We start from the raw sequence: 288358 nt of genomic DNA, 5'->3' as shown, positions 1-288358 counted from the left end.
GAATATTGGCAGAGTTTCTTTGGATCCTTTATCGATTTCATAAAGAATTCGACACAGTTGATCAAACTGGCCTGTGGGACATACTGAGACTTTGCGAGATTCCCCTGAAGTTGCTGGATATAATTGCGGGCCTGTTCACTGGTACTGTGAGTGCTGCGCAGAGTGGAGACAGAACCTCTGCATTCTTCCCAGTTGATTCTGTGTTTCGTCAGGGGTGTGTTCTTGCTTCTACTCTGTTCAATGCTTGCATGAACTTGGTGTTGGGCAGGGTTGTGGGGTCCAGTGGCTATGGGACATTTGTTGGTGAAGAAAGATTCACTGATCTTCATTTTATCAACGATGCAGTGATCATAGTGGAGTCAATGGAAGCTCTGATCATAGCTCTCAAGAGACTGAGTGAGGAGTCTGAGTGTCTGAGCTTGCGAGTGTCCTGAATAAAAACCAAGATCCAGGCCTTTAATGACCTCTTGGGCACAGCCATCAGCAGTGTGTCTGCCTGCATAGACAATGTTAAACCTTGTCAAGAGGTTTACTTACCTTGACAGCAACATTCATGTCTCTGGTGACTCTTCCTATGAAGTCAGTAGACAGATTGGGGAGATTTGGGGGGGTCATAAGGCCGCTGGAAAGGGGTGTGTGGTGCTCCCAATATCTCTGCAAAAGGACAAAGGTCCAAGTTTTTACAGTCCTGGTTCTTCCTCTTTTTCTATATAGTGATGTTCTTCAGCTGCACACCCAGACACCCACTGCCTACTCCTAGTACTCCTTCAGCAGAAGAAGACAACGACGCACCTGCTGAAGATACCACCTGAAGACTCTCCTACTGAGGTCGTGCCTTCATAGGTTAGTGGTTGTGTGTAAGAACTGTGTGTGTGTGTAATTAAATGTACAGTACAATAATCTACTATATAAAAGCGGTTGGGATTGTCCTTCCATCCCGTGAGTGCAAAGCATAGCGGTATTCCGCTTATCACAGACTTACTACTTGCGGCTTGCGGTACGAAGCAACGAGATGTGAGCAGAGTTCTGGTGCTCCCATCGTTCTCTTGCTTTTGTGCGCGATGCGCTGGAAAAATAGACAAAATTATATTTCTGGAAATAATTAATGTTGATGGAGTACAAATGCCTCACCGCATAGTAAATATCAGGGGAGATGGTGCTTGCTTATTCTCATCTATAGCTTATTTAGTGCATGAAACTCCGTCTTTAGCGGTACAGATTCAGGCTGACATTGTATGACTTTGGACAGGCACTCGAGGGGATAAAAAAAACTTAGGTTTTCAGGAGATGTTATGAATGGGCACTTTGATGTTCTCATTCCCTACACTTACATGCCTGATGTACACGTGGAGCGCACACAAACTGAGGATAAAAGTCGGTCGCCTTAAAAGTCGGGTGAGCCTAGTAATAATGATATTTGTAACGTCTAATATGTCTTATTTTCTCTTATTTTGTCTAATATATTGGGTAGTACGAGTGTAATGGTGACTAAAGGGTGTTATTTCATGTCTAGAGGGCTCTAATAATGTTAAAAAACGTATTTAGAAGGTCGTAAACAGGTTTTCTATACTCTAACTGCGAAAATATTCGATTTATAAATATAGAATCCTACTTCGTGAAAATTCATTTATCACAGTAGAGTCTGGAACGGATTAACCGTGATAAACGAGGGTTCTCTGTATTACCTGTATTATGAGGGAGCGTCAGTTACAGCAATATTGCTATGTGGTGCAGTCCCCTGAGAGTGATCTGACTGGCAGGATCCACATTGTTGAGGACCTGAATGGCTGGACTAGGCCAAGGGGATGCCCATGCAACATCTGGCTACAACAAATAGATGGTCATTTCCGGTGGGTGGGACTGGATGGCATGTTTGCCTGAGGGGATGCCAGCCGGGATCCCAAGCTGTTTCTTCATGTGTTAGGTGCTGCCATGCGCTGCACCAGTGCATGCCCCCCAGCCTGACTTATTATGCATCATAAATGTTTTTTTTTTTGTTTTGTAGTTAGTTTTTTTACTGATATCAAAAACAAATAGTAAGGCAACAACAGAGTGAAAGACATAAATTGTATTTATTTACTGTAAAATCCAGCAGAATAAAAGCCGTTTATTTTTGGGCATGTAATTCAGGTGTAATTATGCCAAAAAATCTGTAGTGTATAAATGGTTAATGTTCACATCAGACATGAGAATGAGGAAAAAGTATGATCTCACTGATTTCGACCAAGGCATGGTTGTTGGTGGCAGATGGGCTAATTTGAGTGTTTCTCTAATTTCTTATCTCCTGAGATTTTCAAGATCATAAGTCTGTACAGTTTACCAACAAACAGCAACTGAAAGCCCTGCAGTAAAGGCCTGGCAGAGCATTAAAAAGGAGGAAACCCAGCATCTGGTGATGTCCATGAGTTCAAGACTTCAGGCTGTCATTGCCAGCAAAGGGTTTTCAACCAAGTATTAGAAATGAACATTTTATTTCCAGTTATTTAATTTGTCCAATTACTTTTGAGCCCCTGAAATGAAGGGATTGTGTTCAAAAAATGCTTTAGTTGCCTCACATTTTTATGCAATCGTTTTGTTCACCCCACTGAATTAAAGCTGAAAGTCTGCACTTCAACTGCATCTGAGTTGCTTCATTTAAAATTCATTGTGGTAATGTACAGAACCAAAATTAGAAAAAAGTTGTCTCTGTCCAAATATTTATGGACCTAACTGTATTATCCTCAAATCATTGCTATTGCAAAGCTGCATTTTCCTTGTGACCAAAAACTGTTTAATTTCATCTCACAGCGTATGGCTTCTCCACATAGAGGGATCAATCATGTAACATGCCTGTACAAGATTTGTGTGATATCTTTTTATGAGTTCATTTTTTACAATACCATTCAGCCTTTCCAGGGATGTATGTACTGATTCAGTCTGAATGCCATCTTCAGGCATCTTCTAGTGAGTTATGACAGCTCATTAGCTGTACTAAATCCTGGCAAGTTTGGAGTAGTTTCCAAATGTAGGAAAATCGATAATATATTTTTACTCCTATTTATATATATATATATATATATATATATATATATATATACATATTTACTATTTTTACATAAGATATAGACCAAATTTGTGTCACTCTGAATTTTTTGAGCTAGTTAGAGCCGTTTTCCTACTCAAGATGCTTGATAAATATTAGTACTGTACTGGTCTCTGAAAATTCATACCTTGGCTATTATTACAAGTATTGTATTTAGAAAGTTAATAGATAGAAAGACCTGCATAGATAACAATGAAAATGGGTATATCCATTAATATATATGGATTTTTTTAATAACAATTGACAAAACAAAACATGTTTACAAACATTAGTCCGATATAATAACCATCAGTAACTTTCAAGGACTGATTTGAATATGTTGTGAAAATAATTGTAAGAATTCTTCTTATCTGGGGATGCATGCCTTTGCAAGTGTGTTCTTTTGCCTTTACAATGTATTGACAATATTTGCTGGGTTAAAGATTACTTAAATACATTTGTATTCTGTTTTGTAAAAGAAAATGTAAAGGGTGTTGGAGTCTCAAGTGGGAAAACCCTGTTTATTGAGATGTTTTTTGTTTTGTGTGCGAATGTGTCCCTTACGAGTATTTAAGGACAAGAAAATAGCAGAAGCTTCCTTCTGGTCTAAATGTAAACTACAGGTAGATGTGGAATGGAAGCACCATCAGAGTGGCTGACAGGTTAAATTTTTCATATGGGTCAGTGACATCCAAACTGTGAAAGAAACAGAAAAACATTTAAAGGATTGATTCTGTTTTCAATTTGTTGTATACATAGTTTTGAGAACTATTATTATCTGAAAATGCATCACTTTACAAGAGGTTTTTTAATTCCTTTACATTCAATCAAACATATTTGTTTGGTTAAAGATGAAGGGAATGCAGAAATTTTGTATTGCATCACTGTAAAGAAAAATAATTAAATAACTGAATAGGTTTTTCATGTAGACGCTGAGCAGGTTGTATTGGAAGACAGAGGTCCAGTTCTGAGTGTCTCAACAGAGGCTGAAGGATGATGTTTGGGTCTAGAGCTGGAGAGAGGGACCACAGCTGTTGGCGTTTCAGCCCTGCTGCAGGACCCACAGGGTGAGGTGTGGAAGTGAAGAGAAAAAGATGTGCTCAACTGGCAGGGAAAGCATGGAAAAGTGAAACTGATGTCTGCATAGTTTTGTTATTGTTATTTTAATGATATAGAGAACTTATTTTTTGCTGGTTTTAATCTCCATGTAGGCACTGATTTTATTGAGAATTATTTATTTATGGAAGACTTGCACTTCACTGAAAAAAAGCACTAATATGCACCTACTCCAGTTTTTTGTTTTTTAATTCGCTCTAGTTCATCTCAGTCAATGACTGTCAGTGTCTTGGGTTCAAAGGAGAGATGCCAGCTGCAGGCAACCTGGGCATTACAACCGCATACACCCCTTCATGGCAACAGTATTCCCTGATGGCAGTGGCCTGTTTCACAAACAGATTGTTCAGGAAAGGTTTTAAGAACATGACAAAGCGCTAAAGGTGTTGACTTGGCCTCCAAATTCCCAAGATCCCAATCACATCTGTAGGATTTGCTAGAAAAACAAGTCCAATCCACGGGGGCTCCACCTCACAACTTACAGAATTTAAAGGATCTGCCTTTAATGTCTTGATGTCAGATACTACAGGACACCTTCAGAGGTCTTGTGGAGCCTTGACGGGTCTTTTGATGCTCAGTGTAAGGCAGACTTTCATTGTACTTTATAGAAACCCAAAACTGTCAGGGCGGAATAAGACTCATCCACATCTCAAGGAGACATGCATGTTGGGTCCATGTTTTGTCTCTAGAAAATTTTCATTAAAAGAAGTGATGTTGTGGGTGTGAAATACATGACATCCAGAGTTGTTTCCAAAGTTTTACCTGATGCTGCTGGATAGACTCCAGGTTCTGTGACCCTAAATACAGTAAGATTAAGCTGGTTCAAAAATAAATAGGTTGATCTAATTGAATTTTACCATATGCTACATGGAATTCTTCTGTCTGTCAATAAAGACAGTTATATTAATACCAAACAGTTATGGGCAGTGTCAACAGTAAGGGAATAGAGTGTGGCATTTTTATTTGTTCTTATCCTACCATCCTTGGTAATTAGATAATATTTATTAATGGAAGAGTGCTTGTTTTACAATATCGGAGAGGATTATGCTTGAGTTCTCTAAAGGTGCATTCACATTTGACTTGTTTGCTTGAATCCAAGTTTGATTTTCCCCATTTTCATGCCCAACCTTCTGAATCCCCAACATCCATGTCCCCCAAACGCACCGGTCTATTTTCACACTATATTTTGTTGATCCAAACCCTGGAACATTTATTTAATGTCTTTGTCATCAATATGTCTGCTACTGGCAGGCTGTACATACTGCATCTGTCATCAGGCAGCAAAGTTATGAAGAGTGTGCATCCTTTTTTTCTTTTTAGCCTACCTAGCCAGCAGCTGAACAGACTTAGCAAAAATAGAGAAAATGTTCACTGCACATTTATGTACATTGGTTTTGTTTATTTGGTGTTACTATCAAACTGTTGAAATGAACACCGTACAATACATGACCCTATTTGTCATGCATGCATTCGTGTAGCAGAGTGACAGTACTGTATGTGAACAGCTTGAACAAGAAGGTTTTTGGGGAGACAGACACTAATAAGGTCAGCATTGACTACTTTACATGCATCATGCATCAGAAAACAGCTTTCACAACAATCAACCCAACGTAACTTCAAGGTCAAAGAAACCAGGGGCCAGACCAAAAGCACCCTAAGATGAGCTAGAGATAATATGGCTTGTCTTTGTCCTGTTGGTGTTTTTCATGAATAGTTGGGGAAGTCAGTACATCAAATGCATACAGACATATTTCAGCAATAAAATGTTTTTTGTGATAGTTGATTTTTTTTTTATCACATTTTATTCTTTTTGACGTACAGTTTTAAAAAGTATAATGTATAGTAAAAAGCTTAATTGCTTAACTCTAAGACTGCATTAGAAAGAAGAATATAAAAAAGGCCATAAATACACAATTCACAATATTAATAAATTTCAATATTAGAATAGCAGCAGTAGTTTGCATTATATTATAATTATAAAAATGTTATAAATTACGACATATAAAAAATTAAAGTTTTTTAATACTGCATGTTCCTAAATAACATGACACATGAGAATTTGATAAAAAAAATGTATTGGATGTGATAAAGAATGAAAATGTACAAAGGATAAAACAAATGTTATGGCAAAATTCAGTCATTGCAAGCCTTCAATTTCAGTGTGTTGAGACTTCCTTGGCACTATCCACATTTAGGATGTGGATGGAATGTGGCTAGAAGCTCCACTTCCATCCTCAGATGTGCATGCACATTGATATATTTTTTCTGTCTCCAGGCTCTCCTTAATAAAAAATACTAGGGGGCTTCGCCCCCTGCTCGCTTTGCTCTCCAACCTCTGTGTTTGGTTTTCCGGATGCACACTTTTAAGATTTTTTTTTCTTTGAATTGTTGCTATTTCATTAGTTTCACTTTTATTTCAGAACTTCTGTAAAAACAATATTTGTAATCTTGCGAGTCCCAATATGCTGAATCTTTTTAATGAGGTCAGGACAGGTTTCTCTGTTTGGAATTTCAGCACAGACAAAACGATCTACATCATCAGCAGTTAATAATTTTTTTTTTACAAAGTAAAAAAGTAAGTAGAGTTCTGCATTGGACTCCTGTCTGTAAAGTTGTGCTATTTTCCTCTCACAGTTCCAAAAGTACATGGGGTTACAAAGGTGATACCCCAGCTTTTGTCTAGGTTTTTGTACAAGGGCTAGACAGAACGTTTTTGACTCCTGGGGTAAATTTAGCTTTTTAAATAAGCAGACAGATAAATATATATACACTAACAAAGTAACCAATAAATGCATGTGTGGTAAACTCCGTTTTTTGAAATTCTCAAGATTCTTTATTTGTCACATGCATAGTTATACAAGACAACACGTAGTGAAATGCATTCTGATTTGTGTTAAGTGTTAAGGTGCAATAGTGTTGTAATTATTGTGCAAAACCAAAGTTAGACTGGTGCATAGTTAAATGAGGCAGTTTGTTTGTTTGCGCTACTGCGATCTTTACTTTTATTTTTTATATTTTCTAATTTTCCTCCTTTCATATCCTTTAACTTTCTCCACATGTGTATAGCGCCGTTTTTTTTTTTTTGTTTTTTTTGAGCCGTTTCTAATTTCACTAGTTTCATAGTCTCTAACCTGCTCTGCATGTGTTTAGCGTCAACGTTTGTAAACGTCTTTATGAAGTTCAACTTTGTCATTTTACTCATTGTCTTTTAATTCTGAGCCATACAGTACAATACATAGAACAGAATAAATCCTCAATACAATATAAAAATAAAAATTCTAGAAGTACGGAGTAGTATTTCAGATTAGATGATATCACATAATATGATTTAGATTTGTTTTAAGTCCTGGAGACCTCATTCATCAAGCTGCCTCCCCCATTTTGCCATTCCACATCTGAAATAGCGCTAATCCGATGAAAGGACCCCTCATTCCCACGTCCCCATTTAAAACGGAAGACTTTACCTTAGGCAGGCAATCTACAATTTAAAGAGATTGTTATTTTCTTGTGAATTGTTACATATGCATTATTTTCACTTTTACTTTAAAGACTTTTATAAAAACAATACTTGTCCTTTATTTTCGGCCACGTGCCTGGTTACATCTCTTTCTTCCCAGACATATAATACTGCTCGTGTTGTGAAGGGTGTTGTGGCTGAACGTACGCTAAGAATATGCCTTTGGATCATTTGCTGTCTTTTTGCTGCTTGCTAGCTGCCTCTTCTGCCTGTCGCATGTTGTTGTTTTAAGAGCTCGGAGCACATGATGCTTGTCTGCCAAAAGCAATCCAACAACTGCTAGCTTAGAGGTCTGTTGACTTGTTTTAAATGATGGCTCACTGCCTGGTCTGACGTTGTAAAAGCAATACCTGTCTTTTATTACTGGCCCCGGGTGTGTTTGAATTCTGTCTTGCAGAATGTATAATGCTGCTTGCATCTGGGGGGGGGGGGGGGGGGGGGGGTGGGGATTGGGGTTATAGCTGTTGTCATGCTGCCCTTCAATCTCTTTAAACCCTGTACAGCCGCTGTCCTTTTTGCTACGGCCCTGGGACAATCTCTCGGCACCAAATCTCATGTTTACGGTCCCTGGGACACGCACCGTGGCAAGTCTCCTTGGTCTCGCGGGTCTTTTAAATGTCTTTCGAGATTATCACGTATCGTAGCCTTGCATTTGCTTTCCATTCCAGGATTTCCTTTTATATATAGAGAGACTAGATGGTTCTTTTGGTATGTTGTGATTTTCACCAAAGACTAGTGAAGCCTGATTTAACCAAAAGAGAGTGTGAAAAGTGAAGCATAACAGGAAATCATGCCACTTTTCAGATTCTGCCTGTAAGAGTAATCCTTTTTATCTAGTTGGACTATCTTGCACGCTTGTACATCACTCCAGCAGTACAAAAACAATACCACCATTTTTCTTCAATTTACTATACTACTTCCTCTACCAAATCCTAATGAAACTCCCCTTCTAACTCCTGACTAAAAGGGTCACTTTAAATCCTCTCTCATATTAATTTCTAGCCAGGGCAGGAATTGCCTCGAGAATCAGAAGTGGCTGAATACTAATTTCACTGTGACCACCAAGACACAACTTTCTGGAGACTCATTCTGGGATCATGTGTTGCCACCTAGTATATCAGTGGAACAAGGTGGATCCGTGATAGTTTTAAAAGTGGAGCATGGTATCATATATCTCAGCCTAGGATAATATGCTGTCTTCCATTGTCCAGAAAGTGTTCTGGTTTTTGGCTAAACCAAAGCTTCCTTCTTACTTTTTAAAGAAGATGAAGCAACCCTTCCATCTGCAGTGGATCAGGAATTCGGAGACAGCTAATGTAGGGCTACCAGAGCTCTAGTATTTTTGAAATCCATTTCCAAACACAGAAGTTGTTCTGGCATTTGCCATGCTTATAAAAGTGTCTCCTCCCCGACACACAAATTAGGGCTGAATTCAGGAAGTTAGACAATGAAAAGAATCTATGATACCCAAGCTCCACTTTACAGGCAAACATATTTGTTTCTGTCTGCTAATATTGTTACATTCTCTTTGTTCAATTTTCCTTAATTAACAGATTTCACCAACGCAAAAGGGTCAAACATCAACTGGTTAAGTGGACCTTTTGCGTCTTGTACTTGATCTGGACTATACCATCAACATCATGAAAATTATACAGAAGATCTTGCTGGCACTGGCCTGAACCATTTGTGTTGATGAATCACCAAGTTTCATTGTTTTATTTATTCTTTGGACTCTTGGTCATTGTGATTTTTTCCATTTTTAACCCCAGTTAACAAACACTTCTTAAGTCTCTTCCAGTCTGAATTGATTAACTCAAGATACTCCTTGGAACATTGGACGGAGGTGCTTAATTTTTGGAGACACTCCACTTTCATACACACTTCTTATATTAAATTGTTCATGAAGAATGGATTCAGCTGAACTATAACTAATCTCTGTGGTATCTTCTGTTTCAGACACAATTGCTCTGATTCTCTTTTACCATTTACATCATGGTGGCATAATTTTCTTGTCTACTTTTTTGAATGCTGACCAGACCAACTTTGTAAGACATCACACCTCAATGGATTTCTGCAGCCCATCTCATAACATTGGTATGTGAAGCAGACAGGTTTTGCTACATGTTTGACTAGGTGAGAATGAATCTTGGAAGGCCAGTTTTTCTGTTGTTTTCTAAATTCTAAGATATTGCAATAGTTGATTTTTGTCATCAATGTTGACTTGGTTCTCAAACAAATAACATATACTGTACTTACCATACACTGTAAACCACAAATGTTAGAATTTTGTAACTCACATGTTTTAGTACACAGAAGCTAATCTTTGGTCACTTGCAAAATTAACTTTGTACAGTTCCTAAACACACACAGGTGATCTGAAATTCTTTTTTCCAAAATGATTAAAGTACCATATGCAATTACTTAATCAATATTACTGTAAAATAGTACAGTCTAAAGTGCTGTTTAGTCCATGAAAGCTAGTCTAAGTAATTAAAAAAAAATTATTTTGAAAACATACTGATTTGTCATATTGTTAAATTTTAATTAGAATTTATCTAACACAATGTTCCATATTATTTTATCCAAGGTCAGCTACTCTGATTGTTATCACAAAATGGAATGTCACTTTTTATAACAGAACTAGACATTATTTAGCAAACTGTGCTAGCCTAATAAAGTATTTTTCAGTCAAAAATTATTTTCATTCTAAGTTTGTAGGATTACAAATGCTGAACGGAGTAAGCAACATCAGTGAATTAGAAAGAAAGCAGAAGACAAAAAGAAAAGAAAAATGACCTCTAGTGCTATATGGGTAGTACTGCATAAATTCCCTTTGAATGTGTTCCTGAATGAGAATACAGTAGTTGATTTCAACTGTAGCAAGCATGGTTCTTGGGAAATAATTTAGCATTTTTGATATGCTTTAATTTTAATTTTGTAGATATTAACTTGATTTTGGAGCAAAGGAATTCTTCAGTTTGAATTAAACAATATTGTTTCATATGCATTACCAATTAATCCTATACAGTACATTTAAAGAAACAGGATCCAGCTGTCCCCACAACCCTGCTGGAGTTAGGAAATGGATAGATGGATGGATCATCTTAGAGGGAGAAATATAATAAACCAGGGATGTGGGGATTGGCTTGGGAGGACAAATTTTACTGGTACATAAATTTTTTTTTATCATTCTGTGTTCATTTTATTTTAAATCTATAAAGTAAATTCATTTTATGAATTCTATTTTTTCATATTTAGGTGCAGATATAGTTGTTTCGACCCATGCATTTAGAAACATTTGAAAGATAAGGAAGTACAATGAGTAAAAAAGAAAATAGATCCATCCATCCATTATCCATTATCCAACCCACTATATCCTAACTAGAGGGTCACGGGGGTTTGCTGGAGCCAATCCCAGCCAACACAGGGCGCAAGGCAGGAAATAAGCCCTGGGCAAGGCACCAGCCCACCGCTTTGTAGTCTGGCAAAAATATTGTTGTACCACTTTTTTAAATTGAGAATATTTACTTGAAATGACTAAGAATACTTAAATTTGACCAGAGTCAAACTACAGTATTCAATAGGAGCATGTTGACAGTTACAGACTGTAGTTGCTTGATCTTGTTTCCTCTGAGAATATAAAATCATAAATCTAGAAATCACTGTGAGTAACTGATTACACAATTTCCTCATGACATTTCATCATGAATCTAAATCTTGTATTGTGCTACAAGGTTGCCTTATTTTTGCCACCAATTCACATGAAACATTGAACAGAAATTTGTACTGAGTTTTATGACCCTCTCCTTCCTTTGCACAGAAGAAGGACTTGCTATCCTTCCTTCTTTGCAAATCTATGTATCTCATTCGAGGTTGCAGGGAGCCCATGGCTAATTTGGCAGCACTGATCACTAATCCATTACAGACAATGGTCATAGATTCACGCTTTTGGGTGACAACGCATGCCCCCAGTGTACACAGAGGACAGGATGGAAACTTCCAGTGCCCTCGACTGGATTAAAAGTTACCAGGACTTCATATTGTTACACCACATTTTAATTTCGCATGCATTCATTTCACTAGTATAACTATTTCAACTTGGTAATAAATCAGATGAGTGATTGAACATAAACAGCAAAAGCTTCATAGGTAAATGTATTCCGATACCTTGCCATCTGTGCACTAAAGTTCCCTTTCTAGAGCGATCACCTGTTTCTAACAACATGCTGCTTTTTTATGTTACTGTTATAAAAAGAAAACAAACAGATGATCACAATAGCAGCCTGAATTTTTCGAAGTGTTACTGTTTACCTTTCACAAGCAGATATTCTTGTAAGCCAGGAGCTAGCAGATCAGCATGTCTGCTTTGAGGCACATCTGACACAGGCAGGAGTGGAATGAGCAGCACCACCACTGCCCCCAGACTTGCATCAATGTCTACCTCTGAACATAGAGAGAGCACTTCTGCTTTAAAGTCATGCTGCAGGCTTGAAAAGTGGAGGAAAATGTTTTTAGAGGGCTGGTCCGGCTCAATGAAATACCTAACTGGAATTATTCTGTTTCTCATTGCTAACCCACCAAGTAACTCGTTCTCTAGTGACATCATTTTCTTTTTGGTTTTTGTTTCTGTTTCCTTTCTGATTTTTAGTTCATGTTAATTTTTAGTTTCCGTTTGATGTTAATTTTTAGTTTGTGTTTTATATTAATTTTTAGTTTGCATTTCAAGTTAAATTTTAGTGTTTAATGTTAATTTCTAGTTCACATTTTCAATTTTTTTTTTTTTGCTTTGCCCTTTGGGACCACCATACTTTATCCTTGTATCATCCAAGGAGTGCGACCATTTTCTGGTAATAAATTAATTGTGATATATTACTGTGTGACAAATTATAGTGTTTGAATGTTTTGCTCTTCTCTCACAAGTTGTATTAACTTTTTCAAGTAGGCCACTCTCCTGAATGTTGTGGTACAATTTTAGTCTGGCTTTTTTACTTCGAAGTTGTTTTTATTCCATGTGCCAGAAAAAATGACTATGTCATCTAGGTAGGCGGCACAGTACGACTGGTGTGGCTTTAGCACTCTGTCTACCAGGTGCTGGAAGGGTGCTGGCGCCTTGTGCAGTCCAAATGAGAGGACCTTGTATTGCCAGTGTCTGCTAGGTGTACTAAACGCCATCTTCTCTTTTGCGGATGCCGTTAAGGGAATTTGCCAGTACCCCTTGGTCATGTCAAGAGTTGTCAAATAGCATGCACTCCCCAACCACTCAAGGAGCTCGTTGACTCAGGGAATGGAGACTTGGTTGAGGTGTTGGAAGTCATTACAAAACTTCCACGACCCATCGGGCATAGAAACGAGGACAATGGGACTGGACCACGGGCTGTGACTTTCCTCCATGATGTCCTTATCCAACATTCGCTGGATTTCTAATTCCACATCCACACGTTTTGCCTCCGGAAGGCGATAGGGGTGTTTCCTAACTACCACCCCGGGGTCCGTCACAATGTCGGACTGAATCACCGAGGTGCGGCTGGGTGACTTGCTGACCACTTCTGGGACAGACTGGATCGCAGCTTCCAGCTCCTGTCACTGGTGGGGACTCAAATTGTGGCCAAGTTTAAGGACCGATCTTTTTGAGAAAAGGGAATGGGCTGGGCCAGTGAGGGAGCGCTCTTCCCTGTCCTTCCATGGCTTTAGTAAGTTGGCGTGATACACCTGCTTGCTCTGTCGACAGTTTGGCTGTTTCCCCAAATAATCAACGAGCCCTTTTCTCTCTTTAACCTCGTAAGGGCCTTGCCAAGGGGCCAATAATTTAGAGTGGGAAGTGGGCACGAGCATCATCACTCGGTCTCCCAGCTGGAACTCCCGCAGGGAGGTTTTCCTTTTATAGTTCCGCGCCTGCGCTGCTTGAACCTTCAACATGTGCTCTTTTAGCAGAGGTCAGATTTTAGCCAATCTATCGCATAACTGCGCAATATATTCTAATATATTGGTGGAGGGAAGTGCCTCTCCTTCCCATCCTTCTTTTAGGATGTCCAATATACCCTGGGGCTGGCGTCCATACAAGAGCTCAAAAAGGGAAAACCCCATAGAGGCTTGCAGCACCTCCCGATAGGCAAAAAGTACCAGTGGTAGTAGCTGGTCCCAGTTCCTACCATCCTCACTGACTACCTTGCAGAGCATCTGTTTGAGGGTTTGGTTGAACCTTTCCACCAACCCGTCTGTCTGTGGGTGATAAACAGACGTCTTGCGATGCTTAATACGGAGTAACTTGGCAACCTCCCTGAACGTATCCGAAGTAAAGGGTGTACCCTGGTCTGTAAGGACTTCCTTGGGGATTCCCACTCAGGAAAAAAAGACCTACAAATTGCTGTGCGATATTCTTAGAATTAGCCGTTCGCAGGGGATCCGCTTCTGGGTATCGAGTAGCGTAATCGATCATAACTAATATGTATTTATGGCCTCTCGTCGAAGGCTCCAAGTGATCTATTAGATAGACACTGATCCTTTTAAAGGATATATCAACAAGGGGAATCAGAACTACAGGAGCACGCTCCCTTCTGGGTATCTGACGTAGCTGGCACTCCGGACATTGATTCTGGGCCAATAGAATCAGAGTTTCACTCTCTCTATCGTTTTCTCGGCCCTGAGATGGGCGCCTAAGAGGTGAGCGTGGGCTAGCTTGCAGACCTCCCGCCGGCAGGTCCATGGGACTAACAACAACATCCTGACCTCGCCTTCGTGTTCCGCTACTCGATACAACAGGTCGTTTTTTAGAACAAAGTAGGGTCCTGGCAGTGGCGGAGTTTCTGGAGTTTGTCCGTCGACGGAAACATGGCATTCCTGGCGAACTTCAGGGAATCATTGTTCCACTCCTCTCTTTTAAATGAAGCCGGCGTAGACCGGAACTGATAGTCTAGGCTGGTTAACGGATCTTGGTGGTGGACCGGAGGCGGAGCTATCTACTCCGGATCCCCACCCAGGTTTAGTTTCGGGTTGAGGTCAGGTGCGGAAGGCTCCCGCTCCCGTCTGTCCATGTCATCAATAGTCGTCCAGGAGTGCGGCATGGGAGTAGTTGGGATGGCTTCTTGTCTGTCCATAATCAGACCCAACTTAGTTTTAGGAGTTGGTTCCAGGTTACCGCTTTTATTTTCCGACCAGTCATTTGCTAATATAACCGGGAAGGGTTTTCGGGCAGGACAGCAACAAGCAGATATTTAGGGTCACCAGGTTATAAAGCACTTTGCAGACCTATACAGTCTGGTCTCCCCGTGCACACAGGTCACAACCGTTTTCTGGGCAACCCATTGTCGTGGTAGAACATAGTGGTGAGCAACAATGGTGATATTGCTCCCAGAATCAAACAATGCCAACATCGAATGCCCATTCACCAACACGACTCCCGTGTTTGGGACAGCCAGAGGATTCGACAGAGCACAGTACCTCTCTCCTTTGAGCCAAGTGCAGTCCATCAGTTCGGTGTTTAGGGGACAGGCTGTCAGAATGTGTCCCAGCTCCCCACACTTGAAACAGTGCGTTGGGCTGAGAGCCTTCTCCTTTGGTTTTACTGGAGCCTCCGCAGCACAATGGGTGAGTTCAGGGGGAGCAACACGTTCCTGTCGGGCCCCACAGGCAGACTTTTGTGAACCCCAGGGTCGGTTCACCGACCAGTTGGCGCTCTAGGACCTCCAGAAGACCGTTCATGTCTTTATAGGGATGCCGTCAGACCTGCTAGGCGAGGTACTCCAGCATGGCACTTACTAGACCCTCACAGGCCACCTGCTCTACTACCTGGCACACCTGGTTTATATCTGGCCTTAGCCAGCGCCCCAGCTTGCCCCAGAACTCAAATGCTTGGGCCCTTGCAGGGCTGTTGGGGTCAAACTTCCAGTGCCGCCACTTCCTCGCCTGCTGCCTGAGGTCACGACGTAACGTTTGTATATTTCTGCTTTCAGGAGGTCATAGTCGGCGGCTTCCTCCTCGGGGAGGTCATAATAGGCCCACTGCGCAGCGCCCTTGAGGTACGGCACTAGTATGGAGCCCCACTCCACCCTCGGCCATTGAATACGAGAGGCAGTCCTCTCGAATACCAGTAGGTATGATTCTATATCGTCTGACTCAGCGAGCGGGACGATCAGAGGAGGTGGAGGCCGTGTGGACTCCAGTTTTACCACTTCCGCTGCCAAGAGCCATGTCTTGGTCTCTGCCAGCTCCACCTTGGTCGTCGCAAGCTCCAACTTCACCCCCTGGAGCTCGGTCATGATGGTGGTCAAGACAGACTTTAAATCCTGCCGACTATGCCACTGTCTGTAAAATAAACAGACACTAAAGATCTGGGAATCCGTCCCCGTATACTGTAAAGTTCTTCTTTTCAATAAATACGGTCAAGTTTGTCAATACAACAATAAACAACCAAAGAAATGACAGCCGAAATATTTATAAGGTGGGGATGGAAATTGATACAGGATGCTGGGAAGGACGCTGTGGTAGATGGGTAGTTGTAACGTCATCAGATGGGGACCAGATGGAAGGAAGGAACCCGGAAGTGGCTGGCATCCTTGTTTATTTTTTTCGACGTGAACTCATGGCCGTGGATTTACGTCTTTCCTGAAGGAACATAGAGAGAAAGGTTAGTACACTGCTGTTGTCCCCTAACATACGATTTCACGCTACTCGTCAGGTCTTTCAGCTGCTCCCTATGCACTTGTGCGTGATAACATATATATATTTCATTTTCCTAAATATGTTATCATTTTGGAAGCAAAACACCAGTTGAACACCAGTTTTGGATTGGCTTTTGTTTGCTATGGTGATGAGATTTGGTGAACCTTGGCTGTAGATGGTCCTGACACCTCACAAAAAATGATGCAGCACTGCGTTAATCACACCACACAAACTCTTAGTATGCTACAGGTTTAAGATTCATGTCAACCGCACAAAAAGCAAATTTGAAACATTTAAATAAAACGTGATTAGAGTTCTAGATGAAAAATGCTTTATAATAGCCATTGTATTAAAGGAGATAAAAACTGTCACTATTTTTGGCTTATTTTATTACATTTTAGAACTTTTTGAATACTGCACATTTGTTAGTTAAGTCCTGATGTGTAAAACCATAGAATTAAAAGAGACAGTACACTAAGTCCCTTACATACGAACTTTCAAAGATGCAAACATGCATGCCCAATAAATTAATAATAATTTAAATAAGTGAAAAATTAAAAATTGTAGTATACCTTCATATTTCATGGCAGTCTGCAAGTTAGTTGGCATTTCTGGTGCTCACTATTATTGTACATGTTTCCTATAGGAGTTGAGGGTTGGGGATTGCATTGTGTTCATTGGGTGCTGCTTGTTTGACTTTATGTGGAATGAGTGGTTGCTCAAGGAGTCCAGAATGAGGCACATTACCTGCATGTGAAGGAGTGTCAGTTACGACACTACGACCATGTGATGTGATTCCTAAATGGTGACTGGGCTCGCAGGATCCTCAATAATGAGGACCTGAGAGGCTGAACCAGGCCAAGGGGATGCCCATGTAACACCTGGTTGCAGCAGATAGATGGTCATTTCTGGAGGGTGGGACTGGACTGTATGTCTGCCAAGGAGTTGTCAACCAGAATCCTGAGGTGTTTTGTCATGTGTAGGGTGCAGCAATGTGCTGTACCAGTGCATGCTCCCCAACCTGACCAGGCCTGTCCTGACCTGAGAAAGTTACCAAAATTGTACATGTATGACACTCTTCAGTCAAACATGTTGAGAGATCAACTGATATAAGTGTGCCGACAAGCTTTGGTGTGACAAATTACTGTAATAACATTGATTAACATTAAATAGAGCAAGCAGCACAAGTAGGAGAAGAAATGCCCTCAGATCAGGTGGGCAATTTGAAAGACAGTCCATTCATTTCACCAAACATTCTCTTCTTTCACAGCTGAACAATAAGAGTAAGCAAAGAACAAATTAAAGTGCAAGTAACGACCAAAAGTGCTCCAGATATGGGCTACAGCAAACTAGTAAGTGTGAAACAAAGCAAAATGTCTATATTGCAAAAATGCTGGGCATTTTCAAAGTAAATTATCAGAAAACAGAAAAGAAAAAAGGCAGACAAGCAACTTAAGAAAAACCAGAAAGAGCAGTTAATGAACCAAGCTTAGATGATTCAACTGAGTTTGTCTGCTCCATTGATCCTGAGGGTAAAGAAACAGTTGATGTAAATGGACAAATGCTAAAAAATTTTCATACTCGTAGTGGGAAAAAAATAATCAGCGAGCGAATGTATAAGAGAATATCTGCACAGAAAGGCATGTTTCTTAGTTAAACTGGTAAAATGTTTTTTGTTTATGTTCCACATAAATGTGTAGGCTATTTTGAGGCTCAATTAGAATACCAAGAAACAGCCATTAACACCAGCACCTACAGTATATGAATCAAGTGAATGTATATGCATTGCTTGGAAGAAAATAGTTTTTTTGATTTGGGAATATTGCAAACTACTTCAAAAGTAAAGCGCACAAAGTAGATCATTTTCCAAGGCAAATTTGAAGAGCTGTTTTAGGAATATGAGTCACTTTTTAAAGGACTAGGATAGATTACTAGATAGTCACACAAACTTAGTATAGATAACAAAGTAGCCCCTTTTGCTCGGGAATGTAGATATGTTCAGTATCACATAATTGACGCTGTTAATCAAGAATTAGACAAGATGATTGAGCAGGGAACTGAAGAAGTTAACAAAGCTTCAAAGTGGATATGTGATTTGCAGCTGATTCCAAAGAATATCTCTACTGAGGTGAGACAGAATGTGGATATGTGAAAGGTCAATAACACAGTTATTCTTGAAAGGCTTGTTAATCAAGCAATGCAAGGTGCAAATGTGCTTGAAAATTAGACACTAGAAAAGGTTTTTGGCAGGTTGATTTAGCAGAACAGTCAAGAAGCTTTGTAACATTCATTACTTACTGTGAGTGTTACTGGTTTTGTAAGGCTCTGTTTGGATTATGTATGCACCTGTAGCCTATCATAAAGCCATAATTTCCATATTACGTGGGTCGATATGCGTGTTATGGTACTTGGACAATGTTGTGGTGTTTGCAGACATTGAAGAACAGCTTGAAAAAAGACTGACAAAAGTGTTTAAAATTTTTAACAAACAAGGACTCCAGTTAAACAGCCAGAAGTGTATCTTTGGCCTGCAAAATGTAAAGGCCCAAGATTACTTTATTTCATCTTAAGGAATTAAGCCCTACTCTTGAAAACTTATGGCTGTGTGTAAAGCACTCAGGCCACAAAATGTAGGACACCTCAGATCATTTTTGAGTACATGTGGATATCTTATGAAGTTTATATTGAACTATGCAAACATTTCAGAGCCACACAGACAGTCCACAAGAAAAGGCATGGAGTGGGAGTGCACAGCAGAGACTGGAAAGACATTCAGAGACGTAAAGATTACCTTAACAAATTAATGCTGTCTTGATTATTTTCAGCTAAATATACTGACACAGGTAATAAGTAATGTAAGCTCTGTTGGATTTGGCATCATATTGTTGTAAAAGCAACAAAAACAACAAAGTAAACCAATTGCATATGCCAGTCGTTCATTCGCTGTTTTAGAAAGGCATTACTTCCAAATTGAACATAAAGCATTGGATTCTTGAACATTTCAGAACATTTGAGGATGAAAATTTATATTGCAGACAGATCACAAACCATTGGACTTCATGCTTAACCTTGAGAAAGTTACACTACTGCCACCACATATACAATTCTTAGGATAGAGGTTACAACACTGCAATGACTAAATAAAGCATGTAATAGGCAAATCAAATGTAGCAGATTCATTATCCAGACTTCCATTAGCAAAGACTGAATCAAAGGAATATGTTGAAGATTAAGTGCAGAAGGTTCTGGTTATAGAAGCACAAGACCTTCAGGCAATAACACTTGAAATTATCAAAGAAACTGGTTAAATCTGCTGTCTTAACAGGCCTTGTCTATCACTAAAGAAGCCTAGCAGAATTGTCAATACAAACTTTGTCCTGCAACCTATTTCTTCCAAGTAATGTTTTATATAGCACCTTTCACGTCAGTTTAAAGTGTAGTTGATCTTGCAGAGTATAACAAATTGCACATACAGTATTTTTTGTGACAAAAATGTCATTTAAGGTTAGCAAAAAAAAATACATGACTCACAAAAATAAATAGTAAGTATAAAGAAACAATCACAGTAACAGGAAAATAGTAAGTATAAAGAAACAGTCACAGTAACAGGAAATACCCAACAGCACTTTCCTCTATAACCAAACCTTATGACAGGCCTGAACAGTTAGAAAAGAAAATATATAGGCTTACAAAGCCTGGTCCCCAAGCTTTCATGTATTCCAGTCCAACTGAAGAATTAAAATTGAAATAAATAATGTACAGGAGTGAGAACTGGAATTGAACTGAACTTCAGAACGTTGAATTTAATTCAATGAAATTCTGTGAAATTCCATTTTTTTGTTTTTTCTTACCACAAGTGTTGATCGGCAAAGTGTTTTTCGCAGTGAATATGCTGAAGAAAAAAAATGATTAACTAGTTCAACATAAACTAGTGCAGTCAACCAATTATTTTAAAACCAGTAAAAATCATCCAGTCTTGATTTACTTCACCTTTAATGATCATTTCACTATTATGGTATTCTCAGCATCTATGAATAGCCAAAATAAGCACAATATACAAGTTGTATGAATAGTAAATACTGTACACATTTGTGACGTCATCAGTTTGTAAATTGTTAGAAAAATGAAAATACTGGTTCTTTAAAATGATGGTGGCACAGTGGTTAATGCTGCCACCTTATAGTTCCTGAGTGCTGGCCCCCAATGCCAGCCCAGTCCACCTCTATGAACATTTTTCAGATTACTCCACAGCATATATATAAAAAATATCTTTTAGTATTTTTAAATAAGTGGTCGCTCTTCCATTAATTAGCCGTGCAACAAATAACCTCTACCATTAGTATGAGTAACTAAAATAAATAGTGTATGCCTGAAGAAAAGTCCTGAGTTCCTCAAAAACTTCAATATTGTAATCTTTTTAGTTAGCCAATTAAAGACATCATTTTGCTTGACTTCTCATCAGGTCCTCAAATAAAGGGGAATGAAAAATGTAGTCATAGGCCATGAAATGTATGAATTGAAAACAAAAGAAATGTGTTACTGAAAAAAAGTAAAGAGCATGGAAAACACAAAGACGAACTGGTGGATGAATGGGGTGAAATATTAAATCATAAGCCTAACATGTTTTGTGTTATAATGGCTTTGCTCTTGTGTAAAAGAGGTGAGGAAGGACTTTCTAAAGTAGTGGAAGGTGTATGATGTTTTCTGTAGCTGTAGTTTGTATTCCTCTTATATTTGTCTTCTATTTATAAATGCTAGCTAGAGTGTTATAACCATGAAAAGTACCCACAGTATGGGAGTCCTGGGTGGGGGTGTGACGTATAGTGTGGAAAAGATTGCTGCATAACTCTGTATTACAGGACTTCACCAAAAGCAGCAGTTGGAAATGTTTTAAAGGTGACCTAAAGTTGATTTTTCAAAATAAAATACTGGTAAAAAAAATCTTCTCATCATAGCCTAAAGTTATTACTGATTTATGATACAGCGGGTTTGAATAAATGTCTTCTAACCCAAAATAATAGTTTGGAATTACTTTTACTAACTCAAAAGTGTAGTTTTATGTTGGTCTGTGTCTAGCACAGCATGTTCATAAGCTATAGTTAAATCATGGTTTAATTTGCTCTATTATGGCATCACTTGAGTGATAAAGAAGACCAGCCTGCTTGTGTTACGCAGGTCGTCATCAGAACCTGTTGCCGCATTTCTTATCCCGTCTGCTATGTGGTCTAAATTCATGTCGGAGTGGGTGGTGCATGCACCCCTCACAAAAGTAAGCAGTCCTAGTCCTTCTGGCAAAATACTTGTGAGGGTCTGCGGTTGGCAAAGCTGGTTGTGTGTCTGATGGTCCGGGTTGGCTCCAGCTGCCTAAATATCCTTTAACCTGGAACCATTGATAGCCATAACCATGATGGACTGGACAATGATGACTCGACAGAGGCAAAAGTTCGTGCAAAAGTGCTTCAGTGCTTTTATTTTCAAACAAAAAGTTCAAAAGTAGTGCTATGCAAATTCTTTTTTAAATAAATAGAAAATCCAATAAAAACAGGTCATAAGTGGAGGTTAGAAACAAAACTATAAATAGATCCATAAAAATGAGAATAAAATTTTGAAGGTTGAATCTTTCCTTTAAAAACAACCCAGAGCCATAGTGCTTCTAAATAAAAACTGATGGCTCTTCGGCTCACCCCATAGATCTCCTTAGCGTGCAGAGATGTCTCCAGGCAGGCACAGTCAATCCTTTAAAATCCAGGCTCAGGTAGTTGTAGCCAGACCTCTGTCATCTGCAAGGTGCCATGCTGAGCCTTGCTGCTTGCTCCTGCAAGCTGCAGTCCCTTGGGCTTCTCTAATGGAAACATACATAGAGCTCTGGGTTGCTCCTGTTTCTGGTATGCTCAGCAAGAATAATCTTTCAGCACCCCCTTTGAGCATCAGGCTCACGCTCCACTTCGAGGACTCACTTCCCAGACTGCGTGCCTCCACTCAACATCACATTGACTCATCTCTGGTCCTGCCTTCCCCTTGACTTTCACCTTCCTTTTAACCTTTGATCTTTCCGTTTCTCCCCTCTCATTGTTTTACTTGTTGTTCTGCCCTGTTTCCTACTCAGGCTCCTATTAGGGATGCAGGTGCACTGGTGCTGATTGCAGGCCCCAGAGCGCTAATGAAAAAATTTGACCGAATTGCATGTGTCTGCACACAAATACTTGATCAGTCGATTACCCCATCAACACTCCAGAGTGAGTTCAAACTGCAGCGTCTTTCCTCGGCTGAACTTGACATATCAGCCATGTAGGACAGTGCACACTGTTGGTGTTGCCTCAGTGTTATGTTGGGGCATGTCATGTTGAAGGCTTACATTGCAGCTGCTCTGGTGCAATTTAGGGATTGGGGTTGTGTCAGAGCATAGGTGTGTTTGGTTGTCTGCACCAGCTGTGAGAGGAACTTGTGTCACAGCTTAAGCTATCAGCTCAGACCAAGGACAAGCTTTAAAGGCCAAGGGTGCATTAAGTTTTTTTTGTGACAGACAAAATAGCTGTACAATATTATATACTGTATAATATATATACTGTATATACTACGGTGGGCTAGTGTCCTGCCCAGGGTTTGTTTCCTGCCTTGTGCCCTGTGTTGGCTGGGATTGGCTCCAGCAGACCCCCGTGACCCTGTGTTCGGATTCAGCGGGTTGGATAATGGATGGATGGATGGATGGATATATATATATATATATACAGTGCATCCGGAAAGTATTCACAGCGCATCACTTTTTCCACATTTTGTTATGTTACAGCCTTATTCCAAAATGGATTAAATTCATTTTTTCCTCAGAATTCTACACACAACACCCCATAATGACATCATGATAAAAGTTTACTTGAGATTTTTGCAAATTTATTAAAAATAAAAAAATTGAGAAAGCACTTGTACATAAATATTCACAGCCTTTGCCATGAAGCTTGAAATTGAGCTCAGGTGCATCCTGTTTCCCCTGATCATTCTTGAGATGTTTCTGCAGCTTAATTGGAGTCCACCTGTGGTAATTTCAGTTGGTTGGACATGATTTGGAAAGGCACACACCTGTCTATATAAAGTCCCACAGTTGACAGTTCATGTCAGAGCACAAACCAAGCATGAAGTCAAAAGAATTGTCTGTAGACCTCCGAGACAGGATTGTCTCGAGGCACAAATCTGGGGAAGGTTACAGAAAAATTTCTGCTGCTTTGAAGGTCCCAATGAGCACAGTGGCCTCCATCATCCGTAAGTGGAACAAGTTCGAAACCACCAGGACTCTTCCTAGAGCTGGCCGGCCATCTAAACTGAGCGATCGGGGGAAAAGGGCCTTAGTCAGGGAGGTGAGCAAGAACCCGATTGTCACTCTGTCAGAGCTCCAGAGGTCCTCTGTGGAGAGAGGAGAACCTTCCAGAAGGACAACCATCTCTGTAGCAATCCACCAATCAGGCCTGTATGGTAGAGTGGCCAGACGGAAGCCACTCCTTAGTAAAAGGCACATGGCAGCCCGCCTGGAGTTTGCCAAAAGGCACCTGAAGGACTCTCAGACCATGAGAAAGAAAATTCTCTGGTCTGATGAGACAAAGATTGAACTCTTTGGTGTGAATGCCAGGCGTCACGTTTGGGGGAAACCTGGCACCATCCCTACAGTGAAGCATGGTGGTGGCAGCATCATGCTGTGGGGATGTTTTTCAGCGGCAGGAACTGGAAGACTAGTCAGGATAAAGGGAAAGATGACTGCAACAATGTACAGAGACATCCTGGATGAAATCCTGCTCCAGAGCGCTCTTGACCTCAGACTGGGGCGACGGTTCATCTTTCAGCAGGACAACGACCCTAAGCACACAGTCAAGATATCAAAGGAGTGGCTTCAGGACAACTCTGTGAATGTCCTTGAGTGGCCCAGCCAGAGCCCAGACTTGAATCCGATTGAACATCTCTGGAGAGATCTTAAAATGGCTGTGCACCGATGCTTCCCATTCAACCTGATGGAGCTTGAGAGGTGCTGCAAAGAGGAATAGGCGAAACTGACTTTAGAAACAAAAAGAAGAACATTTGGAACCTTGTCAGGAGAAGTAAAATTCTTCTGAGATTTTTTTTTTACCGATCTAAAAGATTGAAAGACATCTAGACTGGCAGCCAGCTGTAGTAAATCATTAATTCAGGGTTTCATTCCCAGTTGCAATTCTGAATCAGGCCCTTCACATATCTGAGTGCACCACTCTTAATATTTTTTTCCACCACTCTAAGAAAAGGAAAGATTAAAGCAACTAAAAAAGAGAGATATCTGCCTACTTTGAAACTATAAACTTTTTGTGATCTGTAAATATGATACATAGATGTTCAGTGCTCTCTAGCCAATGTCTCCACTTCTCAACCTAGTGCTTAACAACTAAAAATTACATATTTTCTTTTCAAAATGTTATACTTACTGTAAATTTAGCTGAGCACAGTTTTCAAAAGAAATAAGCACATGGATGAAATTTCCTAGCATTGGTGAAAATGCCCTCCCAGACATGAATTTATATGAGTGTTTAAGTCAGGAGTAAAAATAAACCAATATGGTGTCATTCACCAAAGACTGAAATAGTGCTTGGTGTTAGGTAGTCCATTGGGTAAAAGTAGATATTCATAATGTCCAGGAGCTGAGTTAAATCCTGTCTTCCATTCATCTCTTTCTTTAAAATAAATTTTGATTATTTCCACTTCTGGGGTCCAGTTTAGAGAAGATGATGAAATCTGATATCATGTTACAGATTGAAGGAAAACAATAAGAGTTTTCTGTTTCTACCCATGATTTTGTTCAGCTCGCTATAATGAATAGAGGGATGCAATGTTTCTTAAGATTTGAGGATAATATAGGACTGGAGGATAATACAACAGTTTTTCTATATTTTGTGTAAGTGGCTGTTGCACTGGTTTCAGGGATGGTTAATACATAAAATCCTAAGGAGCCCTAGGCAACAACTCAAACATATAAGGATATGGTCAGGATGGAGATAATTCTAAGTAGTTTTGTTTAAAGAAGGTATTAGCAGTTTCTGCAAGTGTTTGTTTGGAAGAGTATTCCCTGAGTAGGAGAACAACATTAGAGATTTTCTATTTAATAGTCATAATACCATGCCTCCAAATCCCTATTTTTTTTCAGTTAATTCTGGGATTATGTAACGTAAGCAAAGGCAAACCAAGAGTGATTTTTTTAAGTTAATAATTCATTGATTAAAAATATTTTTAAATAAATATTCTAATTAAATTTAAAAAAATCTAGAGAAGGTGTAAAATAAAGTCAGTCTCAAATGGCCAACTGTTTGAATTCAAATTCAGATTTACTTGGGATTGTTGTTTATTTAAGTCTTTCTACTAAAGATGACCTAATAAAGTTTACTGCAACACCAGAATCAAAAAGTCCATTTTGCTACAAAGGGTGAGCTAATTTATCTATAATATGGGGCTCTTCACTACCAAATGGCCTGTCCCATCATAGTAAAAACAAAACATTTTCTGTATTCTGTACCACCTCTCCTTTAAACTAATTGTACACTTTCCTAATTCCTTGAAACTTCTGATTACTTTCTATCTGACCACGTGACCAAGCTGATTCAAAAGATTTCTTTTCTTTTTTCCCTTCACAAATGTGGGAAGGGTAAAAAGCTCAAAAAATGTAAGAATACCTTCTAGTATGTTCCCCACATCATGCTTAATATAGTATTGTGTAAATATCCTTATTAACTGAACTAAGTGAATAAATTTGATGGAGAACTAGAACCTGTAACACTGAATCAGCAGTGCTAACCACTGAACCATCCTGCCATCTTTTCCTTGCACAAAAACACACATCTGATTTGAACAGGATAACAAGCAGTGCTTTATCTTTACAGCCTAGCCTGCTGGAATTGTAAGGTACTAGAACCCCTCACCACATGAACCTAATTTCAATGGACATTAGATGATCTTTTTATTCTTCTAACATACAAATACATATGCATTTTTCTTATGTAGCACATACTGTATTTAAATATTTTATTTGTTTTGGTTATTTGCTGATGGTGGCAATGTTATAATATCAAATCTTCCTTGATAGTGGGTGACTCAGTTGTTAGGGGCACTGAGATGCAGATTTGTTCCAGAGCCCAAGAGTCTTGTACAGTTCATTGTCTTCCAGGCACACAGGAGGGACTGCTTCCTGGAAAGGTTAAAAGGCTCTTGGGCAGAGTGAGGGTGGATCTGTTTGTCTTTGTGCATGTTGGATTAAATGACATACTGTATGTAAAGACGGGCTGGCAGTTCTGTAATCCAGATTTGAAAAGTTACGTGCCAAGTTGAGACATAGAAATGACAAGGTAACTTTCTCAGAAATTCTACCTGTGCCACGCACCAGTGTAGATAAGAGCAAAGGGATTAGAAGGGTTTAGACAAATCTTAAAGATGAATAGGTAATTGGGATTTTGAAACTCCTTCTGGAACAGATAGGATCTGTTCCTCCATCAAGGTTGTAGAGTTACATTTATCTGGCAATAATGACCCAATAAAGCTATACTGTACTGAATATGTTTGATATGGCTAAGTGCTAAATTACATTAATGGTTTAGGTTATAGCTTGTTGAGGCATCCTTACCATTTTTTCACTTTTTCAAAGTAATATAATGATAGTCTTGTAAATAGATTTTTTGAGAATACCATAGTCACCAAAAATCCTTTCCAAAGTAGGAAAAAACATGTAGAAAAAAAAAACTACAATGTAGACTGGCCATTTTAGTCTCCCTGTAAAGCTTTAGGCTGATATTATATGCCCAGATTCAACACAGTAAAAACATAGCCACTCCTTAACACACCGTCGTCTTTCTTTTAAACTAACAGTTGTTTTGGCCAGTTCCATGGGTTCATTTACATATTTACTCCCTTATAACTGTGCATTCACCTCACATTCCCATTTTCTTTCCATTTTGTGCTCACTCTGCCTTGCGCTATCGTTTTGTGCCACTTCAACAAACTCCACCAGGATATCCCCTGCATCATGACTTGTTAATTCATTCTTTTATTTCTGTGGACACTCCTGCCCCAAGCACTGGTATCAGCAAACAATCATCCCATCCTGCTTCTGCTGCAAGCATATGGAAGTTAACAATATAGTCACTGATGGGTTTAGACCCTGTCTATACTGAAGTATTCTGTTTGCTGCTACTTCAGACCTACCTGGTATACCATTAGTGTCATACATGGTCAGTGTCCATTATTAAAGACTTCCTATCCAACAAAAAAAATTCTAAGCACATTTTGGGTATGCAGATGGCAATGTTTCAAAAAGTATCCTGCATTGGTTTAGGAACTCCAGCATTTATTTGGATCATTATTAAACTGAGTAGGATGTGGTAGAGATGGCTGTTTACTATGACTCATTTGGGCTGACTGATGGACATGTCATCCATCTGCTGAGTCAAAGTATTTAAAGCCCCTCAAAATTTGCTGGAAGGAATTCATGACATCAGCCATTTGCTTCTTCATTTTTTTTAACTTCCATTTGCATGTTGCAGTATAAGTATCTCATCTCTGGATCACTCATTTTATGGATCCATGTTGTGCTAAGAGAGAAGAATTTGCCATGAGAAGAGGAAAAGGATCAGAAAAAATATGTAGTTAGAAGGCAAGCAGAAACTGTAACTAGGAGTTCAAACAAACAAACATCAAAACTTTTAAATGAGAATCAAAAATCAGAACCCAAAATTAGAGAGCCAGAAGTTTTATTACCAAAAGAAAAAAGAAAACATATGCAAATAAACCATAGAAGTTGTAGGTATAATCTGTAGTCTTAGATAGAAGCATGACCTTAATGACAACCTTTTATCCTGTTGCTTCAATGAAGTCATTAGCCATGCACATTTGGGTTGTAACCAAGGAAACCTATAAACAAATACTGATGAGTGCAGGTAAACAAAATGGTGATAAAACAATAAAAATAAAAATACAACAATCTTACAGAAGTGTCACAGCAAAAAGTAGCTTAATAAATTGAATACAAAACCTAAATTGGGAGAGAAAAACTGCAGAAAACCCAAAATAAATAAAAACGGAAATTAATTAAATACAAAATCAGTGTAACACCTATACCTAGCAGGGATTAGCAATTGATAGTGTGTTTTTCAGCAGTTTCTTACCATGTTTTTTTAATGTACTGTATGTCTAGAAATGTTTGTGAGAAGAGCACTAACCAGATGAGAAACACATAGTATTAATAGCACACGAGTCCAGGGTTGAAAATCACTTGCCAGACTGCTGTCTTTGGGTAGTCATGTCCTCTCTGTTTCTGCATGGGTTCTCCTTTGTGTACTCCAATTATTTATATATTGCAAGGACATGCAAGTTAAAGTTTATTTTGCTCTAAACTGGTCCAGTATGAATGAAGAGTGTGAGTTTTAAGTGTGCACTGCAATGGAGTGGTGCACCATTCAGGATTTATTTCTTCCTTGCATCCATTGTTGCCAAGACAAGCTTAGGTTTTGCTGCACTTGCAATTCAAGGCTTTTCTTGCTTCAGCTTACCCTATAATCATTTACAACTGTGATTTCTTACTCTGTCTAGCATATGAAGATTCCTATTAACATGCTGAGTACTAGATTGTAGCTGAAAAGTTATTTTGCAGAGAGGTCAGTATATATTAAACAGTCTGCTTTGAAAAGGTAAAACACACTCGACAATTTGGACATTATAGATGTGTTTGTGAGTCCATAGCACTCCGAAAGAATTTTGTTTTGATTACTTACGCTGCAACTAGAATAACCTCTGTCTCTTTGCAAACCAGGCTGACAACAGACCTGCTTATTGATGAACATTGAAAGAGTGTTAGTGTGTGTGCACAGAGCAAAATACAAAGTACAAGTAACAACTGATTTTCATCACACTCTGATAGGAAACTGACATAATAGTTTAGAAATGGAAGTCAGATTGCTTAACTGATGTCCCATCCAGAGGCACCTGCATCTTGCAAGCATAAGTACGTTTTGAAAATGTATACATGGGGTGCAAGTGCAGCACAGTCTATTTACAAAACTACCATCTTCATTTGTGTTTAGATTGGACATATAAAGGCAAGAATTTATGAAGCAGCATTTTTTTTCATACTTTGTGTGGCTAACAGAACCCTTAACAGCTGCAGCTTTGAATTTAGTGTTGACATATTTTTATGCCTGTTATTTATGATTAGCGGGATAAATCATGGACTGTTAGTCTAGTGTTCAAGTCTATGTTCAGAAGCATAGCTGGCCTCTCATCTACAAATTTTATGCAGTTCTTTATTCTCCATTGAGATCCATGGAACCACAGTAATGCTCTACAGTCTGCTAATTCAAATTCTTTTAGATTTTTCAGGATCACTGATCTGTTTTGAATGACGTTTGTGTTCACAATTGATGATAGCTGGGATTATATTGTAATCGTTTTGAATGCTGATGTAGAGTTTCACTGGACTTTTGTTTTCTCTTCTTGAGGCATCAACCTAATGTCTAGGAATTTCTGTTTATTCAGATTAATTTGCATACCATAATTTATGAGCTACTGTTTCACTTTCTTGTCTGCTGTGTATTTCTTCAATAGTTACATCAGTTTTCCTTTTATGCTTTGCTGCATCTTCTCTTTTTAATCTTACCCTTTTGCTATAGATATAATTCATTTTTTTTGAGTTTGCTTGCTGCTCCCTGGCTTCAGTGCTTTTTCATGTATCTTTATTTATATTTGATGTTGTTGATTGTTTGAAAATACTTGATAATGTAATTTGAAGACCTTTTTTTCCTGGAATTTAATGGAAGAAATCTTCCTTTAATTGTAGTTGCTGGATGGACAAAAATCAACTGTTATCTATTTATGATTTATTTTTCTGTTTAAAGTTTCCTTTATTTAACTCATAAAATTAGTTTGTCTGTTGTCTAAATTTTGCAGAATTTACTCTCAATGACATTGCTAATGTTTGTGATGTGCAATCTATTGGAATGAAAAATGCAATGTGTTTTATTACTATGTGCATGACAAAATATGTTCCAAAAGATGAATCCCAAGCATTAATGCTGCATACGCAACAGAATAATTGCTACACTGACAAAAATCAAGTTGTATTATAAAGAGAAAAATGATAGGAAATAAAGTGTCTAACACTGGGAGTACTAATCCTATTGAAGCCAGTTGACTGTCACACAGAGGAAAGTAGCTGAGGGTATGACTGTGGGAGTCTCAAACTCAGGTCCTGGGAGGCCAGCATGCCCTCTTTATAGCTCTAAAGGATTTTGTTATTGATTTGCATGATTTGTTCCTGCTTTCATATTGCTCTATTAATGAAGACTTCCCCAGGATGCTTAATGTATTTGAATGAGATTAATATTTGGTTTATAATTCTGTTTTATTTTCTGTTTAAATTTTCTTTTACTAGGTTGCTGTCAGTTAGAGTGTGACTGTTTTGTTTATTTTACACAGCACTGCAGTGTAGTATTACAAAATGTTGATTGCTACCATATTGCTTGTTTTGCCTTGTGATTTGCATTTTTTTCATTACGAATAGTTTTGTAGAAAACAAAAGTTACCATAATTTACTGTTGTAACGGCCGACCCCTTTACCCAGCCGGCAGCTACACCTCCAAGACCCGTGGCCTGGATAATTTACTGAGAAAGAATCTAACTATCAAGCCGTACTTCTAACCAATTAAACTTTTCCCCACAATCGATGGTGTAAATATAAGTACACAAAAGCAGGATGTAAAATTAAACGGATTAAATGTATTAAATGAAACAACAAGACATGCAAAAAATAGAAAACAGATATAAATATAAATATCCCTCCACCCCAGCAACAACAAGATACTACCAAATATAAATACAACAAAAACCCTCCCTTGCCCCTGTAACATATAAACACACAACACGAATAACAAAAATTGAATGAGATACGGAAATGAATGTGAACTTGAGTCCGGTTATAAAAAACTGTCCTGAATGCGGTTGACTGAACTAGCGAAAAATGAGTCGTTTGATTTTCCCTGGACAAAATGGAGCAGTCTCACTGTGAATCCTCAGTGCGTGGTGGATGATTAATTCAGACCCCGGGGTCTCTCATGATGAGGTTCTTGAAGCAAGTCCGGCGGATAGAAAAACAAACTGGATGGAAATGCGCGATGTGGAATATAACAGGTACAGATGGCTCGTGGTCGTGAATGTGAAAAATCTCCTTCTCTCCTCTCCTTCCTTCTCCTCCTGCTGGCTTAAATAGTCCTGTGACAGCAGTAATTGATTAATCGTGAACAGGTGTTTTCCAGGTTTGCGGCTGTGGTCTCCTTCCATCATCGGGACGGCATTAACTGATACACATACAAACAGCAAACGGGACAATGAAAGGAGACGCACTCAGAACTGACATTTAACAACACTATGTGGCCCCACTACATTCCTCCCCCCCCCCCCCCCCCCCAACCTTGGACAAGGGAGGGCCGAAGTATGGCTTGAGATTGGCCACATGGATGGTGTCTAGCTTGGAGTCAGTGCCAATACCCCTTTGAAACTGGAAATTAACAGGACCTGTTTGCGAGATGATCTTGGCTGGACCTAACCATTTAGGCGCTAGCTTGGCGGAGAACCTTTTGCTGGCATCCGAGAGATGGTGAGCTCTAATCCAGACCAAATCACCCGGCTGAAAGTGCGCTTCCTTATGCTGGGCATTATACAACTTGGCATGTCTGGATGTCGAACTCACCAACCTCTGTTGGATTCTCCGCCGTAATTCCTCCATTTTAAATAAATTATTGTAGCTGGTGGTTTCTGGACTAGGAGCTCTGGGAAGGAGTCAATCAAGCGGGCCCTTTAGCTGTCTGCCCAGCGCAACCAAAGCAGGCGTCTCACCTGTGGCTTCATGCACAGCGGTGTTCAGGGCAAACCGGAGCTCGCGGAGCCATTTATCCCAATCCTGATAGCGTTCACCCACATAGGAGGCGATCATGTTCTTCAGGGTCCGGTTCACTCGCTCTGTCATGTTGGCCTGGGGATGGTAAGCTGTTGTCAGGTTTTTCTTCACTCCCCAGGCTGTATAAAGTTCATCTAATACAGAGCTCGTGAACTGCGGACCCCGGTCTGAGACGATGTTCTTCGGCACCCCCCAGCGGGTGTAGATTTCATTCTTCAGGGTGGAGCATATCTTGTTAGTTTTAGCATCCGTTAATGCAAACAGCTCCACCCACTTTGAAAAATAATCAATCACCACCATCAGGACGGTCTTCCTCGAGCTGGTAACAGGAAATGGCCCCATCAGGTCGACTCCCAGTCTCCCCCGGTCCATCCGCGATTGTCGATTGTAAAAATCCTGCCGGTTTACCAGGTGGGTTTTTGAGCTGCTGGCAGGTGATGCACTTCTTCACATGGTGGCAAACATCCTTCTGGACAGACGGCCACCACACAACCCCCAGGATCTTTAATAAAGTTTTTGTCCTTCCAAGGTGACCACCTAAAGGACTGTCATGATAGTAACTTAGAAAGTCGGGGATGAGCTCTTCCGGGACCACTAGTTGGTGTTGCAGACCCCCAAGGAAGGATGGAATGGTCCTGTACAGAACTCCCTGGAGGTCCACGAAGTGTACCCGGTCGGTACACTGCTGCTCCAGTCCCTCCCTGATGCTCTGGCAGAATGGACTGGTGGCTTGTGTTTGAGCCAGGTCTTCAAGGCTTCTTGGCAGAGGGAGGATCATCTTCTTTGGCTTTGCCAAACACACCATCCCCGGTGGCTCTGACACCCTGGACAGAGCATCAGGCACGATATTGCCACAGCCCTTCCGATAGGTCACCTTGAAAGTAAAATTCTGGAGGTGGAGTACCCACCTGGTTAGACGGGAGGAGGTCTTCGGGTGATTAAATACCCAGGTCAGAGCGTGATGGTCTGTGTACACTTCAAATTCAACCCCCTCCAGATAGTGTCTCCATTTTTCCACAGCCCACATGACAGCCAAACACTCTTTTTCAGCTGTCGAATAATTCAACTCAGCGCCGTGCAAGGCTCAAGAGGCGTAAGCGATGACATGTTCAGCCTGGTGGATTTTCTGAGTGAGCACGGCGCCAAACCCCAGGTTGCTGGCATCTGTTTGTACCTGGAAAGTGAGCTGCGGATCTGGCTGGGCCAGAATGGGCGGCTCTTGAAGGTGGCTCTTTAGTTGCTCGACCACGTCCTGGCACTCCGTTGTCCACTCCCACGGGACATCTTTTTTTCTTAAGTTGTTCAAGGGAGCCGCTATATCAGCCATCCTGGGAATGAACTTATGATACCACCCCACTAACCCAAGGAAACATTGTAAAGATTTCAAATCCGTGGGTGTGGGGTAGTCTTGGATGGCTAAGGTCTTCTCGGGGTCTACAGCGACCCCCTCAGATGAAAGAATGTGCCCGAGGAAGCATATGTGGGGTTGAATGAAGGTACATTTCTTCGTGTTCAGCGTAAGGTGTGCTTGATGCAATCGTTGGAAGATGGTGTCCAAGTCCTGGAGATGTTGTTTAATAGAAGGGGAGTAAACAATGACGTTGTCGATGTAAACAAAGCAGATCTTGCCTATCAACCCCTTCAGGACTTGTTCCATGAGCCGCTGGAAGGTAGCCTCAGCATTTTTAAGCCCAAAAGGCATGACTTTGAACTGGAACAAGCCTTCAGGGGTGATGACTGCCGTCTTCCTCTTACTCCCCTCGTCCATCGGCACCTGCCAATAGCCACTGAGGAGGTCTAGTGTGCTAAAAACTGCAGCTCCATGCAGTGACTCCAGAATCTCATGAACCAGGGGCATGGGATATGCGTCCAGGCTCGTCTTCCCGTTAATCCCCCTGTAGTCCACGCAGAAACGATAGGTGTCATCCGTCTTCTTCACGAGGACCACAGGGGATGCCCAGGAGGAGGAAGATGGTTCGATTATTCCCTCGGCGAGCATTCGATCAAGATGTTCTTTAATTATGCCCTTCTTTAGTGGAGAAACGCGGTAGGCTCGGTGCCTTATTGGAACTTCGTCCGAGGTGTGGATCACGTGGGTAACTCCACGGATGACTCCTAATTTCTCAGTCCACACCTCGGCCCACTTCTTCAGCACCGGCCTTACCTCTTCGGGCTGTTCCTCCACAGGGGCTGCCGCCGAGGTGCTTGCGTCACTCCTCACTGCCGCGTAGAAGTCAATGAATTCTGAGCCCAGATTTTCTTTTGATTTATGTATGAAGTCGCATACCCCTTCCCCTGGCACCGTATACCCCCTGGGACTGAGATGGATGGTCATGCTCATGGTGGTTAAAGAGTCCAGCCCAAGGAGTAACAGGACGGACAGGTGCCGGTCATCCAGGACATACGTATCCATTTCCCAGGTGGTGGAGAGTACACTGTACCTCAAGGGGACTTTGCCCAGGGCCCTGTGTTCACTCCCATCTGCCAATACAAATCGGACAGACGGGGCAGATGTTAAGTTGTCTGTCGGTCGGCTAATCTTCTTCCACATGCTTGAGCGGATTAAGGTGTGATGGCTCCCTGTATCCACCACTGCATCCACCTGCCACCCCCGCAGCTTCACTGGGACGATCAGGAGGGATGTACTCGCTTGCATGATGGCGAGACTGGCAAGGTTTGGCTCGCTGGGGTTTTAGGGGCTGGGTTTCTCATGTACTGGCTTGTACCTTGTTCCAGTATGTTTTTGAGTTTCCCCAGTCCCGTTCCACTTGTGAGCCCACCTTCACCAGTTCTTCCACCGACCCCACCACCCCCCTGAGACCCCCAGCTAACCGTGGGTTACAGGCATTAAGGATGCGGCGGACCACCTCTTCTTCAGACATTGCCGGCCGCCACTTCAAACACAAAGCCCGATATTCATAGGCGAAGTCCCGGATGGTTTGCGAAGGCAGTTGCACCATGGATCGCAGCTTGTCCTCCAGTTCAGATTCATAATCTTCCGGAAGAAAAGCCGCGAGGAAAGATCGACGAAAGGATCCCCAGTCTTTAATGTTCTTCTTGGCCGTCAGCCACCAGCTCCGCACCGGCCCCGAGAGGGATGCCCCTATCACCCCCATAAGCTCTTCTGGGGTTAAAGGGTTAACAGCCAGATACGCCTCCCCGTCTTCCACAAAGTTGAGGACATCATCGATGTTATAAAGAGCCCCCAACTTAGGAAAGGAAAGGCGCACCCCAGGAACAGAGGGCCGATTGATGTAGTCACCCCCCCCCACGAGACCCATACGGCGTTGAATGACAGGGTGACTGACGTAACTTCTGGAGACTCCTTCGGACCTCCCCCTGAAGAGTTTCTTGCCAGCGTTGATCCCGCCTCTGGAGGCACAACACGATTTCCCGCCCCAGGAGTTGAACTTGCTCATTGAGGTATTCTTTTATTTCTTCCTGGGAGCTGCTGATGCGAGCCCACAAGGCATCTTCGCGCCCTAGCGCACTTTCAGCAACCTCGCGGACTTTCTCATCCAGCCGAGTTAGTTGTTGCGCCAGATCTTCCCATGGAGGCGAGATATCCTCCAGACATTCCTCCTCAGGTCCATGGTGATCTTCGAGGTACAGCGACTGCAATGAATCCACCACCTCCTGCACCGCTGAACACGCTCTGACCGTGACGTGCTGCACTCCGGCTACTCCTTCCTCACACCGCGGCGAAGCAATGGTGTCGTCCTGCTTGTCACGCACTAAAGACATGTTGTTAATCGGGGAAAATGTTTAAAGGCAGACAGCGATAGTATTTATTAAGATTCCTCTGAGAGGGCACCACTTATGTAACGGCCGACCCCTTTACCCAGCCGGCAGCTACACCTCCAAGACCTGTGGCCTGGATAATTTACTGAGAAAGAATCTAACTATCAAGCCGTACTTCTAACCAATTAAACTTTTCCCCACAATCGATGGTGTAAATATAAGTACACAACAGCAGGATGTAAAATTAAACGGATTAAATGTATTAAATGAAACAACAAGACATGCAAAAAATAGAAAACAGATATAAATATAAATATCCCTCCACCCCAGCAACAACAAGACACCACCAAATATAAATACAACAAAAACCCTCCCTTGCCCCTGTAACATATAAACACACAACACGAATAACAAAAATTAAATGAGATACGGAAATGAATGTGAACTTGAGTCCGGTTATAAAAAACTGTCCTGAATGCGGTTGACTGAACTAGCGAAAAATGAGTCGTTTGATTTTCCCCGGACAAAATGGAGCAGCCTCACCGTGAATCCTCAGTGCGTGGTGGATGATTAATTCAGACCCCGGGGTCTCTCATGATGAGGTTCTTGAAGCAAGTCCGGCGGATAGAAAAACAAACTGGATGGAAATGCGCGATGTGGAATATAACAGGTACAGATGGCTCATGGTCGTGAATGTGAAAAATCTCCTTCTCTCCTCTCCTTCCTTCTCCTCCTGCTGGCTTAAATAGTCCTGTGACAGCAGTAATTGATTAATCGTGAACAGGTGTTTTCCAGGTTTGCGGCTGTGGTCTCCTTCCATCATCCGTCCCCCTTTACGGGGATGGCATTAACTGATACACATACAAACAGCAAACGGGACAATGAAACGAGACGCACTCAGAACTGACATTTAACAACACTAACTATGTGGCCCCGCTACACTGTAAGTACCAGCCCATGTTCTTTCTTGCTTTCAGGGTGCAAATACTGCAAAGCACACTGCGCAACTTTGTTTTTCTGCAGTCTTTGAGATACATGGGTATGGCATATGGGGTGAAGTGGTGCATACGGTCTGCGGTGGGTTGGCACCCTGCCCGGGATTGTTTCCTGCCTTGTGCCCTGTGTTGGCTGGGATTGGCTCCAGCAGACCCCCGTGACCCTGTGTTCGGATTCAGCGGGTTGGAAAATGGATGGATGGATGGGTGCATACGGTAATCACCTCCCTTGGAAGGTTCATTTTTAAAATTTGGGGAGCTTTAGCATATTTAAATTTTTTCAAATGTAATAATTAAATCCTTTCTTTAAAAATAGAATCCAAGTATTTTTGTAAAACTCATATACTGCATATACTGTGGACTGCAATCCCATTTGTATTACATTTTGTACATGTATTTATGCAGTCTTTACTAATAATGAAACAGTAATAACAAAAGAAAGTAAAATGTATAATTTTAGAGCTGTACCTGCCTATGATATTAATAACTATCAAGGCACACATAATATATTATACAGTATGTTACATTCTTCTAGTACGAAAAAGTCCATGAGCCCCATCTGTGTAGCTCTTTGTACTTCTTCATCCTGGAAGGTGTGCCTTCCAGACATTCTCAGCTTCTCTGGTTAAATTGAACATGTATGTGTGGCCCCAGATTGCCTCCTTCTGTCTGGCTTTTTAAATACGTTTGTAGGGAAGTCTCAAAAGACACAGTGGCTGCTTTATTCAATTTGAAACATTCATCATTATCTGAGGTTTTAGCATCAAAGTCTGGAAGAACACCAATCTGATTGTCTTTGAACAGATCTTTCTTTTCTCCCTGTTGCTGAGGATCATATTTTCGAAGTCCTGAAATTTCACAAATTTAGGGATAAAGCTTCTGAGGTAGTATTTAATAGATAAGCAATGTGCTCTTGCCACCTCTGGGTTTTGTATAGAGACATTTCCAGGAACTCCATTGAAGAATGAACTTACTGGGGTCCCCCCCCTTTTTTGCCCTCAACAACCACAAGAATTTTTAGGTTCTTTTTCTATTCCCTGTTTTCTTTGTCTGTTTATTTGCTCTGCCTTATTTCTAAGGCAGTCAATTGTCTCAGACAGGGGTGCACCATTATTACCAAATTAATAAGTGATTATTGCTTTTGATATTATATCTATTTCACACTATTACAAGTGCTCAAGTCTGGTGGACAATTACAGCTCTTTTAATCACTGTCCATAAAAAAGGGTGAAAAGCCAAATTTATTTGTATTTTATTTTATGTGCCTGAAATGTCAAGGTGTGTCAGCACATACACTCAAAAAAATTTCTTTTAATTTATAAACGTTATTAAACTTTTAGCTGAGGCAAAGGAAGCAAGCCATTGTCTTAATTAATTGAGTTACCACATATTAATATATCAGGTTTGAGCTATTTTGGGGAAATGTAGAATATGTAGCAATCTTAGTATTTTCAATACCTCAGCACTGCTCCAGATGAAACCTCAATGAACTGAATAACAAGTGCAGTAGTACATCATGACTGTAACTCTATTCATTCTCACTGACTCTTTGAATGTTTTGCAATGTATGGTATTTTTAAACATGTGGAACTATTAAGTCGTCCCAGTCCTCATCCTTATCTGTAACATTTGACAAATGTCCCTTATAGCAGTGTACCTAAAGTGCTACATTGCATGGCTTGGAAAATGTATATTTGAGTGACTGTTCTGCTTAAGTATTTATTGTGTACCCTTGTGTATAATTTGAGTTGTTGTTTGATTTGTATTGAAACAGAATTCTATCATTGTTTCAGTTGATTTCACAAATGATGACTGTCCACCTGATTTTTAATTTTTATTATTTTTTTCTTCTTTCAGTAATTTTGCATAGGGCTGCTATTATATTTTTAGCATACATTCTGTCTTGGAGAAGCCTTCATTCATATTGATTTTGGCCAATTTTGGGAATTGGGATGTTCAACTGTTGTTTAAGAGCATCATATAGTGAAAGCAGAACTTGTCAAGTACACAGTTATGATAAAATTTCAAAGTGCAATGGTTTATTTTTGAATATGCATACTTGGTCTGTCACAACTTTAATGACTTTTGGAAGACTTCACATAAAGATCAACAATTTACAAAATAAAGGTAAGTTTCTGTAATAAAATAAAATGAGAGTTTATTTTGGAAAAAGTATAACAACATGCATGCCTAACGTGGACAGGTCATGGCATAAGCCATTTTTCTGTTGCTGTCTTCATTAGCACACAATCCATAGCTCACTGTGATTAGGGTTTAATGAGAATCCATTAGAAAGCAAAGGAAGGGTCATCAAGACCTGAATGGTCAAATGTCATGAGTCTTTTTAATAGGATTGGATTTATAGGTGGAATGACTGTGATAATGTTGGGCTAGTCTCAAAGCAGCAAAGGCACCTTCTCCTCAGATTTAGCCCCATTGCATTATACTGCCATTTGCAGACAAACAGTGCTGTCAGACATAGCCCACGTGCAGCATGGATATGAGAACTCATGTACCCTGTGGAGAATGCTTAAGTTGCATGTTACTTTGGGCACTCTCAATGTGCAATCACCAATGCTTTCTGTTTTAGTTTTTTCCATTTTTCTTTGGTTTTGTAATTTACTATTGCACCTGTGTTTGACCTGTTTGCATTTTTGTATTTTACTATGGTAACTTTACTTATTTGGGCCCCCAGAAGCCCTAGAGATTCTCTGGTTTATTGGAGATTATTGGCTTTGGGTGTTTCTCTTTAGTTCCTATTTTTGCTTAAACTATGCAAGTTTGTTTTTCTTTATTTTTTTTAAACCTTTGCTGTCATTTTTTTGACTTTGGGTGTTCACACTTGTAATGCCTTTGGTTTTTCTTTTAGAATATTTTTGTATTAACCTTGTTTCTTTGAATTTACTGTAGTCCTTAGAATTTTATTTTTACATTTTTTGTATTATATCATTTTGAAAATGTTTTGGACATTTGGATTGAGCTTGAACAATCCTTAATAGATTTGATTAAATATTAATAGTTCTTTTTTAACAGTTTTCATTCTCCTTTAAGGGGTAAATTATAACAATTAAGTACTTAACATATATTGAAAGTGTGCTTGACCTGTGTTTTGTAACATTTATGGCTATATTGTAAAAAGAAAGAGGAAAAAATATGATGGCTTTAACTCCCAGATGGGAAAATCTTCATTTATTGATTTTGGCTTATGTGATAAGTGTGCAATCCTTCTGCCAGCAGGAATCATTTTCAGTCTTTGAGGTTGTTCTCATTTAAGTCAAGTAACAAAAGGGTTGTTGGTCAGTGCAACCAACCCAGAGTTAAGTGGGGTCATTGACCTTCTTCCTGGACAGTGACTTCTGAACTGCAGAGGAAGCAGGCAGATATGTCACTGTTCCGGTTTTTATCACACTCCTTTCCTGTACACCACTTGTATCTATCTTTTAAAACGAACAGAATGATGACATTCTTGACAATATAATATACCAGAGTCAGAGTACCATCTGTGGACACAGAACAGTAAGTGGATTTGTCTGCAGAATCTTGGATACTGAGAAACTGCCTAAGATTTAAACAAGACACTTTTGGTCTTTTATTAATAGACTGAGGAGATCGTTCCTCCCCCAGACTATGCGACGCTTCAATTCCACCCGGGGGGGTAAACGTTAACATTATTCAAAGTTATTGTCTTTTTTTACCTGCATTTTTATTACTCTTTAATATTGTTTTTGTATCAGTATGCTGCTGCTGGAGTATGTGAATTTTATCACGGCTGTATGAACCTGGCACAGAGAGTCGCTTGATTCACGAGAATGTGAATAAAGCTGAGGAGGGGGGTGTAAGCTGGAGCGCTGATTGCACCCTCAGAGGACACATACGCCCCTGGGAAAACCCCTGAAACAGCTGACAGTCTACCTTCATATTGCTCCTTACCCTTCTTACTTGCGCTATAAGGCATGATAAATCTCTCATGCGGTACTCCGCTTACTTAAAAGTATTGTGCAGCGCCTCTCAGCTTTGGAATTGGTTGTTTTGTTTCTCTCTCTCTCTCTCTCTCAGACATTCTCTGCTCCTGGTGGAACTGTCATCTCTGACTTGTCATGGAGCACGTTTAAACTTTTGAAGAGACAAAAGTTTGTTTGCAGTGCTTTGAATAAAGTTCCTTTTTTTCTACAACCTCCTGTGTCTCTGTGCAAATCTGTGACCCAAGCGTGACAATATATATATAAATAGTGAGAGGGTTGTAAGCAACCTCAAGGGGCCTGTTTTCCTTCCGGGTTGTCACGGCAGCCAGAGATGATGTATCACCGCGTGACATCCTTGCCACATCACTGTTAGAGGCCAAACTCCGTCTCTTCTCTGGCCAGGAACACGTTGTGGAGGTAGCTAGGGTTGTGGTCTTGTTGTCCATTGCCATGCCCAATGTTTGTTTAGGAGAGGTAAATGTTAAACCGCTTTTACTGTCTGACTAATCTCACCCCAGTATCACCGGGAACGAATGTTTTTTTAGAACCGCTACCGTCAGTTTTTTTGTAGCCCCCTTGTAGCTAATATAGTAGGAGGTGGACTTATACTGATGGACGTCCCCATGTACACAGGTTAGTTTGGTCATAATTTTAAGCCATTGTCACAGTAACATCAAGAGCAACAATGAAAATGTTACTGCCGGAATCCATAAGGGCTGGGACTTTGTATCTGTTTAATATTACCTCTCCTGCATGTGGGAAGACCAGAGGATTAGCGAGAGCACATCACCCCACCCTTTGTGTCTCCCCGCAAACCTCCTTGTCGCCGCGAGGAAACAGCCGCTGCGTATCAGGAGTCCCTGGAGTCTGATCTGCAGCGTAGTGACAAGGCTCAGGTGAAGAGACACATGTACATCGGGGTTCACCCAGGTTCCGTTCTGGTTCCTACCTACCTGATCTGCGTGCCTGCCCGATCTGCATGCTCATGTGTTCATGCATGCGTTAAACAGATTGGGAAATACTGTAAGGAGTGCGATGACGTAGCCTTTCAATATGCATGCATGCGCATGCGAATCGGGCCTGCAATGGGGACCAGGTAGTGACACACACCGCATGTGCTAAATGAAAAAAACAAAAAAATCCACTTTACAGCATGGCCCGATCTGAACTGTGCATGCTGATTCACAACTTGACATTACGGTATATTCATTTTAGTTCCACATTAGTTTACCATAATGAAAATATTCATCCTGCAAAATAAACAAAGGAGCTTTCATGGCGTAATACTGACATCCAAGGTTCCATCACCGTAAGGGAAAGCATAGGTGTGCACACCTGATGAGCCCCAATTAGGGCGAAACACATGTTGTGCACTCTTTGTTTTATTTGGCAGGTACTGTCTGTGCATGTGTGTATATTATACAAGTATGTAGTGTTTTTATTTTTCCACTCACGTAATAAATTATATAAAGTCCCCTTTCCGTTTTGATCTATTGTTGCAATTTCCTTCTATGGAAAAATTGTGTTTAAAAATATCTTTAGATATCAATTAATTTTTAATAAAATTGTCATTTTGTCTTAAGGCATCAGGTTTACAAAACGTAATGTAACCAACCAGTTTTATAGAAATAAATGGTCCTTTTTCAACAAAAGAAAAGAACACTATGTTCCATGGCATTGTGCTGACCCCTTAGTATTAACTGTGACTGTCCACTTGTTCAGATTCTTTAATTTGTTCTCAGTTGTGCAATCAGGTCAGATGCTGAAGGAATCAAGAGTATAAAGCCACTGGTTCAAATCCTCATTTATTCCAACAGCTATTAATCTTACAAAGAAATTCAACTTTACATCCACAGACTTAAATTAAGTGAGTGAGCAGTTATCACTTCAATTTTTTTACAGTAAGTGCTTGCTGCTGTAGTTCATATTTGTAATATGTTTGTTCTTATTGATGTGTTTTTAATGTAGTTTCAAGGTGTCTCTGTAAAAACCCCCTGAGAAACCAAACTTACCTATTAAGACAATAAAACTGAACTGAATTTAACAGCTGTAAAATAAAATATTCTGCAGTAACTGAGCAGAATTTAAACAGCATGAAATAGTTCAGTTTATTGTTAACACCATGTGAACAGGGTGCAGTGACATTCTTTCTTACAAGTTTAATCAACATTAGACACCATTGTTTGTGTGCAAATTCATCTCATGCGAATGGTTTTATCCACCCATATGGATACAGAGCCATTTCATTTTTGTAACTTTAAAAAAGGAAATACAATACAATTTTTCATACATTTTTATTGAATAAATAAATGGTATATTTAAAAATAACAAAAGTGAAATATCTGTGAACAATGTTTGTCAAAATAAAATTATACACACACAAATTCTATTTATATATATATATATATATATATAGTAATAAGAACAAGACAGACAGATCAAGGTTTGGTGTTTTGAGCCACGTATACTGTAAATCAAGGTCAAAATTCTTTCCAAGAAATCATAAGACAAAAAGGGATGGGTGGACGGACAATTTAAAGAGGCGGACCGGAAATTAGAATGCTGGGAAGGTTTGGTGGTGGATGGGTAATGGACATCATCAGTATGGGACCAGAGGAGAGAAAGGAACCCGCAAGTGTTGTTCTTTTGTTTGTTCGGGTAGGATTTTGGCACGGCGCTTCGTCTTTCCTATGGAAGAGAGAGAGAGAGAGAGGTTAGAACCCCGCCATTGTCCCCTGGCACGACTTGTCGCGACGCACGTCGGGTCTTTAAGCTGCTCCCCATGCACTTGTGTGTGACAAAATATTATATATATATATATATATATATATATATATATATATAATATGAGTAGAAAATTCAGCAATAATAAAGATGTATAAATGGTAAATGCATTTAACTAGAACACAAATACAATGAAAGTGGCCAACAATGGGGAGGTTTTAAAAACTATTAGGGAAAGGGAACACAAACATATTTACAGATTTAAAAAAAAAAAAAATGTTAGCCAAGGTTTTGAACAGAGTAAATGTGAATCATTAAATTTGTCAAAAAATTTAAGAATGCTATTTTAGTTTTATGAACAAGATGCTAATCAGAGTCAAAGAATTATTATCCAGCAATATTCCATAAAAAATTGTTGTATTTAAACTGGCATTTTTCCTGATCTGACCCTTAACATTTGTTCAGTAATATTTCTATATCACCTTTGCTTTCAGGTGTAGCTCAAGTTGCTCTACAAAAATATACAGTTACATAGAAAATTGAAGGTATTATAAAAGTAAATAAGAAGCAAATGGATGGGTCCTTGTCCTTTGTAATAAATACAGTGAATGGTCAAATGGCTGGGGACAAACACAAACATGCAGCCTTCAAGGATGCTGGAGATAATAAACCTCTGGTGGTCCCAAACCAAAGCCCGCAGAGCCCCCTCTGCACATCCCAGCATATATAATTGTGGCCGTCTCTCTCCAATCACAATTCCATTTCAGGACATCTTGTGAATTTTTCTTCTCTCCAGCATCACAGGCATTTGGAGTTGATGTAACAGACGGTGGAAATGTAGGGGGCACCATTGCAATAAACTGGAAAAAGACAACAGAGAAAAACAGCAGAAGTTAGTGCCCAGTGCAGAGCTTACAAACTGTACACAAGTACCATTTCTAATCTATGACAACCAATGCAAGTAATTAAGAAAAAGCCAAATTAGAAAAGTGGGCCTGTTGAAGATTTTTGAAATGCTTGATATTTGTAGCCTGGCACTTCTCTGTTGGCACAGCATTCCAGATTTTGTTGCATGAGTAGAGAAAGCTGAAAGTTTTTATGGTTGATCTTGGAATAAAAAGCAAAGCAACGTTTCAGAAAAGAAATGTTGGGAGCAGACACTCCAAAATAAAGGCAGGGTCTAAAATACTCAAAGCCTTCTATATCGATACTAATAAAAGGCAAAGCCCTCACTGACTCACTGACTGACTGACTGACTCACTCACTCACTCACTCATCACTAATTCTCCAACTTCCCGTGTAGGTAGAAGGCTGAAATTTGGCAGGCTCATTCCTTACAGCTTACTTACAAAAGTTAGGCAGGTTTCATTTCGAAATTTCTACGCGTAATGGTCATAACTGGAACCTGTTTTTTGTCCATATACTCTAATGGAGGAGGCGGAGTCACGTATCGCGTCATCACGTATTACGCCTCCTACGTAATCACGTGAAGTGAAAACAAGGAAGAGATTTACAGCACGAGTCAAACGCGGGAACGAAGGTAAATGACATTAATTGTTGAGTGTCTTTTAATACTTTGTAAGCATACATATTAACAGATGTGCAATTAAACGTGTGCATTTACGGGGTGATTTCTCAGGCTTAAAGCTCAAAGTGATCACTCGAGTGAAGGCAGCTTCACAAAAAAAACAGATCCTTAACAAACTGTTATTGGTATATTTTCCCTCAATTTTAAAAGGTTTTCTTTTCTTCTTAATAAAAATTTAAAAGCAGAACTTCGCCGGTGCGAACCGCGGGGATTTGAGCGACTGACGCATACAGACATATTCATGAGTGCAGGTACTTCGGAAACAAAGCAACGTGTAAACCTAAAGTTTAAATTAAGTTCATAGACCTACAAAAGATTGCCATTGATTTGAGGCAAGATTGCTTTTCTCCTGTACAACTATACATTGCATTTTCAAGAGTGTGCTTGCACAGCTTGGTCATATTCCAACCGGAGTGCTGAACTGACAACGTGATATACAAACAGAACAATCGTTAAAACAGGATTAAATAAAAAGGCTGCTTCCGTTGGCAAAGCAACGAAAAAGGAAGACCTTATATGACGTTCATTTATAAAACAGCGGAGAGGCTGTGTGAAGTCAGTTTCACAAAAAACAGATCCTTAACAAATTGTTATTAGTATATTTTCACTCAATTTAAAAAGGTTTTCTTCTTAATAAAAATTTAAAAGCAGTACTTCGCCGCTGCAAAGCACGGGGATGTATATATATATAGATAGATATATAGATAGATAGATAGATAGACAGAGATATATATATAGATAGATAGAGATAGATAGATAGATATATATATATATATATATATATATATATATAGAGATAGATAGATAGATAGATAGATAGAGATATATATATATCTATACATATTAATAAAAGGCAAAGCCCTCACTGACTGACTGACTGACTCACTCACTCACTCATCACTAATTCTCGAACTTCCCGTGTAGGTGGAAGGCTGAAATTTGGCAGGCTCATTCCTTACAGCTTACTTACAAAAGTTAGGCAGGTTTCATTTCGAAATTCTACGCGTAATGGTCATAACTGGAACCTGTTTTTTGTCCATACACTCTAATGGAGGAGGCGGAGTCACGTATCGCGTCATCACGCCTCCTACGTAATCACGTGAACTAAAAACAAGGAAGAGATTTACAGCACGAGTCAAACGCGGGAACGAAGGTAAATGACGTTAATTTTTGAGTGTCTTTTAATACTGTGTAAGCATACATATTAACACATGTGCGATTAAACGTGTGCATTTACAGGGTGATTTCTCAGGCTTAAAAGCTCGCCTTTTATTAAAAAGGTAAATGCAAACTGTTTTCATTCTGAAGGGCACAAACCACGTTAGATTTCAGACGTTAAACACGCAAAAATGTCGGTACACCAGATAAATAAGCGTAACATATTATCAGTTGTATTGTATGCTTACAATACATATAGAAATGTGTTAATCGTTAACTAATATTATGGGATGGTGTTTTTCGACTCGCGCCTTGATTTAAACGATTGCATTTCTTGGTGGGTTTGCGTAGCTTATTGTCAATATCTTTACACCTCTTTTTAAGACTTAATTTAAAAGGTTTTCTTTTCTTCTTAATTAAAATTTAAAAGCAATACTTCACCGCTGCGAAGCCCCTCTAGCGCTGACGTCCGAGGTTCGATTACCGTAAGCGAATGCAGTGAGTGTGTATGCCTGATGAGCCAAGAATAAGGGGGAAAGACGTGTCACGTACTCTTTGCATTATTTGACAGTAAACAATTTTCAACCATTCTATGATCTGCTTCTCACAACTGAAGGCACCGTGGCTGATGTTACCTCACTTGCTGGCCAACCATAAGCGTTACCTGGTAGGTAACCAGCCACTCACTTCACTCCCTTACGGGAATCGAACCTTGGACGTCAGCGCTACAGGCGAAGCCCCTAAAATTGCGCCACGGCGTGTGGTTCGTTTATTTGACAACATGTAGATCGGGGTAATTACATTCACGGCATTCGTAGTCTGATTCACAATCTGATTGTATGGGTGGTTACCTACCAGGTAACGCTTATAGTTGGCCAGCAAGTCAGCTCAAAGTGATCACTTGAGTGAAGGCAGCTTCACAAAAAAACAGATCCTTAACAAACTGTTATTAGTATATTTTCCCTCAATTTAAAAAGGTTTTCTTTTCTTCTTAATAAAAATTTAAAAGCGGTACTTCGTCGGTGCGAAGCGCGTGGATTTGAGCAACTGACACATACAGACATATTCATGAGTGCAGGTACTTCAGAAAGAAAGCACCGTGTAAACCTAAAGTTTAAATTAAGTTCATAGACCTACAAAAGGTTGCCATTCATTTGAGGCAAGATTGCTTTTCTTCTGTACAACTATACGTTGCATTGTCAAGAGTGTGCTTGCACGGCTTCGGATATAGATATATATATATATGTATGTATGTCTATATATAAATATGTAAGCTTGTAAGTACTGCCTTACTTCTCTTTAAGAAAGGAAGATGTAATGATACTTGATTTAAACGATTCCATGTCTTCCTGGGTTTGCTTAGCTTATTGTCAATATCTTTACACCTTTTTTTTAAGACTTATTGACTGAAACGGGCTTTCACGAAAAAAGTTAGGGCTTTGCTACAGGATACACCCTCCACAAGTTAAGCAAGTAAAAATAAAATATATATTTCTGTTTTATTTAAACCTTTTAAGTTCATATGCATGGCCCCATTTGGCTGTTTTATTTTTTTTTTCTTTCTTCAGTAATATTTAATCTCTTTAAAGAAAAAGAACATATCCATTTTACTTTTTTTGTATCTCTTTAGTAATATTTTAGTGTAAAAGGATAACCAGTATTTAAATCTTTTATGTTACTTTATAAATTTCTTTTACACAATGTTGAAAAATTAATAAGAAAGCTACATATTTTGGCAGCTGCTGCTTTCATTTTCAATGAAATGAAAAAACCTCTCCAAGAGAAAACGTCAATGAAGAAGAAACAGTTTGCACTATCTAAAAATGAGAAACCCTCATTTATAAAAGTTTGCTGCAGATGACTTAACTGAAAATAAATGAATAGTTCCTATGTGTATAATACATATTTATCTATTTTACTTATGCCTTTATTCCAGCAACTTGCAACATCTGAGGTACAATTTCTTACATTACTTTTGTTTTTTGCAGCACAGGCACCTGAAGTGACTTCCTCAGGGTCACACAGTGGTGTCAGTACCAGGATTTGAACTGACAAGCTCCGGGTTTACTGAAATATTACTGAAGAAAGAAAAAAAATGAAAACGGGCAAATAGGGCTATGCATACAGATGTCCATCCATCCATTATCCAACCCGCTATATCCTAAATACAGGAGCCAATAAGTAGATATGTATCTATACAGTATATATATATATATATATATATATATGTGAATGTATGTATGTATATATGTATGTCTATATTTATATCTATATATATATATATATATGTAGATATGTAAATTTGTATATGTATATATATATATGTATATGTGGATGTGTATATGTATATATATGTATATGTAGATATGTGTATATGTAGATATGTGTATATATGTATATATGTTTATGTATATATATGGTTACATAACCTCTTTAACACACTACTTCTCCGCTGCGAAGCGTGGGTATTTTGCTATATGTAGATATCTGTATATGTAGATATGTATATATATATGTATATATGTATATGTATATATATATGTTTACATAACCTGTTTAACACACTACTTCTCTGCTGAGAAGCGCGGGTATTTTGCTATATATATATATATATATATATATATATATATATATATATATATATATATATATATATGACAGCAACACTCATAACAATGACAACACAATTACATATATATATATGTAGATATGTATATATATATGTGTCAATCTATGTATGTATGTATGTCTAGATATATATATATATATATATGTAGATATGTATATATATATGTGTATATATATGTAGATGTGTATATATGTAGATATGTAAATATTTATGTATATATATGTGTCTGTGTATATATATATATATATATATATATATATGTGTGTGTGTATGTATGTATGTATGTGTGTATGTATGTATGTGTATATGTATATGTGTGTGTTTATGTGTGTATATATATGTTGATATGTGGATGTGTATATGTATATATATGTAGATATGTGTATATGTAGATATGTATATATATGTATATATGTATATGTATATATATGTTTATGTGTGTGTGTGTATGTATATTATATATATATAAGACAGCAACACTCATAACAATGACAACACAATTACATTGACAATCATGTTACGTTATTTTTAAAATGTTTCCTTTTCTTTTTCATAACCTCTTTAACACACTACTTCTCCGCTGCGAAGTGCGGGTATTTTGCTAGTATATATATATATAGATATATATGTGTATGTATGTAGATATGTATATATGTGTATATATATGTAGATATGTAAATATGTATATATATGTGTCTGTATGTGTGTGTATATATATATATATATATATATATGTGTGTGTGTGTGTATGTGTGTATGTGTGTATGTATGTGTGTGTGTATGTGTGTGTATGTATATATGTTGATATATGTGGATGTGTATATGTATATATAAATGTATATATGTGGATATGTGTATATGTATATATGTATATATGTATATATGTTTATGTATATATATGTTTACATAACCTCTTTAACACACTACTTCTCCGCTGCGAAGCGCGGGTATTTTGCTAGTCTATACTAATAAAAGGCAAAGCCCTCTCTGACTCACTCATCACTAATTCTCCAACTTCCTGTGTAGGTAGAAGGCTGAAATTTGGCAGGCTCATTCCTTAAAGCTTACTTACAAAAGTTAAGCAGGTTTCATTTTGAAATTCTACGCATAACGGACGACAACGTCTGCCATGTTATCTATACTAATAAAAGGCAAAGCCCTCACTGACTCACTCACTCACTCATCACTAATTCTCCAACTTCCCATGTAGGTGGAAGGCTGAAATTTGGCAGGCTCATTCCTTACAGCTTACTTACAAAAGTTAGGCAGGTTTCATTTCGAAATTCTACGCGTAATGGTCATAACTGGAACCTCTTTTTTGTCCATATACTCTAATGGAGGAGGCGGAGTCACGTATCACGTCATCACGCCTCCTACGTAATCACGTGAACTGAAAACAAGGAAGAGCCCCAAAGAGCGATGAAGAAAACATTCATTACACAATTGAGAAGGCACAAGAATGCAGCTTACGTGAACTGACTGAATGCAGCACGAGTGATCACTTCGATACTGCGGAAACAAAGCACGGTGTAAAACGTAAGTTTAAATTAAGTATATAGAAACGCTACCGCTGCCGTTTGCAATACCATATTCATGAGATACAAGTTTAATGAGAAACGCTCCCGCTGCCGTTTGCAATACCATATTCGCGAGATACAAGTTTAATGAGAAGACACTAGGTATAAACGAGACTTTCGATGACTTTGTAACGGATTAAAAATTGCTGTAGCGAGAAACTTTTAAGTGCCGGGTCTTAGCTAACAGCACGTAGAACGCAGCACGTTGGAAACAAAGCACCGTGTAAACCTAAAGTTTAAATTAAGTTCATAGACCTACAAAAGGTTGCCATTGATTTGAGGCATGATTGCTTTTCTCCTGTACAACTATACGTTCCATTCTCAAGAGTGTGCTTGCACGGCTTGGTTATATTACAACCGGAGTGCTGAACTGACAACGTGGTACACAAACAGAACTATAACAATCGTAATAAACGAACAAAAAAACAGCGGACAACCCGTAGATTAAATAAAAAGGCTGCTTCCGTTGGCGAAGCAAGGAAAAAGGAAGACCTTATATGGCGTTCGTTTATAAAACAGCGGAGAGGGTGTGTGAAGGCAGCTTCACAAAAAAACAGATCCTTAACAAATTGTTATTGGTATATTTTCCCTCAATTTAAAAAGGTTTTCTTTTCTTCTTAATAAAAATTTAAAAGCAGTACTTCGCCGGTGCGAAGCGCAGGGATTTGAGCGACTGACGCATACAGACATATTCATGAGTGCAGGTGAGTGTGTACGCCTGATGAGCCAAGAATTAGGGCGAAACACGTGTCGCGTACTCTTTGCATTATTTGACAGTAAACTATTTTCAACCATTCTATGATCTGCTTCTCACAACTGAAGGCACCGTGGCTGATGTTAGCTGACTTGCTGGCCAACCATAAGCGTTACCTGGTAGGTAACCACCCACTCACTGCACTCCCTTATGGGAATCGAACCTCGGACATCAGCGCTAGAGGCGAAGCCCCTAAAATTGCGCCACGGCATGTGGTTCGTTTATTTGACAGCATGTAGATCGGGGTAATTACATTCACGGCATTCGTAGTCTGATTCCCAATCTGATTGTATGGGTGGTTACCTACCAGGTAACGCTTATGGTTAGTCAGCTCGAAGTGATCACTCGTGTGAAGGCAGCTTCACAAAAAAACAGATCCTTAACAAATTGTTATTGGTATATTTTCCCTCAATTTAAAAAGGTTTTCTTTTCTTCTTAATAAAAATTTAAAAGCAGAACTTCGCCGGTGCGAAGCGCGGGGATTTGAGCGACTGACGCATACAGACATATTCATGAGTGCAGGTACTTCGGAAAGAAAGCACCGTGTGAACCTAAAGTTTAAATTAACTTCATATACCTACAAAAGGTTGCCATTGATTTGAGGCAAGATTGCTTTTCTCCTGTACAACTATACGTTGCATTCTTAACAGTAAGCTTGCACGGCTTGGTCATATTACAACCGGAGTGCTGAACTGACAACGTGGTATACAAACAGAACTATAACAATCGTAAAAAAAGAAAAAAAAAGCTAAGAACCCATGGATTAAATAAAAAGGCTCCTTCCTTGGCGAAGCAAGGAAAAAGGAAGACCTTATATGGCGTTCATTTATAAAACAGCGGAAAAGCTGTGTTAAGCCTGCTTCACAAAAAAACAGATCCTTAACAAATTGTTATTGGTATATTTTCCCTCAATTTAAAAAGGTTTTCTTTTCTTCTTAATAAAAATTTAAAAGCAGTACTTCGCGGGGATTTAGATCTAGATTAAATTTTATATATATATATATATATATATATATATATATATATATATATATATATATATATATATATATATAGAGAGAGAGAGAGAGAGAGAGAGAGAGAGAGAGAGAGAGAGAGAGAGAGAGAGAGAGATATAGATATATCTATATATATCTATATCTCTATAGAGATATATATATCGATATACAGTATCTATATATCTATATCTATGTATGTATGTCTATATATATATGTAGATATGTATATATATGTGTGTATATATATACAGTATGTAGATATGTATATATATGTAGATTTGTAAATATGTGTCTGTATGTGTGTATATCTATACTAATTAATAAAAGGCAAAGCCCTCACTGACTCACTGACTGACTGACTCACTCACTCACTCATCACTAATTCTCCAACTTCCCGTGTAGGTAGAAGGCTGAAATTTGGCAGGCTCATTCCTTACAGCTTACTTACAAAAGTTAAGCAGGTTTCATTTCAAAATTCTATGCGTAATGGTCATAACGGTCGACAACGTCCGCCATGTTAAACTTTCTTATTTATGGCCCCATCTTCACGAAATTTGGTAGGCGGCTTCCCTGTGCTAACTGAAACTGATGTACGTACTTATTTCGGTGGTATGATGCCACTGTCGGCTGCCATATTGAACTTTCCAACGGTCTTTGTTACTTATGGGCCCATCTTCAAAATTGGTACGCGGGTTCCCAACGCTAACTGAATCCTACTTACGTACATATATACATCCATAGCCTGCAGCTCGGTTGCTGTTTGAGGTGGCATTGGGTCCCCCATCCCCACTCCTCCCACGTAGTTGGCTGCTTGCATATATAAGGCCGTCCGTCTCTCCGGTCTCTTCATTCCCTTCTTTGCTTCGCCACGGTATTCACGTCTCCCTGCTGATAACTGCAGCCTTTTTATTTAATCCACGGCTTCTCTGCTGTTTTATTGCCTTTTTCAGCAGATCCGTGTATGACTGTATGTGTATGTGTACTGTTCTACTTTTATTTTTCTATTTTTATTTATTGATCACTCCTATCACTTTATTTTATGTGGATTCGTTCCCTGGACACACTTTTACAACGTGGGCATGGATTTTTACACGCCGAGACTCGTCTATTCAAGTACTCAACTTCGAGTGCTGAGAACAAATGCCAGTATTGGTGTGGTTCCCTATTTAACCGACGAAATAAGAAGGTGGTATCGTGGCAGCAGAGCTGGCACTAAGCTAAAAATGAAGTGGCTTGCGAGAAAGTGGCGTTTTAAGCCTTCGGTGCCTTCTGTGATTCTGGGGAATATGAACTCAATCTCAAATAAGATCGACGAACTGGTTGCGCTGGTGAAAAATGTCAGAACCTACAGAGAATACATTTTGTTCTGCTTTTGCGAAACGTGGTTAACTACCACCATCCCAGATGATAATGTGGAGCTACACGGGTTTAGCACAGTTAGAGTGGACAGAGATGCAAGTACTTGTGGGAAGCACAAAGGTAGGAGGACTCGCTCTCTATGTTAATACACGGTGGTGTAACTCTGGACATGGTAACGTCAAAGTCTCCACTTGCTGCAGGGACATCGAACTGTTGGCTGTAAGTTTGCGTCCCTATTACTTGCCCAGAGAGTTTGGACACGTCACTGTCATCGTGTACATCCCTCCTCGGGCGGACGTGGAGACCGCGAGTGACATCATCCATTCTGCTGTTGCTAAGTTACAAACGCAGCACCCTGAGGCACTTGTGCTAATCGCTGGAGATTTTAACCATGTGACGCTGGACAAAACATTACCTGCCTTCTCCCAGTATGTGGACTGTAACACCCGGGGAAATAAGACTACTGATTTACTGTATGCAAACGTTAAAGACGCATACAGCGCCACCCCGCTGCCTGCGCTTGGGAAAGCAGATCATAACCTGGTTCTGCTTCAGCCTCACTACAAACCATAAGTGAGGGTCCTACCTACAATCACACGATCATTCAGGAAGTGGACCCCGGAGGCAGAGAAGGCTCCGAGAGAATGTTTTGGAACTACAGACTGGGATATCCTGCAGGGATCACATAGTGAGAACATTGAGGAAGTTGTTGACTGCACTACTGACTACATCAACTTCAGTATGGACATTGTAGTTCCAGTAAGAACTGTACGCTGCTATGCTAACAAAAAGCCATGGATTACAAGTGACATCAAGGGCCTTTTGAACCAGAAGAAAAGGGCTTTTAAAGGCGGTGATCAGCATGAGCTCAAGTGCGTGCAGAAGGAACTCCGAGTCCAGCTCAGGGTGGCGAAGGAGCAGTACAGGAGAAAGTTGGAGCAGAAGTTGCAGAATAACAGCATGAAGGAAGTGTGGGATGGGATGAAGATCATCACTGGCTGCAGCTCGAAGCGGGGTACCACCATCGAGAGAGACGTGAAGAGAGCAAACCAAATGAACAACTTCTTTAAGAGGTGTGACCATCCTAACCCACTCTCACTCTCACCTCGGAGTACTACACCCACACATCCTTCTGCTGATACCAGCATAGGAGAGACATCCCCACCCATAATTACAACAGCGCAAGTGAGCAGAGAGCTGAGGAGACTTCATGCCAGCAAAGCAGTGGGTCCTGGTGGAGTATCGCCACGACTGCTGAAGGTCTGTGCATCGGAGCTGGGGGTTCCTCTACAGCGCATCTTCAACCTGAGCCTGGAACAGGGGAGAGTCCCGAAGCTTTGGAAAACATCTTGCATCACCCGAGTCCCAAAGGTATCGCGTCCTAGTGAGCTGAATGACTTCCGGCCTGTTGCTCTGACATCACATGTGATGAAGACCATGGAGAGGCTGCTGCTTTACCACCTGAGGCCACAGGTTCAACATGCCCTCGACCCCCTGCAGTTTGCATATCAGGAGGTGGTGGGAGCAGAGGATGCCATCATCTATATGCTACATCGATCCCTCTCTCACTTGGACAGAGGCAGTGGTGCTGTAAGAATTATGTTTCTTGACTTCTCTAGCGCCTTCAACACAATCCAACCTCTGCTCCTTAGGGACAAGCTGACACAGATGGGAGTAGATTCATACCTGGTGGCATGCATCGTGGACTATCTTAAAGACAGACCTCAGTATGTGCATCTTGAGAACTGCACGTCTGACATTGTGGTCAGCAACACAGGAGCGCCACAAGGGACTGTACTTTCTCCGGTCCTGTTCAGCCTATATACATTGGACTTCCAATACAACTCGGAGTCCTGCCACGTGCAAAAATTCGCTGATGACACTGCTATCGTGGGCTGCATCAGGAGTGGGCAGGAGGAGGAGTATAAGGACCTAATCAATGACTTTGTTAAATGGTGCGACTCAAACCACCTACACCTGAACACCAGCAAAACCAAGGAGCTGGTGGTGGATTTTAGGAGACCCAGACCCCTCATGGACCCCGTGATCATCAGAGGTGACTGTGTGCAGATGGTGCAGACCTATAAATACCTGGGAGTGCAGCTGGATGATAGACTGGACTGCCAATACTGATGCTCTGTGTAAGAAAGGGCAGAGCCGGTTATACTTCCTTAGAAGTCTGGCGTCCTTCAACATCTGCAATAAGATGCTGCAGATGTTCTATCAGACGGTTGTGGCGAGCGCCCTCTTCTACACGGTGGTGTGCTGGGGAGGCAGCATTAAGAAGAAAGACGCCTCACGCCTGGACAAACTGGTGAGGAAGGCAGGCTCTATTGTTGGCATGGAGCTGGACAGTTTGACATCTGTTGCAGAGCGACAGGTGCTCAGCAGGCTCCTATCAATTATGGAAAATCCACTGCATCCACTAAACAGTGTCATCTCCAGACAGAAGAGCAGCTTCAGCGACAGACTGCTGTCACTGTCTTGCTCCACTGACAGACTGAGAAGATTGTTCCTCCCCCAAACTATGCGACCCTTCAATTCTACCCGGGGGGGTAAACGTTAACATTATATAAAGTTATTGTCTGTTTTTACCTGCATTATTATCAATCTTTAATTTAATATTGTTTTTTGTATCAGTAAGGTGCTGCTGGAGTATGTTAATTTCCCCTTGGGATTAATAAAGTATCTATCTATCTATCTAATTGTTTATTACAATTATAGTTATTATATAGGTATTTTAGACTTAGTTTACATTGTTCAGGTACCCATTTCCTTTATCGTTGCAACCATATCCCCATTAACATGTCTATCGAGGTGATCATCATCGATCAAAGAACTGTCACTTACCGAGTGGTTTCCGTGCCCGGAGATGGCGACTGCCTTTTCCATTCTCTTTGTTACGTGTTACATATTGCACGGCCATATCAGGCTCACTCTTGATATCCGGAGGAACATTGTGTCTTATGTATTGAATGACTGGGACAGGTTCAAGGTGTGGACTGATGACGGTACAGGAGATAATTATACTACACAGGAGCACTATAAGAGTGAAATGCTTAAGCCCTTCACCTATGGTTCTGCATGTGAGTTGATGGCTGCTGCTGAATTGTTCGGTTGTCGCTTTCAGGTGCACCGAAATGGCCAAATATTTTACACCTTTGGACAACCGCCAATGCCTCTTAAACATCTTAGATTCACAGGTGACAATTTGAGTAGTGAACACTGATGTTTATGAATGTTTCAACTCTCAAAAGCTGGATGCGAAGTTATCGATGAAACCCATTTCAATTCAAATGCCTCCAATTTCCAGTAAGGCTCTGCTTCGCAATGACACTTAATAAGTCTCAGGGACAGACCCTACAAAAGGTTGGCATTGATTTGAGGCAAGATTGCTTTTCACATGGCCAACTATACGTTGCATGCTCAAGAGTAAGCTCACCGCACAACTTGGTCATATTACAACCGGAGGGCCGAACTGACAACGTGGTATACAAAGAGATCCTTAACAAATAATTATTGGTATATTTTCCCTCAGTTTAAAAAGTTTACCTTTCTTCTTAATAAAAATTTTAAAGCAGTACTTCGCCGCTGCGAAGCACGGAGTATTTTGCTAGTACAGTCGACCCTTGATATACGACCGGCCTGACATGCGAACAACTTGCTTTACGACCAAAATTTTTGTTTTGAATCACAACCAACATTTTGCGTTACGACCCGAATGCGGTCGAGAGTGTTTGTAAGCGTCAGTCGGAGCCCAGATACATGTGTTTGTGGACGTAATTTTGGTCAGTGCAGTGATTTATATAATTTATTTCAATAATTGCTAAGGAAGGAAGCGAAGGTAAAGAAGGTAAAGAAAGCGATCACAATCAAAACGAAGAAGGAAATTGTGTGGAAATATGAGAGTGGTGTTCGTGTGACCGATCTCGCTAATATGTACTGCATGTCGAAATCCACAATCTCGACAATTTTACAAAGAAAAGATTTGTATAAGGAAACTCCTTCCAAACAATAACCACCTTCAATTTCATTCTCCTCCTCCTTCCTTCCTGCAAGCCAAAGATGTCAACTTAAATGGTGAGTACAGTATGAAATTGTTGTTTCTGGTAGGCTAGGCACTTTTTGGTTAGTACATTAGAAACATTATTGGTGTTTTTGGTAAATTATGCACATTATACAACCCTTTTCTATTGAAAAAAGTTAAGTGTTGCTGTGGGTGGTTTGGAACACATTAAGGGCATTTCCATTATTTCGTATGGGAAAAATAGTCTTGACTTACAACCAACTTGAGTTACAACCAGCCCTCGCAAACAAATTGAGTTCATAAGTCAAGGGTCCACTATATTTAATAGAACCATGCAATCATTTCTGTGTGAGACAGGTAGCCAGTGTAATGAGACTGAGACAGTTTTCAGAAGAAAAAAAAACAAAGTAGGCCAATACCTCGTGATCACTTGGCAAAGGCACAGCAAATCAGAGCAGAGGTTTAGATGGAGGATTCTAGAAGTGCCGGGCAGGAGGGCCAGCCACTCCTTCAACATGGCACACGTCTCACCATCCTTCTTGTTTAATTGCTGCCCCATAACACGGCTGGACTCTTCCACCTCACTGTAACTATTAAAAACATAAATGATGTTCACTCACTGAGTTCAAACTTTAATAAAGTGTACTCTTCTTCTGCCTCCTTTCTTGGTACACGTGTAGATCAATTGCCACCAAAGTAAACCATCACAATAGATAAAGTTCTGCTTAGAGTAAAGTCTAACTAATAATATTATTTTTAATTACTGTAGTTTTTGTTGGATTTGGAAAGAACCCCCAACTTAATTGTCATTATATGTAGCATCATTTTTTTCCTTTTACATCACACATACAGTAGGCATTATGTTACAATCTCTGTGTATCTGAACTTCTAATGTGATGTGTTCAGGTGTCATTACTCACATGAAAACAGGTTTGTTTTTCTCTCCTGCCTTAGTTTTGTTTTAAGTTAAAATTAAATCTCAGCTCTTTCAAAATCCAACAACAAAGCACAGTAACTTAAGAAAATAAATGTTATTTTGCAAAACGGAACAGCATCCCTGTTTAGTGACTGCTGGTACTGCTGTGCCTCAGTCTCTGCGTTTGTGAGGATTCACACTCTGAGGCTTTCCTGTCTAAAATTAAAAAGCCTGTGTTAGTTACTGGACAGAGTGAGCAAACATACGGTACAGTATTCAAACCAGCAAAATATTACAGATCAAGTGATAAATATGAGGAGGCTTTGCAGGAATTGTGCACAAATTACTTCTGAAACTGAAAGCCTCAGTAGTCTTACCTGTAGAAATAGCAAATCTAACATGAACTGCACATCATCCTGAATTAGGAGTCTTAAAAGCAGAAGAAAAGAACATCCAGTTGTATCTCAGAATTTGGGTTTGCTGGCATCTGTTTAGCCACATGGAAGGCTGGTTACCACCGGGCATCCTGTAGGGTCAAGGAAAAAAAATACAATAAAGTGGCATTGTTTTTCTAACTGCAGCAATAAGAAATAAGTTATTTCTAAGGAGCAAGCATTCTTCATTATATTCAGTTATGTGTTTGTACTTCTATAAGCTTATGACCTGTGACAACATTAGGTGCCCAGCCTGTCACTGTGCCACATCAGACGCACACCACACTTCTCTGATGGCTTTGGATATAAATTTTAAAATTGCCTGTTTTGTGCCATAGAATTTTTTCTACTCTATAAGGTTAAATAAATCCATTTCAAAATTATGAATAAATAGTACCAAACTAACAAATTAATTCATAAGTATGACATTAATATATCCCCAAAATGTAATTTTTGTACAAATGAAGACAAATCCCCCCTCACATTTCTTTTACTTCTGCTCCTATTCTAAAATGTTTTATAAAGATTTATTTCTGTTACTGTCTTGAATGACAAGCCAATATCTCACTGTTTAAGTATTGTGCTTCTTCTGTATACAATTTTGAAGACTAAATGTTAGAAAATGCAGTAACTGGTTTCCTTGCTTCGTAAATTTCCTATTCATAAGTGTAAAGTTCAGAATGTTAGACCCTCTATTACATCTTTCTGTATGGTAGAAATATCTTTCTGTACATCTTTCTATATGCTAGAAATAGCTTTTAAAAACAGAAAACACACTAAAGCAATTAAAATGTGTAAGATTCTGAGCTGCTTCTTTAACAGTTTGTAATGCTATTATCTGCATCTTGCTTTCTTGTAATAACTTAGTTGTTGCTACTCTTGTATGTAATTTAGCCTTCGTCATTATATTTTGTTAACTTTATTATGGAAAACTATTGTATTGATGTAATCTGATATCAACATAATAAAAAAATACCGATGGCTTTGGAGGGTACACTTTACACCAGTCGAGTGTCAGTCGTGCACTCCTAATTCTATTCCTAATTCGACACCTCGACTACATTGTTTTGCTTAATTATTAGCATGCCATTCACTCTTTAAGATAAAAAATGTGAGCAAATGTTAAAAGGAACACACCACCAAATGCTAATAGGGAGTTACGAAATAAATGAAATATTCATTAACCCAAATACGGAAAATGCTGCGACTTTCACATTTAAACCATGAGATTATGAAGGTCATATTGCAACTAAAAATGAAAATCCTTATTGCCTTTTTCATCAATACTGTACTTACAAAAATCTATACATATCCATTATAAAGTTCACAGACACACGTCGCATTTTATTTCGCTCCCTCTTCATTTGATTGGAGTTAAAATTTTTCAGGTGACAAATATTCTTCCAAGACGTTATAAAATTCAAAAGTTGGCATCTTTTCCAGTAAGAAGTCCACTTATAGACGAAGATAAATGGCAACAAATAAATGACTCACAAGTATAATTCACACCTGACGTGTGTCGTAAAACATTAGAAATGCACATTACAAATCGAGCAGCGTTGTGAAATCAATTTTTATTAGGCAGAGAGCACGTGCGTGAGACAAATTGCATGGGGATTCGTGTCGCAAAGTAAAAAAACGATGCGTGGCTTGGATTGTCTTTGTGCACATGTGCCCGCAAATCCGGCAGGCACCGCAGATCGGGTAGTGACACCCCCATGTAGCTTTCCACTCCTATGCCTTCCAGTATCTCTATTAAAGAGATTTATATTTTAAATTGTTTGTCCCCAGGCCAGCTGGTCAAGATCATCGGGGAGGGCGTGGAGCAATATAGCACAGGCTACTTGCTCTACCACTTGTCGGGCATTATTCTGATCTGGCCTTAGCCAGCACCTTATTTTTGTCCACAAGTGAACTGTCTGGGGAGAAGTTGGTAAACTCGGGTTAAATGCCCATTGAAATATTTTCCTCGCCTGCCGACCTGGGACACCTCCACCTTTATCAAAGGGAATTATCTTTATGGGGTTTAGATCAGCAGTCCCTTTTCTGGGAATCCATAATAAGTCCCCGTTGTGTCCCCCTCTGAGCCTGGCTCTATTCTGTAGGCCCTGCTTCCACATGCCCCTTGGTCTAGACCCGGGTTCGACTTAACCACAACAACCATCTCCAATCTGGCAATTTGGGATTGGTACTGTCCCACCTGGTCCCTTAAAGGTTGAAGGTCTTGGTCATTGACAGTCAAGGCTTCTTTCTGGTTCGGCTCCTAGTTCCACAAGGAGGCAAACATTCTGTCGACTACGCCATTGTGAAATGATACACCTTGACACGTCAAAAAGTCTTGGGTAGCCACCCGTATACTTGCATAAAGGCTGCAAATAGTGAAAATTTTAGGTACAGAGTTGTACAGTTTGAGTCCACAACAGAACTGAATCATAGAAGGAAGTTGGCTGGGTTTTAACACTAGAAGCCTACGAAAAAACTTGTAATCCCGGCCCACCTTAAATTCCTTTGCACTTCTCCATCAGCGTCTTTTGTTTTTTAAATGTGTCAGTCAGCTCAAACAGCAAGAAGACTGCTGTCCCATCCCCTCTACTGACGGAGCTCAAATCGGGCAAAAAGCTGTCCCAGCTCAAGCTTTGTTTTTCTTGGTGTGAGGTGCCTGGAGTTGTATAGGGTAAATAATATATTGTTATTTGGAGCACATGCATTTCAAGTGTGTTCCGTGTCTACAACAATCTATGTAAGTGTAGGTGACAGGAAATACGAGAAATGCAAGAAATGTTGAACACATACCTACAACAGAAACTTTTTTCATACTTTAGTACTAATGAGCATGAGCTCAAGCGCGTGCAGAAGGAACTCCGAGTCCAACTCAGGGCGGCGAAGGAGCAGTACAGGAGAAAGCTGGAGCAGAAGTTGCAGAATAACAGCATGAAGGAAGTGTGGGATGGGATGAAGATCATCACTGGCTGCAGCTCGAAGCGGGGTACCACCATTGAGAGAGACGTGAAGAGAGCAAACCAAATGAACAACTTTTTTAACAGGTTTGACCACCCTAACCCACTCTCACTCTCACCTCGGAGTACTGCACCCTCCACACATCCTTCTGCTGATACCAGCATAGGAAAAACATCCCCACCCATAATAACAACAGCGCAAGTGAGCAGAGAGCTGAGGAGACTTCGTGCCAGCAAAGCAGCGGGTCCAGATGGAGTATCGCCACGACTGCTGAAGGTCTGTGCATCGGAGCTGGGGGGTCCTCTACAGCGCATCTTCAACCTGAGCCTGGAACAGGGGAGAGTCCCGAGGCTTTGGAAAACATCTTGTATCACCCCAGTCCCAAAGGTATCACGTCCTAGTGAGCTGAATGACTTTCGGCCTGTTGTTCTGACATCACATGTGATGAAGACCATGGAGAGGCTGCTGCTTCACCACCTTAGGCCACAGGTTCAACACGCCCTTGACCCTCTGCAGTTTGCATATCAGGAGAAGGTGGGAGCGGAAGATGCCATCATCTATATGCTACACCGATCCCTCTCTCACTTGGACAGAGGCAGTGGTGCTGTAAGAATTATGTTTCTAGACTTCTCTAGCGCCTTCAACACAATCCAACCTCTGCTCCTTAGGGACAAGCTGACAGAGATGGGATTAGATTCATACCTAGTGGCATGGATCGTGGACTATCTTCAAGACAGACCTCAGTATGTGCGTCTTGGGAACTGCACGTCTGACATTGTGGTCAGCAACACAGGAGCGCCACAAGGGACTGTACTTTCTCCTGTCCTGTTCAGCCTATATACATCGGACTTCCAACACAACTCGGAGTCCTGCCATGTGCAAAAGTTCGCTGATGACACTGCTATCGTGGGCTGTATCAGGAATGGGCTGGAGGAGGAGTATAGGGACCTAATCAATGACTTTGTTAAATGGTCCGACTCAAACCACCTACACCTGAACACCAGCAAAACCAAGGAGCTGGTGGTGGATTTTAGGAGGCCCAGACCCCTCATAGACCCAGTGATCATCAAAGGTGACTGTGTGCAGATGGTGCAGACCTATAAATATCTGGGAGTGCAGCTGGATGATAAATTAGACTGGACTGCCAATACTGATGCGCTGTGCAAGAAAGGACAAAGCCAGTTATACTTCCTTAGAAGGCTGGCTTCCTTCAACATCTGCAATAAGATGCTGCAGATGTTCTATCAAACAGTTGTGGCGAACGCCCTCTTCTACGCAGTGGTGTGCTGGGGAGGCAGCATTAAGAGGAAAGACGCCTCACGCCTGGACAAACTGGTGAGGAAGGCAGGCTCTATTGTTGGCATGGAGCTGGACAGTTTAACATCTGTGGCAGAGCGAAGGGCGCTCAGCAGGCTCCTATCAATTATGGAGAATCCACTGCATCCACTAAATAATGTCATCTCCAGACAGAAGAGCAGCTTCAGCGACAGACTGCTGTCACTGTCCTGCTCCACAGACAGATTGAGGAGATCGTTCCTCCCCCAAACTATGCGACTCTTTAATTCCACCAGGGGGGGTAAACGTTAATATTTAACATTATACATAGTTATTGTCTGTTTTTTTTTCACCTGTATTATTATCATTCTTTAATTTAATATTATTTATTGTATCAGTATGCTGCTGCTGAAGAATGTGAATTTCCCATTGGGATTAATAAAGTATCTATCTATCTATCTATCTATCTATCTATCTATCTATCTATCTATCTATCTATCTATCTAATGACAAAATTTTGACATGAAGTGTTTAATGTGTGAAGACTGAAGTCCAAATATCAAATAAAGACTTTCACAATAACAGTCCATAATTTCAGAGTGTAGCTAACCTAAAATAAATTCCTTTCAACACCTTCTGAAACTTACTGTACATATGCATGCATGTCTCTTTGCATATACAATAATTCAATTTATATTGGTATAATTTTCTTGCATACAAGGTTATTATAGTTAATGAAAACTAAAATCAAAACTGAAACTATTAATTAAAAAAATTTGTAAACTTAAATAAAATAATTAACAAAACCGAAATGAAAAACTAAAACTAAATGAAACTATTAAAGTAGCTGGAAAGACAAGCGGAAATAAAACAATAATTTACTAAAAATATTTTTAGTTTTCATCACAACTGGACTTACACAAGGTCTAACCTGGGATGCAGTGGTCCCATAATTAATCAAAATAGTAAGAACTTCATATTTGGTTTTTGAATAAATAATTCTGCCATTAGCCTTTAACCCTTGTAACTTTTAATTCTAATACAGAAAGTCATCCACCACGAGCCGCCCACATACCTGTATATTCATACAGTAAACAGGAGCTGGTGACAGAGGGTGGCTGTTGACACTGCATTTGTGGTGACAGAGCAAGCTGAATATGGGCTTGGACAGTGTGTGAAATAGAAAGTAATTTACTGTGTGATAACAGTAACAGTTCTTCAGGAGCTGATAGTGACAGCATGATAGATTCTGGTTCAAGTGTTAGTGAAGCATAACAAGGTGATGATTTTGCTTTGAATGTGCTTGGTAGCTTTTAAAGCTGATGTTCACGGGATCTCCGGGTTTCAAGATAGAAGTATTAGATACAGATAATCCCTTACAAAATTTCAGTCCATTTATAAATGACGGGATGTTAGCTGTAATTGTTACTGAGCCCAAGATACAGTATGTACACAGTAACTATTAAACAGCTGTTCACATTAAGCTAGATTCCAGTCTGCATATGAGTTTGCTGTTTGTTGATGAGCTGCCACATTTCTTTGCATTCAAACGGCTAAAGGCGGAATGTGATGGTCAACAAAACTTTTACTGTATGGAGAGAAAAATCACGAGTGAGTAATATTTCAGTTTATTATTTGGGTGTCTGCATTTTGTTGACAATGATTCACCTGCCACTTTGCATAGGAGAAATCCTTTTTTAAAATAAAATGGCACTGATCAAGAGACTGATAAGGTCAACATACAAGATCTGCATAATATTGCTGACCAATCATTTTTGCTTTAAATGGGTCACTTAACAACAAAACGATACAAACATGAAATTCCTGATTTGGCAATGTCTCTACTGAACTACAGGTAGGTAGATGAAGAGCATCACCAACTGGTGAAATGCATTCACTCAAAATACCAGATATTATGAAAATAATCCGGTGGCAGAATTATGTTTTAAAATATTTGTCCCCCTTTTTTCAATTTTACTTTCTCTCTCTCAAAATAGATAGTTTAAATATCATTTTCTTTTTGTTCTTAGCATAAGCCATATCATACATATTGCATACCAGTAAGTTTTCTTGCCTTGCATCCAAACCTGCTGGGATAGACTCCAGGTTTCTTGTGATTCTACTGCAGATAAGCATGTTTAGAAAATGTATATATTGCTCCTAATCTCAGATGCTGTTTCTGTCATTTTGTGGCTGTCTATACTCCTATTTTCCGCTCTTACTATTCTTATACATTGGTTATTCAAGTCTCACTACCCCTAACCTTGACACTACAGGCTTGTTTTTCCTTGTTTCCCTCAATACAGCTAGGAGTGGTCTGCACACTGACTCAAACCTAAGAGTCTTATTCTTCTTAAGCCCCAATGATTTTCATGATCATACCTGTCAGAACACAATAGAATCTATTTTTTTATATTGTTTTTTGCAGGTGGCAAAATTCTGTCTAGAAATTTTATGTGCCTGAGATGGAGTCAAAGATCAGTATGGCTGGTAGAAAATAACAAAACCCAGTATGTGAGATTTTTGAAGGCATTAACTATAAGCACATTGTCTTAGAGCAGGATATGTTGTGTGCTGTAGATTTTTAGAGTTAAAAACCATCAAATCTTAAAATTCACCAAAATTTTATTACAAATTGGCCCATTATGGGCAAGAAAAGGAAAAGATTAAATGACATAGAACATATTTTAAAAGTATAAAATTGCACATATTCAGTATCTGGATTTGATTATGCTTGTTTTTATCAGACAAACAAGACCATATAGTAAACCATGTAGTGTAGTAAGCTCCCACTAACATTAAACTCGCATTATATCCCATATATAACCCATTAGGTGTACAGTTCTGACTGATGTGACACAAAATTAAACTCCATAGTAGCTCTTTAACCATGCTGTAATTACTAAAACTGAAACTAATAGATACAAAACTAAAATGGAAATTGTCTTTGTGAAATAAAAACTAAATTAAAACTAAAAATACATGATGAAGGAAAACTAAAACTAAACTGAATTTCCGAGTAAGGTCAGAAAAAAATATAAAAATAAAAACTAATATGAAAAGACAAAACTATAATAACCTTGGTTGCATTTGCATATTGTCTTGTGCTATATAATGACTGTGTTGTATTTGTAATTATTGATTATGATATTGGTCTTAAAAAGAATAAATCATATTTAATGGAATGAGTTAGAGGGGTCCTCGAGTCATGGAGCCTGAATCCTGGTCTGGCCCCTCCACTGCTTGTCTAAAGTTTGTACTTTCCTCCCATGTATGAGGGGAATTTTCTCGGGTCACTCCTATACCAGACCCCAAGATTAACACATCCAGATGGTGATTATGCTTTAACTAAGGTTATAGGACACAAAGTTAGCCTCAAACCCACTATATTAATAATTCCCCACACCAGATAATCAAACACAGCAACATCTTCTGTAAAATGAAAGTAACTATACTATCACAACACAAGTACGCATTAGAACAAGAGTGTTAAAAGTCACTGAGTTTGCAAACTACTTATAATTTTGACTTTTGCTAATTTTCTTGGTTTTATTTTATTGATTTTATTCGAAGAAAATAACATTCCATATAATCTAGACTAACCTTTGCAACAAAGAAAATGACAGTAAATATAATCAAGTCACATGTAACAAGCCAGAATTCAACCCTGCCAAAGAGAGAGGGGAGAGCCAAAAACAAGAGCAAATCTTTAAAAACAACAAAGAAGGGAGAATGTCCTCAAATAATATAGAATATCAGTTACTCACTGACATATAACTAGTGGGCTGGGATTCTTCCAGTTGAGCAAGATAAGTCTGCGTGCTAGTAGTGTGGTAAAGGCCATACAATCAATTTGTCCTCCATTTGAAGCCCATCTTGGAGTACACCAAACACAGCTGTTAATGTGATAGGAGTGATTATAAAACTATAATAGGAGTGCTTATGACACAAGGCATTCAAAGATTTTTTTCCAGAATGATGTTTATTTGGTGCACGCCCAAAACATGTAGCCCAGTGAGGCTGGACCTAGATTGCAACATTGACGGTTTGCATCTTGGCCTGGATACATTTCTGAGAACTTTAAATGAGATAAACGCTTGATAAAAGATTTAAAGTTGAGTGGTTGAATGCTTTGCGCATATGGAACTAGTGTATATTCTAAGTATGGCTGCCTTACACTCTTTTTCTGAGATGTTAAGTGAAAGATCCTTTCCCCACCATATCCTGGGATCTTTGTTAAGAAGGGAAATGTTTTTATGTATTATTGAGATGATGAGTCTTCAAGACTGATCAGTATTTCTTCTGGAATAGAAACTGTTAGTAGGTGAGGAAAATTGGGCAAGGTCCTGTTAAAGTTTCTGATTTGAAAGTAGTGGAAAATTTATTGATGGGAAGTTAAATTTGAAGCATTATTGTTATCTCTGACCACGCCCCTTTGATCCTGGAACTCAAATCATTACAGTAATCCCTCGCTATATCGCGCTTCGTCTTTCGCGGCTTCACTCCATCACGGATTTTATATGTAAGCATATTTAAATATATATCGCGGATTTTTCGCTGCTTCACGGGTTTCTGCGGACAATGGGTCTTTTAATTTCTGGTACATGCTTCCTCAGTTGGTTTGCCCAGTTGATTTCATACAAGGGACGCTATTGGCAGGTGGCTGAGAAGCTACCCAACTTACTTTCTCTCGCTCTCTCTTGCGCTGATGTAGGGGGGTGTGAGCAGGGGGGCTGTTCGCACACCTAGACGATATGGACGCTCGTCTAAAAATGCTGAAATATTACCTTCACGTTTGCTATCTTTTGTGCAGCTGCTTCCTGAAACGACATGCTGAACGGTGCTTCGCATACTTAAAAGCACGAAGGGCACGTATTGATTTTTTTATCTGTCTCTCTCTCTCTCTCTCTCTCTGCTCCTGACGGAGGAGGTGTGAGCTGCCGCCTTCAACAGCTTTGTGCCGTGGTGCTTCGCATACTTAAAAGCCAAACAGCACTATTGATTTGTTTGCTCATTTGAAGAGGAAGATATGTTTGCATTCTTTTAATTGTGAGACTGAACTGTCATCTCTGTCTTGTCATGGAGCACAGTTTAAACTTTTGAAAAAGAGACAAATGTTTGTTTGCAGTGTTTGAATAACGTTCCTGTCTCTCTACAACCTCCTGTGTTTCTGCGCAAATCTGTGACCCAAGCATGACAATATAAAAATAACCATATAAACATATGGTTTCTACTTCGCGGATTTTCTTATTTCGCGGGTGGCTCTGGAACGCAACCCCCGCGATGGAGGAGGGATTACTGTATACCCAACATACTCATCTCGCAGCTGGTGTCTTAACTCATTTTATTAGCAGACAAGAATTGTACAGAGTTTATATCTAAACAAATCGGTTTCTTTTTTTTTTTAGAGACAAATACATGCTCAGAGGTCTCTGCAGGAATACTCTGGGAAACTCTGAATGTGTTCTTACCCGTCCGGCAGCTACACTTCCAAGACCTGTGGCCTGGATGAACTACTGAGCTGAATCTAAATAACAAGCCGTGCCTCTAACAAATGAAAATTTTCCCCCACAATCGACGGCTTAAACAAGCACGCAAAAACAGATGATATGTTAAAAAGGTGATTAATTATATTAAATGAAACACTAACAAAAATGCAAAATAAATAAATAGAAAAAATATATATATATATCCCTCCACCAAAGCAACAACATGACAACACCATATATATATATATATATATATATATATATATATATATATATATATATATATACACACACAATAAACCCTCCCTTGCCCTTGTAACATATAACAAACAACACGAATAACAACAATGAATGAGATACGGGAATGAATGGTCGTGAACTTGAGTCCGAGTATACAATTGTCCTAATAGCAGATGACTGGTTAACAGATATGTGGAGTGTTTGTATTTCCCGGAACAAATGGAACAGCCTCACCGTGAATCCTCGGCGCGTGGTGGATGATGAAGTCTGACCCCAGGGTCTCTCGTGATGAGGGTATTGAAGTAAGTCCGGCGGAATGAAAAACAAACTGGATGCAATGGTGCGATGTGGTAAACAGCAGGTGCGTTGATGCGTTGTTGTGAAATGTGATTCTCCTTCTCTCTGCTCTCTCCCTCCGTTTCCTCCTGATTGCTTAAATAGTACTGGCAGATGTAATTGATTGTGATTAATGACAGGTGCTTTCCAATTTGGGGTTGAGGTCTCTTTCCATCATCCGTCCCCCTTGTAATTTACGGGGACGACATTTACTGATGCACACATTAAACAGCAAACGGGACGATGAAAACAAAACGCACTAAGCACAAACATTGACAACACTATTACTACTATGTAGCCCTGCTACAAGAGGACAGATTGTTTCATATCTTTCCCACAAAAATAAGTCGGAAACCAAGAACGCATCAGAGCTAATCAGTGAAATTACCAGAGTAGATCAAGAATATGCCAGTTGTCCAAATTAGACACTTTATAGGAAAAGACACTCATTACATTCAGAACTCAACCTCTTGACAACAAAAGAAGCAGAACAACTCATTTTAAAACAGGACATCACTACTATGAACACGGAGAGAAGGCTAATAAGATCTTAGCTCAACAAATCCACAAGCAGTGGAATACCAGTAATTACTAACACAGATGAAGACAAAATCAATATAATGCACACATTAAGAGACTACTATAAGTCGTTATATTCTACTCAGTTTAAAGAAGACAAGACACAACCTAATGCGTTTTTGGATGCATAACAGATACCACAAGTAGATATTCTCAGTGCAGAGGAATTGAATAAACCTCTGACACATTCTGAATTACTAGATGCTATAAACTCACTTTAGATTGGGAAAGAAGCAAGCCCTGATAGATACCCTGCCGAGTTTTATAAACAATTTTCAGTTAAGTTAGCTCCCCTTTCATTAGCAACATTTACAGAAGCTAAAGACAGTAAAATTCTACCTAAGCCATTTCACCAAGCATTAATTACCGTCTAACACCCTAGAGATGATATCATTGGATACAGAAAAAGCACTTGATATGGTTGAATTTGGGTTTGGTCCGAACATATGTGCATGGATCAAACTACTGTATACCAATCCAGAAGCTTCAGTTTGTATTAACATTATTTCAGACTACTTCAAACTAGAACATGGTACTAGACAAGGATGCCCCTTGTCACCACTGCTATTTGCAATCGTCATCGAGCCACTGGCAGTTCACTTTCGAAATGCTTATAAGATAAAGGGGATTATCAGAGAAGGACTTCTTTCCAGTGAACTCTGTAGCACAAAATATGAGATTGAATACCTTCCCTTTTATCATTGCAAATCAGTTTAAATACGTAGGGGTAAACATCACAAGTAAACATAAAGCTCTTTATCAATAAAATTTTGCTGTCTGCAGGGAAAAACTTGATAATCAAGACTTGCATAGTTGGTCTATACTTCATCTCACTTTAACTGGAAAAATGAACACTGACAAGATGAATATCCTTCCTAAGCTTCTTTTTCTTTTTTAAAACATTCCAATATAGATTAACAAATAATTTTTTAAGAAGTTAGATTCAATCATAACCTCATATATTTGGAATTCAAAACATCCACACATCCAAAGGGCAACCCTACAAAGGTGACATGACTCTACCTAACTTTCAATTTTATTGCTGGGCTGCAAATATATAAGCTAAAAAAAACCTGGACATTGACACTAATAGATGACCACACACAAGCTTGGTCCGTGTGGTAGAAAATTAACATTTTATTAAAGAAAGAAACACCCCCCAACAGGAGAATTCAGTTATCAGGCAGGAAAAAAGCTGTTCATTGTATCTTTTAATTACTCCTTGGCAAAATGCCTTGGAGGGAGCATTCTTCAAAAGCAGTTTGTTACAGCATACATTTTACTCTGATTGGTTCGTTGGTTTACACCCAAATTACGTATAATAATAAAAGTCCATTATATTATATTCTGGTTCTTCTTTATACCCTTGAGTTGAGCCACCACCCTTGAAATTTCTGTGCATATCACAACTGTCCATTCTGATTGTTTACAGGACATCTGCTGACTTCTTAGTCATCTTTCAGTACATTTTGTTGTTCACTTGACCTTTATATGATTTCCGACATTTATTAACCCTTTATGCTATTTCTTCAAGATGAATGCTCTGTTACCCTAAAATTATTCTTCCACATCTGCATTAGAAATAAAATCCTGCAGTACGTCTTTATATTACATGCTTTGTACCCCAGTAAATACAAGGTATCGCCAATATACTACCCAATTGTGGTTCTTTCACTGTATGAAGTACTTCAAGATAGAGAAGTTTTTATCTGTGGCACCTCTGCACGATAACCACCTTTTTCACCCTCTCAAATATATACAGTTTTTAATGTTTGGAAAACATTCAGGATTAAATCAGTTAGAGATTTGTACATACTGTAGATAACGTTTTTGCATCCTACGAACAATTACACTCCAAATTTAACTTTCCAGCAACACATTTCTTTCACTGTCTACAAATTCAATACTTTCCTAAACAAAATCTGCTCAATTTTCCTCACCTCCCACCTACTTCTGTTCCTGAAGAAATATTGATCTGTCTTGAGGGCTCAGAGACCATTTCTTTAATATATAAAAACATTTTAAAGTCCCTCCCTTTTCAAAGATCCCAGAGTACAGTGGGGAAAAAGGATCTCTTACTCAACATTTCAGAAAAGGAGAGGAAGGCAGCCATGCACAGAATTCACTCTGGATCCATATGCGCAAAACATACAATTATTCAACTTGAAATCTTTTAATGAGCACATCTGTCTTGTTTAAAATTGTCCAAAATGTTTCCAGGGCAAGATCTAATCTACAAACGTTCCAATCGAGCTCCAGCTTCATTAACTTATATAACTGATGTTATATACTATTTGAAATTGGAAAATATATAATTCTCATTTATAGGATCTGTGCAAAATTCTTTTAAAACCTGACAGGAACTAATCAATAACATCTTAGAATAAGCATTTAAATTGGGGAAAAGGATTTTTTCCCCTTTTGTTTTTGTTCTACTGTAGCCCGTCTACTCTAACTGGGTGTAGAAAGGGGCCCTGAGTTCTTTACTCTAATGTCTGATTTGTTAGGATTCTACTTACTTTAATATTTTACGTCTTGGGTTACATTGAACAAAACATTATTAATTACTTCTATCAATACACTGGTTAGATAATAACAAGTAATGGTAAAAGAAATTACCTGTTAACATTCGTTCCTAACCCAATAGTTTATTTTACACCAACTTATAATAAACACCAGGAAACTGGGTTATAAAACAATAATGAACTCCCCGTTTAATTATAAGTCAACAAACACAAATAATGAACTGAAAATAATCAGGAACTATATTACACTAAAATAAAACACATTCAGTCTTGTCACTCTATTTGAAACAAAACGTTGCAGGCCTGATACGTGGCTTGGGAGCGTTGCGACCAAAAACTTATCGGTCCTTTCACTCCAACAGGAGCAACAAAATAAAATGTAAAGGCACCTTACTTGACAATGTTATTATCAGTCCAACAAATCCCTCTGACCTCTCTGCCTCTGTCTAGGCGCAGGTAGCCACTGTTTAGTAAATCCGAAAATGTCTCCGTCCTCCAAATAAGCAAACGTCCATTAACGTGTTGAGCTGAGTTAACTCCTGCCTCTGGTAGTTCGCTCCGTTACTCCCCTCGTTGAATTAACAAGTCGTTCCTCACCAGATAGACGAAGTTCGATTAGATATTCGCAGGTTCTATCTCAGCAGTTCGTATCCTGGTAAATTATCTGGTTGATAATTTATATCTCAAACTTTCCGCTGCACCACCTTGCGCCACATTCTCTCTTTTTTCTCTTTCTCCTTCTTCCTCTACCTCCTCTCCTACAGCCCTTCCGTTTTTACTACCATTTCCGGTTATCAAAATAAAAGTCTTCATAACTACTTAAACGAACTATTACACTGAAATTAGCAGTTTACAACACAACATTTACATTTTTACATTAATTAGTGATTTAAACACATTTCTACCTGGGCTACACCCTCCCCCTTCTAAATGTCTGGTGTCCCCAACAGACTTAAATATTTACTCATAATAATGGGTAAGGTGGCAAACTTATTCACACTTCTAACCCTTCCCAATTTTAATTACAACACCTCTGTGTATGATAGTAATGGGCTGATCTCGGCCTTTTCCTGGCTCATCATATGTTAACCTAACTACTGGTTTCACTGTTCTTTTGGGACGTGACTCAGTCTCTCTAGGCCTTCTGGAAGCACTAGGACTTTCGGTCTCTTTTATAGCCGGTGCCCCAGTAATGTCTTGGTCTTGTTCCGACTCTTCTTTACTGGAAAGACTGTCACATTCAGAAGCAGAATCCTGGCTAGGCTCTTGTTCGCTTTCATTTAGGGGTTCTTCTACAGAACCATTCTCCTCATGGCCCTTATCTGACTGCAAGAGAGTAACCACTTCTTCTAAAACAACCGAGGATTCAGCAGAGCTCCTTGGTTTTTTCTCCAAATTCCTTGATCTTGTATAATAGGGTCTGCGAGGTTGACAGTATTCAGAGTCAGAGGATAAGTCTGAATCTTGGAACACATGTGATGTTGTTGGAACCTCTGGTATGGTTCGCTTTCTTCTTTTATAAGTCTCGGCTCTGGTGTCTGGCCTGATAGGAGAATCACTATCCACCTCTGTCCTTGGAAGTTGTACAAGTCGTCCTATTGAGAGAATGTGGTCTCTATGTGAATTGTTTTGATGTCTCCTTTTCCCCTTTCAGGTTTAACCCTATATACAGGAAGGTTGGGCATTTTTCCCATTACAGTGTATGGAATAGAACTCCATCGGGTCTGCAGTTTGTGCTTTCCTTTCAGCCCTAAGTTTCTAATCAAGACTCGGATCACCAATTTCCAGAGACTGGAAGCTAATTCTCTTGTCATAGGCCCTTTTATTTCTTTGATGAGTTTTATCAGCTGCCTCAGAAGCTAATTGGAAAGCTCTCTGCAAGTCTTCCTTCAACTTTGTAACATTCACTAAGTGAATGTTCCATCAGAAGATGTGCCAAAACACACAACTACAGGAAGTCTGGCCTCTCTACCAAACATCAAGAAGTAGGGTGAATACCCGGTGGCATCACATCTTGTACTGTTGTAGGCATGGACCAAATAGCCTACATGTTGACTCCATTGTCGTTTCTTTTCTTTACACAAAGTCCCTAACATGGAGAGTAAAGTTCTATTGAATCTTTCTGGCTGGGGATCTCCCTGCGGGTGGTAAGGAGTAGTCCGTGACTTCCGAATTCCCATCATCTTTAAGAGATCTTTGATCACACGACTTTCAAAATCTCGCCCCTGATCAGAATGGATTCTAGCAGGCAGGCCATAATGCACAAATTACTTGTCAACTAGGATCTTTGCCACAGTATGGGCTTTCTGATTCTTTGTAGAGAAAGCCTGGGCGTAGCGTGTGAAATGATCAGTGACCACTAAAACATTTCCCAGGCCCCTGAAGTCAGGTTCTATTGAAAGAAAGTCAATACATACAAGGTCCATTGGCCCAGTACTGGTGATCTGATGTAAAGGAGCTGCTTTTTGACAAGGGGACTTGCGAAGAATACATTGTCCACAGTTCTTAACATGCTGCTCTGCATCTTTTGACATTCTAGGCCAGAAAAATCTACTCCTCAACAAGTCAGTAGTGCAGTCAATGCCAAGATGTCCTAAATCATCATGCAATGACTTTAGCACAGTTTCACGAAACTCCTTTGGTAAAACAAGTTGTATGAATTGTTCACCTGAAGGTCGTTTGCTTCTCCGTTGAAGTAAGCCATCCTTCAGGATCAATTTGTCAGCTTCTCGTTTCAACTGAGCGAGCTCTGGACTATTTGTGGTATCCTCTGGCCAGGTCTTCGGCTGAACTGCTTGGATAGCAGGTCCAATCACGATATCAGCTCTCTGAGCCCGTAGGAGTTCTGGTTTTGACAGGTGCTCCAGTGACTTCAGCTCCAAACGCATTGGGAACGCATAAATGTCAGGAACACAATCAGAGGATGCTCCCAACTGATCCACATACCTGGGTGGACTGTCTAAAGATTTTAGGATGCAGACCCGTTGACAGATGGACTTCACCCTCTCCTGTGGTATGGTCTCCCATTCTGTGATGTCATCACCATCTGGAATGTTTCTAGAGAGAAGGTCAGCATCTATGTTGTGCTTACCAGGTCGGTACTGTACATCAAAATCATATGTGGATAAGGCAGCAAGCCATCTGTGTCCAACTGCATTTAGTTTTGCTGTCGTCAGCATGTAGGTCAAAGGATTGTTGTCCGTACGTACTGTGAATTTAGCCCCATACAGGTAATCATGGAATTTGTCCACAACAACCCACTTGAGAGACAGGAACTCAAGCTCGTGTATCGGATAGTTCTTTTCAGATTGGCTCAGCTTCCTACTGGCAAATGCCACAGGTCTTAATCCCTCAGGGTGTTCCTGGTAGAGAACAGCTCCAATTCCCGTTAAGCTAGCATCCACATGTAGGATGTAGGGCTTGTCAGGATCAGCAAATGCCAGCACAGGTGTATGGGTCAGACAATAGATGATCTTATGGAATGCATCAGTACAAGACTGGTCCCATCTGTCTCCAAAGGGCTCTGACTCTCCCAGGTAGCTCTTGGTAGGATCTTTGTTATGTTTCTGGCTCCTTTGTGTTGGGGCATAAGCATAGTTGGCTATGAACCTCCTGTAATAACCACAAAACCCTAAAAATGATCTCAAGGCTTTCAGGTCAGTAGGCTGGAGCCAGGTAGTAACGGCCTCAATCTTTTCTGGATCAGGGGAGGCGCCATCTGCTGACACAATGTGTTCAAGATACTTCACCTTGGACTGACAAAACTGACATTTATCAAGGGAGATCTTCAGACCAGCTTCTTCAAGTCGGTCAAGGACTTTGAGAAGTCTCTCCTCATGTTCTTCCAAAGTTTTTCCAAAAACTATCAAATCATCAAGATGCACAAGAACTTGGAGCAGGTTCATGTCACCAACGTTTTTTTTTCCATTAATCTTTGGAAAGTAGCAGGGGCTCCAGTTATTCCCTGGGGCATACGTTCAAACTGGAAAAACCCCAGGGGGCAGATGAATGCGGTCTTCTCCTTGTCTTCCTCAGCCATAGCTATTTGATAATAGCCACTTCTCAAGTTAAGGACAGAGAACCACTTGCTTCCTGACAAGGAATCCAATGCATCATCAATGCAAGGTGTAGTATACTGATCAGGCACTGTTCGGCTGTTCAGTAGTCTATAATCAATGCACATCCTTACAGCCCCATTTTTCTTTCAGACAATCACTATTGGTGAAGCATTGGGGCTGCAAGACTCTTTATTAATGCCAGCACACAGGAGCTCTTGGAGGTGCTTTCTCATATCATCAATGTCTGCAGGAGTGAGGCGGCGAGAACGTTGTCTAAATGGTCTGGGCTCAGACAGTCGAATGGTATGCTCTACCCCTCTAGCTAATCCCACATCCCAGTCAGTCAGGGAGAAAATGTTGGGTCTTTGGGACAGCTTCTCCTTCAACCTGTCTTTCCACTCCTCTGAAACAGGTGAGTCTCCAAAATTAATCCGGCTGACGTCAAAACTTGCGGATGGTGTCTTTTCAGGAGGGACAGCAGTGACACTTTCAGTGAGATACATATGTCCCATGACTGTTCCCACTGGTATGATCACCTCCCTAGTTGACTGGTTCTGAATCAAAATTCGGAAACTGTTAACATTCACTTCATGGGCAGGCACAACCATGGACTGCAGTAACACGCTGGCGGGAAGTGGAGCTAAGGGGGATGACTCAACCATCAGTATTTCTTTCCCTAATGGACGATTAAAATCAACTTTACAGACAATTGGCTGGTCCTCATCCGGGTGAATAGTCAGAGGTCCGGGGCCTTGCCAAGTCACCACACCAACTCTGTTATCTTTATCACAGGTGAGTGAGACAGGGTCAGTAACAGCAATTTCATCCACGCAGTCAGCCTGTATTCCTAGAGTTTGTGTGATATCAACAACAACAACAACAACATTTATTTATATAGCACATTTTCATACAAAAAGTAGCTCAAAGTGCTTTACATAATGAAGAAAAGAAGAATAAAAGACAAATAAGAAATTAAAATAAGACAACATTAGTTAACATAGAAAGGAGTAAGGTCCGATGGCCAGGGTGGACAGAAAAAACAAAAAAAAACTCCAGAAGGCTGGAGAAAAAAATAAAATCTGTAGGGGTTCCAGGCCACGAGACCGCCCAGTCCCCTTTGGGCATTCTACCTAACATAAATGAAATAGTCCTCTTTGTAGTTAGGGTTCTCACGGAGTCACTTGATGCTGATGGTTATACAGACTTCTGGCTTTTAATCCATCCATCATTGTTGGAACATCATGGTGCTTTGGGTAGATGGTGGTGGCACAATCAAATCCACGGTCTCTGCACTGCTTTACTAAACTCCTGACATGACTGGTATTCGTGCCAACAATAACAGGGGTCTGGTCCACAGTCCTAGGACTGGGGCAAATAAGTGCAAGAGCAGTTACAGTTTTACAGGTACCAATAACTTCAGCTGGGTACTCAAGGTCCACTACAATGTAACCACGGTAGGGATAACTATCCTATGATTCACTCAAACCCTAAATAGCCAGTCCAGACACAGGACGTATTGGAACATCACACAGGTGTTCTTGATACCATGCCTCAAAGATGATGGTAACCTGGGCGCCACTGTCAAACAGCGCATCACAGGAATGACCGTTAACTTTTAACTGTATTATACGAGGTGGACCAATCAAACCATCAGGTATTCCTGCCTGTTCTGGTGTGATTACAAAACTTCTTTTAACTGTGCAGTGTTTTTCAGCCCTTGATGGGTTAGTCCTAGGCTGACTTTCCCTAGACGGTTTCCAGGGCATGAATTAGTCTTTTAATGACTTTGCTCTGATTCTCTTGATTATTGCACTTGTTTGCAAAATGTCCATTTTCCCCACACCGGTAGCAGAATTGCTCTTCAGCTAGTCTGGAGATTCTGGTGGGAGAGCTGACTACTTTAGGGGAAACTTCTACTGCTGCCACCGTAGTTGGGTTGGCTGAACTATCGGCTGGTGTTATTTTCTGATTTAATTGGATCTGTAGTCTCTTTACTTGTTTCTGTAAAGCGCGGAGCTCACTTACGTGTGTATCGGCTGGAAACATACTATCTGAGCACTCCTTCTGAGTTTCAGCGGATGAAATTGCAGCAGATGTAACTATAGTCTTGAGCTCCTTAAGTTCCGCTTTTAAGCTTTGAATCTCTGTTTTAAATCAGTTGTCAGATTTGGCTGTACCGGATGCACAAAAGCAGTGAGTTTCCTCCGGGAAGCCTCATATTCCTCTTCAGCACGTATTTCACTCAAGAGTTGTAGAATGGTAGGTGGCTCAGTCTTTCTCTCTCTTAAACGCAACTGAATTAGCATTAGGTCAGCAGCAACTGCCCCTCTCAATAACTGCTCCAAACGTGCTCTATCCATATTAGTATGGAGAAGGCCACCTTGTAACGGCCGACCCCTTACCCAGCTGGCAACTACACCTCCAAGACCTGTGGCCTGGATAATTTACTTAGATGAATCTAACTATCAAGCCGTACCTCTTACCAAATTACACTTTTTCCCCACAATCGACGATGTAAATATAAGCACGCAAAAAGCAGATGATGTAAAAATAAACTGATTAAATGTATTAAATAAAACCACAAGACAAATGCAAAAATAGAAACATAAATATAAATATCCCTCCACCACATCAACAATGAGACACCACCATATATAAATACAACAAAACCCTCCCTTGCCCCGTAACATATAACACACAATACGAATAACAAAAATAAATGATATACTGAATGATTGTGAACTTGAGTCCGGTTATAAAAACTGTCCTGAATACAGATGACTGAACTAGTGGTAAATGAGTCGTTTGATTTTCCCGGCAAATGGAACAACCTCACCGTGATTCCTCGGCGTATGGTGGATGGCGAATCGACCCTGGGGTCTCAGCAGATGAAGGATGAAAGACAGTCCGGCAAAATGAAAAACAAACTGGTGCAAAGGCGCGATGTGAAAAAACAGCAAGTAAGTTGATACGTGGTTGAAAACAAATGATCTCCTTTCTCCTCTCCTCCCTGCCTCTCTCCTTTCTGATTACTTAAATAGTCCTTGTGACGGCTGTAATTGATTAATTAAGAACAGGTGTTTTCCAGGTTAGAGGCTGTGGTCTTCTTCCATCATCGGGGACGGCATTTCCTGATACACACACAAACAGCAAATAGGACAATGGAAACAAGACGTACTCAGAACTGACATTTAACAACACTAACTATGTAGCCCCGCTACAACCTCTGTGAACAACCTTAGAGAGAGACCGTTCTAATCGTCTGAGGAAATCTGACAATTTCTCCCTTGTTTGCTGCTGCATCAGTCTAAAAGCAAAATACAGATCATCCCCTGATTCTGCTGTCCCAAAGGCACTTTCAAGAGCTTCTAAGTACTTTGTAGGGTTAGCATCAGGATCACTGGTTCGTACAGCCTTCGCTATTTCTAGTGCTGGGCCTTTTAAACGCTCCATTACACGGCGTTTTTTCTCCTTAACCGTATATTGACTCTCCTCCACCATAAGCCATGCTTGCTCAAGCCAATGGTCAAACTGCTCTTCTCCTGCTGGAACAGGTTGTGTTCCTGAGAAGATGCGTAGGTGGCGATATCCACCTTCAGTCGAGGGTCTATTGGTCTTTTCTAAGAGATCACCAAATGCCTGTATCACTGAGTCAGCTGAGCTAGTGGACTTCTGTGCACCTGGCAGCAGAGCTTTAATGTCTTCCATAGTTTTCCCCTCAGCCTGCATTAGCAACTTTAATTTGGTATGAAAGTTTTCATCTGCAGCTGGGGCTCTATCCATAATAACTAATGACCATGCCTCTCTACCCTCAGGCAGATGCACCTCAGGTGGGACACTTTCAGCAGTTAGGGCGTTTTTGCATTCACACAAGACCATGAGGCTGTTCAGTTCCATATTGAAAATCCTTCCCCTAACACGTACTCTGCCCAAACACTTAATAGTCCCAAGAATCTCTTCAATATGTGCTATTTCCACGTCTTCTGGGACAATAACTAACAGTCCATGAGCCTCACTCAATCCTTCACCCCTGCACCATTTCTTTAACTCAGAAACTAACTCAGTTTTCTCTGCCATTACTTAGCGGATTTTTTTTTTTTTTCAAAACAAAACCAAAAAAATAAAACTCACTGGCTACCCAAGACACAATCCCAGTGGTGCCTCCATTTTATGTAGCCCGTCTACTCTAACTGGGTGTAGAAAGGGGCCCTGAGTTCTTTACTCTAATGTCTGATTTGTTAGGATTCTATTTACTTTAATATTTTACGTCTTGGGTTACATTGAACAAAACATTATTAATTACTTCTATCAATACACTGGTTAGATAATAACAAGTAATGGTAAAAGAAATTACCTGTTAACATTCGTTCCTAACCCAATAGTTTATTTTACACCAACTTATAATAAACACCAGGAAACTGGGTTATAAAACAATAATGAACTCCCAGTTTAATTTTAAGTCAACAAACACAATTAATAAACTGAAAATAATCAGAAACTATATTACACTAAAATAAAACACATTCAGTCTTGTCACTCTATTTGAAACAAAACGTTGCAGGCCTGATACGTGGCTTGGGAGCGTTGCGACCAAAAACTTTTCGGTCCTTTCACTCCAACAGGAGCAACAAAATAAAATGTAAAGGTACCTTACTTGGCAATGTTATTATCAGTCCAACAAATCCCTCTGACCTCTCTGCCTCTGTCTAGGCACAGGTAGCCGCTGTTTAGTAAATCCAAAAATGTATCCGTCCTCCAAATAAGCAAACGTCCATTAACGTGTTGAGCTGAGTTAACTCCTGCCTCTGGTAGTTCGCTCCGTTACTCCCCTCATTGAATTAACAAGTCGTTCCTCACTAGATAGACCCTGCGAATATCTAATCGAACTTCATCTATCTCAGCAGTTCGTATCCTGGTAAATTATCTGGTTGATAATTTATATCTCAAACTTTCCACTACACCAGCTTGCGCCACGTTCTCTCTTTTTTCTCTTTCTTCTTCTTCCTCTACCTCCTCTCCTACAGCCCTTCCGTTTTTTACTACCACTTCTGGTTATCAAAATAAAAGTCTTCATAACTACTTAAACGAACTATTACACTGAAATTAGCAGTTTACAACACAACATTTACATTTTTACATTAATTAGTGATTTAAACACATTTCTACCTGGGCTACACTACTCTTAAAGTTTTACTCTTTCTGTTGGCCTAGCTCTCTTTCTCATGGGTGGGGGCTGATTTTAACTTTAGTTTTGAATAAAAATAAATTTGGTGATTATCATGTAGAGGTGTAAAAGATAAAAGCTTTCCCTGTGCTTTCTGCATTGGGTCCATAGATTGATGGACAATTGAATTATTGGTGTATTGACAATAATTTGTATTTAGTGGTACACAAAGCAGGGTATATAAAGAAGTGCAGCTGGATTTTATTTGTATTGCAGACCAGTCTTGTGCATGTTCATCAATTTGTAGAAATTTCCAGGTGTCAGTGTTCTCCCCAGAAATTTTTTCCAGCCGGGTGGGGCAGGACGGGGAAATTTGGTGGTGGGGAAAATTAAATGTGCACTATTTTTATTAGTTAATTATTTTCCAATGCTCAATATGACTTCCTTTTTTAAGGTTTGACACTTGTTGCAGAATATTTTTATTAAATTTAAGAAGTATCTAATTCAGGATCCTGCAACCCTAACAAAAATTATTAGTAAAATCTGTTTTGGATTGAAGTCTTTGTATGATTGACTTCTGATAATTTTTGACGCAACTGTCCATTCTTGCCTTCTACTTTCATATTTTAAAATTGGAGGGCTACCATTTTTGGAGTAGTGATTGAAAAGAATTTCAGCAGACTGACTTGAATCATGAGTTTCTGCATTGAAAACTTTTGTAAAGCTGGAAATAATTGGCATGCCAGGGAATCTTGCATCTAGGTGCTTGACAGCTGTCTGTAGGTATTTATCATATATTGCAGTTTCGAATGACATTACATCACTCTATGTATAAACAATGCAGAGATCTGACCATTCTTCTGCCAGACAATAATGAAGGCTTTGAAAATATCTCCCAGGAGTGTCTTTCAACTCCATGATGGACAATTTTGTGGCAAGCAAAATTGGCCTAATTTCGGTAAGATTGACATCTTGCCTTTGCCAAGCCTTTGATAAGTTGGACAACAAAGGTAATATGTCTTAAAGCATCATCAGAGAGGAAACTAAATTGTACATTTTAATAAATCTGCTTAATCCTTCAGCTGTGATATCATTTCATTCAGTGGCCTCTCTTTCCAGCGCAGCTATGACACTCATCATACATAGTCGTAGTGACTGTACTGCAGTCATGAGACAGCCATCTAGTGTCACTGGCCATTTTCAGCTTAATCTGGGGAATGTTCAGAATATTTTGGATTTCTGTTAAACAAGCCATCCTAACTGAATAATTTTGGAAGAAATAGAACAGCTGCCTTAAGATGTCGTTCAGTTTTGTTAGATAAGGTACAGCAGCTGCTGCTTGGCACTTGCAAGGGCCAATCGGTGGTTTACACAGTGGCAGTTGACCAAGAGTCCAGATGTTTTATCTTTAAGCAGTTTTGCCACACCCTTCTGTTTCCCAATCATAGCAGCCACTCCATGTGACCCTAGTCCAACCAGATTAGCAGTTTTCAATCCTAGAATATCCATAGCCTCACTCAGTGTGTTGGTTATAGTCTCCGCTTTGCAATCAGTCATATTGCGGGTTGATACAAAACTAATTCTGACCTCTTTAGTGACCTGGTAAACATATTTAATGTAAATAATTAATTGTTTTACAACTGGGATGTCTGTGGTTTCATCACACAGAATACTGAAAAAATTTTCAGCGTGTATATTTTTCAGTATGTTAGACTTTATTTCTGATTCTAAGACATCCAGCAGCTCTTGCATTATTCTTTCAGAGGTGTAATATGCATTTTTACCAACATTGAGATGTTGTAAAAAGGAACAACCCATTTATTTACAATGTTCCAACAGCTTTTCAAACAACGTTGTATGTGGCAACTCATTTTTTGCCAACCAATACATGGATCTTAAAGCTCCCACAAAGGCATCTCTCTGTAAGTTATTTAACACAGATACAGATCTTTCAATTTGACCGATTCCAGTTTGCTCAAGTACACACTTTCCTAAAAGGTCAGCAGAAGACTCAATGTGTGTTTTACTTTTTTCATGGTCCAGCAGGCTTTCTTTTTGAATTCTTGTGCATGGCAAGTTTACCCAAGATTACTCCCTCCTTGGGGGGTGTTTGTTTGAATATTTCATGCACAATGAGCACCATATACCATTTTCTTTGACCATTAGCCAATCAAAATCTTTAAATTATTGTTTGTTTATGCCGGAAAAGTGGTGCTTAGATTTATCAATTAAATCAAGAGATTTCCCCTGATGGACCAGCCTCTGCAATGTCTTTGTCTGAAATTGCCACATCAGGAGTTGACACTGCACCTTCATTAGTTTGTGGCGTCACTTTTCTGAAATAACTGAGCAGTGTTGTTTTCTGAACAGTTTTTTTTACTAATGTTGGTAAAACGTTTGGAAAAAATTAAAAGTACCTATGAATAAGACTTTTGAGTGGGAAAGTGGGATCCTTTTGGATATTCAATGCACACTTGCAGTATGGCAGGGCAAGATATGAACAAAAAAAGGAATGGCTGATGGGTCACTTTAACAAAACCCTCAGCAATTCAGTGTCAAAACTTTTGCTCAGGACAGTGTGTGCTGCAAGGGTTTCTGCACACTTTTTACAATATGGAGACAGGTCCAAATATGAGCAAATATAAGAACGGCAGATGGGGTCACTTCACCAAAACCCTTAGTAATAAAGAAAAAAAACTTTCGCTCAGGAAACAGTCTGTGTTGCAAGGGTTTCTGCACACTGGCAATATGGATGCAGGTCCAAATACTGTATGAGCAAATATAAGAACGGCAGATGGGGTCACTTTAACAAAACCCTCAATATGAGCAAATATAAAAACGGCAGAGGGAGTCACTTTAACAGGAACCACAGTGAGTGCTACAAGGATTTTTGCACACAGAACACACCTAATACTTAAACAACTGTATATATATATTGGTTTGCTATGTACTGAACAAGAAGAGAGCAGCTGTACACTTAGCAGCACTACACAGACTGCACTGACACTGAGAACAGAGACATCACTTCCTGGTGCCCTTTTTCTGATATCTGACAGGCTGGTTCCACTAGTCTTTTTTCATTTTATTATTTACACTGACTCTGCATACACTATAATCCTGAATGCTAATAGAAGGTGTTATAGGTTTGTACAGCCCCCTCTCGCCAGCCCACCTCCCCATACTCCTTGCTACTGCATTAAGCCTCTCCATCCCCGCTATTACCATGTACAGCCCCCTCTCACCCACCCACCTCCACATACTCTTTGCTTGTGAACTGCTGCTCCGCCCCCACTATTAGCATGTACAGCCCCCTCTCGCCAGCCCACCCCCCCATACTCCTTGCTACTGCATTAAGCCTCTCCATCTCCACTATTACCATGTACAGCCCCCTCTCGCCCGCCCACCTCCCCATACTCCTTGCTATATTAAGCCTCTCCATCCCCGCTATTACCATGTACAGCTCCCTCTCACCGGCCCACTTACTCTTTGCTTGTGAACTCTGCTCCGCCTCATCCCCACTATTAGCTTGTTCAGCATTCAGTGATTGGCAACTAAGCCCAGCCTCTCCTCTCGCCACCTGTGATCCTGCTTCTAAAATATTTGTCCACCCACTCGCTCGTCCCTTGCCATCTCTGCAGATCATTAGATCTGCCGGGTGCTCACCCAAATTAGCCGGCCGGAACGCCCGGCTAAAAGACGTTAGGGAGAACACTGGGTCTTTACATCTTGTATATTTTCTGTCCAGTAATAAAAAAATAGGTAGTGCCATGCCACCTTCTGCTTTAGGTCTTTGCAGAGTTGGCCTTTGAATGTGTAGATGTTTTAAATTCCAAATAAATGAAGTTATAATTGAGTCTAATTTCTCAAAGAATGATTTGTATATATATGGGGATGCTCTGAAATAGAAAAACACGCTTGGGAATGATGTTTATCTTGACAGTATTGATTCTCCCTGCTAATGTGAGGTGGAGGGTAAATCATATGTTCATATCTTGTTTAATTTTTTCCATGCTGATAGCATAATTGTGTTGAAATATATAGTACTTGTGATGAATGCACCTAGGTATTTAAACTGATCTGCTAAAATAAATGAGATAGTGTCTAGTCTAATATTGTGTGCTGGAGAGTTCATTTGAAAAAGCACACTTTTATTAAATTAATTTTGAGTCCAGATATCTTTTGAAATTCTGCTAGTGCATTAAAGACTACTGGTAAAGATGTTTGTGGGTCTGATATACTGTATATAGTACCATATTATCTGCAAATAGTGATATTTTCTGTTCAAGTCCTTCTCTGGTAATCCCCTTTATCTCGGATGCATTTCAGAAGTAAATGGCCAATGGCTCAATAGTGATTACAAAACACAATGGTGGTCCTTGTTGAGTCACACTTTATAGTCTGAAGTAGTTTTATATACTGTTGTTAATACAAACAGAGGCTTCTGGACTGGTATAAAGTAATTTTATCTATGCACATATGTTTGAGCCAAACCTAAATGTGTGCAATGTGGTGAATAGGTAGTCCCATTCAACCATGTGTGCTTTTTCTCTGTCCAAAGATAATTAGATCTTTGGTGTGTTAGATTTTATGGGTGAGTATATTATATTAAACAGATATTGAAGATCCGAGGATTAGTGCCTGATTTAATCCAGTTTGGTCTTATATTACAGAAGGAAGCACTTTCTCATTCCTTCTACCTAGAAATTTGGAGAGTATCTTAACATCATTATTCAGAAGTGAAATTGGTCTGTATGATGCACATTGTAACAAGTCCTTACTTTTGTTTGGAAAGGTGGTAATTAATGCTTGGCAAAACTTTGATGTAGAATTTTCCTGTCTCTAACTTCTGTAATGTTGCTAATAATAGATAAATTATTAGATTTTTTTGTAATATAAAATTCCACTGGGTAGCCATCAGGGCCTGCTGCTTTCCCACATTAGAGTGAATTTATAGTGTCCAGTAATTTTGAGAGTGTCAGAGGTTTATGCAGTTCCTCTGCACTAAGAGTATGTAGCTGTGAAATATGTAATGCATCAAAGAACTCATTAGATCGTGTCTTGTCTTCTTTAAACTGAGTAGACGATAAGGACTCTCTAAATGTGTTTTTTAAAGTCAATGATTTTATATCTGTGTTGGTAATTTTTGTTATTATGTTCTGAACGTCATGCCTATAGATTTATTGAGCTAAGATCTTGTTAGCCTTGTGTCCGTGTTCATAGTAATTATGTCGCAACATAAACAGGAGATCTTCAGTTTATTCTGTTGTCAGGAGGTTAAATTCCAATGTAAAACCTGGCTTTCCCTATAAAGTGCCTAATTTGGGGATCTGGCACATTCTTGATCTATTCTTGTAAATTCACTGATTAACTCTGACACCTTCTTGGTTTCCAGTTTATTTATGTGGGAAAAATGAAAAATTTGAAGTAATCTGTCTTTCTGAAAAGCCTTCAGAGTTTACCAGAGTATTCCTGCAAAGACCTCTGAGGACTCATTTGTCTCTGAAAAAATAATCAATTTGCTTGGAGATGACTTCTATACAGCTCTCATCAGCTAATGACAGGGGTTAAGACACCAGCTACAAAATGAATATGTAGGGCATAATTACTTAAGCTTCAGGGTTGTGGTCAAAGATAACAATAGCGTCATACTTCAAGATTTGATAGTGGGTAATATATTATTATCTATAAAGAAATAATCAGTTCTTGAGCAATTATCATGTACTGATGAGAAGAAGGAGTATGCTCTTAAGTTTGGATTTAAAAATGTCCATGGGCCTTATAAATTATAACCCATTACAAACTATGTGATTATTTTTTCAGTATTGGATTTTATTGCTGCTGTAGTTGAAGACCTATCCAAGTCCGGATTTAAAAAACAATTAAAGTCTCTGGCCAGTATACTTTTATGAGTGTTAATATTAGGAATAGATGCAAGTACATTTTGAATGAAATCTCTATCATTCACATTAGGTACATAGATATTTATGAAAATTGCTTTAGATTTAAATAAATTACTATTCACCATGATATTTTGCTCATCATACTATGTCTGATACTGCAAATGAGATTGTTTATGTATTACCTCTAGTTTTCTTTATATAGCTAAAGTCAAAGAGTTGGCCAGTCCAATCTCTTTGCTAATTTTCTTGGTCTTGATACATTTTTGATTTTGATGTATTCATTTTTCATGAGGGTTTTTAGTTTCACTTTTGTTTTGTTTTAAGACAACTATTTTTATTTTAATTATATTTTATATAATTATATTTTTTCAGAGGTGGTTGTTAAAACATTTTTGCTGTTGCTACCATGACATTATCTGTGATGTAGGTGTGACGTCCATGCATCTTCCAATATAAACTGGGAGCCTCCAGAACTTGCAGGCATCTCACCTCTCTGTTAAACTCATAAAAGATTTATTACTGTGAGCTAGAATAATGGTAGTTTTCTTTCAGTATCAACTTTGTTGGTCTAAAGACCTTGACTTTCTTCTTGTACCTCTGGACTTTTATATTAATTGTTTTGACTTCCTGAGTTAGATCCTCATGTGTTTCTAACTATTCATCTTTTTTGGTCTTTTCCTTCATCTCCTGGCTTTCCTTGTCCTCAAAAAATAATTGCAGGCCCTATCATTATGCAGCCATTGTATTTTTTACTCCACACAAAGCATTAGTACTTCATGGTGACAGAGGCTGAAACCAGTCAGTGATCATGTTGTAACTGTGACCACATCAAGGTGTTCTATTGTCAGCATAGAGTAAACACATACTGTAATTGAGGAACCTAACAAACTGTAAAAATTCAGAAATAGGTACAAGAACTTTCAGGAAAAAAATCTTATGTAAACAAAAGAAAAACTGGTAACGCTTCCCAGTACTAGTGGAATAACCTAACATAGCATTGCTTTATCATTTGTCATGGTTTTCTTACCTTAGTAGTGCAGTTCATGGTTCAGTCATGGAATGTTTCATGTTTGTATTACAGTATGTCTGATATTGTTGGCAGGGCCAACTATTTCAAATCCAAAGTCCATATACAATAGCATTGGGGTCTATGTAAAGCTACTACACAGACTTTGGCTTTGTTATGCTTCATTTAATATGTGTAGATGTCGCTTTACAGAGAGATAGGGCTCTCACAGGCAAATAACAGTTTTGTGAGTGGTGACAAAGCAGAGACATGCAGGTGGAAAGAAATAATAAAAAATATGGATATACAGTATATGGTCCTTTGAATTGGTCCTTGCAGTGTGTTTATTATATTAGAGAAAAAATGTGTACTAGAATTTGTGAAGTGTGGAACAATGGTAGTTCTACAACACAGGAGGATCTAAAATTATTTAATTTGTTTGTACAGAGAATCATAGAGAGAGGAGAAAAAAAGAAAGCAGTAAGGTAACAACTAGACCAAACCAATTGAAGTGAGTCTGCCAGTCAGGTCAGGTCAGGATCGGGAGTATGCACTGGTGCAGCACGTTGCCATACTCACCACACAATGAAACGTCTCGGGATCCCTCAGGCAGACACACGGTCCAGTCCTACCCTCCAGAAAAGGCAGTCTGTCTGCCGCAGCCAGTTGTTATGTGAGTGTCCCCTTGGCCTGGTTCAGCCACTTGGGTCCTCAGCAATGAGGATCCTGTGAGCCGGATCACCCTCGGGAAATCGTACCACATGGCATGGGTAATTGATGTTACCCTGCAGGTAATGTGCCTCATCCAGAACTCCATGAGCAACCACTCATTCGACATAAAGTCAAACCAGTGGTACCCAAGGATTCTCTAAAGAGACACAGTGCCAAAGGAGTCCACTCTTCATCTTATGTCACTGGATAGTTTCCATGTCTTGCAACCATGTAGTAAAACAGGAAACACTAGGACTCCGAAGACTTGGACCTTCATCCTCTTGCAAAGATATTGTAAGCACCACACACCCCTTTCTAGTGACATCATGACCCTCAACTTTCTCACAATCCGTCTACTGATTTCATAGGAGGAGTCACAAGAGACATGAATGTCACTACCGAGGTAAGTGCACCACTCAGCGCAGTCAACATTCACTCTGCATGAAGACTGATGATGGCTGTGCTTAAGAGGTCATTAAAGGCCTGGATCTTAGTTTTTATCCAGGACATTCGCAAACTTAGACACTCAGACTCCTTGCTCAGTCTCTCCAGTCCTGATCAGAGTCTCCATTGACTCTGCGAAGATCACAGCATCGTCAGCAAAGTCAAGATCAGTGAAGCTTTCTTCAGCAGACCCCTGGACCCCACAACCCTACCCAACACCCAGTCCATGCAAGCATTGAACAGAGTAAAAGCAAGAACACACCGCCGACAAACCCCAGAATCAACTGGGAAGAACAAAGAGGTTCTGCCGCCACTCTGCAGAGTACTCACTGTACCAGTAGTCAGGCTGGTCATGCTATTCAACAACTGAGGGGATCTTGTGAAGTCTCAGGGTGTTCCACCAGGCAACTTGATCAACCAAGTCTGCTAGTGGTGTTTTTTAAATTAAGGATATTTGCTTTCATTTTTTTTTTCATTCTTGTAAACTAAACAAGCTCTTCCAATATAATTGTTTTTGTTCTTGCACATGATGGTGCTATTGCAGGCAAATGATTGCTTCATAATGTTCGTTGTACCTAGTCTCAAATAGACATTTTTGGGTGACTTTTTGTCGTAGCGAAGACATTTTTAGAATTGCACTATTTGGTCATCACAATACCACCATGATAAAATTGCTGTTTCACTTTGTTGTTGTTTGTTTGATTTTCCTTACAAGAGGTAGCATTATGATCAATAGGTATGTCAAATAGAATTAACAGCAATGATACAGTTAACAAAAAGAACATAACATTTGGTAAAGATGACGAAGTTTAGTTTAAGTATTTGAAATGACAAGAGAAGAATATAAACGTATTCATTATCATACAGTCAGTCAGTCATTTTCTAGCCTGCTTAGTCCTGAACAGGGTTGAGGGGAGTGCTGGAGTCTATTCCTGTTAACATAGTGCACAAGGCAGGAACAAACCCTGGACAGAGTGCTAATCCATCTCAGGGCAAATACACAAACACACACACACACACGCACACACACACCCCAAGGCAAATGAAGTATCACCAATCTAGTTAACCTGCACCTTTGGATTGTGGGAGGAAACCAGAGCACCCAGAGAAAACCCATGCAGATACAGGGGGAACATGCAAACTCCACGCAGGGAGGACCTGGGATGTGAACCCTGATCTACTTACTGTGAGTTAACAGCGCTACCACTATGCCACCATGCTCCCCCCATTATTATATATCCAGCGGCAGATAAAGAAATAAATACCAAGACCACTAAATGCAATCGTTACTTTTTTTAATAACCACCTTTTGAAGAGGCACTTTTTGGTAGCACACTTAAAACATAAAAATGTACTTGCAAGTATCCTTTTTTTGCACAATATTAAAATAAAAATTTCTGACATAAGAATTGCACCCAAAGAAACATTACCTACATTATCATACAATATAAGATACATATAAACAAGATAATAAAGCACCTTTTTTGTTTGCAGGATTGACACAAAGTTTTTGGGTTGTTTTTGTATCACGAAATCAGTGCAGGGCTACACCTCCTTAATTGGGGTCTTTTCATAAACATCAGTAATATGAAATGTCATAATTTGCACCTGAGTTTATATTCAAAAGGCTTTTTTTTTGTTTCTTGCCTAAAAATGAACACTTTTCTCGTTAAGCAGTTAAGCATTAACAGTTTGAAAGCTATTTATAAGAACAAATCAAAAAACAAAAAAAACAGCATGATGTTTATAAAACTGCTACTTGTCCTTTGTTCAAGGAAGATTGTATTCACATTACAAAATAGCACCATTTTAATATATACAAAGCAATACAATGAGAGTCACCTTATTACAGTAAGATAACCGAATACACAAATAAGAGCTATCTGAACAGTACAAGATGGCGTGATGTAATAACACAGCTTTTTGTCTTTTTTGTACTTAAACTACTGCAACATTTTCTAATTACCAACCCTCGTAAATTCTCCACTGTGAAAGAGACATGTATTCAAAATTCAACTCGTCTTCAAGTATTTTTGTTCAGATATTTAACAGAGAGTCTTGTAAAGGAATGACATTTTTAAGTAGCATATAACCCCAGTACTTCTTAAATAAAGAAATTTCTTTTGACGACCTGGCCTGCCCAAAAGCGATTACATTTTCAGTTCATAAAACTCATTCTCAACATCAAAAATCCTCACATTTGCATGATAAAACAGGTAAATTAAAGTAGAAGATTAGCGGACATAAAGCAAAAATATTTCACAGAGGCAGTCAGGCAATCTCATTTAGGCTAGACACAGAAAGAACTCTGATGAGTATAAAGCTTTGATGTTCTTTGCAAATCTGAAGTTTTCAGCATCCCATAAGTCACATTTCAGCATCCCCATAAGTCAGATTTATTTTATTACTCTAAGGCATCTTTCCTTAAAGGAATTTTAAAGCTAGTTAGCTTCTGACCAAATAATTGGCTAAGCAAATGATTTTGTGACTCTGCTGTTCTGAAAATGTGTGGCTCGATGGATTTCACACCAGAGACAGTCCTGTGCTTATTTAGAGAACTAGATACAGAAGAACTGGGTGCTTTTGACATTATGGTGTGCAGAGGCTTCCCATACATTCCCTTCTTGCCTTTAAAATCCCCAGTGAAATGGCGTATTTCTGTTTTTTGGGGGGGGAAATTATCAAAAGAATTCTTTTTCGGCTGCATGACAAACCCTCCAATTTTCGTTTTTAGATGTAATTTGTTGTTTGTCACATCCTCTCTCATGCTAGAAAGAGCTGGATGATCATTAATTGCATCTGTCCTTTTATAATTCCCTAAACTCTCATTCTTGCTTGGGTTTTGCATCCTAAATTTCTTCTTTCTTACTTCACCATCCATGTTTTCCCTTGTGCTTGCTGATAGTTTGGAACCTGGTGATAGCTTGTACTGTTTTCTTTTTTTCTGTTGAAGATTAAGATTTGAATGTAAGAAATCTTTTTCTTCACTTCTGATGGTGGAAATATTCGGTTTTAAGTTTTTGTAGGATGCATCAATTGCACCTTGACAGTTTGAGGAGTTTTTTGGATTGCTGTCTGTCTGTTTTACACAGTCATGCTTTGTGTTTTCATTGAATTTCGATGAGACCTTTTCTCTGATTGCCACATTTTGAAACTCACTAGTGTTGCATAACTTGGTAGTTCTTGTTTGAATTTCAGTATTTGATTGAACATTGCATGGGTGTCTCTGGGAGTTCCCCATTTCTTTATGGTGGACTTCAAAAGGTTTAGGATTATCCTTTGTCTCGCACTCAATAATGAAATCCTGCTTTTCAGCATTGTGTGTCAGCATTCTGTCAACCATCATTTGCGTGTTAAGTTCTGAGTTATGAAGATCGTCATTTTCTGAAATTGGACCTGCTAAATTTCCATTGTTTTGAGGCATATTTTCACAACTAGGACTGTTTTCCAAGCTACTATGAGACTTTATAATTCCAAACATTTCTTCATAATCTTTAAATTCATTGCTTTTTGCTTTGCCTTGATGCATATTTTCAATAAATTTAATTTCACATGACGATATCTGATCCTTTGTACTTTGATTATGCTGGAAATTGAAGGAATCAATAGCTTCATCAACCATCTCCACTGTGGGTCCAGTTTTTCCATCATTTATTATATTATCTTCTGCAATACCAAGTACATTAAAGCCCCCTTCACCTAGTTTGGTTTTAGAAATGTCTGATCCAAAGCAAGGTTCCTCAATATCAATGTCAAGCTGTGTTTGCTCCATAACTTCCAAAAGCTTTGAAAAATCATCAACAATATCTTCAGTTTTTATTGTCATGTCTTGCTCCTGTGGAAGAGGAACATGGAGATCCTCTGAGAAGAAGTCAGATGTCAAAGGTATTGTCTCATTAGAAAGATGACTTTCTGTGTTTTGTAATGAAGCAACACTAGCAATACCACTGTCTGAACTGGTCTCAATAACATTGTCTGTTGAAATCTTTCGCTTTTTATTGGGAGGAGCGCAGTCCATGGTTAATGAAGAGTCAAGATCAAAATAATCGTCTTTACATGGTTTGCAAGGTCTCATGACCCCTCTAAATTTAAAGGTCTTATTTCCCCCTGCTAGGTGTTTCTCCATATGTCTATCATATTGCTCTTTCTTTGAAAAAGTATAGTTGCAAGTACTGCAGATGAATGACTTTTTAATAACATGCATAACATCTGCACAAAGTTCACATGCATACAGAGTTGTGTGCTTGACCTCAGGCTCTTGTACTTCAAGGTGCTTTTCTTTTAAATGTGTTTTCAGTTCCTGCATATCCTGGTAAAACACTGGGCATCTGTGACACAAGTACATCTTTTGCAAACTATGAACAACCAAATGCCTCTGAAGTTTGAATGGTTTTGGAAACTGTTTCCCACAGTGATGGCAATCTCTTGAAGGATCTTTGCAATCTGGATGCATAACTATGTTCTTTTGAATGAGTTCATTTTTGTCAGCATGTTCTGAGATCTCTGTGGTGCTACTGTTCTCGCTACCATTAGTGTTGAACTTTTCTGCCTGAATAACTTCAAGTCCATATTTTGTAACTGAATCATGCTCTAAGTTTTCTTTGACAGCTCTTGGTTCTTTACTTGTGCATGTTTTGGTAGTAACAGCACCTGATTTATTAGATTTGCTTGTACGACGGTGCATAATAGAACTCAAAAAGTTTTTAACTGCATTTTCCTCAATAAAGCAACCACGTAGGCCCAGCACAGATTTCTGGGCCTGTCCTTTTCTTGCAAATTGAGTAGCATGCTCTCTAAGATGCTCATTATACATCCAGACATCAGAGATTTCTTTCAGGCACATTCCACAAGCCCATATTCCAGCTTTATTCTTAGCATGTTTTTCTTTCAGGTGATCTCGCAGTTGCTCCCTTGAGCTAAATTTACGCTGAACACACATGTAGCAGGTTGGGGGAGGCAGAGGATTGTGCGAGAGCTTGTGAAAATCAAGTTCCCCTAGTGTAAGAAACCACTGGAAGCACACTTTGCATTTATACTGTTTGTCTTTTGATTTCATACCAAGTTCACTTCTACTTTTAGTTTTACCTTCCTCTTGCCTCTTACTAGGCTTTAGAATTTGGAGTGCAATGTCCTTCTGGTTAATGGTGGTATCAATAAGACCCTCCTTATTAACTTCGAACAAAGATATTTCAGGTAGCTGATATTTAGAATTTAAATTTTGTACATCTATTGCACTATATTGGCTGGCATGAACAGGTGAAGTAGTTGCACTTTCCAGGTTATCAGAAAGATTCAAGGAATTTTTCTCACCAGACACTGCCTGATCATTACTGATAGACTCTTTAGGTGATTCTAATGTTAGCAAACCTTCTGCTGCTGTATCTTTGCATGCTTCCCAAATGGTTACTGACAACTCACATTGACTGGCTGTGTCATCATTCCCCTGGAAAAATATATCAGTGGCATGTTCCTTTTTTAAATTCTCGGTAGCATTCGTCATATTTTCATCCCCAGAAACACCATCTGTATTAAGGCTACTATTGTAACACATGTCTAGCATCAGGGCATCATCTACTGAAATTGTTCGATATTCGCAACTGGTCAAAAAACTTTTTTTTCCACAGTCACCATCATCTTGGCTTGCCTTAATACCTGTGTTTCCAATGGACAGTTCAGAAGGGGGTTTCTGCTTTTTATTTCTTTTCCCATATACTCTTGTGCATTTTTTTCTTATAATTTGTTCATCCATAGGAAATAATTCTGAGAACTTAGTTTCATCATCAATCAGAGATTCAAGATCTGAAGGCTCCTTGTTGACCTCTGTTGATGGTGCTGCGCAGGGACACAGAGTGGTGTTATCCAAGGATTCTTTATTTGTTCTTGCACAATTTATTTCATCAGCCTCTCCCAAGATTTCTGTATGTGTTGCTTCTTTCGAAAACATCTCAACACTTTCTCTGGTGTCTTCTTGCTCAATAGATATACAACTTTCCCTCATATCTTGAAAACTCTCCAGAGGTATATCACTCAGTTGCATCTCGGTATTATGGCTGTCACTCTCAGTTTGACTGGTGGTTTCAGTTTGTATATTCAAATCATCTTTACAGGGACTTAAAGCCTGTTGATTTTTCTGAAATTCCATATCATATAATAATTTGTTGGGTAGTACACCTTGTTCTTCTGCATTTCCAAGCATTTTTCTTTCTTGATCGCTATGAGTTTGCAACGATACATTTTGATTTTCATTATGTCTTGATGTCGTAGGAAAATTGGGAGTTATTGCTTGCAACAGGTCTGATTTAATTATACAGAGAATGTCTTCTGAGAATATGTCAGCCGTCTTCCCCTTTTGTTCTGTTTTATAATCACTGCTTTCTGTTCCAATTTGCATTTTAGTATTTTTTTTATATTTGCCTTGTGGTGGCATTATTTTCTGTTTTTGTTTGACCTCCAGATTCTTTTGCTTATATTTCTCCTCGCTTTCTATCATAGGGAGTTCACTTTCCCCTGGAACTATATTTGCATTACCTTGGCTGTCTTTGGAAACAGAAAGTTTTCCTGTTGTTGGTGTGTCTGGGGCCATTTCTGTATCTTCTGGGTTTACAACATCTTGGTGACCAAGCACAGTCTGAACATCATCTTGTACTGTGTGATCCTGTGTACTGCAGTCCAGGCAATTTTTATCTATCTCCACATCTGCTAAGGCAGTAATTATGCCCTCTTTCAGTAGGTCTGCATGTATTTTACTATCTACGTTTTTCTCCAGCGTTTCCTGTATTTGAGCAGTCTTGTCTTTTTTGGGATTGTGCTTCATTGCCTGATGCCTTTTTAATCCTGGTTTGGATCTGAAAGTTGCAGAACAAATGTCACATGTTATCATCACTTTGTGTGTACTTTGCTTTGATATTACATATTCAGTCACTGATTCAAATCTATCAGCAGGAAATTTCTCAAGCTTTGATAGTGATGTCTTTTTTCCTTGTGAGTCTAATTGTTTCAGTTGGCTACTTGTATCTCCAAAGCAATCTATAACATTGCACAGGTCTCTGGGTATCTGAGAGTTTGGACTTCTGGGCATATTCTTGGGCAGGGGACAGTTCTTACATGTAGCTGGTTCACCAGGTTCTTGAAATGAAATGCTTGTATCTAAATTCTGTGTATTTGACTTCTTCATGAGGTCACTGTGCAGGTCCATGTAATCTATGGTTTCTAAAGGTGGATGACACGCATCTAAAGATGTAACACCATTAGAAATAGGATGGAAGTCAATAACTGGGTTGGGATCAGACACAACACCACCTTCTTTGTAATCATTGTCCATCTGTACTGTTATATCACGGGAGCAATATGTATCCTGATTATGCTGATTATTAAGTGCCATCAAAGATTCTTTCTCAGAAATTTGGCTTTCTAAGTTTATAGAATTCTGGCAAGGAAATAATGCATTTAAGGGTACATCACAGTTACTAATTAAGTTTTTTTTAGATAAAGTCTGGCTAACTTGGCATTCGGGTATGCTTTCTGCAACATTAATGAAGGTATCTGTGTCACAAGACACAATTTCAGCTTTGTCATATAGTCTCTTTGACATACTCTCTCTGACTTCAGACTTAACATCCTTGTGAACTTCATCTTGTCTAATAGCAGTTTCGCCAATATAAAGAGAACAAGGTGATTCAACAAGAGTAACCAATGGTGCTTCAGAGGCAGTGTTTAATGCTGGATTAAGGGGAAGATCTTCATTTATTTTGTCAGGGACATGAAGCAAGTTGTAAGACAGATCAGATGAGGCAGTATTCTTAAAAGTAATCTGATTCTGCTCAGTTGTACTCAGTATGTCATTGTCTTCAGTTCTAGGTGACTGAGGATTGTCCATGGATATAGGGGAATACTTATCTAGGTCATGCCACATCTTTTCAGTATTACTTTCTACATGTGAGTGTGCATCATCATCAACTGAGAGTCTGTTTTGGGTAATCACCTCGACAATTTCATTTACAGCTTGTGCTCCTTTATCTATTGGTTCCTCTTGTGCACTTTGTAGCTGCAATAAGCCCTCAGCCAGGCTTAACTGGGCTGGCTGTTCTCTGTTTATCAAAGAGTCAGAATGATTTGTTTGTTTTTGTTGGAGATCATCAATAAGCACTTTGCTACTAGCACTTTCCAACACGTCATGCTTTGTAAATGTCAAGGTTGTTTTTTTTGCTTCTTTGTGTTTTAGTTCCATTGGCATCTGATTAGAATTTTGAACAGGCTCTGCCAAATGTTTTAATGATATGTTATATGATAAAGATAGTTCATTGTGATCTGTATTAAGGGATTCACTTATTTTGATATTTTCTTTGTCTGAACAGCAGGACTGTGTTTCTTTCTGAAATGCTGAGCTAGAGGATTCAGTCACAAGTGGTTCTTCCATTGCTTTTCCATAGATTTGAGATTCTCCATGTTCACTTTCATTGCTGTCTGATTTTCCATTTTCACAAACTACTGAACCTTCTCCATCAACATCCTTAGCAGTTTCAGGTAGAGACTCACGTTGTGTTGCTACAAGTGCTGCGTCTAATTGATCCTGATTTTCCTCTGGCTTATCTTCAGCAAATGAAACATGACCAGATGAAGTTAAGACAGGATAAGAAGGCAGGCTTATTTCCTCCTCATTGTTCTTTACTGTACGAGCCACAAACAGTTGCAGCTGCTGTAATGGGTTTTGGGTGGTCTGTAAACAGCTTTTTTGTTCATCTTTATCTTTATCAAAGATAACTGATCTTTCAGTAACTGAAAGCTCATTATCAGTTCCATTTTCATCTGAAATATATGGCTGTTCACTATCTGTATCAAGATGGAGAATGGGACTACTGACATCATGCTTTACATTTCGGTTAATTGATTGCTCATCATGAAGTGTCTTTTTAGTGGAATCATGTTTTAAAATATTAGGGATATTTGTCAGAGATAAGGACTCATCACCACTATGACGTGAACATTCAGAATTTACCAAAGGATGCAGTAAATCATCTTGCTTTTCAAAGTGCAAGATGGTACAAGTTGATTCAAGTTCGGCTAATTTTGTCTGTGAGATCACATTCAACTTACTCTGTGCAGATAAGCTACCGTCACCCTTATATTCTTGTTGTAGAAAATGAGACCGTTGATCATCACTGGATGATGCATCCTTAGTAAACACTGAATCTGAAATCGCTTCCAAACTTCGAATTAGATTTTCAGCATAGATTTGATTTTCCAAAACATCTTCAGGCTTGTCTGCTAAAGGGTTTCCCATAGTACCACATTTGTCATTTTTGTGATGCATTTCCATCTTTTCCACTCTCTCAAAGCTCTGTGCATTTTCTTTGCTGTAAAACTTGTCAAGGTAATTGGGTTCTCCATGTACTGAAGTAGACAGGCTTGACTGAGCATCCAAATTTTCAAAATGAAAATTACATGTCCAGGATTGCTCAGGGTTGTCATACTGCTCCTGCACATCTAGACCTGTTGGCAAAGTGCTAGTACTCATTTGTACACTGTCCACAGTATTGGTGTATAACACACCTTTCTCACTCTCAGCATGTTGATCCAGATGTAAACATGAAAATGACTTACTTTGGCCGAACTGGTCCACAATTTGCTGACATGTGGATGTGATACAGTTAAGCTTTGTTGTTTGAAGCTGGCTTTCTAATTCTGTGACAATTCTTTTGATCTCCAGTTCATCCTCAGATATGTTATTTCCAAAAGGAGCACTGCAACTAAGAATTTTGTCTGATGAAGTTATGGTAATTTGGCCAGGCAAAATGGATCTTCCTTCTGTGAAGTTCTTGTTTGGATTGGACAACTGTGAAAGCTCTTCAGGTAATATTGGAGGCACATCATCCATTAGATTCCAAGTTTTTTGCTCCAGAAATGGTGAATATGATGGGTCAAACACTACTGGTTTTCCAGAATGGTTTGGATTAAAAGTGCCATAGCCTTCTTTTGTTGGTGAAACATCCGAGTACAAACGATTCTCAAACACAGGTACAGAAAATCCCCCAAATATTGGTGAAGTGTCAAATGAAAGTGGAGATTTTACTAAGTTTTGGTCATTTTCCAAAGAGTATATGGAAGGAGATGGTTTTATAAGGTCCTTAGGAATCATGGAGTTATGAAGGCTTGAATGGCACAGATAGAAACCATCTGCCTGTGAAACATTAACAGGCACTTGGTGTGAAACAGCATCATAGTGACTGAGATTTTTCTTTTCTGAAAATGCTTTTTTAGAAATTTCTCTTAAGGGTAGTTTCAAAGTGTCTTTACCAGATGTTTTCAGTTTGCTTAAATCATGACAGGGTTGGCTGCTGCATTTGGGTTTGTCAGGCACTGCTGTCAGAGTATCTTCCTTCATGTTTTTCATATAGTCCTTGTTACTTTTATCTGACACTACTAGAGTGGTCTGGTATGTTTCCTTTGATTCTTTGACCACGCAGTCAACATCATTTGCCTTATAAGATACAACAGGTCTTCCATCACCCTTACTGATATTTACAAAACAGTTGGAATTTTCAGTTTCTTTTAAAATACAGCTGGGAGGTGTACACTCAGAGGACAGCTGTGATTCTGGTGTAAAAGATCCACTATTATTATATCCCTCATTTTTTTGTTTAGTATTTTGAGATCCCACCACAGGCTTTTGTTCAGCTTCTTTACTTCTGCTGATTGATGATAAAGATCTTGATCTTGGTTCTTGATGAGGTGTTGTGCTACTAGCAAAAAGAAACTTAGCCGAACCATACCTTTTTGTGCTCTTTGCAACATACCCTTTTACAAAGCTTGGTGATGATATTTTAAAAGGTTCTTGTTTAAAAGAATCAGTATTCTCAGTGTCACAGAGGCTTTTTTGCCCGCCAAGCTGCTCATTGTCAGAATCTGTTCTGTCTGTGCTCTTTGGGCTACTTATGCTTTCACTTGAAATGCTTGCTGGGGTACTTAAGTCACTGCTTGTTGAAGATCTGCTGCTTCTTCTCCTGACTCTTCTAGTGGCATTTTTCTTAACAGTTGATGGAGTTTCATTACTTTTACTTCCGTAATGCAGTGTTGCATTATTTTTCCAGTTTGGATGTTTTTTCTCTCATTCTGCCACCTTGATCTTTGTGAGATTTTGAGGAACTGTATTTTAATCGACCAGAAGATAGACAGGTACGGCTTGTAAGTTTTACAGGATCTGTTTCTTCATCAGAGTCTGTAATGTAATCGTATTCTCCTAATTTACTGCTCTGCTGTGCTGGTACAAGCCGTTCCATTACTAAAGAAAACTGTGAATTCCTACTACCTTTGACTTGCAGCTTGTGAAGTTTATTTTTCTGTTGCACAATTTTGTGTATAAGTTCTTTACTCCATGTTCCACTGCCTGTCTTTCGTCTTTTGCTGTCTTTGGCTTCCTCTGTTTGAGTTACAGAATTTCCAGTTAAATCTGAATGATCTGGAGGACTTCCTGAACTGGCATTGCCGTCATTATTTCTTAGTATATCTTGCTTTGAAAACGTTTGGGAACATTTCATATTTATTTCTCCATTCTCATTTTTTGACTTATTTTCTTGTATTATCATTTTTTTAGCTCCATCTTGTGACTTGCTGACCAAAGTCTCCCCAGCTGCCTTGTGGGTTGTTTCCTTTAGGCTGGCCTTGTCTGCTTTATCAGGCTCACTCTGTTTATCAGAAGGTTTTAGTACATTCTTACTTTCAGTGCTTAAGGCCTCAAAGTCAAACAGATTTTTGATTTGTGACATTTGTCTTCCATCAAGAGTAAGCTGTTTGTTCTTATTTTCACAAAGCATCCCATCTTTTGTTTTATTTATCTGACTACAATTTGGCTTTACATTTGAAAGATCGTCATCTGCAAATGCATCAATGAAGCTGCTATCAATTTCTGAATTATCCGATTGGTATCCAAGACCATTTAGAGCTTCTGTGATAAGACTGTCAAGTTTTGCTTCATCTATGTCTATATCAGATGTACTTAGAGCACTAGGAGGTGCTGTTACACCATTGAACAAGCCTAATTTTAACAGTTCATCTTTTGCATCTTCTTTTGTGTCACTATCCAAAAGCAAATCTCCATTTTTGTTTAAACCAAGCAATGACAGATGCAAGTCTGATGTGCTTCTCATTAAAGGACTTGTTGCTGTTAAAGGTGTAGCCTTTGTTGGGTCCACCTGATAATGCCTGGCATCTTCCATTTTGGAGGTTTCCTTGAAATCATTCTGAGATGTATGCAATCCACAATACTGTCTGTGATCTAAGAAGGAAGAAAGGTTGCTAAAATTTTGGTCACATTGCTTGCAGGTGAGAAAGACATCAAGCTGATCTAAATTGGCATTGGCTAGCAACTGATGTGCTGAGTAAGGAGGGGGTGGTGGAGGTTCGAGCAAAAAGCTCCCCATACAACCTTTTTCATTATCTACATTCTGCTTTATTAACTTATTTTCATGTAGGTAGCTTGAATGGTCCTCCTTGATTCTTTCTGTGGGTAAAGAATAAAGTCTGGAAGCTTCTGGGTGCATACTTTCAATGCTAGAAATAATTTGATCAGTAGACTTAAATGTTTTTCCCTCCTTTAAGTGGCAATTTTGTGGGTAAAATGGAGGTGGTGGTCCAGTCATGGATAGTCGTGATTCCTCTGAGCTGGCATTGGTAGGGCTACCCGAAACTGGAGAGAGAGATGAACATGTGCTACTTGAGGATGGATTTTGATTTGGTGAAGGTAGTGGGGATTCGTACGGTGAAGCTGACATGATATTAACTGGTGGAACCTGTAGCGGCTGGAAACTGTTGCCTCTGGAAGGTGCATTTGCCAACGTTTGATTCAAGGCATAGAATCCATTTTTATTTCTGGATTCACATATTTGGGGGTGGGAATCAACCGCATTTTCAAATGAAAATGTATTTTTATTATTGCAGGTTTGCTTGCTCCCCTCATTTCTGTGGTCTGGAAAGCCTTCTCTTTGCTGTTTTGAATGAAAATTGTTAAGATTATCAATAGGTGTCTTCTTGTGTGTCTTAGGACTGTCTTGCCACTTGGAAGCATTAAGGGAAAAGGGAAGTTTCTGATTACTTAGTTTTCTTGACAGTTCTATTCTATTTTGATTTGGCATTGCAGTGGTAAGGTGTATATTATGCCAAGGCAATCTACCATTTTTTGGCATTGGTTGCCTTGGTTCCGAAGTTGCCTGGCACTGAAAAGCATACTGGGTGTCAGGTGGAGTAACAGAATAAGGTGCAGCATTATGGTCTACTGAGGAAAAACTTTTGTTGAGCCCTTCCCATGTCTGTGGTAAACGGGAGTGGCATTTTATTGTATTAGTGATATTGTTATCAAAAGGCACAGGTCCAGAATGTAGACTGTTCACTGGAGAGCTTCCATAAGCTTTGGGCTGAAAGTGCATTTGAGGAAGAGAATTTTGTGCAAGAGTTCTTGTAAGATTGTTTCCTGGACTTATAAGCCTTGGACTAGCAACACTGTCCTTGGAAGCTGAGCTGGTTTTGCTTAAAGATGTAGTGGAAACACCATTATTGTGCAAATTTATTTCTTCTTGTGAAAACATAGCTGAACTTTCTGAGAATGGATTTGAAGTCTGGTCAGCAGAACAAGATGTATCAATGTCTGCACCATGGTCTGCTCTGCCTTTATAACAAGGCAGGGTTCCTTGTGTACCATGACAGGCCTGTAAATATTGTGGTTGCTGGGAATGTTGTTGGTATGTCCTTCCATCCTCTTGCATCCTATCATATTGGCCACCATTTAAAATGTCTTCTTGACTATCACTTGATGAGTGAAATGTAAAAGCACCATGTGCCATCTGGCCATTGACCAGTGTGACATCCATATAGTCTTGAGTATTTTGATCAGCAGCAAAAGATGATACCGATGTGTCCTGTAATTCAGGGAAACTATACTGAAATGAAACTGGGCCAAAGACAGCTTTATTGCTTTCCGTGAAATGAGCTGGCTTTTGAGAGGAAATTCCATAGTTAGCACCACTAAATGTCTTTTCTGTAGAATGCCAAGAATTTGCTCCACTACCCTGAAAATCAGGGTAGTGTATTTGGCTGTTTGGATTGATATTATCCCTAGTGAGATTAGCTTGCTGCTGTGAGGTGTGCTGTTGGTGAGCAACAGTTACAGTCTGTGAGGTATAATCACCAGAGGTAAGGTTTGAAGAAGCCTCCTGAAAGCACCTGTTGTATGTTATATCCTCTTGCTGGAGCTCAGCTTCTCTCTCAGGTACACTAGGAACATGAAATCGGTAACTACCTGTGATAGGAGCTCTGATTGTGTCAAGCTTTTTGGGCTGTGTCACTTTTTGTTGTGGGTATGCAATCCCAATAGTTGGATTAGGGCGAGTGTTGGTCATACTGAGTCTATAGAGCTGCTGAGGAGTTCTGTCTCCTTTGCCAGACCTCTTATTTTTATCTCTTCCTTTGTTTTTTCCAGTAGGGGACTGTGGGTTGTTCTTGCCACTTGACCATGTTCCATCACTGGAAAATTTTGTTCTGTTCTGGAGAGACTTGAAGTCAATTTTTCCTGCTTGCTGAGGCCTAATCACAGCTTCTCTTTGTGAACAGGGCTCCTTCTCTTTCACACACAGCTTGTTGCCGTTATTAGATGTTGTGTCCAGAAAACTTTCCAGTAAGGCTTCCTTGTCCTTTTGCTTGGAATCCAGGCAGGAGTCTTTGATGGAATAATCATTTTGTGTCTCTCCCGTCATGATAGACAACAAGAGAACCCAGTTGTTAGCCACTCCCTTAGCAACACTGCATTAATTCCACAGGTTTATCATCACACACATGGTGATTCTCTCTATAGACAACGTTGGTATTTCATAGCAAATGAGGCACAGGACTTTGTATTCCACACGTTGCTACAGAAAAATCTCCCATGGTGGAATTCTTCACTTTCCTCATCATTCTAGATGGAACCTGTAAAACAAAAAGATAAAAATGTAATCTGGAATGAAAATAATGCACGGTATGTTTAATGTGTATATTTTCTTTACCATATTTAATCTGAGTCTTTTTCCATAATTAAAGATCTGTTTGTCCATCTGTTTTCTAAGGCTGATTAATCCAAGTTTATGGCAGGAGTCACACCTGTTGCAAGGTAGTACCCAACCAACGATGGGGCACAAGTACTAAGTAAGTATTTAGTAGAAAAGTATGTTTTACTAATGAAAGTGTATAATAGACTAGAATGCTGTAAAAGTTATGAATTTCCAACTAAATCACTTCTTGGGAAACATTATAGGAAAGCTGAGTTTAACTGTGTTTATGTCTTTATTTCTAGGCAAAGCAATCCATTTTCAGATCATAACAAGCCATTTTCTTGTTATTGTTAGTTCAACTATATTTTATTAGGAAACTGGGGTTTACATTGCATTTTTCCAAACAGAAGTAATCTAGTACTTCTGCAGACATTTTAGATAGGTTTGATTTATGGCCTTTTATTAACAGGAATTAGACTATATTGCTGCTATAAAGGTGCATAACTATTTGCACATGTCTTTGTGTTTTGAAGATGTTTGTAAAGCGTGAATCAGCCACCAGGGGGCAACACCAAACAGCTTCATAATTACATTTTCCATTGTGAAAATCCTTCTGGAATCTCAGAAGCAGAAATTCACTGAGACAGCTTTATTGGACTCTAGGGTAAGTACATAAGGCCATTTACTCTGAGAGCCATCAGCCTGACAGTTTCATTGTGAAAGAAGAAAAAAGAAACAGAGTTACACAATGTACTAAACCTCTTTAACTCAATGTATAGTTTGAGCTGCTACTAAAGTGTTTCCTGTTCTTGTTGAAATATTGCATTTATATTAAGTTAGCTTAGGCATACAACTGAATTGAATTTCTTGATTGATTTTATTTAAAGATCTGTTATGCAAACCCTGAGGTTCTAGCAAGTGTGAAATTTTCATTCTTATTAGACAATGGCATCAATATTAACTTGAGCACCTAAACTAAAACTTTAAAACTTAAAAATAAATTAACAAATAATGAAAACTCACTAATGTGCTTGTCTTGCGGTCTTGTATGTATGTTATCATCCAGTTGACGCTCATAACCGGCCAAATCAATTTAATTTCAAAAGCAACAGGGGCACGGTGGTGCTCAAACATAAAGAATGCTGGCAGTCACCTCCAGTTCAGAACATGCATACATTGACTTTTATATTTATAGATATGTATATATAAAGCGTAAAGTTTGCCAACTGCATGGTAAAGACAATTTAATTTTGAAAATGGTTAAATTGGTTTACCAAGAATTGCTTTGGATTGTAGAATTACTAAATGTGATTTTGCTTTTTTATTATTTTAATTTAAAGTTTAAAAGGTTTCCATGCAAAAATAGCAGGACAAGATACTGAAGTGCAAACAGAACAGAAACAATTTATTCTATCATCTCCTCACAGAACCTGTGAATTTTAGGAAATTCTGTAAAACAAATACATAACCTGTAATTTTTAAGTTTTATAAACTGCATAGAGAGCCTAAATGAAAAGTTAATACATGCCAATACTATTCTTACTTCATCAATTTATATACTTTAAAAAATGTAAATTAAATAAAATGAATAGTCAAATGTTTGAAAGAAAAAAAAAAGAATATATTTGTGAAAAAGCTGCCTGTTGAATGTAATGCAGAATTACCACTGTAAACCCAACAAATTCTGTACCTAGAACTAGCTTTGGCCACTAGAGGACATTGAAGCACAAAATTACAACGCTGCTACTAAATTTCTTCATATACAGTACAGGAAAAAGACAATGTAAACCTTTGTCTTGGAGAGGCCTTCATAAAAAAATTGTTGCAGGTTTAATAGATATCTTATTTCTCAAAATATTATAATAATGAGAACTATTCTTATTAACTGGTTATAATATTAAATACTATTAGAGATCTAAAATGGCAAATTTAACTTACCCAATTGATTTTCTCATTTTCTCAAAAGGCAATGTAATTATTTATTGAATAAATGATTACACATTTAAGGGTTTAAAGGTGATATTTTTGCAATAGGTGAGAGATTGCTGCTTTATCAGTAAGTAGCTGCAGAAGGCTGTGTATCTCTGTTGTCCTGGTGTCTGTATTCTGCTAGTCTAACCAATTTCTTAATCAGAGATGAATTTCTACCTTCAGATGAATGGCTTGTTTAATAATTCAGTAGTCTGTAATGATGAAAGCTATTATTAATATGTGCTTAAAAATACAAATATATATGTCATCATAATGTTTACTACAACAGAGAATATTCATTGGTATTTACTTTTCTGTCAACAGGATTTTGTTCCCTTAATTATAGTACATACTTTTGGCCACACTGATAACTGCCCTATATAAAAATAATCTGTATAGTGTGCACATTTATTTATTTAACATAAGGTACAGTTGCTTTTAAAACATTATTTTTTAAACAATATGACAATTATAGTTTAGCAATTAAGTTTTGAGAACTAGCGTGCTGCATTACAAAACCCAGATACCACTGGTATATTTCTTAAAAATGTAAAAACATTGCAGAACGTTTATTTTCATTGGAGTTAGTAAACAGACTGTGATTAGCTGTACTCCACATTGTAGTTTGCTTTCTCATACACATAGGTGGACACACATTGGTAAGTGAGGGGCAGATACAGCAGATATAGAAAGTAGGTGCTTACACACAGGTGTAGTTCTTGAGTTAAGTAAGCACTTAAAATTCCAGTATACTCAGGGTCATATTTTTAGACAGACCATATCACCTATAATTATGGCTAGAAGTCAACATCTCACTGACTTTGCTTTGGTGTTGTGACAGAACGTCTGACATGAGCTTCAGTGATGAAAACATCTCATCTTAAAGTTTCACAAGTAAAAGTGTCTAAGTTGATGTCACCATAGATCTTGTTGGGAATGACATTATCAAGAAAGGTTAATTATAGCCAGAAACAGAGTCCTTTATTATAAAGTCCATACACTTGTTCGAAGTATAATGTACCAAAATAAATTAGTTGACTACAATTTTCAGTCTGGGATAGTTGTTATTAATGATGGCCCTAGGTCAGGGGTAGGCAACGTCGGTCCTGGTGAGCCGCAGTATGTGCAGGTTTTTGTTCCAACCCAGTTCCTTAACGAGAACTCAATTATTGCTGATGAAGCACATATTGCTTAAGTGACATTTTGATGCTTCATTTTAGTGGTCTCGCTTGTTAAGGTTCTCCAACCTTAATTGCTTATTTCAATCTTAAACTGCTGCATTCAGTGTTTTAATTGCTCCTTATTAGCAATAAGATGTAAAAGACAAAGCAGCCAGCAGTTCTCCAGCTAGCTTTTTTCCCAATTACATCTGTGTGTGTTCATCATGCACTGTTTGATTTAATAAAACACTTAATAGAAAAATGTGACAGACTGAAAATGATCCGTTTTAGGCTTCATATCATTTGGATGATGTCTTTGGAAAGGAAAAAAATCTACGATATAAGAGCCTTACATTGCACAGACTAACAAGCCATAAAATTAAATAAGGTCTGAGATTGGCAATGATTGGTTTCTAATTAAGCAATTGGGTTGGAATGAAAACCTGTAGCCACTGCGGCTCACCAGGACCGACGTTGCCTACCCCTGCCCTAGGTGATCACTATGGCATCTGACTTTAACTGAAATCAAATTCTTATTAGATGACAATATTTTTTTAATTGTACATCTTGTTTAGTTACTAGTATTTTGTAATCTCTTATAGTAAACATTTCTATTTTTTATTTCATTTTTCTTTTTAACTCAGTCTTTAATTGTTCTTGCTAAAATGACACTCCCTCAGTCCATTGTAGCTGAATCAGTTCTGCTTTAAAAAATAATAGTTCAGGTACTGTAAACGAAATTATTTCTGTGTGTAAAAGGAGCAACATTCGATAATTTACCAACATTCTTTTAACAAATAACGAACACAATTTAATATTTCTTAGTTGAGAGACAATGAGCAGAGTGTTCTTTCCAAAAAATGAAGCTAATTTTTTGTTTCAGTTTTGATTGACTATAGTCAATTGAGAGTTCATCTAATAGAAACAGGAAAGTAAAGCTGCTCATTTTTTCAGTCAGTTTGCTGACCATTCCACATTAAATAACCAGCCACTTTTATGATATAAGTATAGGCTGGTGACATCAGCTTTTTAAATGCAAGGTGACATTTTTAAGAGACTTCTCTGATTTATTGGAAAAAATATAGTATTGCTTAATTTGCAGTATGTTTTTTTATTATTATTTCTTCTTTGTTTTTTTTTTTAACTTAATGCTGATCACTGGTTGGCATTGTGAACTTAATGAAGATTTGCAGGTTGACAACAGTGTTGGCTTTTTCAAAAATGCAGGGCTTTTTTATCTCTGATTTATTGTCACATGTTACATACTCACAGTCCCTGGCTGCACGATATTTATCCCTGTTTATAACTGCGTTCGTTTCACCAAGGATGACCCTTCCTCCTGCACTTCTAATCGCTCTCAATTTATGAAAGGGGAAACCCCTCTGCTCTTCAAATGCTGTCTGTGAGTTGTCAATGAAGTTAAAAATGTAAAGCTGTGTCTCAAGGCCAGAAAGGATAAGAAAGACTGTTCCTAGAAAAATGCTGTAATCCAGTGAGAGAATGAAATTGTTATTCCAAATTGATTGAGGGGTAATTTTAGCAATTCTCTTATTTATACTTTGCGAGCACTTATGAAATCATCAAGAGCAGCCAACTGGCTGATGGTAATTGGAGCCCCACTTTGACATTTGTACAAGGCTGCAGATAAGATGAGTGTGGGGGGATTAATAAATATATTAAATCATTTTTTTACTGGATCAGTTGTGTGAAATTGACTATGCTAATAGCCACCATGCCTGACAAGCACTTGCTAAACATGTCTTCTTTGCGCTTCACCAAAGTTTGCTCGTTTCACTTCACTTCTGCAAATGGCCTTCATTTGCATAAACTGGCACAGGGAGACTGCTGCAAGCCCTTTGGCAAAATAGGGAACACGGTGTATTAGACTAACCCACTCGTTAGAGTATTATTAATGACAAATATCAACAAATAAAAAAAATGTATTGGCTAATTTAGTTTTTTCTGCAACGTTAACAAATTTCAGTCAAATCTGTCAAGGCATTTTTTTAGATTTTGGGGTATTTGGTTTTTCTATTGTGTTTTTTTTTAACACTTAAATATTGATATATAAAAATGTCTTTTGAGTACAGTGTTATTCCCATTAATGAAAATTAAAAACTAAAATAAAAATGACAATATGTCTCAAAACTAGAACTAAACAAAAACAAAAATGAAACTAGCCTTTGTAGTTTTAATTTCACCACACTAGTCTTAGTGCATAATACTGTATACATGTGAACATGCAGTTGCCGATATATATTGTTTAAAACTTAACAGTCATAAATTTGGTTATAAAAAAGCATTGATTTGTGTACATGTGCAAATAGGACTCACTGCTGGTATCTGAGTCTGTGAATTTCATTGGTCATTTCATCCATCAGTCAGCTTTCCCTTCTAGAACTGACAGTAAATTCCAAAGTGTCTTTTCTTTTCATTGGCCACAGTTGACTGTTGTCAGCGAATGACTAGGAAACTTTCACTCAACATCAATGAAAAGGCACTTCATTAAAATATGCTACATACAGCTAAATACTGTATGTTTTAAAAAGAACCATGGAGGATTTATCAAGATAGAATAGCCATGCCCCATGCTTCAAATTCAGTCAGTATTTACGCTGGAAAAAAAATGTATCTTTATATGCCAAAGAAGATCGGCATTTCAGCCATTTAACTGTACTTCACATTCTTACTTGTATTGTTAACGGTACCTTTGCAGTGATAGATACGGTGTAACAGGGCTTCATCACTAGCAAATGGATGGATTGCAATAATCTTAATATATATTTAGAAAGTCACAGTATTGGCAAAGTTTTTAACAGGGGGTCATGAGGTGGGTGCTTGGGGGCTCATCAGCACTCTTAACTGTGAAGTACACCATTAGAGTTTATTTTAACAAGAGAAATGTACAAAATATGCTCTATTGAAATAAACTTTGGCAATGGATCTGTGTGCAACCAAGTTTCTTTATCTAACACAGCAGTGCTTTACATATGGCTCATCAGCAATAAAGCACTAGAGCAACCTATGCAAAAATGAGAAAAAAGAAAAATCTTGAGGAGTTTTTTCCTTGCTTGCTTCTTAACTAAATTCAGAAATTTGATTTTCAAATATTTATTAATGTTTGATATTAGTTTGTATCTTGTGTTATTAATGTCATCATTGTTTTTACTTCTGTTGTATTCTTTTGACTATTTGTGAAATGCTTTGAGCATTAGAACAGTTCTATATTTTTAAAAATGTGTTATTATTATAATTGCTATTATTATTATTACACATTGTCATGACCTCAGGTTTGATTGATAGCCCGGTCAGTGTCTACAAAAATTTTGCAAGTTTTTCCCATGTGTATGGAGGCTGAATGTGTTTAACTTCCAATATTATTTTATAGCAGAATATTCAAAGTGTTTCATTAAGCACTCTCAATTGCCAAAATCTGTTTATTTCTAGATGTGTTGTTAAATAACATCCATCCAGTTTAGGCTCGCATGGAGCTCCCCAGGTTTTGCATGTCAATTATTAAGTGAATGCTATAGCAGATGTTCAGTATTTAATGTCAGTGGTATGCTTGTAGAAATTCAGTATATACAAGGAATATATTTCTCTATTTCTGCTATTATTGGTATTAACAATCTTAGCAAAGTAATAATTCCCTGAATTAAATACAGTTTCAAAGTTTTTAAATGGCTAGATGACATACAGACTGCATCAGGAGTTATCAAAAATAAATACAAAATAAAAAGTATCTGTGTGTGGTGTGCTTACTGCTTACAAAGGCAATCTCAAAAATAAAACAGAAAGCATTTTTGACATTAAATAACCATTTGCTTAAACTTGTTGCAGAATGAAGTAACAAGAATAAAAAAATTATATCAAATGATTCTTGCATTTTAGGATTATACCAGAAGCCTTGAACTGTCACATTATCAGGAGAAAATGGAGTTATGTCACAGACAGTATAATTGTATGTATTAAGTCGATAAGTACTGTACAACATGAATGATATACAATTTGACAACTATAAAGAAAACTGTATTTTATGCTTTCAAAACTGTGTCCATGTGGACATTTTTGGTGTGGCAAAAACCAAAAAATTAACTGCTAAAAAAACTAAATAACAAAAAAATAAATATTAAAAAATGTCAAAAAACAAAACTTAATAAAAAGTATAAAAAGCACAAAAAACTAAATAAAAGCTAAAATTAGAAAATGGCAAAAAATTAAAACTAAAACTCAAAAATATCTTAAAACTAGAAAAACACTTTCTGAATACTTGACACATGGGGACTGGAGGAATGGGGACTGGAGGAATGAGAGGTAATCAGTTACATATATTTAATATTCTGTGATCGTTTCCACAGTTATAGTAGCTGTTTTTACTAAGAATTATGAAAGGATCTGTTTGTTAAGTCCTTCTGTGCATACATTTTCTGTATATCTGTGCTGTTACTGCTTACACATTGTATATTTCCCTAAAAGTCTTTCTTCAGTTGAAATATAACTGCCTAAGCAAAATTAAATATTATGCAGTACACTGCACAGCAAAGAAGCGAGATAACTACTGCTCAAACATACAAGGCTAGCCTCTGTTGAGAACTGACTCCTTTTTAGGTGTATCCATTTGCTTTCAATACAGTTAAATGTTCCTATGATGAAATTCCAAGCATTTCTAGTTGTTTTCACTATGCCATATACTCATTTTTCAGAAGTGTCTGAGGTTATAGTTATGTGAGGCCATTTTTAAACCATAAATGTTGAATTCTGCTGTTCATTTGTTTGCATTTCCAAAACAGTTAGTGAGAAGCAAAACCATACCTTTCTACTTTTTTTCCATCTATGACTTCTTAATCTCCTTGTAATTAACCCCGAGCATGAGTGGGGCTTGGAACTCTTTGTAATTATGGTTAAGCACGAGCCCAGACTTAATCTGCTTTTTCAGTGTTAAGCCCAAATAACTCTCAGGACAGTATTTTGCTGCCATGTAGTGGAATAAATAACATTACGCTGAAAAAATCCTTAATTTTTCTAATCATTTCGCCACTTTAAGGTAACTCATGAATATTCATGAGTGGGGTGGAGCCTTCAACCAAAACTCAATGGTGTGTAAACAAGAAACTGTAAAGCCAGTTTTTATACAAACTGAAATTGAATCATTAGTTGACTTGGGCGATAGTGATACAACCAAACTGCCAGGATATACCTGTTGAATTTAGTCGCCAGAATGTTCATCATGGTTGCAAGTAGGTGCATGGAAAAAAAGTAAAATTATTTAAATCAAGTAGAAATACAAGAAGGTTCTGCTACTTTATTTTACTTCATAGAACAATTCAGGCAATAGTGTGACACATGTTCAAGTAATTCCACAATCCAAGTATCTTTGTTTTAAAAGTTTTAGTAAAATTCATGGCAAAACAGTTCACCCAAAATAGAAAAAATTGATATTACAAAGAAATGAAAAGAGATAAACTGATATTCTATTCAAATTAGCAAACACTTTGTGAATTTTACAAGCTCCTTATGCACTGTTCACAATGTAACTTTTGCTTTGCACAAACTTGTCATTTGTGTCAGGGGAAATGTGGAAGTCACTAAGCCTTATGCTGTGGTAGCCAATAGTAAAACAAAGAGTGTGTTGATCAGGTCGATCAGGCACTGTCATTCTATCCTCTCATGCTCAAGCAACAGAAAAAATATTATAAGAAAAGTGTGGAAAAAAAAACATGCTTCTGCTGTCCCGATTGCAACCTTGGCCTATGCATTGGTGGCTGTTTCAAAACATAACGCAAAGCATGTGCAATGATCCGCATCAGTATACCACTTAGGAGGCTACATGGTCAATGCCATGAGGCTGTTTTATTAAATTCTTATCTTACCTTATTGTCATAATGTCCAACTTACTTTCTAAACAAATCAGGCAAGGTCTATGTTGTCTACCTAGTGTGCCCTTGATGACCTTGTGAGTTGTCAAAGAATGTTCTTTAACCAAAAATTCAACTTAAATTACTTTTAATAATGCAACATAGTACAAACAGTAAAAATGGAAACATATTTCTTTAGCATAATGTCTACAATCTATTATGTTATGGAAACAAAATAACATCTTATATAAATCCATTTCATCATTGCCCATGCTTAAAATGAGTAACCAACAGATATTGTTGAAATAGAGCTTGACAACAATACAATTAGAATCCAGCATCCTTAAACATAGTTCTGTTAATATTCATTGAACATAAGGCATGGAACACCAACTTCTCTTATGGGGTGGTTGAAAGTGGTCTTTTGGTCAGTAATGGCTAGCACTTCTTATCAGATACAAAAAAAATGTAACTTTGCCCTTCTTAGTTGAATAATTTTGAAGTCAGCACCTCTCCCTTTATAAAAACACACACATAGAGCTAATTCAGCTTGACATCTTGTTTTTGTCTAAGCCAAGTCACACTTGCCTATCCTCTTTCTGCAGCTCTCTTCTGCTTTTCAGCTCATGTACTAATCTTTAGTTTTTCTGTCTTAGTGATCGTTTCAAGTATAGCAGTTAATTGTGCAGGTCCCTCATCTGGTGTCGGTTTCTCTTGTCTCAAGCACAATTGCCCAGCTAGTGTGTCACTGCTTAATTAAGTTCTTTTAAGACAAAACACCCCTAACTATGATGAGGGGAGCCTGTAGCCAGAATAACAAATCCTCACTCATATGAGGGGTATTAGGAAAATAAATGCAGTTCCTGTTCTCCATTTCTTGTGAAACCTGGAGAAAGATAACATATCAACTTTATTTGCCATGGGACCAGTCAGCCTATGAGAATACTGAATACGCCTGACACAACTGATGGCAAACATATACTGTAGCATGGTTGACTTCTGCCTTTTCATCCTCAATAGCTGAGACAATTCATTATTATTTTTATTATTATTTGCTGTAGTAGTATTGTCATATGTTCATTTTAACCAGCTTTTACTATGTAGTGGTGCTAAATGATTAACGTCGTCTTAAATGTATTCTGTGCTGAGTCGCATCTTTCATAGCATTGTCCTGTTTACATGGTCTGTGTGTCTGTGTAAATATTGTCCCCTGGAAACAAAGGGGGAAGGATAACGTCGTGGAAATGTGGTCCCTCATGATAGTTTGTGCTGTCAATCCCATCATTTGCAGTAGGGCTTGTCGGGTCTAACGTTCTCAGCTTGCCAGGCCACGTGTCTTGGTGGTGTAGCTGCCGTTCTGGGTGAGTGTTTCTGCCTTTACAACTCTGCCACAGTTACATAACTTTTACTACTCTTCCTTCTCAAAATCATCTTTATGGCATCAGAAATGTTTACTCCTCACATGAATTTTTTGTATATAATGTCATTTTTGTTTTTTGCAAAATCGGTTTCCATACTTATTATTTATGATTGCCAAATAATTCTGAACAATAAAATGAATATTATGGATGCGTCTTTTAGACTGTTAAATGTCAAGCTGCTATCATCAGTTATGTACAGCCAATACAATGAGGATCACTCAACTCTAAATAACAGGATAAAGTGAGCTAGGAAACAGGAACCAATGATACTATTAAAGTATCTGTGTTAAGTGGCAAGACTAGGACTAACGGGAAGCACGTTGATGTTACATACAAAGTCAAATATCATTTGGTTTTCAGACTTGCTACTTTTTTTTAAAAAAACCACCAGGAACATAAAATGCTGTACTTTATGTTCGCTTATGACTGTGTGGCAGGACCTAATTCCAACTCCATCATGAAATTTGATTAGTTTATAATCGGTATACTTTGCTCAGAGCTATCAAACAACTTACCCAGCAGTTTAATAGCCATAGAACTTAAAACACTCTTAAGCTGGGAATTTTACACCAGCAAGATCCAGATGTCAGTGCAGCAGAAGACTCTTCTACTATCACTGACTGCAGAAAAAAGCAACGGAAGCTGTGTAAGAGACCATGCAAATGCATACTTCTACAACCATTTCCCTTTTTACCCACCCTGAAATTGTCAACATCTGCAATAAGGGCATATAGAAAGAATAACCACAGAAGAGGCAGTAACTTCACTTTTTTCATAAGCGTGAGACTGGAAAGAAACCTCTTCAAATAAATTAGGGACAATTTAGTCACTGATTTAATTTTACATAGCTATATAGTGAAATATATAACTGCATATATGCTGCAGCTATGAAAAAATGACAATAACAAATCAGAAGAAAGTTACAAGGGCACTGTCTCAATTAATTTCAGTAAATAATTTAAGTTGGAATTTAACTGAACTTAGAAAAAGCCCCAACGGTGACTTTGTCCACACCTTAGCTTTATTGCAAACAAGAAAAACACCCATTAATATAATGTATACGCTGTAGAGTGACTTTATAAAAATGATTAAAGGAGCAGGCTATTGTTTCACACAAGTGCTCTACCCCTCCTCGAATCCGCCACCTTATCGTGGTGGAGGGGTTTGCGTGTCCCAATGATCCTAGGAGCTCTGTTGACCGGGGCTTTATGTCCCTGGTAGGGCCACCCAAGGCAAACTGGTCCTTGGTGAGGGATGAGACAAAGTGCGGTTCAACAAAACTTCCATGATGAATACAAAATTTGGACAGCGTTTTCCCTCGCCCGGACGCGGGTCACCGGGGCCCCCCTCTGGAACCAGGCCTGGGGGTGGGGCTCAATGGCGAGCGCCTGGTGGCCGGGCTTGCACCCATGGGGCTCGGCCGGGCACAGCCTGAAGAGGCAACGTGGGTCCCCCTTCCCATGGGCTCACCACCTATGGGAGGGGCCAAGGAGGTCGGGTGCAGTGTGAGTTGGGTAGTGGCCGAAAGCGGGGACCTTGGCGGTCCAATCCTCGGCTACAGAAGCTGGCTCTTGGTACGTGGAATGTCACCTCTCTGAAGGGGAAGGAGCCTGAGCTAGTGCGTGAGGTCGAGAGGTTCCGGCTAGATATAGTCGGGCTCACCTCAACGCACAGCTTGGACTCTGGAACCAATCTCCTTGAGAGGGGCTGGACTCTACCTCTCTGGAGTTGCCCCCGGTGAGAGGCGCTGAGCGGGTGTGGGCATACTTATTGCCCCCCGACTTGGAGCCTGTACATTGGGGTTTACCCCAGTGGACGAGAGGGTAGCCTCCCTCCGCCTTCGGGTGGGGGGACGGGTCCTAACTGTTGTTTGTGTGTATGCACCGAACAGCAGTTCGGAGTACCCACCCTTTTTGGAGTCCCTGGAGGGGGTGCTGGAGGGCACACCTTCTGGGGACTCCCTCGTACTGCTGGGAGACTTCAGTGCTCACGTGGGCAATGACAGTGAGACCTGGAAGGGCGTGATTGGGAGGAATGGCCCCCCTGATCTGAACCCGAGTGGTGTTTTGTTATTGGACTTCTGTGCTCGTCACGGATTGTCCATAACGAACACCATGTTCAATTTCATATGTGCACTTGGCACCAGGACACCCTAGGCCTCAGTTCGATGATCGACTTTGTGGTTGTGTCGTCGGACTTGCGGCCACATGTCTTGGACACCCGGGTGAAGAGAGGGGCGGAGCTGTCAACTGATCACCACCTGGTGGTGAGTTGGCTCCGATGGTGGGGGAGGATGCCGGTCAGGCCTGGTAGGCCCAAACGTGTTGTGAGGGTCTGCTGGGAACGTCTTGCAGAGCCCCCTGTCAGAAGTAGCTTCAACTCCCACCTCTGGCAGAACTTCGACCATGTCCCGAGGGCGGTGGGGGACATTGAGTCCGAATGGGCCATGTTCCGTGCCTCTATTGTTGAGGCGGCTGACCGGAGCTGTGGCCGTAAGGTAGTCGGTGCCTGTCGTGGCGGCAATCCCCGAACCCGTTGGTGGACACCAGCGGTGAAGGATGCCGTCAAGCTGAAGAAGGAGTCCTACAGGACCCTTTTGTCCTGTGGGACTCTGGAGGCAGCTGATAGGTACCGGCAGGCCAAGTGGAATGCGGCTTCGGTGGTTGCTGAGGCAAAAACTCGGGCATGGGAGGAGTTTGGGGAGGCCATGGAGAACGACTTTCGGACGGCTTCGAGGAGATTCTGGTCCACCATCCGGTGTCTCAGGAGAGGGAAAGAGTGCAGTGTCAACACTGTGTATGGTGGGGATGGTGCGCTGCTGACCTCGACTCGGGATGTTGTGGGTCGGTGGGGTGAGTACTTCGAAGACCTCCTCAATCCCACTAACATGCCTTCCAATGAGGAAGCAGAGCCTGGGGACTCGGAGGTGGGCTCCCCCATCTCTGGGACTGAAGTGGTGAAAAAACTCCTTGGTGGCAGGGCCCCGGGGGTGGATGAGATACGCCCGGAGTTCCTCAAGGCTCTGGATGTTGTAGGGCTGTCTTGGTTGACACGTCTCTGCAACTTCGCATGGACATCAGGGACAGTGCCTCTGGATTGGCAGACTGGGGTGGTGGTCCCCCTCTTTAAGAAGGGGGACCGGAGGGTGTGTTCCAACTACAGAGGGATCACACTCCTCAGCCTCCCTGGAAAAGTCTATTCGGGGGTTCTGGAGGGGAGGGTCAGTTGGATAGTCGAACCTCGGATTCAGGAGGAACAGTGTGGTTTTCGTCCTGGTCGCGGAACAGTGGACCAGCTCTACACCCTTAGCAGGGTCCTGGAGGGTGCATGGGAGTTTGCCCAACCAGTCTACATGTGTTTTGTGGACTTGGAAAAGGCGTTCGACCATGTCCCTCGGGGAATCCTGTGGGGGGTGCTCCGAGAGTATGGGGTACCGGACCCCCTGATAAGAGCTGTTCAGTCCCTGTACAACCGGTGTCAGAGCTTGGTCCGCATTGCCGGCAGTAAGTCGAACCCGTTTCCAGTGAGAGTTGGACTCCGCCAGGGCTGCCCTTTGTCACGGATTCTGTTCATAACTTTTATGGACAGAATTTCTAGGCACAGACAGGGTGTTGAGGGGGTCCGGCTTGGTGGACTCAGGATTGGGTCACTGCTTTTTGCAGATGATGTTGTCCTGTTTGCTTCATCAGGCTGTGATCTTCAGCTCTCTCTGGATCGGTTCACAGCCGAGTGTGAAGCAGCTGGGATGGGAATCAGCACCTCCAAATCCGAGACCATGGTCCTCAGCCGGAAAAGGGTGGAGTGCCCTCTCAGGGTTGGGAGCGAGATCCTGCCCCAAGTGGAGGAGTTCAAGTATCTCGGGGTCTTGTTCATGAGTGAGAGAAGAATGGAGCGTGAGAACGACAGGCGGATCGGTGCGGCGTCCACAGTGATGCGGGCTCTGCATCGGTCTGTCGTGGTGAAAAAGGAGCTGAGCCGTAAGGCAAAGCTCTCAATTTTCCAGTCGATCTATGTTCCTCCCCTCACCTATGGTCATGAGCTATGGGTAGTGACCGAAAGAACAAGATCGCGAATACAAGCGGCTGAAATGAGTTTTCTCCGCAGGGTGTCTCGGCTCTCCCTTAAAGATAGGGTGAGAAGCTCAATCATCCGGGAGGGGCTCAGAGTACAGCCGCTGCTCCTCCGCATCGAGAGGAGTCAGATGAGGTGGCTCGGGCATCTGATCAGGATGCCTCCTGGACGCCTCCCTGGTGAGGTGTTCCGGGCACGTCCAACTGGGAGGAGGCCCCGGGGAAGACCCAGGACACGCTGGAGGGACTATGTCTCCCGGCTGGCCTGGGAACGCCTTGGGATTCCCCCGGAAGAGCTAGAAGAAGTGGCCGGGGAGAGGGAAGTCTGGGCATCTCTGCTCAAGCTGCTGCCCCCGCGACCCGACCTTGGATAAGCAGAAGAGGATGGATGGATGGATGGACAAGTGCTCTATGTCAACCAAATTGTGGTAAATAAAAATGTTTACTAATTAACTCGGAGAGAGAGTGTGTTGAGCAGATGGAAAGAGTACTTTGAGAGGCTGATAAATGAAGAGAACGAGACAGAGAGGTTGGATGATGTGGAGATAGTGAATCAGGAAGTGCAATGGATTAGCAAGGAAGAAGTAAGGACAGCTATGAAGAGGATGAAGAATGGAAAAGCAGTTGGTCCAGATGACATACCTGTGGAAGCATGGAGGTGTTTAGGAGAGATGGCAGTGGAGTTTTTAACCAGATTGTTTACATAGATAGATAGATAGATAGATAGATAGATAGATAGATAGATAGATAGATAGATAGATAGATAGATAGATAGATAGATAGATAGATAGATAGATAGATAGATAGATAGATAGATAGATAGATAGATAGATACTTTATTAATCCCAAGGTGTACAGGACTGTAGTAACTACAGGGGGATAAAATTGATGAGCCACAGCATGAAGTTATGGGAAAGAGTAGTGGAAGCTAGGTTAAGAAGTGAGGTGATGATTAGTGAGCAGCAGTATGGTTTCATGCCAAGAAAGAGCACCACAGATGCAATGTTTCCTCTGAGGGTGTTGATGGAGAAGTATAGAAAAGACCAGAAGGAGTTTCATTGCATCTTTGTGGACTGGGAAAAAGCATATGACAGAGTGCCTCGAGAGGAGTTGTGGTATTGTATGAAGAAGTCAGGAGTGGCAGAGAAGTATGTAAGAGTTGTGCAGGATATGTACGAGGGAAGTGTGACCGTGGTGAGGTCTGCGGTAGGAGTGACGGATGTATTCAAGGTGGAGGTGAGATTACATCCGGGATCAGCTCTGAGCCCTTTCTTATTTGCAATGGTGATAGACAGGTTGACAGACGAGATTAGACAGGAGTCCCCGTGAACTATGATGTTTGCTGATGAGATTGTGATCTGTAGCAATAGTAGGGAGCAAGTTGAGGAGACCCTGGAGAGGTGGAGATATGCTCTAGAGAGGAAAGGAATGAAGATAAGTAGGAACAAGACAGAATACATGTGTGTAAATGAGAGGGAGATCAGTGGAATGGTGAGGATGCAAGGAGTAGAGTTGGCGAAGATGGATGAGTTTAAATACTTGGGATCAACAGTACATTGTAACGGGGATTGTGGAAGAGAGGTTGAAAAAGAGAGTGCAGGTAGGGTGGAATGGGCAGAGAAGAGTCAGGAGTGATTTGTGACAGACGGATATCAGCAAGAGTGAAAGGGAAGGTCTACAGGACAGTAGTGAGACGAGCTATGTTATATGGGTTGGAGACGGTGGCACTGACCAAAAAGCAGGAGACAGCTGGAGGTGGCAGAGTTAAAGATACTAAGATTTGCATTGGGTTTGACAAGGATGGATAGGATTAGAAATGAGTACATTAGAGGGTCAGCTCAAGTTGGACGATTGGGAGACAAAGTCAGAGAGGTGAGATTGCTTTGGTTTAGACGTGTGCAGAGGAGAGAAGCTGAGTATATTGGGAGAAGGATGCTAAGGATAGAGCTGCCAGGCAAGAGAAAAAGAGGAAGGTGTAAGAGAAGGTTTATGGATGTGGTGAGAGAGGACATGCAGGTGATGGGTGTAACAGAACAAGATGCAGAGGGCAGAAAGATATGGAAGAAGATGATCTGCTGTGGCGACCCCTAACGGGAGCAGCTGAAAGAAGAAGAAGACTAATTAACTCAGAATATAACAAAACAATTATAAACACCAATGAGAGAATATATAAAATATGAATTACAATAGTACAAATAATACATTCTCCAGGTTTAAAAAGCCAAACGAGGCAATGTCCATGTGCCTTAAATCTTAAAACAAAATCTCTGAGTCAGGGTGTAATGTCCAGTAAGTAGGTAAATTATTACCTTATATCATAGATCAGTCTGTAATTTATCTGGTATGATTTATTTATACTTACGCATTTGTCATCCAGTTTATGTGGGCATGGTCAAAACACAAATTATGGAACACAAATGAATATCAGTATCAAATATGCTTTGTGGCAAGATCACCCTCGACACAGACAGACACGCAGACTCAGAAGTCCCAAAACACACACGTTTATTATGTTTCCCAGTCCTAAGCACAACACAATACACAAACCCCACAATGCTCAGTCCTTTTCCTTTCTTCTTCTCTACTTCTGCCGCCTCCACTCCTCTCTCGCAAGCTCTGTCCTCCGCCTCCCTACTCCTGCTCCTCGAATGAAGTGAGGTGGCCTATCTTCTTCCAGCAGCACTTCCAGGTATGGCGGAAGTGCTGCATGGGAACCTAGATCCTCTTCTGTGGCGGAAGTGCTGCAGACAGAGGCTCCATAGCTGCCCAGGCGCCTCCTGTCGGTGGCCACGGTCCCCAGCAGGGTGGAGTTTCTAAGCTTCATCCCTGTGGCCCCAATGCAAACCAGGGGAGCTGCCCTCCCGTGTCCCAGGAGAGGTACTGTTATTGACATGTCCTCTCCTCAGATGGGCATCCCAACCGGGTAAGAACCCCGGCAGTCCATAACAGGGGTTTCAGGACATTTCATGGAGGCTATGCATTCTCTCACTGATCTGAAATAAGCTGTTTTGGAAATTGTCAGTCATCGTCTAACCCGCTATATCCTAACACAGGGTCACGGGGGTCTGCTGGAGCCAATCCCAGCCAACACAGGGCGCAAGACAAGAACAAATCCCGGGCAGGGCGCCAGCCCACCGCAGGTCACACACACACACACACACACACACTAGGGACAATTTAGGATTGCCAATGCACCTAACCTGCATGTCTTTGGACTGTTGGAGGAAACCGGAGCACCCGGAGGAAACCCATGCAGACACGGAGAGAACATGCAAACTCCACATAGGGAGGACCCAGGAAGTGAACCCAGGTCTCCTTACTGCTGCCCCATTTTGGAAATTCTCCATTTCAATAATCTGTTACTACTTCGTGCAGCTATTTAGATATACAAAGCTGATTCATGATTCTTTCTATAAATACAATCACTTCCATACCTAGCTGTTTCCCACTTCTGAGCATCATTTTTGTTTACCAGGTTTGATGTTGGACACTCTACCCAGGTCATATTTTGGTAATGCCCACTATTGTTTTCTCCTGACCATTTTCTTTTGTGTCTACTTCGCATAAATGATGCCTCTTCCCTTTTTACAGTTCATTTTATATATTTTTTTTAATATATTTGAGCTGACAGAGGTTTCCTAGAAACAGTGCAGTCTAGTGAACCGAAATTCTTAAATTTCTTAAAACACCTGCAAGATCCTACAAGATTATTTTAAGTTCATATTGAGACAAAGAAATAAGGAATAATTCGATTGCAATAAAGATTCAATAAAAAATCAAAATCAGTTTTTGATTAAGGTGCTGGTATCAAAGAAAACCTGGATTTATTATGGAACTTCATGCAATGATCCATGTAACTTTTTATACAAAGACAGCCATTCCTTATAACTTCAGTTTCAAACTGCTTTCCAATACAATTGGTATACAGCATTTTAAAGTTATGCAGTAACATTAAAAGAAAATGAAAACATATTTAAACATAGCAATATTTAACTTGATGCAGCACTATCTTGACGTTTGTCCCCACCTCCGATATTAACAGAGCCTGCTTATAAGAGTGTTGGAGTTTTGCAGCTCATTAAACCTCTTTGTACTGACAAAAGCTCTTTTAATTTTGATGTTGCCACTTATCTTCTATTTCAGACTCCAGTAATTCCTTAGGCATTTAACTGGGTCTGTGACACTCCAATCCTAGCTGACTCTCTATCAAAACATTTATATAATAGCATTCCTGATCAATTCTACTCTATGATATTTGCAAGTTGATTAAAACACTTCTTCGTTAATAATTCTTTTTTATTGCTGTCAGTAATGACCAAAATTTTTGAATTCCTGCCTTAGGTCATGATAGTAGAGACTTAGAGTCTGAAGCTATTTAAGGTTTTTATAGTTTGTAAGGTTGCTTTATAGAATTTTACCGATTTAACTGTTATTATTTAATACTGTATTGGTTAAAAATGTAATTTTCAGAATGTGTCCCCATTCCACTTTAATATGTTGGACAGCCCTGAGCTACTGTGATTTTATCTCTGGCTTGTTTAGGAAGTTTGATATTGAGTTGGGGTTATTACATTTTTTCTTTCTTCATCCTTCCATCCATCCATCTTTAACCTGCTCTTTCACTTTAAGGATGAGGGAGGAAACTCAAGTCTGGATGGACATGGCAGTATATCTCAAGGTACACTAAACCTCATGCCAATGTTCACTTATTCTGGTCCAATGTAGACTTGCCAGTTAGCTTAACAGGAATGTCTTTGAGGTGTGAAAGGAAAAACTGGAGAACCCAGATAAAATGCTACAATGACAAAGTAGAGAGAGTGCACAGACTCCACACAGACTATTTAATAGGACTCTAGAGCTGTGAAGCAGCAATACTAACCACCTTTTCTTTTCCAATGTTTCTTTTTTTTTCTCTCAATTTCACATCTATTATTTTTCCTTCTGGATTTTATATCCCTAGTTTATGGGTCATATCACTGTATTTACTTTTAAGGCAAAAATGTATCTTGTAATTCTGCAATATAAAAACAAATAAAATATATATACAGTACAATGAAATAATATAATTTACTTGCTTGATTGAATTTTAGTAACTGTAATTTTACAAACATTAATCATATATTAAAACAAAATAAATCATCTTAAAACTTATATTGAAAGATGGAAAGATGGTCTTCACTTGCAATAATATATATATATATATATATATATATGTACAGTATATATATATATATATATATATATATATATATATATATATATATATATATATATATACAGTATATATATATTGTGGGGGATGGCCGGCCAAATATTCCGGTCCACACCTCCAAGCCGCTAGATGGAGCTCTCCCAACAACATGGAAGTGCCCCAAATTCCAGCAGGGCCATATGGACATTGTAGTTTTTATAAACAGCCTTGCTGGATACCATGGGGACCACTAGGAGCCGCTGGAGGGAGGCTCACAGAGTGCTATGTGCCCTATAACCCGGAAGTGCGTCATGAACACATGACCGGAAGGAACGACGTGCTTCCGGGGTGAAGAACTGGAGTTTTTATATGACCTGGAAGTGTTCCTAGTCACGTGGACAGAGAGGGCGAAACACTTCCAGGTCAAGGACTATAAAAAGACTATGGGAAATCCCAGACGTCGAGCTGAGCTGGGTGGAAGGGTGGCAACGCGTCTGGGAGTGAGGAGGATTATTGATTTGTTGTTTATTGTGTTATTTGAAGATTGTGGAAAAGAGGGTGCTTTGTGCACGTTTTGTCCTAATACATAAAATATTTGGACTTTTACCTGGTGTCTAACGTGTGGTCTGAGGGTTCAAGGGGTCACGGAGACCCTTAAACTGTCACAGTGGCATAGTCGGCAGGATTCTCTAGCGTCGTTTAGCGGAGGACCTGTATTTATAAATTTTCTGATGACAGAGAACCCTGAGAAGACAGCGTTCAGACACACTGCAACGTCGCCAAAACCTTCTATTTCCAAGAACGTCATGGGGAAGAAGACAAAGCAGGGCAACAACACCAGCAGAGGGTCCACGCTCATCAAGGCCGACGCTCGGGATGAGTTATGGAGCGGCCACACGAATCGGGAAAAGCCTACGGAGGGAAACGACTACCACGAGGTATGTGCCGGTGACTCTATTGAAAATGTATTTAAAATAACTCATTTGGTCCTGTGCACATACCTCAAAGAAAGTCATCCGGAGGCTCTGCGAGATGCAGAAGAAATTCGTTCGAGCCCACGAGAAAGAAGGACTTCCGCATGTTGGGTGCTGGCTAAGGACACGTGACCACCCCGGAAAGAGTGGGGGAAACAGACGGTACGCGTCCTGATGTTTTTGCCTTCGCCCGTAAAAAGACAGTCTTGGCCTGTTCGAAGGAGAAGGGGGAGGCGAGCGAAGCGCCGCTCGACCCACAAAAAGGTAAGGAGGTCCGGGAAATGGCTGTTCGGTCTGCCGATAAATTGAAACAGGCAAATCGCAGTCAGCCAAAGATGGCGACCCGGTCTTCGTTCATAGAGAACTCCAAATCCCAGAAGCCTCCGCGAAGCCCGTCCAAACACGTGCTGACAGCGGACGAGCTCATTGGCTCCCGGCTGGTAAGTAAGCAGAATGAGGAAGTAAGCCTACCTCCGGCCGAATTAACTAACCTTCTAGACGTACGGGAGCTTGAAAAATTAATAGAACCCATACAAAGTATTTTTCAGGTATTGACTGAGATCAAGAGGATCGTCGCAGACTTGGGAGCGACGGCCGAAGCCCCGATAAAGAAGGTGGAGGAATACCTGCGGCGGCTGGGTCATGAGTGTCCCGTGATATATAATTTGGCGGTACAGGTAGGTAATGCCGGTACCGTATATAATGAAATATGGACGCAGAGTGACACGGCCCCATGCTTAATCAATAGTGGGTGCCAAGTAACTGCGAGCCCTACAAGAGAGGCAGAAACGATGACCGTTGGCTTAGTGGAAGGGTCGGTCGAACCGGAACAGCTGGATGGTGCTGTCTCCGGGAACGATCTGATCCTGAAGACACCGAAGCCGGTACAAATTAAATCAAAGGGTGTTCAGACAGTGAAAGGGCTCTCTTTTGTTAATAGAGAGACCCAAACTGCGAACAAACCCCAGATTAAGCAGGAGATCCCAAAAATAAAATGCAGGTCTCCTGACAAAGTAGAGAGAAGGACGGAGTGTACAGAGGCGGCCTTAAAACCTCCCTTGGCGGAGAAAAGGGCGGAGTTGACGGAGTTCCCGAGGTGTTTTTAGTCTCGCAGAGGACGACAACGAGGAGAGCAACGCCTTTGTTATAACTGTCGTCGGCCAGGCCACGCATGGCGAAGTTGTCCTCGGAGGACAGGGGATCGGAAGGACACCCGATACACCGTTCCCCCTAGGTTCTCTGGGAAGTCTAGACAGCATAGCCAAGGTCCGACTGATGGGTTCTCCTGGAGGAGGACGTCCCTCTCGGGGCTGGCCACTCCGCCCCAGTGGTCTTCGCTTAGGGGAGGGAACTGTGAGGGATGGCCGGCCAAATATTCCAGTCCACACCTCCAAGCCGCTAGATGGAGCTCTCCCAACAACATGGAAGTGCCATATGGACATTGTAGTTTTTATAAACAGCCTTGCTGGATACCATGGGGACCACTAGTTGCCGCTGGAGGGAGGCTCACAGAGTGCTATGTGCCCTATAACCCGGAAGTGCGTCATGAACACATGACCGGAAGGAACGACGTGTTTCCGGGGTGAAGAACTGGAGTTTTTCTATGACCTGGAAGTGTTCCTAGTCAGGTGGACAGATAGGGCGAAACACTTCCAGGTCAAGGACTATAAAAGGACTATGGGAAATCCCAGACGTCGAGCTGAGCTGGGTGGAAGGGTGGCAATGTGTCTGGGAGTGAGGAGGATTATTGATTTATTGTTTATTGTGTTATTTGAAGATTGTGGAGAAGAGGGTGCTTTGTGCACGTTTTGTCCTAATAAATATAATATTTGGACTTTTACCTGGTGTCTAACGTGTGGTCTGAGGGTTCAAGGGGTCACGAAGACCCTTAAACTGTCACAATACATATATATATATATATATATATATATATATATATATATATATATATATATATATATATATATATATATGTATACAGGTGCTGGTCATAAAATTAGAATATCATGACAAAGTTGATTTATTTCAGTAATTCCATTCAAAAAGTGAAACTTGTATATTAGATTCATTCATTACACACAGACTGATGTATTTCAAATGTTTATTTCTTTTAATGTTGATGATTATAACTGACAACTAATGAAAGTCCCAAATTCAGTATCTCAGAAAATTACAATATCAATTAAGACCAATGCAAAAAAAGGATTTTTAGAAATGTTGGCCAACTGAAAGGTATGAACATGAAAAGTATGAGCATATACAGCACTCAGTATTTAGTTGGGGCTCCTTTGGCCTTGATTACTGCAGCAATGCCGCGTGGCATGGAGTCGATCAGTCTGTGGCACTGCTCAGGTGTTATGAGAGCCCATGTTGCTCTGATAGTGGCCTATCAATTGTTGGGTCTGGCATATTGCATCTTCCTCTTCACAATACCCCATAGATTTTCTATGGGGTTAAGGTCAGGCGAGTTTGCTGGCCAATCAAGAACAGGGATACCATGGTCCTTAAACCAGGTACTGGTAGCTTTGGCACTGTGTGCAGGTGCCAGGTCCTGTTGGAAAATGAAATCTGCATCTCCATAAAGTTCGTCAGCAGCAGGAAGCATGAAGTGCTCTAAAACATCCTGGTAGACGGCTGCGTTGACCTTGGACTTCAGAAAACACAATGGACCAACACCAGCAGATGACATGGCACCCCAAACCATCACTGACTGTGGAAACTTTACACTGGACCTCACGCAACGTGGATTCTGTGCCTCTCCTCTCTTCCTCCAGACTCTGGGACCTTGATTTCCAAAGGAAATGCAAAATTTACTTTCATCAGAGAACATAACTTTGGACCACTCAGCTGCAGTCCAAAGGCGAAACGCTTCTGACGCTGTCTCTTGTTCAAGAGTGGCTTGACACAAGGAATGCGACAGCTGAAACCCATGTCTTGCATACGTCTGTGCGTGGTGGTTCTTGAAACACTGACTCCAGCTGCAGTCCACTCTTTGTGAATCTCCCCCACATTTTTGAATGGGTTTTGTTTCACAATCCTCTCCAGGGTGCGGTTATCCCTATTGCTTGTACACTTTTTTCTACCACATCTTGTCCTTCCCTTTGCCTCTCATTAATGTGCTTGGACACAGAGCTCTGTGAACAGCCAGCCTCTTTAGCAATGACCTTTTGTGTCTTGCCCTCCTTGTGCAAGGTGTCAATGGTCGTCTTTTGGACAACTGTCAAGTCAGCAGTCTTCCCCATGATTGTGTAGCCTACAGGACTAGACTTAGAGACCATTTAAAGGCTTTTGCAGGTGTTTTGATTTAATTAGCTGATTAGAGTGTGGCACCAGGTGTCTTCAATATTGAACATTTTCACAATATTCTAATTTTCCGAGATACTGAATTTGGGACTTTCATTAGTTGTCAGTTATAATCATCAACATTAAAAGAAATAAACATTTGAAATACATCAGTCTGTGTATAATGAATGAATCTAATATACAAGTTACACTTTTTGAATGGAATCTATACTAATAAAAGGCAAAGCCCTCACTGACTGACTGACTGACTGACTCACTCATCACTAATTCTCCAACTTCCCGTGTAGGTAGAAGGCTGAAATTTGGCAGGCTCATTCGTTACAGCTTACTTACAAAAGTTAGGCAGGTTTCATTTCGAAATTCTACGCGTAATGGTCATAACTGGAACCTGTTTGACTGACTCACTCATCACTAATTCTCCAACTTCCCGTGAAGGTAGAAGACTGAAATTTGGCAGGCTCATTCCTTACAGCTTACTTACAAAAGTTAGGCAGGTTTCATTTCGAAATTCTACGCGTAATGGTCATAACTGGAACCTGTTTTTTGTCCATATACTCTAATGGAGGAGGTGGAGTCACGTATTGCGTCATCACGTATTACGCCTCCTACGTAATCACGTGAACTGAAAACGAGGAAGAGATTTACAGCACAAGTCAAACGCGGAAATGAAGGTAAATGACATTAATTGTTGACTGTCTTTTAATACTGTGTAATTGTTGAGTGTCTTTTAATACTGTGTAAGCATACATATTAATACATGTGCAATTAAACGTGTGTATTTACGGGGTGATTTCTCAGGCTTAAAAGCTCGCCTTTTATTAAAAAGGTAAATGCAAACTCTTTTCATTCTGAAGGGCACAAACCACGTTAGATTTCAGCCGTTAAACGCGCAAAAATGTCAGTACACCAGATAAATAAGCGCAACATATTGTCAGTTGTATTGTATGCTTACAATACATATAGAAATGTGTTAATCGTTAACTAATATTATGGGATGGTGTTTTTCGACTCGCGCCTTGATTTAAACGATTGCATGTCTTGGTGGGTTTGCGTAGCTTATTGTCAATATCTTTACACCTCTTTTTAAGACTTAATTTAAAAAGGTTTTCTTTTCTTCTTAATTAAAATTTAAAAGCAATACTTAACCGCTGCGAAGCCCCTCTAGCGCTGACGTCCGAGGTTCGATTACCGTAAGCGAGTGCAGTGAGTGTGTACGCCTGATGAGCCAAGAATAAGGGGGAAAGACGTGTCGCGTACGCTTTGCATAATTTGACAGTAAACTATTTTCATCCATTCTATGATCTGCTTCTCACAACTGAAGGCACCGTGGCTGATGTTACCTGACTTGCTGGCCAACCATAAGCGTTACCTGGTAGGTAACCACCCACTCACTTCACTCCCTTACGGGAATCGAACCTCGGACGTCAGCGCTAGAGGCGAAGCCCCTAAAATTGCGCCACGGCGTGTGGTTCGTTTATTTGACAGCATGTAGATCAGGGTAATTACATTCACGGCATTCGTAGTCTGATTCACAATCTGATTGTATGGGTGGTTACCTACCAGGTAACGCTTATGTTTAGCCAGCAAGTCAGCTCGAAGTGATCACTCGAGTGAAGGCAGCTTCACAAAAAAACAGATCCTTAACAAACTGTTATTGGTATATTTTCCCTCAATTTTAAAAGGTTTTCTTTTCTTCTTAATAAAAATTTAAAAGCAGTACTTCGCTGGTGCGAAGCGCGGGGATTTGAGCGACTGACGCATACAGACATATTCATGAGTGCAGGTACTTCAGAAAGAAAGCACTGTGTAAACCTAAACTTTAAATTAAGTTCATAGACCTACAAAAGGTTGCCATTGATTTGAGGCAAGATTGCTTTTCTCATGTACAACTATACGTTACATTCTTAACAGTAAGCTTGCACAGCTTGGTCATATTACAACCTGAGTGCTGAACTGACAACGTCGTATACAAACAGAACTATAACAATTGTAATAAACAAACAAAAAAAAAAAGCAAAGAACCCTTAGATTTAATAAAAAGGCTCCTTCCTTGGCGAAGCAAGGAAAATGGAAGACCTTATATGGCGTTCGTTTATAAAACAGCGGAAAAGCTGTGTTAAGGCTGCTTCACAAAAAAAACAGATCCTTAACAAATTGCTATTGGGATATTTTCCCTCAATTTAAAAAGCTTTTCTTCTTAATGAAAATTTAAAAGAAGTACTTCGCGGGGATTTAGATATAGATATATATATATATATTTATGTATATATAGATATATATATATATATATATATATATATATATATATATAGATGTATATAGAGATATAGATATATATATATGTATGTATGTCTATATATATATATATATATATATATATATATATATATATGTAAGCTTATAAGTACTGCCTTACTTCTCTTTAAGAAAGGAAGATGTAATGATACTTGATTTAAACGATTCCATGTCTTGGTGGGTTTGCGTAGCTTATTGTCAATATCTTTACACCTGTTTTTAAGACTTATTGACTGAAACGGGCTTTCACAAAAAAAGTTAGGGCTTTGCTACAGGATACACCCTCCACAAGTTAAGCAAGTAAAAATAAAAGTGTATACTTCTGTTTTATTTAAACCTTTTAAGTTTGTATGCATAGCCCCATTTGACTGTTTTAGTTTTTTTTTTCTTCAGTAATTTTAAATCTCCTTAAAGAAAAAGAACATATGCATTTTACTTTTTTTGTGTCTCTTTAGTAATATTTTAGTGTAAAAGGATAACCAGTATTTAAACCTTTTATGTTACTTTATACATTTATTTCACACAATTTTGAAAAATTAATAAGAAAGCTACATATTTTGGCAGCTGCTGCTCTAATTTTCAATGAAATGAAAAAAGCTCTCCAAGAGAAAACGTCAATGAAGAAGAAACAGTTTGCACTATCTAAAAAGGAGAAACCCTCATTTATAAAGGTTTGCTGCAGATGACTTGACTGAAAATAAATTAATACTTCCTATGTGTATAATACATATTTATCTACTTTACGTATGCCTTTATTCTGGGAACTTGCAACATCTGAGGTACAATTTGTTACATTACTTTTGTTTTTTGCAGCACAGGCAGGTGAAGTGACTTCCTCAGGGTCACACAGTGATGTCAGTACCAGGATTTGAACTGACAAGCTCCAGGTTTGCTGAAATATTACTGAAGAAAGAAAAAAAACAAAAACGGGCAAATAGGGCTATGCATACAAATGTCCATCCATCCATTATCCAACCCGCTATATCCTAAATACAGGAGCCAATAAGTAGATATGTATATATATATATATATATATATATATATATATATATATATATATATATATATGTGTGTGTGAATGTATGTATATATGTATGTCTATATTTATATGTATATATATATATGTAGATATGTAAATTTGTATATGTATATATATATATATATATGTATATGTGGATGTGTATATGTATATACAGTAATCCGTCTTCCATCGCGTTGTTGCGTTCCAGAGCCACCCGCGAAATAAGAAAATCCGCGAAGTAGAAACCATATGTTTATATGGTTATTTTTATATTGTCATGCTTGGGTCACAGATTTGCGCAGAAACACATGAGGTTGTAGAGCCTTCTCATAACTTCACTGTAATTTAATCCTGACACTCTGTATATCCAATTCATTATAATAACTATTCATTCAAAATTTGTACTAACCCCTACTCTCTCTTCTGTTTCCTTTTCCGGTGTCCTATTGGTGGTGGCTTGTGCCACCACCATCTACCCAAAGCACCATGATGTTCCAACAATGATGGATGGATTAAAAGCCAGAAGTCTGTATAACCATCAGCATCAAGTGACTCCGTGAGAACCCTAACTACAAAGAGGACTATTTCATTTATGTTAGGTAGAATGCCCAAAGGGGACTGGGCGGTCTCGTGGCCTGGAACCCCTACAGATTTTATTTTTTTCTCCAGCCTTCTGGAGTTTTTTTTTTGTTTTTTTTTTTTTTTTCTGTCCACCCTGGCCATCGGACCTTACTCCTTTTTATGTTAACTAAGGTTGTCTTATTTTAATTTCTTATTTGTCTTTTATTCTTCTTTTCTTCACTATGTAAAGCACTTTGAGCTACTTTTTGTATGAAAATGTGCTATATAAATAAATGTTGTTGTTGTTGTTGTTGTAGAGAGACAGGAACGTTATTCAAACATTGCAAACAAACATTTGTCTCTTATTCAAAAGTTTAAACTGTGCTCCATGACAAGACAGAGATGACAGTTCCGTCTCACAATTAAAAGAATGCAAACATATCTTCCTCTTCAAAGGAGTGCGCATCAGGAGCAAAGCCTGTCAGAAAGAGATAGGAAAGCAAACAAATCAATAGGGCTGTTTGGCTTTTAAGTATGCGAAGCACCGCGGCACAAAGCTGTTGAAGGCGGCAGCTCACACCCCCTCCGTCAGGAGCAGAGAAAGAGAGAGAGAGAGACAGAGTTTGTTTATCAATCAAAAATCAATACGTGCCCTTCGAGCAAAAAATCCGCAATATATATTTAAATATGCTTACATATAAAATCCGCGATGGAGTGAAGCCGCGAAAGGCGAAGCGCGATATAGCAAGGGATTACTGTATATGTATATGTAGATATGTGTATATTTAGATATGTATATATATGTATATATGTTTATGTATATATATATATATGTTTACATAACCTCTTTAACACGCTACTTCTCCGCTGCGAAGTGCGGGTATTTTGCTAGTTACTGAAATAAATCAACTTTGTCATGATATTCTAATTTTATCGCGGATTTTTTGCTGGTTCGCGGATTTCTGCGGACAATGGGTCTTTTAATTTCTGATACACGCTTCCTCAGTTGGTTTGCCCAGTTGATTTCATACAAGGGATGCTATTGGCAGATGGCTGAGAAGCTACCCAATCACAGCACGTATTATGTATTAAATAAAACTCCTCAAATATATTGTGAGCACGGAGGCTGTTCGCACCCCTAGAGGACACGGCCGCTCCTCAGAAAATGCTGAAAGATTACCTTCACAGTGCTCCCTTCTTTGCTGGGCTTACACGTGGCTGCTTTGCAAGCGATATGCTTCCCGCATGGTGCTTCGCGTACTTAAAAGATCAAACAGCACGTATTGATTTTTGATTGCTTGCTTTCCTCTCTCTCTCGCTCTGACATTCTCTGATCCTAACGGAGGGGTGTGAGCAGAGGGGCTGTTCGCATACTGGCCTAGAGGATACGGACGCTCCTCTAAAAAATGCTGAAAAATGCTTGCTCCCTTCCTCGCAGCTACTTTGTCCGGCGGTGCTTCGCATACTTAAAAGCCAAACAGCCCTATTGATTTTTGACTGTTTGCTTTTTTTCTCTCTCTCTCTGATGCGCACTCCTTTGAAGAGGAAGATATGTTTGCATTCTTTTAATTGTGAGACGGAACTGTCATCTCTGTCTTGTCATGGAGCACAGTTTAAACTTTTGAAAAAGAGACAAATGTTTGTTTGCAGTGTTTGAATAACGTTTCTGTCTCTCTACAACCTCCTGTGTTTCTGTGCAAATCTGTGACCCAAGCATGACAATATAAAAATAACCACATAAACATATGGTTTCTACTTCGCGGATTTTCACCTGTCGCGGGGTGGTCTGGAACGCAACCCCCGCGATGGAGGAGGGATTACTGTACTCCACTTTGTACAATCATGCAGGTATTGAAATCTCTGATCATACTCCATGTACAAAACTAACAGTTAAACACTTGGCACTTTAATCCACAAATACCTTACAGTTAAATGCATGTGCTCAATAAGACCTTCTTCAATTTTTTTATTTTTAATAAATTTGCAAAAATCTCAAGTAAACTTTTTTCACGTTGTCATTATGGGGTGTTGTGTGTAGAATTCTGAGGAAAAAAATGAATTTAATCCATTTTGGAATAAGGCTGTAACATAACAAAATGTGGAAAAAGTGATGCGCTGTGAATACTTTCCGAATGCACTGTATCTATCTATATATAAATAAGTAAAAAAGGTGTGCTGGGGCCAGCCAGTTACACACAAAACATCCGATGGTCTGCATTTCTAAAAAAGAACAAGCCATGCACATAATTCACTCTAACTCCATATGTGCAAAGCATTCATTTATTCAACTTAAAATCTTTTATTGAGCACATCTATCTCATTTAAAATTGTCTAAAATGTTTCCAGGGCAAGATCTAGCCTGTGAAAGTTGCAATGAAGTTCCAGCTTCACTGAGCGAAATGTTTTGGCTATGTACCAAATTAACATCATTCTGGACAAAAAGTTTTAAATTCCTATAGAATACCTTGGTGTTACATTTACTCCTAATCCATTAATAGCTGAGTTTGGTGTACTCCCAGTGGGTAACTGATGTTGTATACTTTTTGAAATTGGAAAAAATCAAATTCTCACTTGGAGGATCTATTCAAACCTTTTTCAAAACCTGGCAGAATCTAATCAGAATTTTAGAATAAGCATGAATATTGGAGAAAAGCATTCTCTTCCCCTTTTTTCTACTCTTAAAGTTTTACTCTGGCTGTTAGCCTTCCTCTCTTTCTCATGGGTGGGGGTTGAAGTTGAATTTAGTTTTGTTAAGTTTGACTTGATTGTATGGAATGTTACATGTCTTTAATAAATTCAATAAAAAAAATAAAAAAGAACAGAAGACTTTTAAGATCACTATGGAATGAAAACAGCATTGTTATCACACCACCCAACAAAGAAGGTGCGACTGTCACAGTGGACAAAGAGCAATATGTTACTGCAGTAGAGAAAATACTCTCTGACACCACTACTTACAAGCAATTAACCAACGACTCTACAAAAACCACCTTAAATAAAATCAACACCACCCTGGGTAAATAACAGCTGTTTTAAACTTACAAGATTACTGTAAAATGAAATCGAATGATAAGATCTGCCCAGAATTCTACGGCTTCCCAAAAATCCACAACACCCCTTTAAAATTCAGACCTGCGGTCAGCCTAACAGGTGGATGAACTTACCTAACTCATCTAAAACACCATTTCATGTGCTCAGACATTTAACATATGAATCAGATTATTCCATTAATAGCGCTGAGATGGCATTACAGCGCCTGAAAAATATATCCATTACTGATGATGAGATCATGGTCTCTTTTGATGTCGTGTTGTTATATACTACGATCCCAATTCATCTGGCCAAAGAGACTTTACTTGCCAAATGAAACAACCCCACCATAACGACACAAACGAAGCTGACCACTAAGGACATAAAGCATCTAATATCACTTTGCCAAAATACCCACTTCCATTTTAATGGAAAGTACTATAGACAGAAAGAAGGCATGCCAATAGGATCTCCATTATCAGGACTTTTAGCTGAACTGGTTATGCAGTGATTTGAAAGCGCGGTTCTAACTCAGTTCAAACTTAAACTCTGGATACGTTACCTCAACGACACATTCATCATATTAAAAAGTAACCAGCTGAATGAATTCTACAACCACATCAGCTCAGTATTCTCCACATTCCAATTCACGATGGAAAAAGAAATAAACGGACACATCAAGTTCCATGACATTTCTATTGAAATAGGTAACCACGCATGTTTAATTACAAGTGTTTATCACAAGGATGGTTATGCTGAAAAAAATACTACTCTTTTCCAGCAACCACTGGAATTGTGTTAGGACTTTGTTCAAAAGGATTAACACCCATTGTAACACAATGGACATGAAAAAGAATGAAAGACATTATCTTTTTCGTCTATTCACATCAAACGGCTACCCCAAGACATTAATTAAACAATGCCTATATGGGAGACACCGCAGACCTCAGCAAACAATCAACTCCAACTCGGTCCCCCACTGCACATACCACACCCTCCCTTATCATTGTGGCGTGTCAGAAAGTACAGCATGCGTTAGAGTCAAGTTAATTAAAACTAAAGAAAAAGAAGATAATTAGCAGCAAAAACTGGTCACTAATTAAGAAGATGGTTAGAATGAAAACCTGCAGCCACTGTGCCCCTCCAGGACCAGAGTTCAACATCCCTGCCTTATCTACTCTACATCTGTCCATGTCCTATCTGAACAAAACAAAATACTTGTGCTAGAATGCTTTAAATATATTTTAGTTCAGCTTTTAACACCATCATCCCTCAAAAACTTGGAAAACACCTTCTTTAGCACTGTCATGCTGAGTGCTGGTGCTCCTCAGGGCAGCAGATTTAGCCCACTTCTGTTCACTCTGCTAATTCATGACTGTATGGCCGAGTACAGCTCCAATAGCATCATCACTCAGCTTACAAAATTGAGATATGACAGGGCCAGATGGGTGCGAGTACAACAATCTGTTTCTTAACATGGACAAGACAAAAGAGATGATTTTTGATTTCAGGAAGGCCCATGTTGCCCATACACCATTGCACAACTAGGGCACTGTGGTGTAACTGGTCAACAACAGCAAATATCTCAGGATACACTGGGCGACTGAACTCGCCTGGACAATTAACACCACCTACATAGTCAAAAAGGCACAGCAGCTGCCTGCTCCACTCCTCATTCTACAGGGGCACCTTGAGAGCATTCTGAGTGTCATTTCATCCCTTTTTTAAACTGAGTGTGGATGGTATGGCAATAAAAGCCACTTGACTTAACCTTTTTCTATTGAAACTGTGTATGTTTAACATTGATGTGCCTATACATTTTTTGTGCATTCTTATTTTTTCAGATGTCAACGAGCATTGCTTAACTTGTACCATACATGTAGAGAAATCTTAGGATATCAATGATTTTAGACATCATAAGAGCATTATAGTTATCTTCCTGGCAAAGGTATCTATTGTCATGTTAGTTTTAGTAGTTAAAATGACAGGTTTTTCAACCTATGAAATACTTCTGAAAAGAATATTTTATTCTTTTCAACAGACTTTCTAGCACTGATACTTCAAATGCTGAAAATAACCCAAAACCCTGAATTAGAGCTTGTTATCATTTTGTGTCTTATTTTTGGTAGTGTATTCTGCTTTAGCATTTAACATTTGTCTCATTAATTAAACAAGTACTTTTGACTATAGTAAATATACTTGGAAAGTTATTTTTTTACAGGAGGTTAAATTGCATTCCAATATTTAATATTTAGTGGTTCAGTAGAAAACAGCAAAAAGGAGGCTGGAAGGAGCTAGGGGATGTGACATGCTGGAGGATGGTAGTGGAGTCTGCATACTGAGGAGAGACTGAAGAGATGCCAAGGATACGAGTTAGATGCATTGAGAAACCACAAACTAGAGAGGAGATTACAAGTTACCTATACATTTGCAAAGGCACAATTATAGGAGCATGATTATGCCACTAATATGTGCATGGGACAAGGGAAAGTGAATTGCTACTAGCCCTATTTGGGCATATTTTTTGTTTTGGAGGTCCTAACAGTAAGGAAGGGTTCTGCTTATGTGTGCTAGCATTAAGTGATTGCCTGTGATTAGCAATACAATAAATACACCCATTCATTAAATAGATGAAGTGCTTATTCTGCATGGTATCTCTGTCTCAGTTTTGGTTACAATATCATAAGTTAAATCTGAATGGAAGATTGTTTTTATTGTACTTAAACCTTTGTAACCTTGTTTGGAGAAAATAAAACAAATGTGTATGCATGATGTTATCTAACCTAATAAGTAGGTTTTCAAAAACATGCCAGTGTTGTGTTTGATAAGCTTTTATTTGACTAGACACATACCACAGTTTTCTGCATTTTAAAAATATTATTTGAATAAATCAGACTGAAAATTCAAACTTCCAAATCAAAAGAAAAAAGATACTATAAGAACACTGTGGATATCTAGAAGAAGCATTTTACAGTGTCACAGAAAGCTGCAGTTGGGTAAATCAATAAACCATCCATATCATCAATGGCATTACTATTATAATAATACAAAATAACAGCAGGTGAGGGGACGCTGGCGCACTGATGTTGTTACCGCTCCTCCCTGTTAACAACACTTTTCACAAAATTCACCTTAATTCTACACTTTCTTACGCTTGTTTTATTTCTTTATTGTACGTATAGTTCGTGGATACAGCTGACTCGAATTGTATGGATCTGGCTTAATATTTACAGATTTTATGGACTCTACTTTGACTGGGAACAGTTGAGTCTGTGGATCACGGGACGAGAACCTACAAACATTTCTTTGTACCTGGCAATCTAGGACTTCGGGATGATCTGTCTCCGTGATTATATTAAATTCGCTATGCTGATCTGCTCCCGTTTCATCTTACAGTACTCTACGACTGGAAACTGATCTGATTTTCATATTAACCTGGCCTTTGGCTCTGGGGCGATCACGCCTGAAATTACTAAGCGTTACTCCTTGTGGCTGTGTATTGGAACCTCCAAATCCTGCTACCTCCTCCTGCTATGCTTTCTGCTGCTTTGCTATCGCCGCTCACCTACTCTACCACACCCGCCTGTCCTACCGGTTCCGCTGTGCTGTGCTGCTTCTCCAGTGCTATTCAGATAAGTATTGCCCAGTATCATGCTAAAATACTCTCATGACAAACTCCTTCTTATTAAACAGTTTGTCCAGAGCAAATGGTCTGACTGGAACATCCTAAAAGATTCCAGTATTTTGCAACGCCCGAAATATATACATCGCAGGTCAGGTCGCTGCCACCGCTGGGCGGCGAATGAAAAGACCACCGGCAGCATTTACTCAGGAATACGCCGTCTTTCTCATGACCCTGGAAATAGAAGTGTCAGTGTGCCAAATTTACATTATGTGGAAATAAACCCTGATCACGGCTCTGTGCAAAAAGAAGCCTCATTAACTAACATTGCACTATTTAACTCGAGGTCTCTTAATGGCAAAGCATTGGTACTGTCAGAACTCATCACTGACACCAAACTTGATATTCTGTGTTTAACGGAGACTTGGCAAAAACCAAATGAATTTGCGTCTCTCACAGAGGCGACTCCAATTGGTTTCACTTTCCACACAGAGCCTCGCAGCTCAAGACAAGGCGGTGGGCTTGCAGTAATTGTCAGAGCTGACTTAAACATTAAACGAATCCCGATTGACTGTACATTGTCTTTTGAGTGCCTGGCTCAAACTAATAACGAAATCAGGTCCTGTCTCACTCATTGTTCTTTATCGTCCCCCAAAATACAATGTACCCTTCTTATCCGATCTGATTGAACTTTTGACCCACCTAAGCTCTTACTCTCAGAGAATTATCCTTCTTGGTGATTTCAACATCCATATTGACATCCCCACATCTAAACTGAGGAATGCATTCCTATCCTTACTGGACTGCTTTGACTTGACACAACATGTTGATTTTCCAACCCACTCTGGCGGTCATATATTGGATCTGATCTGCACTTCTGGACTATCTGTTGCCAACATTTACAGCACTGATTTGGGACTCTCTGACCATAAAGCAGTATTTTTCACTGTTTCACTGCCTCTTCCTCCTCTTACCTGTAAACGACAAATTTCTTACAGAAACCTTAAAAATATCTGTCCCTCTATCCTTTCTGGATCCATTTCTGATCTTTTACTGTCTTCACCTATTCCACCAACACTAGATAGTCTTGTTGACCACTATAACTCAGCCCTTCATTCAGCATTAGATAAAACAGCTCCTTTAAAACATAAGGAGGTTTACTTTAAATGTTCAGCTCCTTGGTATAACTCAGAATTGCGATCTATGAAAGCAGCTGGCCGACGCCTTGAGAGAATGTCACGTAAGACTGGCCTCACTGTGTACATCCAGGCTTTCTCTGACCACCAAAGAGCTTACAGAGAAGCACTAACTTCTGCCAAGAACACCCATTATGGCAGAATAATAGAAAGTGGCCACGATAACCCAAGGGTTCTGTTCTCTGTAGTTAATAAACTACTTGAACCCGCATCTGGCCCAACTACCTCTTCTACTGAAGTCTGTGAGGAATTCCTCCACTTTTTCCATAATAAAATTAATGATCTAAATAATTCAACTAACATAAATACATCATCTGTTTATATCTCTCCCTGTTTTCCCACTCCATCCAGCTCCTTCTCTAAGTTCTCACCAGTCATATCTGCGTCTGGTAATAACCTGCTTTGTAAGATGAGGCTGACTACTTGTGTACTGGACCCCATCCCCACCACACTACTTAAATCCTGCCTTCATGCCATAATCCCGACTGTTACAACAATAATAAACTCATCCCTTGACACTGGATCTGTGCCGCTCACTTTTAAAATTGCTTCTGTAACCCCAATGTTAAAAAAGTCTGGTCTTGATGCTGACAATCTTAACAATTTCCGGCCTATTTCCCACTTACCTTTCCTGTCAAAAGTTCTTGAGCGTGTTGTAGCTTCCCAACTCACCAATTACCTAACCTCTAATAATTTGATGGAACCCTTTCAGTCTGGTTTCAGGGCGCGGCACAGCTGTGAAACTGCTCTGCTACGGGTAACCAATGATTTGCTTATGGCAGCAGACTCTGGACAAACCAGCATATTAATTCTGTTAGACCTCAGTGCAGCATTTGACACTGTCAGACATGACATCCTACTGTCCAGAATGGAGAACATGCTGGGTATCTCTGGCACTGCCCTCCAGTGGTTCAAGTCCTATCTGACTGATAGGCAAGAGTTTGTTAGTCTTGGCAAGAGCAGATCCAGCTCAGCGCCAGTCACACAAGGAGTCCCTCAAGGCTCTGTCCTCGGTCCTCTGCTTTTCTTGTATTTACATGCTTCCCCTTGGCCATATTATCCGTAGCTATGGAGTGGGTTATCATTTTTATGCAGATGATACTCAACTCTATTTCAATGTTAAAAGTGGAACTTCATCAGAGCCTTCTCAGATCACAACCTGCCTTAGTGAAATTAAAACCTGGATGGAGCAGAACTCTTTAAAATTAAATTGCAATAAAACTGAACTCCTGCAAATTGGGACTAAAATGCAACTTAATAAAATGAGCTCCTTCCCAGTCTATCTTGGCAGTGATCTCATCAGTCCTGCCTCTACTGTAAAAAATCTTGGTGTCATTTTTGATTCCTCCCTCTCTTATTCTGCCCACATAAATCACATTAAGAAACTTTCTTACTTTCACCTCCGTAACATATCCTGTGTTCGCTCCTTCCTCTCCTTTTCTAACGCTGAGAAACTTGTCCATGCTTTTATCACATCCCGCATCGATTATTGTAATTCCCTACTGGCAGGTGCCCCTTCTAATCTTATATCACAGCTCCAGCTTATTCAAAACTCAGCTGCAAGAGTCCTTACTCGAACCAGCAGCAGCGAGTACATCACACCCATCCTGCTCCATCTCCACTGGCTCCCTGTGTCTTACAGAATCGAATATAAAATCCTACTAATAACTTACAAAGCCTTAAATTACCTCGCGCCAAACTACATCAGTGACCTTCTCCATCACTATGTGCCTGCCCACCCACTAAGGTCCTCTGATTCTGGCAACCTTGTTGTGCCCCTCACTAATCTACACTCCAGCCTTCAGCTGTATAGCGCCCAGACTCTGGAATGACCTACCAAAATTAATCAGGTCAGCTGACTCCATGAATTCTTTTAAAAAACAACTCAAAACTCATCTGTTCAGGAAGGCTTTTAGCTCTACTTGACTTTATTACCCTTCTTTCAGTTTACTTCTCTGTCAAGATGCTAATGTAACCTGTGTGTGTGTGCGAGACCATCAATTATGTTGTCTGTTTCTTTTTTTTTTCAGAATTCACTGTCTTAATCTTCTTTATTTATTATTTATCTGGTTTGTACAATGCTATATACTGTATATGCTGCCGTTCTTTATTATATTCTGTAAGTGCCTTGAGCACGGGAAAAGCGCTATATAAATAAAATGTATTATTATTATTATTAATAATAAAACACTGGCACAAATATAAAACACTTACTATGCACAAATAGAATCACCGTGAGTAGACCTCCTATAATAAACCCTAAAATGGGCAACACATATTGCCTAAAGCACAGCAAATAGTAATATATGATTTAATAATTTTAAAAAAATACTTCATATACAGTAAATTTTAAACAGGATACCGAAGTTCTCCTAAAGTTACTCCCAGAGAAACAGCCACCCTAGAGGAATAAATCAGTTCATAATTGCCTTTTAACTCATAACTGAGAGAAATGCTACAAAAGTCACATTAGTTCCGTGGTAAATGCCTGCCAGTCTGTCTTCTATATGGTCCTCTGTGATCACACTAACAGGCAATCTGGTTGTTGGCAGAAAAAATAAACGGAACTGCCACTGGCGTTGATTTTGGGCTGAAAGCACTGAGTCACACAATGTGTTAATAAGAACATAAGCATGGCAACACACACCCTTAATTATGTTTCTAAAGCACTACCGGCATACATTGTGCTGTATATTTAACTATTTATAATGCTTTAAAGAGCTGTAATTATAGTTAAAAAATAAACTGGCTAGCATGCACAGACTGCTCTGTGACTTCAGATCTTCAAGCTGATGGGTGGGGTTCAGATTTAGCCTTAGATTCTGACTAAAGCTGACACACAACTGATAAAGTTTAAAATATATTAAATCTGCAACTGTTGACTGTTATATTTAAAGATATAGTGCTCCATTTTTTTTCTATGAATAAAATCTTATAGTTCAGTTTGTTGCCATATGTAAGTTTTAAATTGTTAATCACTCTGCCATTACTACTAAATCAGCATATTATCTTTATGGAAGTGTTCACATAAAGCTAAATTATTAGGCACTTGACAAAATAATGGATAAAAATTATTTGCATAGTTGATAGTTTAATAAAGTAAAGCTAGAAAGTACAATGACAGTGCAGCACTCTTATTAGATAGGGGAATGCTAGAAAGTTAAAGTTATTTCTTCACATTATTTCCAGAACAAATGAATTGGAAGAAACTATTTCAGTTTTCAGAACAGAATATCTACTGCATTACTTACTTCAAGAAAGAAAAAGCCTGGCCGCACAAAAAAGACAGATGGCTTCTAGCATACAAACAAGATTGTGTGATGGCAGCTGAGTGAGATGCAGACCCTTAGTCCCAACTGAACTCTTTTTATTTATTTATTTTTACAGAAGTCCTCGGAAAACTTTAATACTGAGAGAAAGACTTAAATTATTAGAAGTCCCACTATATCCAGACAAATTTTTGCGCTGGCCAGATTTTTGGCTCAGCTGTGAAAAATTGCATTCCCTTGTGAATTTCCCTGTTTCAAAGCCTGACTGTTAGAATTTCCGTTCCTAGCAATGGCACACAGTTAAGTGTGAAACTGTTCAGCCACTCTGGTGGTCAGCGGCAATGCTTGATGCCATAATGAGGGTCAACAGGCAGGAATATACATCATGTCAGAAAGATTTAATGGAGCTTCACGTAGGGAAAGAAAATGATCCTAGCAAATCATTGACAAGAAAGAGAGTACTGCAGAATAGCAGAAGCTTCTTAAAAATATCACCAAAGCCCAACCTGTCAGATTTCTAAACTCATGAAATAATTCACATCTTTACTACTGCTAGGTCCAGACTGTACTCTATATGAAATATAAATTTCTATAACATATGTTCCTGTTGGTTTTGGATTGAAGAAGCATTTTCCAGTTCTGCAGATGTCATCTGTCTTTATAAGGAAAGAGAGGATATTTTTGTTGAAAGATATTATGTTATTTTTCTACAGTCACAATAAACTTCATATTTGTAAGGTATGAAATGATTGTTCTTTCAGATGCAGAAATGTGTGTTTTTTTATAAATTCTGCATGCTGTGCAATAATTTATTACATCATTAAAGTAATAACTTAAAACCAGGGTGTCCTTTATAGTTATCAGAAAAACAAATAAAACCCAGGCTAACCAGTTCAATTACTATTTTCAAAATATAAATCACATTTGTATTATGCCAATGATATCTAAGAATATACACTTTTAAATCTGTAAATTAATCTATCAAAACTTGGGGGATTTATATCATTACTTGATTTTCTCCTTTTGCTATCAAGATATTTTTGCCACCTGATATACACAAATGGGTAAGATGAAAAAAAATTATACTAATTTGGTTATTTAAATTATTAATGGTATTTAAAATGTATTTGGTCATTGTCTCATTAAGTTAATTTAAGACTTATTTATAATACTGTATAAAATATTTATAATTGGTATAAGTCATAATTGTCTCACCTTAAATTCTTCACAGTGTATGAGCCTCTTTGACCTGAAACAAGATAGGTATGAAGAAAATTAAATATAAATATCAATACATATCAAACAAATTGTAACAAGGTAGACATAGTTATGTTATTTGTAACAAAACTAACAGCTTTACATAGTTAAAAAGTAACTCTGACCAAGGCATCAAAAATGCAGGAACCAATACTGATTCATTTAAAAAAGGTACATCTTCAAGAGGTTGATAATGGAATGCATTTTACTTATTTTGTTTTTGAGCTTCATGGTTGAACATGTAAAGGCCACACAGACCATAAAGGAGAGATGTCAAGAAAATTGGGAAAAATCACCACAGATGTGAGGATTAGTAACTGTGAAAGGAGAGTAAGATGCTTGACCAAGTGTGCAGTGATTGTCAGTTCTTTGTATTACCAGAGAGATGTTGCCTCTAATTTTAAATCTGTTCTATTAATTAGCCCAAAAAATAAATAATGTAGTATAATATAATTCATATTTCCATCTCTGTTTTACCATTTAAACCATGATTGGGTATGACCAGTCCAATACTTTTGGCCAATTTCAATCTAACATCAATATGTCTTTTGCCCTTTTATTTGAACATTCCAGCCTTTCTAACCAGGATAATAAGAAAATCAGGAATTCACATTTAATTTATTATTATTGCCATATGCATAATAAAGTCTTATACAAATATATGCATTTGTTATTAAAGTTATTAAAAAACTAATTGAATGCTATGTTTCAAAATGTTGAAAACCACCATCATGTGGGTGCACTTCTGCAAAATATTAGGAAAAGAATAGAACAGAATATTCCACCTTCATAATCCGCAGTGCAGGACACCTAGTGTAAGATTACTAGGCCAAAATTCGACTTCCTGCTTCACAGCATAAAGACAAAATAATCTCTCTCTCTGTCACAACACACATTTGTACTGTTCCCCTGAGTACAGTAACTGTTAGCCTGAAGAAGGCAGCTCCCTTTTCATTTTTGTCATTATAAGTATAAAATATGACAACCTTCTTTGCACATTTCTGAACCTTTATAATTCACAACAGAAGAGGTATAAACCATTATATTTGCAAATCTGTCTTATCTGTCTTAGTCAAATAAAGATCCATAAATCTAAAACAGCATCATGTGTATATTGTCTTCTTGTTAGTGCACATTTTTACAAAACTAATATGATAAAATATTACAAAATTCTAAAATATTTGACATTTCAGGACATGTTTTCAAATTAATCAGAAATGTTCTTTCAACATGAGTAAATAATCATTTCTCACAAAACTCAACCACATACCCTCAACCCTCTGCTTCAGCTGAGCAGCATGCTAAATCACTCCACATTCTGTAGTGATAGATGTTTCTTCATGTGCTTGTTGGTTATTTAACTTTGTGGCCCTATCTGCTCTTAAAATCATTTTGTGTAAGTATAAGCGTGTAATATAATTACTGTCTTATCAGTGTACATTAAGTGTCACAGTCACTTGGTTTCATCTGTAATTTGGACATCCCTGCTTCTCAGACTTAAGGGAAATGAACCTATTATATGATGCACTTCTCACTTGACCTTACTCCATCTGTGCTCTGAAGCACAGAAATTTGGAGAGTCTCACCTTGTCTGTGCTTGCCTACCATCTGAGAGATGTGCTGTATGAGCTAACATCAAGGACATTCTGCCTGCAGTACTACAATTTTGACTTTTCTGACCTTTACTGCTTTACAGTTATCTATGGCCCCACACTACTGCTCAACGAACTCTTGTTTTTTTTTGGTCACTCCAGTATGGAAGAGGGTTCTAGTAAAATTAAGCATGTATTTAAAACATAGTCAACACCTAAATCAATTTTTGTTTAGTTTAATAACCCCTGCCACTGAATCAACCTTTGGTAGGAGGTAAAAATGTTCAATTACAGGAACTCACTGCCTATTTTCTAAAACATCTTTACAATTCAAGTTGGGACCTTCCTCAATGGTGTGCCAGTCCACTGCATGTCACATTAATGCTCATGACCTTAAAAAGCAGCAATGTTAGGTGGATTGGCGACACTAAATTGTCCCAAGTATGTGTGCATTTGTTCGCCCTGAAATGGATTGACGCCTTGCCCAGGGCTTGTCTCCTGCCTTGCGTCCTGTGCTAGTTGGAATAGACTCTAGTGTCCCTTGCAACCCAGTTCAGGACAAAGAGGTTTAGAAAATGACTGACTGACTGTATGCTAGAATACAAGCCAGTGGAGAGCTACATCAGAATTACCAGGAAGCAAAAATCTTTGATTCACACAAAATGTTATAAAATACTAGCTTAAAGTAAAAATGTAAAACTAAAATCAAGTTAGCAGAAATGCAATTGGAAAATGTACTATGGGAATACAATGTATTTTATAATATGTAAAATGTAGACTTACCACAAAAATCTAGCAAATGCTGGAGTGATCATTAACTGAAATATATGATAGCCCAAAAACTATGAAGAGTCCCACAAACATTTAGACACTGTCTTTTACTCAAAGTGCTGGTTAACTTAACAAGATGATCAATATTTGTCATTCCCTTCAGGAAAACACTTAGAGATCATGCAGCAAATGGTAATGAAAAATATGGATGTTAAATTATTACACTACCCAAAGCTGTGGAAATGAAAATGTGTTTCTTGGACATTTCATTGCTTTTCTTTCCATTTATCAATCTCTGCCGACTCAAGTTTGAGAACTGCTGACCAAATGAAACCTCTCAATACACTCCTCCTCATTAATTCTTTGTGGTTGAATAACTGGATTGACTGGGGTTGCTAAATTGAGTGCCTTGGATATTCTTGGTTCAGAAACCTTTCCGGATTCATGCATTGCAAAAAAATTTAATCAGCCTGTTTGTCAATGGTTTGGTTTGAATATTGCTCAAAGAGAACAACACTGGTATTTTAATTTCCTTTTCAGTAACACATCACTTTTCATTTTCAAAGTACAGTATTAGTAACTAGTAGTCACTGGATTTTTCTGTATGGTCCCTTTTTGCAAATACCATAGTGACTGTTTTATTATTTTTATTGGGTTGTACAGTATAATTTACTAAAATTGTAAATAGTAAGTTAAAATTATGTTTTTAAAATAACATTTTGAAACAGTAGTAGATCTAATAGGAAACTGTATAGTGTCATAGTTTGCCCTGCCTCCTCCTGATGGAACAAACATTTGGGTAAAGAATGGAGAGCTCCAGGTTGTCCAGAAATTGCTCTTTATTAGTCTGGAGAAGGATACACACCATAAAAGACCCAAAAGTGAATGGAAGCCTGTCTGGCCTAGTGAGGTTAAATACATTGGAACTGATGCTCCACTCCTTGCAATCAAGTGTCCAGTTTACAGCTTAAAATTTGACAAAAACCAGCTACCGAGAAATAACAAACTCTGCCTGGTGCTGCCCTAAGTGTTACTACTAATTCATAAGGATGTAAAAATTATAAAAAGTCTTTATGTTCTGGTTTGTTGAGTGCTGTCCTGTGGTAGTCCATCATAGTCCAGGATATTGGCCATATTGCAGCCTGATTATGTAGTGGAAGAGCTGAAAACATTAACTTATCTGCCAAGGTGTGGAAGATCAACATTTAAGAGTATTCCAGTTTTTCTTTAGCCTAAACTAACACCTGTTAGTTATTTATAAATATATTTTCCTCGATTATTGCAAATACTGAATGTTTTGAGGTTTCCAGATATTTATATAAAGGGCACCTGATTGAACATTTTTTTAATTGTTTCTTTCATTCAACAAAGTTAAAAAATACAAAGTGCTATGTGAAAAAGTAACTCCTCCCCTCTGTTTAATCAAACCAATTAATTAAATGTTTAGAGTGAGCAATGCTTGATTACAGGCAACCCTGCTTAGTGTAACCCACATTTACTTTAACCCTTAGAGTCAAGCTGCCAGAACAAAGCTTCAAAAATCACATAAGGCCACAAATGAAATTCCTACAGAGATCAGAAAATGAATGTTAATATTTATCAGTCTGGAAATGGCTACAAAGTCATAAGTCTCTGAAACTGTAATCAATGACACTGCCAGCCATAATTTCCAATAGTTTTTGATTATATCAGGCATAAAGCAAACACAGCATTTCACTGTAAGAACATTATACTAACAGACCAACATGGTGGGATGGTGAAGCTTTGCTGCCAGAGGACCAGACAGCTTGCAATAACTGAGAGAACCATAAATTCTGCCTTAGTTCAGAAAGTTCTTAAGAAGACTGTCCAGTCACCTGTTCATGAGCTGAAGGTAAAGTGTAGCTAGGCCTGGCAGAAACACAATGATTGAAAAACAAAAGTAAGTCCACAATAGATTGTCTAAAAAAGCAAAACTGAAGTGTTGTAGCCAATATAAATCCTGTGGCGTGACATTAAAATGAGCAGATTATCTTCAAAAATTTACCAGTATTTCTTAGATTAAACAGTCCTATAAAGAGGAACATGCAAGAATGTATTGATGTGAGAGACTGATATTGAATTGTTTTGTTACTTTACCAATAGATATACACCAGGCTAACACTGTGGAGCGTCTAAAAACCTTTTTTTTTATTTTGTGTGTTAGTTGTACTCTTAATAGCTAGATATGCACAGAATTATCATATTCTTCAATGAATTTTACAATCATTATAAATCTTTACTTTTCTTCGGTGGTGGAATTCTGTGTCGTCACCATCTGATCAAAGTACTCAACCGCTGCCTGTGATGTTCAAAAATGTTGAAAAACTGGCAATAATAGTGAAAAATCAGAGGTGTGGGCCTAGAGAGACTTTCATAGAGATAAAATATGTATTAGCTCTGCTTATCCAACAGATGATTACATCATAGTTGCTCTGTGGCATGATACCATCTGTTTTATGGTAGCTGCTTTACAATATATTCGGTATTCACAAGGGAACTATAGGAAAGACTATGCAAGTGTGTTTGATTTTATTTCATTACAAACATCATTATTGAGATCCAAACACTGTACTGTGCAAATGGATTTAATCATCTATTTCCCAAACTCTGATCTTAACCAGAACCTCTTTTACAACCTAAATGTAGTTATTATTATTTCCAAATTATGATTTTCATCAAAGCCCTTAAACTTTTTACAAACCTAAATTTCAATCAAATTCTTATATTCTTGGTTTTCATGTTACCTTCAGATAAGTTGGTGTTTTAACTAATTTTTCCTAATTTTAGTACTCTTTTTGTTTTTAAATAATTTTCATACAAAAACTCATAAAGTAAAGTACTTATGGGCCTTGTTAATTGGACCCTAATAACTATTGTCTCTTTATCTATTTAAGTGACTGTTGGTAACACAAAACACACTTCTTTTTTGAGACTGGTTTGTTATGAGTAAGTCTGTGTAAGGTGGCATCCCATCTCGGTTTGATTCCTTCCTAGATAAGGTAAAGCTTCCGATGATGCAGACTGAAAAAAATGTGTTCCAAAACAGATGGATTAATGTATAGAATAATGATGATAAGGATTATTAGCATAATGGGTATACGTCTGCTCTTCTTGCCAAATAAGATATAATAAAGACATATATTTAAGTGCATTTTGAAGCATATATCTATTCACCTGATCCACTGATAGCCACTCTAGGGATATAATTGCTATATTTATAATCTCTTGGAAAGAGGAGGTAAGATGATTTTGGATATTATCATACACATTAATCTTAATTACTTTCGTAAAAATGGATTCCAGTAAAACCTTGAACTCTTGCAGGTACCATTATTTTACCTTTATCAGATCACATATTCAAGAATATTAAAGATGACTGGAAAAAAATCACATATAAAAGTAATTTTGCGAGAACAATAAGTTTGCTTTAATCCAGTACCCCATTAGAGTAAATGGCATAACTCTTTTGAAGTTTACCTAAAATGTTAAAGGGAGTTATATTAAAAAACACACACACACAACTGTATGACACAAGCTTTAAAAATGTCCCTCCAGAATTTATGGACAGCATTAACTCATCCATCTACTCGTCCATTTTTTTAAAGATATTGTCCATTTTCCAGAACTGGAAAACACAGCTTAAGTACAGAAGTATCTGATTTTTTTGGGGGGTCTTAGCCAAATTATATTGAACAAAAAAATTAAAGTATGAGATAAATAATCTACACAGTGCATGTAATTTTCTTGTTTATCAAAAGAGATGGAATGAAAAATATTCTCTTAATGCAGATACCATGCCATGCAGATAGCCTACTCTCCAGAACAAATAACATGCCTAGTACTTTATTTCTAGTATCACCCTGTTACATTCTCTTGAGTTTGGCTCAATTATTCTGGTGTCATATCTACGTAATGCCTATTACTATTTTAGACAGTAGGACTGAATATAAACTATAATAATAAAATATATGAGTGACTGACAATATGGCTTGGCATGTATCAGTTCAATAATATGCATTATAAGGATTACACACTTATTAAACACTGTTGGATGCCAGCTGCTTAGAATAAGAGAAACTTGGATTGACTCCCAGGCAGGACGGAGTGCACACCTGCCAGTGCAGCATTTAGAAGAAAATAAATAGGCTTTATCAAGATTTTTAGCCTAAAGCATGCCTGCCTTAAACATGACTAAAAAACTTTGGGAGAACAGTACCAGCTGAACTGGCAGTTACAATGACTCAGACAAACTTCACTTAGTATAGAAACCTTCTAGTATGAACACCATTTGATGGTCTTTTTAAACATAATATTAATGCACAATTGTTCAGATATATGTTTGCAAATGGAGCACAGCACAGTTGAGATCATTTGTTATGGTCAAAAAGTAGACTGAAGCTGCCACCTTGTGGTTTATTGTCTAATGGCTTAACCATTAGACCACTCAGGATTTTTTATGAACAGAAAATAAAAATTCTCCTTTTCAGGGTCAGTTGCATCTGTCCTACCATAAAGTAATTAGCCACACTATTCCTGAGTTTAATATAATGCTCTACCTGTCCAATTTTGGAAAGTGTACAGTGAAGTAAATCAACATAAACAATATTTATTTTTTATAAAAAAATGTTTGAATAAAACAATCCAAAAATAGCAAAGAGTTTAAATATACATCCTAGGATGTGAGAAGACATATCATCAGTGATGCTGTTAACATCATGTCTGGCCTTAAAGACAGAGGTGTAACATGGTCTGGGAACTTCAGCTACCTGCCGAAGTCTACTCGCAGCTCCCAGTCCAACACTGAGATGAGCAGGCTGGCTGCTACTGTAGGCTATGGCTGAGGCTGTTCTCCCACCCTGACAAAGGTCACTCTGGCTGCAGATGACCCTGTTGTTAGCCATGGGTTTAGAGATGGCCTCTGGCACTGATTTGAGCACCTAGTCATGTCACCAGCGGTATTGTGCAGCTACTGAGGATATGCTCCAGTGAACCCTTTCCACTGCAGAGAGGACATACCGGAGACTTACTCTTACCACAGGTGTGTAGATTCACTGAGCTGAGTTGGATGTCATACATAGTTTGAACCATAAACTTGATGCTCTGTGGTTCAGTCTGCCAGATATAACTCCCATGGTAAATTCCTCTCCAGCATTCCCTCCCACTTTGTCCATGCTCCCTGTTGCAACATGCCCACCATCTTACTGATTCTCTTCTCCTTCACACCTGCCTGCATCTCCTCTAGGACTCCATGGCATCTGTTCTTGCCATGGGCTTTGTCATAACAAGGTTGTGAGATCGCTCCCAATCCAACCAGTCCTGTTGCCAAAATGCCCACCAGAGCCTTGTGTTTCTGCTAAGAATAACCTACTTCCAGACCTTCCTGGATTATCCAATTCCTGTCTGTCCATGCCATGATGCCTGCTGAAATCATGCTAGAGTTTTTGGAGTCCCAACAGAGCAGTGCCTCTCTTGTGCACAATACTTTAAACTCCTCTTTATGGATGCTTATGGAGAGCTGGAGCTTATTGCTCCTCACATATAGTGTTGCACTGCTTAAACTACACGGCAGAGCTTATCATCCTTTAGAGGTAATAACAGATCTTCCTCTCCAGGGTCTCCACATTTGACATAGTCACCTCATACACCAGCAGAGGCCAGAGGACATGGGGCAAGATGCCATGTTGGTATAACTGTGGTGGGCCACGTCTGAAGCTTCTTGATTGGTGCTTGGACTGCCGCTGCATACCTAAGGCTACAGTCAAAGACCTTGTGACTGATTTCTCTGTGATGGATGGTATTGCAATGCCATCCACAAAAAAAGTAAAACTTGTCCACTGCCTTCCCCCTCTTCAGTACCATGGCCATGGATTTGCCTGGTATGAATCTCATTCTTGCCCTGGAGATGAGCTTCTCCAGGCACTGGAGGATCCAGTTGATGTAGTGGTGACAGTCAGGTCATCCATGAATGCTCTGATGGGGAGATGCTGACTGCCAGGCTTGGACAATGGGCCTCTGCATGCAGCCTCAGCTGCCTTGTCCACCATGTTCATGACAAGGGCAAAGAGAATAACTGAGATGGTACACCTAGTTATGTTCCCTTTTTCAAGTCTATGCCAGTCAGATGTTAGGTTCCCAGTTGTGACTCAAAGCCTGAAGTTCCCATAGTAGATCAGGATGAGGTCCTTAATATTGCTGGGTACATGGTATCAATCTAGAATAGTTTCAACTGGCTTGTGATGTATTGAGCATTATACATTGGCAAGATCAAGCCACAGCACAACAAAGTCTCCCTTCCCTTCGCGTGCCTTCCTGATAAGCTAGGTCACAACTCACATATGTCCTAGGCTCCCTTGAACTACAGGATTCCTCTTTTCTGTACCAAGGTGTCAATGTACCCATTCTTTAGGAGGAAATCTGTCATCCTTCTAGATATGACACCGAAGAAGAACTTCCCCTCCATAGTAAAAAGTGAGAAGGATCTGAACTGTTTCAGCTTAGTTGAATTCTCTTCCATGGGTATCCAGACTCCCTCGCCCTTCCTCCACTGTTCTGCTACTGTCCCCCTTCGCCAAATCACTAGCAGCATCTTCCAGAGGATTCTGAGGAGCTCTGGGTAGTGCTTGTACACCTTATAGCAGGGGTCCCCAACCACCGGTCCGCGACCCACTACCGGGCCGCAGCCGTCTGACAGCCGGGCCGCGAGAGAACTGCCGGCAACGGAGACTCACTCAGACTTTTCAGAACGCTTGGCGGGCGGGGCTTTGCAGCGGCGCAGAGAGAGGAGAGAGTATTACAACAAAGTATTGTTACGGTCCCGATAGTTTCCCAATATGACACGAGTCTATAGAAATCGCGTTACTACGAAGTACATTCAGCAGATGCTTTCATTACAACGAAGTGACCTTGAAATGCCTGAATGAATCATCCACAGAGCAGTTAGATCTGTGGTCGCAGCTCAGATGTGCACGTTTGTACAACGATCCCCAAACAGAAACATTGTAAAAAAAAAATTCTTTCTTCGAACTTTCCTCGTACTATTTTTTTTTTTGCTGTTTTTGTTTTCTGTGGTTTTCAGTGATACCTTTTGCTTATTGCTTGTCAACATTTGAAAAACATCCATTGGAATTTAACTCATTGTCACCCTCCTATAGAAACGGCAGACACGAAAAAAACAATAGCAGTGTTAATGTTTGTGATGTGCAATCTGTTGGAATGGCAAATGCAAAGCATATGTCTTTGTTATATGCAAAAAAAGAAGAAAAATCTCGGGTTGAAAACGTATGCGAACTGCTTAATAATAATAGAAATGTTATGTAAATTGTGTATAAAACTGCCCCCCCACCCGACCGGTCCGTGGAAAAATTTGCATCTAATAAAGTGGTCCTTGCTGTCAAAAAGGTTGGGGACCACTGCCTTATAGGATACTCCACTGGGTCCTGGAGCAGAGCCAGCTCTGGCTGCTGTAGCCACCTCTTCCTGGTGAGTTCTCTAGTGTTGAAATCCACCTTTGGGGCTGGTATGTCGCTGTGTTTCTGCCCTAATATCTACTTCATGGAGCCAATGGGATCTGCTAAGAACACAGTTCGCTTCCTGACTCCCTCATCTTCTGTGTCATTCTACTCTATGCAGAGTCATACGTTTCTTCCTGATGATATAACGAAGCTCAGCAAAAGAGCTGCGTTGAACTGTGTTGCCAGTATCTGAAGCTGTTGCCGCAGTTGATGGATCTTCTCTGCCCTACGATTCAAGGTGTAGATAGATCTAGTCGTCTTGCGTTCCTCGAATCCAAACCTGTCTTCTGCCAATTTCAGAATGATTGTGGTTAAAGTCTGAAGTTGTTTATCTACATCCCCCTTTCCTGTTGAGTTGATGACTCTGGCTACGTCCTTGTCAAACTGGTGCCACAGCCTATGCTGATTAGCTGGAGGCCATTTAATCTGATGTTGCTGAACAACTTTGCTAGGAGCAGGAGAGTTAAGCACTTGAAAGTTCTGGGCACTGTGCAGTGTCACCAGGCTGGGCTCCTCCTTCATCTCATCAGGAATAGATGCCATGCACTGCACTACACTTCCCTGCGCCAAGCATTTCATTATTGGCCTGATGGATTTTCAGGCCTTACTCATTCTTGCAGACTTTGCAGCAGATGCATGTACTCATCGTTGTCGATAATCAATTTACTAAGGTTGTCATCGTTACATCTGTCCTGATGGGGTGCTCATCCTCCCCACTTCTTGGGCACCCCTGGGGGTATGTCTCTGTGGACTGATGTGTAGCTTTGTTGGGTTCTTCCTCATGGAATATACAGGTTGGGCTGGTACCCCTTCCTGCCCCTGTTGCCGTCTTTCCATACTGTCAGCTGTCTCTTTTTCTATTATACATTTGTATAATATATCATATGTACCTGAAAGTGGAGCTGTCTGATTTTTCACTTAATTTGTCAAAATGTCTATCTTTATGATAAGTAAAGGCAAAAGTCTCCTCAAAGTCATTTAAATTTATAGAATGAACAAAAGACATTATTTTTCTAGAAAAGGTTAATCTGTTAACAAATGGAATGAGTTTTTAAGGAGACTGAGCTTTTTATTTGTGGTAGACAAGCTGTAGCAATACAAGCCTTTCAAGCATATATAGTTTGTGCAGAGATAAAACTGCCAGAAGTTTTTTGCAGATTGGTCCTACTGTGGTCATGACCTTCCACAAGTATACTTTTAAATGATCTCACGTTTTATACAGAAAGTGGTTTCAAAGCAAAATGAGGAGTCTGCTCATTAGCAATTTAACTAAAGATGGTAGTAGTAAGTGTTGATGCAGCATAGATGGGGGAGAATTGTTCTGATGCTTTTACTAAAAGGAAGTTATGCTGCTGTTTCAGTACTGCACATCATAAACCATGTGAGCAAAATAACTGTAGAGATCAACACTGATTTGTTAGGGAGAATTTGTCTTTAAACATAATATGATATTGTGAACTTCTGTTTATGATGTTCAAAGCAGATTTCATGTACAGAAAGAGTAATTTGTATTTATACCCTCTAACATCCAAGTCAAGTCAAGTCAAGTTGGGGAGCATGCACTGGTACAGTCCCACCCTCCGGAAATAACCCTCTATCTGCTGCAGCCAGGTGTTACGTGGGTGACCCCTTGGCCTGGTCCAGCCACTCGAGTCCCCAACAATGAGGATCTTATGAGCTGGATCACCGTCGGGGAAACACGCCACATGGTCGTAGTGCCGTAACTGAAACTCCCTCACAATGCAGGTAATGTGCCTCATTCTAACATCCAAAGGTAACTAAAATACATTTAATTTCTTTGTACAAATTATCCATCTGTCCATTTTTTGTTTGCAGTTAGTCAATTCTGGGACATCATCAGGAATGAAACTAGCACCAACCCTGGATGGGGCATAATTGCCATTCAGTTGTGGGGCACACTCAAACACAGAGCCACAGTCATTGATATAGGGCCAGCTGAGTCACCACTTAACCTAACCTGTACACCTTTGGATGTAAAAACAAAAAACAGAAGTAACTAAAGAAAAACCCAGACAGACACAAGGAAAACATGCAAACATGGATTCAGACCCAGTATCTTAGAGCTGTGAAGCAGCAGCAGCACCGTTCACCAACTCTCTCCCGTATCACCCTTGTGGAAATTTTGTATTTGAAAAATATTTACATAATGGCGATAACATGGTGATGAAGTGGTTAGTACTACTACCATACAACTCCAGAATCCTGAGTTCAGATCCCAGCTGCCTGTTTAAAGTTTTCACATTTTTTTCAGTCTGCGTGGGCTTTCCTTCCACATCCCACAGATGATAACCAGAAGATAGGTTAACTGGGAGCTTTTAGTTTGACAGGTGTGACGCAGTGTGCCCTATGATGAACTGGCACCTCATTCATTAAAGGACAGGGCTCAACTCTCACTATCCTGAAATGAATGAGTAGGTGAAAAATGAATGAACAAGAAAGGAGAAATAAAATATTACGTGTGTGCCCTCTGATGGCTCTCTGCTTAGGCTCATGCATTGGCCAAAGTGCTCATTGTAATAATATAAAGTATAAATGCACTGCAGCAAGTGCTTTTACATATAGACATTTCCTAGACAAATAAATGTTTACATTAAAAAAAAATCAATAAAAACTTTAAAAATGTTAATTATGCCAAATTCAAGTGCAGCATTTGCAACCATTCAACTGGTTACATTTAATTAGTGATATAAAATGAAAGTGTAGCTTTATATTTAAGGTTAAATACACCTCTGGGTTTCAGTATGTCCAGGTGCACAATAATGCACTCTTCCTTTGTTTAAAAATGTAAATTCAGCTCAAGCTAAAGGGTAGGTTTCAGGATTCTTAACAATCATTTAGTTCTGTTCACAGACTGTGATGGAGTCTACAGGCACACATCTTACGGTACGTCAGGGTATATCCTCCAACGCAGTCTGCGACTGCATATTTAAAACCCGCTTGCGCCTGTGGATTTGCCACTTGGAAGCATGTCATTAAGTAACACCATTTCCTTACATCAGAGTGAGCACTTTAAAGTTATCCTAAGTAAACATGAGCTTCTTATATCACAAGCAGTCAGGGACTCTGTTAATACTACACAGCTGCAAGTAAAAGAGAAAAAAAGAAAAAAACCTGCAGAAGCCCAAATTTCCAGACGTCTTTCCCAAAGCCAGGCTTCTCACTGTCTGTTGCCGTATTTCTAACCACAGCATACCGTAAGAGTGATGGAAGGATGGAATGAAATTGTTCTGCTTGTTTTTACACAGTTTCTCAAATTACTCCTAACTCTCATTGGGGGAAGCATATGGAATATTATTTGTAAAAGAAAAATTAAAAAAAAAACAAAAAACGGGCAAACCCATGGAACAATAAAAATGGCAGGACAGCAAGTGCTGAACATATGCAGAAGAATCATTAGAGCGTTTGTTTCAGCAGGCACGATTTAAAAAAGAACAAAAAAAAAAAAACTTGGAAAACTGACAGAAGTTCTGAATTCCACAGCAGCCTAATAAAAAAAGAACTGTGTGCAAAGACTGAACTCGTTTACCGAGGTCAGCAAGACTAAATTTATCATGGGGGTTTCCTTAAAAAGAGCATATTATGAAACATCAACAGGTATCCCTTGTTGATAAAACAGATATTAACACTGTCATGATCTTCTGTGGGATACATTATTTCAAATCCTTTTAGATATTTGTTTCACATTTTGTTTCCTTAAAATTATAACTTTATTTATTGACATAATTTTAGCAAAGTTGGTGTCAGTGTGAGTTTTAAATGCCCTTTGATTTAAGAAGGAAGGGACTCTTGTTAGTGTACTGCTAAGAATTTCTGCTTCCCAATTCAAGTCCTGACTATTTCTGACTTTGTCCAATTATGAAAGTTCACCAGATCAGTTGACTTATGCTTCTCTTTATGTTAAAACTAGCATTGAGTACTGAACTCTGCCACTTTTAACATTTTTTAAGATTTGTATAGATTATTGATGTACACACATAAATCCTTTCTGGTAAAATCATGGTTGATATTTTACTATTTGACTTCAAAGCAATGAAACTATTCTCTAATTTATTAATATCAGTGGAAATATGAAATTAGAGACAATACAGGTAAAAGAAAAATGTAACTGGCAATGTTTTTTATTTATTTTTGATAGCTATCTTCCTTTATAAACATCATTTCTATCTGATCCATCCATCAATTTTGTCAGTTCACTTGTACCATGACAGAGGCACACCAGCATGACTTGGCGCAAGATAGAAAGCTCTGGATAGAGCCATCCATCACAAACCACATTTGCACACAGACCTACACTTGCTTACTGTAGGCTAGTTGAGAGTCATAAAGTGATTACCCTGCTATCTTTAGGAGAAAAGCAAAGTGTGTGCAAAGCAATCCCTTGCAAAGACAGGCAGAATATGCAGACTCCAGACAGAGAGAAGTCAGGCAAGGTTTATAAAATAGGACTGTCAAGCTGTGCTACCTTCTGTGCCAAAGTAACGCAACATTCTTAAACCAATCCAGAATTGCATGTGGGAGCTGGGGCCTATCTAGTCAGCTGTAGACAGGACACCACTTCATTTGACATGTCATCTTGCATTGGCATTTAATCTAAAACAAATTCAAATCCACCCACTCACAGGTGTTTCTAATTTCATTTCATTTTTTGACCTGCTGTTGGATATGCATATGACTAAAGACCACATCATCAAAATGTTTTTAATTTGAGTAAATTGTACTTATATTAATTACAGAGACAAAAAAGCTGTTTTTTTTTTCAAAATAATTGCTAAACTATATTGGAATGAATTTGCAGGTGTTAATCAAACTTTTTAAATATTATTTCCATGTGTTTGATTTAATTCTACAAGTTGTTAATTTATCCTTTCTGACACTGCATTGTTAAAGACAGCACATTTAGCAAATGATCAATACACCCCCATGAGATGAAAATACTGCCACAGGTTAAGAAACTTCGACTTGATTCATGCTGGCATCAGTTAAACTCTTTCATAACAATTTTCAACTCAAAATTGTTAAAACTTACCAGCAACATCAGAAACAAAGTAAATGGGCGTTGACACTCATGGAAAAATCGAATACATATTATTAGTTTTATTACTTTAAATCAGTAACAACCATTTTTTGCACATATACAGTAAATATAAATATTTCCTATCAGGGAGCAATTAATCTTTCAACACAATTATTAATTTGAAAAGATTATTACCCTTTCAAATATCTTTTTGTGAGCAACAACTCATTCATGACATCAAAACACAGCAAACCAAGAAACAACTTTCTGGTTTCTTGTTGAGATAAAAAGTAATTTCTGATTTCCACCTAATATTCTTTAATTGGATAAAATATTAAGCCCGATATTGATACTATTGAATCAAAAAACAAATGTCTTCCAGTTTGTGAACTAAGTGTCAAGTTTTCACTGCTCTACTGACAAATACAAATGCAGCACACACACTTCATGTGTTTAAACACTGAGGCTTACTGAATAAGAAAGGCACGTTTATCCCATATTTGACATATCTGCCTTTTGGAAACATTAATAAGATATTCCCATAACAATAAGAAGAAAACAACATGTCTGCATTTTTGTATGAGGACTTTAGTAAACTATCCAGCAGTGTAATTCAGACAAAAAATGAAACATTTACTGCACAATCAAGTTCTGTGAGTGTCTCTTGATATTTTCTTAAATGATATATGTAGTCATTACTACTTTAATAGATCTCCAGGCGCTTCCATCTGAACACAAATAAATCCTTCTCATGGCTATTGCTGTCATGTCTAGTACTGATTTGTATTGGCAAACATTCAGCTCCTTGTCAAATTCCAACACAGATGCTTGCTTCTGGCTTTACAATTTTTTATTACTACTTAGTTTTTCCTTAACAACCTGATTTTAAGTATGATTTAAGGAGTTGAAGTTAACATAACAATGTTCTCAAACCGACTTAATCCAAATCAGGAGCATGGGAGGGAGGGTAAGGCAGGGAAAAAACCTAGACAGGGTGAGGTTCATTACAGAGCCCACTGACGCACACCCCCATTTTTTGAAGATGCGGGGTGGTACATTGCCATAGCCAGGAAAAACAATTAAATTCAGATTCAGGTTAGCTGCAAGTTTACTTTTGTCCCAAGGAATCTTGTTGTCAGTCAAAGACTCTGGTATACTACACTCTGCTTCATCTGACAATCCTTTGGTTTGCTCTCAAAAGAAAACAAAATGTAGATTTCTGCCACTCACCCTTACAATTGTCCAATAGGACTTTTATGAAAACTATTGCTGGTCATTGCTGCATATGGCAGAAGTTGGGGGTAAAACAATCAAACCAAGCATATGCCTCTTATTTCATTACTGTGTATCCAAGTAAGTAACAAGAATATAGCATCTTGATGAACATACTTATGCCTTGAAACACACTGGCCTTTGCATAGATGGATTGTCACTATTCCTTGACCCTAAAATGTTACTGTTTTATCATCTGCTTTTAACTTCTACTGATCATCATGAACTGTGTTCTGTGCATACACAGAGCTTCAGGTCTCCTTTAGCTTGAGGGCTGTCAGTCCTCTTTTAGAAGGCAGTCAGTTTTGCGCCTTTTTGAAAATGAAAGAAGACTCACATCAGGCATACTGCTACTTCACTGTCTTTGCCCCCTTTTGGATAAAACTGAATAGTCGGGCATGAGCTGCCTAGCAATGCCACTGTTTGTAAACTTACAAATTACTTTTGATATTGACCTCAATTCAGTGAGTAATCATAAACAAAAATAATAATGATTAATTTTTATTGTAGTGACATACTGTAAATACAAAATACATGTGCTACAGTATATAATGTTAATCCTAAAATTCAATTTTAATATAAAAAATTAAACTGTTTTTCAGAACATTCTATGGTGTCATTCTGTTTGTTCACTTTATGTGATCAGCAGGTCAGTTGTTAACACAGGTAAACCGTCTTTGTACTTTGATAAGTGGTACCAGAGTTCCTTTGATGCTTAGTTTTGGCAATATATTCCCAGTGAAGGAACTGCCCCCTAATCCCTCCAAAGGCATCACACTATATGATTTTTCCTACAATTTTTAATTGTTGCCTTTATTTTCATAATTTTAAGAAAATCACCTATAGCACACACAGCATGTTATTTTACTGTTAGCTGTGCAGTGTGACAGCCTCATCGACTAAGTCATAGCTCTCTTAACAGCCACTACAGTTCTTTGGTACTCACTATCACAAACTCAAATTAGTTTGATTTACTAATTGCAAATTGCTAGTTTTATGGGTGTTCTATTGTGTTTTATAAGTAACAACCAATTAGTTGTCAACTGGAAGCATACTTATATTTATTCGTTTAGAGGATGCTGTAACCCGAAAGTGATCATTACTATACAAAATAGGAAAGCATAATTGAGTAGACACCATTCTGGGGGAAGAAAGTCTTCAAATGCTCCTTAAACAGGAGTCAGAAATTTGAATGGAGGTGGGCAGCTCAGTCCACCAGCTAGGAGCTAAACATGAGTCTGGAATGAGACTTGATGCCTCACAATGGTAGTACATTAGGAGACATGAGTGGGCAACCAGGAACATTGGATCTCACAAGTGTCTACATATACAGTATATTGGTGCTGGCCCACTGACTACTCTGTCTGCATGCATCAAGGATTTGAACCTAATACAGGGAGCCTATGTAGTGATCTGAATAGAGGAGTGACATGGGCCCACCTCAAATGGAGAACCACCAGATATGCCACTGTAATACCATAAATACAGTGTTTGCAAACACTGAAGAACATTGGTGGCTGTAAGCAAAGCAAATATACAGAATTGGGCAAACAGAAGAGAGGATTATCTGTATATTGCATATGTGTTGTACTATGACTGAGTGAAAGAAGAAAGGGCAGGTTGTGGCCACATTTAGTGTTACTTTTCTGGTATAGTGGGAGATTCGGAACTGTGACAAAAATCAGTCACTTCCTGCATTTCATACTTGTATAATTTGACACCCTCAGAGGAAATAGAATTCAGTAGCTGCAGTCATTAAACTTGATATGCTCTCTGAGTAGAAGTCATATTGTGTGGCACCCTGTAGTGTAGTTCTAGCCTTATGTTTCATGGTTTAGCATTTCATTCTTAAACTAATTTAACTTGTAATATAGTCAAAGGCATGAAAGACTATTTTCTCACTTGTTAACAAAGGCAAAAAGCTTTGAAAAGAAACAGGAAGGATGAGAGTATGTACAGTATGCATTCTTCACAGTAGGGATCTCTACTCCACTGTATTTGCAGTGATTTATACTCAGATTATGTACTCTCAGTGCTACAGAATAAAAAGCAAACTTCCAATAGGTAAGGAAAGAAAACATATAAATTACCAAGATCATTTTAAATAGATTTATACTGCCTTTAAATATTGTGTTAGCTTGAAGGTGATCCTGTATTACTGTATATGTGTCACTTTAAGAAAAAAGAGAAAATGTAGCCTCACTGACACTATTACATATGCAGTGGATGTGCTGGCTTCAAGTCAGAATTCAAATTATTCCCTGGGTGCATAAAAGTTTGCAGACTTAATGGCAGATAGATAGATAGATAGATAGATAGATAGATAGATAGATAGATAGATAGATAGATAGATAGATAGATAGATAGATAGATAGATAGATAGATAGATAGATAGATAGATAGATAGATAGATAGATAGATAGATAGATAGATAGATAGATAGATAGATAGAATATATTATTAACACTATTTTTCATTTCTACAAATAAAATACTTACAAATATTACATGCTTGCTAGTGCCAAGAGGTGAACATTGGGAGCATTTATAGAGAAAGAAGTTATTCAGTCTTATTAAATCATTATTACATAATCACCACCAATTATTCACTTTTTATTAAGTCAGGAGTAAGACACCAGAACATTAGCATGAACCTGCAGTTAACAATGGACAGGTTTGTCTGCTTTACTGAAAAATATTACATTAGTTTATGAACGTTTTTTATCCAATTTCAATTTCAGCCATCAATAGGCAATATAAAGAATTCTTTGTACCTTGTGTCTTATTACAACTGAATATCTTGGTTTCTGCTCATAAGTTACAAAAGGTTACTAGGAAATATACGTTTCAAATATTCTAATCATTAATTAAACTAAAATTAATTTGCCCACAGATATGTTTATTAGGGACAGACAACTTAAAAAATTATGTATACCAGTCCAGTACATAATATGAAAAAACAATAATAAACTAAAGATGGGCAGCAAGAGTCACAAGACAGGAAATACTGAGGTGTAAAACAAAATTGCATTAATTTTCCACTAAATATTTTGTGTATTAAATTAGTACATACATTTTTTACACTCTGCAGTGTAACATTGGTGTAGTCTTGTTGCATTTTTCAGGAAAAATGTTGCCTTAATTATAGTAGGGATGGTTACGACATTTAATTATTTTATTCTTACCTATTCACTTTGTGTTTTTATTAGGTTTGGGGTATGTAATCCGTTCAGTTTTCTAAGTAAAATTAAAAAGAGCATGACATGCCTGAAGTTTTCCTTGGCAAATAAGTACATATATTTTAGACACACGTGCACACAGATATAAACAATTCTGCAGTCACATTTCTACCAGAAAATGCACATAGATTAAATACTGTACATTAAAACAGTTTATATTGCAAACAAATAAAAATATGATGTGATGGATGGCCAGGGCCATTACCCAGCCGGGATGCTAGTTGGGTGGAAGGACCGAGGGAGTACATTTTGGGGATTATCTTCCCTGGGACACTAGAGGGCAGCCTCCCATGGTTACTACAGCACCAAGGATCCCCTCAGGGCACACCAGAGTTGGAGTTTAGAGCAGCCCTTTTGGGTTCCATGGGTGCCGCCAGGGTGTGATGCAAGTATGGCTGAGGCCTTTGTGGCACCACTTCCGCCACACCCAGAAGTGCTACCGGAAGAAGGTCAAGGAGCACCTGGAGCACTTCCGGGTGTGCTATAAAAGGAGCCGCCTCACTCCAGTCAAGGAGCCAGAGTTGGGAGAAGGTGGAGAAAGTTTGTTGGAGGGGGAGTGGAGACAGAAACAGAGAAAGAAAGAGGCCAGAAGAAAAGAAGGGACTGTGTTATTTGGTGCTTGCAGTATATTGTGCAGTGTTGGGGGGACCAAAAGAAATCTGCTTCCCCACTTAAATAAAGGTGTGCTATGTGATAAGACTGGGCTCCGTGTCTGTCTATGTTGGGGTTGGGCAGCTGTACACCCCCTGGTGATCCACAATGTATAATATAGCAAACCTGAACCTTACAAAGTGCTCTGTAATGCTGGCTGGTTTTTAGTATAGATGTCAGTTTTAATGACCATTTCTTCCTTTGTAGCTTATCTGAATAACATAAGTAGGCTTCCTATATGCATATTATGAAACTCAAACTGCGTAAATGAGATGAAAAGGCCTCATCTGATCTAAATATGCATGTCCAAAATTAGTTCATACTGAAATCATTTTGAATAATCAATATTCTAAGACTGACAATGTTTTATGCATTGACATTCGAAGTACCCATTAAAAGATGGGAAAAATATGGCCTAGAAAGAATGCATATGGTCAGCAGCAATAGTCAAATAGGCCATGGCATTTAAGCAATGATTGATTGGCATTAACAGGCCCAAGATGTGCCAAGAAAACATTCCCTACACTGTTGCACCACCATCACCAACCTGGACTGTCTACACACAATGCACTGTTGAGTGCATAGCTTCATGCTGTTGGTGTTAAATTCTGACCCTACCATACATGTGCCTCAGTAGAAATCAAAACTCATCAGACCAGACTACATTTTTACAGTCTTCAGCTGTCCAGTTCTGATGGGCCTTTGCCCTCTGCAGCATCAGCTTTATTTTCTTGGCTGACAGAAATGGAACTCTATGTGGTCTTCAGCTGTTGTAGCACATCACTCTCAAGGTCCAATGTATTGTGCAATTTGAGATGCTTTTCTGCTCAACACAGTTGTACAGAGTGGTTATCTGAGTTATCATGGGCTTCCTTTAGGTTTTAACCAGCTGGACCGCTCTGCTCTGACCTCTGTCATCAACAATGCATTATGGTCCGTAGAACTACTGGTTTTTCCAAGAGATATGCAGTTACAATCATTCTACATTTAAAATCACTGGCATTTCATATTTCCCCATTTTGGTGTTTGAATAAACATCAACTGAAGCTCCTGATCTGTAAATGCATGATTTTATGTGATGCTGCCAGTCCTTATAGGCTGAGGTCTGCTGGTTAGGAAGTCCAAAATTCAGTTACAGATGTTGGTGCTGAGTCCTAAATTGAGGAGTTTGTTGATCAACTTTAATTGTACAGCAGCATCAAATGCTGAGCTGTAGTCTATAAAAAGGACTCTGGCATAGCAGGTTTTATTATTCAGTTATGCCTGGATGGCAAGAGATACACCATGCACTGTGGAACAGTTGTGATGAAATACAAACTGGAGGTGGTCCAGAGTAACCTGGGAGTTCGGAGGGATTTCCAAGTGAAGGTTTTGTGACAGCTGATGCAAGGTGTTATCTGCAGAAATGGCAGGTTGGTAGAGTGAAATATAAATTCAGGAAAATGGTAATTGAAGACTGGGGAGCAAGGGAATTCCAGAGGCTCCCATGAATTGTGATTATGTGCCAAACTGGCTTTTTTTAAAGACCTGTGAACACAGAAATAGTTTTAAAACAGCATGTACTATGGGGAAAAAGAGTGGCTTGTGAGTGAGAAAACAAAAAACTGTCACACCGATAGCATCCTGTTCAAGTGCTGTTATTTCTGTATTCGGGTACCATGTACTGTAAATTCACAGACACTGACAACAGATGTTGCTTCAACAATACAAAAACATAGTACTGTATTGCTTGGTTGGTGTAATCCATATGGATTTTCACACCATTGTCAAAACTCCAGGTAATCAAACTTGGTGAAGCTATGCGTTGATCATCTAAATCTGTGCTTTACATCATGTTAGGTGCTCTTAGGATCAGTTCTACTATCTTTTTCTTGACTGGTACTGAGCCACTCTTCAATTTTCTTGTTGAGCTGCACAGCAGTTGAATTGAGTAGAATCGAGAGGGAACAAATAGATTCTTTATTCACCAGAAGCATGCTATTCTGTTTATTGTAGCTATAATATTTTTTATTTTGTTTTTGAAATAATACATGAAGTAGTTTATACAATATACTATACAATGATTGCTTTCCCCTTTTCATATGTTCACTGATTCTCTTAACCACTTTCTAACAATTAGCACAAAGAAAACAAAGAGCATAAAAAGGTGTAAGATCTAAGAGAGTTCTGAGACTTTTTGAGTAAATTTAGGACAGAGTGCCTTATTTTCCTGATTTATCCCATGAAAATTCTAGCCTTTCCTCTCTTGGATTCTTTCTCTAGAAACATATAACTCCCCAAGGTTCATTGCGGTACAGATGGTGCTGCCTTGTTAGGTTCCCCATTTAAGCTGCCTGAGCTGAAAGAAAGAATCAGCTTGATGAGTTTTGGAAAATCCATGGTCCGGATGGCTTTAATGAACTTCTTTTTCCCCCCAGTTTCACTGTCCGAGTTGTAGCCAAAGTTAAAACCTGACCAAGCAAGTCTAGAGCCTAGCAGCACCTCTCACAGATGAGATCCATTCCAGGTAGAATTTAGAAAATCCAGGTTTATAGAAGTGTTTGTAGTGCAGAGCAGTTCATTGCAATTAATTTTAGTTTCATTGATGAAGCTACATATGTAAAGTATGGTTAGGCCCTAAGCATATTATACGAGGGGGAGTCAAGCTAAAGTTAGAAAATGGGATTTATTAGAAAATGGAATGAACCTTAACAAAACTGATAATGCCATTTCTCAATGGAGTCTCCACCCTTCTCAATGTACTTGGGCCACCTGCCTGGAAGTGCCTGGATTCCAGCAGAATAAAAGGTTTTGTCTTGTCCTCGCAACCACTTGTGCACCACTTTCTTGACATCGTCATCTGTCTTGAATCGATGACTACCCAGATGTTTTTCAGTGGTCCAAAAAAGTGGAAATCACACAGTGTCAAATCTGGCAAATAAGAAGAATATGGCAATACCTCAAACTTTAATTTCTACAGACAAGTGTTGGTTGTCTTAGCAGTGTGTGGGCGGACATTGTCTTTCAGCAAAAGGACTCCTTGAGACAGCATTCCCCCGCTTGGATCAAATAGCAGGCTTCACATTGGTCTCCAGCAAGTCACAGTAACTCGCACTTGTGACTGTAGTACCCATCGGCATGTAGTGTTCGACAATAACTCGGGTGCACAAGTGGTTGCGAAGATGAGACAAAACCTTTTATTCTGCTGGAATCCAGACAGTTGGCACAAGTGCATTGAGAAGGGTGAAGACTACATTGAGAAATGACATTATCAGTTTTGTTAAGGTTTTCTAATAAATCCCATTTTCTCACTTTAGCTTGACTCCCCCTCGTACATGACTTTAACCATCATTTCTCAAAGATGTGCACCCTCATGTGGTGGATCCACAGTAGATTTTGTTGATTACTAGCTCTACTTCCTCAGAAGGCTGACTTTGAGATTCATGTCACTCGGCATGATATTATGTCTGTTTACCAGTGAATTACTGGCATTAAGGTTGCCAGCCATCAAAAATAAATTGGAGAGTCTTATCAACAACCCATTGAAGATGATAAAAAAAAATACTAACCCTTCCTGTACTTAATTATTTTCTAGAGAAATTGTCCCTCACAATAGACAATGCTGCCTTATTAGACTCTCCAATTATGCTATCTGAATGAAAAGAGGCACAAAAGCTGAATTAGTTTCCCTCTACCATAAATTTAGATGCTTGGTCTCTGAGGCTTTGGAATTTACCATATACTAATTATCTTTGATTGCATAGCTGATTAAAGATAAGGAATTTAAAATATCTTCTATCCTGGATGATCAAACACGTGTAGCTCACACCAGTAACAGTTTTTTCAGTTAGGTGTTAATTCAAAAAAGGATGTGTTATTTATGTTCACTAGATTTTAATCACAGATCCTTCTTATCAATTACATCTTTAAAATTGAATAATGAATTAAATTATTAATCGACTTATTTGCATTTAGCCTTTGCAGTATTCATAGAATCATGCGTGATTTGTGAAACGACAAAGCCATTGAATTATTTAAATCGTTATTCTTTAAATCTCATATAAAATCACTACCTGCAAACTTGATTTTTGCTCATTTTGATGTACTGTGAGTAGAGAAATTACTGCAAAATAACCTCACAGAAAAAAAAATTAAACTATGGCCACAACTGCAAAACAATTCTCTTTAAACAACTCTGTTTTTAAAAGGGTGATGGGAACAGTATTTAATAATTGTATTATTGTGTCATGAGTAAAAAGACTCTTTCTTTAAGAGTTCTGACTTAAAGTTCTGCTAAGGAAAGACTAATATATTTTAAAACTGTACATCATACCCATCACACAAAATTTACTTTCAAAAATGTATCCAATAATAGACTTATCCTGTGAGTAAGGCAAGCAGGGGTCAGCCTCTACCCAACAGGCAGTTGTGTTTACAGTGTAGTTTTTACTCCTCTCTGCTCTAGGAGACTGAGTAGATCTTGGTATCACTTACAGCTGTCTTAGTTATTCAGTGGTCAACTTAAAGTAATGCTTTTTATCAAAATGCATGATGGAAGAGTCCTTTGTCTCCTCTTAATTTACACTGATTTCGAAATGAATTGTATTTCTTATATTTGGAAGAGACAAAATTGAGTTGCAGGGGATCAACTTGGCCATTTTATAAAAACGCCATGCCTTTAAAGACAGTGCTGTCTACCATCTTCCCACACATATGTGAAAGTTATTTCTTTCCTTTTCCTTGGCCTTCTGGATTGAAAGGAAGTATAAATTGAAAACATATAAAATAATGATTACTTTATGAATGACCTAACTGTACTTTAAACTATTGTAATGCATTTACAAAATATATTGAACAGTAAAAAAATAGAACCTTCCTTTCCAGACAGGACTGTGACTGTCATGAAAACATTATTTAAATAGTTAATCTATTTTCACCACATTTTAGATTAGAAATATATTTAATGTAAAATATTATACATCAAATAAAAATGTATATAATATTAAACAACATCTTATTTTGTAACAATACAATGTATTTTAGTGTGGTACCGTTATTGATTTTTTTTTTTTAATTTTTCTTTTAGTTATCATAAAATACCAAGAAAGTGATAAAAGTAAACCCAAAATGACTTTCCTACATTTGACTTTAAATCAATGCTCGAAGCATTTTTTACATTTTTACTTTAAAATATCATGTCTTTATTTTACAAACTTGTCTTTGTAAATTGTATAAGATCTGGGCAAGAAATTGATTGTCTTTTTTTTTATGGAAAATAGCACAAGTGAATTCTTGATTTCATTAAATTACCTGTACATGAGGTGCATTATGCATAAAATCATAAATAGACATTTATGGTACTTGTTTACATTTTTTCAGAGAAGTACATATTTAAAAACATAAGTAGAACATAAATGACGTGCTGAGTTAACTTTACTTTTATTTAGACAATGTTCAGATCCATCTGTATGCCATCATATGAATAATGAACACTGACGGAAAATATAGTTGCAAAAGATCAAAAACAGACATTCAGCCATTTATTTATTCTCTGTCGAGTTTTTGAAAATGAAAATCCAATGATGCATTATATCACTTAAATCATACTATACTGTATGCAACTGTTTCTTGGAAGAGTTCATGTTTCTAATTGATTTTATTGTCAACTATAGTCCCTCAAGGTTCACCATTTGAAAGTCTCTCTCTTTAATAATATCCTTCTTAATTGATTTATCTTAATATCTTTCAGCAGTACTACCAATTACATTTGTTCTCTATTCCTAAAGTAAGAACATGATAGTTAATCCTCTCCTTCACCTTCTTTTACTATATTTGACTTTCTGTCCAGATATAATGACTATTATATATAGCGTTATTTATTTATTTGTTAGTTTATTTGCTTTATTTCTAGCTCATTAATCACCTTCCAATTGATCTGTACAGGGAAATCACCTCTTAATAATAACAAGGCATACTTTTATAGGCTCGGCAAGAAGTTTGCTTGTGGTATTGATAGGAAAGATATGGACAATGTTAGGACAAGAGTTAGACAGGTTTAACATTAACGTAAAATTTACCTAACATTATGTTTCCTTACATATCTATATATATAAAAGTCAATGTGTGTATGTATGTATGTATGTTCCAGCATCACTTCCGAACGGCTGGAACGATTTCCATGAAACTTGGTACACATGTTTCTCAATGGTCGACTAAAAATACTGTAGGGTGAAATCAACCCCAACCCACCACCCCCTGGGTAGGGTGGGGGGCGATCTTGCGCTCATGTATGCATGTTATCATCCAGTTGACACTCCAAACGATCACCAGAGGGCATAATGGAGGTGACTGCCAGCATTCTTTATGTTTGAGCACCACCGCGGCCCTGTTGCTTTTGAAATTAAATAGAGTTCTTCGTGTGCAAGTGTGTGTGTCTATCCAGCCCTGAAGTGAGACGTAGAGTCGGGCTGAGGGCTCCAGCTCTGAGGATACACAAGCGAGGCCAGCACACCGGCAAAAAGAAACCTAAGAAAGACAGTCACTTAGCTGCTAATGCACAAACGATGCGAGCACGTAGGCAACACGAATCCTCATAGCAGAGAGATACTCAGAGTAGTTCTGATGATTTCAATACTTTCTAGGATCCCGGCTTACACAGTTAGTATATAGCAGGCGACTGCCAGCATTCTTTATGTTTGAGCACCACTGCGCCCCTGTTGCTTTTCAAATTAAATAGGGTATTTCAGCTATCACACAAATGAAGGTGGCTGCATCTCTAGTTTTCAGTGGTTAAAATCATAGACTACAAGATAACTTTTGGATAGGCAAGAAAGTTGCTGATAAACACAGTCCACTATTTTTACAAATGCTCTTAGTGCCACTGTGGGACGTGCTAATAGAAGAGTTGAGAAAGTTTATCACCTTTCTCAAAAGTAAAAATGTTTAAGACTCCAATGTATTAAACACCATCAAATCAACTGCAAATCAACGACTGTACCATTTTCTGCTTGTACCATTTAACCATCATTCCTCAATATTACATTTACGTTCTGAACAAGTAAGAGAGAAATCACGCAGTCTCCAACATCAAATATGTTGTAATGAAACAAATTCTCAGTAAAAGTCATCACCTAAAAATAATTAATCTGGCTCATCCATTTTGTTGAATGAGGAATGCCACTCAGAATCACTGAATGTAAATGTTTGTTTTATACCTTGATTTCAGATTTCTGTCACGCACCTCCCCTTTGCCTCTTTCCAGTGACAGTCATTTATCTCAATAGTACTTCACTGAGGATTTCAACAGGTAGTCTCCACAGCAGGCTGCTCCTCCAAGAGGCCACAAGGACAGGATTGTATCTCTATAAAAGAACACATCCCACAGTGTGTTTCTCTTATGAAATAATGGAATGCATCATGCATTTCAGCAAAATCACCATTACATACAAAAGGTTGTAAGGTTTGCTATCCTGGTTACTTTAGTCATGTTCCCACTGTAACACTACTATGTGTTCTTTGCACAGTAATAGAAATGGACACACAGACATTAAAATGGCTTTCTAAGAGTGCTAATGATGGGCACTATTTCTAAGAGCTTTGTGGAGGGAACAGAAGAAGAATGGCATACAATGACAATGTGTGTTCTCCCAGGTCTGTGCAGGCAGAGAGACGTACATAATAAGCATGGGACTAGAACCTTAGAAAGAGGTTCTGGGTTTTGGAATGAGTGAGGCCTAAAACGGGAACAACAGACTTTCCAATGCAATGAGGAAGCAATTCTTGTAAGCTTACACCCAGTACTGGGGACAGCATAGCAAGAAATTGATGATGTACATGAGGTCAACCAACATGCTCAGGAATTGTGGCATAAGACTAAATGCATTGTCTTTCTTTATTTACCTACAGTAGGGGTGTCAAGAAATTAAGTCTGGGGTCGGATTGATAATGCAGTGACACCAGATGTGCAGGGGAAAATGGACATTTATTAAAGACAGGATGGTAGTCATTAGGGTCGAAGTCATATTAAATAAGGCTTATATTTATTCATAGTAGACTTGCTGCACTGCTTAAAATACAGTGAGCAAACTTTGTATTTCTTTCAATGTTACATTTTCAATTATGAAATCTTTGTAAAACAAAAGTTAATCATGTCCTAAAATATATAGTGTATATTAATTAAAGATTTTCAGACCATTTTCTGGATGGAACTAATTTATGCAATAAGACAATACATTGTTTATTATGGATTAGATCAGCTGCAAAAGCAAACAATTCAACAATCACCAAGACATCCTATAGTAGGTACTGTATAACAGCCACCAGATATATTCTGTAGTTACTAATCAGTCTCTTTCATCTCCTTTGAGGATTTTTTTCCCAATGTTTGGCTATCTTGAATTTAACAGTTTACTTCAGGCTTTACCACAGCTCTCTTGGATTTAGATCTCTACTCTGACTTGGACATTCCAAAGACAAAATGTATTCCTTTTGATCCATTATTTGGTAGATGTGCTAAGATGTTTTAAAAACTGTTATATTTTCATGTCAACTTTATCTCACAGATAGTCTAACATTCTGTTCTAAAATATTTTGATATGACCCTAAGTTTAGAATTTTCTTACTTACTGTCCTGATTCATAAACAGAACAGCAGCTCTAAACGTTGAACCTCTCCCACCGCATTAGATTGCACGGACAAGGTTACTTTGCTAGCAGGCAGTGGTATGTTTTTGTCAAACATGCTGTATTTGTTGTGGCCTGAGAAATCAAGTTTTTGGTACATCAATCCAGAGAACATCTTCCAAAACTCTACAAGATTATGTAACTAGGTCCTCATCCCTGTAAGGCTCCTGTTGTTGTAAATTCAAGTCAACACTCCATGCAAGTGCAGACCCCCTTTAGTTCAAGTGACCTATCAGGCCTCTGACCGAAAAAGTAGTTTTCTCCTCAGTGAGCTCATTTCAGTTGGGCCCTACTAAACTCTCTCCTCACAAATGCTCACCCACCACAACAAGATATTTTTCAGGTAACTTCTCTTTGGACAATCCGGGTCATGGCACTAATGTAGCTGGTTTCACTTTGCAGTTCATCTGCACCTTCATGCAAACAGATGGCTTCTCAAAAGGAGTACTGGCAATTGACATTTTAATTGGTTATGTACCTGTTCCCATGTATAGAGTGACCATAAATAGTTTTAGTAAAGAATTCCACAACTATTTATATTAAGCAATTAGTAAACATTAACAGTACTGAAATCAGCCAGAATGCAATTGTTGACATTTTCATCAGTATGTAATGAAGTATAACCATAGGGCTAAACAGAATGTAGCAGCTCCGTTTAAACTAGCTACATTAAATTTATTGGATACTGCTGAGTGAATACCTTAATGGTGTGAAAAACATTTTCTCAAACAACTTTTACAGTAGTGTAGTATGTGGACATTAGCAGTCATAAAAGCTAATTGATTCAGAGGAAGTTGTACATTTCATTCCCGTCTGGCAATGTCAAAAGTGATTGATAAAGGAGGAAATGTTATTTTTGTAAGAAGCTATTGACCAATGAAGGGGCAGGCAGCAGTGGCTGATATATCTATGTTTACTGAAATTAAAAAGCAAACTGCAGAGTGCAGCTGTTAATGTTGTACATCAAGGACAGAGGACCCTTAATCCTGACACTTCTTCCACTGTCAGATAATGGATCATTCCAGACATACAGTATTTACTTGATTGCCTCTGTGTTACTTTTCTCTCCATTGAGGAGAAAGATATGATATTTTCCTACCATCAGTCACATATAATGACAGGGGGGTGGTGTTTTAGTAGCCACAGTTATGTCAAGATAAACTTTACACCACAAACTGTAACCACAAAGTCAAAACCACGCTTCATAAATAGCCAGATTCTGACCTGTGCAGTACAGACAGAGTCTTTCATCAGATCACTATCTCCCAACAATGGGGGCTACTAGATGAATGTGCTTGTGGACCTCTGCAGGCCGAGCTTTATGAAAGCCTGTTTTAAGCCACGCCATCAGTGAGTAAGCGGGATTGAATAATGCAAATATTCATTAACCAGACAAACCCCCCTGCTCTGTTTAGTCAGGAGGCCACGTTTAGCAGTAAATGCCAGGATAAATCCTTCTAATGTGTATTTTTCTTTCATCGGGCATGGATGAAAATGGAATTTTTTACAGACTGAAACATTTCTCTGCAACAATATTTTCTTTTCCTGGTGATTTTTCTAAATTGTAACTATTTCAGGCATAACAGAAGGACCATAGTCAGATGCTTAATGCCATAGATAAAGCAACTAACGCAATCTGTATAACAGGGCATAGTTTAGAAGTTTTTGAGAAAGAGAAGGCTGGGTAGAGTTACACTGTGTAGAGGAGTAAAAGGCTTCTACTTCACCATTAGAAAAAAACATGCACATGAGCATACCTACAATAAAACTGAGTTTCTGGCTTGAAAAATGTTGGATGAAAATCAAAAATCTAAGGATTCTGTTCTAAGAGACAAGTGAACCTCCTCTTACCAGAACACTGAATCACTGGTCGGCATTTCGGATAAAAATAAGAGCTTGTATTAAAAACTACATACTGTATGTCAGACTTAAGCAGCAAAAAAGTATGACTCACCTAGTAACAGACTTTCCAAATGTTCCTTTCTTTTTATATTTGCTTGGGAACCATCCCAGTGACCTAATTATACTCTTTCAGTTAAAACTATGCTACCACATGCACATACAGAACATCAGCATTTGTAGAAGAAAGCCTGAAGAACACTTTCTACATAAAAAAAATTAACAATGCCCCTCTAGAAATAGACCGAAAGTCAGCTGGGTGTCTGACACAGTTAAGATTATTCTAAACATATGTTAACTCTTTTGAAACAGATGTTATTCAAATTGAGAGAGCAGACAATGAGAAAGCATAATTCTAGCACGGCATACAAAAAAAAAAAAACATAATTGAATGCTGGCAGTCAAGCAACCAAACTATGCAAAGTCAAGGACTGCTGGAGAAAAACAGAGCAAAAAACTAAAATGCCAGCTACTTTCTTTGACTATATAATTTTACACTTCATACTGATAGTGTAGCTTAATCATTTTTGTGTTCATACTATGAGTCATATTAAATTTACTACAATTGCCAACATCTACAAACATTTGTTATGTATTTTAGTACTGCAAACAAACAAACAGGGCTCAAGGCTTTTGTAGAGTGAGGAGCCCGGCCTGCTTAGCTGCTATTAATGCTAAGAGGAACCTTAGTTCAGGATGAAAAAAAGATGATATGCGGACTATGGCACAGCCAACAACCACATGTGACACTGCAAAGGGCCTTTACAGCTTTTATTAGGAAAGTACGGTCTATACATTCCAACCTTTACACTTTCTGCTTTGTGATGTGTGCCTAAGGATTTTTCCTCACAGTTTAGAAAAATGTAACAAGCTTTAATGGGATACAAGATATAAAGTGTGATGTTCTACTTCTGCCAGTTTCTCTGTTTTTATGTATCTCTTCAAATACCAAACATTTTCAAATAAAAAAAAAATCTGCAAAATTAAAAACAAATTTTTATTTATTTTGGCCAAGACTCAATTTATATTCAGTAGTTATAATCTCCCAGAAAATGAAGACATTAACAGGGTAATGGAAAGATTGCAAAATCCCAGTCTCTCTCAAAGATATAAAAGAAGTAATGTAAACCAAGTGCCTGCAAGATGGAAAAAATTTTTCAGATTAAGTTAAAATAAATATGATTTGCCTGTCTACTGCAAATCCTCAAAGAATGCTACATAAACCTTGTGATGTAAAAACACACTCTGTAATTATCATTTAAGAAAAGCTCACTTAAAACATTTCATTTCAAAATCTGTAAAGGAATAACTAGTGGTTTCTTTTTCCTTTTTCATTCCAATGGGATGTTTGTATTCCTCTTTCAATGTTTAGAGACTAAAATTTCAAAAATCATAATTGAAATATCATTTTTTTCTCTCTCTATTATTGACATAATAGCACACTACCTAAAATGCTCAGTACTGCCAAAATGCAATTACAGCATGTAATGATGATGGGGTGTCTTACAGAGTCTTACTTTGTTCTCTGTGTCTACCAACAATTGTTTAATTTATTTGGTGCCATTCCTAGTTAGCATAGTACAATTAATTAAAATGCTTCAAAATAAAAGGAATATAGCAATACAAAGTTTCAGCAGTTTAGGATACATTATGTATTTATTTTAGCACAAACTAAGCTTAAAAGACTGCCTATACATTTTGTTTAAGCTAAAGCTACAGTATAACATCTGTTTTGACCTCAGTTAGAATAGTATTAATTTAAATAACTGGTTTGCTATATGAACATCTATTATTCATTCTCCTCTTTGAAAATCTATTTGTGTTTCTGATTTTATCACGTGGTGAGCGAGAAATGAGTGATCTTATAATCTGTGCCACACATGACAGCTTCTTGACATAAAGATATGGAGTGGATAAAGGGCTACTTTGTAGATCCACTATATGTTACATTGGCATAGTTATCAATTTCAGCATGAAGCCATGGTGGATAAAATATAGGAGATGTTAGACTCTGCTTTTGAATGAATTAATTCTTTATTGGTTCATTATAAGATTTAATTTGAGCAGTTAGGAGTAGGCTTTGGAAAAAAACAATACCTGTCATCGGGCACACGTATCCTACATTTACATCGGCTATAATACTCAAGGCAGATGACATCAGAAGATAATTTTTTCTGTGGTTTTCTAATATTTAAATGCAAATAATGGCCTATGGGAGATTGTTTGGTTGGAGCTTAAAGAATTGTATAGGGGTCTCTTTATTATTACAGTGTTTTACCTCATACTTGCTCTCAAATATTCTACTATTATACTTGACAGTAATGGTACACTATTTTAAACCTAGCAAGGAAATAAGTAAATAAATACATACATACATATATACTTATTTAAGAATAAAAACTACATTATGCAGATTCAAGTACCAGGTGGCATGAGCAGATAACACATGTATCTGAATAAGATGATATGCACATCAGGCATGACTGAGCAAAGTGGAATGTGCAGGAAGACTTAAAGACAACACATTTACTTTGAGTGTGCGCCATAGCAGCTGAGGTGAATGATGTTTTAGCCTCTCATATGCTTATAGTGTGAACACATTAAAATACAAAGGCAAACTTGCTGGAATACAGCATGTTTTATAATTTCTGTCTGTAGTATTGATGTGGCAAAGGCAAGTTATTCAAATAGCTTAAATTATTGAATTGCACAGATCAAATATAGTGTTTCCAAGGTAAAGCAGGAAGATCAGGGTTTTAGCAAAGGTCAAATATTTAAGATGTTAAATTGTTTACCAAAGTCATAGGACAAAACAAAACTCAATGTCTACATCAAAATGCAGTCAAAACCAAAGGTCTATTTCTAAAATAATCTGATTCTCTTGCAGAGTCATTTACCATGATCGAAATAAAGTTATAGATCATATGGCAAGTGTGTTATTTTACCATAGTCAGGCTGAAACGCCAACATGCATAGGTGGAGACCGGCAGATGCTAGCCCAACACTCATCTGCAGTGTTAACAAGAAGGCAAGTAAACATTAAATGTTTTTTTTACCATGTCACCTGCTGCCAATGCCGAGAGAGGCAGGCATAATGTATATTATTTGTGGTGGAACATGTACACTATATGATGCAGCTTAGCTTGGTCCTTTTGAAATTCCAAGCTGAACCAATGGAGTATTCATTGTATTTCTTCTTCATGAACACATACTATTTAACAGTTTCTGTTATGATGGGTTGATGTAATAACTTTACCTAATTCAATATTATATACATATAAAGAAAGCCATTAGGATTTGCACAGGCTTACAAGGTTTGGGCTCATCTCTCTGCAGACCATGGTTGTTCTTTCAAAATTTTACAACTTCCAATGGTAGCTGTAAAGTGCGAATGTTTCTTGACTACATGAAACATAGGGATTTACTGTGAATATGGCCTATGCAAAGAGATATACAATGTTCTTCTTTATATTATTTACTAATGGTTAATTAAATGCATGGTATTTGTAAACCATTATTTCTACTAGCTATAAATATGCTTAAGGGTCTTTGTTCAATATATTTCAGTAGTTTTTGGGAAGAAAAAAAAATCAGTATTTACAAATACTTGTATATTTGTTAAAAAGACACCTCTTTTTTGTCTTGTATTATGTAACACAAAGGTTACATTAAGATGAACAATGTGTTTAGCCATAATCAACCATGTAAATTAATTACTAGTGATGAGTGAAACAGCAGAATTTAGTTTTGCATACAGTTTTGCAAAAGTGATTTTAAAATTTATTTTGCATGCACCTTTGCAATTGCAAAGGGCAAAACTCACTAAAATGACATTTCAGAAGGGTTTTAAAAGTTTTTAAGATTGACACAAAAGTGTTACTTGAGGGCTGAAACCGCTGTACAGTATCCTTCTGTGACCACCCTTCAAAGAGGCCCCGATCTTCCATGGCTCCCTCCATGCTGCTTTTAGACTAATTCCTATTGTTAGTCTGAAAAGAATGTGCTGTACATCACATTCATTTATTCACCTAAAACATTCTATTATGTATTATTTTAATTTCCAAATTCTTTATTTGTAAAAGTCAGATTTTTCCACATTTAAAGTAATTAATCTTCTTTAACTGCAGGGCCACAATTAAACACTCTAAAACTTTCTAATACATATTTAATTGGCAATATAATTAAGGCTAATTTATAATGTAACCCTTTTTGTGATCTTTCTAAAACCCAAGTTGGGTATATCTACTGTGGAGTGTACAGCTTTATGTAAAAAAATGTACTTAAGTTTAAGTTCAAGATGGAAATCTTAAATATACATGAAATGGAAAAATGCCTGTAGACAACAAGAATGCTTTTACCAGGAATAAAATTACATTCAAAGTATAGGAAAGACTTTCTCCAAGCTATACTTTTTGCAATAACTGTGTGGATGGTGTATTCACATGTGCTACCCATTAATTTATGCTATTAAAATTTTAAAAAATACTGCTAAACCCAGAAAACCTAACATGAAAGTGGTTAACAGACTATAATTAAGCTAGTTAAATCATGTGCTTTGACTGATCTGTTTGTTGAAAATAAAAAGAAATAAAATAACTTATCCATGTTAGTGTTTTTATCGCTTTCCACTTCACTCCTTACCTTGTTGAGCTGATCGACAGACAAGGCCACACTTTTGCCATGCATTTCCTTGCCAAAGACTCCTGTATGCCTCCCATTAGGCAATTCCAATATCAATTATGGAGAATCCACTGCATCCACTTAATAGTATCATCTCCAGACAGAAGAGCAGCTTCAGCGACAGACTGCTGTCACTGTCCTGCTCCACAGACAGATTGAGGAGATCGTTCCTCCCCCAAACTATGCGACTCTTTAATTCCACCCGGGGGGGTAAACGTTAATATTTAACATTATACATAGTTATTGTCTGTTTTTTCACCTGCATTATTATCATTCTTTAATTTAATATTATTTATTGTATCAGTATGCTGCTGCTGAAGAATGTGAATTTCCCATTGGGATTAATAAAGTATCTATCTATCTATCTATCTATCTATCTATCTATCTATCTATCTATCTATCTATCTATCTATCTATCTATCTATCTATCTATCTATCTATCTATCTATCTATCTATCTATCTATCTATCTATCTATCTAATTCCTGGTACACTTCAAATAGGAATCACCCCAGGGTAAAAGGTTGAAAACTTAAGGCAAGCAATTGAACTACAGGCTAGAGAGAAACTAGGCTAGATAGAAAGAAACACTAACAAAAAGCAGAATCCAAATATGACACCTACATACACATTAAAGAAGTAATCTCTGAAAACAGAAGATACATGGCCTCGAATTAGGCATTCATACCCTTTTAACCTGTAATGCACATGCCAGTCTTTCCTGGGACAAAACTGCAATCTTTGATTTAGAGGTTCTAGTCCTCCTTCCAATATTATTGTGCTAGAAATCAAAAGTCTGATGAGGGCAACAGCGTATCATCATTCACAAAAAAAGCAGAGCTATAACCCTCAGATCCCCAAACTGTATATGATCCAAGGAAACAACATGCTTGTGAACAGAAAAGTAAACAATGCACTCTGTTATTGGAGTTCCAAGTTCATTTTAAATGGACTTGACTTATGCCAAGTAGGTAAGCACAACTCTTATTTCACAAATGCAGGTAACTAAAGGGGAGCAACACCAAGCCCCGAAACCTCTACTTTTGTGGAAACTTCCACAAGATAGTAAAGTCATACAAGCTTAATTCTTCTTTAAAACCATAAAGGACCTGTTCAAATGATTGTGCAACACTCACCATTTTTGTGATGTCTGTGCAGTGACAAAGAATTGGTCCACGGGGCCATGATGAAATTATAATTGCTTTTTCTGAATCTGAGACTCATCTACTGCTCTGAATCTCAATTCTGGTACACTGATGTGGGCTTTCCCAAAGAAAAAGGAGGAGTATGACAACCTTAAAACTTGAAAACATGCAAATGGGAGCATAAACAATGTTTTTGTAGTCTCAAGGCCTCATAATTTATCTGCTCTCCATGCTGCATTGGAAGAAATGTACATCCTTACTAACAGTCCACTGACTGGCATAAATTAAACAGAAACTGTTTATATACTTTTCCCTGATTGGTAAGCCTATTAATACAGTAAATTTACACATAGACCAGTATTGCTATACATCTTTTTATTTGTTAATAGCTGAAATGCTTGTTTCATAGGTTAACATCTACAAATATAAAGTTCAATCCAGTTTATGATGGGGAAAAATATTAATTTTACCTTTTTAGAAGTGACACACTGTATTTTGATTTTACATATCAATCTTTGTGATTTTTAACTGATTCTGTTAAACACAGTTTTGAAAATATGCATAAATTTATGTTATACTTTTTTTGTACCAAGACTTTCACAAATGGCGTTTTGTATTTATATTGTTAACCTTTACCTAACATACTGTGCTTCAGATATAGCAATAATTTGAAAAGAATCACTGTGTTATACAGAGTATCGCATTACTATGCTACTTCCTGCCAGCAGAGACCTTCACAAGCCACCTTGTGTGGGAAAGCATTTCTGAATTAAACACAAGTTCAAACTGAAACACAAGTCTTTGATTCATCTTCCTGCTTTTAGCCTGCTTTTCAGAGAAAGAAATATTCATGTGAGAATTTTTTAAAGCCAAACGCTATTTGTTACATTTTAATTAAGGTGATGTCTGGTGTGTAATGTTTATCAGGAATCTAATTGCTACCCAAGGGGTACAGGATTGGGCTGAGGCCAATGTAATGTGTGCTGAAAGCATATTCCTGGATAAATAATCTTTTAGAACACCTGTATCCTAGCAGCTTGACCTAACTCCTCCTTATAGAGACTCTACTGTTAGCCCATCAGTTTCTGAAATCTCTGAAGGAGATAATTAAGGACTGGAGACTTGGCTTAAAATGCAAAGAATGTGAATATTAGTGATAAGTCTATTTCGCTCTCAGATAGCTAGTACTAGTAGTTAGTGAGGGCAGTTCAAGGAGACAATCTCCTTATTTTCATTTCAGCCCAAAGCTATCTGACAGGAAATCAAAGCATCTTCATTTAAAAGTAAATGAATATCTTAAGCAATTTCTGTAATTTTTAAATGAAAGTTTTTCCTGAAATAGGGAATGAAAAAAGAGCTAAGTGAAGTTAAGTTTCAGTAGTGGTACATCAGTTAGTGTTGCTTCCACTTATTACTACATGCTACTATAACTTTTGTAAGTGGGTCACATTTTAGATAGTTTTAGTTCTGAAGGACCGGCAATGTTCAGCTCCTTATTACATGACCAAATATTACTAAAACATGAGTCCTAAAAGAGGCGGCATGCATTAAGGATGGATAATAGTCATTGTCTACATAAATGTGAAGCAGGACTATTAACATCACCATGCAACTAATAATTTCTACATGGCAAAAAATGCTAACAGAAAAATGACTTGACAAGACCTCCTGAACAGAGTTAACACTAACAGACCACAGTACTAGCAATAAACTTTACCCATTTTTATTATATGCAAATGATCACTCAATATAAGGCATATAGGGCTGCAAATGCTTTCATATTAAAAGAGACTATAAGAGCCCCTACCATTTTGTGAAGGATACCTTGTCTTCCCTTCCCTTCCTAAGATAATCTCCCTCCAGGAACCTACTCAAACTCAAGGTTTCCAAACATATTTTGACTACATGATTCTTATTCTTGACTGACTGGTCTGTTGACAACAGAGAAGTACTGGGATTAACAAAGGTCAAGGCAACTACTAGAAGTGAAAACAAATCATAGTGCTTCTGCCTAACCTCATCTTCTTAACATAGTCATATGTAAATCAGAAAATTAGTCCTAAATTTAGAAAAGTCTCAGAATACAAGGAAAATATACAGAGGTATGGTTTGTCCTAGAAGTCTAAACATCAACATATCAGACCACCAGAAACAGGTGGAACACCCAAATAAGAGATCTGTTTTCATTAAATAATACAAAAAGATGGTGTAAATGTGAGAAACAAATTAAAACAACAAACACTATATCACTCAATTTAAGCTTTAGAATACAAGTCACGAAGGAGCTTCTATCTCTGTCTCTTTCCCTAAAATATGTTTACACACCTTGTAGCCACCTTACTCCTTCAGTCTATGGTCCACCTCGTCACTCTAATCCAGGGGTGAGTAGCATCGGACCTGCAGGGCCGCAGTGGCTGCAGGTTTCTTGTACCAACCTAGCTTCTTAATTAGACACCAATCCTTACCAATAACAGATTTTATTTAATTTCATGGCTTGTTTGTGTTTAAACTCTGCCATGTCAGCTCATTCTTATGTCATTAATTTTTTCCTTTCCAAGGATATGATCCAAATGACCCGAAGCCTAAGAATACAGAACAGAATAGCAATTTCTTTTCAGTTCCATTCCAAATATTTTATTGAACCAGATACTTCACAATGAATATGCACAGGTGTAAATAAGGACAGTTACTTGCCGAACTGCTGGTTTCTTGTTATTTGCATCTTATTGCTAATCAGGAGCAATTAAGAACAGTGAATGCAGCATTTTAGGACTAAAATAAACAAGAGTGGAAAATGTCAACAAGTGAGACAACTAAAATGAAGCTTTAAAATGTTGCTTGAGCAACAAGTTCTTCATCAGCAAGAATTGACTTCTCATTAAGAAACTGGGTTGGAACGAAAACCTGCAGCCACTGCGGCCCTCCAGGACAGACATTGCCTACCCTTTCTCTAATTGGTTACAAGGGACTATCCTATCGGGCCTGAGGTACACTTTAGTGCACCAAATGGTAGCACTACTTCTCACAGGCAGCAAATTTTATATACTGTAAGCCTGTTGTGTCATTGTGTGAACGTGGACCAGAGGGCCAGTCTCAGGTTTCTGGTGTAGTGCATCATAGTTTACATCGTTGTACTTAGTCACTTTCTCAGGGTCTGTTATCATGGATACTGGATGAGTCTTTCAAACAAATATGTGTATGAGCCAAATGTCCTACAGATTCATGTATTTAGCATATGGTATTTTCTTTTATTTTCTTGTTAATTTCAAATTCAAAATGGTACTTGGAAACCTTAAAATCTTACAATGTCAATAATGCTTGATTGTTCTGCACTCCATTATTTAAAGAAATCACATTACTAAGATCTTAGATGTATTCCATATAACATGAAAGTCTGTTTGAGCATGGGGGAAAAGTCTTTAAATGTTGTTGTATGAAATCAACTAAACTTGCATTTTAATGCTTTGCCCTAATACTAAAAACCAGAGGCAAAATCAGCTACATCCAAGTATAAGCATTTCATTTGATTTTTCCCTCAAGCAGTCTTTTCTTCCTCAAAAGTACTCTGTCTACATCAGGGGGTCTCCAACCTTTTTTCCCCTGAGAGCTACTTTTACAAAATGAAAATGACAGAGAGCTACTCATGTTTTCTAATGTTTATTCTCATAGCTTATTTCAACCCAAACAAACTGAATAAGCTTGTTTTGCCTGAACTTTGAACAAAATGTTGGCGTTCACAGCTCACATTTTGCATTAAAACATCACAAAAAATATTTAGTTCACCTGCAAGTGCATTTTGTATGTCTATATGCATTTTCTAGTGTATCTCACACTATTGAATTAAAACATGAACACTTTCAAAATAAAACAATGCAATTCCAAATACACCGATATTGCTTATTCATTTGTCATTTTTTTACATGTCACTGTTTCACTTCACAAGTGTATTTACAGTACATGTCCAGTTGCATGTGTGATGTGTTTTTTAGTTAGTCAGATGACTGGCACTGCATGGAGTAAACAAGAGAGGTGTATGGTGGAGTGTAGCCACTTAGGTTCACTCTTCTGGAGTCATTTAAATGATCATCTGTCAGTCTTGTTCTGAACTTTGATTTCATGACATTCATGTCAGAAAGGGCAGACTCACAGAGGTATGTAGACCCAAACAAAGCAGCAGAGGCAGCCTTTGGTGGTGGCGACTAGGGCAATCGCCCCAGGCCCCGCGCCTAAGGGGGGCCCCGCGATAGGAGATTCTTTTGTCACTGTCAGCTCATCATACAAATATGCGGGGCCTCTGCAAGACATTCAAATCCGTTATAGACTGAAATATGGTACGTGGTGGATTTCTTCTAATTCCTGTGACCGTTGCGAGCGCGGAAAGAAGCTTTTCAAAGTTGAAATTTATCAGAAATTATCTACGATCAACAATGTCGCAAAACAGACTGTGCAGTTTAGCTATTTTGTCAATTGAAAAGGAACTTGCCTCAACATTGGACTACGAGCATCTTATCAACGATTTTGCTCAGCGAAAAGCCAGAAAAGTGGACTTCCGTCTGTGACTGTCAAAGCAGCTGTTTGGTAAGTGTTCGTTTTATTACAAGTGTTCTGGTTCTCCGTAATTAAATAAATTTGCTGACTCCAGCGGGTTCGGCAGAAACCGACTATTATCTAGTTTGTTAATTTTGCATGCAAAATGTTTCTAAATCATTAATTAAGTTGGTTAAAGGCCACTAAACCAATATAAGAACAATTACAATACGTAATGTAATCAAACAGCCAATGGTACCTACATAAGGCACCATGTTTTTTAACAATAATAAGGTGTATAACATTAGAGGCGGACAAGCCCGTGAGCGTGGTGGTACGGTATATAGCCTACACTTATGGCTCTCGGCCCCGCATATAACACTCACCCAAGGCCCCGCGTACTCCTAAGACCGCCTCTGAAAGCAGACATTTTCAGAGCTGTTTGGTGAAGATTCTTATAGTTATCTGGCTCTACCAAGCTCCAGAAATGCTGAGAATGCTGTTGAGACTTTAACTGCACATTATTTTGAAGGTTTACTAATATATAATATATAAAATCCAATGTCTCTCTGTCTGTATGTCTGTCCGCTTTTCACAAGAGAACTACTTAACGGATTTAGATCGGGTTTTTTTCTATAATTTGCTTGAACATTCCGGTTGATTTTGCGACTTCTTTCATTTTGCTATGTATCATACTTCACTTGCAGTACCTATTTATTTGCGCAAATCCGAGAAACACACAATGGGCTGAGGGGCGCTCACTCACTCGCCAGCTTCGGGGCGTGTACCTTAAGTCCGCTTAGCTAGCGAACGAGAGAACAATTGAATTCAACTTTGTTTGATATTTAAAATAAAGTGTCACTTAGGTCTTGATGAGTTTGAGTCCGGATGTTCTCTTAAGCGTATGCCACATTGAAAAGATACATTGCAATTCAGATTGTGGATTGTGATTTTGTGTTAAAAGGATAGTGATATGTTTTTTTTGGAAAGATCGCCCACCCCTAATTTGACTAATCAAGTTTTCAAATTTATGTAAGATTCATTAACAGTTTGATGAGCGAGTGACAGGTTGGAGACTCCTGGTCTACATCATTTGTGTTATATTGGAATATAAAATAACTTTAGAGAATAATAAACACATCAATTTATTGCTAAGTTTTGTAACAGTTTAGTTCCAGAACAAGTTTTTCTCAAATCCTTTTATTATTTTATGTGTATGTTTTTTTTTATTTTTTTGAACTTGAACTTAGTTGATACTTCTAGCTCTGCATTTAAGACCCAGCTATTTACCTTGTTCAGTTTTGTTTCATTTTTATATGTGGTTATCTTGATCTTTCTTTCCCATTCTGGTAAGATTATGATGCTGACAGTTCCTGATTCGAAGTGGCAGAGTTATGTCACAGTTGTTAGGGCAGCTGTTTCAGAACTCCAGGATCTTGTGTTAAATTTCCAGCCAGATCACTTCCAATGTATAGACACTGCAAAGATCTGCACCATAACTTTAATGGCGACTCTAAACTGACACCATTTGTTTGTCTGCCCAGTGACTGACTGGCTTCCTTGATGCTTGATGTGCCTGACGTGCAATGGATTGGCTGCAGAACCCCACAGCTCTGTATTGACATAGGAATTTTCAGAAAATAAGTGAATGGATAGATAAGTCATGACTCTGTCCTATCAATAAAATGAATATAAAGTGTGAAACTACTATTAGGTTAGCAGCATTGAGTCTATAGTGACTCATTTTGGTCAACCCAGGTTGTAACCCTATATAGTGAGAAATCACAAAAATGGAATGATTCATATTTAGCTCAGGCTAAACTGACTCACTTTATGAACGTGGGCATCTGTATGTCACAGCACTGGTCCTTCTCCATCCATCCCTTGAGTACAGCCTGAATTAGCACACTTTGACATTTTGTTTTCTTTTAACAAATGTAATGGACAGCCGGGTCCCATGCCCAGCAGGGACGCCCCTGCTGCATCTGTTCCGGTGGAGCAGCCATGGACAGTTCAATACCTCCCTCGGGACGCTTGGTGGCAGCCTCCCAGGCAGACGATGATTCCCCAACCCGGCACATGGCTCCATGGGAGATGGAGTCCTCCACAGCCTGGTTGGGGGCTCGGATGGCCGCTAGGGGGAGCTGCATGGAGTCAGCAGCCTGGCTGGTTGTATCTTCAGCCCCACCCGGAAGTGCAATTAGGACCAGGTGGTCAAGCACCTGGAACGCTTCTGGCTGGGATATAAAAAAGGCCAGCCACCACCACTCAGGAGAGCCAGAGTCGGGAGGAGGAGGACTAAGCCTGAGGAGGAGTGGTGGTGCCAGAAGGATTGTTGTAGAGATTGTGAGTGTTTTTGGGACTGTGTTGGGCCGGTGGGACACGGGGAAGGCGTGCCCCACGGCTGAAGACAAATAAAAAAGTGTTTTATTTAAGTATGTGCCTCTGACTCAGTCTGTGCCGGGTCGGGCGCTATATAGCGCCTTTCACATCTGGCGTAGTCAGATATATATAGCACCTTTCACACAAATGAGACTTATTGTTTATACTACAAACCTCAGTTAGTGAAGATCAGATCTGTGTACAGCACAATACCTCTCAGTGCTTAACATTTCCTAAAAGACCCAGAGGATTTTATCAAATGTTGAATACATTAAAACTGTAATAACTATAATGTTATTGAAAAACTTATGGATGTTGTTTTGTTGTCATTTTGTCTTACTGTTCTTATTTTGCTCCTCACCCAGTTCACCTCTAGCCCTCGGTGCAGCAACACTGGATCTCACCCTTTATAACAAGATAGATTAGATAATTGAAACACAAGATATTGATTCTTTCAGCAATAGTGATTACAACTTAATTCAATATAAAATAATTTTATAACACACAAGTGCACATCAGATGAAAGATGTCTATTCTTCAGAACACAGATTTTTGTGGATGAAGAACTACCTAGAAAACAGAGTGGGAAAATAAAAACTGTGAATAATAGATGGTGTCACGTCAAAGACATTGTCATCTGGGTCCAAAATAAATGCATTCCAAAAACTAATGAAATGAAAAGACTAAAGAAATGCCATAAATGGATGAATACAGACATTCTTTAATTCATAAGACTGAAAAGAGAATTAAAAAAAACAACTATAAAAAAATCAGTCTTACAGGGAAACCAGACAGCACACCAAGGAATAGAAAAACATGAAAGGTTAAAAGGGAAAAATATTGGTATTTAAATAAAAACAAACAACATTTTTTTTCCAGTACTACTCCAATTAAATAGAATGGTAAAAGAGAATTTAAGGTGGCTTAGAGATGCACAAGAAAAAAATCACTGAAAATTTGTCTAAAATAAAGCATGGGCTAAGTACATATTTCACACATGAATTTATAAAAGAAGACATAAACGGAAGGCCATGGGCCAAACTAAAAACAGTTCTGAATTTATGGATTTTTAAATTGAAATGTCCGATATGCTTCAGGTTTTTGATGCGAATATAAAACTGAACTAAACTCCTGGGTCTGAAAGTTTGAAATGAGTTTGTACAAGCAGCATTAAATGAAATTAAAGACATAATAATCTTTTACTAAACACGCTCATGCAGAATTACTTTTTGAGTGGAGAGTTGCAAATGTGACTCCAACAAGTGGGACACTAATAGCTAACTAAAGAAGCTTAAATGACTAAATGGCCTAATCTTACCTGTGATACCTCTTATGTTCTAATGTAATCCACAGAAATAATCCAATCTACTTTATGGTGCATTTCAAATAATAACAACAGGTTTTGTGCTGTGTATAGATATGAAGAAATGCCACTTTGCTTTTAAAATGTGGTCAGCATCACACTATGTAAAATCATGATCAGCAAAACCACTGAGTATCATGTTTAGAAAAATGTGCTGGGTTGGGGAGGTAGTGAGATAAATCCCAGGTAAAATCCTCAGTGTTAAACAAGATTGCGAGGCTGAGATTTGTCTCTTTCAGGATTCGACATTCAAGATATGCAGTGGAGAAGGCATTTATTTTATAATTATTTCATTTTATTTGACTAGTTTCCATAGATTCCAGGTTCAATTCTAAACAGTTGTCACTTGCTTAAAATTATAACAGTTAATTACATACCAGTTCTCTTAAGGATTTAGCCATAAATTACTTTTATCTTATTTCAAAGAAGGCTGGTTATACAATTTAGTATTACTGCATCAAAATCCGTTCCATAATTATTTAAAAGTAAAACAGGTTATGAAAGGTATTTGAAGAGATATTAACTACATGCTTGAAATAATTGTTAAAAGTAACTGAAGTTTTGAAATTCGCTTCTAACACTCAATGCTACTCACTGTCAACAGTGATAATGCGCCAGTACTGACAAGGTGGTCCCATGGCATTTTAAAAAGTGCACTATATGAACATAGGTGATATGACAGAAGTACCGTAGATACTCGCGTATTAGTCGATCTCACAGATAAGTCGAGTGTATTATTTAAGCCGCAAATTACGAAATTTGTTATGACCCGCGTATAAGTCGAGGGTAAAACTTGACAACTGTCAGAGATAGAGGGCGACAATCAGCTCTTAATGGTGACAAAACTCACTGTCACGTCACAGGCATTCCCTCTGTGCTTGGAGAAATGCTAGACTCGTTGACTCGGCAACTAATCCTTGCGTGTGCATGAGTTGCGAAATGTAAACAAAGGCAAGATGGCGTCGATATGTCACAAGGGAGCGAAGCAAGTGCAGAAACGAAAACACTCGGCAGAAGATGTTTTGCACATTATCGCTGAGTCGGACTCTGATTTTTCAGAATCGGATTTTATTGACAGTGATCAGGAATCGAGCAAGAGAGTGAGAAGCCGGCATCAGCTGATCAGACACAAGCCGATGCCGCGCCAGCTGAATGCATCGCGCAGCTGATGCAGCTATGGCAAGGTTCGTGTGGGAGGAATACCCAGACATTGATCCGTGGGAGCCGAACTGGCTACTGACTTCACAAGACAGCATGGCTTGCTGTTGGACACGACAGATCACCCGCTGCTGGACTACTTCAGGCTGCTCTCTCCTGATGCTGCTTTTCAGCTACTGTCAGACGAGACAAACAGGTAGGCAGAGAAATTTTTTGAATCGCAGGCTGCGCTTGCATCGCATTGATAGCATGCGTTGCCTTGGTTCAAATCTGGTTGCACGTGGCAGCTAATGGTATGTTTGTTATCCAAAACCTGCAAAAGCTAATGCTCAAATTCAAGTATTTCACAGTTTAAAGAATTAGTTAATGAAATTAAAAAAAAACTAGCTAATTAGCAATAGTATTGCTGGCTTATAATTATTTCAAAGACCATGGGAAACAGCAGATGACTGGTGACTTAACACCGTGAAGCGTTGAGTGTAAAATGTTATTACCCAAATTCTATGGACAATTATGTTGCCCCGCGGATAAGTCAATCTTGTTTTTTTGAATGAATTTTAAGGCATAAATTTTTCGACTTAGACGCGAGTATCTACAGTATTTAGATATTGTTTGGCTTTAAACTTTAAGTCGGAGACTTGTAGATCGTCTAATTTGTGTTGCCATAAGGCAAAAGTAGGGTTTCTTTCCAATGAAGAGGCGTATCTGCAAGAATTAAAAGATTTGGTGTTTGGTGAAAGTGAAATCCACATACACGAGCGGCAGAGATGCAAAATGGCTGGCACGCCCACGGTCCACTCACTTATCATTCGTGTGAATGCAATTGTCAGACACTGTTCCTGCACTCTCAGCTCCAAGTGGGGTCGGAAATAAAAGACAAAGAGTAGAAGACAAAGTAGTACGTTATAAACAGGTTCAAAAACGTTGGCATGATACACATGCAGAGCAGGTTAGAGATTATGAAAGTACTAAAATTCGAAAGTCTCAAAAAACTGATAGTAAAGATTGTGAAAGTGAAATCCACATATGCGAGTGGCAGTATATGAAGTCGCTGGCGTGTAGTGCAGGCCAGGGTGTTGACGAGTGAAGCAAGCAGGGGGCGAAGTACTAAATAAATAATAATTATACACACAAGATGAGAGACAGCAACAGACAAGAAACAATATTTTGTGTGTAGTAGGAGTAATTAGTAATAGTTAGAATGTTAGTAAATTTGTTTTGTAATAATTGTTGATTACAAACCAAGTAACATTATGCACAGAGTGTAAAGTTCCCAAGTGAAACTACATATGATCACCAACTACATAACATAAATAGAAGTAGCATCTGTGTGCATCACTGGAGTTACATTCTTCTGGCCAATCAGGGAATGTAATTTCTTCTGGTTAATTGAGAGAAAACTATGTATGAGCTCAGTCCATGCTGTTAGAGTTTTAAAAGGCATCAGTAAAGGAGCAGCACTGTTCTAGCTAAATAGCAAAACAATACCTCATGACACAACTGGAAATTAAGGAGAAATGCATTTGCAATAGTAACAAAAAGTTTTTAAAAATTTTAAACAGCCCACTCATACTGCTGAAATAGACACTTTGATCACATTTAATAACCAGTAAAATCGGCTTTTCAGATAACAAACCTGTTTTGATAGATAATCAGGCATTAATGTACTGATTGGTCTAGTTTTGTTTTTATTTTGTATTTTTTTAATGTTACAACCAGCTTGAGGTGTCTTTCCTCTTGGAAATGAGTCTATTCATGTTACATACAGCTGCCTGTAGAAAATAAAAATATGATTTGGCTGTTTGTGCTAAGGTAGGGGTGGGTAGCAGGTTAGCACAGAGGTGAGGCTCCTAGTTTCACATCTCGGACCAGGCACTAACGTGCAGGTTTTCATCCCGAGGGTGTGCAGGCAGGTTATCAGGTGATTCTAAATTAGCCAACTGTAAGTGAATGCAGGTGTGTGTTTAGCAATAAAAAAGCACCACATTTAGGGCTGGGTGCAGTTTGGCCAGGATAAGGTCTGGTTTCTGCAACTCCATATTGACTTAATTGAGATCAGACATGCATAAATAAAGACTTTTAAGGCAGTAAAGAGTATTTTTTTTAGCTTTTCTTATAAATCTTAGAAGAGACACCAAAATCACAAATGTAAATCATTATCTCTTGAGATATTATGTCAGAGCTGTGGCTATGCACACAGAAAAAATGCTGTAAAAGTATATACGTCTTGGAAAATTATAAGGTAGAGAATTTATGGACAAATGGCATTTCCAGTAATGCGTAACATAGTTATATCTCTAATCAATATACAAATTGTATAATTTTAATTTTAGAATGCAATTGATTTGTTACTTTTAGATTCCAATACGATTGTCCTAACTTACTGCAAACATATGGATTTTCTTAGTAAGGAATTTTGGATTCAGTGTCAGTGCCTAATATGTAATTGCTGAACTACTTCAGTAAACAATAATAAAAGCTTAAATTTAAGCAAATCTCTTTCAGTCATCATATTGTAATTAAAACCAAAGACCCCCTACTTCATTTCCTTATGCCTCTAAAAAAAGGACATTGGTGGGTTGGTGTGTACCGTAAATAATGTTTACGTCATGAAATTTGAATTTAGCCTTTCAAGTCTTTAAACATTGTGTTTTTACTTAAGGAAGAACAAATTGTCACTGTCAGGGCTATTTTGTTTTAAAAGCATTAGCAGGAGAAACTCAGGGCTACTCAGCATAATGTAAGGTATTTGAAAGCCTACAAAAAGCATTTCAGAACTGCCACCAGCAGATGACAGCAGTTTCCTTTAAAAGAAAAAGACATGAACCCTTGAAGTATTAGAAGAACCTGTGAGCACCATCTCTTGTGTCAAATACGAAGAACAAAACAGTGGGCTCAGAGAGAATCAGATATGCCAATCACAGCTACAAAAATTGTCAACAGTTACTAATTAAATTCCAGTTTAAAGAAACATTTTCTAGTGTAACACTAAAATTAATAGTGCTGCTTCTTATAGGCCATGCTTGTTTATTCATAAAAAGTTTTGGAAAATAATTTCATTTAAGTATATGTTAGACAGTTTAAATAGTAGACAGCAACATTTTCAAAAAATATTGCTCAGTCTCCATATCTAAAATATGGGTTTAACTGTTTTAATCTGTTAATCAAATGTTTCTCTCACTGTTTGAATTTCTACAGTGTACTGTCTATTTATTGCTATATGTGTCTAACATTAAATTTAAGAGGACTTGTTTCAGCCTTCAGCCTGTTAGCATGAAGGACAACTGTCAGTCCTGTAACACAGTATCCCAGACTGTTGTTATAAGCAACACAATCACTTAATTAGTTCTGCATCAATCAAAGAATAGCAGAGCTGTTAAGATTTGGTATAACTACAGAAGGACTTTTTAAATATTTAATTCAAATCCAGCAGATTTACTGCATGACAAAATCTGTGTCACCCAAGCATTAACAATGCAGTCAAAATAAACATGCAGAAACCAATATGTGAAAGTCAGATTTTGGGGTGTTGGGGTGTGAAAAGGGACTCACTGTCTGATAGTCTGTTGGAGATACACATACCTGACTCACATATAACACGCTGATTATTTTTATACTAAATGTATTCTTAGTTTGTATTACTTGAAATGGTATTGCATTATTTGAAATTGTATTATTTGAAATGAAGAATAAGTAGAATTTGTACTTACTCCTAACTTCCTGTTAGTTAAGGGAGAATATGAGGAAGTGCATGTCTCTTCCTACCCCACCTTGTTCCCAGTAACCACACAGTCTCTGCTCTCTCTGGCTGTCCAAGAATTTTGACGATGGCCAAAATTAATGTACAAGATGAGGTCACCAAATTTGCAGCTGGTTTTAGTTTGCCTTTCTTCAAGACTTTTTAATGTAAATATGGCTCTTTGCCAATTCATATTCTGTTGTTATGATTCCTTAACATTCTGATTTATAGCATAGTTTTAATTTTATTTACAGTATCTAATTAACTTATGCATGTATTAATTACTTGTATGTTTAGTTGAACACACATCATATAAAAGTTTATTTCACAGTGAAAACATTCTAAAATTTCATACTAAATGAAATATTACTTTCAAACAGGCTGCTCAGCTGCAACATAATATGATTTGCAACCTCCAGTGTCGCAAGACAGATGGCAATTTAAACATAAAATATGAACATTTCTTGGACAAGTGAGAAATGAGCTTGGTTAGTCACATACAGTATAAAATTATGGGTGGCACAGTCACTTACTGGTTAGTGCTGCTCTCTCACAACTTAATGGAGCTGAGTTCAACTTTTAGCCTTTTCACTGTCTTAGGGGAGACTTTGGTTGTTTAGAGATTTGCAAGTTAGGTTAACTGGTAAGTGTAGGTTTGAGTGAGAATGGGCAGTTACATGGTGGCATTCTGTCTAGGTTTGGTTCCTGCTTTGTGATCAGTGCTATTAGAATAGACTTCTACTACAGTTTAATGAAAATGTGAATGCTGTAAATGTGCAGACTGTTAAGTGGACATATGTAACTATCAGGGTTATTGAAAAAGATCACTGGGATTTCTGAATATCTTAAAAAAACTGCTAATAAACTGTCTTTTTTAAGAATATGAGATGTACATCTCAGAATCGCATACTACATACACCTGCAAGTCCAGAAATGAGGACAGTTTTCCAGCTCTAGGAGTAATGAGATGGCTAGACCTCTCATCATTCACTCTCACTGATCTAGTGCAAGCCTGATGGGCCAACTTCAGATTTATGTCTCTTCAGTCTTATGTGGTTCTTTATCATGTGCAAGTGATTTCACTCTCATCCGTAGAGGATGTGGCTATCATCTCTCTGAACGGAGTTCACAACACTACTTACACAATACTAATAATCGTATACGCATTTATTTTAATGTTGGCCTTGGAGCAGACAGGTAAAGCAAAAGAGCTTGGGTTTTACAGATTCTAATGTAAAACTCATTGTTAAATGTCTCATAGTTACTTTTAGTATAGGAACTGAAATCCCATCCATTTTTTGATGGCCCAGTACAGTATTATAAACAAATATAATTAGTCATTTGGTACAGTTAAAACTCAAGTCTCTTAGGGTGTCTACCAACTGTGTACACTTTGATTTGATAATATTTGAACTTTCCTTTTCTCAAAAACATTGATATGCAGCAATCCTAAAGTTTATGGATTTAGTTTAGAGCTTGGACTAGCACTGCTTTTGCATTTTTACATTTGTTTTCCTTAGTCAATCAAGTATAGTTTTGGCTATTTAGCTTCCGTATTTTAAGCATCAGGTATTTCTCCAAGGCTTACCCATATTTTAATCCTTTTATTCTTCTTTCTAAATGCCTCTGTACCTGCATGGGAAAATAATAAAAATATCTCCTTAAAGAGTTGGTGCCATAACCATATGTCACAGTACACATGCTATGTTGGACAAAGTATCTTGTTTAGTTTAAACCAAATGTCCAATCCTAAGCCACCTAGCTTATACCTCCTCTGTAGCATCATCCTTCTGTAGCTGCCTGCACTGGAAGCCCATCTGCGTCACGGTTCAAACATTGTGCATTCAGAGTTGCCCTTCTGCACACAAGTGTTGTAAAGGACTGTTATTTGAGTATTTGCAGAATTCCTGTTAGCCTGAATGACTCTTGACTGACCTCTCATTAAAAAGGTGTTTCTTCCCACAGAACTGTCGCTCACTTGATGTTTTTTGTTTACAGCACCAATCTCTTTAAACTGAAGTGCATGAAAACATCTATGTACAGTAGTGGTTTCACTCATGCTACCATGTCTGGTATCAACAATCACATCCCAGTCAAAATACCTTAGAGCATGTACCTCACCCATTTATTTTTTTTAAACAAAGCCTAAACCTCCTCTGTATATACTGAGTTAACAGCCTCATGATTGGCTGTTCTGGGGAATGGGATTTTTACATTAACGAGTAGGAATACCTAATAATGCAGTCACCATGTGATGTGTGTGTGTTCAGTTTTGTATATATTTTATACCGGGTGTCCCAAAAAGAATATCGGAGTTTTAAAGAGCTGTAGCTTGGCGCCCATTCATTGGAGACTGCAGAGCAACCTAGTGGCATCTTGAGGAATTAATCTAGTTTCATTTTGTTGCCGGTAGATGGTGCTAGTGCTTATTGAAAAGCTAACAGTGTGTTGTTTCGATTAGTTACGTTTGCAGTTATTGCTGTGCCACAACAAAATGCTTTTTGCGTTTGCAAATTCGCCAGAACTCAATTGGTTGTTACTGTGCAGCAGGCATTTCGTCAAAAATATAGGGCTGACCCTCCGAATGACAATAACATCTGTCGATCCATCCATCCATCCATCCATCCATTGTCTCCCGCTTATCCGAGGTCGGGTCGCGGGGGCAGCAGCTTGAGCAGAGATGCCTAGACTTCCCTCTCCCCGGCCACTTCTTCTAGCTCTTCCGGGAGAATCCCAAGGCGTTCCCAGGCCAGTCGAGAGACATAGTCCCTCCAGCGTATCCTGGGTCTTCCCCGGGGTCTCCTCCCGGTTAGACGTGCCCGGAACACCTCACCAGGGAGGCGTCCAGGAGCCATCCTGGACAGATGCCCGAGCCACCTCATCTGACTCCTCTCGATGCGGAGGAGCAGTGGCTCTACTCTGAGCCCCTCCCGGATGACTGAGCTTCTCACCCTATCTTTAAGGGAAAGCCCAGACACCCTGCGGAGGAAACTCATTTCAGCCGCTTGTATTCGCGATCTCGTTCTTTCGGTCACTACCCATAGCTCATGACCATAGGTGAGGGTAGGAACATAGATCGACTGGTAAATTGAGAGCTTCGCCTTGCGGCTCAGCTCCTTTTTCACCACGACAGACCGATGCAGAGCCCGCATTACTGCGGATGCCGCACCAATCCGCCTGTCGATCTCACGCTCCATTCTTCCCTCACTCGTGAACAAGACCCCGAGATACTGGAACTCCTCCACTTGGGGCAGGATCTCGCTACCAACCCTGAGAGGGCACTCCACCCTTTTCCGGCTGAGGACCATGGTCTCGGATTTGGAGGTGCTGATTCTCATCCCAGCCGCTTCACACTCGGCTGCGAACCGATCCAGAGAGAGCTGAAGATCACGGCCTGATGAAGCAAACAGGACAACATCATCTGCAAAAAGCAGTGACCCAATCCTGAGCCCACCAAACCGGACCCCCTCAATGCCCTGGCTGCGCCTAGAAATTCTGTCCATAAAAGTTATGAACAGAATCGGTGACAAAGGGCAGCCCTGGCGGAGTCCAACTCTCACTGGAAACGGGTTTGACTTACTGCCGGCAATGCGGACCAAGCTTTGGCACCGATCGTACAGGGACCGAACAGCCCTTATCAGGGGGGCCGGTACCCCATACTCTCAGAGTACCCCCCACAGGATTCCCCGAGGGACACGGTCGAATGCCTTTTCCAAGTCCAGAAAACACACGTAGACTGGTTGGGCAAACTCCCATGCACCCTCCAGGACACTGCTAAGGGTATAGAGCTGGTCCACTGTTCCGCGACCAGGACGAAAACCACACTGTTCCTCCTGAATCCGAGGCTCGACTATCCGACGGACCCTCCTCTCCAGGACCCCTGAATAGACTTTTCCAGGGAGGCTGAGGAGTATGATCCCTCTGTAGTTGGAACACACCCTCCGATCCCCCTTCTTAAAGAGGGGGACCACCACCCCGGTCTGCCAATCCAGAGGCACTGTCCCTGATGTCCATGCGATGTTGCAGAGGCGTGTCAGCCAAGACAGTCCTACAACATCCAGAGCCTTGAGGAACTCCGGGCGTATCTCATCCACCCCCGGGGCCCTGCCACCAAGGAGTTTTTTGACCACCTCGGTGACCTCAGTCCCAGAGATGGGGGAGCCCACCTCTGAGTCCCCAGGCTCTGCTTCCTCATTGGAAGGCATGTTAATGGGATTGAGGAGGTCTTCGAAGTACTCCCCCCACCGACCCACAACGTCCCGAGTCGAGGTCAGCAGCGCACCATCCCCACCATATACAGTGTTGACACTGCACTGCTTCCCCTTCCTGAGACGCCGGATGGTGGACCAGAATCTCCTCGAAGCCGTCCGAAAGTCGTTCTCCATGGCCTCCCCAAACTCCTCCCACGCCAGAGTTTTTGCCTCAGCAACCACCAAAGCCGCATTCCACTTGGCCTGCCGGTACCTATCAGCTGCCTCCAGGGTCCCACAGGACAAAATGGTCCTGTAGGACTCCTTCTTCAGCTTGACGGCATCCTTCACCGCCGGTGTCCACCAACGGGTTCGGGGATTGCTGCCACGACAGGCACCGACCACCTTACGGCCACAGCTCCGGTCAGCTGCCTCAACAATAGAGGCACGGAACATGGCCCATTCGGACTCAATGTCCCCCACCTCCCTCGGGATGTGGTTGAAGTTCTGCCGGAGGTGGGAGTTGAAGCTACTTCTGACAGGGGGCTCTGCCGGACGTTCCCAGCAGACCCTCACAACACGTTTGGGCCTACCACGCCTGACCGGCATCCTCCCCCACCATCGAAGCCAACTCACCACCAGGTGGTGATCAGTTGACAGCTCCGCCCCTCTCTTCACCCGAGTGTCCAAGACATATGGCCGCAAGTCCGACGACACGACCACAAAGTCAATCATCGAACTGAGGCCTAGGGTGTCTTGGTGCCAAGTGCACATATGAACACCCCTATGCTTGAACATGGTGTTCGTTATGGACAATCCGTGACAAGCACAGAAGTCCAATAACAAAACACCGCTCGGGTTCAGATCGGGGGGGCCATTCCTCCCAATCACGCCCTTCCAGGTCTCACTGTCATTGCCCACATGAGCATTGAAGTCTCCCAGCAGAACGAGGGAGTCCCCAGAAGGTATGCCCTCTAGCACACCCTCCAGGGCAGCTGTGCGCAACCTGCGGCCGTACGGCCGCATGCGGCCGTGGGCAAGGACTTTGGCGGCCGTGGACGTGTATATTAAAGTGTACGTAATGGCGGCCGTGCAGGTGTAGGGTCTCTGGACTCCAGCGAGTAAGGGGTCTCAACGCCACGGAATCTTTGTCGGCCGGGTTGGTATGGTGATGCCGAAAGCCGATTTGGACTCTGGGGTCTCTAGACTCCTGCAAGTGTAGAATCTCAAACACCGCAGAACCTTCCTTAGCCGGGTCGGTATGTTGACCAAAATGTTGCCCTTTATATATTCATCGAGGCCTAGGGACTCTCGAGCTTACTCCGCATTTCCTGGGAGAAATGGGGTGAGATGGTGCAGCGTGGATAAACAAATGGAAGTAGCATTCGATGTAGCACTGCCATCTCCTATAGCTAGCTCTTGAATCCCCGCGCCTCGGACGTGCTAATGAGTTGACCTAAGGGTCAAGAAGACACGTGCAGAAATGGTACACAGACTTAGTGTGGAAATCTGCAAATTTCTCAGGCTTAGATTGCAGCCTCGTTCTTTTCGGAAGCACTTATTTGTGCGAAGCAGCGTTTTCCAGAATGAAATATCTGAAAAACAAGTACCGAACCCGATTGGTAGACAGCAATCTAGAGTCTGGAATACGGCTAATGGTCTCCAGCGAGTCCCCTGACTTTGCAAGTCTGTCTGCAAACATGCAAGAGCAAGGAAGCCATTAATGGCGATGTTTTCCAAACTTCCTGAAACAATTGCTGTAAAGGTTTTTTGTCCTATATGACGTTTCGTAGACATTTTTTTACATATGTAGACCAGTAAATTGAATATTGTCAGATATATCATACTCTGTTTTAATGTGTAATCTGTAAATTTTTACATAAATCATAAAACATTATTAAGTTTACTTGGACTTACTGGCGGCCGTTATTAAAGTAAAAAGTCTGTAGTGCGGCCGTTATTAAAGTAAAAAGTCTGTAGTGCGGCCGTCAATAGCGGAAAGGTTGCGCATGCCTGCTCCAGGGACTCCAAAAAGGGTGGGTACTCCGAACTGCTGTTCGGTGCATACGCACAAACAACAGTTAGGACCCGTCCCCCCACCCGAAGGCGAAGGGAGGCTACCCTCTCGTCCACCGGGGTAAACCCCAATGTACAGGCTCCAAGTTGGGGGGCAATAAATATACCCACACCTGCTCGGCGCCTCTCACTGGGGGCAACTCCAGAGTGGTACAGAGTCCAGCCCCTCTCAAGGAGATTGGTTCCAGAGTCCAAGCTGTGCGTTGAGGTGAGTCCAACTATATCTAGCCGGAACCTCTCAACTTCGCGCACTAGCTCAGGCTCCTTCCCCTTCAGAGAGGTGACATTCCACGTCCCAAGAGCCAGCTTCTGTAGCCGAGGATTGGACCGCCAAGGTCCCCGCCTTCGGCCACCACCCAACTCACACTGCACCCGACCTCCTTGGCCCCTCCCATAGGTGGTGAGCCCATGGGAAGGGGGACCCACGTTGCCTCTTCGGGTTGTGCCCGGCCGAGCCCCATGGGTGCAGGCCTGGCCACCAGGCGCTCGCCATCGAGCCCCACCTCCAGGCCTGGCTCCAGAGTGGGGCCCCGGTGACCCGCGTCCGGGCAAGGGAAAACGCCGTCCAAAATTGTTTTTCTTCATAGGAGGTTTGTTTAATGGTACCGGCAATTTCGGGATACTGGGTGTATCTGCAAAGGTAAAAGTTCCAGTTCAATGAGCAAGTCATGAGTTACAGATACCAAAGTTAAGTGTATGGAGAATTCTCCAACGCCGGTTGGTTATGAAACCGTATCGTCTGCAGTTGGTTCAGGCCGTTAGACAAGGGGATAAGACACGTTGAGTTGTCAACTTTCATCCAGCAAAATTTGGAGACCAATGAAGATTTTTGTTCCTTGATTATCTTCAGTGATGAGGCCACATTTCACATTAGTGGAAAGGTAAATCGTCATAATGTACGAATTTGGGGTGAAGAAAACCCTCATGCAGTTATCGAACATGAACGAGACTCCCTAAAGACTAACGTTTTTTGCGTGATTTCCAAGTCAAAAGTTTACGGTCCTTACTTTTTTGAAGGAACCACAGTAACAGGGGCTGTGTACCTGCAAATGCTGCAACATTGGCTGTTTCCTCAATTGGAAAATCAAGAACCAGCCGATTTCATTTTTCAACAGGATGTGGCACCACCTCACTGGTCTCTTCCAGTGCGGTATTTCCTAAATGAGACCTATCCCCAATGTTGGATAAGAAGATCTGGGAATCAAGATTTGTCACTCCACCATTGGCCTCCAAGATCCCCAGATATCACCCCATGTGGCTTTTTCCTTTGGGGATACATCAAAGAATTAGTGTTCCAACCAACAATGCCTACAACTTTGGACAAAATGAAGTTGAAGATATCGGCTGCCATTCAGAGTGTCAATCCCAATATGTTAGAGAGAGTTTGGCAGGAATTTGAATACCGCCTCGATATTGTTACAGTTACTCATGGGGGGCACATAGAACATTTATAGACAATGTGGGAAACACGTGAATATAACAGTTTTTGAATATGCTTGTATAATTCAATAAATATAGCTCTTTGGACACCCTGTATTTCTGTTTAAATTTTAACAGCATGTTTTGTTTTGAATGTTGCTCTTGTTTATTTCATATTAAAGTATATTTATGATTATTTTACAGAGCCTGAGGCTCATAAGTAGAAGTGAGCTTAATAAGAATAAACTGAAAGTTGTGACTGAAATCCAGAACAGGCATGATGAGTTCTGTACACCTGCCATTTGTTAATGATCTTCTTTACCATACTCCAAATGAGATTTACTTTTTTTGAAACGTTTTATATTCATTCCCTTATGTATGCTTTTGAAATCTCCTTAGTCCTCAGGCCTGTTTCAAGACACCACACGTGCAGCAAGAGAGGTTTGTTGTAATCAGATAAATTCAACTGTGATAAGTTCAGATTTCTTTTGCGACTGGGGCAGCATGGTGACCTAACAGCATTGCTGCCTCACAGCAACAGGACAGAGCTGAGTTCTGTACAGATTTTGAATATTGCCCCCATGTCTGCATTATTTTTTTCCAGTTGTCCAAATTTTCTCCCACAACACAAAGCTGTGCATATTTAGGTTAATTTGCGAGTCTGCATAGACTAGTAGTTTATGAGTTTGTCTATACATGCTGGTATATCCTGTGCTCAACTGACGGCCTATCCAAGATTTGTTTCTATTTTACACCTGTTGCTAATGGGTCAGGTACTGCCCTTCTATGACCTTGCAAACGGGTGAAAGGATGGATAGGTTGCTAGTGGATGTTGTCTGTAGGGTGAACATTTACCCAATTTTATACACAGATTTTAGAAGCAGTTTATGTTATTTTCACATGGACCTGTGAGTTCAAGGGTCTGCAAAATTGTTATTGCAATGGTGTGTGCTGTATGTATACTGTATTATATATATATATATATATATATATATATATATATATATATATATATATATATATCTATAATAATAAAAGGCAAAGCCCTCACTGACTGACTGACTGACTCACTCACTCACTGACTGACTGACTCACTCATCACTAATTGTCCAACTTCCCGTGTAGGTGGAAGGCTGAAATTTGGCAGGCTCATTCCTTACAGCTTACTTACAAAAGTTAGGCAGGTTTCATTTCAAAATTATACGCATAATGGTCATAACTGGAACCTCTTTTTTGTCCATATACTGTAATGGAAGGCAGCAAGATGGCCGTAGGAGACTGAGTTGCGTGTCGCGTCATCACGCCACCCACGTAATCACGTGAACTGACTGTGAACTCAGTACGTAGAAAAGAAGGAGGAGCCCCAAAGAGCGCTGAAGAAAACACTCATTACACAATTGACAAGGCAGCGAAACAATAAGAAGCGAGTGAGTGACGCATACAAGCATCTTCATAAGACACGAGGTATAAAAAAGCACGGTGTAAACCGTAAGTCTAAATTTACTTTATAGAAACGCTCCCGCTGCCGTTTGCAATACCATATTCGCGAGATACAAGTTTAATGAGAAGACACGAGGTATAAACAAGCACGGTATAAACCTAACCTTAAATTAACTTTATAGAAACGCTCCCGCTGCCATTTGCAATGCCATATTCGCGAGATACAAGTTTAATGAGAAGACACGAGGTATAAACGAGAGTTTGCATCACTTTGTAACAGAGTTAAAATTGCTGTAGCGAGAAACTTTTAACTGCCGGGTCTTAGCTAACATTAAATAAACCCGTGGACATCGCAACATCACACAAGAGAGCGGCTCACGTGAAGTGACTGAACGCAGCAGGAGTGATCACTTCCATGAATCAAACCTGTTCAAAAAACACATTACACAATTGATAAAGTAGGAAAAGAATATGAAACAAAGTACGGTATAAACCGTAACTTCAAATTAAGTTTATAGAAATGCTGCCGTTTGCAATACCATATTCGCCCCTGCGAAGCGCGGTGATTTTGCTATATATATTAAACTATTTCAACCATTGTATGATCTGCTTCTCGCAACTGAAAGAGGGCACCGTGGCAGAAGTTAGCCGACTTGCTCACCAACCACAAGCGTTACCTGGTAGGTAACCACCCATACAATCAGATTGTGAATCAGACTACGAATGCCTGCAATGTAATTACCCCGATCTACATGCTGTCAAATGAACGAACCACACGCCGTAGCACAACGTTAGGGGCTTCGCCTCTACGTCCGAGGATCGATTCCAGTAAGGGAGTGCAGTGACTGTGTACTCCTAATGAGCCCACAATTACGGCGAAACACGCGTCGCATACTATGCATCTTCAAAGCACGGTGTAAACAGTAAGTTTAAATTGAGTTTATAGAAACGCTCCCGCTGCCGTTTGCAATACCATATTAGATGACTTTGTAACAGAGTTAAAATTGCTGGAGCGACAAATTTTTAACTGCCGGGTCATGTCGCGTGTTCTTGGGTAGGTACACCAAAAAATGTATACATTTATGCATGTAATGGGCAAACAAAAAATGTACTATACCCGAAAGCACTACAGTAGTACTCAATGTATCTTTACTTCTTAAATGTTAATGTTTTACTGTTTAATAATTTATACGATTCTTATATGTTATTCAGATTCTTTTATCAAAATACCAGTAACAGCGCACTGCACGATAACGTGGAGTGAATATACTTGACATGACCATTCATAGTATTTATCCTCTTTCTCTGTACGTTTACCATTCGTTTGCTCAGAGGTTGATGACCTTGCTGCTTAATGAGCAGCTCTTCACCCTAGCGTCCCGCTGCTTCTCTTCTTTCGTCGGCATCTTTTCCCGTTAAAACTAATTTTTTTTAAAACTTAGTATGTTTTCTTTAATTTTTCAGTTAAGCTGGCACTTAAGTCTTCAATCTGCCTCAAGAATGATTAGCGGAGGTGGTAGACAATGAAAACGTCAGCCGTACGCATCCGCCACGCACGCACTGGTGCGCGCAGCTGTGAGTTGACTCTACAATAAAATAAAATAAAGATAAAAAGAGCAATAACTTGCAGCACCGCTATTCAATTACACTTGCCTAATGCCTCTCCTAAGGGGAAATACTGTGGGATCTGGGCATCCGTCAAAGCAGCAATCACAAGCCCGATTAGAAAGCGGGAAGCTGTGATTTGTCCTCTCCCTCCCATGTAACAATCGCAGCCCGTGTTGCAACGCACTATGTATGTATATGTATATATGTGTATGTGTGTGTATATGTATGTGTATTTATATATATATATATATATATATATATATATATATATATATATATTTGTTCATATGTGTGGGAAAGCGAATAGTAGACGTGACGTAGTATATGTGTACCAAATTTCAAGTCAATAGGTGAAACGGTTTGCGAGCTACAGGTGATTTAAAATCCTGGACAGACAAACGAATAGCCACGGTAGCGTATTATACAAGAACATTTTACTGTTTAATAATTTATATTTATATGCAATGTGCTTCTTATATATTACTTCATATTCTCATATGATAATGATGTTAATGTTGTTTATATTGATTTCTATGTTATTGTAAGTGCCCTTTATTTGTGGAAAAATAAATTTGGCAATTAAACTTATTTTATACATACATTTTATTTTTTTCTCTTGCACTCAGTGAGCGAATCCACTGGGTAATCAGCTATATATATATATATATATATATATATAGATAGATAGATAGATAGATAGATAGATAGATAGATAGATAGATAGATAGATAGATAGATAGATAGATAGATAGATAGATAGATAGATATGTATGTGTATATATATATATATAGATAGATATATGTGTATGTATGTAGATAGATATGTATGTATATGTATATATGTGTATATATATGTAGATATACAAATATGTATATGTATATATGTGTCTGTATGTGTATATATATGTTGATATATGTATATATATATGTGGATGTGTATATGTATATATATATATATGTATATATGTTTATGTATATATATGTTTACATAACCTCTTTAACACACTACTTCTCCGCTGCGAAGCGCGGGTATTTTGCTAGTATATATATATATATAAATATATATATAAAAATATTGTTCTAGGTCACCAGTAGTTCACTCCTTGCCTTATGTCAGTGTGTGGTAAATAAGTTTTGGAACTGAAATTATGCAGAGTTCAAGAACTGATTAGATAAAAAGAAGGCTTGTAAAAAACATATCTAAGAGAATGCATATTGGACTACTCCTGAAGAAAACATGCATTTAAAACCTTAAAATAATAATGCAGCGTCACCTTAGTTTTTTTTTTTTTTTTTTAAAGGGTACAAAAAGGGTAATTACACCATTATCGTTGTCAAAGGCAGAAATTAGCCCTTGGTTGAAAAAAGAAACAAAAAGAACACCATTTCATCTAGGGATGTGAATGCAGAATATAACAAGATTGAAATGATGCAAGAGGCAATCAAAAATGACAAGTGGACTGACATCTCTATTTTGTTACAATTAAGAATACCTCTTAATACTTGGGAGGCTTACAAAATATGCTATTTAAATGGATTTTGACAGTGTTTAACAATGTGTTTTTAGTTTCTACAGCTAAATGTTGAATATGCATCAGTGTCTCCAAACTAGACCACTCACTGTTAATATATGTGAAAGTCAAACAGCTAAGCAGTGTAGTAAAAAAATAGATGCTAGTATTTAGAATGAGCCTGTAGTGAACCAGAATCTAGTTTGGCTAGAAAACAGCAAACTAACAATTAGCTGTGGAAGAACAAGACTGTTAACTCCTCTATCACCAATATTCAATTGTAATATGGTTGATTTTTCTATGTTTATATTTGAGGCTTGCATTCTTCTCCTTATATACAGTAAACACAATATGAAAATGAGACTCTGCTAAGGCACCAAGATAGGTCTTCTCTTTTATTCTTTATACGCCATCTCCTCACATTTTCTTTGTCTAAAACTACTTTTGTGAAGTCATATATTTGGTACTTATTTTCTTTTCTAGTCAACTGTAGCTGAGCATCTCCAAAATGGCAGGTCTTGTGGGGTGTTTCAAGTATGAAGTGGTTAATACCTACTGAAAGTGGTCCAAGGAAGGACAACCGGTGAACCAGCAATAGGGTCATGGGCTCCCAAGGCTCACTGATGCTTGTGGGGAGCGAAGGGTAGCCTGTCTGGTCTGATCCCACAGAAGAGCTACTGTAGCACAAATTGCTGAAAAACGTAAAGCTGGCCATGAGAGAAAGCTGTCAAAACACATAGTGTATTGCTGTTTACTGCATATGCAGCTGCATAGGCACAGATCATTCAGAATGCCTATGTTGACCCCTGTCTGTGTGACGCTGCAGTTTTTAAAAATAAAATCTGTGCACTCAGATTTTAGATGTATGTTAGGGAAACTGGCAAGCCTGCATTCACATGCAGATGAGCACAGTGCAGCTGATTTTCTCGTTAGTGCTCTGAGGTGCGTAATTGTGGTACCTGCACCTCTATCAATTTAAAAGAGTGGAAGCAGAATAGTGGGAAGGATCGAAAAAGAAACCAAAGACAGAGCCAGGAAGTGTGAGCCAGCATAGTTGTGTGGAGGTAGGCGACTAATGGCCCCACAAAGAAGCAAGTGAACGGAGTTTCAGGGGTGAATCGTTCCCCATTGTGAACAAAGGTGGAGTTGGGAACAATGTAGCAGCCTCCAAGGGATCCTGTAGACACCAAGGAGATTGTGTGGCAGACGAATGCCCAGCTCTGAGTGCCCCAGCAGACACTGAAGGAGGCAGCTAAGAAGACCCAATGGGGTGAGCAAGGGAAATGAGGGAGAAAAACATGCTGCGCTGGAGGGAAAGTAAAGTAAACAAGATATCTGCATACTTTTGGACTGAGTTTTTAACTTATTTATTGTTGTTTTTTTTTTTCTCCAGAAGCACTTGATTTTATTGGATTGTTTATTGACTTATTTATTTGAAGAAGCATTGTACTTTATTTTGGACACTTTGAATTGAAAATAAAACCCCTTGCACATTTAAATCTCACTCCTACTTGTTTGTGTCCTCATTGCCCTGCTCATCCTTGGACATTACTATCAACGATCACAAGTTCAAGGAGGTGATGCCGGCTGCAAGCACCCAGGCCATCACACTGTCCACTGCCAAAAGTACCTAAAATTCGGAAGCGAGTGTCAGAAATAAACTGTGGAGCAATTGAAGAAGGTGGCTTTGTCTGTTGAATCACACTTTTTTAGATCAATTGGAGGGCCTGGTGTATGTGTGTCACTTACCTGGAGAAGAAATATTAGCAGAATACACTAAGGGAAGAAGACATATGAAGGTTAATGATCCTGTGGTGTTTGGGATAATGGACTATCTGTCAGCAGACCGCAGTTTGTGAGACTCAAGGACTATGTTTCTGATATCGATGTGAGCAACACTGAAGCACCACAAGGAACAGACCTGTCTCCTTTTCTCTACGCTCTATACACCTCAGACAATAAATATAACACCAAGTCATGTCACTTGCAGAACTTCAAAGGTCTTGTGAAGTCCATGCCTCGAAGGATTAGAGATGTTTTGGTGGCACAAGGGGGACTTCTACAATATTATCCAGGTGGTTTAATGTTGTGGCTGATCGGTGATTATATCACTTTGGATTAAAGCTTCTACTAAGTAAATACATGCCCATACGTTGGCAGTTGAATGAATCTTTAAGTGTGTATGGCTGGTCTTGGAGTTTGTATGCTTGATCCATTAAGTATGTTATAATAGTCAGTTGTTACAACAGTGGAAAATATAAACAGCGAAGGGGAGATTGCATTAATCCACTAAAGTGTTAAGGTGTGTTTAATTACTGTGCTTAAGTGAGTAGTCAATCAACAAAATAGAAGAAGTACAATTAGACAGTACGAAAGTATATCAAAACAGAACTGGGGCTATGTCCTGTTAGCACAGACAGGACTTTTTAATAAATACAATATATTAGTTGAATACATTATATAAATCAGAGCCGTTGTGACACCCTGAGATTTTAAGGTTGACGTTTTAAAAACTACACAGCTATGCTGTAAATCTGCACCTTGCAGTATTATTCATCAAAATATTTAACACACACAACTTGAGGTTATCTGAGGATGGTTGGCTGTGCAGAACTTGAACTTTTTACCTAACCTTGTCACTGAAAAGTCATAGATGTTACTTTTTAAATCCAAGGATATGATTTTTTCCTTTTAACAGCTCCCAAAGTTGCAAACTTGCCGTAAACCTTTGCATTCTTCTTTTCTAGCTGCTGTAGCCTTTCAACCCCACGATAATCCTCTCTTCCTCCAAATGAATCATACTTTCCTTCCATTTTCCTATTTTTACAGCTGGAGAGAACCTGATCTGCTGAAGCATTTTTCTTTTCAGTTAGCAAGCAAGCCAAAAGCACCCCCACATCCAGACGCACACTTACACACTATCACTCACAAACAGACTAAAATCTCAACAGCTCTGAGAGTATTACGGCAATATGCTAGTGACGACTGTCTACCCAGAAAGCCTCAGCTCCTCGGGAGAGATCTGAACCAGGCTAGCATCTTTTTCTCCATAAACTTTCAATAATGGAGAAACGATTATCTAGAAAAACATTTATTTAAACATTAATCACTGATAAATTATTCTGGGTATTTTCAAAAAGAGTCTGTCCTCAGGATACAGAAAAATCTGTCAAAGGAAACTCCTTTAGGGAGTCTGAACAGCTAAAATCAGATTAATGTATAAGTTATTCCTGTGTGACAAGCTTTGGAATGCTTAATTTTGATTAAATCTTTCACATATTCACAAATGAAAATCTAAGCTAGAAAAAAGTGTTTTTTTAATTTTAAGAAATATTTTGGTTTAAATTTAATTAATAAAGGAAATCAAGATTTTAAGTTATTGTTTGCTATGAAGATGACAATGCATACAGTTAGGTCCATAAATATTTGGACAGAGACAACTTTTTTCTGATTTTGGTTCTGTACATTACCACAATGAATTTTAAATGAAACAACTCAGATGCAGTTGAAGTGCAGACTTTCAGCTTTAATTCAGTGGGGTGAACAAAACGATTGCATAAAAATGTGAGGCAACTAAAGCATTTTTTGAACACAATCCCTTCATTTCAGGGGCTCAAAAGTAATTGGACAATTGACTCAGGCTATTTCATGGGCAGGTGTGGGTAAGTCCATCGTTATGTCATTATCAATTAAGCAGATAAAAGGTTTGGAGTTGATTTGAGGTGTGGTGCTAGAATGTGGAAGATTTTGCTGTGAACAGACAACATGCGGTCAAAGGTGAAACCATGCAGATGAAAGAAGCCATCCATAAGCTGCGAAAATAGAAAAAACCCATCCGAGAAATTGCTACAATATTATGAGTGGCAAAATCTACAGTTTCGTACATCCTGAGAAAGAAAGCAAGCACTGGTGAACTCAGCAACGCAAAACGACCTGGACGTCCATGGAAGACAACAGTGGTGGATGATCGCAGAATCATTTCCATGATGAAGAGAAACTCCTTCACAACAGCCAACCAAATGAACAACATTCTCCAGGGAGTAGGCATATTGATATCCAAGTCTACCATAAAGAGAAGACTGCATGAAAGTAAATACAGAGGGTGCACTGCAAGGTGCAAGCCACTCATAAGCCTCAAGAATAGAAAGGCTAGATTGGACTTTGCTAAAGAACATCTAAAAAAGCCAGCACAGTTCTGGAAAAACATTCTTTGGACAGATGGAACCAAGATCAACCTCTACCAGAATGATGGCAAGAAAAAAGTATGGAGAAGGTGTGGAACAGCTCATTATCTAAAGCATACCACATCATCTGTAAAACATGGTGGAGGCAGTGTGATGGCTTGGGCATGCATGGCTGCCAGTGGCACTGGGACACTAGTGTTTACTGATGATGTGACACAGGACAGAAGCAGCCGAATGAATTCTGAGGTGTTCAGAGACATACTGTCTGCTCAAATCCAGCTAAATGCAGTCAAATTGATTAGGCGGCGTTTCATGATACAGATGGACAATGACCCAAAACATATAGCCAAAGCAACCCAGGAGTTTATTCAAGCAAAGAAGTGGAAAATTCTTGAATGGCCAAGTCAGTCACCTGATCTTAACCCAATTCAGCATGCATTTCACTTGTTGAAGACTAAACTTCAGACAGAAAGGCCCACAAACAAACAGCAACTGAAAGCTGCTGCAGTAAAGGCCTGGCAGAGCATTAAAAAGGTGGAAACCCAGCATCTGGTGATATCCATGAGTTCAAGACTTCAGGCTGTCATTGCCTGCAAAGGATTTTCAACCAAGTATTAGAAATGAACATTTTATTTCCAGTTATTTAATTTGTCCAATTACTTTTGAGCCCCTGAAATGAAGGGATTGTGTTAAAAAAATGCTTTAGTTGCCTCACATTTTTATGCAATCGTTTTGTTCACCCCACTGAATTAAAGCTGAAAGTCTGTACTTCAACTGCATCTGAGTTGTTTCATTTAAAATTCATTGTGGTAATGTAGAGAACCAAAATTAGAAAAAAGTTGTCTCTGTCCAAATACTTATGGACCTAACTGTATATAAAAACTGTACAATTTTTTAGTTTTTTTTTAGATAGATTTTTTAGTGTTTTAGTAAGTCGGTAACAAAAAATATAGAAGGTAACACTTAGAAAGAATAAAAAAATAATAATCAGTTAAACTCAGGCTTTTAGAGAAAAGATGACAACCTGGGCCAATAAGTATGCAGTTTCTCAGAGTAACAGTTTAGCCCTTAGGTATGTGACAATTCCATGAGTGACATCTGTTTTCTCACACTTTTTAGAATAATAATAATAATAAATCCTGTTCTCTTTACCTCCAAGAACGCTCATAACATAGTGACTTATTGGAAACCTCACCAGACAGCCAGCCAGTGAGCGGTGAAAGCTCTACAGTATCCACACCATTTCTGGTAAGTAAAAGTTAGCTGAAGAAATCAGCACCATGGTACTCACTCAATGAAAAAGATTAACAGGGAAACCTTATCTTCTGACTACTCTGCAATTTATAAAAGCTGGGCAAAGCTGAAGGTGTTGATTGACAGAAGATTAATATGGGCCCACATTAGTGTTTAATGTAGACAAGAGTTGTATTTCTAGTAGAAATGCCGAATAGGACCTAGACTTTAAAAGCACATGTTGTAGGGCTGTGTAGGAAACGTTGTTGCATGTTGCATGTTTAGCAGTGCTTCCATCTGTGTCTGCAAATCCCAGAATATGAACTGAAAAGAATATATTGTGTGTCACAGAAATATCACTTTTGGACTATTGTGTCCATTAAAATGGAATGTGGTGTAATATTTGATATAGATAATTGCCCTGGACATCAAGAGTTCAATTAGGAAATATTACATTCCTCACTTTCAATTTGGTCTCCCTTATTCCAACAGCCAACCAGAGCATGATATGTGCTTCTGAGACTGTTTTATGCCTCACCTCTTCTGTACAGCTATGGATGTTGATCTTAGATGCTGAAATTACTGTATATACAGTAGGATGTTATTTCAAGTACTTCAGTAATTGGGATTATATTAATAATGACAGAAGTCAGAAAAATATTTAAAATTAAGTAATTTTCCAGGCTTTCCTACATTAGATATTATGCCAGTGTTACAGTAACCATTCATTTGGCAGTAAAGTGATTCAGAAACATTGTGCACAGAGTAACTGATCATTATGTTACCAGATCTGTCCCTCAGGCTCAAGTGTAATCTTTTTGTTTGTTCTTTCTGTGTTTTATTTGTTATTGTGTGTATTAATTATTGTGTAATGTTATGTTAATCGTTTATGCATTAGTTTGCTTTGTTATTTTCCATTGGCCTGTCTCCTGTATGTAGAGCCCAAGCAGTAAAAATGAAGAGGATGCTATTCTCATAGCAGTTTTGGCACAGATTTGGTTTGATTCCTGTGTTTTGTTTATTATTTTATTTTTGGATTACTTGGCTTTTAACATCAGCGTTTCAATAATAAAGTATTGATTTATATTTTGCAATATTTGGATTTGTTTGATCCTATTTTTGATCTTTTTCTGTCTCATTATTTGTTATTCTTTTTTATGTAATAAATTGTTAAAAATTCAAGGAAATTTATCTGTTTACACTTGGCCAGAAATTTTTTAGGATCTCTCCTTTTTGAAAATGTGGTCATTTAGGAATTTTTTTTTACTTTAAAAGATAACTCCATTTCTAGGCCTGAACAGGAAGAATGTTGGTTAAGGGTTAGGCTGCTGGGGTGAAAACAATTCCTGGGGTTCAGATCTGACTGATTAGGTTGGTCTTTTGGAAGCCTTCTCCCTGTTTTGTACTTTTTGTGTCAGATATCATAATACAGCTAAAGCTGTTGTTAGATAGCGAGCTAAATGGCAAGTTTCAGTAGTATAGTCTTTTGATAGAAAGGAGTTTATGGATTATCTGGGGAAGTCAGCAGATGTTTCTTCCCATTACAGACACATTTCACTGAACTTTGACTCAGAAACACTGCAGTCCTCAATAAAGTCATGCCAAGAATGTGATCTCTAAAGCCATTCTCACTATCAAACACTGTCCTTATTTTTGTCAAATAAAGCCTTCTCAAGGACGTCTATTCTATGAATGCATGAGAAGGGTTTTACCAACAAAAATGGCTGTCACAAACCAGTCTCATTTTCTTCACTGTACCAATGTCTGCCTTGCTTTTTAAAACAATATATCCAAGATGTTCAACTTCCTTGGTTAAAGATGACAAATTTCAACCTGTGGAGAGACTTGAGGAACTGGATAAAATACTCATCTTCAAATGATCAAAATCTTCATAGACCACTGAAGTTTTACAATAGGCTACATTATCATTAAATATGAAGAAACAGAAGATTTGTTTTTTTTTTTCATATAAAAACTGATTCCTTCCAAAAGAACAAAACAAAAACCTCTCAGATCATTTAAGGACATATAGCTTAGCAACAGACTGCAAAGAGTTTAACAGCATGGTAAATCAATATAATGAAAAGAATGTTTGAATGGAGTATTCCTGGAACATTATTATTTTAACACAGAAAAACAACTCACTTGTTTTGTATAACTCAGTTATTCTAATACTACCATCAGTTTGAGATTGAGATTTATATTATATATTTCTTTGACATAGAATGCAATAAAGATGATTTTTAAAATGTAAACCAACTTTTTACCATATTTTAAGAAGTTGTCTTGAACAGTTTATGCATATGATTTAACCACAAAATTGAAAAGAACATTCAAGTACAATATAAAAAATCACTGTTAAATATGACAGTATTTTCAATTTTCTGTCTCTTTTCAAATGCTAACATTTGTTGTATATGGATATAAAACATGACTCATTAGCTCAGTACCAGAAGGCTGCAGTAGATTTAAATCAGGTTTATAACCTTATAATGAAACTTTAATCAGTGTATTTTATGCTATATAATTCCTGCTTAATTATTTTCTTTCAATAATGACATACTAACACAATGGATACCAAATGTGCCCCACTGTGCAAAGTTTACTTTGAGGCACAACATCTAAGGTATAGTGCCAGTTTGGCTTGGTTTGGACAAAGAAGGACATACCAGCCAGTAAACTGGTAAAATCAGCCTTTAAGTAGCAGGAACTGTTCCGTTAGATAAGCTCATGTGAACCAATGGCAATGACCACAGGTGATAACTCCACTGAATGGATGCAAAGGTTTTTGACTGACAGCTTAAAATTCATTATTACCAAAAATCATCACTTGAGATTAATTACTTGTGTTGCGTATTGTTTTTATAGATTATATGTTTAAAATCTGTGACAACTAGTTTCAAGGTGTGTTTGCATATAATACTCAAAGCACCTTTTGCAATAGTACATGTTTTCTTTCTGTCAGCATGAAACAGCTCAATTTTGTTGAAATCTGACACATTTATTCTTCAAGAAAATGTGAAGAATTTTTGTCTAGCCATTTCATTTTTTCTTCAGATATCTCAAACAGATTGTGCCTTAAAAGTTTTGAAATATCAAAATCCTTGAACTGAAAAGCATTGGGGAATCTGTCTTAACACAGAGAAACGTTCTCGGCGACTTCAACAACAAATTACTTTGTCATTTCAATCTTTCCCTGAAAATGGCTACACCAACTTGTATACATAACTTGTTTGCATATTTTCCTCCTTTTCACTTCCGACAGCCGCTACTGAAGGCAAAATAAGTTAATTAAACACCAGTGAGCTCAGGTAGGATGTTACCCGCTTTCACAAGCTTTTTCCAAGCACATGAGCTTCTATGCAAACCTCAGTCAGCATGTCGAGCTGGGTGGATATGAAAACCTTTGCATCAGCAAAGTGTTTCTGTATTATGAAGTTTTCCCAGCTGCTTGAATGCAAATGCAAGAGAACCACTGCACCACCATTTCACTCCTGTCAATGTTTTAAGAGGTAAATTAAATGATCTTCCTACCTGCTCTTCACCTTGCTGACTTACAACTGCACAGCCACGCACAATACCAACCACATCATTAAGTTTGCAGATGATACGACGGTGCTGGGACTGACAAGCAAGGATGATGAAACAGCATACAGAGATGTGGTGGAACGGCTGTCCGCTTGGTGTGAAGACAACAATCTATCTCTCAATGTCAACAAGACAAAAAAGATAATTGTGGACTTCAGAAAATTACATCCTGCCCACATCCCACTCAGCATCAACAGTTTAGATGTGGAGACTGTTAGGAGTACCACGTTCCTCGGTGTGCACATAACTTAGGAACTTACGTGGACGCATAACACCTCATCACTAATCAAGACTACACTTCCTGAGGCAGCTGAAGCGAGCAAGTCTTCCCCATTCCATCCTCACCATGTTCTACAGAGGCACCATTGAGAGTGTTCTGACCAGGTGCATCACTGTCTGTATGGCAACTGCAACATATCTGACCACAAACGCCTGCAAAGGATAGTGAAGACAGCAGAGAACATTATTGGGGTTCCTCTCCTTTCACTACAGAACATATTTTACAAACGCAGTGCCCACAAGGCCTGCAGCATTGTGCAGGATCCTTTATACCCCTCACATGGACTTTTCACACATCTACCATCCAAGAGAAGATACTGCAGCATCAGAGCCAGATCTGCCAGGCTGCAGGATAACTTTTATCCCCAAGCTGTCAGACTCCTTAACACCATGCTGCCACCTGGGATCTTTCACACTGCACTCAAACACTTTCCTGCACAGACTAGTGTGCATGTAGAAAATAACTGAAAATCTCATACTGACCTTTAAGTATTTTGCACACTGCACTTTGACATTCTTTGAAATCCTTCTGCTGTGAAACATTCTGACCTGTCATTGTTCACACATGTCTTAAACAACTATTATCATACACTGATAATTTCTGTATTATCTATATCTATTATTTATTTATTATATTACATATTTATTGATTATTTATGTATCTGGATTGCATAATACCACACATTGATTCAATGTTCATATTGCTTGCTACACATCAATATTGCTGCTACTTCTTTATTTTGTCTTTGCGCAATATCTTGTCTTGTTTGTGTTTTAATTTTAAATTTTAATTTTAAATTTAAATTTTAATTCTATTTTTAATTTAATTTTAATTTTTTTATTTGCACTTCATGTTATTACACTGTGGACCCTAAGCTTTGCAATTTTGTCTATCTGTATACTTGTATATGGTTGAGATGACAATAAAGTTCACTTTGACTTTGACATTACCTGTAGCAATATAAAATGCATGCATTTAAAACAAAGGGCTACCTAAATAAAAACCTGGCATGTAAACCCAGTGGTGTGTAAGCCATTATGCACTGAGTAAGTAAACATTTATTCAGTATTAACCCAATACTAAACCAATCGTACAGTTCCATCATCTGCAGTTTATAATAATTCACCCACAGTTAATAATAATCCACTATTTCACTGACACTATAATTTACTAGGACGACCAAAAATCTCAGTTACATTAACAGTCCCGATTTCAGACAATGCATCCCAATAAATAAATTAAATATATCAAAATGACCCAGTTTTAACAATCTGGCCATTCAAAACAGTTTTTCAGTGTCACAAATATTGCTTCGCTGAAGCAAACTTTGTCACAATATATTTAGGACAGCACATATGAAACTCCAAGGGGAAACCATGCTTGGTTAGTAACTTATGTTATATTTGAACAGCATTGTGAGGGGGAAGAGGAAGGACATGAAAAGAGAGCATGTATTTGTTTACATTTCAAGTGGAATCCTATGTGTTAATTTGTGAAAGGGCTTTTTTCATGTACCTTCTCCGATAATGATGAGGTCAACTAGGCATTAAACAAATGAGGATGAACTTTATTGTGTGGGTATATATGCTACACAATTGTCCTAGTTTAGGACTTTAAAAGTCTGGACTCCCTATACTTTAAATTCACCTGACAACCATAATGGTCACTCGCTGTAATAAAGCTAGAATTCCCTTGCGTTATTCCCTGCTGTAATAAAGTTAGCCTTTCCCTTGTGTTATTCCCTAACATTTATACTAACTGAATAACTTAACAAGACCCATTTCATGAAAATTAAAGTGGGCAGACATGAAACAAGGAAGGAGTTATTTATAAAGGTTTTTTTTTATCATTATTATTAAAGTTATGTTAATTGGCAGTTATTGGCAATATGAATATAAGACATGCGTGTACTCATATGTGCCTTTATGAGTGAAAATGGTCCCTGTGATAGACTAGACTCCTACCTAGGCCTGTTGTCAGCCTTTTGCCCAATCCTGGTGGGTTAGCCTCTGGCCCCCACAACTCTGAAACAGATTGAAAAGATACTAGAACCTACCTGCTAAACTCAGTCCATGGAGGGCTATAGAGCCTGCATAGCCCTCGGACACACTTGAATGTTATGCCATATTTGCTTTTTTGACTTGTTTACTCTGGGCACTGCAGAAAATATTTGATTCAAAGAAAAAAAAACTAAACGTTTAAATCCATAATTTAATTCATAAGGGGTTATTTTCTCTCAGTAGAATCTTTAGAGGCATTCCTGGAGAATTTCTCCTAAAAGAGGTATTTGAGCTAGTCATTCTAAAAAGGATAAACTGTTTAAGTTTGCTAGGCCAGAATCAGAATAATATTCTTATGGTGAAACCTGATATTTTACATTCAGCAAGACCAAACAAGGGCCCTACTCAGTAACATGAGATGCAAAATATCAATCAAGAAAAATAATAAGCAGCTTCTTAATGATAGGCAACTTGTTAAACTTGCACAGCTACAAAAACAAATAAATTACCCTAAGGATAATGATTAGTAATAAAGTCCACCAACAAGCAAGACCAAGTATCACTCCAAGTTAGTAAGTTGCCCTAAAAACCAGCTAAATGACTAATTCATGCTTTAATGCTTTGGATTTTCTACATGCTGCATTCTCAGGCATGTGGGACCACAGGAAGTGTAGTTATTAAATTTTTGATTACCCATCTTTATTGTTGTCATTAGAATGAGAAAATTATAAGAACTCTGTTGGATTTGGTCTACAATAGGCACAACAGCTAAGGTACAGTGCCAGTTTGGCTTAGTTTGGATTTAAATTCTTAGCAGTTTGAAACCAAGGAAGGATCTTGCTGTTAGCGAACACTGTGAGTGAATGTTCTCAGGAGATAAAACTTAATCACATGTAATTCTGGGTTCACAAAATCATAATGGTGCTGTGTAAGAGATGATTTGAGTAAGGAGATGCAAACATATATTTTTTAACCTCTTGCAATGTTTGAGACAGAAAAGTCCTCCTTTCCAAAAAGTAATACATCCACCAGAGTTCTGGAAAAGTGAGTTAAATAGCACATGATGCAAAAATGTACATGTTTTTGATTTTTAAATGCTCTGTGACCTTCTGATTATATGAGGAATGTGTTCAATGATTTATTTTTCAGGATGGTATGATGGTGCAGTCATTTAACATTTTCTTTCTTATGCTTGTATTGTGGCACCTCACATAAAATACTGCATTTGTAACGACTTTTCATAGTGCAGAATGAAAATACTTTTCATAGTGCAGATCATTAGTTAGGGGTGTGGATAAAATCGTCCAGTCAAGAAAAAAAGATGCAGGACAAAAACATTTGAGCGAGGTGAACTGAGTCATTTGTTTCCAGCCACACTTCACTGCCTGAAGCAGTGTGTATCAAAAGGAACTAATTAGGATTCAGACAGCAGGAAACACACCTATCATGTATGACACTATGCCTAGATTATTGTCAAATTGCATGTTGTCTGAAGCAGCAAAAAGGAGCATCTCAGGAATTGAAATGACTCTTAATAGAGGCAATTTCAAAAGCTACTAAAATGACAAGAGACAAGACATATGGCAGCCATGGTGTCACTCTCATTGATAAAAAATGGACATGTAAATGTTCTAGCTTGCAATATCAGGCCCCTTAGGTTCAAGAGCAGACAGAAGCTGGAAGAAGCTTTTCGTGAGAATACAGAACAATGCTAAGTTCTGTGTGGGATGGGATGGGAATGGTGGGAAGCCTCTGGAAAGTGCACAAAAGCTTAAAAATACTTAAAATAATCTATTTTACACCTTAATATTTTTGTTTACTAGACCCCATGAAAAAAGATAAAAAATTGACATGATTTGTCTCGATATCACCATTTGTATCAACAAAAGTGGAAATTGTAACAAGGGTGTGCAGAGTTTTGATGTGTAGCACTGTGAAATGTGCAATTCACTCCTGAAGAGATGGATATATGTAATTGCTTTTTGGAATAATTTTACTAAGAACTTTATAGTTGATACACAAGTTCTTTTTATCTTTTCAACACAACTTGAAAAGAACACAACTATGGAACATTTACCTTGAATTTCTTTCTTATATTCATCACTATAGTATTAGATGAAAAAATATTATAAAGCCTTCCTTTTGGCAACAAAGCCACATACATTAAGTCAAATTGCAGATCATAATTTTAGGTTAAGCACTCTTTATTTACAGATTATTATTTTAGATTTTTTTTAAGATTTATGTTTTTGAGGCCAAGGAAAAGTCAAAATTATTGTAGCTTTAGGGGAGTCCTTAAACTGACAGAGATGCAACTCATAATCACACACAGTAGACTTTTTACCCCCTCAACACAACCTTAACAAGTAGGTTTTTTTCCATCCAACCATCCATCCATTATCCAACCCGCTACATCCCAACACAGGATCACGGGGGGTCTGCTGGATACCATAGCTGCATACCAGCTATTTGGAAAATGATAGCAAAATTAAAAGACTCCTGTCTAAAACCTTCTTCATGCTGTTTTTGTAGACAGCCATCTAGTAAGAAGACTGAATCAAGAAGACAGCTGACATCAGTATTGTCCTGCCTTTACTATTAGTACATCATCTTTAATTTCCTCTGATAATCCATCCATCCATTTTCCAACCCGCTGAATCCGAACACAGGGTCACGGGGGTCTGCTGGAGCCAATCCCAGCCAACACAGGGCACAAGACAGGAACCAATCCCGGGCAGGGTGCCAACCCACCGCAGGACACACACAAACACACCCACACACCAAGCACACACTAGGGCCAATTTAGAATCGCCAATCTACCTAACCTGCATGTCTTTGGACTGTGGGAGGAAACCGGAGCGCCCGGAGGAAACCCACACAGACACGGGGAGAACATGCAAACTCCACGCAGGGAGGACCCGGGAAGTGAACCCAGGTCCCCAGGTCTCCCAACTGTGAGGCAGCAGCGCTACCCACTGCACCACCGTGCCGCCCTCCTCTGATAATCCATTTCTAAAATTGGAAGTCCATTCTGACTCTACTTCTGTGCTCCTAACAGACATTAAGAAGCCAATGAGAGGGGTCTTCCCATTAGCTATTATATTAGGTAAGCTGTTTTGGTTTTATTGGAATGGCATGCAGTACTGGGGTGTTGTACCATGTTAGCCATTATGAATGTAGTGAAAAATCGAGCAAAATGACATCTGATGTAAGATGTAATCTTGCCTGAAGAAGGGGCCTGAGTTGCCTCGAAAGCTTGCATATTGTAATCTTTTTAGTTAGCCAATAAAAGGTGTCATTTTGCTTGACTTTTCACTACATTGGAATGGCATAAAATACGCAATAGTCCAAAAAAAGATTCGCTGAAAATCTGTGTTGAAAATGTACAGTATGTATCTTCTTAAAACCACTTGTGAGGTAGCAAAAACTGTAATGAATATACAAACAGACATCTGGGTAAATTTCTTATTCATAGGCTTGAGATCATGGCTCAGATCTGAAACACTAAAAATTAGCTCCCAAAAACGAGCCTTCTTTAAGGCAATCTTCAGTCAGAAGTCAGAGACTAAAGTTAATACATATGAGGATATATTTTAAATATACAAGCATCACTCAACAATTAAGAATTTTATGTAATGCTACATGGAAAATAATTAATTGAACTCTTAATCGTAATTTTACAAGGAGCTGTTACTGGATTTCAGGGTATGAAACATAAAAAAGTGTTTAACTCAGTTACGGCCAACTATGGGTGTAATAAGGCAGATTTGAGTCATATCTACCCTCTGTACAGTGTACCATGTCCTTGGTGTTGAGCTCTCCAATTATGCTTTAATGGTTATTTTATATAGTTTTGCATGTATTGAATGGCTTGTTTTCTTGAACTTATAGAAGCTTTTATCTTTCAGAAAAGACTTTCATTCATTCTTTTTCAAGCTTTTATATTATCAGATAATGATGAGGCCTAACACACCACTCAAGACAAGCTAAATAGTGACGTCTCACATTTGACAAGCCTGAGGCATGTTTTCTGTGAGTGGGAGAGTGTAGGTAGTTAGGCGACTCAACAATTTAAATATATAAGCAAGGAATGCTATCAAAGGAGCTGCAGGAGGGAAGGAGTGATGCCAAGAAGAAAGGTTGTGCACAGTAATGCTGTAACTGAACAATAGCAAAGAAAAAGTGATATATAAATAAAAAATGAGTGATGTTCAGTTTGCAGCTAAATTAATGCTGATAATTAATGCCTAAGGTGCAAAACATATAGCACAGAGAGCTGGTGGTACACTCCTGGGAAGCACAAATTGCTGCACAGGATTACCTTTGCAACAGAGAACAAAATGAGGCATGAGTTGCTCAGCCACATCACCTTTCCTACCTACATGCATTCTGCCCCTCTTGATAGTCTGCATAACATGGAACAAGTCATTTTCTTAAATTACATAATTTATTTACAAAGCCAGGCTTTAGATTTTGAAAGGAAAGCAGTACTGCTAAAATGTAGGGGACTGCAATTCTTGCAGTATCCACAGGGCTGGCCTTTTCATAACACACATAGTGTGACATAACTTGCTCTGAAAATGTGCTAAATAGTTTAAAGAAAAATTGACAAATAAACCAAAAAATTTATATTTATAAAAAGGGTCTGTGTGCTGTAAACTGTTCATCTAAACAATACTGAAGATATTATTTCTTTATAAATAATTTGAAATTGAACTTTAGGAAATGGATGGATTCCAAATAAACATTCAAATCATGTTACTGTTATTGGCTGTGCCAGAGGCATGTGGTGGGACTTTAAGAACAACAATACATATGTGCATAGTGTAATTTCCTTTAAAAACTGTTTCTCATTAAGTCTTCAGTTCACAAGTGTAGTAATATAAACTTCCCAGCCAGCCGTAATATATAATCCACATGCATTACCTTCAGGAACGACAAGTCAGACTTCATTATGAATACAAACTATTAGAAGAAAGCAGGTGTTATTAAATCTCAACGGCAATTATACCAGATGAGCCAAATAAAGAAGTTTTGCACATTTACAAATGGTAACAAAGGCCTCATTTAGGTTATTTATCAAATATTATCAAAGCCATTACAGAAAAATGTGATAATTAATGTCAGCATTAAGTACAGAGATGAATGTCCACACATGCTTTAGATATGACTGTTTATTCATCACAAAATACATTACATATAAGGAAAGCATATGTGTGGGTACATACATACACACACCTATAAAGATTAGCTTGAAAATGTATGGTGAATGTGCACACTTCATTTAGACTGAAACTAATGATCTTGTTACGTATAAACATTCTGGCCTTGATACCTGGTATAGTGGAATATGAAAATTCTTCAATAGCTGTTTATTATTGAATGTGAAGTTAAGGATCCCTAGACAATAGTTCATATTCAGCTGGCTTCAATGAATATATAAACACAGTTACTTCAAAGACAAAATATCACATAGCTAAGGGAGAAACTGAGCAAGAATGCATTTACTGACTCGTACTAGCTTGATGAATGGGGTCTGTGTCTACTGCATACACTTGTCAAAAGCATAACTGAAAGCACCCCACATCAGAACACTGAGTAAATGTGACAATCCTCTGCATATGGTTTGATGAGGTTAATGTGAAAAGTGTCCAGTATTGCAAGAAATTAAAGTTGCATTCAAATCATTTGCTGCATTTTGTTTTATATTAGAAAGGAAACATTTAACTCAATTTGTCAAATTCAATATCAGAGCAACATATTAGAGTGGGTACTTAGTTGGACTTGTATTGTTAATATTCTGGCACTTTTTAAAGTGTTACAATATATACTGATTAAAAAAGAAACACTTGTTAGACTGAAATTTGAACCATTGGAGCTGAAATAATAATAAATAAATGATGATAACAGGAAGACAAAACTGGATTACTAAAGTCAATGTGAAGACAACAACAACAATGGTGAATGTTAACAGCAGTGCTCATATGGTCATTCAACCTCCTGTGTGACAGCCCATTGCAGCTGTTAATGTTATCCCATTCCTGCAGAAAGGCCTGACAAACCTACTACTTTCATTGTATCTACAGTTCAAAGATACAACTCTGCATACCATAACTGATGTAATAAGAGTTCAGGTAATTATAGTACTTTTCCAAGGCCATACATGGTGAAATTTACCTATGTGAATTTCCCATTGGGATTAATAAAGTATCTATCTATCTATCTATCTATCTATCTATCTATCTATCTATCTATCTATCTATCTATCTATCTATCTATCTATCTATCTATCTATCTATCTATCTATCTATCTATCTATCTATCTATCTATCTATCTATCTATCTATCTATCTATCTATCTATCTATCTATCTATCTATAGCCTTTGGGTTAGAATACCAGGTTTCTTGGAGACAAGACCAAGCTGCCAAACTTCATATACCAAATGAAGATAAATATATTGAAGCAAAGACACAAATAAACTGTCTGCTTAGCTATGCTAATTTAACCTCCTTGGTGGTAACTTGATTGTCTCTTGGGCTTGGAATTCTATGTAAAGGCAGTTAACCCTGAGTAATACTCGGGTTAACCTGTTTTGATGAGATATACAGTGTTAAGCCAGAATAATTCTCAGGAGAGCACTCTGTTGCCTTCTTGTGGATTAAATAACTTCATACTACAAAAAAAAAATCTAATAATATGCAACGGCAGAGCCACAGAGGTATACGTCATTACAATTTTTGACGATGGTTTAATGGCAGAAAACAGCAGACATCTCCACAGGTCTATGGTAGCAATTAAAGATTATTAGTAAGCAGATTAGAGGTAACATTAGCCGTGTTGTTAAGGTTAGGTGTTAGTGTGGTTAGAGTGTAGTATACACAGTTAAGATAAGGGGAAACTTAAGGATACAAGCTAGCGGTAAGGTTAAGGTTATGGATTTGCGTAGTTAGTGTGTGGCACAGAAGTGCTACTTCCACAGTATGACTATTTGTCTAGAATTGCAGGGACTAAGGCTCTGTAGCTGGATGCTTCTGAGAAAATGATTAATTTTTCTATGCATTCTGCCACTCTATGGTATCTGATCAATATTCATGAGTGGACTGGAGCCTATTTTAGATGTTTTGTTTTTTTGGAAAGGAAAAAGGAAGTTTCTATGTTTTCTTTAAATTAAATAAAACAATGATAGTTTGTTTGATATGAGTGCCAGTGTTGCTTTATATTTTATTTAATTACAATACATTTGAATGAAAAATACAGTTTTTGCATTGAATGGCAGATAATCTCTTTTAAAGGGTTCTTCATTGAATATGATTTGTGACAAATCTTGTGAAGTCATTTCAAAGTTGATTAACATATCTTTAGGCAAAATTAGATTATTTTTTTTAAAAGTGATTTGATTACTAGTTTCAAAATCCATTTAAGTAAATTTGTATTTCCAGCTCTAACTCTTTCTCTTACCCAGGTCCCACTGTACTCAGTGATTTGCTTGAAGCAAAGTTTGAAATACAGTAGAAGAACTAACTTGTAAGAATCTGTTGTTTTGAATGAGTCCAACACTTGCATATACTGCAGCACAGATATGCTCTGAGGTACTGTATGAAAGTTGAATTACACAACTAGTTTAAATGCCGCAGCATATAGGAATCTGGCACATCGGTAACCTTGAAAAGGAAATCATACAATTCACAGATTTATCAAGGCCTTGACCTTGTTCATTTCCAGCTGAATTCTAAAAGGCTCAAAACCATTTACAGATGCTAAATAAATGTATTTCAACCTCTAGTGTGACAAAGAGACAGCTAATAAGTTAAAGGGAAAATATGCAATGGCAATGATTTTGCTGCCAAGCTGCGGCTCTGACAGAGAAACTAGAAAAGGTCCTAGTAATTAACTTTAAATCATTTTATGTTAACTCAGACTAGAAATTAATATGACAGATATAGTAAATAAAACAAATACAGTATGTTAAAGTGGTTTTGAAAAAAAAAAACATGAAACCTGTCACCTTCCATTTTAGAGTAAGTGCTAACTGAAAGCTTTTTTATATTAAAACTTGCTATTCTAATACAGAAATATGTAAAAAGTATATCCCTCCCACAAACACTATTTCACTACCTCAGTTTATATTTTTCTAATTACTTTAGTTCTTTTCTTTTTTTATTTCATGTCTGGATTTTTCTAGTAAAACAATTCCCACATACATAAAAAACATTATGACAGCACGCTATATCAGAGTTCTTGCATTATGGATTTAAATTCCATGCCTGGCTGTTTGCACATTAAGTTTGCATGCTTTGCCACTCAGCATGGGTTTTCTTCTGGGGACTCTGGTTTTCATGGCACATCACCAAAGATGTCTGGCTTAGGGTAAATGTAAATTCTAAAGTATCCCAGGTTCAGTGTGATCTCTTGTCTGGGGTTTGTCCCCATTTTGTGCCTAGTGCTGGCAGTATGTGCTCTGGCTCCTAACAACTCTGCACTTTGACAATGTCATGTCATCTAAATAAAATACCTTATTGTATAAATTTTAAGTGATGCAGCAGTGAAACAGCCCTACAGTCAGCCATATTGAGTCCTTAGGTTTGAAAACTGAAAGAAACACACTGACAAGTAATGAGATGTGTGGTAAGAGTTACAAAGAAATAGAACTAATGTTAACATTCACACAAACAGTACATCTGTAAAATATGCTATATTGTGTAACTAGTTGATGACACACGATAAATCACGGACTATTGGTTTAGTGTTTAAATCTAAGTTCAGAAACATCAGCGGGCTTCTCATCTGCAAAGTTTATTCAGTATTCACAACAAAGATCTTTGGCATCACAATGATGCTCCACAATTGGTTCATTTACAGATTAATTTACTGATTTACTAGATTTTTCAGAATCACTGTTCTTTATTGAACAAAACTGATCATAATTGGAATCTCATTGTAATTTTTTTATAGGGCTACTGTTTGATTAAAAAATGTAATCACAATTAATTGCACTCTTAAAATTTTTAGTTAAATATTTTTTATTGTTTTCTTATATTTTTGATAAAACAGAAATAACTCTGTGATTACTTTCTAATATAAACCAGTTTTAATAACCACTTGCCTAGGCATATTTAATTCTTTGTAACAGAAACAACTGAATAAACAGTGAAACACTAATCAGTCAACATTTCAAAGTTAGTCGGGTCAGGTTGGGGAGTATGCACTCATACAGTATGTTGCAGCACCCACCATACAATGAAACTGCTCAGGATCCCGGTTGGCAACCCCCAGACAGTCATGTGGTCCAGTTTTACCTTCTCGGAAATGACCCTCTATCTGCCGCAGCCAGGTGTTATGTGGGCATCGCCTTGGCCTGGTCCAGCCACTTGGGTCCTCAATAAAGAGGATCCTGCGAACTGAATAACCCTCGGGGAATTGCGCCACATGGCAGTAGTGCCGTAACTGATGTTCTTTCACAATGCAGGTAACATGCCTCATTTGGGACTCTGTGAGCAACTGCTTGTTCAACACAAAGACAAATCAGCAGCAACCAAGGTTTCTGCAAAGAGACACAGTATCGGAGGAGTCCAGTCTTCGTCTCAAGTCATTGGATAGCGTCCATGTCTCACAACCATATAGCAAAATAGGAAGCACCAGAACTCTAAAGACTTGGACCTTTGTCCTTTTGCATAGATAGCGGGAGTGCCACACACCCCTTTCCAGTGACCTCATGACCCCCAATGCACTACCAATCCGTCTACTGATTTCATAGGAAGAGTCACCAGAGACATGAATGTCCCTACCATGGTAAGTAACCTCTCAACAAGGTTGACACTCTCTCCACAGGCAGCTGATGGCTGTGCCCAAAACGTCATTAAAGGCCTGGATTTTGGTTTTTATCCAGGACACTCGCAAGACCAGACACTTAGAATCCTCACTCAGCCTCTCAAGAGCCCTGAACAAAGCCTCCATTGACTCCGCGAAGATCACAGCATCGTCGGAAAGGTCAAGATCAGTGAATCTTTCTTCACCAACAGATGCCTCAGAGCTGCTGGACCCCATTACCCTGCCAAATACCCATTCCATGCAAACATTGAACAGAGTAGGAGCAGGATCACACCCCTGATGAACCCCAGAATTAACTGGGAAAAAAACGCAGAGGTTCAGCCTCCATTCTGCACAGCACTCACAGTACCAGTGTACCAGCTGGCCCTGATATCCAGCAACTTGGGGGCCATCCTCCAAAGTCTCAGGATGTCCCACAGGGCAGCTCAATCAACTGCTGTACAAAAATTGCTAAAGGCTGCAAGGAAATTCTGTTGATATTTGCGTTTGCGCTCAATGAGAACCCTCAGTGCCAAGATGCGGTCGATGGTAGACTTTTTAGGCATAAAAGCAGACTGCTCCGGCCACTGGTAGGTGAGAAAGTGAACACAGATCTTATTGAGGATGACCCTAGTGAGGACCTTACCAGGTACTGAGAGCAGTGTTATGCCCCTGTAGTTGCTGAAATCCAGGCGATCACCCTTCTCTTTATAGATATGTACAAGTCCCGTTTTCCGGTCAGTTGGGATGACGCTCATCTCCCAAATGGAAGCAAAGATTGCTTGCAATGCCACCAGCGTGGAAAAGTTCACCCCGGATACCACAGATCCCTGCAGCCTTCAATACCCTCAGCTGGTTCACCACCTGTGCAATCTCAATGAGATTGGGTGGTTCACAGCTGACTGGCCAATCAATACAGATTATTTTGTCTGAGCATTAGTTTAATGTGCCACAGTATTTGTCCACATTCTTCCACAAGAAACAAATTTTGTTTATATAATTACCATGAAGGAGTAATTTTATGAACATCTACTAGATTTTTAATATCAGTACTATATGATCTTTATATATAACTAGCAAAATACCCGCACTTTGCAGTGGAGAAGTAGTGTGTTAAAGAGGTTATGTAAACATATATATACATATACATATATACATATATATACATATCTACATATACATATATATATACATATATATATACATATACACATCCACATATATATACATTTATATATATATACACATATCAACATATATATACACATACATATACACACATACATAAACACACACATATACATATATACATATACACATACATACATAGTGCGTTGTGACACGGGCTGTGATTGTTACATGGGAGGGAGACGACAAATCACAGCTTCCCGCTTTCTAATCGGGCCTGTGATTGGTGCTTTGACTGATGCCCAGATCCCACAGTATCTCCCCTTAGGAGAGGCGTTAGGCAAGTGTAATTGAATAGCGGTGCTGCAAGTTTAGCTTTACACCTGTTTTTAAGGCTTATTGACTGAAAGGGGCTTTCATGAAAAAAGTTAGGGCTTTGCTACAGGATACACCCTCCACAAGTTAAGGAAGTAAAAATAAAGGTATATATTTCTGTTGTATTTAAACCTTTTAAGTTTGTATGCAGGCGGCATGGTGGCGCAGTGAAAGGTGTCAGTTAGGAGACCCAGGTTCGCTTCCCTGCGTGGAGTTTGAATGTTCTCCCCGTGTCTGTCTGGGTTTCCTCCGGGTACTCCGGTTTCCTCCCACAGTCCAAAGACATGCAGGTTAGGTGCATTGGCGATTCTAAATTGTCCCTGGTGTGTGGGTGTGTGTGCGCCCTGCGGTGGGCTGGCACCTTGCCCGGGGTTTGTTTCCTGCCTTGTGCCCTGTGTTGGCAGGGATTGGCTCCTGTATTTAGGATATAGCGGGTTGGATAATGGATGGATGGACATTTGTATGCATAGCCCCATTTGCCCGTTTTCATTTTTTTTCGTTCTTCAGTAATATTTCAGCAAACCCGGAGCTTGTCAGTTCAAATCCTGGTACTGACACCACTGTGTGACCCTGAGGAAGTCACTTCACCTGCCTGTGCTGCAAAAAACAAAAGTAATGTAACAAATTGTACCTCAGATGTTGCAAGTTGCTGGAATAAAGGCATAAGTCAAATAGATAAATATGTATTATACACATAGGAACTATTCATTTATTTTCAGTTAAGTCATCTGCAGCAAACCTTTATAAATGAGGGTTTCTCCTTTTTAGATAGTGCAAACTGTTTCTTCTTCATTGAGGTTTTCTCTTGGAGAGCTTTTTTCATTTCATTGAAAATTAAAGCAGCAGCTGCCAAAATATGTAGCTTTCTTATTAATTTTTCAACATTGTGTAAAATAACTTTATAAAGTAACATAAAAGGTTTAAATACTGGTTATCCTTTTACACTAAAATATTACTAAAGAGATACAAAAAAAGTAAAATGTGTATGTTGTTTTTCTTTAAGGAGATTAAATATTACTGAAGAAAGAAAAAAAAAACTAAAACAGCCAAATGGGGCTATGCATACGAACTTAAAAGGTTTAAATAAAACAGAAATATAAACCTTTATTTTTACTTCCTTAACTTGTGGAGGGTGTATCCTGTAGCAAAGCCCTAACTTTTTTCGTGAAAGCCCTTTTCAGTCAATAAGTCTTAAAAACAGGTGTAAAGATATTGACAATAAGCTACGCAAACCCACCAAGACATGGAATCGTTTAAATCAAGGCGCTGCGCTACCTTCTTCCAGATCGGCCCCAAGGCATTCATATTTTTCCAAAGCAGTTCTGGTCTCCATCGGCATGTGTAGCTGAGTCGAAAAACACCATCCCATACTATTAGTTAACGATTAACACATTTCTATATGTATTGTAAGCATACAATACAACTGATAATATGTTGCGCTTATTTATCTGGTGTACCGACATTTTTGCGCGTTTAACGGCTGTGGTTTGTGCCCTTCAGAATGAAAACAGTTTGCATTTACCTTTTTAATAAAAGGCGAGCTTTTAAACCTGAGAAATCACCCAGTAAATGCACACGTTTAATTGCACATGTGTTAATATGTATGCTTACACACTGTTTCTTCTTCATTGAGGTTTTCTCTAGCATGTAGATCGGGGTAATTACATTCACAGTATTCGTAGTCTGAATCACAATCTGATTGTATGGGTGGTTACCTACCAGGTAACGCTTATGGTTGGCCAGCAAGTCAGCTAACATCAGCCACGGTGCCTTCAGTTGTGAGAAGCAGATCATAGAATGGTTGAAAATAGTTTACTGTCAAATAATGCAAAGAGTACACGACACGTGTTTCTCCCTAATTCTTGGCTCATCAGGCTTACACACTCACTGCACTCCCTTATGGGAATCGAACCTTGGACGTCAGCGCTACAGGGGCTTCGCAGCGGTGAAGTATTGCTTTTAAATTTTAATTAAGAAGAAAAGAAAACCTTTTTCAATTGAGGGAAAATATACCAATAACAATTTGTTAAGGATCTGTTTTTTTGTGAAGCTGCCTTTACACAGCCTGTCCGCTGTTTTATAAACGAATGCCATATAAGGCCGTCCTTTCTCCTTCACAGTCAGTTCACGTGATTATGTGGGAGGCATGATGACACAATACGCAACCCCGCCTCCCACTGCCAGCGAGCTGCAGTCCATTACTGTATATGGACAAAAAAGAGGTTCCAGTTATGACCATTACGCTTTGAATTTCAAAATGAAACCTGCCTAACTTTTGTAAGTAAGCTGTAAGGAATGAGCCTGCCAAATTTCAGGCTTCCACCTACACGGGAAGTTGGAGAATTAGTGATGAGTGAGTGAGTGAGTGAGTGAGTGAGTGAGTGAGTGAGTGAGTGAGTGAGTGAGTGAGTGATTGAGTGAGTGAGTGAGTGAGTGAGTGAGTGAGTGAGTGAGTGAGTGAGTGAGTGAGTGAGTGAGTGAGTGAGTGAGTGAGTGAGTGAGTGAGTGAGTGAGTGAGGGCTTTGCCTTTTATTAGTATAGATGCGGTCATACCATTCATTTTCACTGTGAACAGTCAAACTCTGGTGAAATGCTTAGTTTCAAAATTCAATCATTATGAATGTTATGCCATTTACTTTATTCCTTACTAACATCAGATTAACTACACTATTATTCATCCCTTCATCTAGTAAGCCACTTATCTAAATTAACGTTGTAGAGATCACAGACCTATTTGCATTATTATTTAATACATATTCAGTATTGTGTTACTGATTATTTACTTCAGAATGCTGAAAATAGATATTCCCTATAAATCAGACAGGATATACAGTACATGATTACTTTTTTTTTAAACAAGTAATATTTTTAAATGATTGATCTATCAGTAGCCCTACCTACATTGCCTTTCTTTTAAACCAATCAATAAATCCCCTAAAACTATACACTTTCTGCTGAAGCAGAGTGCTATACTGTAAGTCACACTTAAATTAGCAAATGGAGAAAGCAGGTTTAAATGTATATTGAAACTCATACTCAGACTAAACCTAAAAACTATACTAATTAGTGGATGGAAAAATATTTTATCTCTAGAACATCCACCTTCCTAACCCACTTTGCCAGGGCAACAAGAGCCTATCCCAGCAATCAGTGGGTGCAAGGCAGGAACAACAAATGGACAGGGCACCAGTCCATCGTAGGCTGAACACTCACACATACTCTAGGGCCAGTTTAGCAATTCTTGTTCAGCTATCCTGCTTGTCTGTGAACTGCAGGAGGAAACCCACATGGAGAACATGTAAACTCTATGCAGGGAGCACCTGGGACAGAAACCCCAGTCTCCTTACTGTGAGGTAGCAGTACTGCACCACCATGCCGCCTTCTCTAGAACATAAAAACAAAATGTTAGAAGATTTTAACTTTACCTAAAAAAATATTTACTGCAGGTAGACCAGAAAAAAATGTGAAAAATGATACAGAGTTACAGTTATGTCCAACAAATGATTTTTTACAACAGTAAAATTATAGTCAGATGTGGAGATCACAAGGATTAAGAACATTAATAAGCTGATACATCCAGAATTTAAAAAAGTATTCTCCTAACAATCTTAACATTAGCATAAACGTTTCTTCTGTGATAAACAATCCACAATAAGAAACAGAAAAGCAAAAGCAATAGAATTAAGACAGAAATCAAGATATGGAATTCTGCATTTTTTGCAGACCTCCATACTATCTGAATTTGGGGAATTCAGTTATAATCAAAGGAACACATTAGTAAGGAATGCATTAGTGAGTATGAGAAAGTCCTAGGCACAGACATATAGTAATTAATTGTGCGTAAAAAAACACTATAGCTATACAGTTATCCCTCCTCCATCGCGGGGGTTGCGTTCCAGAGCCACCCGCGAAATAAGAAAATCCGCGAAGTAGAAACCATATGTTTATATGGTTATTTTTATATTGTCATGCTTGGGTCACAGATTTGCGCAGAAACACAGGAGGTTGTAGAGAGACAGGAACGTTATTCAAACACTGCAAACAAACATTTGTCTCTCAAAAGTTTAAACTGTGCTCCATGACAAGACAGAGATGACAGTTCCGTCTCACAATTAAAAGAATGCAAACATATCTTCCTCTTCAAAGGAGTGTGCGTCAGGAGCAGATGTCAGAGAGATAGAGAAGAGCAAACAAATCAATAGGGCTGTTTGGCTTTTAAGTATGCGAAGCACCGCGGCACAAAGCTGTTGAAGGCGGCAGCTCACACCCCCTCCGTCAGGAGCAGAGAGAGAGAGAGATAGAGAGAGACAGAGTTTGTTTTTCAATCAAAAATCAATACGTGCCCTTCGAGCTTTTAAGTATGCGAAGCACCATGCAGCATGTCGTTTCAGGAAGCAGCTGCACAAAAGATAGTAACGTGAAGATAATCTTTCAGCATTTTTAGACGAGCGTCCGTATTGTCTAGGTGTGCGAACAGCCCACCTGCTCAATCCCCCTACATCAGGATCAGAGAAAGTCAGCGCAAGAGATTGAGAAAAGTAAGCTGGGTAGCTTCTCAGCCATCTGCCAATAGCGTCCCTTGTATGAAATCAACTGGGCAAACCAATTGAGGAAGCATGTACCAGAAATTAAAAGACCCATTGTCTGCAGAAATCCACGAACCAGCAAAAAATCCACGATATATATTTAAATATGCTTACATATAAAATCCGCGATGGAGTGAAGCCGCGAAATGCGAAGCGCGATATAGCGAGGGATCACTGTATAATTCAAATGTAATTGTAAAATTCCTTTTTGCACTAAGGATGTTTTTGTAAAGCAAATGGCTTCCTTTACAGGATAAGCTTACACGTCTAAGGTATGAATGTTTTCTCCAATAGTCATTCATTTATGTAAAGATCTTTATAAAAAAAAAAAAAAAACAAATCATTAACATATGAGGTTACTGGCTTTGTAGAAGTGTTCACAGAAAAGTGCTTACATTTTGATCGAACTGCATGACCAACAGAGCCTAACCTGATAAACCTTAAGTTTCCAACACATCAATCGAAGCAGCGATTAAATGATTCAGCCACCCTTTTACTGTTGGATGTCTACAGCAGGATTATTAATCTGCTGCTCATGAACAGATAATAGTACTGTCACAGGTCATTTACAAGAGTAAAAGTTATGACAGGAGGCAAAAATATATTTTATGCTAACACTCCTTGACCTTTCGTCAGTAAAGGGCTTGAACAGTTGGCCCATAGCTTCCCAACATTTAGATGTTAACATCAATTTCAAAGCAGCATCCATACATGAGATAGTTAGTTGAGAGAATATTTTAATTTATCACAGGATTAACAGCCTCTAAGAAAAAAACTCATTGCCCATTGTGAATTTCAGTGGTATTGTATACATGACAGCTTGTCTTTATCACAGTTAATACTTACTGGAAAACAACCTGACCTTTGCTACATAGAAGTGCCTCTGTGATGATGAATTCTGCATGATTGTACATGCATCTGGTTAAAATTCCAGTTAACATAATGATTTCAATTTTTCCTAGTGACTAACTTGGACACCAGGCCCTCAATGAAGTCTCTTGCCATACTTAGATCTCATTACTGGCTTTCAAAGTAAAAGTTATAATAGAAATAAAAAATATTCAGGTCAGATTTTCTGAAGCTATGCATGAGTTACTTTGGAGGAAAAAAATATATTCATTCAGAACCATGGATATCTCCAAAATGTAAAACATGCTTTACAACATTCATTTGATGCTTTCTGACATAATACCCAAAGCATATGATGTATCTTGAATGTGATCAAGTTTAACTTCTTCCATTCGCCAAATACTAAAACTTAGACAAAAATTTAACCAACCAAGGAATGTTGCAATTTACACAGAAATCGTAGGCTTTTAGAAAATGACTCCATGTAAAGATTACATTAAAACAGCAAATCTGGTAGGCTTGTGGACATAATGGCACATGACAAACCACCACAAAACATGTAGGCAGCGTCTAAACATGTCTGACAAGATGATTGGACAAGTCCATTTTTTAAAAAGAAGGCACAAACAATGGAGCATTTCCTTAACCCAGAGGTTTCCATAAACCATATGCTCTTCACAAACAAACACAAATTTGCAGAGATCCTTTCACAAGCACATGTTAGGGTCGGTGGAGGGTTACACTTCAGTTTCAGTTACTCTGGTCACATACCCTTTGGGGAAATAGTGGTCATTCTTTATAAACAGGTTTTTTTTTATTTACGTTTTGTCTGAACGGTACACAGTGGTATCTTTGTGACACAATTGTTTTATTTTCATTGAATTTATGCTAGTGGGCTCAGACAGAACTGGAAAAAAAATCCAAATTTACATTAGTAACATATGACTGTGTTATTCCTTGTCATTGCCTTGAATGAAAACAGTATTAAATATATGATATAAATGAAGATATCTACTCACATGGCCAGTTACTAAATGTCTGTCAACTATAAAAACTAACTTGTTCCACACTGGGCATTTTACTTGAAGCAAGCACCAAAACAGGTTTCAGGACACTGCCTCAGCCTTCCTTCTTGCCTGGAAAGGGATGCTGCCCCCTGGCCAAAAATACATTATGTCAAAAAAGACAAATCTAAGCTTGCTGAAAACATACAACTTAATACAGTACCATCCATCCATACATCCATTTTCTGAATTTGATTTTTACATAATTTGAGGGATTCTGACAGCATGTGAGGCCCACTGTGAGCCAACCCTGCTTAACCTTCAAGTTCACTTCAGGGCACAGTCATTCAAACAGCTACAAGAGAGGAAACCTTTCCTGATAATCAACCACTGCACCACAATTCTGCTTAACGAAAGACAGTTTTTATAGTTTGTGTTAAAGGAATAAAAAGAAAACCTACTTACAGCAGGCCATTTGATTATACAGTAAAGCACTGATGCCACTGGCCTAATAAACCCACTGTTATTATATGTTACTAAGCAATAGGTGTGTTTATTGCATTAGTAAGCCTCAAAGCACAGTTTTGCCAAAAGGTATGTAACAGTAATGTTTACTCTTCTTTTGTGCTAACTAACTGGGCTTTGCTAGAATGGAACAATTGATGGTAATTTCAGAAACAGACACTGTCTGCAGGTCACTCTGAAGCCTGCATAAATCATCACCAGCTGTAAGAGATGTCTTTTTATGTGTCTGCACAAATGCACAAGAAAACCCACAAAATAAAAATCATACTGTATATTCACACAGTTTTAGCATTAAGTTATTCTAATTTGAAAAATGGTTAGTCAAATAATCCACGACAAAAAATATCTTAAGCATTTCAAGTTGGCTAGCCTAGATCAGTGCTTCTCTAACTTTTTAGAGTGTTTTCATAAATAAACAAATAAATGATGGCAACACCATTTGAAAAATAGCAATCCAACAACTTGGTCTTTTCTACAACAAGCACTCAATAGGAATTTAAAGGAAAAGGGGTTCAAGTAATTTGACATTAAATATAAAATGCACTGCTACTCAAACGTTTTTAGAGTGAGACTCCATTTGACCTCATTTTACGAAGAAGCACCTTCACACACTTTGCTATTTCATAGTACAACCTTCCATTATGAATTTGACAGGAAAAGAGGTTCAAGCTCTTTGACAGTAGATGTAGACATGTTACCTCACCCTCTTTCTTGCAGGATGTTAACAATGTTAATTGAATTGAACTTAAAAAAAAAACAAACAGCACAAAATTAGGATAAAACATAGCCAAAATAACACTTAAAAAATAAACGGTATCAAACAAAGACCACCACTTCCACTCCCCCAAAGTAGTACCAACAACAACAATACACTCAAAAAGACATGTTCACTAAATTGAAAGTAGTAGTGTCACATGCACAGAATACAGCGAAACTCTTGCTTTCAACACCAACCAACATGCAGCATGTGAAGTATTTTGTCCATGTTGAAAATTGAACAGATATACTTGTATGTAACAGATGAAAATTCTGTAGTAAGTCATAGAGTACAATTTATTAAAGCAGCCTACCAATGGGAAGCATGAATGGACCATTTGAAGGTGTTGAAGCCTTTGAAAAGTCTTGGTTGAGTGATCTGCGGAGCACACTTCCTCATTCATTCTATTGTCATTTTGATGACCCTTTATTTTTGTCATCTTTTAAAATAATTAAACATCTAAAATGTACATTATAATGATCCTAAGCCACATTCATGCTGACAGAGACAAAGAACAGATACTATTACCTGCATTCATGAGCCAACACTGGCATTAGGTTATTTGGTGACCCAGCTGCTACTAATTTGTGGCCACAGGTTAGAGGAAAAACTGGCTTCAGGTATGGAGATTCTTCTTATTTTTGCAGGTGAAAGAAAGGCTGACCTATAGTAAAACCACACCCTTGATGTCAAATAAAGATACTATCAGTTTCAGAGACAGAGTGATAAAGAGGAATAAACTGCTAGCAAGCTAAACAAGTTGTTTTGAATGTTGTAGAAAGAAATCTTAGAAAAAGCCTGAGACTAATGCCAGGCGAACAGTGTGTTGGTGAAAAGTCTTTTATCCCAAGACCCAGGAGCCGACCTTCCCTAATCAGGTCAGGTTGGGGAGCAAGCACTGGACCCACCACATGACAAAACAGCTCAGGATCCTGGTTGGCAACTCCCCAGGCAGATAAGTGGTCTAGTCCCACCGGCCAGAAATTACCCTCTATCTGCTGCAGCCAGTTGTTACGTGGGCACCCCCTTGGCCTGGTACAGCCACTTGGGTCCTCAGCAATGAGGACCCTAAGAGCCGGATCACCCCCAGGGGAATCGCGCCACATGGCCATAGTGCCACAACTGACGCTCCCTCACAATGTAGGTAATGTGCCTCATTCGAGACTCCATGAGCAACTGCTCATTCAACACAAAGTTAAACCAGCAGTACCCAAGGATTCTCTGAAGAGACACAGTACCAAAGGAGTCCAGTCTTTGTCTCAGGACATTGGATAACATCCATGTTTCATAACCATATAGCAAAACAGGAAGCACCAGGACTCGAAAGACTTGGACTTTCGTCCTTTTGCATAGGTATCGGGAGTGCCACATACTCCTTTCCAGCGACCACATGATCCCCCATTCTGTCCCAATCCGTCTACTGACTTCATAGAAAGTCATCAGAGACATGAATGTCACTGCTGAGGTAAGTAAACCTCTTGACAAGGTCAACACTCTGCAGACAGACACACTGGTGATGGCTGTGCCCAAGAGGTCATTAAAGGCCTGGATCAGGAAATTCACAAGGCCTGACACACAGACTCCTCGACAACTCACAGTCAACAGCCCCGATCAGAGCTTCCATTGACTCCACGAAGATCACAGCATTGTCAGCAAACTCAAGTTCAGTGAATCTTTCTTCACCAACAGATGCGCCACAGTCGCTGGACCCCACTGCCCTGCCCAACATCCAGTCCATGCAAGCATTGAACAGAGTAGGAGCAAGAACACACCCCTAACGAACCCCAGAATCAACTGGGAAAAACACAGAGGTTCTGCCTTCACTCTACACAGCACTCACAGTACCAAAAAAAACCAACAGATTGAATGATTTCAGAGGATGTTGAGTCTCGCTCAGGTTATAAAAAAGGCCACACTGTAGAACAGCCATCTTAATCTATTAGTTACAAACTGATTGCTTTGGAGCAAAGTATCTAGTGAGGATTCATTATTGCTGTGTGCACAGCTATGCTATGAAATGAAACAAAAAGATGAGAGACTGGCTTAGAAGAAAAAAATATTGATGTATTGTCCATTTTTCAATCAGAACATAAAATAAGAATGATAAAAAGACAACACACAAGCAGCAAAGTGTGGCAAGCAGCAATGTTCTGATAGAATGCATTACTCATTGATTATCATTCAATAAATCATTATTTGTGACAGAAGGACAGTAAAAATAGGCAATGCTCAATTTCTGATTGTCTTTTGATCCTGTATCATATAACTTTTCAAATTTGCTGTTTCCTTGCAAAAATGTTGTGTGTCTGAGAATGATCACTGGAACAGAAAAATCACTGTTTGGAACTTACACACTGCTAATGCAACAACCTTCTGATCGCTCTTTTGAAGATAAATCTGAACAAACTCGTCTTTGATTCATCATCTTTAAACTGTGTAATATGACTTAAACATTCTTGCAACTATTCATGTATTTGTGACCATTTCATCTTTTAAAACTATGAATTTAAGATAACCCTATATGATTATTAATACAATTATACTGCTTCTTTACAATGGTGTTGAAAATTACATTTTTCAGTTTAGTACATTATTAACATGTTTTTCCTTTTGCCTTATGATATTTATTATGTTCATGTATTTGTCTAGGTGTAATAATTTCACACACCTTGTAAGTACAGTCTATTTTGTAAACATTAGATGGACTGTACTTGCCTTTTCTTCATGCATTATGCACATCTGTTAGTTATTTTGCTACTTGTAATTTTTTGCATTAGAATTTTTGCTAAGTTTTGTTAATAAATTTACCCTAAGGTTCTTTTAAAATTAGTAGGAACTAAGGACAGATTCTGCACATGGCAGTGTGCCTTCATTGTTATTATAAGTACAGAGAATTCTCTTTAATAAGAATTTCATCTTTTTACTTTCTGGCAGTGCTTATTATAATAGTTAAATGTAAATTTTGCATATGGTACAAAAATGCAACATAACTAGGTACATAACCAAAAACTAGTGGCAACCTTTCGGTTTATTTTCATTTACATAAAGTGTTCTAACAAAAATTATGGATTTAATTCAATCAAACTGCTAACTGGACATGCAACTTTCATTAATTAATTAATATAGTACACAATTGTCAATGTACTTCTTAATCGTCCTTTGTGCACAAAATGGAAAAACAGCTTTTAAGGCACACTCTATGTGACACACTGCTGAACCCAAACAGCAAAATAATATAAATGCAAAGTTTTACTTTTGTGTAATATGGTGGCAGGGCATGAAGATTGGTACAAAAGTGAAATGTGATCCAGGCGTACATTATGTAGGCTTTTAGTTTGCGGTAATTTGTTTTACATGTTAAATGTTAAGGCAAATTAATCTCACATATCTCCTTCATTTTCCAGCAAAGTTAGGTTATCAATAAGATATTTACCAATTCTTTTTAAACATCAAAAAATGGTAGGGGTGGGGAGCTAAGAATGCTTTAGGCTGTCAGGCACCATGTCATAATGTGGACAAAGTCCAAAGAGGTCAGAGTACAGTAAGAGCTATGACACGGACTAGCTTATGGACAGAAGATCATAGTCACTGCTGAACAATAACAGGTTTATCGAGAAGATCGTGCAGCACTGCACAGAATACAGTTTTTTTGGGTAATACCCATATTTACTGTTTATTTTTAAAAACACATTTTTTTTTCTCCATAGAGAAAAACTAATGTAACCACATGGCCTCATTAAGTAACACATTACTTTGCCGTTCCTATGTCCTCATAAATTTTTAAAAAATATATATCCACCTTAGAATACTGACAAAATCACCTATACTGGATGAGAAATACTGAATACATGCATTGTGCTGTACATTAACACTGTAAATATATACAAAAAAATTATAACCTTATTTGAATTAAAATAAATATACGTTTTCAGAAACAGCTGAGAGTTGGAGGTAGGCTGCTTGCTTGCACTGTAGAAGAGAATGAGGAAAACGTTAGTGCCTTTCTAACGATGAGTAACGTATTTCATTTTATCGCCTTTATTCAGTTTATTTGTTTCTAGATTGCAAATTATTTTAGAATGATAATTTATTTGATGATATACCAAAATAAAACAGGCCGGAGGGTGGCACCCAACTGAAGGATGTTTTAGTAGTGTATTACCTGTGTATTCTACCAAAACAGAAATAACATTAAAGGCACATACAAGTAAAATCCTAATCCAGTGCTAAGGGGCTGACCTGTGGCTGTGTGAATTACTTGGTAGAATACACAGCCGTCACATTACTAAATGTTCTAATACAAGCACCAGGAGGACAGTAAAACAAGTGCTGGGCTTTTACTTATATGCTTTTCATCTGCTTTTAGACTGTCGAGCCTCCTTTTTAATAGAAGGAGGTTTTAAATGTTGACTTTGAAGTTAATGCTTTGGTTTAGATAGCAGACTCACCAAAAGATGTATTTCAAAATGTAAACTTGATGTCAGTCAAGGAAGGATGTTTTATCCCTCACTGGTTCTCTCCAGGGATGTGTACTTTTGTTCCTTTGGTATTTCTCATACTTGTATACTGATGACTGTGAAAGCCATTATTATGATAGACACAAATCAAAACAGACAGGCCATTCAAAGAGGATGCCTTACGAGAGAATAAATGTTGTGAAAAGCCAATAATATTGATAGCCCTGTTGTGGATTATTCTGATCAGTGCTCTAAATACACAATCTATACAAATATTTTTAGATGGTTTGTCAAGCATTTTGAATATACTGAAATGACTGTTTTCATAGTGGTCCTGCTGAGAGGCAAATTTTGCATTGCACACCTAAGTGGGGTTAGGGAAGTCTGGTGCATATGGCCAGACTGTTAATAACTTGACCCTTACTAGGACAAACATGAACAAAAAGTGTGATAAACTATAGCTGTCAAAGGTAAGGTTATATTGTGAATGATTTTTATGATTTTTGGAGCTGGAAGACATTTTAGTATTTAAACATGCATTCATAAGCATTGAGTCATAAACATTTAAAAATGATTATATACTAAAGAAAGCAACAATTTAGTTTTTCATATATATGTTTCATATATTGCTGGTTTATAGTACTCATTTAAGATATGAATATAATAAGATTACTGTAGGAATTAGATTTATTACACTGGAAAAATAACAGAGATCACATGTTGAAAGGTCTTGACCCAAAACTCAGTGGTGTAAATAGAGAGACTGTGATCTCAGCTGAGAAAAAGATGCAATTTCTTGCATCTTAGTTTTAATAATAAAGAAGGTTGTGTTTTTGGTGAGGCTTATTCACTTGCAAAAGAAGAAGATCCATTAGGCCCACTACCAATGACACTTGCCTTCTATTTGTTGTTGTTTTCTCTTTCTGCTATTGTCAGCACAACCAAAAGAGAAACGTGTCATTCATTTTGTTACAAAATTGACTGCTCATGCTTCCACTTTATAACAAACGATTGTGTTTTTTCTGCTACAAATTAATCTACCAGGCAAATAAAAAATAGCTTTAAAACTGTAAGAGTATATGCAGTATTTGAAATTGTGTGCCTATGATGGGCTGGCACCCTGCCCGTGGTTTGTTTCTGCCTTGCACCCTGTGTTGGCTGAGATTGGCTTCAGCAGACCCCCTTGACCCTGTGTTAGGATATAGCGGATTGGATAATGGATGGATGGTTGAAATGGTGTGCCTGCATATAGAAAAACTGTCACCAAACCTAAGGCTGGTACTGTACTTCACTATGTTATAGGAAACTATGTCTGCAGTAAGTCATTTTAGCAAGATTCACTATCTACCATACGCACCCAGCTGCTGTCTAAATCACTAGCCATTTTGTACTTTTGCAGAAAGATACGATTAGGTATAAGATTAAGAAACTGCATTTTTCTCAAACAAGAATTAAACTGGTCACAGTTAATATTCACAAGTGGATCATCATGACATAAACTTTCAATCAGAGACAGCAGCACAATTCATAATATGCAAGCTTGAAATGATTAGCATGATTAATTGACAATCCATACAGTATGGGTATATGTACTGCATGGTCATGTGACTAGTGTAAAGACTCCTCACAGGTGTTTTGAATGTTAATACCAAGTACAGTATTTAGTTTAAATAATGAAAAATTAATGAAAGTTACATGTAAATGTGTGTCCCTCACTTTAATTAATAGGCAGGTGACAGTAACTTATAATGATGTCTTTTATATTACAAGATTTTGCTTGTTTTTAAGGATACATCACCATGTAACATTGTTTTCATAAAATTACATGTCCAAGCTTTACCTTTCCAAGTAGAAAAACATAATTTATGAATGGATGCCTGCTAATCATGTAGAAGTGACCTGGGCATAAATGAAATAGCATCCTTTATTGCTTTTCTTGCTTGTCTTTCCCTGCAGGTTACTGTTTCGTTGTTACTTGTTCTCCTAGGAATGTGCTTCCCTAAGGGGGACTGTATGGCTATTTCCAGAAGACTGATTGAGACCTTAGCAATTTTTATGCTTTTTGATGTAATCTAGTAAAAAAAAAAAAAGAAAGAATGAAAACACATCTCTGGAGGAAAATAAGAATTATGCATTTTTAATTGATAGCTTGAGTGGATAAACATAATGCAGGTAATTCTTATTTAAGTATCAAGTAAAGCTTATATCAGACTTAGGTGGACAATTGTGCAGTTGCCATCTGGGTGTTGTTATCAAAATATGTTGAGCTATTTATTGAAATATATCAACAGCATAAAGCCAGAATCTATTTTTAATGCACAATGAGCAATAGATGAGAATGTTACTAAGTAAATTATAAAAATGCATTTGTTAAAGTTAAAGAATGGATTGCTGAATATTAACATACTTAATTTTAAATATGAAGTAATCAAAAATGAATTTAGTAATTTATTTATTTTAGTCATGCACAGCCAATCATGCATCTTAGAAATTTAATTCTACTCAACTTTGGATTCTGTAAATTAGGTTACCCAAACCTTCAGCAAAAACAGCTTTCAAAATAAATTAGTAACGTTTATGTGGGTAATAGCCAAAAACTGTGGAGACAGCTATGATAGATTAGACAACTTGAGAGTAGTATTAACATGGCAGAATATTATGAAATCAATGTAACCTAAATTAAGGTTATGAGGAGCCATGGACAGTACATAGTACAGCCCAGTCACACACACAGGTCACACACAGTTGCCAGTCAACCTCATCTGCACGTCTTTGGAGATATGAGAGAAAAACTGAAGTATCCACCTCTAGACAGTAAGCTCTTCAGCATGATACCTTGACTTGGCAGCATGCAATGAAAATGAGAAAAGTGACAGAAGCACAGGGTAAGATGGATCCAATCAAAATGAGGTTACTATGAATATTCATGAACAAAAATGTTGAGGTCAATACACTGAAAAAACAGGAAACATCACAAGGGCAAATGGTAGATGAAAAGAAGCAAAACAAAGACACCGCAGTTGAGAGAGAGCCAAAACTCAAAAGAACCCGAATATTAGGAGCTTAAAACTGAGCACTTGTAAACAAAACAATGATAGTTTACAGTATTTGCAAACAAACACAATAAGCTTCCTGATACTTTTTTAACAACAACCTTTTAAATTTTAAATGTGTAGATTTATGAGTATGCATGACAGGAGGTACTGTAGATGACAAACCTCAATTGCTTTAATATTGTAATGACACATATATTTCCTGAAACTTTATATATACATGTAATATACTTTTGCAAAAACCAGATTAAAAATAACTCTGAATGCACAAATGTTAATGAAGACAAGAGGCCATCTATCTGTTCTCATCCTCTTACATCTGAGAGCAACATGTGCTACCATTGATCACAATATATTTATAAATCGCCTTAGTCAGTGACTGGCAATGTCTTTAATTGGTCTGAGTCTTACTTAACAGGTAGAAAATTCTTTGTTAGTTGTGGTAATTATACTTCAAAGACACATGATGTTCTATATGGTGTTCCACAAAGATCTATCCTGGGTTCACTGCCGTTTATGATCTATATGCTTCCATTAAGTCAGATTATCTCAAGATAACATGAGCTACCACAGCTATGCTGATGACACACAACTGTATTTATCAATAGCACCCCTCTTGGTTCAATGATCCAATGTCTTACTTGTGTTTCTGAATGGATGAGTAGTAATTTTCTCAAGTTAAATAAGGAGAAAACAGAAATTTTAGTTATTGGAAAAAATGGTAAAGTAAGGTATTAGAATTAAACTTGATCCATCCATTATCCAACCCGCTATATCCTAACTATAGGGTCACGGGGTCTGCTGGAGCCAATCAGAGCCAACACAGGGCGCAAGGCAGGAAACAAACCCCAGACAGGGCACCAGCCCACCGCAGGGCATGCACACACACACACACACACACACACACACACACACACACGAAGCACACACTAGGGACAATTTAGAATCGCCAATGCACCTAACCTGCATGTCTTTGGACTGTGGGAGGAAACCAAAGTACCCGGAGGAAACCCACGGCAGACACGGGGAGAACATGCAAACTCCACGCAGGGAGGACTCGGGAAGCGAACCCGGGTCTCCTAACTGCGAGGTAACAGCGCTACCCACTGTGCCACCGTGCTGTAAATTTGATCCATTAGGCTTAAAAGTCAAGACGAAGGTAAAGAATTTAAGAGAAAGCATTTTTTCACTTAAAGAATATAACAAAAGTTAGATCCCTTATAACTTTGCAAGATGCTGAAAAATTAGTTCACGCTTTTGTTTTCAGTCGACTAGACTATTGTAATGCACTCCTTTCAGGACTACCAAGAAAGACATCAATCTTTTGCAACAAGTGCAGAATGCAGCTGCTAGAGTCTTAACTAGGAAAAGAAAATCTGAGCACAACACTCCAATTTTGATGTCATTACATTGGTTACCTGTGCCATTCAGAATTGACTTTAAAATACTGCTAAGGGCTTACAAAGCCTTAAATAATCTCACCCCATCCTATATTTTGGAATGCCTGTTACTTTACACTCCAACTAACCTAAGATCTTCCAGTGAGGGTCTGCTTATAATTCCAAGAGCTAAACTTAAAAGAAGTGGTGAGGCGTCCTTCTGCTGCTATGAACCTAAAATCTGCAATAATTTATTGAAATAAATTTGCCCGACTAACACAGTAGATCATTTCAAAGAACTGCTAAAAACACATTATTTTAACATGGCTTTCTTATAGCTACATTTAAGTGTATCCCTGTTAAACTGTATGTGCACTAAATTATCATTTTCATCAAGGCTCTGCAATCCATACTAATCCCTACTATTCTCTGCTGTTCTTTTTTTCGTTTTTTCTGTGGTGTCGATCTGTGCCACCACCACCTACCTGATCAAGGCACCATACAATCCCTACATTGATGGACTGAAGGCAGAACCCCAGATGTCCACATGACCACCATTATCAAATTCTTTCACATGAAGCCTGAAAGCCATGAGGACTGATTTAGATCATTTATGTTATGTAGAATGCCCAGTGTGGGCTGGGCAGTCTCTAGGCCTTGGAACCCCTGCAGATTTTTTTTCTTTTCCTCCAGCCCATCTAGAGTTTTTTTTTTACTTTATTCTTTGTTATTTAGTATTTCCTAATCTTAGGGTTAGGGTTTCATTATATTATTTCATTGTTTCATATAAACTTTTCTTTCTTCATTTTGTAAAGCATTTTGAGCTACACCATTTGTATGAAAATGTGTTATATGAATAAATGTTGTTGTGGACAAAATCAAACAAAAAACTAAAAATATATTCATATCAAGTACCCTTTCTCAACTGCTTCAGTCCTTGGAATGTTGTTATGTAAGTCTTGTACTGTGCCTCAAGGTATTGAACCATTCTACAAAAAGAAACATTTTCTGTTCTTTGACGAAAGAAGTTGTAGAAACTTACTTTGCAATCACAAACTTCCCATAAAGGTTCAATGATGTCCACATGTAGTGATTGAGGAGGTCAAGAAAGTTGCTTGAGTTTACTCAGTTGTTTATGTAAACACTCTTGAATTAGTTTAGCAGAAGCATTTATGGGATCATTATTATCCTGAAATAGGGGAACCTAAGGGAATGGTGTTTGTAAGATAATCTGCACCTAAGCCAGTAAAATGGGCTCATGTTTTTTATTGGCTGTTCAACTTATTGACACCCACAAATTGGCTTCCCATACCATTAAAGAAATCTGACCACGTTTAACTGTTATCAAAAGACACTTTGGGATGAAGACATCCTGATAATAGGGTATAGTATGAAATAGGAAGATCATCTGACCATATTTTTTTATTTCCTATTGTTTAGGGGTTCAGGTTTTGTCCTTCTTACACCAGGTTACACATCTTTGTATGTAGGGTTTGGATGCAAGTGGTTTCTGAATGGCAGCTCTACCATCAATTGCACCCTTGTGAAATTCATTATGTGCATTTTTTTGTTGAGGCAGGGTCACAGAGGTGCTAATTCCACTCTGTAGTCATTTTTGAGGCTGATTTTTATGGCATCTAAGTGCTGTACTGAAGCTAATGGTGGGCTTCGGCTTACATCAATCTTTCTCCTCGCAGCTTGTCTATGTTAGGTATATGTGGCCATTTTTTAGATTGTTCCCCTTGACACATGACATGCTTTGAAGACCCTCTTTGGGACTCTGTTAATTGCCTCAAGTTGCTTTGAAAATGCAGAGCTTGACTGTAGTTAACACTTACTATTACCTGGCATTCAACCTAATATGACTCATCTTTGCAGCTGCATTTGTAATTGTTCAGTTACCTTAAACTCTTGTAATGTGGTGTTTCTATTATTTTGTCCACTTCCTGTATATTTGGTATTTTTTCTTAATATTTTCAGATTCACAAACACAATGCATCCATTCAGCCATCATTTTAAAACAATTAGTTTACAGTAGTTCAAGGGAGTCAGTTCCACCATCACAGGGATCAAAACAGAACCAATGCATTATATGGCATCAGTCACGCAGACACCAATAACAACTGATAGCAAATGAATTATAGTCACAGTCGCAAGGGAGCACAGAAAAAACGCACAGGAAGCAGCTGGGTGGGTACTTGATCCTGGATCTCCAGAACCAGTGAGTCAGCAGCTCTAAACATCATCTAAAACTTGTTCAATATAGTTAGTTACCTAACTGCTTCTTGATTTGGTAATCTATCTGTTTTTATGGCCAAAACAAGTTTGTGAGATTTGTTAAAAATATTTTTTTGGTTTTTAATAAAGAAATTAATTTAGCATGCCAGGACACACCTAAACTGCAATTGGAGGTCATGTTGAATTACCACCTCACGTCTTTCTAACAAGTGGATGCCACTCTGGTAAAGAATCATCTCTCTTCTTTTAGCAGTCACTTATTTCCTGACTGGAGCTCAGGGCTTGGTCCCAAATGAATTTTATTTCAGGCTGTAGCGTACAGACTAAACCTTCTGTTTAACACCAACAATATTAAAAACAGATGCCATTTACATCTATACTAATAGATTGTGACAAGGAAAGAATCAAGAAAGTACCCCTTCTGCTGAATGGTCATATTAAATGGAAAATTTGATTTTTTTGTTCCATTATTTAGAAGCCTATGTGGTCTCATAATGACAGATATTTGATCATGAGACTGTAAGACCGCAAGTGTTTGCTTTTGAAAAAAATAATCTTTTGAAAGAAAATCAACAAATCCAATAATCAGAATATGAACATTCACAATTACACAGGCACACTTATTGCATGGATTACATATCTTGATCTTCTGATAGCACAAATTGGATAAAATTGAAATATGGTGGACTTGTAAATCTTCTAAGAAAATAGAGCAAATATGTGCCATTTTCGTTCCAAAAAACCTTACAGAACTTTAGCACTTTTTCAGCTGCCCTGCTGTGTGGTTGTCAGATCTGATTGTTTTTACCTCAGCTAGACAAACAAGATCAGGTTGCTTAGTACTCATCTGTCTGAGTTTTTATCACAGTCTGCCTCCCAGGCAGTAGATTTTAGCTTTTGAGAGGCACACATTGTACAAAAAGTGACTTTATAAACAGTTTTTAGAGTTCCAATTGTTGTAATTGAGGCACAAATTATGATACTCGCATATTATTTTTTTCCATTTATACAAAGATTAGTCAGAAACTTGGTAGTTGTTGGTTTAGTGGTATGGATCACACTCAGCGGCCTGGTATTCCTTGGAGTACCATTCTATGTTTTTTCCAGGAATAATACATTTATGATAAATGTGTTGACATGGCATAATTTAATGTGTGTGTAGAAGGAGATTTCCAAATTATAGCCAGTGCTACTGAAAACTCTTGACTATTTTAAATCTCTCTCTTTTGTGTTGTGGGTAAAGGCTGCCATATATGATTTTTTGATACAGACTACATTAATTTTGGTTGACAACATAAGGAAACTAAAGAAAATGCAAAAAATATATTTATACAATTTGTTTCAAGAAAACAACATGCAGAATTATGGGCATAATTAGAAATTGTATAAAGTGTAAATATAGATAGGTAATGCTTCAGGTGCACAGGCTGATGGATTTGTGGGGCCAAATGATCATTATTGTGCACCATTTTGGTCTGTGTAATATAAGAAGGATACACTACCATTAGACAAATTCCACAGGATAGCTACCAGAATCATTTCAGGGTTTAAGAGTATGAGTCATCAGGAGAGACTGCAGAAGCTGAATCCTTCTGGTCTGAGAAAATTGAGTCTAAAATGAGACCCGATACAAGTTATGTAATGGAATAAACTGAAGTCAGCTACTACTATTAAAATTAAACTTCAATTCATGCATCCTTTTTGCAGATCTCCACACCACAATTGCATAGGATGAGGAAAGAGAGATAGCATATTACTTATTTCCTATAACACGGTAATTCCTCTGTCCCAAGATGGTAGTTCAACTAAACAAGTTTAAGCATTAAAAAAAAATCTGCCATCAAGATACTACAAGATTCCATATGACCATGACAGTCAAAACCTTACATAAAACAAATGACAAATAATATTGGTGTAAGCAACACAAGCCAAGCATATTTATTTTAGATGACTGACAAGAATGCCAGTTGACACAAAAATAGTACTGCCTGAGTCAAGTGAAGACCTGACATCATGCTTTTAATCAGGATGTGCTGAACTGCCAGTTCAACAGTTTTATATTACTAGGTGACTAAAACACACTAATGCTGACCCTATATTGGTGGTTGATGGAAGGGCCATCATACGGTTTTGCTATATGAAAAATACAATTTTTATTTGTTTCCCCCTTTTAGGGGACACATTTGCTCTTTTAAATGTTTATCTATACATGCTCTTATTTAAAATATAACCATAAATAAAAAGACAAATCACAAAAACTAATATAGATCATACAGGCAGGTAAAGATGTTGCATGCAGTACACGGCAAATATGTAAGCCATTGGATACTAAAAGCAGCAACACAACCTCACTAAACAAGTCTTTATTTTACATAACAGAGCATTCTCAATTCCATAACAACACTTGTAAGTAACCGGAACCTAATGTGAAAGTATCAGGGCAGGATGGCAGTCCATGGCAGGGCACAATCACAGAGACAGAGATCACTTACAGGAGGCAAACCAGAGGACTTGGACAGAAAAAAACATGTAGCCATGGGAAGAATTTGTAAACTCCACATAGCCAGTATCCAGGGTCGAGATATGAACTCATGACACTACAGGGATTATTGTGGTATCATGCCTCCCCCAGAATAGTGCCAAGGAGAATAAAAAAAGATTGGTGTTCTTATTGTAAAATAAAGCCAGCCAGGTACAAAAGAAAACATGAAAAAAGAAACAGTTTCTACTGTATCTCTGGGCCTTCTTAAACAACTGTCAATCTGGCAAACTCGTTTGTGTATCAAGCACCATAAAAATGATCTTTCTAACCTCCTGTCTTCCTTTCACAACCCTGGCATCCACCTTTTCGACACTCCAAACTACTTTAGGCATATCAAAATTAGAAATAATATTTCTTTCCAAAGATTTAGAGGATATGCTCCAGTCTGCTCATGCATTCAGTACAACACATGGTTCTTATAACAGTGCTCTTTTTATTCTAAACCTTTAAAGTTTTGGCTTTACATAAATGAAGAAAAATAAACATACATTAATATGTGAATATAGCATGAAAAACTGCAATACAATTCTTTTTAATTTGGGCTTTGTTTAGGATATAAGGTACAAGCATAATTTATTCTAGTATTATTAAAAAAAGAAAGTACTTCAATGATGATGGCAAGCCTCAAGCTTTCATCCACACAGCTGAGCAGAACCAGAAAAAAAAAAGAAAAACAAGCGCAAATATGTTTCTACTTAGCCATGGTTAAGTACGTATGGAATTTTTTTTGAAAAATGTCTTTAAACAAACCTTTCCTGGCTCAAGTATGATACAAACATGGATAACGTCACTTCAAAATGTAGTTCCGGGATTTCACAAGTTGCACTGTAAAATTACCATAGGCAGCAGTTGCTGGGAATCACCACAGTTAAATCATCTACTCAAAAATACTTTGTCAGAAAACTACACTCAATGCAAAGTGTCTTGTTTTTCAAGTCTTAAGTATGAATTCCGAAACAGTGAATATAGACAGAGTGACAGTATCTCATGTTGGGATTTGCAATAGAAAGCTAAGAGAAAGTACTAAATAAAGTTTATCGATGGTAACAAAAACCTTATTTTCTTTTTCAAAAAAATATTACTCGCTATTTATATTGATGAACAGAAAGCACCTTTTTCTTTTTTAACTTAGAAGCCCATCCTTTTACTTAACCCACTCAAATCTATAGGTTGACAAGGACCTACAGCCTACTACTGTCAGTGTCATGAAGCAGTCTTAAGAGGATGTACTCACAAGCACTGGTACTATTTAGGCTGGCCAGTTACCCTAACATTCACCGTTGCGTGACTTACAAGACAAACCCATGTGAATATGGGACCAATGTGCAAACTTCACACAGACAGTGACCTGTCTAAGACTACAACTTGATCTCCTAGACTTCTTCTTTATTTTTATGTTGTTGTCAAGTACATGATCATTCACACAAGCCTACTGGAAATGGGGATCATCGGAGAATCCTCATTAGTTCCAAAGCCATAAAGTCAAACAATGATCCGTGAATTCCAGTAGCTCTAACAAACTATCCATCAGTGTCTTGTTAGTGTCCTAGTAAGAGTTCAGTTGTCTTATAACTGCAATTAAAGTTAACTTTCTTGCTGTTTCTAGAGTGTGTTTGATTAATAAATAATGGTGTCCTCACCACCTTCATTATTAAACTGGGCCTCCTCCTGTAGGCCCAACCCTTCTCTGGGTTTCTGTTTCTTTCTTTTTAACAGTTGTGTAAATCTTGATAGTAGAAGTACAGTCATCACAACAGTATCGGAAAGAATGATACATACATACAAGAATACATTCCATTATTGTAAAATTTAAAGTAGGAAGGGGATCAAATATAAGTATATTATACAGAGTCTGAAGCCTTATTTATCCCCAAATATGAATCAGGCCAAAGCGTCCAAAGGCCAAAACAAGAAACAAACTGTGCATAAATTAGTATGAATTACACTAACATATTTGCGAAGCAGTACCTCCAAGTAAAGCAAGAGACGTCACTTCATTGTAGGACTGGCTTCTGAGACAGAAGTAGCTACAGAGAGCATGCTAATAGTATAACTTGTCAGGTCAGGTCAGCTGGGGGAGCTTGCACTGATACAGTGCATTGCTGCACCCAGCACTCGACGAAACAGCTCGGCATCCTGGTTGGCAACCCTCCAGGCAGACAGATAGTATTTAATTTTTTCAGCTACACATCTAAGTCACACACATATAAGCTGAAAACTGAAGATCTACTGACATACCCTGATGAATGAGTGCTGCTCATTACTGTAGCTGTCCATATCGTGCCTCTGTTAGTCGTTTGAACAAAAACATAACATCCTATCCCATCTTCCCATCCACTTTTTCTAGTGAGGGTCACGGTAAAAAAAAATAACATGCCAATTATTATGAACTGTTACTGACTCATTATGAACTGTTACAGAACTCTCTCTATTCTTTTTGTCTTGTTGGTCTCCTGTTGTGGGACTTACTGTGTGCAAAGCTGCTACTTTTGCTTATGAGAAAGAAACCAGAGATACTGGGAGCTTTGGAATCAAAAGATGAAAGAATTTCATGTTGCTATTAGACTGCCCAGCTTGTAATTACACTGTATACCACCTTAGAATGCTTAAAGGGCCTGGGCGGCCAGTTAGCATAGGTCACCAGAACTGTGACTGCGTCTGACTTCATCTGTGACTTTATCTTGTAAAATTAACTGTGCTGTTCCCAGAGGTTTATTTTCACTAGGAGAGCTGCTAGCTGATGTTTTGGTTTTCCCCTCCTTCACTGTCAATTTGCCATTTTACAATTACAATGTTGATATACTTGCATTGTTATTGGTGTTTGTTACCTTATTGATTTTTATGCTTTTTTACACTTTGTTATGCCTTTATTTTTGTATATAAAAATGATCTAATCTGCATTATAGCTATAAACTTGTTATTACACTCTGGGCCTGTACTCAGCGAGTTGTGTAACACAAAAATTAATTAACTGAACTGAATATACAGTGTGATTGCAGACCTGGGGCCTCATGTATAAACGGTGTGTACGCACAGAAATGTTGCGTACGAATGTTTCCACGCTCAAATCGCGATGTATAAAACCTAAACTTGGCGTAAAGCCACGCACATTTCCACGGTAACTCATACCTTGGCGTACGCAATTTCTCCGCTCGGTTTTGCAGACTGGCGGCACCCAGCGTCAAAGCAGTGCTACTGTTCCTGTGTGATCACCCTTTCTTTCTTAGATCCACATTCCTGACGTGGCTTTATAAATACACTGAAATTAACTGCATATTGTTTATTAGTGTAATGCATCTGATTGTAATTAACCTGTAGCAATATAATGATCCAGGGAATAGCCATAGTATTCCAAATACCATAACTGCTTTAGCGTTGTTACGCTCACTGCATCTTTTTCTTCTTTTTGCTGCTCCCGTTAAGGGTTGCCACTGCGGATCATCTTTTTCCATATTACTCTCACTGCACCACTCGGAGTATTTATATCACTGTATCTGAGTGTGAATCACAGCAGCAGCTGATCGGAAAGAGAATTATCGGCATACAGTTTCAAGTACACACTACCTCAACCACGGCAAAAAGCGTCAAAGCCTTTCCTGTACGGACCTCGCGTTTCAGAAACAGTTTCATCCCAAGAACTATAAACGCACTCAATCAGTCCATCAAGTGCTCCTTGCAGAACTGTTTGTACTTATAAGTACAATTACTTCACTGTAAACTTACCCTACAGTTATAATATTGCACAACCTGCGCTACTTTATAAAGCGCGTATGATGACAATATCATTTTTAAGATGAAATGCAGCAAAATATGTTGCTTATAGTATACAGATAAAACTTTAACTGCATTTAAATAATCTGCATTTTTAATAATTAAACATGTGAGGACACAGTGCCGCAGCGTTAAGCTGGTTCACGGATAGCTCCTGCCTTGTGCTTTATTATTGCTGGTGCTGATGCCACACTGGAAGGATAGACGGATAGAATAATTAAACATGTACTACGAAGATATTTCAATGTTCCTTAAAAGTTTTGAAGAATCGGCATTCTAAGCTTACAGATGGCTTAACGTCTATTACAGAGCTGATTGTGTGGCAATTGGGTATTTGGAGAAAGAAAAGTACGTTTGAAAGAGACAGTACTTCTGTAATAAATTATTTCATCAAAGGTCGCACATGGCGCAGCAAGCCTCTTGCGTGAGATATGAACAATCACTGCGCCACCATGTTCCCATGTTTAATAACATGCTTTCATTGCTATCATCATGAAAATGATATCACGTATACATCTCAGTATTTTAATTATTCAGAGAGCTGTAATATCTCGAATGTAATGGATTCTGTGTCCTGTCGGAGAAAGAGAAAGAACAGAAGCACGTAGTGATTCACACACATAGAGCACATAGAAGATCAAATACAGAACAAAGCATTTAACGTGCTACTTGAGAAACTAGTAAAATAAACGATTTTAAGATGAAGTTTATGATGTTCTACTTTAATGGCAAAATAAACTACGTGATTAAAGTGGAAATTTCGAGATTAAAGTTGACATTTCGTGCTTTTTTCCCCACTGTGTGCCAATTTTTTTTGTCTGTACCCTAATAAGCTTTCATATGACACTCAGACGGTCCGCTGCGAGTCGCCTTTTCACGGCGACTTTGATATGTGATTTCTTTTTTATTTCGGGTACTGTGCGACTTTGTGAGTTTCTCTGACACTGTGTCACTCGATCAACTTCCTTTTGTTGATTATACCACTGTTTAAACCAACAAATAGTACGTTTTTCCTTTGCCTCCACTTGGTATTCGCTGAAATTCTTATATTTTCCCCTGTGCTTTTCCCATTGTCTTTTCACAGAAGGCTATTTATATTGATTTGCATATTCAAAGAGGCATAATTCTGGGAGGAGTTGGGGCGGGACAGAAGGCGCGTGCACGTGCGTTACTTTTCATGCTGATCGGGATTTATGTAGTAGAAGAACGTGAAATTTTGCATGCGCACAGATTCCTGCATCTGGATTTTTCTGTGCGTATGCACAATCCCGCTTTTGTGCTTACGCCATGTTATAGTGTGAGTTCTACGCACGGCGTTATACATGAGGCCCCTGATCTTTTCTAATGGCTATACACTGAATTTAGATTTAGGCAAATCTTTTTACAAAACTGAAGTTCTGGTAATCTGCAGTGATTTTAATAGTGTCTTTTGATCGGTTGAACTATTAATATACTCATCCTTTTTGGCAGGTTGAGGAACTAATATCCGCAAATTAAGAAGTAGGATCTTTAATGTGACAGTGACTGAAGGTTTTCTGTAGCCTAAGTCAGATTGCCTTGATTTCTTTGACTGCTTTCCACCTGAAAAACTGTTACAGTGCTGCAATGTACCATGTCTGTCGGCAGAGCTAACTGAGCATAAATGAGGGTTACAACCTCTCCATTTTTCCAAAAGCTATCATATTTCCCCTGAGGCAATTGAGTCTGCGGATTTAGTTTTCTCTTTTACTGTTGATATGACTGTGTGGTGGTATTGTAATGCAAGGGACCACGTATAATGTTACACAGTTTACATCTGGTTAAAGATTACTTCTGTACTGTAGTACAGCCAATTTTCCACTTTTGAAGAAAATGGATCTTGCTACAATGAAAAACATGGTAGCTATCAATTAAGAAACAAGTGAGAAAATGTACACACTCCTCATTCTCTTCTCCACTAACTCCAACCTTCCTGCACTCTCCTCTTCACCACAGTACAACTGATGCAATATACTGTATCTTGCTGCATGTTCTGATTCAGTCTTTTGAGATTGGTTTGAATTCTACACAATAAGAATGCTGTTAATCTAATTCATGGTGGTGGCTGGCTAGAGCCTATCTCAACAGCATTAGGTTCAGGTCTGAACTAAAACTGGAAGAAATGGTAGTCCATCATGGTTCCCACTCTGATACACTCCCAAAGATTATTTACAGTTGACACTTAACCTTACACACATGTGTTTGTGATGTGAGAGGAAAAATTTGGTGGCTGGAGGAAAACACTGGACTGAGTCAATGTCACTAACCATTATGCTCTCTTGGATTTCTAATAACCATACAGCAAATATTGTACATGAAGAAATTAAAACAAAATACAACAAGTAACTGAACAAATGTTAAAAAGTAAGACAAATGAGTATATTGGGAGCTTTTCTACTCATTAATTTAATTATAGACCTGTCACTGTAGAAGGATTCCCCACTGGACTTTGCATTCATATCAAAGATGAAGATCAATTATTTTAGCATAACTTATAGTCCCTAAAGTGACGGGACATACACACTGTGTTTTAATTATTACGGCAATTGTTGAAATTGCTAGTCCATCAAGTCACCTAAATGCAGGTGTATTAAATCATTGACTAGCATCCACATTTTTTGATGTCACACATTTATGTAATCATGTCTGGTTCCTATTGCTGCTACTAGGCTACAAACATCAGCCAAATCCCCAAACCACACAACCACTCCGTTTGCTCAATTACTTTGGCTCCTGTCTGCCTCAGAATCATCTTCAAGACCTAGCTACTTACTTACAAAGCCGTGAAACTGAACACCCATAATACCCGAATATGTAATGCAAACACGTAGGACAACTAAGAACTTCTTAAGCAGGCCTTCTCACTGTTTCAAAGCCATACCACTTTAAGCAAAACATTAATTCAGTATTGTGGAGCCCACTCTTTGAAACTATCCTCCAGCGTCTGAATGTTAGACTCATTTGGGCCTAATATTGAAAGTCTTATTGAAACCCATGACAGGTCTACTGCAGTGTGAAACTGCATTTATCAGACTTAATCTTTTTACCACAATTCTGCCCTTACTTCACTTAACTACTTGAATGTTGATATTATTTTCTATTTATAGTATGAGGTCAATGTTATGCCAAGCATTATAAAATATAAAATAATAATGTTGCACATTTCCTTAATCACCATGTGACGATGCTCACTGTTAAAGTAATATAACAAAAGTTAGATTAACAAGTTCTAACCTGTGTCAGTAAGAAAGTGAATATTCTAACAACTGGTGTTACAAAAGAAATATCTTAATAAAGTCTTCATTAAAAATAATGTGTAGTAGGAGAGGTGAAACATTTGGGTACAATAGTTTTTAGTGGAAATACAGAATATGAGCACCATCCATTAAGAATGCATTCAGATATACAGAATGTACTACTAGTATTTGCATTTCTTTATTATTGTCCTTTATTAAAGTTTCTTTTTTCATTTACATATACTGTTGTTTTCTTTATCTTAGCAACTGCCCCAAATGCTGTGTACGTGGGCAAACTAGTATCTTCCTCGTCTTTCGGCTGCTCCCTTTAGTGGATCATCTGTTTCCATATTCCTTGTTCTCTGCATCTTGCTCTGTCATACCCACTACCTCCATGTCAGTTCATCCATAAATCTTCTCTTGGGCCTTCTTCTTTTCCTCTTGCCTGGCATCTCTATCCTTAGCATCCTTCTCCCAATATACCCAGCATCTCTCCTTTGCTCATGTCTAAACCAACGCAATCTCACCTCCCTTGCTTTGTCTCCAAAATATCCAGCCTGAGCTGGAGCTCTATTGTACTCGTTTTTAATTATGTCCATCCTTGACATGCAAATCTTAACATCTTTAACTCTGCTACATACAGCTGTGTCTCCCATATAACATAGCTGGTCTCACTACCATCTTGTAAACCTTCCCTTTCATTCTTGCTGGTACCCGTCTGTCACAAATCACTCCGCATTCTCTTCTCCACTAACTCCAACCTTCCTGCACTCTCCTCTTCACCTCTCTTCCACACTCCCCATTACTCTGCACTGTTGATCCCAAGTATTTAAACTCATTCACCTTCGCCTCTGACCTCCCTCTCATTCACACACGTGTTCTGTCTTGTTCCTATTGACTTCCCTCCTCTCCTCTCTAGAGCGGATATCTCCCCTTCTGCAGGGTCTCCTCAACTTGCTCCTGACTCTCGTTCCAGATCACAATGTCTTCCATAAACGTCACAGTCCACAGGGACTCCTGTTTAATCTATCACCATTGCATATTAGAAAGGGCTTAGAGCCGATCCCTGATGTAATCCCACCTCCACCTTCAACACATCCGTCACTCCTACCGCAGACCTCACCACTGTCACAGTTCCCACGTACATATCTTATACATATCCTATACTCCTCTTACGTACTTCTGTGCCACTCCCAACTTCCTCATACAATATCACAACTCCTTTCTAGGCACCCTGTCATGTGCTTTCGCTAAATCCACAAGGACACAATGCAACTCATTTTGTCTTTCTCTATACTTGTCCATCAACACCCTCAGAGCAAACATTGCATCTGTAGTGACTGTAAACCTAGTCATGGGGGATATACACAAACCAGTGTGTTTCTTCGTGCCGGTCCCAAGCCCAGATAAATGGGAAGGGTTACGTCAGGAAGGGCATCCGGTGTAAAATTTTGCCGGATCAATATGTGGACAACAATACAGGTTTCTCAAGCAAACTAACAAAATAATTTCATAAAATGCTTTGTCTCCTACAATATAAGGCAATTAAAAGTTTGACTTGTTCATGGTATTCACATAGTTTAAAGCATTATCTTTTAGGCTATTTGGAGATTATGCCACTTACCATGATAAGAAAGTCTACAGTAAAAACTGCAACAGTAATGCTTGACTTTTTGGGAGTATTTATCAGTTTTTTCAATGTGCTGTTGTTACAAGAATTATAGTGGCACTTTGCAATAGCTAATGTTCTTTTACCAGTCACTGCTGCAAGTCTCCAGTTGTGTTTATTTACTATTTGAACAGCAAAGTACAATGGGGGTTGTTACTTTAGTTTGACCCAGTCACCTTCTCAGGGGGTTTCACTGTTAACAGGAAACAAATCTTGATGACAGCAATCCATCAATCACTTTCTACTGACTGCTTTTATTGGTTCCAGTTAGCAAGCTGCCAAAAAGGATTTACAGCAGATGCACTCAGAGGCATCTAAGCTCTAAAATATTCATTTCTAGTAATCTTATAATAATTTAAATGCATGTTGCCTTCTTTAGAAGGATAGCAAGGGTGGTTATGTCAGGATAACATATGGGATAAGGGTTATCTTATTTATTTTATTTAAAAATACAATACTTCAAGTGCTACCAAAATTCAGCTGGAAAAGCAGCATATAAAATTCACATATTAGGAATATGGTTTTTTTTGCAGTCATTTATTTTTAATAACACACTTTTATTTACACACCCAGTGATGTGTACACATTTAAGGGTAGGCAAAATAAACTGCAATAAAACTGAACCACAAAATATACAGTGCATATATATATATATATATATATATATATATATATATATATATATATATATATATATAAATATATATATACATATACACAGTATTAACAATATTTTTATTATATTTTTTGAAGTTCTATCTATAAACATTTCTAATTATGCCTTTTAAACTTCTAAATAATAACAGGACATTAGGCATGTCCATAAACCCTTTTTTAAAACTCTGTGGGCTGACAAACACTTACATAACCTTTAGTCTGACATGTCAGCTTGTGGTCAGAAGAGAGATACTCAGAAATACACCACATAACATACATTTAAGAGACAGATGTATGGATATGATATTGTAAAAACAATAGACATTTCACAAAATACTTTGAAACTAAATTTTCCTGTTAGAACAAATTGAATGTAAAAATAAAGTAGCCTACCCAGATTTGTGCAATATTAAATGGCTCTCGTGAATTAGCTTAGCTTTTGTTTAAGAGAAAAAATATGTGTATTTCAGAATTACTCACTTGTGTACACAGTGCTTTACATTCATGGTTTATAAAATCCAATCCTGGATGGAGTACTGGACCATCATAGGCCACACTCATGCTTATACCTACATTTAGCCACTAGTCGACTAAACCTGCATGATTTTTACATTTGGGATGAAACTAGAGAGCCTGGAGGAAACCCACAATGATGCGGAGAACTTGCAAAATCTATAATTTAAACCAGGCTCAAAAACAGAAGGCTGAAAGATCCACCATATCATGGGGTCATCATTGACTATGCCCCAGATAAGGAGGTTTGAAACACTTTTTGTAAAACAGCACATTGTATACAGAGTACAAAGTTTATTTTGCAAATATGTAATTTAATGCAAAGAACCCATACAAAGGAATTGCTTTTGATAAAAAAGACTTATTTTTCAATGACTGTGCTTATAATTTAAAATAATTAAGTGAAATTAACTAAATACACCTAGGGGCATTTTCCTGCTAGGCACAGCAGTGGCTTAGAGGACATATTTTTCATTTCATGGTAATAAATGTAATACACTTAATCAATTTTTGTTTCATACTGCACAGTGAGTACCATCACTAAGAAAAACACATAAGGGAGATGCACTTGGACAGGACAGTACAACACATAATTTGACAGTTTCCAATTTGCAGTCATCAACTTGATAAGTTGGGTTAACAAAAGAGATGGATGGATAAATCATTGGCTATTTGCGTTGAAACTCCCAATGGAGCCCATTGAAGATGTACTACTCTGTATTTATTAGTGTGACAAGCCGACAGTAAGATATAAAAGTCAGCATAACATCATCAGCTGGTTGACAGATTTGAGAAACAATTCATTGACAGTTAATGCCTGCCCTTTTCAGCAAATGTTATTTAAGTCTCAGCATATGTTTAATTAGCTTCAAGGCTCCTACACCCTGGAATTTCGTAGGTCTATCTGTGTTGTTCCATCACTGTTATTGTGGAAGTCTCAAAAGAAAACCCACCTCTTCATTCCTGCATTTTAGGTTGTGTGAGTGAAAAATGTACTTGAAACTGCCAGCCTTTCTAACTAGGATATTCCGATATTTGTACCAGCACATTCAAATATCTCATATTCCAACAGGCATGCAAGTGAGGTTTATTGGCACCTCTAAACTAGTCCTGTGATGAATTGGCAGCCCATCCAATGGAGGCAGGATAGGCTGCAGCCTACTGTGATCCTACAAAGGAAACAGTAAGTGTGCAAAATGATAAGGTGTTTGTTTCCCTGGTAAATTCATTATTCTTATGGTGCAAATGTCATACAGAGCCATGCAAATATAGGGATTAAAACATGACAAAAAAAAAGTACTTGTTTAAATGAAACAACAGTTCTTAATTCTGTTTCATGCATTTTATTCATAGCATTTTTTTTTTACACCAGAGAAATTAATTCCAGAAAAAGAGAGAGTACCACAACAATTGATATTTGTTTTGACTCACAGGCCTTTGAACTGAATAAATTTTGCTTGCATTGATGGAAACAAAACTCACACATGCTGGACGGATTAAAGCATTAGAATTAGAATATTCCCCATTTTATGAACACGCATGGCACACTTGCGTTATTTGTGGGTTAATATTAAAAACAAAATATCCATTTACAGTTGCTTTCAATTAAGTCAGTCATTTAAAATCTCATTAAAAGTAAACCGTGAGAAACATTTTACTTTTACTAAATTTAAATCTTAATCTAAACCACTCTCGACTATTCTGTATTTTACAGATGTCTTCATTTCTAAATCACATAGTACTGTCACTCTCAATGTATGAAATCTTTAGGTATACCGTGGAATATTTGGTATTTTGTTCAGTTTATCTTTTATGTCTTGCTTACTTATAGGAAGAAAGGTTAGCGAAAAAGGATACCAATATGACAGTGTATAATATAATATCAAACAGAGAAAGGTATATTAGGCCTCAAGGTAACAGCAATGAAAAAACACATCATTCTGAAATACTGGTTTTGGTTTCTCTGAGAATGCAATTTCAGTTTTAAAGCAACTTATATATATAATACTGAAGATCATTTAAACTGAATTAAGCAGGTTTGGGAAAGATGAAGTATTTTGACATATGCAACTGTGAATTTAATCTTGCATTTCAAATGTGTAATAAAGTCCCATGTATAGTATTTGAAGCTATTTTAAGTCTGGACTTGTTTTGAGAATGAGGGAAGTTATGTTGACAACTAAAGTGTGATGTCTCACAAGCCAGCAGGCCTCTTTCTTTTAACAGTTATGTGACCTTTAGTTTGACATGCCAGCTTGAGGTAAAACTGAATGAACAGAAGGCTGAGACATGCTCCACCCCATCATGAGCTAAGTGGCTGCACTCAGGAGACGGAGGCTTGCTACACATCATTTCCACAGTAAAAAATCACTGGAGAGGAACACACCATGGATGAGATGCTCCCGAAGACAGACATTTCTCAGTGGGCATCACAACTTATACAGGGCCAGACAAGCTTACCATCGGAGCACAATGAAAGATGTAAATACAGTAATCCCTCCATAGATGATTATATTTCTAGCTTTGTTTTGTGAAATGTTGAAGTTACGAACCGTCACAATGTAGCTTTCAAAATGTGTTTAGCAGTTGTTTAAAAGCACAGTTAGGAATGTTGCTAAACCACATAATTGTATAAAAACTTTTTAGAGTACGATTAAAATTTTATTTCAAGGCATCAAAAATGTAGCATTGCACTTAAGTTTGTTTGATGGCATGCCACAGTTTACAAAGTGAAAAAAGGATATCAAACCTAGAAATCTGTATGTCATAGTAAGAAAAAAGTCAGTGGAAAATGGAAAGTTTGGTATTTCCGCTCACTAATCTTTATTGCATTTTGCACAGTGAATGCCTTATTAAGACAGACATGAGATTGTCTTGGAAAGTATATTAGAACTATAACAATCAATCAACAGTCACTCAATTGTAACCCAACAGTATCTAAGCTACTACTCTTTTATGATGTAGCAGTAGTTCTCATTTAAAATATCCAGTGGAGGCTACACTAACAGCTAAACTGAAATCTTAACACAAGATTGTAAACTGCTGTTCAGATCTGTTTAACCTTTTTTAGAATTGTTGATACTTGTAATGATGCTGGCGTTCTTGCCTTTTTGAAGTCTCAGTAACTTTTAGTAAATACTCATTTAACTTTCATATTTTAGTTTCTTGAACATTTTTTTTATGTCTGTCCCTAAGAATATTGCGTTTTGTTGTTTTGCTACTTTAGCCTGTGTTAAACAGCTGATGAAGGTGTGATCTGTTAAAGCTGCCCTATAAAACTAAAGTTGACCAATCAATTGATTCACTTAGCTCATTTCTAAATCATCTGTGACACTGTTCACCATGAATGGTGATACAGTATATAATATTGCTTGGTGTAAGAAAATAAATGAAGAGGCATGAATCCACTTTTGAACCTGCCAGATCCATTTGGGCTGGGAAGGCTTAAGTTTTCCCCTGTGGGTGTTAGAATTATAAAGATTTACTATAGTTGAACCAAATTTGTAACATTAACTCTATACAGTAAGGTAATAAGAACTTTCTGATTTTTAACATATTTCTTTCTTATAAAAGAATTCTCCCACTAACAGTGCAAGATAGCGGAATGACACACAGCAGAGAAAGGAATTACCATACATATGCAAACCCTACTACAGCGAGCATTTCCAGACCAACACATAAATTCTGCAAGGGAGAGGGACATTTGTTGTACTCTAAATCAGAGAATTGTTTCCTTTTAAAATCTGTGAGAAGTAGTTTAACCAGCAGGCAGTGCTACTATTACCATTTTACCACAAACCATTATGTATGCCACAGAGATTAAAATGAAATTAACTAGCACAAAAGACAGATGGATTTTTGTTTATTTATTTATTAATTAAAGTGTGACAGTTTAAACTGCTACATTTTGGGGTGTCAAATATATAATCAGAGTTATTAAAAAGATAAAAAAAGATTAATTCTTACTATGTGATATTGTATCCTACAATTTCATTAAAGTGCAACCAATAAAGAATGATGACTGAGTTTCACCCCAAATGACTCACTTTATCAGCGCGCCTGCCAAGACCAGTAAAGTCATCTGCAGTGCAATACCAGTCCTGGCAGTTGTCACTCTAGAAGAGGTTTTGACTTTATTTTCTCTGAGTATTAAACCATCTATTCACATATTCAGTGCTTCAGCTATCCAATAATATTTAAATCATTACTGAGAACAAAAAGATATATTAGAAGGTAAAAAGGTTGTAGGCCTGTTCATAATGAGCAACAGATATCTCTGGTCTTCTTATATGTGAGCACTAACATTAACTCTGTACTCATTTCAAAATATTTTAAAGACATCTTGAAAAAGCTAGTCTTCTGAAATAGACAGGGAAACAACTCCCCCTACAGTAGCGGAATATTTATTCATCTATACAATTATAGTTGGCTGGATTTATGGCAACTTATATAATAGTGTATGTAGCAATTAGGAGAACACTAATTAAGCAATATGGTGCATCACCACAGCTCAGACATAGAAAATTGCTGTGTTATACAGTGATGAAAAATACAGTAACTTTGTATACCAAAATGGTTACAGGAGAATTCTGTTTTACAGATAGATAGATAGATAGATAGATAGATAGATAGATAGACAGACAGACAGACAGACAGACAGACAGACAGACAGACAGACAGACAGACAGACAGATAGATAGATAGATAGATAGATAGATAGATAGATAGATAGATAGATAGATAGATAGATAGATAGATTTCCTTTCATCAATGGAAATTCAACAGAAATGTAAAAGAAAAGAGAATACCATGAATATTCTAAATAGGGTATAGTACTGAAAGATAAAGAAAGTGCAAGGTGTAAATCTTAGAAGGCCCTGTGAAAAGAATTTAGTGTTCAAACAAAAACAGAAATCAGGTCATGTGATCAGCCTCATGAGCATTTTTTTTATGTACAGTACAGTTCAGCTACCACCTACAAATATGTTGTGAAAGAAAAGATTTAAAAGTACACTGTACACAGTACATTGTTTATAAAAAGAAAGCTTATCTGGGGAAAGTAAAATGAACAGTTCATAGTATTTGTGCTGTAATGATATATGGAGAAAGCATTTGCTCCTTACTTAACATACTGTACAGCAGATGTAGCCCTTCTTCCACCCTTCCTAAAAAAATCTTTTTCACATTTCCCTGACTGGCATGCCCTGGGTAAGACTCCTGTGGGCAAAGTAAACATTCAGTGTTATTTAAAAGTGCAGTTAAGTTAGAAGCTTAAAAACTCAAAGAGGCAAGTAGTTCTTTGGACTGACACTCTAGGTTTAGAGGGACTGTGGGGGTGGAAGGGGGCATTCCACACAAAAGTGTGACTAAACTGAGAGCTGCAGAGGGCAGATAATCAAGTCACTCCTGACTTTTGAAATATTACAGTACATCAAAAATAAAAAAAAGGACACGATTGCAAGTGTTGTATTAAAGGTGCATCTCAAAGTTCTGATTGCTGGAAAATATAAAAGTAATACTGCTGCAAAGTTTCAAAAGTGTTAAAGCATCCTGCCAAAAAGGTTTAAAGATCCAAGAAGTTTACTGTTTGTGATAGATGACAGTGTAGAAGGCAAATAATTTTCCAAATGTGGGGAGGAAAAAACTGCAAAGTGAATCTGTAAATCCTCCAGCATCTTCTCGAGTGAAACTGGATATGATTTTGGACAGAGGGAAGTATTCTCCGGTCAACAGTGAAGTTGTTTTCCAAATTATGTCTGCAATCCAAGAATGATGCAACAGATTATCGGCATAAAAGAAGCGATGAGATTAAGTACCTCTTTTTGTTGAAAGGTTTTGATTTGTTTGGAAATGACTGCTACATTTGTTTGGCCAGAAAATTTATAAAAACAAAATGTTCTTCATTGTTGCTAGCTTCAATTGGATCAAGGACAAGCTGAATCCGGCATCCATGCCTGACACTGCTCAAGTGTCATCAGTTTTAGTGGCAAGCACTTCTTCATGCCCACAACCAAAATCTGTAAAGAATTAAACTTAAGCCACTGTACTGAAAGAAAAAAAAATACACCAACGAATGGCCAATTATTTTTCCATGGATAACATGACACAATATCTGTGGCTGAAAAAGAAAAACATTTCTTTTTAACCAGCTATGTTTGTTCATAGCTTTACCATGTGTCATACAAGAATGCACACTAAGGGTAGATATATTTTTGCCAGTCATGTGGAAAAATGTATTCTAATCATTAGAGGAAAATAATCATTGAGCACGTTTAAGATGGGTCTTCAGAGACTCTAAAGTCTGTCTCCTTCCATGCACAGAGATGGTGTCTCTATGAAATACAGTAGGTCTCGCGTTCTAAGGCTTTGACGGCATCTCTGAAGGAGGAAGTGTTTAGCAAGTGAAAGTGCTCAAGACTTGTCTGTTTAATGCCACATCACAGGGAGAGTTCAAAGACACAAAATCAATATCTGACATTCACAGGCAACACGTTATTAACCACAGAACATCCTAAAGTAAGGCAATGAACGCTCACAGTACAGAATGTACATATAATTAAGCCAGATGATGCTTTTTAATGCTCAAAATTATACAGTGCAATTTATGAAGTCATTTCACTTTCAAACACATGGCACACATTTTCAAAGAATGTACTATTTCCTTTAGATGCAAAAAAAAAATGTTGGTAGAGAGGCAGCTTGCATCAATAAGGAAACTCGGAAAGCAATCAAAGCAGCTCTGGTCATTTGTGCACAGCGCGGCAAGTAATGACAGGTCAGAGGGAGCAAGTGTAACATCTCAATATTTCACACCCCCTTCTCTCATGTGGAAAGTCAATTTCTACGTAAGGAGTAACGTGTTCCTGCAATTTCGATGAAGTCTGTGTTTTATAAATTATCCAGAGCTACTGTACACTATTCAGAAGAAATTGAGGAAACCACAATTCTCAAGACTCGTCAGTAACAAATGGAATGTCGCTTAAGGTTTCTTAAAGTGACAGCACACCTTTTTCAAGCCATTTTAAACAAGTACTAGCTGAAATATGTCACATGCTTGGAATAAAATAATGAATGGAAAACAGGCAAAAAAATTTAAATTAACTTGACTCTTCTTTTTTTTTGACTTTCAGAAAGAAAGCATTGTATAATTTTAATAGAACAACAATATAAACTGTGACTTGTAAAATAAAAAAAAAATTGGTGCTTTTTGCAGTATTGACTCAAGTGGAATATATATTTTTTATTTTACTTTTACCCAAGGTGACTAAAGCATCTAACAAGTAAAGATGAGAGAGCCCACTCAGTATCTGACAGAAGGCAGGCGGTATTCACAAAAATCACTTCAAAGTTTCAGCAATGTGCAACAGATGAAAAGAGTTTTCGTCTGCTCATATTTTTACAGATGAACTGAAACATTCCTTGTGAGTCTTGCCAAACAGAGAAGGCAGAGCAGAATCAGAAGAAAAAATAAATAAAAGCAGAAAGGTAAACCCTGTTTGCCACATAACATGACAGGCAAAGCTGGCTTTTCAAATACCAATTTACTAAGTACACATCTTGTTAATACAATTAATAAGTGCAAGTCCACCAGTAACGCAATTTTTAATGTCACAAAGACACACATGCTACATAGAAAAGAAATGACTGCCAAAGTATCCAAAGCAAGGAGATCTAAAAGACATTTTAAGAATGAAGATCTGCAGATGTGATAGTTATGTGATTGATGAACTCTAAAAGGCACCTGGTCCAATGGGGCATCAACGTTACATCCCTTACATAGCCAAACTAATAAAAAAAAATAGCCAAGAAAAAAAAGGTGTCAACAATAATAATAAATAGGAAGTGTAAAGTCTGACTTACCTTATAACAGTAAGCCCACTAGAGTATAGAAAAGCTGCATATCTCTCAGTGTTTATCGTTAAGGAATGAAGTGCTGTGAATTAAAGTTGCAGTCCTGCCCTGAACAGTCCCCTCTGTAATCTGTGGATAAAAAGAGAAGTCTTCATTATTGACCACAGGCTCACTGAGAGTAGCTCACGCCCCCTCCCAGTCGCTCCAGCCAGTAGCACGCTGCAGTTTGTATTGGCAATGACTGCCGGCTAAGCCAAGAGGAAAGTGATTTATCTGCCAAGAAAAACCTCCAACCATGCTGTCTGCCAAGAGAGAGAGAGAGAGAGAGAGAGAGTTAGTTTTTTTGGGGGGGTTGGTGGTGACTGGGGCTGAGAATGAGCAGCAGAGAGAGAGAGAGAATTAAACGTAGCTGTTACTTCCCAGGGCAAGAGGACATTACTACCAGGCTTCCAAAACACTCTTTTAATCAGCTCTGGTGGTGAGGTTTTAATTAAAAAGTTGCTATGAAATATCACATAATGGATTGCTCTTACAGTAAAGCAAACAATGCTTGTGTGACAGAGGCCCTTTTGAACTCTGTCCAGACATTGAGATGAAGGGGATGTGCTCTTTTTTATTGGTGCTCTCTGCTAATGTCTATCTATCTATCTATCTATCTATCTATCTATCTATCTATCTATCTATCTATCTATCTATCTATCTATCTATCTATCTATCTATCTATCTATCTATCTATCTATCTATCTATCTATCTATCTATCTATCTATCTATCTATCTATCTTAACTGCTCTGTTACCCTTTCTCAGCAAGTGTCTAGTTACAGATGATAAAACTTGTGGCGAGGTAGTAAAACTGATCACCTCATGCTTTTAAAACAACAGTGTAAAACAAATGAAAAAACAAAGAAATGGAGAAATTGAGTCACCGTGGCTATATGATACAGTCTTTGAAAGAAAAAAGGATAAAGACAAAGTGGTACAAGCATTGTTCTGATCCACGGAAATCAGGATTTGTAGATGAAATTCAGTATTTGCAAAGGTATATTATGAAAAAGAAAAAAAAAAACAAGCTGACACCTTCGGAGAACCAAATAACTATTTTTTACAATCTAACTTTCAACTTATAACCTCTGCCTACCTACTTCACTGTATATCACAAAGACTATTTTTAATGTACAATAAATGATAACCACTGACACTTTAGGATGACTATCACTGGGCTACAGGCCAGTTTCATGTAACAAATTAAAGAAATAAGCCTAGCACAGCTGATTTGAATGATCTCTGATGCATATTAAAGCCAAAGAAAAAAAAACATAAAAAGCAAATTTATCAATGACAAACTTAGTAAATTTATTATATGTAGGAATCATTAGAGCATGTCTTATACTGGGTGGCATGTTGGCACTGCCATCGTAAAGCTCCAGGAATTCTAGGGTTTGAATCTCAGCTTGCTCACTGTCTGTATGGAGTGTGTATGTGTGTCCCTGTGGTATGTTCTCCCACTTTGTAAAGGTGAGTGTTAGATTACTGGGTGATTTTGAAATAGTACAGGTGTGGGTTATATGCTTAAGTACACCCTGCCATGGACTAGTGACCCAAACAGAGTAGTTACAGCCCAAAACTCTTAAAGCACCGCCACCATGAGAATTAACTTAAATCCACAGTGAAATGGACATTATTTATCCAAAACAACATGAGAGGAACATAACTATAATGTAATTTATAGTATTATTAAAAAATTCTGACAGCAGAATTTAAATTTATCAACAAATGCTTGTTTTGTCGTAGGTTTGTTACTCAGGTATACTGTTACATACAACACACACCAGACTACAGAAGAGTAATGTGATATGAAAAATTCAACTAGCTATAATTGCAATAAATTTATTTTTACAACCTTAACGTTATTATAATTTATAATTTCTATGGGAATCCCAAAGAAATTTTGTGTTAGATATAGAGAGAGGCTTTATACTCTACAACAGAGATGAAAGCAAATTGTTGCACAACTGCAAAATAGATTGGTGCACATCTTCAACCTTGTCATTGGGTTTCTTTTAGATGGTGTACTTTTCCATAATGGCAGAGTCCAGATTTTTTTTCTCTTATGAATACATATAAGCCACCCATCCATTCATTTTCTGAATCTGTTTATTAAATTAATTAACTGAAAAAAATACACAAATACACAGGAAGAAATTGAAGTCTCATTACAGGCAGTGACTGGACTAGGATACGTGCTCAGTCCTGCAGAGCGAGAAGATGACAGCACTAACCACTGCAATACTACGTTTTTCTCATTCTTTTGTGTGTATGTGTGTAATACACATTTATTTGTATATTTATATCTATATTTACAGTATATATGCATACAAATATATATACAGTAGACATACACACAAGGTGGTCTGTGATAAATTCATCCAAGTTTCTTATAGGAATTGTCATAACTCTCCTTTTCATGTGGCTGCTTCTGTTCTTTTCCCTGTCCAAGTCATCTTAAACAGTTTTATTTATGTTGACCTAGGGGCTCTGAGGTGGCCAGTCTAATCCTGTTATAGATCCATCTGCAAACTTTCTCTCCAAGTAGTTCTTAATTGGTTTTACAGTGTTTTTCATCCACTACTATGCTGAAATCTTAGTTTTTTTAACAACCAGTTATTTTTTAATATCTACAACCTGATGAATCAGAAACTGTTTATACCGTGTTCCTCAGCAGTCATCAGCTCATCAGTGCTTGCCCGATCCCCTGCATTGCTATCTAAAATGAACACCAAGACCATGACAAAGCTACTGTACTTTACAAAAGGCTGCAAACATATCACGGTAATTCTCGCCAACTCTTCTTCTGACATACTGGTGTCTTTTTAACTGCAACGAGACCATTTCTTTTAAAACTTCATCACACAACTGAAGTATGTGATTTGGTCTCTGCCAGATGCCTTGCAAGTACTTTATTTCATTTTCTTTCTGTTCCTTTGCGGAAGTGACCCTTTAGTATTGTTCTTCAGATACAGACAGCTTTCTTTTTCTTCAATTGTTTTCTGCATTACACTTGCCCAGTGTCTTCACAAGTGTTTCTGAGAGTGTCAGCACTATATCTTGAATATCTAGTTTGTTGTGCTACTGCTTGCCAACAACGGCCTTATTGCCATAGAAGTATGTTGTTGTTTTATGTCTGTCAAAGTGCGTCAGCTTCGCCTTTTCCAAACCTCTCCTGTCCACTGGCACACCTGCTTTAGCTAATCATTACCTCATTATTTTCAATCAGGTGTGCTGTTGGTGGAATTTTACAAATACGTGGATTTGCAGGGCTGTGTCAAGAAGCAGTTTGGAAATCAAACCTTATCTGTCTATTATAAAAAAAAAATCTTGGAAGGAGATGAGACGTGATTTTCTCGGAGAGATACTTATACATCTTGCGAGAAAGAGATTTAACCACACCCAGGGCCGGAAATAAAGGACAAAGAGTAGATGACAAAGTAGAACGTTGTAAAGAATTCAAAAATGTTGGCACGATACACATTCAGAGCAGGTTAGAGATAATGGAAGTATGAAAATTTAAAAATCTCAAAAAAAGGATAGGAAAGAAAGCATTAGCGCAAACAAACAGAAAATATTACTCGGTGAAATAACGGAACAGTGAAAAGAGATTGAATATATTGTTTGGATTTAAACCTTAAGTTGGAGACTTGTAGATAATGTAATTCGTGTTGCCAGCAAGAATTAAAAGATTCCAAAAACATTGCCGTGGTATGAAGTCCCATGAGACGGAGACTTTCAACATGAGATTCTTTCAAGTCACGCCCTACTTACAACTATTTTCAAACAGTTGTGTGAATGCTTTTGGCAGACACACTTCCTGCTCTCTCACCTCTTATAAATTTTATCAGGACAATAATTTTATACGTTCTAGATGACATGTCAACGACAAAGCAAAGAAGAAAGAGCATGGACAAACATTCGAAAAAGACATTTTCACAATTTAAGTCCAAACACGGAGTCAAAATTCAATGTGATCTTGAAGAAAAGTTAATTCAAAGTATTGATTTTACTGAAGTTTTAAAGTAAAAGTGAAAATAATACATATGTAACAATTCCCATGAAAATAACAATCTCTTTAAATTGTATATCTGGTAAACCAAACCCGGGGGTGGGTGGGCGAAGCAAGCAGGGGGCAGAGCCCCCTAGTCTTACAAGATATCAACATGTTTTTAGAAAACACAAGAAATTCTTGTTATCTTATATTGTAAACCCATTTTTTTATATTTATGCTAATATTATGCAGTATGTTCATGAGGGAAATAAATCTTACTGCCCAGATAACTACCTTAAAAATAAATTTCTTGGGCGGCGCAAGACTTTCATTCACCATTTTATAAATTGCATTCTCACATACACACCCCTATTGTAACACAGACGATGGATTAACATTAGACTACAAATATTTCAGATATAAGACTTGCAGCATTGATTTTAATTTGACTTTGTTTTCACACAGAAGATCCATAATACAGTTCTGTGTTATATTTAAGGTCACATGCTGAGGCAGCCCATTCGTCTAGTTTCTGTTTTTATATGCATTTTAAACTATTTCTGTAAACCCACTTTTCAATCTGCATGTTATTTAAATTGATAATTATAGTTCAACAGATGTCTTGCCCCTCTGTCTTGTGTGAAGCCGCTCTCAGGAAGCCGAGTTACTGGTCAAGTGGATCTAAAACTCTCTCACAGGCTCTTTGAATAAAGAATAAAAATTCTTTCTGAAAGCAAATTTTCTGCATTATACAGCATGTGGTACACAAATGCTGGAAGGAAATAAACACTAGAGCTAGACACACACCAACACAATGCACATTATCCCCACTGTACCCTGTTGCACATTACTTTTAACTTTGTCTTCTTTCATTATAAAAATGACCTCTAACATGTGTTTTTAACTAGATGATATTTAATTATTCAGGGGAAAAATGCACATTTCAAAAGTATAATTTAAAGTATAATACAGTATATGAGGCCACATTATGCTCTAAAGCAAGCAAAAATACTACAAAGTGTTGGTACTGTTGAAGAATGTGTTGTAACAGGAGAGGGTGCTCTCATGGCATATGTCCACACCCAAAAATACCAAGGGAGGTACAAATAAACCACACAAAGGAGAACATAAAATACCAAAAGAACAGACTGTAAGAAAAAATCAACTCTTTCCCCTACTTGCACAGAGATTTTAGCTCCAGTCTGCCTGGTGAAATGACTGTCTTTACTAGCCTACATTTCCAGTACAGTATATCCAAAGCACCAAATCCCACCCTAAACCCCTCTCACTTTTGCCTCATATCTTTTCCTCCTACAATAAAACATCATGCTGTTTCTCCTCCCAACTCTTCTCTCAATTTTGTAATTAATGGTCTCTTCTGGCAAAGGTCCAGAAACACTTCTATGCTTGGAGGATAAATGTGCCTGAAGTCCTAGGCCTTCAGTAGTCTTGGGAGGGTCAAGAGACCAACACATCCCTCCACATGAATGTCCTTTTAAAGGGACAACACAGTCTTGTATGTTCACCCTTGCTATTGTGGGTTCTCTACCGGCCTGGAGATTTTCTGACTTCTGGCCAGACTTCCACACCACTTCCTTCTCTTCTAAGGTGCAAAGTGTCCATCTGAAAACCTTGTAAACTATCGTCCCTTTGGCCTAGCAGCTGACACCTGATGAGTTACCTCTCCTCTTGAATATTTGCAAAATGCTACATTTTTCCTCTCAGGGCACAACATACTTTCCCTTCTGTTTATTTCTTGTACTTGGACCTCTGGTTTTATGGCCCTTTTTTCTATTACCATCCAAGTGTTTCTTCTCTTCCAACATTGGCATTTACAAGACCTTAGTTTTCCCAGTCTGGTCATTTCTATTTTGTGAAGGTCATTTATTAAACCTTCCACTGCCTTGTGCCATTCTGGTGACACCTTTACCCTTTGGAACCTTTTGCTAGCCAAAGCTACTGCTCTCCTAGAGTGTTTACAGCAGATCTCAATCCAGCTTTCTGATGAGATACAAATCTAGTGCATTATAAATTTTAGACAGACATACTTAGTATTCTTTACACTAGTTTGTTGCCATAAATAAAACAATACAACATGTTCAGCAGGGACCTGGGCAGACCTAATGATGCTCACAAGAACAATATTTCACCATGAACAACTATGTCTACACTCAGTGAATACTGTAAAATTGTAAGATTTTCAGACTCCTGTTGCTACTTAAATAGTCCTTTAGCTCATTTTACTTGGGCAAATAAAATGTTAGACATATATATAAACGAAAGACCTGTGTGTGTGGAGCAGTCCACTCTGCTCACGCTCAACCACAGCCACTTGATGGCGCAGCTCAATAACATACCAGCGATACGGTTAAGATGTGGTATCACCAGTGTCTTTTTACGAAAGCCAGTGGGGCAACAAGCATACAGTAGGTGAGTCTATGTCCTCCGCTGTGGGTAATTCTTAAAAGTCAGCAGACACCTCTCCAAGTTCATGAATTTAGTCACATTGCTAGTGAATCTTCAAGTTGTTTTTTGTCCTGCAGACCACACACAGCTATAAAAATAACAAAACACATTTGCATTTCCAGAAATATTTTGCTTACAGTTGTGGTATACAGCTGTGTGAAGTGATTTTCATTCTGTGATCCACCATTTGATACACTGCTTAATACCAGATCCATCTCTTTATCCAAATGTTTGAACCTCATCATTCCAATACAGAGACTAGGAAGCCAGACACTATCCTAGCAGTACTGGGAGTTGTGTGCAAAGAGCTAACCAGACCTTCATGGGCCACCAATCCATTGTCAGACTCACAAAGACACAATCACAATGGGCTGGTCTACATTAGCCAGTTAAAAAAATGTCCATCATAACAAATCTAATATTGATACAGGGCGATTGTGCAACCTCCATTTCAGGATGAATCATTCCCACTTCTAGACGAATAAGACGATGGATTGGTTTTTCTTGATACTAAGACCTGTATGTCTTTCCACATCAATACCATGTCTAGCCTTCTCATATTTACTCCACTGAAACATTTATCAATTTGACCCTTCTACCTCACACTGTGCTCCATGCAACTCCTTGACCAAGATCTCCATCTTTGAATTTAAGACATCTTGAAGCCCTCAGCAAGGATTCAGCTATACATAAAGCAAAATGGAAAAAATACCATCTAAACTTTAGTCTCCATACTGGTTTTATTTGGAATTCATTTTTGAAGAATGGTGAATTAGAATATAAAATGCTGAGATTCTTCAAGTCCATCGTCTGGACTACTTTGTTTCTCAAATTTGCTGATGTACACTATATTACTGAAACTGAATATTCCTTTCTCAGTTGATAGTTAGTTCAAAATCTGCGGTGGGCTGGCACCCTGCCCGGGATTGGTTCCTGCCTTGTGCCCTGTGTTGGCTGGGATTGGCTCCAGCAGACCCCCATGACCCTGTGTTCGGATTCAGCGGGTTGGAAAATGGATGGATAGTTAGTTCAAAATGCTGTACCCTCAGAAATCTAAAGTCTGGATAAATCACATGAAATCTGGATGCTCTATCAGCTTTCACTTTGTTAAACAATATTAATGTTACAGATATGCTTACTAATTGCCACCATATTCTAATTTATTCCAGGTGCTTGTGCAGAATAATAGTTTTTAAGTTAATAAATTCATATGAATGCATTTTCTGGCTTGTGTCATTGAGGCAGCCTTCCACATTTAGAAAATAAACATGAAGTAAAAGTTTAAGCAAAACAACATCTTTATGAAAAGAATAAGCTACAAGGAGGAAATACACAAAATACAGTAAATCCAAGCACAAAAATACAAAAAGAAAAAATGTCCTGCCCCTCTATGTCCACCTTAACTGGCTTGAACCCTTGTCTAGTAAGTGGTAAGGGGGGGTGGGGTACTCACTCACATACCAAAGTACTAACAAAAAACACCTTTTCTCACCTCCCACGTACCTTCCTCGAGTTTATTTTTTTCCCCACATGCTTACCAAATTCACACTCAAATGTCCAAGTGCCGGATTTATGTCTGGGATCAGGATGGCCTTCTGGAACAGCAATCTAGAACTCTCCCTGATAGTTTTTAGAGTGCAGCATCTTATGGACAGCATAGTATCATACATTAACTATGCACCAATCACTTTGTCATAACTCTTTGTATAAAGAGAACATCAGACGTACCTGACTATAGTTTGGTTGCTTGCCCCTGGCTCCCTTGTAGCACATGAAATGTTTTTTTTACTCTGCTCCTGCCTAGTGCCCTTTAGCACATATTCAGCGTGTACTACCCTCCTAGTGGTCCCTGTTTTCATGCGGGTATTTTTTCAGGACCTCTGCAGACTGCCAATGTCACTCCCTGAAGGACCTTTCCTTAAAGCATTTTGTGCAAGGCAGGGGACAACATGGGAAAGTACAGGGCATGCTCAACCACAAACTCTGACTCATTCATACCAGGCCAAATTAGATTAGTCAATTAACCTAACTGGCACGTATTTGGGACATGAGAACAACACTGGAGAATTTGCAAAAAAAGGCACACAAAGGAGAACATGCAATCAGCACATAGACAGCGACAAAGTCGGGACATGAATCTGGTGACCTAAAGCTATGAGAAAGCCACACTGTGTCACCTTATGTGAAATGTTGTGCTTGAAAAATGACATAGTGTATCATTCTAAAAAAGACAAGAGGAACTTGTATTATGTTTTCTGCACTATAGCCTCTTAAGTCATCTTCTGCAAAAATGCTTGCAACACTAAATCAAGTTTACTTTATGGTTAAAGAGAAAGCCTTAAGGCCATGGTAAAGGTAAGTTCCAATGTCCATGTGCTGTTAGAGCTCTAGCTATCAGAAAGTTTTAAAAATAATTGAAAAGAGAACAAATATGACTGACTACTAATCAGTGTGAGATCCCCAGCACTTCTGTTCTTGGTTACAAACATGTCCCCCCTATAATTTCTGAGAACTTTTGAAAATCCTGAGATTTCTTCTTCAGACTGTAGATCAGCCACTGACTCATTGAAGAATTACAAGGCAGCATTAGTCACTGGACTTTTTGTGTTCTGCGCGTCAGATGGGATGCAAGATGTTCACTGACGTGTATGCTAGTTTAGTTAGTGATTCACAGGTCACTTGGGCTCCTAAAAAATACTTTTTTGGAAAAGACTTGCAAGAGGAGTTACTACTGCTCTGTAACCTAACTGTGGTTTTACAAACATGCAGGCTGTATGCAACAGGAACACAACTGGATTCCCCAGTTATTTAAATAATCCAACTTTCCATCCATTTTCAGGAATGTATTTATTCACCACAATGTAATAATTTCCTCCCAGGTAGTTTGATGCTGAGGTTGCTAGAACTGCTGTTTCACAGCTGCAGGGACCTGGTTTTAATTTCTAGCCAGATCTCTGTCTGTCTGGAAATTTGCACATTGTCCTCATGACTATGTGGGTTTTCCCTGGGGTGTTCCAGTTTCCTCCCACATCCCAAAAACGTGTATGTTAGACTAATTAGCGACACTGAATGGGCCTTGTATGAGTGAGTGTGGATGTGTATGTGTGAGGGTGCGATGTGATGGGCTGGTGTTCAGTTGAGGGATGGGTCCTGCCTTACCCATTAGTTAAACCACACTGGTGGGTATAAAATATCACCTTCAAAAATAAGGCAGACACTAGAGACTAAAGTGTAGTGGAAAGTTTTCAGTTCTCATGTCATAGAACATATACATATTGCTTAGGTCACTGTCTGCTGTCAAAACAGTGGCTTCCGATTTTAATTCCAACCAGTGTCCTGATTAGTTTTTAGGTCAACATATAGTCTGTAAATTACAAAGATATCTATTCTATACTTTTTAAACTTCTCTGATTGTTTAAAAAAGTGTTTTTTTCACAAATCTATATGCAGCTTGGTCATTTCATTTCTTTGTACAGTACATGCACATTATGTACTGTATTTGTTTTATATATACAGTATGTGTATAAACTATATGCAATCATTACACCCTCTTGCTTCGGACCTCTCATTTTGCATTTCTTTAACTTGGATACTTATTTATGTAACTATACAATCAACGTAAAAATCTCATGTTAAGTTTTGAGTTGAACCCATACATTTCTATTTATTTTGATTATTTGTTTAATTTTTTGGTGATTGTTTATATTTTTTATATTGTTGTTCATCAGTATTTAATGTCATAATGCTTTTCATAATCATTTACTTTTAATACAAAATATACATATTTTTATCATGTTTAGTTCCCTGCTTATGTTTTTCTTTTTGTTTACATTAAGTTCCACTTACTTTAAGTAACTTTTTAAATAGTATTTTGGATTGTTTATCTAAATATCAGCTTAACTGAACTCAGACACAAGTACAAATAGTAATCCATTATTCATGAGAGAAGTCAATTCAATTCCATATAAATTGACTCAAATTAAAAAAAAAACACACACAAATATTTGCTACATTTCCTTAAAAGGATAAAATCACTCATCTGGAGATTTCTGAAGTGAACTGCTGTGGGAAGGAAAAATAAGAAGTTTAATTGAAGACTGATTTAATTAAGTGTTCCTATAAAATCTTTCAAGCCAACAGCAGACACGTTGTTGTGTATGTGCCCACTCAATCACTCCTATGCCCAATTACCTGTTAATGAGAAAAAATTGCATAAAATAACCCAAAGAATTAAACAGATGATTTTTTTGATTGACAGGTACTCTTATAGCTAGTATGATTACATTTCCTCACCAAGTCACCATCACCATCACCTTAGGCAGAAGCATTTGCACAAAACCACAGTCATTAATGTAGATTGTTGATAATTAAAAGCAGTCATATTAATAATTATATGGATATTAGAAAATGGTTGAAATCGATCCCTCACTACTTTAATTACAGACGAGATGGGAAAGAGCTCTCAATCTGAAACTGCCTTTCAGTCTGATACAGCAGCACATGAACACCACATGGTGACAGAGTGCAGCTAACTAGTGGTAGGAATTCATAGAAGGCCATTTTAAAGTTCAACTCAAAAGAACACCACTTTATTTAGCTCTGTATAGGGTTAGGGTTATTATTTATGTCTCCCTTCCTCTGCTTTCTGTGTGTGTGCTTGTCCCAAACCCTCCATGATGTTTATATGGCTTATACTGTAGGTCACATATTGTCCAACTTAGTGCTCTATTTTGAGTTTAAGTATAATTAATATAGTTTTGTAGGATCTAATAAATATAATATTTAATTAATAAGGGCTCATATAAGGCTTAAATATCCATTGTGGGCTTCAAAGCCTTTAATGTAAACTTAAGCTTGGGCAAAGAGTGTATTCTTTCCATTGATGTCTGGTTATGTGCAAGGATATCTGCTCATAGTAGCACTGACATTTTACAGACTGTCTCTTCAATGTAGTGCTTGACTGATTAGTGTGTTAGCATCACTTCTGTTAACTTACTTTAAATTCTATTAACATCAATGCAATATTAAAATAGTTCTCTGAGACATTGACCAGGACTGATTAATTTTCATTAAAAAAATATTACTAACTAGTGCCCTCACACAGAAATTAAAATGCCCAACTTATAAAGTGGTTTGGGAAATTAGCCTGGCCAGCATTTACAGTATTGTTCTTGTCTGCACCTTTCTCAGAAAATGTTGCAGGGCTTGCCTCTCTTACATACTTTGCTTTTTTAGGTTGTGTTTTTGCTACCTGAGGAACACAAGGCATGACATACATAAGGGACAAAAGTGTAACCTGCTAATATGTTAGCTATTATTATAACTGCCATACAGTATAATTTGTGTAAAAGAAAAAATTTACCCTTTTGAGCACATGGGCTCACTGTAATACTAGAACCAACACAAGAAAAAGTTTTTATATCTGCTGTTGCACTAAAATATATTCTTTATTAAACTTAAGCCATCCTCTGCTCCCAAATGAAACATGTACAAAATTCATCTAACATTCAGTAAAAACTCAGCCCTCTCCTTTCTGTGACTTTGATGCCAGAATTCACAGTGTGACTTTCTGACTGGTCCTTTCTGAAATGAGAAAAATGATACATTAATGTGTAACTTCCAATGTGAAAGTGGCAAGTAAAAGATCCAGCCTTATCAGGCCTTCTGTGCATATAAAATAGGACCCTACAGCAGACAAGGCACACTTCTGTGGTCAAGACGATTTCCTTGCATTCCAAAAAGAAATGTTTTTTTAGAAGTGTAATCAACAGACTATTTAAATCCTGCTAAGATAATGAGATAAAGTTTATTTCAGATCAAAAACCCAGTAAACCACAACAAGAAATGGTCCAGATTTAAGCCAAGGTAATATAGTCAAGTCGAATTTTAGTCATACTCTGACATTTCCATATTGTATTTGAAACATGTAATCATGTGTGACAGAAGTCTCTACAGACCCAAAAATGAACGTTATTGTTGAAGAGCCCAGAGATATTAAGACATATCAAGTGTCAAGCAACACTTTTGGTCTGATATTACCTGGCCATTCATCTAAACTCATAACTAAATCTGAGTCATCATATGGTAATAAGCAAAGGAATTAAATAATACTAAAAAGAGAGATATTTAGCATTCATCATATAACTATCCTTGTCTCAAGAAAGATAACCTTTATGGAGAAGGATAGAAGTGGTAGCAACATTTTTATGAGGATGCTCCAATTCAGCAGGGACTAGGAACATTCTTTTAATAGAAGGAGAATTCATTACAGGTGAATTCATCTAGTTATAAACTAAAACTGAGGTAAAAATGAGTAGGACAAAATACAGAATCAGAATTTCACAGAAGTAGCTCAAGAATAAAAGAAATAAGCCATGGAGAAGTCCAGTCCAAATCCTGATATCAACCCCATGAAGTATGTGTAGTAAACAAGTCTGTAACCATAAGTGACTAAGGAACCAGCGAGAGTTAAAGTTAAATCACATTTATTATTTATAACCAGCAAACATTTATAAAAATTGTTTAAAGGAATAATACAGATGGGAAAACTGATACATTCAATCTCAATCTCAGATACATGCAATGTCTGGATGTCTGTAAACTTCCTTAAAACTCAAAACACATAAAACCAATATCTTCTCAGGGGATTCTTTGGACAACTCCTTCTCATTAAAATGTTGATCTGTCAAAGTTATTCCGTTTTCTTTTGTGACCAGATTTCAAATTATACTTGACAATAGCCTGACTTCTGAATTTCAAATCTTTGCTACACTTAAAATCTTTAAGAAATTTTCAAAGATGATAAAATAAAGTCCTGCTTTACCTCTCGCAACAATGCAAAAGAGGAACACTAAGGCCGAGTCTGACCGTTTTTTTGTTTTTTTTTAAATAGGACATGGACCTGCTAGAAATCACATGACAATTCAGGATCTTGCTTACACTGCCACTGCAAATGTCAAGTCCAAGGGATTTCACAAATTGTTGTGGACATAAAAGTACACTCTGCCTATTGCCAGTATTGGAATTTAAACCATAAAAAATTATGCTTTAAGCTACACAAATGAGCTTTCTTCACATCTCTAGATCACATCTTATCTCTTGCCATTTCTTCTAAGATATTAAATAGTTTGGGGTCAGGAGGAGGTTGTAATGTAGGTGGGTATGATTTGATATGAGTAAACTAAAATTTCTAAAAAATTATGAGGAATGAGTGATACATTGTCATTTAAGAGACATTTAAGAGAATTTATATTTCTAGTAAACTACCTGACTAAAAAAGCATTGCAACAGTACACACTGCAGATAATATGAATTTTAGATTCGTGAAAAGATATTTGAAGCGCTTGACCTAAGAAAGACTCCACTATGTCCATATGTGAAGCCCCACAATAAAAACACAGGGAACCTAGCATCGACAGGAACTACAGGAAGTAATAGCCCCAAGAAGGGACACTTTAAAGTTGTCTATTTCTTTGCAACTTTGAAGGAGGAGAATGTGCTGACAAGAAGACCTAGGAATAAAATGTGGTGGACCTGCTGTGTATATATAACTCCAGAAAGCTTTCCTGGTGGTGTCTGTCTTTAAACCTGATTCAAAGGACATTGGGAACCACAACTGAGAATTATTTTCTGGTAACCCAAATATGTAATAGTGCCATCCCAAACCTAGAAAGAGATTCTAATAATGCCCAACATTTAATCTAAGATAGGCTTTTAACCATTTTTGCCTGCCTAAGGTAGAATTTGGAGAAAGAGAATATCATTTTCCTGTCAGGGAAGAAGGATAACCAGTATATTTTACAGTAGTGAAAAACACAGTTTGTGGAAAAGTGTGCAAAAGTAAATTAATTTCCCTCTTAATAGCAAGAAATGAATAACTGTTTAAAGGAAAGCCTACACTAACCCTCATATTCTTGTTTGCTATTTTCCTATGTCACCCTCCCTTATGAAGGCTTGGAGTAGATATGCCCTTACTGTTCACCAATACAATGAACACACACACTCCCACTCTGTGTATGTAGTGTATCATGCAGAAGATAGTGAAACCTGGGTGGTGCTTTAAACTTAAACCTTTTAGATGCCACAACAATTCTCTAGAATCATTTACAGTATTTTTCATAGCAATTAATTACACTTTTGATTCTACTTTATCATTATAGGCTATAGAAAGACAAATGGACAGTGAATAGCTCATTAGTAGCTATTTAACTTTTTACACACATTTACATAATTTGCCATTCACGTTGGCTGTTCAGTTAGTTCTGTATGCTATTCTATGCATTTAACACACATCTATCCATCCTTTTGAAAACCCACTCAGCTGACTACAGATTCTTCATGAGCTAGAGTTTGCAGGAGCATTGCTAGGCACAAGAGAAGACCCAACTCTCAACAGTAAGGCTTGTCCTCCTTGGGACTCACTAATGCCCAACTACATTTTCTCATACTAGCCCAGAGTGAAAGCAGAGACAGTAAAAAACCTAACATACGAGAATTTGGGAAGTGGATGGAGACATACATTTTAGTAAAAAAAACAACAGGGCATTTCAGACCCATAATCTAATGATTGCATTCAAAAAGGTTACAAATACAGTCAAACTCGGTTTTAACAAGCTCGGTTATCACGATTTCTCGGTTATAAGGAAAAAAAAATATTTTTGAAAGATATACAGTACCAGCTATTCGCATGTAAATTTGCCCTGTCATAATGAACGAAATCTCGGTTATTATGAACAACACTTGACCACATCCTGGACTTTTCCAAGCCACTAGCGGAATAAATTTCAATATGCAATAAATTTCTTACCTATTGCCTGGAACAATGTGACAACTGTTACCATACAGAATTGCTTCAGAAAATCAACATTTGATATTTTTGAAAAAGAGGATGAATTGCCGTTATCTACATGGGTTCGCCAAAACAATATTGAAATTAATAATGCAAACTATTATGACTATCAACACGTGGATGACGAATTGTTTACTAGCAGAATTCCTACAGAAAACAAAATCATAAATGTGTTGCTTCAAAATGAAGACGATGATGAAGATGACAAGGAGGAAGACGCCGCTGGCATATTGGATTTACCAGAACGCAGTTTACCAACATTGTTTGATGCCAAAAATGCCGGCAATAGATTGATGTCATTTTTTCAAGGGACTGATGCAAAAAAGCAAGTGTTGGATGCATTAAGTGTTTTAAGAGGCAAACTGCGTGACTGTAGATTACAAAGTTTAAAACAAAAAAGTATTTTGGACTTTCTTAGAAAATAGTATATTTTACTTAATGTATGTTTTCATTATGAGCTAAATGTATATTTTTTCAATAAATCACTATTCAATAAATCACTCCAGACAGAGGAGCAGCTTCAGCGATAGACTGCTGTCACTGTCCTGCTCCACTGACAGACTGAGGAGATTGTTCCTCCCCCACACTATGCGACTCTTCAGTTCCACCTCTGGGGTAAACATTAACATTATACAAAGTTTCTGTCTGTTATACCTGCATTTTTATCACTCTTTAATTTAATATTGTTTTTATCAGTATGCTGCTGCTGGAGTATTTCCCCTTGGGATTAATAAAGAATCTATCTATCTATCTATCTATCTATCTATCTATCTATCTATCTATCTATCTATCTATCTATCTATCTATCTATCTATCTATCTATCTATCTATCTATCTATCTATCTATCTATAGTGCATCCGGAAAGTATTCACAGCGCATCACTTTTTCCACATTTTGTTATGTTACAGCCTTATTCCAAAATGGATTAAATTCATTTTTTCCTCAGAATTCTACACACAACACCCCATAATGACAACGTGAAAAAAGTTTACTTGAGATTTTAGCAAATTTATTAAAAATAAAAAAATTGAGAAAGCACATGTACATAAGTATTCACAGCCTTTGCCATGAAGCTCAAAATTGAGCTCAGGTGCATCCTGTTTCCCCTGATCATCCTTGAGATGTTTCTGCAGCTTAATTGGAGTCCACCTGTGGTAAATTCAGTTGATTGGACATGATTTGGAAAGGCACACACCTGTCTATATAAGGTCCCACAGTTGACAGTTCATGTCAGAGCACAAACCATGCATGAAGTCAAAGGAATTGTCTGTAGACCTCCGAGACAGGATCGTCTCGAGGCAGAAATCTGGGGAAGGTTACAGAAAAATTTCTGCTGCTTTGAAGGTGCTAATGAGCACAGTGGCCTCCATCATCCGTAACTGGAAGAAGTTCGAAACCACCAGGACTCCTCCTAGTGCTGGCCAGCCATCTAAACTGAGCGATCGGGGGAGAAGGGCCTTAGTCAGGGAGGTGACCAAGAACCCGATGGTCACTCTGTCAGAGCTCCAGAGGTCCTCTGTGGAGAGAGGAGAACCTTCCAGAAGGACAACCATCTCTGCAGCAATCCACCAATCAGGCCTGTATGGTAGAGTGGCCAGATGGAAGCCACTCCTTAGTAAAAGGCACATGGCAGCCCGCCTGGAGTTTGCCAAAAGGCACCTGAAGGACTCTCAGACCATGAGAAAGAAAATTCTCTGGTCTGATGAGACAAAGATTGAACTCTTTGGTGTGAATGCCAGGCATCACGTTTGGAGGAAACCTGGCACCATCCCTACAGTGAAGCATGGTGGTGGCAGCATCATGCTGTGGGGATGTTTTTCAGCAGCAGGGACTGGGAGACTAGTCAGGATAAAGGGAAAGATGACTGCAGCAATGTACAGAGACATCCTGGATGAAAACCTGCTCCAGAGCACACTTGACCTATCTATCTATCTATCTATCTATCTATCTATCTATCTATCTATCTATCTATCTATCTATCTATCTATCTATCTATCTATCTATCTATCTATCTATCTATCTATCTATCTATCTATCTATCTATCTATCTATCTATCTATCTATCACTTTAATAGACTGAGTTAGTTTTTGTCAAATTCGCATTTCCTGCTTATAACGAGCAAATAGTGTCGTTCCCATCAAACTCACTATAACCGAGTTTGACTGTATATTATATTGTAATGAATTATTTAAAATATTGAACTATGAAGTATTGATGCCGAAGGGAAGCACATCAATGCACGGGAAAGGAGTGTACTCTATTCTAATTACCACCTCACTGTTTCATACACAATACACTCGTACATAAGTGCCTAAAGGCCAGGGTATCGTGGCTGAACCCTTCCTTAGTTTCTAAATTTGAGACAAAACAAGCATCAGTGGAGATGTACTGTATAAAGTGCAGCTGAAGGTATCAAATACACAGGAAATAGTGACCTGGATGTTAATTATTACCCTCGAATCACACACAGACACTAGATTAACTGATCTGATTTCCGCAAAGGATCAGTTAAAGAAAATAATGTATATAGACTCAATCCAGAGGTCTAATCACAGGCTAGAACTGAATTTCTGACTCAAGGCCAGTATGGTTAATTACCATAGTGCACAGAATGTAAAGAAACATTGCCAGGGTTAGGAACCCCATGAAGGTATAATAGAATACTCCTCACATAACATCAGCGCTTATTCAGAATTTCAGCAAGATTTATATGTTAAAGTGAGACCAGTGTTGACAAAGCAATTCATTAGTCAGGAACATGGTCAAAGAAAATTCTTTTGAAGCCACATCTGCAATTAACTACTATGAAAAATAACCATGCAAAGTGGTACATTTTAACCAATATTTCCAGTAGTACACCAATCCATCTTCATTTCTTATGGCATCTTTCACCGTCAATAGGATTACAAAGTACTTTATGAGGCCAAAACAGAAGCTATTCAATGAAAATTAAGCATATTAATATGTGAATGTAGAATGAGAAGTGCATGTTATATAGAATAAATTGCTGTTAACTGGATAACACTGCTCCCCACCAACACTAACAAAGTCTGTGAAATTAATCATTCTTGATGTTAACTTGTCATGGTGTAATATATAAAACTGGACAGTACAACTCAAAAAATGCAAAAAGAACACAGTCCAGTAGTATTGATAAAAATGTATTAAAATGCAATGTTGGCATTCAGTATGAGATCAGTGTAGAACAATGTTTTATTTCTAAGATACTTTAGTAGCTTCCCTAGATTAATAAAATGCTCATCTGTTGCAAGTCTCCTCTTCAGCTTTTGTCCCGCCAGGGAGTTGGTTGAAACAGATGCTTCCACCAATGCAAATAGAGAGAACCAGGGTGCCTGTTTACATAGCAACCTAACAATGTTTACTTGCCAGCTTGTGCTGGACTGAACTGTAGTTTGCCCCAGGCAGGTCCTGGACAACTCCTAAAGGAGAACAAAAACAGCTAACAACATTTAAATAACCAGAAGACAATTATAACTAAACTGCTATTTTGGGGCTGATTCTGGGTACGAGTGACCTTATAATATGAAGAGCATTTAAATAGAAGGGCCAAAACTTTGCATACTGATACACATAAAAAAGATAGGACAAATAATACAAAGTAAAGTATGTCAAGGTTACCATTTTCTCTTCATTTTTAAAAATGTGGTTTCATTTTCACAAATGAAATGTACTTAAAATTATGAGTAGATAATTGAATTGGGTTTAAAAACCAGCAATATCCATTCTTTCTCATAAGATATCTTTAATATGGAAGAAGCTTTATCTTACAACATTTTTCTTTTTTTAATGCACATTAACTGTAAAAACCATTAAAATATATAAATTCAGAGTATTTTAGAAAGGTAAGAAGGTCCAGAGTTCAAATACAAAGGTCAGTATGTTGGATTAATCACTGTTTTGAACAATTTAACTGACAGATTTGTGTGTTTGTAACTTGAGTTGTATTTAAGGTTCTTAAAGGCAGAATTAACAATGGGAAAACACAAATGTATGCGTTCAGACCCTGGGTACCCCGCTAGGCTTGACTAAACAGGGTCTTAACTACCAGATTTGGCACATAGCCCCCCAGCCCCAAAACACACACACTTACCTAGTGCCTAAATGACAGTACCTTACCCCCCCCAAACTTGCAACTGCTCTCTCTGTTTTTGGCCAAATTACATTCTTACCAGTCAAGCCACTGTCATGACTCATCCTTTGAGTACAAGCTGAAGGGGTCACTGGCAGGGTGCAAACTTTAAAAAGCCACCCTGGATTCCTTTTGGTGTCCCTACTAATTCCTACATTTGTATACCCTTAGGTTGCCTCCATAATATGTAGTAATAGAGGCCTAAGTATTCCAGACAG

At 38.4% G+C, this 288358-nt stretch overlaps 2 protein-coding genes and 1 long non-coding RNA gene across 3 annotated transcripts; all 3 read right to left on the bottom strand.

Moving 5' to 3' along the window:
* Nucleotides 1–44326: 44326 nt before the first annotated feature.
* Nucleotides 44327–60632, bottom strand: LOC127529068 (uncharacterized). Its single transcript, XR_007935734.1, has 4 exons — nucleotides 60448–60632; nucleotides 59095–59243; nucleotides 58221–58391; nucleotides 44327–44571 (listed from the first exon to the last, which is right to left on the bottom strand). It is a non-coding gene; the product is annotated as an uncharacterized LOC127529068 (long non-coding RNA).
* Nucleotides 60633–78740: 18108 nt separating this feature from the next.
* LOC127529228 (paraneoplastic antigen Ma1 homolog) lies at nucleotides 78741–80688 on the bottom strand. The gene is made up of 2 exons (XM_051932235.1): nucleotides 79836–80688; nucleotides 78741–78991 (listed from the first exon to the last, which is right to left on the bottom strand). The coding sequence occupies exons 1-2, from the start codon at nucleotides 80686–80688 to the stop codon at nucleotides 78741–78743; spliced, it is 1104 nt and encodes a 367-aa protein (XP_051788195.1).
* Nucleotides 80689–91114: 10426 nt separating this feature from the next.
* LOC114658087 (uncharacterized) lies at nucleotides 91115–268858 on the bottom strand. Its single transcript, XM_028810117.2, is given in 4 exon segments — nucleotides 91115–100925; nucleotides 100927–104788; nucleotides 145005–145038; nucleotides 268645–268858. Coding segments are annotated over 2 exon segments (12336 nt in total). The 5' UTR covers nucleotides 104578–104788; nucleotides 145005–145038; nucleotides 268645–268858; the 3' UTR covers nucleotides 91115–92240.
* Between the last annotated feature and the right edge of the window lie 19500 nt (nucleotides 268859–288358).

Source organism: Erpetoichthys calabaricus, chromosome 9, assembly GCF_900747795.2.
Source record: "Erpetoichthys calabaricus chromosome 9, fErpCal1.3, whole genome shotgun sequence".
NCBI lineage: Eukaryota > Metazoa > Chordata > Cladistia > Polypteriformes > Polypteridae > Erpetoichthys > Erpetoichthys calabaricus.
This window is presented reverse-complemented; position numbering and strand designations above follow the sequence as displayed.

Excerpts from the sequence above, each read along its gene's own strand:
- LOC127529228 (XM_051932235.1), bottom strand. The coding sequence starts at position 80,688 with ATGGCAGAGAAAACTGAGTTAGTTTCTGAGTTAAAGAAATGGTGCAGG. Across the intron at positions 78,992-79,835 it reads CTCTAAGGTTGTTCACAGAG|GTGGCCTTCTCCATACTAAT; the intron begins GTTGTAGCGGGG and ends GGCCGTTACAAG.